The following is a 288,358-nucleotide window of genomic DNA, read 5'->3' as shown; positions in this document are numbered from 1 at the left end:
AGACTGACTCTCATATTTCTGAGTGAAAATACCTAGTGGGTTGAAAAACATATATAACCTAGTGGTGACTTTTTCTTATGGTTTGTGTACCTGAGCTATTTGCCAAGTTCTCTTATCACCACCTTTTGGGGAAGGTTAGGATAGGCTAAGAATGTCCTACCAATATTTTCTAAAAGTTAAGTGTGCTGTGCATGCTCACCATCTGTCAAGGACAGTTCATGGTTTGATTCTCAGGCCATGGTGCTGATTTTGCACAGATCCACCCACACCTTGCCCTCTGCTTTGGACCAGAGACTCCCAGCCACTCGGCTGAGAACAAGGTCACGGGTACAGACACTGGAAGACCAGTGTCTCCGAAGAGCCTGGCTTTGCGGCTTTGGTTCCCATCAGGCAATGCAGTTCAAGGAACATTAGAATAATTTGTACTGAAATTGAAAACGTTGCTGGAACATGGAGAGACTTCTGCATAGAGAAGTTGATGGACAATTTCAACATCAGATGCAAATAGGATTTATGATGCCAATTCTAGTTAACAAATAAGACTTAATGGAACTCCCATCACCCAAGACTTAGGTATATTGGTTTGCTTTCTCAAAAATCTTTTATAAATCGCCTTTGAAGGTGAAGGATGTAAACACAGTAAAAGATTATATTCCTTGATGCTTGGATGAAAATGTAAAATAAGCCAAATGGGTAAAGAAATTTCAGTCTGTTTCTGGACAGATACTGGTCTTTCAACTTTTGTAATTTTCTCATTTTTGGTAGCTGGCCAAGTACTGAGTGCAATGTGCTTCATGGAATTCTGGAATGGTGCTGACTGTTAACTTGATTTTCTCTTTTGCTGAGAGCAAGGAGAAGATAAAGGATAAGATAGGAGATAGAGAATTTTATCAGAATGGATTTTAATTTTGAATAAAGCAAAATAAAACATGCAGTGGGGTTTGGTGATATGGTGCTGTTATCCCAGGACTTGAATCCAGGGGAATGGGGGACTAGGCAAGAGGATTGCTTACTTTGAGTTTGAGGTCAGCTTGGTCTGTACAGCAAATTCCAGGTCAACCAAAGAAAGGCCCTGTGTGAAACAAAGAAACAGCCCCGTGCCCTACATAACCAACCCAGCTTCCCTGGGAAAATACAGAAATCATTCTGAAAGGATTCAGTTCCCCATGCATTCCTCTGTGACACTCTCAGAGGGGCGGTGGGGGAGGCCATCCTCCATGGAGATTCTGGGCCCTGAATGGCACAAATCAGCATGGAAATATATGCTAAGTTGTTTCAAGTCTTAAAGCTCAGGGAAGTCAGAGACAGTGTAACTTGATGTGGAGTAACTAGCAAGCTAGGTCAGAGGGTTAGGAACTTACTCTTATCCTGGAAGGAGGTCACCCATCTGCAGGGTAGAACACACTACCCGGATGCTGAGTAAGGAAATAATTCAGTACAACCTCTGAGGGCAATGTTGCAATTTAGTGTAGAGAGGAAACCATAGTGTTGTGGAAAAGCACTCTGGAGGAAAATGCCAGACAGGCTAGGTAACCGGATGGTATTTGATACATCTTTACTTAGTGAATAAGTAGTGCAGAATAAGGTCATTGGTAAGGTATGATCTTTTTATATGCTGAATCCAGGAGAGAAAGACCTGGTGTAGGAGGGACAAAGGAAATTGGAGTTGGCTAATGGAGACTGTGGGAAACCAGTCACAGGAAACACATGACATAAAAATCTACATATGTAGCCTTTCAGTTAAAGCATAGGAAAGGCCATGACACCCACCTTAAAGGTACTTACTTATCACTTTTTTTTCTTTTCCTAAGAGATTTTCTATTCGTTTTACATATCAACCAAGGATTCCCCTGTCCTCCCTCTTCCCACCCCCAGCCTTCCCCCCAACCCTCCCACCCCATTCCCACCTCCTCCAAGGCAAGGTCTCCTCTGGGGAGTCAGCAGAGCTTGGTAGATTCAGTTGAGGCAGGTTCAATCCGCTCCTCCCTGCACCAAGACTATATCTTACAGCTTAGCTTAGACTGGCCACAAGCTTGCTGTGTAGCTCAGGCTAGTCTCATAATTCCCCAACCCTACCCCTGACTATAGCAATTACAGATCAAACTTTACTTCTTATGGGCACCGACTACTTACAGAGGTTATTCTACTTTGGTTCTCGGTATAGATGATGAAGTCAGGCTGAGTTCAAAGGTTACAGAATTAAAGCCCACACTCTCCTTTATCTCATCTAGCCTCCTGTAAGCCAGCCAATAGAAACAAAGAGAAGAGTCTCCTACCCTCCACCTAGTCAGGGCCTGGGTAGTCTCTCTGGCAAGGTATGCTGGCATCAAGATCTCTTTAGATGATGCTCTCAGAGGACAAACTCACTCTTCCTAATTTCAGCTGCAAAGTTCCAAAGAATGTGCTCTCTAAAAATAGAGCTGGGTCTCCAGTGAGGATTCTCTTTTACCTCTATTTGAATTCCAAGCTTGTCTCATCTATTAGCACATCTATTAGCACATTTGCTTCAAGGGAGCAAGCCTTTAGTATATGCTGTGCTGGTCATTTTATTCAAAATCTTCTTGCTTTTGAAAATAATTGCTAAGTGGTTTGTATTTAGTCTCTAGTCTCTCAAAGGTTGTTTTTCCACTATGTTTTATTTTAACTTAAAAAAATAACAAAGCCTGAAACCACTAAATATTCATTCAAATTTGAAAATATATATATTTAAAGTTGTCAGATTGTTTAGAGAGGACATTGTGAGACAAGCCTGTGGTGTATCTTTGTTTTCCAGGCTCATCTGATCCTAAAAGGCTCTGTGATACTTGCTCAACAAAACAAAAAGCACTTGCTGAGACCCCTGGAGACCTGGAGTCAGTAAGTGCAGAATGAGGTTCAGGAATCCTTATTAGATGACACCATGCTTAGGCAAATGTGGAGATCTCATGCAGTGAGGCATATGGATTAAGCATCTCAAAGAAGTCCTTCACACCATGTTTTTCTCACTGGTCTGAAGCTTGGGTCATCTGTATAGGTGTTCTCATTTTGCTAAAAGTATTGTCATTTTTTAAAGACCCAATCTCCATTTAAAAACCTAGCCTGGAATTCCTATTGTAAGTCAAAAGAATTTGAATAGTCAATGTTTGCTATGGAATATTAGTTTAAGGTGTGTTAAAATAATTCATTTTTATGCTCTGGAATATTTGTTTAATGATGCAAAGATGTTTTGTATCCTTTTATATTGCATTTGTTTAGCTCTGTAAAGCTGTGTTACTTTGCCTGTCTAAAACATCTGATTGGTTTAACGAAGAGCTGAAGCTGGACAGTGGTGGACATCTTTAATCCTAGCACTCAGGAGGAAGAGGCAGGAGGATCTTTGTGAGTTTGAGACCAACCTGGTCTACAAAATGAGACCTGGGACAGGCTCAAAAACTACACAGAGAAACCCTGTCTCAAAAAAAACCTTAAAAAAAAAAAGAGTCAAATGGCCAATAGCTAGGCAGGAGAGAGAAATAGATGGGGTTGGCAGCCAGAGAGAATAACTAGAAAGAGAGATTTAGGGAAGAGAATGAGAAAAGGAGAAGAGGAGGACTCCAGGGGCCAGCCACACAGCCATACAGCCAGCCACAGAGTAAGAAGGAAAGAAAGATATATAGAATAAAGAACGTAAAAAGCCCAGAGGCAAAATGTAGTTAAAGAGAAATAGGATAATTTAAGTTAGAAAATCTGGGTAGAAACAAGTCTGGCTAAGGCCAGGCATTCGTAACTAAGAATAAGTCTCAGTGTATTTATTTGGCAGCTGGGTGGCGTGGCCCCCAAAGGGTGAAAATAAAACAAGTACAAATGTTAGAGTTGGTTTGAGCAGTTCTGATCTGACGTCTGCCCTATTACTCCCTCCTGATGTACATGTTGGATCCTTCCTAGACTGTGCCCTCTGCTACCTCTGCTGTGTCTCTTGGCCTTCAAGGTCGCCTTTGTGCTTCTGACCCTGTGAGTTTACCAGGTGGGCACACTACTGGCCATAACTGATCACAGCTGAATGTTGGCCTTTTGGGTACAGCCATGTTTATTTCAGGTGCCTTTTTTGATCTAGACAGCCCTGGCACGAGGGCTTTATAGACAGACACCAAATGTCCCCTCAGTTTTACAGTGTCACAACTTCTGCTTTAGCCTTTCAGAAGGTGTCCCTCTGGTGGATGTGATAACTGGAAAATGCTCCTCCCTGGTGATTCTTTTTTTATTTTCCATCAAATAGTCTGGGGCCTGGGTCTACCTGTTCTTCCAGAAGAGAAAGCGTGTGTCCACATGGGAGCTGTAAACTTGACATGAATCTGGGCGGCTTGGGTTGTATCATTCCAATTTGGTGCTGTTTACTGACCTTCTGCTATGCTGACTGGACTGGAAAGATAATGAAGAAATGGTCTTAGTCCTTCATGGCCCAAAGAACAGAGACAAAAGGCATGGCATCTGGTGGCTGGCCATCCTGAATTTGACGTTCTGCTCTTTGTAGCTGTGTGACCTTGGGCAATTTATTTGACCTTGTTGAGGCTCAGTTTCCTCAGTTGTGTTGTAGGACTAATAACAGGGTCCTGTAAGGGTTATTAAATGACAATGTGAAGATAAAATATTTTACCTACTATGTGGTGTGTGAGTAGAACTTGAGAAATGTGTTGTCAATATGATGACCCAAAGCCTGGCTTTCAATGCCCTTGGGTGAGCCCCATGAGGTCTAGTTGGAGCTCAGAAGCCTTGCTTAGAGTAAGCAGGGCTCCTTCTCCCTTCTAAGTTTGAATTGACACCTTTTACCTGTTCATTGCTCCCTGACCATTGCTTCCCCTCTTCTGTTCTGTTCCCTGTTGTCAGGACAAGAAAACATACATGCATCCCAATTTCCCTCTCTTGCATGCAGTTAAGCTGGAGCGTTACAGGGAAGAGAATGGATGCAATTTATTTTTGTTCCATGGCCTGATTTTTCTTTAATCCCGGAGATGCAGTACTACATTTTTACGTAGGTACTCTCCCCAGTGCCCACTGTGCTTCAGGAGCATTCTGTCAGGGGAAGGCAAATTCCAATCTGCTTGTTTAGCAGGGCTCTCTGGACGTAGTGATTTGGAAAATGACTATTCTCTCACATGGTTTGTCCCTTGCTTTAGAGAGTGAGCTGGATTGCCGAGGGGCCCAGGAAACAAACCCCTAAGCTGGGTTATCTCAGTTGAGGGTGATCTGCAATGTCCATGTTCCACTTTGAGTAAGCCTCATGAAACATACATACCAGGAGGTAAGGGTACTTGGAGTCTACCTCCTTTTATGAGCTTGTTGTTTTATTGATAGAAAAGTGAGCAACTGTGTTGCAAAATAAAAGTTAAACTTTAAGAATCTAAAATGAAGCTGGGCACCGGTGGCCATGCACTTGAGAGGCAGAGCCTAGCAGATCTCAGGGAGTTCAAGGCCAGCCTATTCTACAAAGTAAGTTCCAGGACAGCTAGAAACAAAACCAAAACCAAAAAACAACCAAAAAAAAACCTACCACCAAAAAACCAACAAGCAAACAAACAATCCCCCCCCCCCAAAAAAAAAAAAAACCCACAACAACCAATCAAACAAGAAAAGAATCTACAAGTCCTTACAGCCTTTTGTTTTGGTACTTAACAGCCTTCTATCTTCATTTATTTTATTTTACTTTGCTTTTAAGCTTCTAAAGAGTTTGACAAGGTGACATCTTTAGATTGTGTTGTGCATTTTGCTGCTTCCACTTCTTGAGAAGGTACAGTTTTCTGTAGAACAGCAGACTTTGTTGACTTGGACCTTCATCCCACAGTGATCTGGGGTCAGCTATCTTTGCTGGTAGGATTCAGCAGGAGGGCTCTTTTCCATGAAGCCCTAATTGGAGATAGGGAGAATTTGACCCCTGGAGATAAAGGCTCCATAGCTCCTGTTCCTATAACTCCTGTATTGTGCTTTACTGGACTCACTAGTGTCCTTGTCCCTGGAACACACAAGAGGATTTGAAATTGACTAAGGGGAAGAGATAACATTGCCCGAGGAGCTCTTGAGTCAAGGCCCTTTCCTTTCCTGCACTGTCTTTCATGTTTGAGGACAATCTCAAGGCCCTTCCCCTTGACTGTTCTTTAGCATTGTACACGTCTGTCATTCCATGGAAAGAGGGTCCTTCACATTTACTTGGGTTATTATTGGCAAAGCTGCAGCTTTTTTAGCCTTACTCTGAATGCCACTAGTGCATTTAAGGAAAAAACAAAAATCAAGTGCTTGGAAATCACTTCTTAACAGCATAATCTAGAGCTGTCTGCAAAGCAGAAATGCCTTTTGAGACTGCTAATGTGATTAACTCTAGGAAAGGAGGGGACATGGTCCCCAGCTTCTAGCTATGGCGAGACAATGACTCCCCTTACCTCCCTGTTCAAGCTCTGCACATTCAGCACTTCGTTATCAGAGCACAGCACCCCTCATTTTTCATTGGTTAGTACTAGGAGAGACTGAGATGACACCACAGTAGAGGCTAATGGGCCCAGAAGGAAAGATCCAGATTCCAAACCTCATGCTGACCTGTTGGGGAAGGGTGAGCCATGCTCCTCCATTGTGGCAAGCTCTAGTCCAACAGGATGCAGGGACAGAGACATCACTTGATGGTCTTTGGTCCTCTGTGAACTGGTTCCAAATTAGCTCAAGGGCTACTTTGTTGCCCATTCATGTGGCTTTCTCATGCAGGTTAATCACTTTCCTTTTATTTCCAGTGTTTTTATTCTTTTAAATAATGTGGTATGGTAGGTAGAGTTTTTTTGTCCGTACCACCAGCTTCCAAATAGCTACACAGAGACTTATTGTTGATTATAAATGCTCAACCGATAGCTTAGGCTTGTCACTAACTAGCTCTTTTAATTTAAATTAACCCATATTCCTTATCTACACTCTGCCACGTGGCTCAGTATCTTTTCTCAGTATGGCATGTTCATCTCACGCTTCCTCTGTATCTCCTGGTGACTTCTTGACAACTCCTCCTTCTTCCCAGCATCCTCTTAGTCTGGTTTTCCCACCTCACCTTATCCTGCCTAGCTATAGGCCAGCCAGCTTCTTTATTAAACCAGCCACAGTGACATACATTCACACAGTGTGAAGGAATATTTCACGTAGCATCTTTCCATGGTTATTTCCACTATATCCTCTGACTGCCTCTCCTTCCACTTTTCTTCTGATGGCTCTTGCTGGATACTTTCCTTTACCCTACCCACCACAGGCCTTTACCTTAGCAACCACAGGGAAGTCCACCTCTTTTATGCCCAAGCACCAGGCACGTTTTTTTCTTCTTGCCATGTAGAATAGTTGATTCTTTTTCTTTTATTTGCTTTTTTTTTTTGTGTGTGTGTATCTGTAATTACATGAAGCCAAAGACTGTGCCAGTTCTCAACACACACACACACACACACACACACACACACACACACACACACAGAAAGGGGGCCAGTGGTGGTGGTGGCATACAGGATGTATTCAACAAACATCTTCTGAATTTTAATGGGCCAATAAGAATAAAGAATGGTGATAGTACCTGTGGTGGTGGAGACACTTATGCCATGTACTTGGCTCATTCTCATGGCACAATGGCCTCTCTGCTATGGTCACCTTTGCTGGTCAGGACTTTTTTTTTTTTTTTTTTTTTTTAAATGCCTTTGATACTGGTTGGCAAATCCAGGGAAGATTATGTTGTAGAGAGAAAATACACTAACTTCAAATCTTATGGATAAGGTGCTCTTGTAGCCTTCCCCATGAACTCCCGGTGGGACTTGTTAGTTTGAAAGCTTTACAGATGGAGGAGCTACAAGTCAGAAAAGGAAGTTGGGAAAGTAAGAACATATATTTTTCAAATATCAGGTAGGATGACTCCAAAAGGGATTCCAGGTCCATTTAGTCTCTGAAGAAATGTGGTGAATGATGCATGTCCTAAATCCAGGCCCTAAAACCAAGGACCTCACATTACCAAGCTTTGTACAACTCTTTCTTATTTAGGGGCTTTGAGCAAGACACCTTTTCTTCTTCCCTGTACCCAGGAAGATGAGATCCGTTCTAGGATGCATTGCCCAGAAGCAGTCCCTGAGACAGAAATCTGTGTGCAAGAGAGTTATTAATGAAGCAGTCCTGGTACAGGTGTGACATCACTTCAGGAGCATGTTCACACTCAGTTTGATTCCACAAGGGAAGCAGAGTATGAATTATGCCTCAGAATTTATCCCTGTCTAACACACACACAGAGAGAACTGGGTTTTCCCACATTCACCTACTGCTCAGCATCAGTAGATAGCCTCTCTGGAGATTTCAGCTCTATTAACTATTTCTCCTCCTAAGGGAGGCCAAGAACATCCTCTCATGTGTAGAGTGCTTACAATGTTCACCACGATTTGTGACTAAAACCTCTAAGAAAGGACAGGAAAAGTACACAACTCTTAAGATCTCTAATAAACATTTTGTAAGGGCTTTGCATGTATTATCTCACTCAATCCTTATATCATCCAAATAACAAGTTATTATGGTTTTTAAAATGTTATTGATGGGGAAATAGTATTTTTAAATAAATTACATGACCTAACTTCTTCCTTTCTTCCTCCCCCTCCCTCCCTTCCTTCTTTTCTCTTTCCCTCCTTCCTGTCTAGGGCTGTTCCACAGCAGTGGGGTTGTAACAGTGGCAGCATTGGACATCACTGATACCCTCATGAAACTAGTCATTTCAGTTGAGAGAACAATATCCATCAACAATTGCCTAGAAAAATGCAAATGTGTACCTTTGAGAAGTGTTGGAAGGAGGTCATTTACTATGGTAAATGAAGTATATAGAAGGCCACAAGGGTTCTATATACTTTGAGGTTAATAGCCAGATACAGTGGTATTCATTGTTAATCCCAGCACTTGGAAGGCAGAGGCAGGTAGATCTCATGACTTCCAAGTCAGCCAGGGCTACATAGTAAGACAAACAAAAAGCAATCTACTTTGGTATTACCAAGGCTTCTCTGGATGTATTGAAATTGGTTGGATCAGAACTGTCTCTCTGTCTCTCTCTCTCACACACACCCCATACCCCTATCTATTTCCCCTACCCCTATCTATTTCCCCTAAATAGCCACAGAAACCTTTTTAGAAAGACATCTCCACTCTGCCACTCCCTGTTAAATGTAATATGTGGGTCAGGTCGTAGCCAACTCTTGCCTTGTACCAGTCTCATGTGAAATAAGGCTCCTCTTTCTCCTCCACACCATACTCGCCTATCATTACTCTGCCTGTCCACACCCCACCTCACAGCCTCTGCTTACTATATGCTCTGTGCATGTACCCATTGCCCTGCTCTTCACCATCAACACCCGAAAGCCTGCCACCTCCTTCTGTGACTGCACTGGCAGGACTGAAGATACTCTAAGTAGAAGTACTTGTGTCTTCACCCTCCTGCTTTAGCTCTCTGACTGTGGAGTCAATGGACCCAAAGGAATCCCCAGGCATCTCATGCTGAAAGAATAAAAATTCTGGGGACCAAGTGTCAGCCAGAAGGACCATTTGTCTCATAGAGAGATTTCACACAGTGGCGACAAGTTACAGGATGAACCTGGAACCAGGAGCCCAGACAATGACGTGTTAGTGATGTGCAGGACCCAACTTTGGTCTAATTTAAATCTAAACTTCATGTCCGGACCCCGAGGATGGACTTGGGGAGGGGAGGTGGTCTTTGGATATCTTTATTTTCTCTTCTTCTCAATGTGGTCACATTGAGTAAGTATCCATTAGTTTTTGCTTTTCATTACTAATTTTCTTTTAAATTTATTGTAGACAGATATATCTCTCTCTCTGTCTGTCTCTCTCTATCTCTCTCTCTCTATCTATCTATCTATCTATCTATCTATCTATCTATCTATCTATCTATCTATCTATCTATCTATAGACAGGCAGACAGACAGACAGACAGACAGGGCTTGGACTAAAATGTCCAGAGTCTTAGGAGAATGGGGTGGGCAGAGGAAATGGCTAGGATTGGAGATGAACATCAATGGTGGATTTTAGATCTATTTAGAAAGGAAACACAGTAGGACTTAGTTATGGGTTTAGTAAGGGCTTAAGAAGTAAGAAAGATAATTTCTTGGCCAAAGCAACTGCAAGCATGGGAGTGCTGCTTGTACGGTTAGGATTTTTTTTTTTTTTTTTTTTTTTCTGAGACAGGGTTTCTTTATGTACTTTTAGAGCCTGTCCTGGAACCTGCTCTGTGGACCAGGCTAGCCTCAAACTCACAGAGATCCACCTGCCTCTGCCTCCCCAGTGCTGGAATTAAAGATGTGTGTCACCGCCATCTGACTGGTTAGGACATTTTTGAAAAGGACTAGATTGTGGGACAAGATCAAAGAGGAGTTAAGGACTGGGTAGGCTTCAGGTACCTTTAAGATATCTAAGAGGAGGTGTGGGAATGAGGAGCTGGAGACTCAGGTTGTTAAATATCAGTAGAAAATGAAATACCCAATCTAGAGTTCAGAACTCCAGACTGCTAATCCACTGCTCATGTCCTACCAATGCTCTACCAACTGATTTCACAGGAAAGAGTGCTGTGGGATGGTCTTTCTGTATGCTGTGAATATGTGTTGTTGCCATTGGTTAGAAAAGAAGGTGCTTTGGTAAGACAGGTTATATCCAGGCAGGAAATTCAAGAATGATACAGGGAGAAGAATGGTGGAGTCGACCAAGATGCTTAGAGCTGCCAGAGGAACAAGATATAACAGAACATAGGTAAAGCCATGAGTTACATGGCAATACATAGATTAATAGAAGTGGGTTAATGTAAGATGAAAGAGCTAGTTAATAATAAACCAGATAATAAACCGTAGACCAAAGAGTTTGTAATTAATATAAGCCTCTGTGTGTTTATTTGGGACCGAGCAGCTGCAGGACACAGCAAACTTCCAGCTACAACAGAGGATGGTGTACATCTTTCCTTGGGATTCTGGGTATTTTGTCCACATTAGTGTTGTAGACAGTGCATTTGTTTTGAAGCATTTGTTTATTTTTTAAATGTGTTGCATTTCTTGATCTGCAAAATATATTTGTTACTTTTAGATGGGTATTGAAGACTATGTATCTTGGGGCAGCATTGGTGACATATTCTGGGGTGACAGAATCATGTACCAGGAAGGATGCAGTTTCAGGGCTGCTAGAGGTGGTGACACTGTCTTTCTAGGAATGTCTCATTTGAGCAGCACATTAGGATACATATTATAAAATAGAAAAACAATGTTTGGAGAGTAGTGATATGAGATGGAGAAATTATGTTAATTCCAGTTTTAGATGTATTGGTCTGATGTGCTTGTCATCAAGACCTGTTTTACAGACCCAAAAGTCACAGTAGGCGCATGACCAGGGGACTCATGTGCCACACCTCTAAACCTAGAAAAACATGCTACCTGGAAGCTACGGTCAAAGATAGCAGCAGAAAAACCTTTTAACAGTGCAGATAGGGATCCAGCTTGGAGACAATACCTTGCCAGGTAGGTATCCCCTTCCAGGATGCACTACACATGCTAAATCATATATGGGGCATGTCTCTAGGAGGAAATTCCAAGAGCCTTGGATACTGAAGGGTAGAAGCGAAGGTGGCCAGTCTTATCATCACTTATAGTGGTCCTTTGGGAGAACATGTGCTTCTGTTTTCTGCAACACTAGGCTTTTTGGGTTTGGAAGTCCTTGTTCTCATAAAAGCATTCCTTTACCAGGAACTCAAAGAAAAAAAAAATGCATGTTATACCAGCAATGGCTGTGCTTAGGTCAGCCTCCTTGTGTCAAGGTTTCATGATGGTTGTCAGCATCCTGGCAGGGCGATGGCCTCTGATCATGAGAAGGTAAAGCCATTAACTACTCATCTCTCCTCTTTCTGGGGAAGATGACTGTCGAAGTTCAGGGATTTCCCTAGGCTAAAGGCTGCTGCCTCCCTTAAGGATATGTCTCCTAGGGGGCAACCTCCACCCAAGGGATGGGAACCTAGGGGTACCAAGCTTGAGCCTATTGCTTCAATGGGACAGTTTGGAGGGTCGTTCTAGCTACCTTCAGGGCTGACTCTTTATTGTGGCTGCCTCATAATTCAACGTCTCTCTCTTTCCCACTCTGCAGCTTCTTCATAGGTACCAGCAACCAAGAACACCCTAATAATCTACTCAACCTAATGGATGTCTGAGTAGTTCCTGCAGACTCTGAGGGAAGGGGCGTGTCTCAGGGGGATGTCGGATACATAGCTGAAAATATGGGCTGGCATTTAGAAGAAAAGATCCATGCTATAGTCTTGGAAGCTCTCCACCTAAAGATAATAGTGATAATGTGCTTGGGTGAGATTGTCCAGGGGAATGATAGAGAAGGTTGTACTAGAATGAAACAGAAGCACAATGTGTTTCTATAGAAGTAACTGTTTGGTACATGGAAAGGGGCTTGATTAAAAAGTCAGGCCAGAATTAGAAAAATTACGTTGAAATGCTCTGTTAATGAAGATAATGAATAGGAAGCTGAGGAGTATTTGTGTTTTTACGACTCTAAGGGTAATGGACACACTTAAGGTAGTCCCAGATAGATCAGAGATCTCATTACAGAGCAGAGAACGCCTGCTGGGTTGCTGTAGCAGGGTTAGATGCTGTCAACAAGATATAATGAGATGAGCAGTGTACAGAAATAAACACTAATTAGGGAGGGTAAGCTGCAAGGCTTCATCTTGGAGAAGGGTCTGGAGTGGAATGTGGAAGGCTTAGGAGGGGCAGGCAGAGTGAGGTCAGAGGGGTGAGATCCTTCTTGTAGGAAGCGAAGTGTGGAGGGTGGAGCTTTTCTTCTCAGAACTCAGTGTATACTGTCCCTGCCTCTTGCTGATGTGACATCAGGGAAGTTAGCATTTTTTAACTGTGTTGCCTTGTTTTTTTTCCCCAGTGACAATCGATGTCAAAATCCTCCTGATGCAATAGGTTTTTTTTTTTTTTTTCTCTCCCAATTATGAAAGACAGTGGCAGTTGGAATCTCCCTGTGATTCATTGCTGCTAACAAGGGCTGACTCTTACCAGAGGAGTAGGGATAGCTACCTGAGCATCAACAGAGAGTGTGTGGGGTGAGAGATGCCAATGGGTGAGGTGTTCCCTGGGAACTACTAGCAGCTAGAACTTGGCAATGGCTCCCCACAAGGTGAGAACCTTTTCACTTCCTTTTCCATTGAGACAATCATGAACCTTCATTTGCCAGTGAATTTTCCTGAAACTTTCCACTTCATTTTATTGATTCTCTCTTTTAAAAAATATTAATTTTACTTATTTTTTTTTTTCTGAGACAAAGTCTCACTATATAGCCATGGTGGCCTGAAATTCTCCATATATTCAGGCTGGCCTTGAACTCACAAGTCTCTGCTTGCCTCTGCCTCCTAGTACTGGGAGTAAAGGAGTGTAGCACCATACCTGGCAGTCCTCCCTTTTTGACCATGTCCAGTGTCTGTCTACTTTGCAGACTTTGAAATGTGAAGGTCCATGATGTTACCGAGAAGCTCACTGGAAATGGACTCACATGGTATTTACTGCCTGGTTCTCTCAGATTCATGTTCCCATCAAAGCAAAGTAGTGAAGAAATACACTAAGCTGTTCTCATCAATCTTACCCTGGCTCCTCTGAAATGTCATCAACTTAATAATGCTGCCATGGCCACTTCCGGGCTCCAGAGGACACCATGGCACTTCAGGCACATGGAAGAAGCATCTTGCATTAGACAGGGGCAGGGCAGGGTGTGAGAATTTCCCGCTCAAACAGTCTGGAGTTGAACAGCCTTAAAGTGGTAACGTTTTACAGCATGGCAGACTCAGGTTAGACTATGATCCAGCTGATACTGCGTGGCCTTTCTAAGAGTTTATTGTTTCCTTCCCTGGTTTACCTGGACGAATGTTGGTAATGGTTTGCTTGGGGATCCATGGAAAAGCCCCCTCCCTGTTTTCTACCATTCTTAATTTGTGGTTTTTCTCTCTGCTTAACTTACTTCATATTTCCTATGGCAATTGTTTTGATCAGTCTTTGGCTATGAGAAGTCTGCTTGAAAGTCTGAGATGCTTTACTGGTGGGCTAACCATGGTACAGTTCTGGGAGTCCATGGGTCTGAGATTCCCAGCGGCAACACCAATAGTGTTATCTACGTCTGCACAGGACCCAGGTATGACTGAGGGGCGGGGTGGGGTGGTGGCAGTTATATCGCCATAAATTACAACTGTGCACTAAACTTTAGCCCAATTTGTTTTCAATCTCGGCTAGAGTAGATGGCTCTTCCGTCACTTTCAGGGTTTGTCTGAAAGTGTTTAATGATCTCCCTTCTAGGAGAACAAATTGATGCTATGATTCAAGTTGCATCCATCTTTTAGGTTAATAAGATTTTCTACCTTTCATGATTGGATTGGATATTTTACAACTCAGTGGCCTTGAGTTTAATCTTCTTCACTGCAAAACAACAGCAGTTTAGCACTTGAAACTTTGAACCCAGTATATGGATGAGTCTTTTAATTTTTAGCTGTAACCTTGGAGTTTCAAATCTGAATAGCTTAAACATATCAGCTTGAACTGCCTTTTAGATTTTCAATAAAATACCTACTTTTCATATTTATGAGGAAAAGTTTTTTTTTCTTTTTTCTCTTTTTCATATTTGATGGAATTCATTTTTGGCTAAGAATAAGAGATTTTGGTGAGTAAGGTAAAATATGCTGGCTATGTGAACATGGTCTTTTAATTTTAAGAGGAACTTTGAGACCTCAGAGCAGATTTGCATTGTTTGAACCCTCCTCTCTCTCTTCCCATTTCCGTCTTCCTTACTTGTTCCCATTCCCATCCTTTTCTCCTTCCCTCCCTTTCTTCCTACCCTCTACTGCCCAAAGAATACTTCATGAGGTCCCCAGCTGTGCTAAGTGTGGACTCCTCAGCACAAGCTGGGATGCTAATTGACATCAGATATCAAAAGGTGAATTTCTCGAGCATGCTATGTGTCTTAGGTTTTCTATTGCAGCGATGAAACACTCTGGCAACAGCAACTTGAGAAGGGAAGGGCTTACTTCATGTACATTTCCACATCCCAGTCTATCATCAAAGGAAGTCAGCACAGGCACTCAAGGCAGGAGCCTGGAGCAGGAGCTGGAACAGAGGGCATGGCGAGTGCTGCTTGCGGGCTTGCCTCTCATACTTGCTCAGCCTGCTTCCTTCCTTCCTTCCTTCCTTCCTTCCTTCCTTCCTTCCTTCCTTCCTTCCTTCCTTCCTTCCTTCCTTCCTTCCTTCCTTCCTTCCTTCCTTCCTTCCTTCCTTCCTTTTTCTTCTAAATACTTATTGGCTTAAATTTTTTTTCATAAAATATTTTTTGATCATATTATTTCCACCTAACTCTTCCCAGATCCTCCCCATTTCTCTGTCCCCCCCAATATTTTTTCTCTCTAAGAAACAAAACAAAACAAATGAAAACAAACACCCTGAAGAAAAAGACAAAAAAATGAACAAACATCAAAACAAAACTGCCAAACCAAAGCAAAAGACATAAAAAAAAATGGAGTCCATTTTGTGTTGACCAATGGCTCATGATCATGGGGCCTGCCCTGGTGCATGGTTGATATACTCAGTGTTGCACTATGGGAGAAAACATACATTTTCCCACTTCCAGAAGGTATCAGTTGTAAATAGCTTCATGATTAGAGGTGGGGTTGTGTGCCTACTTCCCCTTCTCCATGCTGTGATTATTGTCTGGCTTGAACTTGAGCAGGCCTTGTGCATGCTGTCACATTCTCTGAGTTCCTGTTGCATCAGCTCTGTTGTGTCTGGAAGATGCTGCCCTTGAACTCATCTATTACCTCTGGCTCTTACAATTATTTTGTACCTTCTTCCACAGATTCCTGAACTTCAGGGGAGGGGTTTGATAAAGACATTGGGCAGCCTGCTTTCTGATACAACTTAGGACCACAGTGGGCTAAGTCCACCCACATCAATCATGAGTCATGAAAACATCCTACAGATAACACCTGTCGGCTAATCTATGGGGGGCATTTTCTCAGTTAAGTCCCTCTTTCTAAATGATTCTACCTTGTGTCAGCTGACCTAAAACTGACACAGTATACATCAAACAAAAGTAAAAAGTGGGAAGGTAGGGGTGCTTCATTCCTGTAGCCATTTGAAGTACAAGGCCTGGAGAGCCTATGAACTTGTGGCTTTCCTGGCAGAAGCTGGAATGGGGGATTGAGAATCATGCAAGATGTTACACAAGAGAGAGTTGGAGATGCCCAATTGACTGCAAACATTTTATTTGCTAGAACCTAGTCCTGAGGTCCTAGTCATCTTCAAGGGATTGTTGGCAAGTGAGGTCTTTCTACATGGTCAGGGAAAAGGACTGGAGGGGAGATTTGGGTATTACATGAAATTGTCTCTGCTCCATCTGCTTTTATAGTAATCATCTCACAAAGAGACAACCTCAAGACCAATCCAGTCACTCTACCCATCCCAAAGCCCAGGCTCTCCAGAAGATTTACAACAGTTTCTATTAGTTCACATAGAATCTTCTTGTACCTATGAACTAAAGGAACAAGATATTAATTACCTTTTGCCATATATAGTTGCAGAGGCATTTTATGCTCCTGTTTGGAAAAGGGAATATTGGCAGAATGGTTGGTGGCATTAATGATACATTGTTATTGAAAAGGCTTGACTCAATTGAAAGATAAAAGTACCAAAGGCCTTAAGTGAGTCGCCTTAGGGAGGCTTCCTTGACAGAGGATTTAAAGCACATTAGTGGTAGGGAGCTCTTTGTCATATGTTGGACGCAAAGCTATTACTGGGAAATTCTGCTTGTCAATAACTTCAACTTAAGGTTTTTTGTTTTTTTTTTTAAGATCGTTTTTTGGCTGTTTTATAAATGTATACAGTGTACTCTATTTACTCTTACATACCACTTTTCCTATCCCTACCCTTATTCCTTCCCTCATCCCTATAGGTCCCTTTACTATATCCATGTCTTTATGCTTTATTTTGTGATTAACCAGGATTGTTTGTGTGACCATGGGTTTAGAACTATCCATTGGAGCTAGGTAGGCTCGCTATTGGGTATACAACTGAAAACAATTTCCTTCCCAAAGAATCAATCAGTAACCAATAGTTTAGCATGGATAACTGGATAAAAACCTATTGCTAAAGATACCACATACTTTGGTTGTAAGATACAGAGAAATCAACCTGGTACAGAGATGGGAGCTTCCCCCCCTACTGGCCATCTTCCATAATATTACAGGTGCTATGCAGTCTTCTGGAGGAGGCAAGGCATTGGTAGTCTTATTAAATTGTGAACCTTACAAAAGACAAAGTCAAAGTGCCAGGCAAGGTGTGGTTTTGTCCATTATGATCTACTGGTGCAAGAATAGTGCTACTGTTATGGGGTTAACCAATCACTCTCAGATGGGATTTGAGCCTGTTCCATAGGAGCAGATTACTAAATGTCTGGCATTTTAAATCTAGGAGGAAAAAAAAATCATGGCCAATGAGGTCTTAGGCCCCAGGGACGAAATTACTATTGTTGTTTAGCTAAACTGACATGGTGCCAAACTGCCTTCTAAATATTTGTGTTTATACCTGTAGACAAACATTATTCTCATCTTTTACCAGAGAATTTTCTCTTTTCAGTAAATAGCAGTGAATGCAGAGACTCATGGCTGCTCAAGGTACTGAAATTAAGTGATGGTTGAGTGCTCAGCCTGAAAAAGGACATTTACACCATCCCCTCCTAGGCTTAGAGAACATCAGGGAAGAAGGAGCTGAAAGAATTTAAGAGCCAGATTTCAAGAAAAAGGGCTGTGAATGATGTCTTCAAGGCATGACACAGCCATTGGAAATACGATCTCAGCAACTGAGGTTGACTGAACTGGGTCTGCACAAGATTGGGCTTGTCAACAACCAATCATGGATTGGGAAGGGGCTTTGGAACCCTCCCCTTCCCCAGGGAACTCTTGACTACTGGTGGATTCTAGGTTTTTATTAGCATATACTAAATCTAGGTGATAATGGGTTTTATTATCACAGTTTTATACTCATATATAATGTATTTTGATCATATCCCCATTACCTTTTTTTGTCTCCCTTCTACACCTGGTAATCTTATTTCTTAGCTAGTCCCCCTTCTATTTTCATGTCTTAATTTAATTAGGGTTGTTTAATTAGATATTTTAATTAGGGTTGCTTACAAGAACATGGTTATTTACAGGACCATGGACACCTTATTAGTGGATATACCATTGACCTGAATTCCTCTCTCTCCTCTAGTAATTGCTTATTGCCTATAAATACTTTGGAAAAGGTGTGGCATCTTGAGCTTCCTCTGCCCCGCCACCACAACAGACAGTTGGCAGAGCTCAATCAGTGTAGGTAATTTCAGATGCTGGGAGTCCAAGGGTGCATCCAACAGTCACGTGCTCAGATGACAGTGTTCTACAATACCCGCCTACCACTTCCTCAGGATCTTGCATTCTTTCTATCCCTTCTTTCATGATGTTCACTGAGCCTTAGAGGGTGTGCTATAAAATCTTAAGTGGAGGGGAGCATTCAGCAGTCACTTATTCTCAACACTTTGATCAGTTATAAGCCTTCAGTAACAATGTTCACTGCAGAAGGACATTTCCCTGACCAGAGCTGAAAGCAGCAATAATTGAGAAACATAAACATAAATGTTTGGAAGATGGTTTGACAGACACATCATGTCTATTTAGCAAAACCACAGCAGTGGCTTCCCCTATTAGGTCCTATGATCTTCCCAGCTTTTGAACAGCAGTTAACCCCAGCTTTATATTTAATCAAAAGTTGTTTCCATGAAACTTCTATTCATAGTACCAGAATTCAAGCCTAGGACTCTATGAGGCAATTCAGTATTTTACAGTCTAGAAAGCAATAGCTGGTCCTTCTTGCCTCTTTTCTGTGAGCTAAACAACTCTTGTTCTACCAGCCATTTTTTTTTTTTTTTTTTTTTTTTTGAGACAGGGTTTCTTCGTGTAGTTTTGGTTCCTGTCTTGGAACTCACTTTGTAGACCAAGCTGGTTTCGAACTCACAGAGATCTGCCTGCCTCTGCCTCCCGAGTGCTGGGATTAAAGGTGTGTGCCAACACTGCCTGGCTTCTACCAGCCATTTAAAAAAATATTAATTTTAATTTGTGCTTTTTGTGCTGACTGAGAAAGAGAATCTTTTAATGCTTTTTTAAAAGTTGTTTTAGAATTAGCATATACAGTAATAGGTTTCCTCATGGAATTTTCATATAGTATTTGTTTCTATTGACCCTCCTTCCTCTTCGAGTCCCCCATCTCCCTACTGAGCCCCCTACTGTCCCTTTCCACAGTAGCTCCTTCACCACTTCCATGTCGCAGGTGTGCTCTGACTCTTTGCCTGTTTCCTTAAAACTTCTTTTTCTTCTCTCATTATACCCCCTTTTTAGTTCCATGACTTACGGTCATACACACACACACACACACACACACACACACACACACACACACACATAAACACACAGACACAAAAATTAACAGCTAGGCTTTATGCATGAGGAAAACATGTAGTATTTATCTTTTTGAGTCTAGCTTTCCTCTCTTAATAGAATTTCCAGATCCATTCATTGCCCTGCAAATTTCTTAATTTTATTTTTCTTAAGAGCTGACTAAGAGGCCTTTGTGTGTTTCTACATTTTCATTTTCCATTTATCTGTTGATAGCCATCTAGACTTACTCCATTTCCTTGCTTTTGTGAGCAGAGAAGCAGCAAGCACAGATACTGGAGCTTTTTCAGAAAACAGAAAACTGAAAACGTTCACTCTGACTCCCTTGGAGGAGGTGGCATGCGGGTCCTGGTGGAGACAGGAACTGCCTGTGCTTTCACATGGTCCAGAGGTCTGTCTGCTTAGGAATATCTAATGAGCAGACTCTTGTGGATGCCTTTAATTCCAAGTTTTCCTGAGAAGGGGGTGCCTGCCCACGTAAGGGTTTAACTACATGTCAGAATATGTTTCTCTTGTCCATCCCTAGGATTGGTGAGCATCCATAGCAGGCACTGCTATAATCCAGCAGTCATTTCCCCATTTCTTCTTCCAGAACCTGCATTTGTTCATGCAGACATCCCACTTTTTTTTTTTATGTCCAACTGTTCAAAGAACCAATCTCTTCTTTGAGCTTCAACTATGTTGTTTTTTTTTTCCCCTCTTTACTCTTTGAAGAGCCCACCACCCAGCTCCCAAATAAATATGCAGAGTCTTATTCTTACTTCTAAATTCCCGGTCTTAGCTTGGTTTGTTTCTAGCCAGCTTTTCTTAACTTATTCCATCTATCTTTTGTCTCTGGGCTTTTATCTTTCTCTATTCTTTACACCTTTCTTTGCTTCTTACTCCATGGCTTGCTGAGTAGCTGGGTGGCTGGCCCCTGATGTTCTCCTCTCCTCCTTTTGCTCCCTGATCTCTTCTCCTATTTGTTCTTGCTGCCTACCAATCCTGCCTGTCCTTTCTCCTGCCTAGCTATTGGCCGTTCAGCTCTTTGTTAGACCAATTAGGTGTTTTAGACAGGCACAGTATCATAGCTTCACGGAGTTAAACAAAGGCAACATAAAAGAATGCAACACATCTTTGCATCATTAAACCAATGTTCCACAGCATAAACAAATGTAACACATCTCCAACTAATATTCCACAACACAGCTGGGCTCCTGGTCAGTCTCTGGTAATAATGTGAATCCCATTTCTCTTTTCCAGTGGCTACTTTAGAAGTGGGGTTGTTGACCACATCTGGTTAGTAGGATGTAGGGGAAGAATGCTGTGGGAGGAGAGGCATCTGAGTGAGACACCCTTATTGCTAAGTAAGAGGCACCAGGAAAGGTGATAATTCTCTTCTAGTGTTCTTTGCTACCTCTGGATTGAGCCTACGCTGCTTGTGGCCAACTGGCTACTGACTGGAAGATGAAGCCCAGGTATGAAGAACAAAGTCAGGTGTACCACAGGAATAGGAGTGTTGGGTTTTTGAATGGCTCATTTTTGTAAGTCATGGATGAGAGTTTTAGTCAGAGTTTTCAATGACTAGCAGCCAGAGTCATACTGATAGTGGTGACTCTTTAAAAATGAGACACTTGAAAGAGAACACTGTCAGAATGATGCCATGTCTAATATGTCATCCGCAATGCTTCTGGCCATGAGATGTGCATGAGAATTCCTGGAAAGAAGCAGTGTCTGCAGAGGCTGATTGGTTCATCAGAGCTCCAGATGATGAGGAGAGATTGAAACATTGCAGGCCCACAGTCCAGTTAATCATAACTTATCTGGAGCTATCTTTAGCCTTCAACATAGTCATCCCTTGCCTACCTCTGTGTCAGGCCTAATGTTCTGTGACTAACATATAAAAACCTCTTGGAATGCATCAACTTAACAAAACCTTAGTTGTTTTTTTCCCCTCCAAACCAGAGGGTTAAACATCACCAGAGATAGCATCTGAGATGATAGCTGAAATTCCTCTTGCTTCTTCAAACTGCCTACTTGGTGTTTCTACCAATCTGTTAAAGTGCTTCCATTGATGGTTTTCTTTGTCCTGTCACTATAAAGACACCAGCAAACTACTTCTGTGTTGATAATGCAAATGATAAAAATCTGTGTTCTTTGGCTAAGGTCACTCATATTTGCCTCTAGAATAAACTACCTCTTATCTTCATTGAGATGAGAGCTGTGTTTTTGCTCCAACAGAGACTAACCTCTAATGACTACTTTAGTTCAATTATGGCAACTGCACCACTCTTTTGGCACTTGCTGATTTTGTGGGTGGTAAGGGCCTTCAAGTGTTTCCCCTAACAAGTTCCACTCTACACATAATGAAGTTCCTCACAGATCCTCTTTGCTTTTTGTTCCTGACTCTGGGAAGTGGGTAGAAATAGGGACATTGCTAAATGATCAGGAACTCTGGAGAAGGCCATTTAACTCATGGCATAAGGTACACAGTGAAAACGGGGCCATTCATTACTTATGAGAAATCCTCCAACTGTACACAAGTGTGAGGAGGTGCCCATGGCTGCTACCAGTGGTTTTGGACCCAATAGCAGCTTGTTCGAGGACTGTCAACCTTGTTCTAGGACTGCCAGCCTTGTTCTCTACCCTTCTTCCTAACCTGATCAGCCATGAAACATCTGCCTTTGATGGACATCAGCTTGCCTACCCTTCCAAGGACATACCTCCGTTTATATACCTAAAGCCATAAGAACAGGAGTATTTTCTTTCCTAAAAAATTGTCCATCTGAGCTCACTTTGCATGAGTGATTTTGTCAGCCTGGTGACTTTCCTTTGATGTGAATGGGTTCATCATGGCTTACTATGCAACTGTGTTCTCACAGGGAGGTATTCCTGTGTTCAGATGGAAGAAGCCCTTAAATGCATTTGCTTATGTATGAAGTCAGTGAAAAGGGAGTTGGGGAGAGCAAACTTTGTCTTAAAATAATAAGCTGTCAGCTACCAGAGACAGGCATTTCAAAGCCTCCTACCACCTCCCCTCTCACAGTCCAGCAATTGGGATTTGATGATTTTGTATAAAATTCAAATGGCTGTTTATTTGGGAGTTTGCTATTACATAACCCCAGATGGCAGTAAGTGTCCTGAATTAACCATTCTGTAAAATTAGTCAGCTAAAGCAGCGGCGAATCCAGGGCCCCAGGGCAAACAGCCAATCGTTGTGAACCCTGCCTGTCATCTCCTGTGCTTCAGAGCTTCCATCCCCTGTGTGAGAGACAAAGGGCCCCAGATGGGAGAGTGCCTGCTGGCATCTTGGACACACTGCTGTGACTGGCTTGTCCTTGCTATGACATCATTGGGCATATGGTAGTAGTGGCTTCATGAGCAGAGGGAACAAGTTGCTAGTGGGCTACAGATCAATGTCCAATGGCTTTCAAGAGTTGCTTTTGACTTCTGTGACCGTGAGCATCATGGCTGCTATGACTAAGCCAAGAAGTTGAGGAGGATATATGTCTGTCTAGGACCTGTAATAGATACTGTAAGGATAAAGTGATTTTTTTTTTTTGTTTTTTGTTTTTTGTTTTGTTTTGTTTTTTGTACAGAGGAGAAACGTTTCATTATTTTCTATTGCAAAGGGGGGAGTGTACAGAGATTGTTACCTTTTTCTGTTTGACCCTGTGGAATCTGCTTTTCAGTGTGGCCCATCTGGATGATCCCCTGGGTGTACACAGGTGCCTCTCCTGAAAGGAGGAAAGCCCTGCCTGTGTTGTCCCATTTGATTTTATATTCCTGCTAGGTGCCCACAGCATCAAGTTCATTACTTGCTCATGAGAAACAACAAATTGGACTTCTGTGAAGGGATCCAAATGCGTCCATGGTTGTGGAAGACTAAACAGTTGCTTAGGGTATCTCCAAAGCTGGGAAAAAATGAGGAAGTAGCAAAATCCAGAGAGCTACTTCTAACATCAGTCTATGCTGTGTTGCTTCATTTTGGAAAAAAACGTATTAATTTGGTAATTTTTGTAAAAGGGGGTCATATATTTTATTGCCAGTGTACATGCCTTTTGAAACCTTAGTCCAGCCAAGACCTTCCCCTGGAAGAAGTGTGAGCGCAAGCAGAGGGGATGCTGATGGTAAGTCACATCCCACTGTTCTGGACTCATCATGTAAGAGACCCATGTCTCAGCCAAACTGTTAATGCAAAGTGCCCCACCCAGTGGTACCATGCCCCATGAATCCACACTGACTCCTTGGTGACAGAAAGGTTGTGGGTTGGAGAATTATAAGGGACATTGGAAGGGGACTAGAGATCACCACCCTCACTATGTTGGGGATCACCATGATAACTTGTTAAAACACAAATTGTTCACCCCTATCCCCACCCCCATTTATTGGTCAGCCCATCGATCTGGGTTTAGGGTTTTAGAGTCAGACATCATCTCTATAAGATTCAGACAAATAGGAGTGATCCTTTCAGGATTTACCTTCTTGTCCAAAAAATAATGACACCTAGCAGCAGAGATGCCCGGGAGATGTAGCCTGCTATATCAAGTCTTTGCCAGGTGAATGTACTTAATGGAATTGTTTTGTAGGATGACAACAGTTTGCATAAAAAACCTGTTTCATGTAAAAATAGCATATTTCATGAAATTGGGACTTTAGAAATACCAGATGCTCCTTTCTTGGTAAAGTCTTATGTGAGACCAACCATCCAGGTTGGTCTCAAACTCACTCTATAGCAGAGGATGAACTTGAGCCTCCTGCCTCCACTTACCAAGTTCTTGGGATTACAGGTGTAAGCCACCATTCATAGTTTATAGAGTGCTGGCATGGACCCCAGGATCTTATGCATGCAGGCAACCACCCTACCAACTAAGCTCCACCCCCAGCTCCCATCATGCATGCTGGTAACCATTCTACCAACTAAGCTCCACCCCCAGCTCCCATCATGCATGCTGGTAACCACTCTACCAACTAAGCTCCATCCCCAGCTCCCATGATGCAATTCAAGATTTGGGTACTTTAATTCTTACTGCATAGAAAGAGAGTTTACAGAATAGCTATATGGCGTGCTATTTAATGAACAATCATTAAATTTATTTTAGCATTCCTGTTACTATAATTGCCGACGTTGTCTAGGTTTCTGATTTTATGCTTTTCATTATCATTTATCTATCTTAGGTCACTTGTCAGTGGTCTACTAACTCCTGATTAGTCTCTGGTTGTATAACATGAAGGAAATTTTAGTTGAAGTGAAAATAAAATTGGGCTATTATTTGATTTTTAGCTGCATTTACATGCAAGGGAAATTTTTGCAGTAGAAATTTGACCAAGAATATTTGCCCAGAAGGGGTTGGAGAGATGACTCAGTGGTTAAGAGTGGTTAAGAGTGGTCCTTTTCTTGTAGAGGACAAGAATTTGGTTCTGAGGACCTACTTCCAGTGGTTCATAACTGTGTGTTACTCCAGCTCCAGGGGATCCAATTCCCTGTTCTGGCCTTCACAAGCACTGCACCCATGTGCACAAACACACAGTCACTCACGCTACACTTGAAAATCTTTTAAAAAAATGTTACTTTTACATGCTGACGTTTGGGGATTGCACTGTAGACTTATACTTCTTGGACATAGCAGATAGATGAACTATCACAGTCTTCCTCCTCCACCCATTGCTATTGTTGGCTAACTTGGTCTTTCAGATGAGACATGCAGTAGATAGAACCAGGTTCTCTGTGTGTAGAGGGCAAAGGATTTGCATGTGTGCATGATGCCATTCCTCTGTGGAGGGATCAAAGTATGCAGTCAGTCAAAGTGCTACACAGGCAACCTCACCTTCCATCCTTCTGGCTCTCATGGGCTGTTCTTCTGCCTGGAAATTGTCAAAGTCTCTGATGCTGCCCTCCTGGGCACTCACAGTTATGATCTTCCAGAGGCAGCAGAAAATGCCTTCAGCAGGAGATTTTCCTCATTTGTGGTGGGAGTTTATTTTCTCCCAAGACTTCTGAGCCTAGGACTGTAATCAGTGCCCTTGCCGAGGATAGCAATGTGGCAGTGACTTCATTAACAAACTGGCCATGCATGCAGCACCTTCACTCAACATCACATAGTGGTCCTGCTTGACACTTGGTCGACAGCCATCATCTGTGGCCAGAGCACAGCTTGGGCCTCATTTCAAAGGTGACTAATTGGCAGTTCCTGCACGTCCTCTTAGGTCTAGCTAGTGTATTTGTTTCTCTGACAGATAACCCAAGCCAGGGAAACCTCAGAATAAATATGTATTAATTCTTGAGTACAAAGGCATTGTGTGCTCATTATACACATTCAAATGCCCCAGACAGCTGTGATGGAGGAGTTCCTCACACTATCCAATGCACCCCACAGCAGAGGTCTTGGTAGTTCCCAGTGAGAGAACGACAGAACTGGCTTTTCTCTGTCCACACTCATGCTGATTCTCAAACTGAATATGAGAAATATTAGTGTGACACAGGAGAGTTGGATTTATGTGGGGAGGGGATGAATATTTCATGTATGTTTTCAGGGCTGGGGGTTGCACCCAGATTTCCTGCTTGCTAAGGATGTACTAAGCCACTGAGTTATACCCCCAAGCCCCATATTTTATTTTAATAATCTGCACTTGTTTTTTTAGTATATCAAGAGAAAATTCACATTGAACTTGAGACTCTATGATTATAATTATTTTTCTGTTGAGGTTCATTCATGTAAAAACTGATTTCAATAAAATAGTTATTAATGTCACAGATGGTACCCCAATACTCAAAGGAGTTAACAATTTTATAAGTATTCTTATTTCAGTTAACTTATTTTGTATAATTATTCTATAATTTTCTCTTTCACACAGACTGTATTGAGCTTGTTTCTATCTCAGAACACATTGAATAATTTTTAAACATTTGTGTGTGTGTGTGTGTGTGTGTGTGTGTGTGTGTGTGTGTGTGTTGTATAAATGTCAGAAGACAGCTTGTGAGAGTCCATTGTCTCCTTCCATGTGAGTCATGGGGTTTGAACTCAAGTGTGAGCCTTGTATGGCAAGCACTGTTACCCTCTGGGCCAACTTGAGAGCCCTCAAGTCATTCTTTTCTTTTTCTTTTTTCCCTTTTACTGTAAATAGTTCCCCCCCACACATACTATATCCTGATGACCTTTTCCCTCTTTCTACTCTTCCCAGTTCCTCCCCATCTCCCTCCCATCCAAATCCAACCCCTTCCTGTCTCTCATTAGAAATAAATAGGCTTTTGAGGGAAAATTGTAAGATAAAACAAAAACTAATAATTGGAATAGGACAAAACAAACGAAAGGAAAAGAGCCCAAGAAGAGACATAAGAAGCAGATACAGACATGGAGATCTCCTCATTCACGCACTTGGGAATCCCATAAAAACACCAACCCAGAAGCCATAATACACATATACAAAGGATACTCTTTCTGCCTCCTTTTCCCGGAGCCCCAAAGGGAGGGATTTGATGGAGACAGCCCATTTGGAGCTGAGTGTTCAAGGTCTCTCACTCTCTGCATATTGTTTGGCTGTGGGTTTCTGTATTTGTTCCCATCGGCTGCAGGAGGAAACTTCTCTGACAGTGGCTGATCCCTGATCTGAGTATAGCAGAATGTCATTAGGAGTCATTTTATTGCTACTTAAAAAAAAAGACCAGTAGTATTTTGATTCACCCTAGGTCCTTGGGCTATCTAGTCTTGGGTTTTTGGTCTCCCAAGGAGTGTTGGGGTATGGGTTCCATCTCATGGAGTAGGCCTTAAGTCAAACCAGACATTTATTAGTTACTCTCGCAAGCTTTGAGCCACCATTGCACTAGTATATCTTGCAGACAGAACATCATTGTAGATCCAAGGGCTTGTGTTTACAGTTCTCCTTTGGTAGCATGCAGAGTACCTTCCTGTACCTGAGACACTAGCACTTGGGGGTAAAGGCTCTGAGTAGCCATAAGCTCAACTTCTCTATGCTCACTGAACTGTGTAGCTGTTGTCTTCACAAATGAGGTCTTGCTATAGAATAGTCTATAGATTGGCAACAGCCTGGGTAGTCTGGGATTCCCATGAGGCTCCTTTGGCCAACGACTCAATTAAATGAAACCCAATTCAAAGACTGGAAGCTTCATTTGGTGACAAATGATGTCCAGCTGGGGCTCTGTCTTCCCTGTTATTTGGAGATTTCATTTAGTTCACCTCATATTTGTATGTATTTTAGGAAGCTTCTACTGTGTTAGGTTTCCATACCATTCCTCAGATGACCCGTAGCATTAGATGTATCTTCCCATATTCCCTCCCTTGTCCCCCTGTGTCCTCACTGTCTGCATTTTATCCTCCAGCTCCAGTCCCTCCCTGCATCCATCCATAACTATCTATTGTAATTCCCTTTCCTTGGGTCTCTTATCTGCTCCTCACCTAGTCCCTTACTCTATACCTAACCTCTGTGGTTCTATGGACTGTATGTTGGTTATCATTGACTTAACAGCTAATATCTACATATAAATAAATACATACCATATTTTTCTTTCTGCATCTGGTTTACCTTGCTCAGGATGATTCTTCATAGTTCTAGCCATATCTATTTACCTGTGAGTTTTATGATTTCAATTTTTAAAGATTTATTTATTTATTAATTATGTATACAGAGTTCTGTTTGTATGTATGTCTGCACACCAGAAGAGGGCACCAGATCTCATTACAGATGGTTGTAAGCCACCATGTGGTGGCTGGGAATTGAACTTGGGACCTCTGGAAGAGCAGTCAGTGCTCATAACCTCTGAGCCATCTCTCCAGCCCATGATTTCATTTTTAATGGCTGAATAGTATTCCATTGTATCAATGTACCACATTTTCTTTATCCATATCTTTATCTGTTGAGAGACAACTAGGTTGTTTCCAGTTTCTGGCTATATTGACTAGAATGGCAATAATATGGTTTGGCAAGTGTCTCTGTTGTAAGATGAAGCATCCCTTGGGCATATGCCCAAGAATGATATAGCTAGATCTTGAGGTACATTGATTCCCATCTTCCTGAGGAACCACCACTAATTTTCATAGTGGCTATACAAGTTTTCATTCCTACCAGCGATGAATGAGTATTCCCCTTACTCCACATTGTTCTCAGCATAAGCTGCCATTTGCTTTTATTGATCTTAGCTGTTCTGATGGGTATAAGATGAAATTTCAAAGTAGTTTTGATTTGCATTTCCTGATGACTAAGAATGTTGAACATTTCTTTTGTTTCTCAGCCAGTTGAGTTTCCTCTTTTGAGAATTCTTTGTTTATATCTTTACCCCATTTTAATTGGGTTATTTGTTTTCTTGATATCTAATTTATATATCAATTATATATATTGGATATTAGTCCTTTATCAGATGTGTAATTGAAAAAACCCTTTTTTACCCATTCTGGAGGCTGCTGCTTTGTACAAAAGATGGTATCTTTTCAATTTCATGAAGTTCCAATTACTAATTTTTGATCTTAGTGCCTGTGTTAATGGTGTTCTGTTTAGAAACTCTTTTCTAGTTATTTTATATTGAGACTTTTGTGAACGGTGTTGTTTCCTTGATTTCTTTTTTCATTCATTTGCCATTTGTATAGGAAAGCTACTGTTTTTTGTGAGTTAATTTTGTATTCAGCTACTTTGCTGAAAGTGTTTATCAGCTGCGAGAATTTTCCAGTAGAATTTTTTGGATCATATATGTGTACTATTATATCATTTACACATAAATATACTTTAACTTCTTCCTTTTCAGTTTGGATCCCCTTGATCTCCTTCAGCTACTTTATTGTTCTAGCTAAGACTTCAAGTACAATATGGACTAGATAGAGTGCAAAGTCTTGTCTTATTTCTGATTTTAGTGGAATTGTTTTGAGTTTCTCTCCTTCTAAGTTGATGTTTGCTATCACCTTGCTATAAATTGCCTTTATTTAGGTATGTCCCTTGTATTTTCAATCTCTCCAGGAGTTTTGTCATGAAGGGGTGTTAGATTTTGTCAAATGCCTTTTCTGCATCTAATGAGATGGTCATGTGATTTTTGTCTTTCAGTTCATTTATATGGTGGATTATATTTATCTGTGTATGTGTGTTGAACCACCCCTGCATCTATGCAAAGAAGCCTACTTGATCATGGTGGGTGCTCATTTTGATGTGTTCTTAGATTTAATTTGCAAATTTTATTGACAATTGTTACATCTATTTTTCATAAAGGAAATTGGTTCGTAATTCTTTCTTAGTTGAGTCTTTATATGATTGGAGTATCAATCAGGGTACTGTGGCACTGCAAAACAAATTGGGCAATTTTTCTTTTGTTTCCATTTTGTGGAATAATTTGAGGAATATTGGCATTAACTTTCTTTGAAAGTCTGATAGAATTCTTTGTTAAAACCATCTGGTCTTGGGATTTTTTTTTTTTTTTTTGGGTTGAGAGACTTTTTAATTACTGTTTCTATTTCACTAGGAGTTATAGATCTGTTTAAATTGCTTATTTGATCTTGATTTAACTTTATAAGTGATATGTATCAATACAATTATCCATTTCCTTTAGATTTTCCAATCTGGTAGAGTGCAGGTTTTTAAAATACGTCTTTATGATTCTTTAGATTTCCTTGGTGTCTGTTGTTATGTCCATCTTTTCATCTCTAGTTTTGTTAATTTGGACAGCCTCTCTCCACTTTTTAGTTAATTTAGATAAGGGCCTGTCAATCTGGTTCATTTTCTCAATCAACTCATTTCATTGATTCTTTTGTTTGTTTCTATTTTATTGATTTCAGCCCTGAGTTTGATCATTTTTTGCCATCTATTCCTTTTAGTTGTGATTTCTTCTTTGTGTTCTAGAAGTTTTTGTATACTGTTAAGTTACTACTATGAGACCTCTCATTATGTACCTAGTACTATGGATTTGTCTCTCAGTCCCACCTTTATTGTGTTTCATAAGTTCAGGTATGTTGTGTATTTATTTTTATACAACTCTAGAAAATCTTTAATTGGTTTCCTAATTTCTGTCTTGACCCATGCAGTAGTGACTTGTTCAGTTTTTAGGAGCTTTCTGTTGTTCCTTTTGTTATTGATATCCAGCTTTAATCCATGGCACTCAGATAGGTAGAGTGATCATTCAGTTGTGTTCTATCTGGTGAGACTTGCTTTGTGTCCAAATAGGTGGTCAGTTTTGAAGAAAGTTCCATGAGGCATGTTTGGGTGAAATGTTCTGCAAGTATGTTTTAGGTCTATTTGGTTTATAATATCTGTTCCAGTATTTCTCTGTTTAGCTTTTGTCTAGATGATCTGCCTTTTGATGAGAGTGGGGTATAGAAGACTCCCACTATCAGTGTGTTAGAGTCAATGTGTGACTTAAGCTGTCATAGTGTTTTTTTTTTTTTTTATAAACTTGGGTTCCTTTGTATTTGTTGCATAGATGTTAAGAATTGCAATGTTCTCTTGGTGGATTTTTCTTTGAGTATGCAGTGTCCTTTCTGTCTCTCTTGATTAGTTTTGGTTTGAAGTCTATTTTGCCAAATATTAAAATGGCTAAAAAAGCCTGTTTCTTAGGTACCTTTGCTTGGAATAGTTTTTTTTTTTTTCCATCTGTTTACTCTGAAGTGACGTGTATCCTTGATATTAAGGTGTGTTTCTTAGACACAGAAGAAGGATGGATCCTGCTTTTGTATCCATTCTATTAGTCTGTGTCTTCTTATTGGGAATTGAGACCACTGATGTTGAGAGATATAAAAAGCAGTGCTTATTGGTCCTTGTTATTTTGTGTGTGTGTGTGTGTGTGTGTGTGTGTGTGTGTGTGTGTGTGTGTTTCCCATTTTTATTTGATTGTCTTAGATTATTTATTTCCTGTTATCTTCTTAGGTATGATTAACCTCTTTAGGTTGGAGTTTTCCTTCTAGCAATGCTGTATTCTGTAGGGCTGGGTTTGTGGATAGATATTGTTTAAATTTGGTTTATCACAGAATGTCTTACTTTTCCATCTATTGTGATAGAAAGTTTTACTGGGTGTAGTAATCTGGGCTGGCATCTGTGGTCTCTTTAAGATTCTGTAGATATCTCTCTAGATGCTTTTGCTTTTAGAGTCTCCATTGAGAACTCAGGTGTTATTCTGACAGGTCTGCCTTTATGTGTTACTTGGCTTTTTTTTCCTTGCTGCTTTTAATATTCTTTCTTTGTTTTCTGTATTTAGTGTTTTGATTATTATGTGCTGAGGGAGTCTTTCTTTTCTGGCCCAGGCTATATGGTGTTCTCTATGCTTCTTGTACTTTGATAGGCATCTGATACTTCAGGTTAGGGAAATTTTCTTCTATAATTTTGTTGAAAATATTTTCTTTGAGCTGCGTTTCTTCTCTCTCTTCCTATTTTTCTTGGATTTTTTTTCATAGTGTCTCAGATTTCCTGGGTGTTTTGTGCTGGGATTTTTTTTTTTTTTTAGATTTAACCTTTTATTTGGCCAAGGTATCCATTTCTTCTATCAATGCCTGTGATTCTTTCTTCCATCTCTTGTTGGTGAGGCTTGCCTCTGAGGTTCTTATTAGAGTTCCAAAAGTTTTCATTTCCAGATTTCCCTCAGTTTGGGTTTTTGTTATTGATTCTGTTTCTACTTCCAGGCCCTGAACTGTTTTGTTTATGTTTTCATGAACAGATTTAGCCATTTCCTTGTCAGTGACCTCTGTCACATTCATAAAGCGGATTTAAGGTCTTTGTCTTGTGTTTCAGCTGTGTTGCATTTTTCAGGGCCTGCTATGGTAGGGTTGCTGGGGACATATTGTCCTGGCTCCTACTGATTGTATTTTTACATTGGTGTCTAGGCATCTGGATTTGGGATGATTGTAATTCATGTCTTTGTGTGGGTGTAGCGCAAATCCTAATTGGTCTTAATGATTAAAAATCCAGAGTCAGATATTAGATTAAATGCATGAGCCACCATTGCCTAGCCTCTGGTTAACTAGTGGCTAGCTCTGCCCTCTGATCTCCAGGCAAGCCTTATTTTTGTTGGAGCACAAACAAAATATCACCATATTCCCCCATTTTGATCTAAAATTAAAAAAAGGTTCTAACTAATATAAGAAAAACTATATATAATAAGTACAATAACTATATACAATATATAAGGGCAATAAATATATCAACAATGTCTAGTCTATAAACATTTGACAAATTCAGAGGAAATACTCCAGATGGGTGCTTTGTTCTTTGGTTTCTTTTTTTAATATATATTTTTGTTTTATAAGTAATTTAATTTTACATATCAGCCACAGATTCCCCTGTCCTCCCTCCTCCCACTCTCCAGTCCTCCCCCCCAATCCACCCCTCATTCCCACCTCCTCCAAGGCAAGGTCTCCCCTGGGGAATCAGCCGAGCCTGGTAGATTCAGCTGAGGCAGGTCCAGTTCCCTCCTCCCTACACCAAGCCTGAGCAAAATGTCTCAGCATAGGCCCCAGGTTCCAAAAAGCCAGCTCATGCACCAAGGACAGGCCCTGGTCCCACTGCCTGGGGGTCTCCTAAATAGTTGAATCTAATCAACGGTCTCACTTATCCAGAGGGCCTGGTACAGTTCCATGGGGGCTCCTCAGCTATTGGTTCACAGTTCATGTGTTTCCACTAGTTTGTCTATTTGTCCCTGTGCTTTTTCCAATCATGGTCTCAATATCTCTTGCTCATATATTCCCTCCTCTCTCTTGTTGATTGAACTTCTGGAGCTCTGCCTGGGGCTTGGCAATGGATCTCTGCATTTGCTTCCATCAGTCACTGGATGGTGATTAGATGGCCAAACACCCTAACTGTCATGATAGAACTCTGTTCTTTGCTTTCCATTGCCCTCTCTGGTTCTTAGGAGGGTGTGGTGGCTGTGTGTTGCCTTGTAGGGGATTCTTCTGGGATCCTGCTAGGTGTGGCCACTGGGGGTTCTGGATAAAATGTGTTTCTAGGTGTTGGAAGCTGGCACTTAGGAACTGGGATGGTCTAGGAGAGGTGGAGGATGGACAGGTTCAAAGAAGGAAGGACAGCGGGGTGTCCCACCAGGATCTGCTTAGCTCCCTGGGAATGAGGACTGAGAGTGAGGGGAAGCCACAGCAAGCAGTCTGCTGGAGTGCTGGGGATGAGACTGGGGTATTGGATCTGGAGTAGAGGAGGGAGAGTGAGCATCTGAAGCTGGCCTGCCTGCTTTGCTGGCCTACTGCTTCTCTGGCAGGCTTGGCAGGTGGTGTCCCCAAGAATTCCTGATGGGGTTGGAGCTGGGATAGCAGGATGACTGAAGAGATTGAAGAAGATCTGAGTGACCCATTGGAGATGGGGGCAGAAAGGAAGGGGAGGCTGCAGTCAGTGGTCCACTACAGAGCTGGGGATGAGACTGGGGGACTGGATATGGAGGAGAGGAGGAGGAAGTGAATATTTTCAGTTAGCTAACCTGCTTCCCTGTGTGCGGTGGTCTGAGGCTTCCCAAGGTGATCAACTGGAGTTGGGGGCTCTCTTTTCATTTTTTTTAAATGGATATATATATACATATAATGGAGTGATCTTGCCTAGATGGACCAAAAGTCATTTAGTACCACATGATGAATGTATGATTATGGCAAACGTCTTTGCTATTCTAACTATGCTGTGAATATAATGCTATGCATGTGTACTGTGTGTATTTATACAATTATTTATAGAGGAATAATTCCTAGAAATAAGAGTGAAAGGATATTTACTATTAAAGAATATAATACAATTTCCCTCCAAAGGTACAATGTGAATTCACACTGCTACTGACAGTATGAGATTATTTCTATACACTTGTCCAAATGCAGACAAGATGTACTTCTTTAGTCATTGTTGGATTAAAATGTTTTAGTCATTGTTGTATTGTTTTAGAGTACTTGGTCTTGTTAACACGGACTGTCTTCTGACACACTTCTGTGGCAGCTCTGCTTCTTTTGTGAGTTGCTAGTTTATGCTTTTGCCGATTTTACTTTTACATAGTCTATCCTTTTATAACTCCCTGTAGATTTTTATAGCTTTCTTCATCAAACTTCACTTCAGAGCTGAGTGGTGGTACATGCCTGTAATCCAGCTTGGGTGGTGGAGATAGGAAGATCAGGGGTTCAAGACTAGCTTCAGCTATGTAAGGAGTTTGAGATCAGCTTAGGCTATGTCTCAAAAAATCAAAAAGAAAAAAAAGCCACACCCCAAATTGGTCCATTTATTGTTTTGTTTAGTCTGAAAGAACTCCCTTAAATGCCCCTGTTTACAGTGAATTTAGTGAATTGTGATTTTGCTAAAGTTAGAGACATGAATACAGTTAGATGGTTCTCATTAGATGAATTAATTTTGATGTGCTTATGCTAGGTCAAGGGATGGTTCTAGGAATTTAGGTACCTTTTAAGTTTAGAATCAATATTTATCAATGTAACAAGACAGTTCTATGTAGCTTCCTTACTCAAACTCTATTCATAAAAGACTGATGAATAGAGCATCGAGTGAAAATCCCATTGTTAAAAGTAGTAAGTACTAGTATATGAGTGATGAATGAGGTATTAATGGAAACAACCACATATTGAGCTGTATGCCAAGCACTGGCTAAGTATGGTGGATATAAGGCTAAGAAGTGACTCTCCTTTCAAATGGTTACTCTAGAAGGAGGAGACATATGTTTGTACATTCAACTGTGGTAGAATATGATGGGTGCTACCTGTGTGCAGGGCACAGTGTGGGGACATCTCTACTTATGATGCCATAAAAGGATGGTGATCAGGCAGGTTCAGGGACAGGGGTCTCTGAGGCAGAGTCCTGGCAGATGACATGGCAAAGAATCCCCAGGGGCTTTGAGAAATGCCTGGAGGTGCCAGAGAGTCTCGTGATCTTTGGAATACGGAGGAGTTGGTGGGCTAATGGCGAGCAAGCAGGGATCTGGCTGGGGTGTCTTTTACACCATCAGTATTTGGATTTTTTTCCTGCATTAGTGGGGAGCCACTGCAGTCACAGAGCAGGGGAGTCATGAGGGGATGTTCAGGTTTTCGAGGGACCACCCTGCTTGTGATGCTGGAGTGCTGTCATGATGCAACATGGATGGCATGAGGTGGTTATGATAAGGGAGGAATGGAGCCCAGAGTCTGCATCTGGTGGGGTGACAGTAGCAGTTAGTTCTTCAGAGAAAGAGAACAGATGTGGGTGGAGGACAGTACGATCTGCTTTGTGGTGGACTTCATATGTGACTCGGGCTAAGACTGAGAGATCTTTGAGTTGGCTCTGTATACCCAGCTCTGATGTTTATTCTTTCACTTACCTATGCTTTGTGTCTTCCCCTAAATGAAGGCTTTCAACTCTCCCAACAGCCAAATACATACAGTTTCTCTGCCACTTGTAGCCACTTCTGAGGTGGCTAATATTTGTTACTTTTTTTTTTCTTTTCCAAATCTATGCTCAGCATTATACATTCACCTACTGTTTCCATGAACGGGCTGCACATAGAACAGAATCAATGAAATAGTAATCTGTGCATTAAATCATGTTTTTATGTTGGAGTCTCATGGTCTTGCCAGTTTTTTTCCTTAGGTGTGTGGTTTTGCTGAGAGGTCTTCATCCTGGTAACTATCAACTCCCCTCTACAGAGGTCCAGATTTTATCCGACTGTGTTAAGAGGTGTTATGAAAAATAGTCACAGACTATGGCTTTACCACCCTGAGCATGCCTGATCTTGTCTGAAAAGTCAGACACCTACCTGAATGCCTTGTGAAAATGCAGGTATAATTTTTATTATAAATGGTAACGTTAATGATGATGAAGCCTGCTGTTGCCAGCATACCTGTAGTGCACTTTGTTGGGGAGGGACATTACAGTTGGTTGGGTCCACACGTTATCTAATTCATAGACTAACACATTTGTTACTCTTCACAGTCCTTTTTTTTCTCTGTATACCCTCTCTGAGCAATCTCAGCTGCTGCATGCCTTTACTTGTCTCTCGCATGCCAGTGATTTTTTTAAACTGAAATGTCTGAGCTCCAGACAAATTAGCCCCATGTTCATTGTTTCCTATAGTTGCCAGTGTCATTGGTGTCTTAAATTTAACCCTCCTAAAGTTCCATCATCATCATCATCCCCAAATCTACATCTCCAAGAGTCCCCTTCCTAGGAATGACACAGTGGCATGAGTCAGAAACCTGGAGGTCATTCTTCCCTTCTTCTTTGTCCCCCACCCCCATCCCATGTTCAACTTGTTTCTTGGTTTTGGCTCCTAACTCTCACATGCACTCTCTCCTCTGCCAAAGCCTTAGTTCGGGTTCTTACCATTTGTGACCTTGATTATAGCAATAGCCTCCCAACCAACTTCTTTCCTGCTGTTTCCTTATCCGTCCAATTTCTTCTCTCCACACCCTTGACATTGAGCTTTGTAAATACAAAACCCTAGTTCTGCAGTTGGCCTTCTGTACACTGTTTCCACTGTTACAACCGTTGACTTCAGACACATTGGGATGATGAGTGAGGCTTTGTGTCTATGACATTTCCTGCTCTTTCTTACCCTTACTTTTCAGCAACATCAGACTTCCTGCATTTCCACACCCTGCTATGAGTTCTCCTCCGTAGGTTTCTCTCTTCCTAATCTCCACACCTAGACTGTTCTTCTATCCTCATATTGATGTTCTTCCTTTCGCCATCAGCCTGGCTTGTGTGTCTGCCAACATCTTCTCTCTCAGGCTATGCAGGGTACCTCTCTGCATCCTGTGAGCTTCCTGGAATCCCACCACCAAGGCACACACCCTGCTATGCTCTACATTTCACAGAGGCAAGCAGAGAGTGTATCTTCTTCATTACTGCAAGCCCAGTGCCCATGTGACTTCTTGTCATATGGCAGATGTTCAGTAATTACTAACTAAATATAAAATGAATGAATGAGTGGATTTAACAGCTGGGATTAAACTGGATCAACCCCTAAATCTATATTCTGTCTGCTCCCTGAATATCCTATTTAGAGTCTTTTATGACACATCCTCTTTGGGTATAATAGTAGCAGGGGTGGAGGAAGGCTGGAAATAATATTACATGTGACACTAATCAAGATATTCTTGACTTGGCAGTAGATGATGTTTGTGTTGGCTAGTTTTGTTTTGTCAACTTGACACAGCAAGAGTCATTTGGGAAAAGAAAACCTTAATTGAAGGATTACCTCTATCACATTGCTTATAGTCAAGTCTGTAGGACATTTTCCTGATTAACCGTTAATATGGAGGGTAAAGTCCACAGTGGGCAGGGCCACCCTTGGGTAGGTGGTCTTGGGTGGATAAGAAAACAAGATGAACAAATCATGGATAAAAAGCCAATACTCAGCATTTCTCCGTATCCCTTGTTTCAGTTCCTGCCTCCAGGTTCCTGCTCTGGCTTCTCTCAATGATGGACTATAAAGTGTAAGGTGAAATAAACCTTTTCCTTCTCCAAATTGCTTTTGGTCATGGTGTTTAGCACACTAACAGAAAGCAAACTAGGGCAATATTAAATTGCAATTGGTAAAAAAAAAAAAAAAAAAAGCACAAGATATAGTTCTATCCCCAGAGCCAGATGAACAGCTGGATTGAGCCCTCAAGCCAGCTGCAAATCTTACACAGGAATGAGAACAGGCTTGGTGGTAGAAAGGGGAACATCATCTGAGCACATCAGTGCAATTATAGACACTCTTGGTGTAGAAACATTAAGATATAAGCCCATTTCATAAAGTGAGAGGAAGCGATATCTATTAGAAAATGAGCGTCACGTGAGCAGCCTGGGAAGTGGACTAGCCTTTAGTGCTGCAGCTGCAGCTTGAACCAATTATAAGCTAGAAATAGAACATAGAGGAGGAGCTGAGAACAGACTAGCACAATCATCTAAGTGTGCTGCCTCTGAAGCACAGGACTGAGTTTTTAGAGGGAAGAGGCTGTTGAGGACCTCGGGATATAGATGAAGCTCGACCTGGACTATGTCATGCTCTGGTGCCCCAGGCACTGGCTCTATCAGGAATCTCATTGTTTTTCTCTTGTTTTCTCCTCCCAGCCAAGTATTCATTTATTAGCAGTTTCTAGGCACCAGTGTTTATCTTCTATAGCCTTATATATTGCTTTCACATTTTTTTTTTTTTTTTGAGCAAACTGGTTTTAGATAGACCATGTCTAAGGTACGAAACAGGCTTTATGTATAGACACTTTCAGTTTGTGTCTGTGATGCCTAGCCCAGTGTGAACTGGAGCTGAAGCCAAAGGTTCAAACAACCAGAAGTTAATCTAGAAGTTATCACGAAATGAATATTCTGTCATAGTGTTTGGAATTCATATATGTAAGTAAAGCTTACAATTGCTTTTGATGGGTTCAAACATGGTTAGAGAGTTGGAATGCTTAGAGTCTGTATCTGAGTGATACACAGAGTGTAGGGGAGCTGTGGAAAGGAGGGATGTGAAAACAAGAACATGACTAAGTGTCGGGGGAATTATACAGACAATAGGTCTTCCATGTTCAGGAACCAAACTGTTTTGAGAGGGATTTCCGAGGGGTCAGACAGACTGAAGGACTACTGAGTAGAAAAGTCGGAAGGGTGGCTTTTAGTGACAGTACTCATACTCGGCATTCTCAAAGCCCTGGCTTCGATTTATGTCCAGAAAATTAGGAATACGAACAAGCAAATGTTTTGCACTGATGCAACCTGAACCAACAGCCAGTGACTAAGTTAAAACCGGCCAGGCATCCTTGAAAGGTTAAGGAAAAAAGAGGGAGGGGACAATGGTATTTGATGGATGGTCTCGTCTTCTAAACACAAAGGATTAGAAATATACACACCTGTAAAATGAAAACTGAGCAGAGCGTTCCAAAGCACTTTATCAGGCTGTTGCACCTTCTGGAGACCATGCTTTTTCTTTAACTCCCTGCACGGCTCAAGTGTCTTAGCAAGAGTGGTTCCATGTTTTGTGCTCTGTTAGTTACTATCCTCATTGTACCCCCCCCCACCCCCGCTTCTTTTTTATTTATTTATTTATTTTTAAACTTTCTGGATACAACATAGCCGCAGAAAATTAGGAGGTTTTAGGCAAGAAAATGGACCACATGTCTCAACCTAGACCTGTTCCATTTCAATTAGGACTGGCATCTTTTTGAGCCTTGGACCCATGTGCGGCAGGTGTGAGGCAGGAGGGACCCAAGAAATGGTTCCTTCCTTGGCTGTTACTGCTCTACGTTCTCCTTGATAGCTCCTGTAAACTCAGGAGGGAGAGTTTCTTAGTGACCCTAGTAGGGAACAAACAAAACACAACTGTATCTGTTTTTATTTCCATTGCTATAACCAAGAACGTGAGGCTGGAAGGCTGTGATGAGGCGACCCTACCCTGTCAGATTCTGGCGAGAGCCCCTTTGGCTGAATGATACTAGGGTAGAGAAGCAGAAAGGGATGCAGAAAGGCTGAGCTAATGGCCTGGCCTTGCTTTAAACAAACAACACTGTCTTGAGAAATAACTGGGGTTCTGATTGCATTGCAAGGCCTTCAGTCTCCCACTAGACCTCACCCCTTAAAGGTCCCACCAGTTCTTTCATTTTACCAGACGGCGCAGGGGGCGGGCAATTTCCAGCATATTTAATGTTTGAGGTTAACCCGCATCCAAACCATAGCAAAACCAAAACAGAGTTGCCAGTTGGTGTGGTGTTTCCTTAGGTGCCCGGCCGTCTGCCTTCTTTTTAAATACTGTTTCACATCAGCAGTGTTAACTACCACTGCATTTTTAAACCTGCCCTTTTGGGAAGGAGAGCCATTACTCATCCTTCCCCATGGAATGGTAGGCTGTGAGAAGCCTCCATTAGATGGATGACACATCTCCTTTCCAGAATACCACATTGCTTCTTCTTAAATCTAAAGTCCTCCAAGGAGAAATTGCCCATTCTCTCCTCACACAGCAGGTTAGCAATGGCACCCTGCCCTCCATAATGCAACTGCCCTTTGGGAATTTGTTCTCCAGCATCCCAAGTTCACAGCATTTGAATTCCTGGTACAGGATGATCCATTGACTTGCTATCAAAATCTAATTCAGTGGCTCTCAAGCCTTAGAGACCATCATAGTCCTGGCCATAGATGGGAAAGGGGTGAGGGAAAGTGGGCACAGGGGTTTCCATAAATGTAGATTCCTGGCCCCTCCAACTGAGTTTCTAATTCCAGGGGTCTGAGGTAGAGTAGACAATTTGCACTTTTGAAAACTTTCTCTCTGCCATCCCTGCAGTTACTGCTCTGAGTATTAGACTGTGTAGAATCACTGATGTGATATTCAGATCTCTGTCACAGACAAGTACTGAAGAGTTTGTGGTTAAGGCTTACATTACTCCTGGACCATGCTCTAAGACTGTTTTCAGGTTTGAAATGTCCCAAGTGTTTGTTTCATATGGACTCTCAAGAATAAAGAAAGTTGATGATATGGCTGCAAAGGACCTTACAAGGCAGATTCTTGGCAAGGTTTCCTGCTGCCCCAGAGAGAGCTAACAATGCAAAATTATGTTCCCTGGTTGTCACAGACCAGACATCACAGTGTATATTTGTATTTAAGAAGAAGTACCTAGGCAATATGTAGAAATCATACCCTTCCATGCAAACATTTTTAAAAAAGTATAGATTCCCTGAGTATTAAGAAAAAGCACAGTCAAGAGTTGGTGGGTTTGACTTCTAAGAAGGGACATTAGCTTTAGGTCACTAGATCCAGCCTGTTGACTGAACCCTGTACTATGTATACAGTTGAGCTTTGATCAACATGACTGCTTGATTTGATACATGATGGGGCTGCCATATGTGTACATATATATAGTGTACATATATTGCATTATAGATGCTGAAGGATTCATAGCAAATAGTACCTGATGTCACCTTGTGTGGTCACTGAGGGCAGATTTTAGCTGAGACATTTCAGCTAAGAGAGAGAGAGAGAGAGAGAGAGAGAGAGAGAGAGAGAGAGAGGGGAGAGAAATACATAGCAAGAATCAGTTCATATAAAACTGTAGGGATCAAAATTGATGTTTAATTTGATTGTAATCTCCCTGCTGACTTATTAAAACCTTGTCTGAGAACCATTTTAGGATATGCCTAAGAAACCACTGTGGTGTGTGGTGGTATCTTTTAAATGCTTTGCCTTGCTGGTGTTATTTACTGTATTCACATTATTTACTTAAGGGATGGAGATTCCAAAGTTGAGGGTATTTCTGAGGTGGTATTTTCATCTTAAGAATATTTGTTCTTTGGAGAGCAGACTTGTAGAAGCCCATTTCAGTATCTCTCCCTACACTGTAAGACTGTCTACAGAAGTCTTTTTTTTAAAACTCCTATTATTAAGACCGACTCTTGCTGTTTCATAGTTTTCAGGAGATCCCACACCTTCCTAAGTCTCCTGATGTCTAACTGATTTTTTTCTGCTACAATATCACCCACTAAGCTGTTATCAGTAGAAATAACCATGTTCATGTCACTCTTACATTAGCCCTTTATCTATTTAAAGAAAATTACTAAGAGTCCCTTGAGCCGCTTCTTTTCTAGGTTAAATAAGCCTCATTTCTTCCATAGTTCCCTCTTGGGCCCATGTTTTTCATTTCGTTTTTTTTCTGGACCCCTTGCAGATTTTCAGTATTGCATTTCATCTGTAGAGCCAAACTAGAGGCAATGCCTAACCGAAGCTTGACCAATGGTGTAGCAGGTGGATTCCCTGAGCTGTCTTGAAGAATTTCATTGCTTTAACCGACTTCTTTACATAGAACAGAGATGCTCAGGTGTGTCTTGGCTTGCCTAGTCTAGATTCTGTTTATTCTGATGTTGCTTGTCTTATCTGAAACAAACAAACAAACACACACACACAAAAAAAGAAAAACAAAACCAGGCAGGCAGGCAAGAAGGAGACGGAGCCTTCCAGTCTGTGCCTGTGTCCTGGATTCACATAGTAGTGTTCACACCTCAGCAATGTCTTTCACCCCTGGGAGCTTTACCCGATCATTTCGTTATTTCATTTCTTACCACTCCCCCCACCCCCAGCAGTAGACATGGGGAAACCAGTGCTTTTCCTTGAACATTACCACCTGGAGGAACTTGGAGGCTGGAGCACTGGCAGCCTCAGCTCCTCAAAAGCCACCTCTGTGCACGCTCCTCATGCTCTCCGCAGGACATTCGGCACTTCACTTCCTGAAGGGGCCAGTGATTTTGGTGTGAATTCAATTTCATCTGACCTCACTAACCATTTTCTGCAGTCACAACGTGAAAAAGCAAAACCATGTGTTATCTGAAAGAGCATTCAAATACTCCTCAGTAGATTTACTGGGAAAAAAATATTGATTCTGCTAGTGTTAATGAAAACCCCTCTACATAGCATGTCCTGCCCTTCATGCCTTCCAAGGCTTAAAATCCTGGCTGCAAACTGTTCTCCAAGTTACTGCTGCTTTAGCATTTTTGTATTTCTGGAACTCTAAGTCTGACACTGCTGGTGAGATTATCTGCAAACAGCTGGAAAGAACATCTGTCTCTCATATTGAACAACTTTCTCTGTTGATGAGTTCAAGTTCCTCATTTCAGATAACTTCATCATTGCTGATCTTTGAAATAATTTCTCTATCATCAGACACTCTGCTGTGGAGGGAGGAACGGGGTGGAACAGAATGTAGATGTAACAATATTTATCTTCTTTGACCCTCTAAAAGGAAAAAAAGAACTGATTTGAAAAAAAAATCAGTTTAAATTCACAGAATAACTGAGTAGAAAATAGAGTTCTTTTATAGTTATATAGCCCCATCTATGTATAGCAAACCCCAACATCTGCATCTTTCACCAAAGCATATATTGCTACACCCAATGGCCAGGATGGTTATGTTTTTACCTGAGACCATAGTTCATGCTAGGTCTTTGGAGATATATGCCCTATGGAAAAATACATGATGACACGGATCTGTATAATCACGGTGTTAAATACAGTGTTTTCACTGCCCTAAAAAAAAAAAAAAAATCTGTATTCTACTTATTCATCCTCCTCTCCTTCCCCAAACTCTGGCAACCACTCTTTGTTTACCAATTCCTCATTTCGCCTTCTCCAGTATGTCAGGCATCTGGGATGAAGCAGAACTTAACCCTTCAGAATGGCGGCTTTTGCCGTGTCACATGCTGTCGCTGCCTTTGTGGCTTTTCGTGACTTTCTAGCTCATGCATATCTGTCTGCTTACCTGGTGAAGGTCATCCTGCAGGGACATGTGTCATTTGAGGTTCTAACAAAGGCGACTGAAGCTGCTGTAAACCCTCGCGGACATGGTTTTGTTTGGACACACATGTTCAACTCCATGTGGGAAAATACCAGAAGAATGCTTGCAGGATTGCTTCCACCCTTTTAAAAAATTAGTTTTCTTTTACTGTAGGAACTTGCCTATGTTGAGGATCTACTAAGTGTCAGACTTTTCTGTAGATTGTGTGATCTTGTCTTAACTACTAACTTCCTTTTACACACAAAGAAACTGATCCTTGGGAAAGTTGAGCAATTTGGGGCTGGTGAGATGACTTCACAGGTGGAAGTTCTTCCGGTGCAGGCAAGGGAAGCTGACTTTGATTCTCTGGAACCCATATAAAAGTTGGCTGTGTAGCTCAAGCATATACAATCCTACTGCTCCTCCTACATGGGGGAGGTAGAGACACAAATGTTTCTGGCAGTCTTGAGGGCCAGCTAGCATGGCATATGCAATGTAAAAATCAAAAAGAGACCCTGTTTCAGACAAGATAGATTATGAGTATTGATACCTGAGGCAGGTCCTCAGAAGTGCTGTGACATGTAAGCCCACAGTCACATGAATGCACACACACACATCATGTGTGTACACACATACAAATGTGAAACAATTTGCTGAGGGAGAAATTTGAATAAGTAAAAGATTTAAAGAGAGGAACATACAGTATCAGTGTTCTTTTCTTTAGAATAAATTTGACTTTAGGGATGTATGATTTTGGACAGGTACACCTGTAACATTTGTAGGGCTTAGGGCAGAATATGCACAGCAGCCCATATGCTAACAGTTGTTATCTGTAGAAATGGTAACCATCTCTATATAAGATATTCCAACAAGACTATTTTCATAGTAAATGAAGAGGCTATACTTGAACTTGGGATTTTTTTGGCTACCAAGAATTCAATACAAGACTATAGGAAAACTATCTTATAGTTGCCTGTTGTAATTAGGTTCAACATGAGACAGACCTAGGGTTATCTGTGAAGAGAGAAACTCAGCTGAGAAATTGCCTTGATCAGATTGGCCTGTGGCCATATCTATGAGGCATTTTCTTAATTACTAAGTGATGTAGGAAGGTCCAGTAAACTATGGGTGCTGTCATCCAGCACGTGGGCCTGGCCTGTATAAGAAAGCTAGTTGAGAAAGCCAGAGAGAGCAATCTAGTAAGCAGTGTTCCTCCATGTCTGAGTTTTAGATCCTGCCTCGAGGTCATTGTGTGAGTTCCTACCCTGGCTTCCATCAATAATACAGTGTGATACAGAAATGTAAGCCAAATAACCCTTCCTCCCTCAAGTCATTTTTGGTCCTGATGTTTACCACAGCACAAGAAAGCAAACTAGAACATTGTCTTGGTCCTGAATTACAAAGACCTTTGCAGAGACACGTGTGGAATCACTTAACCATGTGCGCCAACTACCTCCTTTCTCTTTGCCAACTCTTGCCTTTTAGCTACCCTTCAAACCTATGGTAAACAGGATGGGCTATGCACCTCCTGTAGAGGAGTGGACTCAGGAAAGAGGTGTATGGTGACCCCGAGAGCAGGAATATGGTACCTGGGTGGAAAATTTGAGTGCTCCTGGGTCCAGAGAATGACTAGACTGTGCAGGTGACAGGCAGATTTCTTGGGTCAGTCACCATGGCTTATTAGAAAGGGAAGAAGGGAGGGACTGGACAAGGATATCCAGGCTGGGACCTAAGGCAAGGGCTGTTATTGGTCAAGTCTAAGGTTGGAGTTAAAATCCTGTGTCTTGATTCACAGATGAGCTGAACTTCTCAAGGTCACATGACTAATTACTGATTGTACAGGGACATCCTAAGTCCTGGCAACTTTCATTAGGTTGACCTTATGGCTGACTTTTCCTGTATAGCAGTTCAGTTTTGTTTATGGCTTTACTTTCTGCAATTTCAGATGGTCAGTTGACATCCAAAAATATTAACAGAAAATTGCAGAACTGAACAGTTGATGAGTTTTAAAATTTGCTGCATCCAAATAGCACTATAGAATCACACTATGCTTTTCCATTCTGAGAGGCAAGTCATCCTTGTATTGGTGCTGTATTTGCTATCTGTCTATTAATGTCTCAGTAGCTATCTTGAGTGGCTATAGATTGACTGTAGGTGTATAGTAATGCTTATATCCAAATAATATTATTTTGACTTAATAATGACCTCCAGATGTAAGGCCAATGATAGTGATTATTCAAAAATGCCAAAATCAAGCTGTAAAATCTTTGCCTTTGATATTTTTTCACATAATCACAAGAAAGGTAGGTAAAGTATAATGCATTATTTTGAGAAAGAAACCATATATGCTTTTGAACAAATTTTATACTTATTTAATTATTGTTGATTTTTGTTTTTAATTAATATGTAGTAATGTATTTATGGGGTACAATGTGATATTTTATTTATTTATTTATTTGAGGCATAGTCTCTTTCTGTGCACCAGGTTGGCCTTGAATTCCTGCCTCTGCCTCTCAAGGGCTTGGACTAAAGGCATGCACCATCATACCTGGCCAATGTGATATTTCAATACTTAAATGAAAGAATTTAGTATTTTCTTCTCCTTATTGTTTATGTTAGAGACTATCTCAGTTTGTTTTCTAGGGCTGTGATAAAACACCAACCTAAAGCAGCTTTGGGGAGGAAAGGGTTCATTTGGCTTACAGTTTACAGTAGAAGGAGATCAAGGCATGGACTTATGGCAAGAACTGAAGTAGAGACCATGGGAGAATGCTGCTTGTTGCCTTGCTTTCCTTGGTTTAATCAGCTGCCTTTCTTATACACTAAGGCCCACCTGCCCAGGGATGAGCTGGGCCTCCCACATCAGTCAACAAATGAGAGATGCCTTACAGACATGACCATAGGGCAATCTGATGGGGGCAGTTCCTTGATTGAGATTCCCTTTTCTGAGCTGTGTCAAGTTCACAGGCACGATTAGCCATGACAGAGCCCCCGAGCCTCTCTCCTCCAGCTCTATTAATTCAATGGTTAGGTTATTGTGAGTAGTCACTCTACTATGCTGTACCAGAATTCTTGTCAGCTGTCTGTGTTTGGTGCCTATTATGCGACTTTCTTTTCTTCTGCCTCTAGATCCTCCCTAGTCTCTAATCGTCTATGCTTAGACCATTTGGGGGAGCTTCTACACAAGAAAGAGAGCATGTGATACTGTTTTTCTGTGTTTGGCTTATTTCACTTGACATAATATCCTCTGGTTCCTCCCATTGTGCTGTAAATGGATCCATAAGTTAGTCTTTATTTATGTTTTTTATTTAAAAAAAAAAAAAGAAATCATAGTCTGCTTAGAATTTGGCATAAGCATCAGTTTCAGGTGTCCACTTGAGACACACCTCCTTTGGACAAAAGAAGGCTCCTCCATGGGCATCTGCACAGCCACATCCCAGCATGGCCTCTTGTTACCAAAGAGCTTAAAAACCTGCCATGATATTACTTCTGTTCGCAGCCAGGTACTCTGGAATGAACATAGAGCTATTTGCTCTTTTAAGGTGACATTACAAAGCGATCAATACTTTAGGAGATTTCTAAAGGCTAATTTGAAACTTTGGGAACATCAATGACAGGACAGTCCCAGAATCATTCACTAATTACTTCCTCTAGAGGTCAGCTTATTGATGTGCGTGTGTGAGTCAACAGGCTGGCTAGGAAACCACAGTGAGAAATGTGATCAACATAAACTTGGTTGAAATAACTAGCAGATGTCTTTGACGATTTGCATATGAAGTTGTCTTCGCCAGCTTTAGAAATCCAGTTTATTAAGGGCTGAGACTATTTCAGACATTTTTTTTTTTTTCTTGCTGGAACATGCTGAAGAAAGCTGTCTATTAAAATGTCATGCATAAATGTCTTCCAGCATTGGGCTTCACTTGGCATGGGTAATTCCTGATAGTGTGTGCTTACACATTTATAAATAGCTCTCTGGATATATTAGCATTTGAACATTACTCATTTCCTCCAATGCACATTTGGGATGTTCCCCATTCTTCGTCTTACAAACAGCCTTCATGGTAACCTGGGCGAAGGTGTTACCATTTGGGGGTTTTCAGAGGGGGATGTTGAGGTGGCTCTCATAGCCTGTAGGTGCCAATCTGGAGCTTGACTTCCAACTCTGCACACTTCACAATGTGACAAAGCCTTTCTAACTGGTATTAGTCCTCCAGTCACTCTTAAAACCTCAGAGCAGAGTGGCTTTACATTCTGGGTATCCCTGTGATGACCCAGTAACCAGCCGTGCAAACCACATTTACATAAGTCTGGGAAGCTTTTCTTCTTTGGTTTCCAACTTGTGACTTTCAAAATCACACAGTCCAAATATGTCTGGAGTTCTTATTTTATAACCATAAGACAGTTAATAAAACACAAAATACACGCTACCACTTCTCATTTGTAATTTAACTAACTATAGTTATCATTATATATTTTATGCCTTACTTTGTAGTCAATGATTTCTCTCTCTGCCCCCTCCTCCCTCCCTCCTCTCTATGCATGTGCATATGCATGTGTATGGCTGGCTCTTTGTGGGTGCTGGGGATCACAACTCAGGTCTCATGCTTGGGCAGCAAGCACTTTGCCCACTGAACCATATCCCCAGCCCCAATGAATTTTTACCTTAGCTTTTATGTTTTGAAAAGTGAGAGTGAAACCTAGGCATGATGGCATATGCCTGTAAGCCTAGCACTTGGGAGATCAAGGCAGAGGATGGAGAGTTGAGAACTAGCTTTAGATACATGATGAGAATCTGGTCTTTTTTTTTTATTATTATTATGTATACAGAAGAGGGCGCTAGATCTTATTACAGATGGTTGTGAGCCACCATATGGTTGCTGGGCATTGAACTCAGGACCTCTGGAAGAGCAGTTGGTGCTCTTAACCTCTGAGTCATCTCTCCAGCCCTGAGAATCCAGTCTTAAAAACCTGGGGGAGCCAGGCGGTGGTGGCGCATGCCTTTAATCCCAGCACTTTGGAGGCAGAGCCAGGTGGATCTCTGTGAGTTCAAGGCCAGCCTGGTCTACAGAGCAAGATCCAGGAAAGGTGCAAAGCTACGCAGAGAAACCCTGTCTCGAAAAACAAACAAACAAACAAACAAACAAACAAAAACAAAAAACAAAACAAAACAAAAAAACCCCAAAATCAAAACAAAACAAAACCAAAAACAAACCAAAAAACCCAAACCAAACCAACCAACCAACCAAACAAAAAACCCTGGGGGAAATCTTGGAAAAATAAATAGAAAAAGTTGTAGTAAAATCCTCTCTGAACTTATGTATGTGAGGCTGGTTCTCTTCAACCAGCCACAAAGAAAGAGGAGTGAGTGCCGCAAAGAACAGGGACACAGAGGGAAGGAAGAGAGAAGACTGATTGTGTTTGGTGCACTGTTGGACTCGCCTCCTGTTCTTTCCGTTTGCTATTCATTTCTTCTTGAAGTACAGCACCATGTTCCTGCCATGAGGAGATTATTAGTATCTGTAAACCCGACAGAGGGAAAGGAGCAAAATCTGAAGCGAAGGATCATCTCTCTAGCTGGAAATAGTTCTGGCACTCCTTTAAGAAAATATGCTAAACAATTGAATCACTCTGATGAGGAGAAAGAGGCAAATGTTTTCTGCCTTCTGCCTCCTTCTGGTGGTTGAGTCCAGATTCAGAAGGTGATCAAGTAGGAATGATTATTATCTCACAGGGCAAGGTGTATGGATGAAGAAGGGGCTCAGTTGACCTTTTTCTGTATGGGTTCAGATAGGAAATATTTTGACCTTGTGGTTCAGAATCTCTGTGATAACTACTTGACTCTTGCAGCACAGAATCAGACTTTTCCAGCAAAACTTCATTTATATAAATAGACATCTAGCTAACTTGGTCTCACAGGCTGTAGTTTGCCAGTCCCATAACATACTTGAGCCACCCCATTTAGGTTGTATCAATGTCTAAAAGGATGTTGTTCTGATACTGGGGCCTTCTCTCCCTCTTACTAGTTATCACTGTCCTAGGCACACACCTCTGTGATTCCACAAATACTGCCTTTGTTTCAGTTGACTAAGTCCAGCTCCAGTAGATAAATAGACCCACCTCTTCAGTGTAACTAGCTGTAATTGCATATGGGAAAGAAGATGGATGGATATGGAGGTGGGTGCTTGGCTATTCACTCTACCACGGTTATCATCTGGGAGATTTTACTCTTTCTGCCTCTCCACTTACATATGCCTCTGTTCCTTCTCCAGATGACTCCTGCCTGAGAGAGATGTACGATGAGATGATTCTCTTGTATTCTTTTCCCTGCTCTCCAGTGCTCCTTTTTTTATGGTTGAACTCTGGTGATATCAGTCTCATAATCAACATACTCCATGTCTACCTATAAATTTATCTTGGGTTGATTTCCTAAGAGTCCCTACTGGTGAGATCTATTTACTTTTCTGCTTTGGGTCACCATTAGCCTAGATGGTTCCCTGTACCTTATTGTTCCACTTTCTAACCATATTTTACCTTCTCTTACCCCCAACCTTTGTTGAAGTTCCGTTTCTTTGGGAGTTTTTCTTTTCTTATTATCTCTGATGGTTGAAGTTGTATCCTCCTTCAAGAGGGAGCTCAGATGCTGGCTTTTGTTTTTAAGACCCCCATCATTGGTGGGGGACACTGCTTGCAAACTCAGGATCCTTTCTCTCATCTCCAACAGCATTTGGCACCTTGTGTCTTGACTTAGCACTCTAAGCAGACATGGAGATGTTGCTGGTACAGTAATATCACAAAGGGGACATTCAGAAGAGGTCTGTGGAAAGACAGAAGGCTTGCATGAAGGTAGAAAGACACAGGGCTCCCCAGCCACCCAGGAAGCAATGCAGTATTTGGCTCTTTCAGAGTGGTGGTTTCTATACCTTCAGCTTCCAATGGAGAAGAAACCAGCCCCTCTCATTTATTTCCTTATAAAGCACACAATTCAGCACACTACTGAAGCCAGCTTGACTTTTACCTGAGGCCGGAAGGGCGCTCTCTCTTTGCATTTTATCCCAGACCCATCCTCTTGCTGTTTGGTTAAGCTATCTTTCTCTAAATGGACCGCTGGCGTGGAAGATGGCTAGGACTCTCAGTTGCCGACTGCATTGTGTGTAAGTTCATCTCACCAGGTTTTCCAGGCTGAGAATCTAGTGTGTGTGACCTCTCTCCTTCTTCCTCTACCCTACTGTGGACTTCTGAATGTTAGCTGAAGTGCTTCTCAGAGGCACCATCCTTTGGCCAGCACCGTCTTCCTCTCTCCTCATGGCATGGGTTCCACCACTTAGGTTCTGATTGTATGCAGGGAAACCAGAGGAAATGATAGCAGATTATTCTGTCAGACACCTGTGTTTTCTAGTGTCATTGCTGAGTTCCTTTTCCTTAATGTAGTGAATGGTGCTGGGCCAAGGCTTTTGTCATAATTTATGGGCCTATGACAGGATCCTAATGGTGCCGCTCCTTTTTGCTACCAGTACTATTTTGATATTTTCTTCAGTTTTGTCATATTCTCATGTGAACAAAAATTGTATTTATAATATTAGTTAAGCAACAGATAGGCAAATAGGAATAGACCAAAAATGCATTTCTTGGAAAGAGCTAGATAGTTCTTTACTTAGATAATGTTATATAGGAGCTGTGACCACCCCCACCCCCAGTGCATAGGATGTTATTCGTAAAATGATGATAAGGTACATGGGGAAATAACCACTTTTTCTCTAGTTTGAAAATCGATTTTTCTCATACAATATACTCTGATTATGATTTCCCCTCTTTACCTCCTATTCAAGTCTACATCGTCTCTTTCTCTCTCTCACTTGAAAACAAGCAGGCATCTAAAAAATAACAAAATAAGATAAAATAAAAACAAACCAGAATAGGACAAAACAAACAAACAGAAAAAAAAATAGCCAAAGAAAATGCACAAGAAACGCATACAGACACATGCACACAGATTCACACACATATAAACCTCATAAAAAGACAAAATCAGACACTGTAAGATAAGCAAAAGATCTAGAAGGTAAAAAGATGCCTGGATAAAGCATTATGAGACAAAAAAAAAAAAAACCCAACAAAAATACCCTTAAATATCACTGGGCTTATTATGTGTTGGCCATATTGCCAGACATGGGACCATCTCTTAAATGTGGTTTTTATAGTCAGTAAGACTCCATTGGAGAAGGAATAACCATTTTTACAAAGCAAATAGCCACTAACCTTTATGGATATGGCTTGTCCCTCCAGAACAGCCAAAGTAGAATATGCTTAAAATGAAGAGTCACTGTACAATTCACCAAGGAATGCTAAATTTATATAAACTTTTTAAAAAAGTCCATTTTTTTTTTCAAGACAGGGTTTCTCTGTGAAACAGCCTTGGCTGTCCTGGAACTTAGTCTGTGGACCAGGCTGGCCTTGAACTCACAGAGATCCACCTGCCTCTGCCTCTTGAATGCTGGGATTAAAGATATGCACCACCACCGCCTGGCAAAAGTCCAATATTTTTCTTATTAAAAGAAGTTTTTTTTTTTAAATCAAAGTTACTATTAGCAGTTATTTAAAAATTTCATATAACTTTTTATGCTCACTTACTGTTATATTTTATAGAGAAAAATATGTGGTTTTTTTTCTGTTCATAGCTGTTTAAACCCCTGTTTAAACTCCCTCCCCAGACTCAAGGCTTCCATGCAGCAAGATATTATTACCAGTCAGTACTTAGCCAGCACCTTCTGTAAGTCCAGGGATGGACAGACAGAGTCCTCTGCCTTGGTTGTGTGGGGCATCTCAGGGAAAGAGAATGTTGCTGCTTACTTTGTTTTATGGTCAGAGAGAAGGTGACTGTGTCTGTGACATTTCAGTACTCTGAGAAAGGAACATATTGAGGAACTGAGAAAAGACATTGCACACCAGGGCTCTGGCCCCAGGGAGAAGCGAAGTGCATAGGTTGGCCACTTGGATAAAGAATGTGCCCTTCATGAGACGGCTCCTGTTTGTTTCTAAAATGTGAATTTTTAATGGGGTCCTATGCTAGAGTCTCTTAAAGAAGCGTACTTCCCTACTTCTGCATTTTAAAATTGATCAAGTAGAAAGGCTGTTTGATTTGGTTTTCATTTCTAGAGGAGAGTGGATTTTCCAAAAATAACCGTTAGCTGTATGATGCCATTTTTTTTTTTAAAAATTTTTTTACTGGCAAAGCAGCTAAAATGGGTTTTCAACCTCCTCCCTCCACTATTTTAGGTTCAGAACTCAGGAAACGTATAATGTAAATATAATGGGGGAAGTTTTGGATAGTCAATGGGTTCTAGGGTGTCAAGCATTAGTTTGGGAGTTGATTGTAGCTACAATGTCACACTTCTTCGGTCTTCTGGATTCTTTGAAACATTGAACGGGGTGTCACAGCAGGCATCTGACTCCCTCTTCAGGACACCCAGAAAAGCCTGCGTTATATTTCAGGTCTCTTCCCTGAGGACCCCAGCTCGTGGTTAGCATGGCCAGCTGTAATTGCAGCATTGTAGAAAGTCTGAACACGGCAAGAAAAAGACGGCTTGTTTCATTCCGAGCTTCCCACCGACCTTGGACGCCATCCACAGGACACAGAAAAATGACGAGGAACTAACAGAAAATGGCCCTTGCGGCTAGTCTGCTTTTGTGTTCTTCCAGAGTGGGTGGGCTATGCTGTGTTCCCAGCACACTGGCAGGTGGGCTTGTCATGTCACAGACCCCTCACTATGAGCCTTTGGAGAAATCAGAGGGTAGACAGTCTGCCCAAGGGAAAGGAATGAAGAGTTGTGTGCTGCATGGAGCAGGATAAGGAAGGGCAGTTGAGCACAAGTCCTAGTTACATTCCTAGGGGGTGGAGACCAGAGCCACAGGGAGGTGTGACCTTATTTCTGAATGAGTGTGGGAAATAGTGGCGGGCAGCTAGAGGTCTGTTGTCGTCTAATGGTAGGAAGTGAAAGGGAAGAGGAAGTGAGCAATTCTGACATATCCTGAGCTACCTAAAGACTTCCAACTAGGCTCCATCTCTTAAAGGCTCTACTTCTTAATAGTGGCATTCTGGGGCCCAAGTCATAGCACATGGGTATTTGGGATACATGCAAGATCCAAGCCTTAAAAGACTACCTGTTATCCTTTGGATTTAAGTGTTCCCCAAAGGTCCACATGGTAAAGGTTTGCTCCCCAAAGAGTACTGCTGAGAGGTGGTAGGGCCTCTAAGATGGGGCTTTAAGATATTGAGGGTGTGCCCTGAAAAGGTATTATGGGATATCTACCATCTTCTTTGTCCACTTTTTTTTTCCTGGTCATGAGGTGAGTGGTTTTGTTCTGTCAAGTGTTCTTGGCATATGAAACTGCCTTGCCACAGACCCAAGAGCATAGAGCCAGCTGAACATGGCCCGGAAGTACCAAGACTGTAAGGCAAAACAATTGACCTTTTCTCAGATGTTTCTATGCGACGGGAAGCTGACTGACAAACACAGCATCCTCAGTGGAGAAGCACCTGTGAGTGGCAGCTATCATTACTGATAATTAAACTAGAAAAGACCAACAAGGCAATGAATCAGCTGATATACCTGGCCATGCCCCACTCCATCTGCATTAAGTTTCACCCCTAATGGTCAGAATAGCTTCTTGAACCTCTTTTCTCTTGTGGGGACGTGGAGCAAAGCCTGCTATTCTGATGTAACTGTGTCTGCTCAGATGCAAAGGTAGCAAAAAGATGGAGACTTTGTAGACAATATGAGGGAGAAAGGATTTTGCTTAAAACTGATTGTAATTCTAGCCTCATTAGTGCCTATTAATCTCCAGGCTCCCTCCTTGTGACTGCAGCTCAGGCCTAAGGAATGCAGTTGGTGAGAGGCACATCTGCTCCCAATCTCTTGGTCCTCCGTCTTCTCCACCAGACCTGTTCTGAAAAATGATCCAGTGAACACATTTCCAGGGCAAGAGTGCAGTTCCCATTAGCCTGTCACTTTGGGGCCTCCTGGAAGGGAAAGAAGAGCTTTTAAGACCTAAAGATAGCCTTGCTAAAGATTTTCCCAGGACTTTTGTGCAAATGAGAACTATGAGGTTTGCATAACAATGACTGAGATAAATTGGGGGAAAAAATGCAGCCACTCACTGGAGAAAACCAGCTTTCGTTAATGGACAGGATTAATGGGCTGGGGCCTTAGCGGCCTTTTGGGTTATCTCCTGTCATCCGAACTGAAAAGTGCCTATTCACCAGCCCAGTGATTGGCGATTGAGGATGGCTTTAGTGCTTGTCAGCTGGGTGAACCTCATCATGTTAATCAAGTCTTGAAGCCTCAGTTTTCTAATCTCGTCTCTAAAATGGGACTGTTACTGGGCCTCTTCTCACTGAGATACTGTGAGTTATAAAAGTGCTGTGTGTGTGTGCTACAGGTTTAATTCGGGGCCTGACACATGTCTTCAGAACATGGTTCCTTTTCTTTCTCATTGGGGTTTGCTTTCAGGATTGCAGGGTGCTCTGGTCTGTTTTATTTTAGCGTGTTGGCTTTATCACAACACCTTGGGGACTCCAACATAGATTCTGAAGGCCCAAGCTCATTTGCTCTCATATAACAGTTATTAATTGTGGTTTTATTATTATTTTTTTTTTATAAAAAGGATGCTTTAGGCATAGCAAAAATAATTGAAAAATCCAGAGAGCCGCATATCTCAGAGGCTTGGTTAAAACAGTCTTATATCCAAAGGAACACAAAGTAGCAGCTAGTATTCGTAAGTAAATAGGCCATTGCCACACAAGGATTTTAATAGCCGTGGAAATGAAATATGCACTTTAGGAGCCCACACTCTACTCACTTTCTCACTCTTCTGTGTGTTCATCCTGCCGTGTATTTCTGAGTTTGGCTCAAGTATTTGGATACATGTTGGGAATGCTGTGATGCAAAGCAGATGTAGTCACATTCACAGATTAGCATCTGAATGGGAGACATGGCAACGCCCACAAAAGGAACAACGAAATTATTAAAAATCATTGGAAAACTGCAATAAAAACAGTCATCTCTCAGCGTCTGAAGGGGGTTGTTTCTAGGACATCTCCCCATCATTCCTTATAGATACCAAAATCAACAGATGTTCAAAAGTTCTTTATAGAAAACGCTGTAGTGTTTGTATGACTCTTCACATCTGATTGCAGATCTGAAGCCACCCCTTGGTTTCTTGTATTACCTAGTACAGTGTGAATAGTTGTTAGACTGCAGTTCTTAGGGGACCGTGACAAGGAAAAATGCCTGTACGTGCTCATTACAGACGCACTGGTGGGGGATGGCTTTGATCTGCGAGCCATTTACTTCATCGATCTGAAACTCATGGATGTGGGGACCCTGCTGTGTTATAAAAGAAACCAACAGAAGTCTCAGACAGCAGTGGTGAAAAGTGGGGGACAACTGTTTTATACCCGAAAAAGGTGGAAAGAGCTATCCATAAGTGGAGGATGGGACACACTACAAGAAGGAACAGAATCCTTGAAAATCAGACAAAATGCCCTGTGGTTAGAGAGCGACAGGGGAGGGAATTATCTCCAGGAAAATCCAGGTCAGGCAAGCCCTGCGGCCATGGAGGGAGTGTAGTTATTTATTTATTTATTTTAATGTCACAGAAAGGGAAAACATGAAAGTTTTTTTTTTCCAGTCTATTGTTTTAAAAAGTTAGGACAGGGTCTCATAGAGCTCAGGCTGGCTTCCAACTCTTTATGTAGCCAAGGATTACCTTGAACTCCTGATATTCCTTCCTCTACTGCTCAAGTGCTTAGGATTATTGGTAGGTATGCCTCACCAGACTTGGCTAAGTAAGAATTTAAATAGAAAAAGCACATAATACCACTCTGGCGAAGGTGTGGAGACTGTCTGGAACTGTCTCCATGGCAGTTTGGAAAGATTACACTGGAGCAGTGTTCAAATGGGGTTCAAGTGGGCCTTGGCAGTAGAGGTAAAGAGTGTACTGAATTGGTCAGTCTGTTAGCTTTGTACAAAAGGAATCCATTTCAGACCATGAACTTTAAGTCATAAGTAGGCTCAAACACATGTTTATTAATCAAAATCAGAACCACTGCAATCAATACATTTTTGCCAGTGAGAACTAAGTTTGTTTATTTCTATAGCGTCAAATCTGTGCTTTGGGGGTACAACAAACTTTTGGAAAGCATTTTCTGTACCCCATTTTTCCTGGGAGAAATTTTTGAGATGTTAGAAGAAGCAGTAGTCAGTTTGTTGCCAAAAGGTTAGGTTAATAGGGTACATGAGGCAAAACTTCATAATTTGTTCAACTTTTAAAGACTTGATTGTGTGACACATGGTTGGAAGCTATAGTGGAGAAGAATTAGGTCCTTTCTGGTGACCAATGTTGTCTTCAGGAATTGAAGTTTTCAGTGCATCCCTTGACTTGCTGAATGTACTTTTTAGATATAATGGTGTCCCTTTGGGTTCAGAAATCTGTGTTGGACCAGACTAGCTGCCAATGGCCAAGTTCTTCTCACCTTTCCACTTTGCTCCAAAGGCTGGATGGCAGGTGAATGGACCACACTGAGCTCTTAGGTAACGTCTCCTGTGGCTGTAAGAGGATCTGCTGTGAGGATTGTTCTAACTTGGTGGTTGTGGGCTTCTGATGGCTGACAGCCTCACTCATCATCTTCCAGGTTCTCTTGGCTCCTTGGTAGAACTTTTGCTTGTACCGACACTGTACAGGTTCAATGCCTTGTTGACGTCACTCTATACTCAAGTGAAGTTCCAGGCCAAATGCATGATTGACATCATAAGCTGCCTTAGCTGCCTTATAACACATTTGGAACGCAAATGAAAGACTTTAAATTTACCTTTTGTCTAACATTATCATTATTATTATTATTTTTATTTTTTGAGACAAGGTTTCTCTGTGTAGCTTTGGAGTCTTTCCTGGAACTCACTCTGTAGCCCAGGCTGGCCTGGAACTCACAGAAATCTGCCTGCCTCTGCCTCCTGATTGCTGGGACTAAAGGCATGCACCTGCTGTGGATATCGCTCTGTGTAAATAAAGTTCTGATTGGCCAGTGGCCAGGCAGGAAGTATAGGTGGGACAAGAGAGAAGAGAATGCTGGGAACAGGAAGGCTGGGGGAGACACCTCCAGCCGCAGCCATGAAAAGCAACATGTAAAGACACTGGTAAGCCACAAGCCATGTGGCAAAGTATAGACTAACAGAAATGGGTTAATTTAAGATAGAAGAAGCAGATAACAAGAAGCCTGCCACGGCCATACAGTTTCTAAACAATGTAAGTTTCTGTGTGCTTTCTTGGTTGGGTCTGAGCAACTGTGGGACTGGCGGGTAAGAGAGATTTGTCCTGACTGGGCCAGGCGGGAAAACTCTAACTACATGCACCACCACTGCCTGGCTGTCTAACATTATTTTTATAATGTAAAATATATATGAAGTAAACAGAAAATAGTAAGTCATTAGTGGAAATCAGAAAGTGAGAAATTTGCATTAAATTGATGTGTGACATAGCCACACTTATTAAACAGGTATTTTAATATCAAACAGCAAATTTCAGAAGCTGAAAAACTATGTTTACTTTTGCACCAACCTAAGGCATGTCCATCCCTGTAAGACAAATCTTAAAAGATCTTATTAATAAAACCAAACCCAGAGTCAGATGTGAACACTGAAAGATCAAAGAAACAGAACAAGCTACATCCAACCTTACCTTGCCAACTTCTCATCTGATCTTGTTTCCTCAGACTGAAAGCCTCTGAGTTCTCATCTGAATGCATCTCAGCTGAACTGCTGCTAAAAGCTAAAAGCTTAAAAGGACTCTAGTTCCTGCTCCCCACACTTTGTTTGTTTGTTTGTTTTTTTTTTTGAGACAGGGTTTCTCTGTGTAGCTTTGTGCCTTTCCTGGAACTCACTTGGTAGCCCAGGCCGGCCTCGAACTCACAGAGATCCCCCTGGCTCTGCCTCCTGAGTGCTGGGATTAAAGGCATGTACCACCACCACCACCACTGGCTCCTCACGCTTTATATAACTTTCTGCCATCACTTCCTGGGATTAAAGGTGTGTGTCACCACGCCTGGCTGTTTCCTGTGTGGCTTTGAACTCAAAGACATCCAAATGGATCTCTGCCTCTGGAATGCTAGGATTAAAGGTGTGTGCGCCACCATTTTCTGGCCTCTATGTCTGTCCATCAGTTGTTCTCTTCTCTGACCCCGATAAGTTTATTAGGGTGCACAATATATTGAGGGACACAATATCACACATACCTGTGTTGTACTTGGGTGGAACTTGCAGTTGTATACATGTTTCTGCAGCTAAAAGGAGAAGTTTGAGCCGAGATTTAATAAAATTGAAAGTCGCTGAGCCACATGTACTAGGTATTAAAGCTACCTCCAGCTCCTGGTAAATTGTGGAGAGAGTAAATATTAGATCTTAGAACCAGCAAGCTTGAGAATCAGGGAGAGTGTCACAAAGGAAATCTTGGAGGAATAACTAGCAAGACAAGAGGAAATCCTGGGGACCGTAGAACCCAGGAGATTAGGCAGTATTTAAGGATGGAGGGAAGTAGCCTGGATGAAGGCTGGAAAGAAGTAGAAGAAGTAGGTAGGGCCAGGAGTTAGTGTAAGCAGCATGGAAATAGGTTTTGGCCATCATAAGAGGCCTGGTGGGTGGTAGAGTAGTGTATATCTGGAGCTATCAGAATAAGTTTCAGAGAAAATGGGGATAAGCTGACATTTGTGTGAGCATCTCTTTTAAGAAAATTGGCATGGTTAGGTCAAGGAAAAAAGAGGGCTCTCCAAAAGACAGGTTTTAAGGGAGTCTGTCTCCATGTGATGAGAATGTTCTTCCAGGGAGGTAGCAATGGAAGAAGACATGTCCTTGAGAAGGTGAGAGGAAATTTTTTGCAGGGCACAAGTGGAGGGATTGGAATTCTATGAAGCAGGGAAGGGTTAATGCATGAATGAGTGTATATTTAAATACATGAAGCATGTACATTGATAGCTTATAGTATTTTCTGCCCTTAAAGAATGGGCAAGACCATCCCATAAGGCTGTGAATAGAGGAGGGGGAATGGAAATTCTGAAAGAAAGTAGAGGGGGTAAAATGATGATCCAGTCATTGGAAAAGAGCCCACAAAGAAAAGAGCCTGGGCTTGTTGATTTTTTCTTGAGTGCACATGAGTACATGCATTTCAAGTAAGACCTGTCCTGTAGGGCATAGGCTCCAGAGAACAGCTGTTTTTTTCCCTTTGGCACTATTGGCATGGTGCCTGAACAGGCCTAGAGAAATAGGAGAAGCTCAAGAAATGTTCATCACATGAACAAGTTCAGTTGTGGACTCTCCAGCAGCATTTATCTGCTCAGGAAGGGACATGAAAATGAAGAGGAGGGTAGCATTCTAGCAGGCAGAGGTTTTTGTAGGCAAAAATGACTGGCAGTAAGCAGTCAGAGAGCTGAGGGTATTTGTGAGGGGGTAATTACAATGGGCTCTATCATCAAGGTTGAAATAAGAGCAAGGCTAATGGATAATTAGCTAATGGAGAGGGAGAAAGCAGTTTGTGGTTAGAAAGTTTGGCAGAAGGGATTGAAGTCTTCTCGAAGAATAAGAGGTTGTGGTTGCCAGGTAGCAGGCTTGAATTGGGATTTGAGAAAGAGAGTAGGTACTGGCGATAGCATAGGACATGGTGGAATGAGGGGGCAGAGCCAATCATGACTATGAGGTCAAAGAGATGACAGGCCCTTTCTATTTTCTCTTTACATCACTAGGTTCACCATGCTTGGGGTCCTATACTGTGGGAAAAGCAGGTGTACTTCAGGATAAAGTCCTCAAAGTCTGAATGCAAATCTCTTTTTGCCATCACCCTAAATAAACATAACCAAGCATGCTCATCTTGGGGATAAGGATATTTTCATGGTTATTTGAAGAGCCAGAGGGCACTAAGTGATTTGGTCAACATGTGCATGTAATTGAATTACAACTTATGGTGCATAGAGGAAATGCCTATTGGGACATAAATATAAATTTATTTGCACTAAATTGTGGCTTTTGAATTACATTGCTGAAATTGTAAGAGGGTTGCATTTTGCTAAATATGGTACAATAGGCATTCTTTACAGTCAGGCAGACTATCACAGCAGTTGGCAAGATCTTGCCCTTTTAGTTTGAAGTGGTGTCGAGAAGGAGGAGACAGGAAAGACACTAGAGAACTTGTTGGTTCAAGAAAAGAAGGGAGCAGCCTGTGGTGTGCCTACCAATTTACAATTCAGATGATACCTGAACACCTTTATGAAGATCACATTCATGAATCCTCTTCACTCCTGGATGTTGTATATACCCTCAGGAGACCTGGGAGGAAGAAAAGTGACCACCTGAAACTATTTGTGAAGAAAATCCTGATCAGTCAAGGAACTGACTTGACTGAGATGGGGTCTGGAAATAGAGATCAAGTGTAAATAATGATGTTAATTCACATTTCTTATAATTTAAGGATTCACATTTCTTATACATGTTTGAAAAGTTCACACGCAGCTTGGCTGTGGGTGTCTGCATCTGTTTTCATCAGTTAGTGGATGAAGGCTCTCTGATGACAATTGGGGTAGTCTCCAATCTCACTCAGGATGATTTTTTTCTAGTTCCATCCATTTGCCTTCAAATTTCCTAATGTCATTGTTTTTGACAGCCGAGTAATACTCCATTGTGTAAATGTACCACATTTTTTTTGCCTGTTCCTTGATTGAGGGACATCTAGGTTGTTTCCAGGTTTGGGCTGAGCTTAGGGAATCCTGCTGAGGAGAGGGAGGAAGGATTGTATGAGCTAGGGAGTCAAGGACATCACAAGGGAACCCACAGAAGCAACTAACTGGGCTCATTGCAACTCATAGAGTCTGGACTGACAGCTAGGGAGCCAGTTGTATAGCTTGGTCTACTTATGGGACCCCTAGAATGGGAGCAGGGGCTGTCCCTAATGCTTTGACTGGCACTTGGGGAACTATTCCTCATACTGGGTTGCCTTGACCAGCCTTAATACAAGGGGAGGAGCTTAGTCCTACTGCAACTTGATATGCCATGCTTTGTTGATATTCATGAGAGGCCTGCCCTTTTCTGAACAGAAACAGAGGAGGAGAGGATTGGGCAGGGGTAGAGGGGAGGCAATGGGAGGGAATGGGAGGAGAGAAGGGAGAGAAACTGTGGTTGGGTTATAAAATACATGAATAAATTTAATTAATAAAAAAAAAGTTCAGGGGTTGGGAATTTAGCTCAGTGGTAGAGCACTTGCCTAGCAAGTGGTTTAGTCCTCAGCTCTGGAAAAAAAAGTTCATGCCTATTGTATTACTTGTGGACTAATACAGATACTATAATTCCAGCTACCATACCACAGTCTGGCCAGTGTAAAAGTGATAATTTGAAGGATACTACCCATATAATGCAAATATCACTTCTCATCTTGTTAGAATATAGCCCCATCGAACACATAGCTGCAAGAGAGGCTGAGAAATGTATATGTGAGGGGGCTAGCCACACACTGTGTCACAATGTGAAGGAGTTATTAACCACAGAAAGAAGAAGAAAGTGTACTTTGGGAAAACCCAGTAATTTCTGGAACTTGATTCCACAGATGCCATCTGTGACTGACTGCCTTATTTTTTAAAAAGGCATGGAGTGCATGTTATCCTAGACTTGAATATCGACTCCTTTGGGGATAAGAGTGATTTTGGATGCTTATCCATGGGTGGGCCCTCTCTCCCCTGGGCTGCTTATTTCTTCACTTCTTGAATGAGCTCATGTCTAGCACTAAGCTAATAGCTCCACTTGAGTGCTAAGTGGTGGAAATACATCAAGGACTGCTCTTAAGTTTCTGGTGCTGGAGTTACTTTTCAGTAGCTTCACGATAATGGATCTGTTTTATTCATATTATTGTCAATCTCACAATCACGAAACTATCCTATAATTACGTCATGTGCATATGAATTCTTGGTAGTCTACTCACACCCGTGATCCAGCTTGATCTCCACAGACTTACTATAAAGTAATTATTAAATATTGCATGTTAACATTCTTTCCACTTCTTCAGGTTTTTGACATTCATCAGCATATTCTGATTTTCCTGTTTCCCCAGTTATAAAGTTTGGAATGTTCAGAATGAGCCTTTGTTCATCACACCTGGAATTCCTCCTCCTCCTCCTCTTTCTCCTCCTCTTTTTATTTCTCCCCCACTTCTAGACTGTTCCATAGGGCCATTGCCAGACTCTTCTGAATACACAGAATTATTTTTTATTTTAAATGTTCTCCCTCCCCACGATTCTCCTGGCTTCTACTCTGTTGTATTTCAATATGAATCTTTCTCTGAAGTAGGTCTCTATAATTTTCTTCATTCTCTGCCTCTTGTTTCCCACAATCATTTTCTGCTTTTCTTTGATGTCGTCTCTATTCTCCTGAGTTCTACCTTCATCTCTGTATCTCTTGGACATATAATTACATGTAGTGACGACTTGTTTCTTTTTCTTTCTTTCTTTCTTTCTTTCTTTCTTTCTTTTTTCTTTCTTTCTTTCTTTCTTTTTTCTTTCTTTCTTTCTTTCTTTCTTTCTTTCTTTCTTTCTTTCTTTCTTTCTTTCTTTCTTTTTGCTTCTTGAAGGTGGCTGAAGTACCTGCTTTTCTGATTATACTCCAGGGCTTTGTGTATTCAAACCAACAGTTTCTCACGACCACTCCAAATGCCCCATAAGGTCTGTTCCCAGTATTCTCAAGCTGCCCCCCACATTGTTGCCCACATTTAGAACAACCTTCCAGAGTTGCCACTTAGTGGGCCGCCTCTCCATTAAGTGATACCTTCTGTTCCATTATTCTAATGAGTCAAAAGTTTCAAAGAATTGGGACCTCTACAGGGTCAAGTAATAACTCCTGAGGTCTTGCCCACTACCTCAAGTTACTGAAGTCCTGGAGTGATGTAGCTCGAGGAAGAGTTGATCCTAAGTGTGATCAAGTCTGCAGACCTAATTTGGCTGTTCTGACACAGATGAGGCAAGATGGGGTCTAACCTTTCATCTTATTTCTGTTGTGGCAGAAGCATAGATCCCAGAGATTACTTACTACACACTCATGTGATTTTGACATTGAGGGTCAGATTTTATTTACTCCTTACTAAGATCTTATAAAATGTTCATGAATTCAAGAAAAATTACAAGTAAAATATATAAACTGTCCTCTCCTTTTATGCAATAGCTGTGGACAATTTTTGTTTTCTGGGAATAGTTGCTATAGTTTTAGTAACTTCAGCAAACTGATGATATAGGATTTTGTGTGCCAATTATTGCTCAAGGCTTTTTCTTCCACATCATGCTAGGTTCTAACTGTTGAACTTAGCAATCATAAATTATGCCACACAGGTCACTAAGTGACCAAAATAGTTTCCTCCTGCCTGTCTTCAAGACTTGATAGTACTGAATGAAGAGAGAGTAAACCCTAGGAAACTTCTCTGGAAACATAAATGCCGCACATGTGCTTTGGAATAATTATGTGTGAAATTTACTGCATTCTCTATGACTGCATTTTATTCTCTGCACACTTTCTTATTTTCAAAAATCACCTACTTTCCAGGGAAGGTATCCTTCAATGGGAATAAAAAAAAAATGAAATCTAAGGTAGAATTTGAAATTCAAATTTTTTTTTTCTGGAGGGGGAGTTGTAGGAGCTGGGACCTCTAGAGAGTGTTATTTTAATCAAAATAAGGGCATTGGAATCACAATGATGGTTCTTACCTTATAAGAGATGTTTTATTTTCAATGTTATGAAACTTTAAAGTGTGCAAGAAAAAAGAGAGTTGTATATCAGTTTTCTAGACTATACAATGACTATTTTGCTACATTTACTTTATTGACACAGACTTATCAAGCTTTGTTTCTTATTTTATGATGGTTTTCAAGACTGACAATATTACATTTTGCTCTCCAACACATAGTAGGGATATCCTTAACTGACATTCAATTTTGTTTATCTTTTAAAAAAAAATCATAAAATTAATGCTTAATGAGACGTTCCTGCTCTGCATGTGTGTTCAGTAAGCTCAGGCAGAGCACATGCCTTTGTGATCCTACATCTATTACAAAACTTGAGGACATCACATGTGCATTGTTTCCTTACAGATTCCCCAGGAGTCTCCATCTGAGCTGGTCGGGGGCTGCTTTAATAATTTCTCCTGGTATTTCTAGCTTTGGGGCCATCTTAGCTCAGTTTTCATTGATCTTCTATCCTCTTGAGTAAAGTCTCTTCAAATGTCTAGTACTTTTTGGACGGCATTCTTGACTATTCTGCAACAATTCTCTGAATAATATTGAATTTTGTTTCATTAACTTGAATCTAAATTCTGTTTTTTTTTTTTTCCTGTGATAGTAAATGAAGCCTCTTCCCAGTCCCTTTTAGCCCTAGCTTAGTTCTTTACATTTTTTTTTCCCCAAAGCAAGCCACATTTGAGGGTGAAAAAGCTGGATCTTATGGAGGCGATTTTTCAATTGAGGTTCCCTCCCTCTAGATATTCTAGCTTGTGTCAAGTTGACATAAAATTGCAGTACAGCGAAGTATTTCATCCCTTTGGCTAACAGCTCTTCAGAATTTTATATTCATTTAGATGCCCTATTTGTGATCACTGCCTGGGATAAAAAAAAAAATCTTAGAAATACATATTGTTTCTTTTTTCTAAATGTTGATTCCCTGCCAGAATTTCTTGATCCAAGTTATTTGCTAATATGTCCACATAGTTATTTTCCATACTTTGTCCAGAGTTTATGGTGTTACCTGCTGTTGGATTAGTCTGATAGGAGCAGAAGTTACAAGTAGAATCTATGTGTCTTTTCTGGTCTGCTTCCCTAACTAGATAAGAGCTTGATGACTTGAATGAGCAAAGCAGAAGGACAGAGCCTGGGAGGACACAACATGGGCGAGGCTGAGAGACTGTGTTTCAGAAGGCAGCCTATTGGTGTTCTCATACCCCTCACTGTGTTAAAAAAAGAATTGAATCTGAGATATATCTATGGCTTTGGATGGAGACATGACTTTATGAACTGCTAGAAAGATAAGATTGCTATTTAATAGGAAACATTCTGAAGAAGAGCCAAGAAATACCATTGTCCCCTCCTCTAAAGGTTTATTCAATAAGCCTGTCAATCATCTGGACAGCTAAACACCCTGCAGGAAACCCATCTGTTGCCAAAACTTCAAGAAATAGTATGGAGCTTACTAAATGTGTAGTTTGGCATGGTGTCTCTCTGGACATTGTCTAAGCTTTAAAGAGTGTTTCTGAGACTACATGGTCTGCTAGAGGTAGATGCAACGTGGGTCTAGGATAACTGTCTTTTTACAAGCTACTTTTTAGAGTACATCTATGAAAATTGTGAAGACTGGTTCACATACTCATCCTTGAGAGAGCTTCATATTCTGGAGAAAACTCTGCTTATCTTTGTCCACTTCTAAATAAGAAGCAGGGCACACCATGCTCCTGAACTCAGAACTCTCAAGTAGCAGGAGTAGCCAATAGCTCGCCTGTGAGTGAGGCTGCATTCTCCATGTCTCCTTTAATGCGCTTCTTCCACACAGAGACCCTGGTTGTACGAGCACTTACTATCCAGTCTGAGGTGATGTGCTAACCAACCATAGTCTATAGGCTTCCACTGTGTAAATAGTTGCTCACGTGCAGTAAAGCAGATGCTGTTCCCTGGAATCCTCTTTGGGGTGGTTTATCTCCTCACCCTTTACCGACTCATGGACATTGCAGTCTTGCCAGGGGTTGTCCCAGTGGCAACAGCCTAGCTTCTACACTACACTCTGTGTGTCTTGTTTGGATTCAATCTGTTACCAGAGAAGCTAGTGTTCCCTCTTTCAGGATCTAGTTTTGTTAATAAAAGAATTTAGAAAGGAACTTGGGAAGATGCTCGATGACAATTTTGCTAGAGTTTGTGAGACAAACAGCAGGGAAGACAAATTGTGTATCTTGTCAGCAGCCAAGAGGGAAATAAAGAAGAGGAAAGAAAGATAGCCACACAGTCAAGGTTAGAGTCCAAAAAGGATGGCAGGTGCAACAATGGAGGTCTGCAAGCAAACACGTGACGGACAGGCAGCTGCATGGTAGATAGATAGCTAAGTGGCAGAATTAGTGGTAGGTAATACGTACTTTGGAGAAGGAAAGAGAAAGTACAGAGTGTTGTGGAAAGCATACTCAGGCTTTAGTACAAAAAGGAAAAGTTAAAGTTTCTGGAAACTCAGGTAAGTGGGAGGCACAACAGCAGAGGCTAAGTAAGTCATTGCATGGAGGAGAGGCTTCTAGAAAGGGCAAGTACATCATTTCATTGAGGGGAGAATTATTCCTTAGCATGTCTTCAAGTGAATCAGATTTCCTGTGGGATGGACTCCCCACTAGATGTTTGATAGGCAGAGTTGGATTACCTTAAACATTATTTTTTAGGTTTATTTATTTTATGTGTTTGAGTGTTTTACCCATATGTTTGCCGGCAGAGTTTGAAAAACGGCACAGAATCCTCTGGAACTTGAGTTAGGGATGGTTGTGAGATGCTCTGTGGGTGCTGAGACCCAAATGCTAGTCCTCTGCAAGAGCAAAGAGTGCTCTTAACTGCTGAGACATCTCTCCAGCCCCTTGATGGATTAAGTCCTAAGGGAAGATACAGCGGTGTATGTTTCTAGTCTTTGGAATAGATCAGAGGGTCGTATCTCCACCCAGGTCCACAGGACTTCATTCTTTGGGCTAGGAGGCATAAAGAGTGGTCAAGCTGATATTTTCTTTTCCAGAGTCACCAGGAAATGAAGCTGGGGTTGGGAACAAAGTCAACTGTAAGGGAAATGTCCATTCTCAGTGGCCTCTCACCACCTGATGTTTTCCCCCCTGAAAGCTGAGGTTAGGGAATAAATATCACTCATTTCCAGAGACCCAGTTCCATAGCTGTTCACTAGGAGAGATGAGTGTCTGGAATTCAGTTCAGCCACACCTCCCCATACAGCTTCCAGGCAGGGGTGCTCCTTAGGCGAAGACAGGGAAAAGGCCAGAGCTCCTTTCTGACATCCTTGGCCCCTGTAGGACAGGTTCACAGACATTTCCAACTTCTGGCCCAGGACATGAATGGAGTTGTTCACTGTGGAGTTCTAGAGCCTAAATCTACCCAACCGACATCTCTCCCCAGTTCTCATCAACTCAACAGAGATGACAAAGTCTTGGGAACTGAGAGGGGTGGGGACCCTGATGACAGTACATAGAAAATGTGGCTGAATTTAAGCATTTGTGAATTGAGATTCTGTTCCTCCTATACATATGCAGTGTTGACATAACTGGGAGAACTGAGGTGCTAACCGGTGGTAGAGAATCCAGGTGGTGACTTCAGAAGTGCAGGGGCGAGAGTGGGGGCTTGTTTTGGCCATGGTTCTCCAGGCATGGAGTTTGGGGTTTCATTTCAGGATTCTGCTAATATCCCTCTAGCCAACAAGTAATCAAGGTTTTACTTTTCTGTCTTGTTCTCATTTATAATGTCCATAATTTGCATATATTTGCATTTTAATTTTTCTAACTAAAAGAATTGAATAAATATGCATTCTCTGCCTACCACTGGAGCAGAAACACACTGAACTCCAGAGGTATGAATAAAGGGCACTGTTGGCATATTCTTTAGCTCAAAATTATGTTTTAGACTGTGGGTGTGCTTTCCTTTTTGGCACTTGAATAAAAAAGAATTTCCACTGTGTATTTTCATGTTTCCTTATGTTGATGAAAGGTTCCAGAGAAGCAGGTAGGGAAAGTTTTTCATTATAGATGGAGAAACTGAGCCAGAGAGGAGATTTAGCTCTGCTAGAGATGAGGCAGTGTGAGCCCACAGCCTGTCCCTCCTGTGTCCTAGCTCATTTGCCCCTCTGCTTCTACAGGCAACTCCCTAGAAGTTTATGGGAAAAGTATGAAGGCCTGTGTTGTACAGCATGATCCTCTGAGTCCAACAGCCACCATCTTCATGGGTTCTGTTGTGCCTGCTGCCAAAAGGCCACCACAGCTGGACTAGTTGACTGTTGATGCTCAGAGAAGAAGCATATGCGAAGAAGGGTTATTGGAATCTCACCTAAGTATCCAGCCACTTGTCCTGGAGATTTGATGCAATTCTGATCTAATTGTACATGCCCTTGGGGTCTTGGGGCTAGATTATATAGGCTGCAATAAACAAGGGGAAGGAATCCCCATCTATGTGGTCCATCATCCATGCTGGGTGAAGACTTTTCAGTATGAGTGCTTTGGGGCTACCCATCTCTGTAAGTAAGCTCTACATACTTACTGGTTCCCCAGGGCAAACTTTGGTGGAATGGAACTTTGGCTTATCACTAGAACCTTGAAAAGAGGGATAGATACTGCCTAGTGTCCCTTGGGGAGAAAATTCATGCAATGACTTTTTTTTTTTTTTTTTTTTTTTTTTTTTTTTTTTTTTACAATTTAAAAATACAAGTTAGAAAAGTATGTCACCCCTTTTCATGGTGCCTTCTAGGCAGTATGTCATGTCAGATGAAGCTGAATATCTCCTTCGCAGCCAGCAGCTGTCAGAAACTCACTGGAGGGCATGATGATGGCAATCTTTGCACTTTCTAGGAGGCACACATGGCTGCAGAAGAAGCAGCTCTGGGTGAAGAGTAGCCCAGTTAGGAGGTCCGAGTCAATGGTGGCTATGACAGACAAGGGTTTCCCATGGAGTGAGGTGTCTCTTGACCTGTGGCAGAGTGTAGCTTCTGTTTCATAGTGGGTATTTTTATTATAGACCAAGGAAAACTGGAGAGAAGAAGCGAAAGTCTGTTCAGGATGCATTGTGGATGCCAATCTGAGCATTCTCAACTTGGTTATTATTAAAAAAAATTAGAGAAGGATATCCCTGGACTGCAGGACTCTCCTGTGCCTCAGTGGTTCCAAAACAGCTAGCAGAATTAGGAAACTTTTCACACTCTCTAAAGAAGATGATGTCTGCCAATATGTTGTCCGACAGCCCTTAAAGACAGTAAGAAGCCCAGGACCAAAGCACCCAAAATTCAATTTTTTTTTTTTTTAACTCTTTTCATGTCCTTTAACACAACATGAAGGTATTGCTCTGAAGAAATGCACTAAGGAAAATAGGGAGGAGGCTGTAGAACATACTAAACTTTTAGCCAAGAGGATGAAGAAAGCCAAAGAGAAAACGCCAGGAACAGACCGCCAGGAGACGTGGGCAGTCCTGACTGAGAGTTTCTAATTCTAAGTCTGAGCCCAGTCAGAAATAAGTCTTCAAGAGTAACGAATGATTAGACCTGGAAACAGGTATTTTTTTTTGATAATGTGAAAATACAAAGGCCTTAATGATGGTGAGGCAATAGAAGGTTCAGAAGGGAGGAGGAAGTAAAACTTCATCTTCAAAGTGAGGCTCAAGGGCTGTGGTGTAAATTGATGAAGTGATAATCAAATTTTAAATAGAATATGTAAGTCAGTGTCTATCTAATGACAGGCCAGCACTGGGGGTGGAGAGATGGCTAGTGTTGAAGAGAACTGGCTGCTCTTTCAGGAGACCTGGGTTTGGTTCCCAGCACTTATGGTAGCTCACAACTGTCTGTAACTCTACTTCTGGGAGACAACAACTACCCTCTGAGGCTACCAGACATGCATGTGGTGCACATACGTACATGTAAGCAAAAACACTAATATACACACAACAAAAAACCCTAAAAAATAATAGAACACATACTATATATAAAATATATTTACATATCAAATTTGCCTATACCATCTATGTATAGCCTAGTAAGGTGCTTTGGAAACATATTAAATATTTTCAGTTTTATAAACTGTGGTGTTAATATACAACTTAATAAAACTGATCAATAAAGAATTGAGTACGTATATTATCTCAAATAGTGGAGGTTACAACCAGATGGCTAACACAAGTGAAGTCAGGATGGGTTATAGCATTGCTCTGGGGATCCAGGAGTGCTGCAGCCCAGAGTGGGATGATGGGAGGTTGTGGCATTTCAGCATAAACATTTCTATCTCACTTTATAGATTTATGCACATGCTATTTTACCAAAAGTCATGTTTGATTTGTTTTTCATCTTTTGATTGAATTTGTCAATGCTGTCTTCAAAAAGGCCAAACATAGGTAAATACATTCTACCAAGAATGTTTAGGACACACTTTTCCTTTACATACTTGCCTAAAGTACACACTGCTTATTTCATTTTCATTGACTTTTGCTATTATGTATGTCTTTTTAAGTCTCTCCCCTCACCCCTCCACTTTTTAAAATCTAGGATCTCATGTACCCCAGGTTGGCCTTGAACTTGCTATGTAGCCAAAGATGATCTTGAACTTCTGATTCTCTGGCTTTCAAGTCATGAGTGCTGATGTTATAAGGATGCAGCACCATGCCCTAAGCAATTGGGGACTGAATCTAGAACTTTCTGCATGGCAGAAAAGCACCCTACAAACTGAGTTGAATCCCCAGCCCTGTGTTGTCTTTTATGTGTATTGAAGTGAGTTCTTTTGAATGATTAAAATTTACTAATGATGATGCTTAATTCCCCTGTGTCATTATTAATGTGATTTTTGGTTAAATTATAAATCAATGAGAGAGTTACTAGAAAATTATACTATAAATGTGCATTTATTCATGCCCTCACTTCTGTCAACATTACTAATATATTCCATAGCTAATCCATCAGACAAACACAAAAATCAATTGCTATATTCTCTTTGTGATTGGCTTTATTATTGTATGATGTCTGATGATTAAGATAAGTCAGGGTACCTTTTGGCTTAAATCAACGTGGCTCTGATCATCTATATAATAAAGTCAAAGAGAAGAGGAGGAAGGCTGTCAAAACGATGCAGTGAAGGCCGTGAGAATGTACCTTGTGGATCTCTAATCCTCGGAGAGCTTGATCTCCTAACAGCCACAGCTGCTTTCCTCAGAAAATTCTCTATGCATTTCCCCATAGCTCATGCTTTCTGTAGTCTGCACCCAGACAGTATCTGTGCACAGCCAGGAGCCTAGGACAAGCCTGTTCCTGGGAGACTTTGAACTCTTTTGACTGCTGTGGTTAGCTCATTGGTCCAGACAGCCTTGGCCCTGTCTGTCTAGCCTCTTTTCTCCAGTCAGCTGGCTTTTCAGCCTCTCTTGACTCACTCCCACTTTCTCTGTCTCCTTAAGGAAGTTCCATGTATTCTTGCTCCCTGACTCCTTTGCAGGGATCCTGGATTAACTCAGAGGAGGGCACCCTTTGGGTTATTTATTAGCTTGATGATGGCATAAGGGAACCGGGTTCCCTGGCTGTGTGGGCTCTGCTATCCCAGTTATCTGTTTTGCTCTCTGGTTATCAATTTTCAGTGCCCACCATAGACAGCACATTGAGGCACTCAAGAGTTCAGAGGGGAAAAGGACTCATATATATATATTTTTTTAGTGTGTCTAAACTTGAAAAACAACAACAACAACAAAACGTTTTCCATTGTTGCTGCAACAGCCTCTTGTCAGCCTCACTGGCCAGAAGGTTGTGCAGTGCCCATGTCTCAGTGAGTCAGAGATGCTTGATACTAATCTCCATGGTAGGAAGGTAGTCAGCCATCATCTAACTTCCATGGCACCTCTACTAACAGAGCAAAATCAGAGCTCTGGTCTTGGTGTTTAGATGTTTATTTTGTTTTCTGTCTGAGTGTTTTGTTTACAGGAATGCATGCACACCACATGCATGCAAAACCAGGGTTCTTTTATGAAGGGTGGAAGGAAGGTGGATCTTGAGTAGGCAGTCAGTACTTTCAGTTTCATCTATTTCCTCAAATATAGATGGCCTTTTGCTTTAGTTACTTCTTTGCTGGCATCTTTTCCTGCTGCTACTCTGGGCATTGATGCATTGTTTCAGTTGTCTTTGTAGGTAGTGGATAGTTCTATTTCATTTAATATTTTTTAACCTGAAAGTATTTTAACATGAATGGTATATTTATGCTTGCTTAGATCATTGACCTGTTAAAATCCACTTTGGCCATATGATTTTCTGCTGTGTATTTATTGTGAGATTTTTTTTCTGTCTCATTCATGGCCCATGGATTTTTTAATAAAATATATTATTAAAAAATTTCAAACATAGAAATAAGAAGAGTAACAATGGTGAATGTTTTACCACATGCACTTTATGTAGCCATTCTCTCTCTTTTGATAAAGATTTTAAAATCAATAAAAAGAATATATTTTACCTTAACATAGGGCTATGATGCAGCTCACTGGTACATCACTTGCCCAACACATGTCAAGTCCTGATGTCAATCACTAGCAGCACATACAAGCACATGCGTACACATTCTTAATATAAGTATTTTTATTGGTGAAATTATTAAGGCCACTCCACGTAGTTAAAAGGGAGGTTTATTTTGTGGTGTAACTTACAAATAAAGGAATAGGTAGATTATAGGGTCTGGCAAAGGTATGGCTCAGTCTGGCGGTGTTCTCTGGAGAACTCTGCTCAGTCTACCTCCAGCATCCAGAGTCCGGGCACCAAGAGATTCTTCTCATTTGGATCCTGGGTCTTCAGTGTCCTCTCTTGGCCCCGCCTTATAGGCGTGACTGTTACCGAAGCCTCAATGGGGGTTGGAACTTCCAGGCCAATGCTGGCATGGCTACCCACTACATATTTTCTCTGTTTTCCTTCCCTAATGCTTCTTCTTTACAATTATGATTTTCTTCTATCAGTTTTTTAAAGATGGGTTTATTTTTATTTTTTAACAAAGTGTAGTAATATATAACAAAACCCATCACATAGAAATTAGACAAGACAAACCAACAGAAGGAAAAGAACCCCGAAAGAAAGCTCTAGAATTGGAGACCCACTCATTCACACACTCAGGAGTACCACAAAGTTACTAAATTGAGAGCTATTTTATCTATATACATATATATGTATGTAGAGAGAGGACCTGGTGCAGAGCCATGCAGGTCCTGTGCTTGCTGTCCATCTGGCTCTTACACTCTTTCCATTTCCTTCCTGAGCTCCGGGGGTAGGGATTTGATGGAGACCTCCCATTTCTAGCTGTGTGTTCTAAGGTCTTTCTGCATAATGTCTGACTGTGGGTCTCTTCATTTCTTCCCATAACTGCAGGATGAAACTTCTCTGATGATGACTGAATAACACACAGATCTATGAGGATAGCAGAGTATCAGTAGGAGTCATATTATCATTATTTTGTTACTTTTTTTTTTTTTAGAACAGTAGTATTTGGTTTTGCCCCATGTCTCTGGGCTATCTGGTCTCTGTTTCTCAGTCACCCAAGCAGTGTTGGGTCTGGGTTCCACCTCATGGAGTGGACCTTAAGTCAAATCAGACATTGGTTGGTTACTCCCACAAACTTTGTGCCACTATTGCCCTAGCTTATCTTGCAGATATGACAGATTTTAGATCAAAGATGTTGTGGGTGGGTTGGTGTTTACTTTTCTCCTTTGGTAGTCTGCAGAGTACCTTCCTGTACCAAAGATGGGGGTGAAGGTCCTTTGTAGGCACTGGTTCAACCTCTCCATGTTCAATGACTTGTGTGAGTGTTATCAAATAGCTACTATTCTGAACACTTTAAAATTCTTTAACTTTCACACTCAGCATACTGCTTTTGTTTGGTAGTTGAGTTCCATGTTGGCAGACTCTGAAGGTTAGACTCAGCTGCAAGTGGAGACCAATCCAAAAATCTCAGTTTCTAAAATAAAAGTGTTTTCTTGTTCACAACCCAGTCTCTTCTGGATTGGGAATCTCTTCTTTAATCAGGATGCCTGGCTGTTCTGGCTTCCTGTATCATCTAGAACGGATGACTTCTAAAATATCTAGGGTAGAAAAGAAAAAGCTGGAGGAGGCGGGACATGGATTGAAAGGCCTGGATACTAACACTCTCTTTAACTGCACTCACTCAGACACATAGTGCTGTGGGTAGATTATGAAATGACCCCACAGGCTCGGGTATTTGAACATTTGGTCCCCAGCTACTGTACTGGAAGTTTATAGGGGACCTTTGGAGATTCGAGCCTTGCTGGAAGAAGTATGTCACTGGAGATAGGCCTTGAGTTTTGATAGCTCAGCCCCACTCCCTGTTTTCTTTCTGCTTCTGAGTCGCTGATGAAATATGGCAGGCTGGTCTCATGCTTCTGCTACCATGATTTATTTATCCATCATGGTTGACTGTATCCCCTCAGCAACCGTGAGCCAGAATTGGCTCTTTCTCCCTTAAGTTGCTTCTGTTAGGGTATTTTTTACATGAACAGAGATGAAAACAAGACATATAGCCCTTAAGCTGTTTGTGATGGAAATGTAGGTTCTCTGTTTAAAAAAATCTGTAGTACACATCAATTCTAACTTTTGTTTCCTTTAAAAAAGGATTTTATTATTAATTTTGTGTATGTGTGTGTTTCTGTGTGGACTGTGCACATGAATGCAATGCCTGCAGAGGCCAGAGAGGGCACTGGGTCCCTTGGAATTGGAGTTACTGGTGGTTGTGAGTTGGCTGTTGTGAGTGCTAGGAAACAAACTCAGGAGGTCTTCAAGAAGAGCAGTACCTGCTCTTAACTCCGGAGCCACCTCTCTAACTTCTGACATTCAAAATCAATGGCTTCCTTTTCTTGCCACTCATGTCAGGCAGTCATAACAGAATACCAAAGACTGGGTCACATAAGCAGCATAGCTTTCCTTTCTCATGGTTACTGGGATCAGGAAGTGCAAGGTCAAAATTTCAGCAAAATTAGGTTTCATTCTAAGGCTCCACCTGTCTTGTAGGTTGCTCCCATCTGTCCATGTGTCCACAGGACATTTCTTTGGTATGCTCATATGGAGAAAGAGTCCTGACCTCTCTTTCCCTTGTTATAAGACCTTCAGCTTCATGGGCTTAGGCTTCAACCTTCCTTCTGCTACCATGTAACCAGGATCACCTGGCAGGCCATGGTTCCAAGTATTGTCACATTTAGGGGACACCATCCAGACTATAGATCACTCTTACACTGAAGAGGACTATGGTCAAAGACATCTGGTCTCTTTCAGAGGTTTATATAGATGCTGATATAGAGGGCATGTTCTTTGTATTTGACATTAAGAAGTATTTAAAATTGGCCAGGTGTGGTGGTGCACTCCTTTAATCCCAGAATTTAGGAAGAAAAGACAGGCAGATCTCTGTGATTTTGAGGCCAGCCTGGTCTACATAGTGAGTTTCATTACAGCCAAAGCTACATAGTCAGATCCTGTCTCAAAAACAAAAGCAAAAAAAGAGACATTTGAAATGGGATTGGTTGGGAGTTGTTGATCTGCTGGGCATAAAGCCTGACTGATGATGCTCACAACTGAGTGAAAGATAGAATGGAGAGGGCTGAAAAGTCAAGGCAGAATCCTGACACCATTAGAAACTGAATTTAAGTGTAGCCAATAGATTCCATGTTTTTGCTTAGACTTTTTGACATGAGCAATGGTAGAACTCCGATGTATGTTAGTAAAACAGGTAAGTTAAGTGAGTCATAGAGCTCATTGGCTCACACTGTGTTGGCTTACATCACCCAACAGAATTTGTCTATCTATGATTTGTGGGTCAGGATTTCTTCTCCCCCAGTAAACCAAATGGCTGGTAAACTACCACTCCACTACAGTGCTACCCCTTCACTGGATCAAATGTCTGTTGAACAGAGTCAAGGCTTGTCAGAAAGGTTAAGCCATTGTGTTACCTTTTGGCTGGATCTTCCATTCTGTAGTCAATGTTTAGTGAGAATGCTTTGAGTGTCAGAATTAGGATGTCTTGACTCAACGCCATTACCCAATAAGCAAATGTATTACCTCATATGTTTGCTTCAGGTATTGGTTTATCACAATGGCTTTCTGATGCCACGAGGACCTATGTTTTGCTGGACATCGAGCTGGTTCAACTTTAAGACTGTTCTATCATTTACTTGAGGGTGGCCCTCAAGGTACCTGTGCCACCACTGCCTTTCTATGTCCACCTGCCTGGCCAAGAGATACTATTTTCTGACTGACTTAGACTAAAGAGGACCCGAGTCTTGTGTGTACCAGGCAGGCTCTCTACTGGTTTCTACTGTTTCTTTGAGCACCCAACTTCTTATGGAAGGGGCTGGGTCATTGTTGAGGTTCTGTTCTTAGGGAAAGAGAAGACAACAGATGTGGAGTTAACACTGTACAATCCTCTATACTCTCTGTTGTAACAGTGAAAGAGGAAAACAGGATCTCTCCATGAATTAGATGCAGAGACCTGATTGCTTGCTACCCAGGCCATTTCTTACAAGTAATAGTATCACTCTGATAGTTTCCATGGCAACCTGAATTCTGGTGAGTCATCACAACTTATACTTGTCTGTAGCAGGGGAAGAAGATGATGCTAAAAATGTTCTTAGTGAGCATTAAAGTCTCAGATCTAAATTTGGTGACAGAATGGATTACACAACAGCTAGTAACTCCACACAAAGGTAAGACTTCAGCTATTCCTTAATGGACTTTGGGAATGTGAAACAGTTGGCAATTGATGGACTAATGAGTGGGAAAGCCACTGCAGGTCACCTTGGACAGACAGGGTTGGAAATAAATGGTGAGTTTAGTAAAGTTTAGTAATTGAGTTAGAATTATATAAAACTGATATAAATAGTTTATATATTATTCGTGTTGGTAGAATAAGAAGGCAGCACAGTGTAGTGTTTCCTTGATACCTGGACTGCGGTGTTCTTGTGGCTGTGGGCATTTCTTTCCCCAAATTAGAGAAAGCTTTCGACACATCATGTGGATAAAACAGCTGTTCTGTCAAGCTGTTTTCCAAATAGGCTTTCACCATTATTGTTGTTGTCGTTAGACAGAAAGGGAAGTGATGTCAGCGTGAATGTGAAAATGAATTAATGTTGCCTGTCAGGAAACAGAGCTGCTGCCAGGGGATGAGCTCCTGCACAGCTGAGAGATTTAAAGAGAAAACTGGGAAACTACAGACCCACAAAGGCAGCGTTCTGGAATACACAGGAGGCATGGGAAACACAGACGTTCATGTGTAATATTGGTACATGGATAGTACTATAATTTGGATCTATAGTGTCCCTTAAAGTCTCATGTTCAAGGCTTAGTCACCAGGCCCTGGTGCCATTGGAAAGTGGTAGGAATGTTGAGGAGGGGGAGTGGCTAGTGGAAAGGAATTAGGTCATGGGGGATTTACTCTTGACACTCTTTTTTTCTTTCTTTAAAAGCAGTATTTATTTAGTGTATGTTAATGGTGTGTGGGTGTGTGTGTGTGTGTGTGTGTGTGTGTGTGTGTGTAGTGCCTGTTGTGCTATGGTGTGTATGTGGAGTTCAGTAGACAACATTCCAGATTCAGCCCCTCCTTTCTATACCGTTGGGGCAGTGTCTCTCCCTTGTTTCTGGTGATGACCTTCATATTCCAGGCTAAATGACTCATGGGCTCCCAGAAATTCTGTCTTGGCTGCCCATCTGGCTAAGGTGTTTTGGAATCTGGGATTACAATCCATGCCAATGTGTGGTTAAAATGAGTTCAGAACAAGATTCAAAAGCATATGGAAATGAAATATATAATGTAATTATTAGAGGGCTGGGTGTAGTAGCACACATCTTTAATAACAATACTCAGAAGGCATAGGTAGTTAGATCTTTGAGTTTGAGACAGCCTGGTCTACTCAGTGAGTTCTGGGCTATCTAGAGCTATGAAGTGAGACCCTGTCTGAAAAAAATTATTACTAGGTCAAAGATGTAGTTTTTAATGGATAATGTTGAAACTAAACCTTTCACCCATTTAGAGATTAAAAAAAAAACTCATATAATACACATAGGTATAAATTCCAAGTATAAGCAAGTTTTTTTTAAAAAACATAAAACATGACATCTACAACATCTAAGTAGTAGAAAGAAAAGTAAGTTAATTGTTCTATAATTTGGGTTACAAGGGAAGATTGTTATTGAAAACCCAGAAACTAACAATGTGTCTGGTGGGGTGGCTCAGTGGGTAAAGGCACTTGTTGACAAGCCTGGAGACCTGAGTTTGATCCCCAGAAATGGTGAAAGGAAAAAACCAAATCCCACAAGTTAATCTCTGACCACCATACACACACACACACACACACACACACACACACACACACACTCTTTACTCATGTACCTATCCACTAAGTAGATATATACATGTAAAAAAAGATTAAAAATCCAGAGACTATAAAAGATGGGCAACTTTACTATATCAAAATAATTTAAATGTAGAAATATCATAAAGTGAAAAGAGAAAGGATAGATGGCCATGTACTACATATGTTACAGATGAAGGGAGATATTGCTGTAGTATATAGAATGTTTAAAGATGGAATGATTGGCTCCAGAAAACTTGATAGGAAAACGAACTAATGATACAGAAGATGAAAGAGCACTCACCATTAAATATATAAAAATGTCTTCAACTTCACACATCATTATGGAAATAATTAAGATTAAATGTGAGACTACTTCTTACTTATAATATTGGTAAAAAATTAAATGGTATGTCTAAAAATTTTATTGATGATATTATCAAAAAAACATTTCTATAATGACTTATGAAAATAAAATTTGATAAGTCTTATTGAAGTAAAAATTGAAAAATTGAAATTATTATTATTATTATTGATATGTATTATTTTTTAAAAAGTACTGGCACAGAAGCCAGGTGGTATGCTATTGAGATACAACACACAGTTAGCCATTTTCATGTGTTCTTTGCAGAATTGTCTATACAGATGTTTTGTTCATTATGGAAAGAATGGCTCTTCATTTTTCAACTGTGAGGTTATGTTATAAAAACAGTAAAATATCTTTCTAAGTGTTGGATATAATTTCTTATCTGACACATGATTTTCAAGGATTTTTTTTCTGAGTCCATGGAATGCCATTTCATTTTATTTTCTCTGTTGTGCAGAGTTGTGTAGTTTGCTATTGCTAAAGTTACTTAATTTTTTTTTTTTTTTTTTTTTTTTTTTTTTTTTTTTTGTGGCATGAGCCAAAGTCCATTAGCAATGCGATGCTCTGGAGATTTATCTTCATGATTTTTTTTTTCTAGCTTTACATACCTGGTTTTACACACAGGTCTTTTACCAATGGGAGAAGACTTCTGTGTCTCCTTCAAGGCTCCGGTTTCATTCCTTTGCATGTAGAATCTGGTTTCTCCAGCACATTTATTAAAGAGACTCTTCTTTCCTAGTTGTGTTCATTTGGTCCTTTCGTCAAAAATTAGCTGACTATAGATGTGTGAATTTATTTCTGAGCTTCCTGTTTTATTCTACTGGTCTGTGTATCTGGTTTTATGACAAGTCTACCTTATTACAGCCTTGTATTGAAGTTTTGTTTTTTAGTGAATTTTTTTTTTTTCAAGACAGGGTTTCTCCATGTAGTTTTGGTTCCTGTCCTGGATCTCGCTTCTGTAAACCAGGCTGGCCTCGAACTCATAAAGATACATCTGGCTCTGCCTCCCAAGTGCTGGGATTAAAGGCACATGGCACTGCCTCCTGGCTTTTTAGTGAATTTTTAAGCTACGGTGCAGAATCCCGGGCTTCACTGTAATATATCCATGCACATGTCTTCTTATAGCTTGCTTATAGTTGAACCACTACCATTCTCCTCTCTTTCTGCCCATGTCCCTAATGCTTCTTCCTCCCCCAAATAGTCCCCTTTTGCTATCTTGTATGTGTGTCTGTCTCTGTGAGTACATGCACATATGAAAGATAAATGTGTGATATTTTGTCTTGCATTCCCTACCCTCTCTTTTTACCTCCTCTCCTTACTCTTTTATTTCTCCTAATGTGTCTCCTCTACTTTCATGTTATCTATCATCTGTGAATCATCTATCCATCTGTCTGTCTATCTCTCTACCTATTAACCATCTATTAACTGTCATAGTTAGGGTTTCTATTGCTGTGATGGAACACCATGGCCAGAGAAACTTGGGGAGGAAAGCATTTATTTAGCTTACATTTCCATCACTGTTTGTCACTGAAAGAAGTCATGACAACTCAAAACAGGGCAGGAACCTGGATACAGGAACTGATGCAGAGGTCAGGGAGGGATGCTGCTTACTGCCTCATGACTTTCTCAGCCTGGTTTCTTAAATAACTGAGGACCACCAGTGAGGAACAGTAGCACCCACAATGGGCTGGGGCCTCCACCATTAATCACTAAGAAAATGTCCTTCAGCCAGATTTTATGGAGGCATTTTCTTAATTGAGGTTCCCTCCTTCTAGATAACTCTAGCTTGTGTCAAGTTGACATAAAACTAGCCAGCTTTCATATTCTCTCTCTCATCTATCTATCTATCTATCTATCTATCTATCTATCTATCTGTCTGTCTGTCTGTCTGTCTGTCTGTCTGTCTGTCTATCTATCTATCTATCTATCTATCTACCCATCCATCCATCCATCCCTATCTTTTCACCCATCTAGATTCTATATATTGAAAACATAATATTTGTCTTTCTGAATCTTGTTTATTTTCTCAGCATGAGGATATCCAATTCAAACTATTTTTCTGCAGAACTGTGTCAGAGATTATAACTATGAGAAATAGTGCTTTCCAGGAACAGTGAGGCAGATGCACATATAAGCTTACAGTTGTGACACCTGCAAGAACTTTTCAAGCTGAAGCCAGAAAAGGGATCCCAAGGCAGAGTAAGTGGTTAAGAGTCCTAACCCTAGCTAATGAGCTATTGGCAACTGACAGCTGCTGGGAGATGGAGAGCCACAGTTTTCTTTGAGGATGTGGTCCCTGGTAGGTTTACCATGCTCGAGTGGAAGGCCGTACATCCAAGATATGGGTTGCATCAACTCTACTTGATGGGGTTAAAGAGAAAAAAAAGAACACAAATTGGGTGATAGGAAGGGCTGCATGTCTGTGAGGAGTTGTGCATAGGTGATGCATGTGATCAATTGTATGATAATCTCAGAGAACTTATACAAATGAAAAAAATAAAAGGAAGGGAATATAAAATAAAAACAGAAGTACTTTTGAAAATAGTAGATAAAAACCCAAATACCAGGGACTAGAGAGATAGCTCTTGAACTTATACAAGCATGTGAAACTGAATTTGGATCTCCCAACCAAAGAAGCAGTAGCACATCTATAATCTCATGAATCCTAATGCAAGATGACAGGCCAGCTAACTTAGTCAACATAGCAATGAACAATAAGAGATCTTGCCTCAAAAAACAAGGTAGAGGTGAAGGATGACACTCAGTGCTCTGGTCTCCACGCATGTATTCTTAATGAGTCCTTGAATTTGGAAAGCAATTATTTTATTGAGAAATTTTGTCTTTGTTTATTAGCATTTTTAATAGTTTCCTATTTTTCTTATGTCTTTATCCAGTTTTAGTATCAGGCTAATGCTTGATTAATATTAGGAGTTTGGTAATGTCTCTTTCTTTCCTATTTTATTGAATTTTGAGAAGCTTTGTTGGTACCATTTCTTTAATGGTTTAGTAGAACTCAGCAATGAATCTATTCAGTCCTTGACTTGGTATTTTTGCTTTTTGGTAAGAGACTCTTATTTGGATCTTTTTGGACCTGTTTAAGTCAGTTATGCATACTTGATAATTATCATAGGCCACATATGTCTAGGAATTTATCATTTGTTATAGGTTTCCTAATATTTTGGAAGCTTTTAGATATCCCTGGAATCTGTTGTAATATGTCCCATTTTTATTTCTGATTTTATTCTTTTGAGTCTTATCTCTCTGTATTTTGACTAATTTGGCTAATGGTTTGTTGATCTTGTTTATCTGTTCAAAAAACCAGTTCTATTTTTAGGTATTATTCATTTAGTCTCCATTTCATTAATTTATAATCTTTATTATTTCTATCTACTGCTTTTAGGATTTGCTTGTAGTTGATTTTCTCAGGCGTTGAGAAAAGGTATTTTTCTAGTTTCTGTTTTTCTTGTCTGAGATCTCTCTGTTTTTTTTTTAAAGGAAATATTTATAATTATAATCTTTCATAGAACTGTCTTAGCTGTATCCTAAAGATTCTTATAAGTTATGTTTTCAGTTTTATTTGATTCTAGAAATCTTTAATTTTATTCTCCCTGGATTTTTTCCAATCACCCACTGGTCATTTTGGAGTATATTGTTTAATCTCCACACATTTGTTTAATTTCTGTGGCCTCTCTCAGTATGGATTTTTAGTTATATTTTATAAACATCTGCTAAATTAAATTAAATTATTTCAATTTTTTGGCATTTGTCTGAAATTTGTTCTATGACTTAAAATGTTTTTAGAATGTTCCATGGGCTAATGAGAAGGATTCCATATCTAACTGATGGAATATTCTGAAAATAATTATTGATTATCTACTACTTGATCCATGGTACATATTCACTCTAATGGTTTTTGTTTTTGTTGATTGTTAATCTGGATGACCTATTGCTTGATCAGCTTATTGAAGTCACTCCCTATTATTGTTTCAGGACCTATCTATTCATTAGTGTTTGTTTATGAAATTGTGTACACCAGTGTTAGTACATATGTTTTTATCTTGATATATCTTCTTCATGGCTTGTTGGCTTTAGTATCATACCATGGTCTTCTTTATTTCTTCTTACTAAATTTGGTTTGAAGTCTACTTGATCAGGGATTGGAACATCGACACTGACTTATTTTGGCTTCCATCTTCCCCTTAAATTGACTTCTATCCTTTCACTCTATCTATGACTTTCTTTGTCAGTGAGATGCATTTCTTGGAGGCAACAGATAGTTGGATCTTAGTTTGTAATCCAAGTAGCTACTCTGTGTCTTTGAATCAGAAAACCAAGACCATTTACATTGAGTGTTATTACTGAAAGAAGTTTGCAAACTTTTGTAATTCTGTTGGTTGTTCCACTGGCTGGTTGGAGTAGGATTTATGTCCTTCTTTATCCCTCATTTATATTAAGAGTTTGATGGTTTGTTGTGTTGAAATGATGGATTCTTTCTTTGTTAGCCTATCTATCCATTTCATGAAGGGTATTCTTTCCTGCATTCTCTTGATTGAGACGGTTTGTCTTCCTCCACATGTTTAGGATTCCTTCACATACCTCCTTCATGCTGGCTTGCAGGAGATGAACTGCCTTCGTTTGTGCTTATTCTGAAATCTTTGTTATTGCTATGTTAATTTTAACAGATTAATTTGCTTGCTATTTCAGACATGGTTGGTAGTTATTTTCTTTTAAGGCCTGGTGTATATTATTCCATACTTTCCTGTCCTTGAGGGTTCTTGTTGAAAGTAGTGGTGATATTCTCATGTGTTTGATTTTGTGAGTTATCATTTTCTTCTTCTGTCTTTGAGTTGATTTTCTTTGTTTTATATTCTTGAAGCCTTGGCTATAATATTCTATGCCTGTGGCTAATGTTTTAGCTGGGAGCTAAGTGAGGTATCTTCCAAGTGTGTTGGGAGTAAGGGAAGAAAACACAGCATGGGTATCTGTGCAGGCAGCGCTCTCTCCATGTTTTTATGATCTGTTATGCATTAAGCACCTGCTGGAGGGAATGTGCCTGAGTATTCCCAGTGGTTAGATGGAGCTCCTGAGTTTTCGGAGTCAATCATCATGAACTTCATTGTGGATAGATGGCTTCAGTGGCTTCTCTATCCTCTGATCTGAGACAGACTCTAAAGTTGCTCTCAGGTGACAAGGCCAGTTCCTAGCTGCCGAGGGCAAGGTGCCTTTTCCCCTTCACTTTATTATTTAAACTGAACCTCCTACCAGGTTACAGTTTTCGTCTTGTTAGCACTCTCCCATTTACTTTTCCTGACTGTCTCTCGTGAGTATCTCAAGGATTGGGAACTGACTTCATGTTCCTTGACTTCTGATAGATCAATGTTCGTAGGCCCACTGTGTGGCTCAGTTTTAAACAATCATTTCCTTCTCAAGATGGTGCCAAACCACAGTCCTCTAAGGTATAGGATGTAGCATAATGAAATTTCTCTCTACTGTTTGCACATTCCACAAGAGGAGTCACTATCTCAGCAAGCCCACAGCTGGATTTGAGATGGTTTTATACTGCTGTGGGTTTGTTCTATGCTAGAACCTTCGTGCTCTTTGTGTGAGGGCTTCCTGGCTTCTGCCTATCCCAGCCTCACTAGGGTGCCACAGGCTGGGACTCTGTGGTTTCCATTGCTTAGTCACTCTTGTTTCTCCATGCCTTTTATCTTTCTTCATTCTGTTTGTGAATATATCTATCACTGTTCTTCTCTGTCCCTCTCAGGAATAGAGTCCGTTCTTTCTTATTGCTGTGTCATACTGATGTAGTTTCAAATCCACCATCTGACCCAACAGCCTCTAATACAATTAAAAAACAAGAAGTATGCTATCTCCAACGTTGTTTTCCCTTCTCAGAACTCATTTGACTGTGGATCATCTCTTGTGTTTCCATGCAAATTATTTTTTCTATTATTGTGAGGAATATCATTACAATTTTGATGGAAATTTTGTTGAACATATACGTGGCTTTAGGTGGTATGTAAGAATAAAGAGATGAGTTCTTGGGTGGTGTGTGTTTGCTATTTATTCTTTGGGTCATGTAATCTGCAAATAGAGATATTTTTACTTGTTGCCTTGATTTCATTTTCCTGTCAGACTGCTCTTGTTGGTACCTCTAGTATGGAATGGAATTGGTTAAAGTGGGTGTCTTTGTCTTCTACTGGATCTTGCTGGGAAGACTTTCCCCATTGATAATAGCTGTTATTTGTGAATTTTCAATAAATGACCTTTATTATGTTGAGAAACATTCCTTCTGTACCTATATAGAGAGATTTATAGAGTATTAGACATTGTCAAATATTGTTTCTTCCTTTTTGGGATGTGATCTTTCTCTTTTTGATACTGTGATGTAAAGCACATTAATGAATTTGCATATGTTAAACCAGCAATAAATATTTTCCAGTGATAAATCCCACTGGGTCAATGTGTTGTTACATTTGATTTGCTACAATATTATTAAGGATTTTTTTTTTTTTTTTTTGTTTTTTGAGACAGGGTTTCTCTGTAGCTTTGTGCCTTTTTCCTGGAACTCACTTGGTAGCCCAGGCTGGCCTCAAACTCACAGAGATCTGCCTGGCTCTGCCTCCTGAGTACTGGGATTAAAGGTGTGCACCACCACCACCTGGCTTATTAAGGATTTTTACTAATATTTTATTGAAAAAAATATTCATCAGAACAATTAGCTTGTATTTAAATAAAACATGGCTTTGCTCACTCTTTTACTTTATTTGCATGGATATTTTGCCTGAATGTGTGTCTGTGCACTATGTGCATGGCTGGTGCTTGCTAAGGCCAGAAGAGGACATCGGATCCCTGGAACTGGAATTGTAGATGGTTATGAGCTGCCATAAGGGGTTTGGGGATCAAACTTTGGTTCTCTGGGAGAATAACCAGTGTCCTTAACCTCTGAGCAATCCCTCCGCCCCTGGCCTGTGGTTTTCCTGTGACATTTTTCTTCTCTGGCTGTGCATTAAGGTGGTATCAGCTGTGATGGTTAGTTTTCATTGTCTACTTGACTGAATTGAGAGTCACCATAACACACTCACCTTTGTATGTCAGTGGAAGTGTTTCCAGAGTTCAGCTGAGGGAAGACTCATTCTGCCTCTAGTGGGCGCCATACTCTGGGCTGGCATCCTGAACTGATACAGAAGGAGAAAGTGAGCTGAGCACCGACATGTTTTCTGAATGTATAGGCAGTGAGATTAGTCACCTCATCCTCCTATTGCCATGGTATCCGGCCAGGCTGGACTGTACTCCCTCTGAATGGTGAGTCCCACACACCCTTCCTAAGCTTTGTCTCTTTAGACTCTATGCTTGCTTCTTACTCAATCTTAGTGAGTGGCGTTCTTTAGGGATTTCTCCTCCCCCCCATCCCCCCAGAGAGCCCAGTTAGCATTTCATTTACTGCTTTGGCCATAATTTCAAAGGACATTGTCCCAAATACTGTAATTTGGAATGATGAATTCCTGTAAGCTCACTTTTCCTACAGTCTAAAATCCATAAAACCTAAAATCCTGCGAATGTACTTCGGAAAAAATTTATAAAACTAAAAAACAAAAAACCAACACATTTATATTTTAAAGGCACTTTATTTGAGAAACAAACCCTCAGAAAGTCCATCAGATATCTACAGAGGTAATAGTAACATTCTGGGAAGCATACACTCAGTTGTAACAGTTATGAGCAGATAAACCATAGTCCATAAAGAAATCCATCTAAAAACATAATGTGTAAGTGCTGGTTACTATAATGGCCAACTATGCCCCACTTCTGTAACTGTGCTCATCTGAAATGCTGTTGATTGTAACAGTATGGCCTTTTCCTCAGGGTACAGAATGATCATCTCATTGCCATCTTGGAGCAGAGCTAACTTTGGTTCAGTAGTCATGGAGATGAATGAGTCAAATAATACAATGATACTTAAGTCTATGGTGATGCCAGTGAAGCTGTTAAGACTCTTCAGTGGAAGAAGTTCACAAACCCCCTCTCAGAGTCCAGCCATTAATCCCTCCTCCACCCTGCAAGTGGTGTGAACAATGATGGGGTAGATTAGAAGTGGAAGTTCAACTGAAACCGGAACTGGATATTGCAGGTTCTGTGAGGTCACCATGTGTGATGGAGTAAGATCTTGAGGGGATGCAGCTCCGTGGGGGTCACCCATGCTCCTGTAACTAAGTCCTTCATGACAGCACTGGTGCACCGAGTTGGACTTGGGTTGAATCTTGACTTTGGTCTGTCATCCGTGTCCTAGTTGAGGTGAATAGATGTTTCTTTATCTCTTCCCATGAAAAGATAATGCAATAATGACAGAAAAAAATAGACTGTCTTTTGACAAGATGATCAAAATCAGTGATTGGCTAACAACACACATACATTTCCTAAAGAGCTGAGTGAGATATGGAGAAGTTGTATATAATAATTACAAACACATAAAGAGGATATCTTCATTTATTGAGGAGTTTTCAGATTTTTTTTTTACATATATGCACAGTACTTAATACAGATTTAACATTGTGAGAATGCATTTGCCTGGAGTTCAAATGATAAAAGAATGCACAAAGCAAATTAGACTCTTCTATGAGTCTTATACAGTTTGTACCTCCACTTTTGGAAATGATGCAAAGTTGAAGTACGTATCATAGAGAAGTACAAAAAACAGTGCTGACAGCTGGAGAGGAGGAAAAAGGAAACCAACTCAGCCATCATTTCCTAAAACTGTGTTAATTTTTATTACCATAATGTAGTATGTAAGTGCTCATTATATATATATATATATATATATATATATATATATATATATATATAAATATTATTGTTGCACATTAAAACTGAAGTTATTGCAAAAGCAACACTTAAAATTGTACCTTCATTTAAAGCTGAAAGTGAGCCAGGAGTGCCTGCACTTCTAGCCTTCATGTTACCATTCTTCTCATGCTAAAATCTTAATGTGTGCAATAAGAATATAATGTACAATCTGTGTTAATGTTCGAAAGGGCCTTCACAGAGCTCTATGAGCAATAGCCCAAACAATTTCCTACAATGTTACTATAGCAATCATTTTACTTTCTGTTCTTTTAATAAGGAAAAAATCACATAAACTTGCAGATGTTGTGTTTTCTATTTAAAAATGAAAATAGAATCTGTCAATATACAAGTAGTACTTCAGAGAGAGTAAATCAGGCTGAATGTAGAAAACCCACAGCTTTTCTATGTGTGATCAACAAACGTTTAGGAAATACACCATGTTGAGAGGGGTTGGGGAATGAGTGGGGAGTAGGTTGTAGAGACTATTGAGAATGTGTGTGGGAAGAGGAGCAAAGAGTGGCTGAGTGTCTAAGAGAGGGTAGTGCAAGGGTCTCCCACCTTTGCATGAGAAATGTTCCTTTTGGCATGAGAAATGGTAGAGGACTCTTGAACATAGCTCGAAATAATGTGGCAGAGAGGGAAAGACTAATGAAGCTGGATGTTACAGTTGACATCCCTGGCAAAGCATCAAGACTAACCATAGCAAGGCTACTTCCACAAGTCTAACTTAAGAGCCAATGTGTACACCTGATTGGCTCGTGGGAAAGTGTGCAGACCTGGTGGTGATAAGCTGAGGGAACAGCAGGAGGCAGGCTCAGTATCTGAGGCTGAGAGTGGAGCAGAGGAGGAAAGAGAAGACATCCAAGTCACAGAATCCAAAATCAAGGTTGCCATAGAAATCACCAGCATTTCTGGACAGCTGGGATTAAATTTGGAATAAAACTATTAATTAAAAGATGAGCATTTTTCCTGACTTACTTGAAATTGTCTGGCAGTATTAAACTGCTTGGGTACAGGCACAGGAGCGCTGAGTTGCTTTGCATCTGAGGTAGTGAGTTGCCAGGTGGGTTAAGTGGAAGAAAACTGGGCAAGGGAATTGATGATATTTGCAAAGATATAATTTAATGAATTCATGGGTCTCTACATAGGGGAAAATGACTTAGGGGTAAGGGATTAGCAGTCATATTGAGGCTGCGACAGGTTTAGTGATGGCACTTAAGTGAAGGAAAGCCACTACAGAGTAAAATTTGACACTTAACATAGCAGAGGATGTGTAGTTTATGGTGATGACAAAGTCTAAAATAGTGTGAATCTCAGAATTTGGGGTGTTGTTGAAGTGACGTATGGTCACAAAGGGAGGCTATCAAAAATCTGACCATCTCTGAAGATCCTAGACCAATCTTCTATATGTCTGCTGATATTACGAAAATCATACAGGAGTTGGGTGGAGAGGAAAGGTTTTGAGCCAGGAGAAAGGTGCCCCAGCTAGGTGGCTTAGCCTCAAAGGATGAGAGCTTTGCAAGAGGGTAGATATCCAATGGAATTGATAAGGTTACAGAAAATAATGATGACAACTTTCCCAATGTAAGGCTGAGTAAGAAGAGCTTTTTGCGGGGAAGACTTCCAAGGGATGACTGTTAACAAGACATAGAACATTTAAGTTCAATTAGGAGGTAAAAGAATCATTCTGGAAAGTGCTTGAGTATGTGGGATTGTGTGATGATACCAGCCATGGAGTCCAGCGGCAAGTGGACAGCTTGAGAAGTAAGAGATTAGAGGGGGATTGTCTTAGACTGAGAATGATAGAGTTGTAAGAATTCTGGTAAAGTAACCAGGGAGGCTTCTACAGGGATTTGAATCATGATAGGATTCAATGCATTCATGCATTTAATACATCATAGTTGGACACAAAATTGTAATGTTTATTTTTCTCTTATTAAATTATTCTTCAGTCCTCATCTGTCTATCTGGTAAGAAATGAAGTTCTAGACATTTTGGGGGATCCCTCTCTATTCTTGAGGTTACAGAAGAACAAGGAGTTTCCTTCCTGCTCAAAAAACTGAGGAACCTGTTGGACTCCCCATCATCATTATTGCTTCTTTTACAGGTCATTTCTTGATGTCACATAGTTAACTTCACCATCATTGTTTTGGTGGTCAATTTTTTCCCCCTACATAGTGTAACACAAACTTCTGGGCTTGTGTTCCATGGTTCAATTGGGAAGAATCCACTTTTCACTTTCATGAGAAGGTTCTAGTTCTCTTGAAGCACTGGATGGTCCTGATCTTTGCCACCAGCAGGTGGTCAGTTCTCCATATCTTCATGACATCCTTCTCAACGTTTCAATGGAAAACCCACTTTTAGTTATTTTCATTAACATAGCTTTGGAAACAAATAGCTCTGGGCTGTTTAGGGGGTTAGAGCTAGAGATAAGAAACACTGCTCTGCCTGCTGAGTAAGAGAGTAGAAAAGGTTATTTCCTTTTCCTAGTGCAAGACTAATGGGATGTTTTCAATTGTTTCTCAAAGTTGAGTGATCACTGACATCTAGTCTGGGATCTGGATGTATTACCTACAGCATGGAACTTCTATCACAGTTGCTCCTTCTCCTTTTAAGGATGCAAGTGATTAGGCTTTGGTAGTGTAGGATAAGAAGGGACCCAGCTCTCCAGAACAGGGTGGCTCCATTCGGGGTCAGAATCTGACCTCCTTGTTCTTGGAGCTGCATGGAAAACTGTAGATAGGACAGACTGCCTCCAGACACGACTCTGGAGTTCTCCACCAACATGCAAATCAGCTAACACTAAACAGTTGCTTTCACAGTCAGACTGTCATGGTGCCCAGAGTCATCATTTCCTTTCCCGCTGTTGGGTGGGTGTGAGAACTAGGCTCGTCTTAAAACATATGACTAATAAGCACTTATCTGGATGGTACATCTGGTATTGATGGGGATGATCTGACAAGGCAGTGCATCCGAGACCCGGGAACACAGCTGATGGGCAACCGACCGGGTCTTTGTGGCTTTGTGCTTGTGGGAGTCAGTGGGAAGATTTCCGGTGTTTCCTGTTTCATTCAAGCATTTCATTTTAGCATTTAGCTGGAAGTGTTCCTGGCAAATTTGCTAAGAAGTAATTTGTGTTAGAAAATTGAAGTTTTCTATTCTCTGGAAAATCCAAACAAAGTGAAACTCAAATATTTTTTGTGTATATTTAGACTGTGGTCATTCCATATTCCACATACTGTGTGCCTTTTGTTTTGATTTTTATGTAGGGAAGAGCATATGAATGTTTATTTCATTGACCCTCAGGAAAAAAATGGATAAAGGACTGTATTCATGAAAGAAAATGCTATGAATGTTCCTCAAAAAATGAAAAATTAAAAATAGAACTACCATATGATAGGAATACACCACTCTTGCATATATATATAATCTGAAGGTTTTAAAATCATCATGCTACAGATATATACATCAATGTTTACTGCTGCACTGTTCACAATAACCAAAGCATGGGACTAGCTAGATAAACATCATCAGATAAAGACAATGGAGCATGTTTACATAGCAGAATCTTAGTCATCTGTAAAGAAGATTAAAGTTAGGGCAGTCACATGAAAATGGATGGAACTCAAGTTCAAAATGTTAAGCAAAATAAGCCCAAAGCAGAAAGACAAGTATCACATGTCTTCTCATATTAGAAATCTATATTAAATTTACACACACACACACACACACACACGCACGCACACACACACACACACACACACACAGGGCATATGTGGAAAGGGTTCTAAAGGGAGCTAGGAGGAAGGAACAAGAGAGAGTAATGAAATGTATTTGTCGTGAAAGTAAGGGATGGGGAGAAGGGAATGAGAATTGGAGGCCTGGAGTGGAGGAAGGCAGTCTCAGGACTAAAAAGAAGAATTGTATGTATATGAAAATGTCACAGTGAAAATTATTTGTGTGCTAACCAAAAATTAACTTAGAAGGAACGAATGCATGTCTAATCATCTAATTTGATATTTAAAAGTAGTAAATGTGAGACTTCATGTGGTTAAATGAAGCATACCACAGAAGTGTGCTTTGGTTTTCTGTTGTGTTACCTACATGCCGGAGGATAGGAAGAAAAACTAGGACTGAAAGAGAAGTAGGGATAGCTAGAGGAGAGGGAAACAAAACATCACACTCACTGTCAGATACCCATTCATCATGAGGCCTTAGTTTATAGACGATTAATGTTCATACACTTTTATTTTTGAGGCATGGTCTCATGTAGCTCAGGCATGACCTCAAACTACTGTGTAGTTGAGGATGAGCCTGGATTTTTAATTCTCTTGACTTTACCTTCTCAGTTCTGGGATATAGGCATATATCACTCTGTGCCTGGCTATTTGTATTCTTTGGGCCCATTTTTTTTTTTTTTTAAATTTGGCCTGCTTGGTGTAGATACTTAAATTTGAACACACTAAATGTATTTTGATATCAGTAAAATGACTTGTTAGTTTTTCTGCCCTATATTATATATTTGGTCTGGGTTTATGTGGCTGTTATTAGGATTGTTCAAATCCTAATCTATGGTATTGAGAGCATCTAGAAATGGATAGCATAACATACCTCATCAATGCTTTTCTATCACAGTCATAACAATTTCACACAAACTAAGTGGATTGAATAATAGAGCTCCATTATCATGTGGGTCTGAAGGCCAGAAACCCAAAGTAGTTCATGGGTTAAAATCCTGGTGCCTTGGCTCAAGTATTAGCAGTTCTATGTTTTCTTCCTGTTTTCTAATTAGTTAATTAATTTTGTTCTTGTTCTGGAGGCCATAGAGGGAAAAAAAATCCATCTTCTTGCCCATTCTGATTCTTGAAATCCTTCATATTTCTTCAATGGGTGTCTCTTTCTGCCTTGAGAGTTAGCAACATGGTATCTGTTATCCTTTCTTCAGTCACCCCTCTCAGTGACTACAGCCCACTGCTTTTACAGTTCATGTGGTTAGATAGGGCTCATCTGGGTACCATAGCTGAGTTCCTCAGCAAGGACATTTGGTGAGCATCATTAATGGCCTTGGCAACCTTAATTCTCATTGTCACCCAACATAACACAATCATGGGTTCCAGGACTTAGGATGTTGATTTTTTTAAGGGGTTGTGATTATGCTCAAGTCTGTATGCCAACCATAATCATTTCACAGGAGTTAACTGCCCCTCTAAGAACATTTCTGACTGCACCTACCAGAATTTGTCTATGAGACCTTTCTTTACACAAGGGTATTGTGTTCCCATAAGTGATTTATAATCATTTCTGGAGATCTTACTGCTCTTAGTCAAAATTCTACTTATGTTTAAAAATATCATTCTCAAAGTTTTAGTCTACATGAGTCAGAGTAAACATGACTTATATCTTATTCAACAAGTGTGTTTCTTACTGTTTATCACCTAATGAATTTGGAATTACTTTCTGTGTTTAGATAGACAAATACTTGACAGACGTTCTTTTTTTTTTTTTTTTTTTTTGCGAGGAGGGGCACACACATCTACCTACCCCAGAAACAAAGCCCACAAAGGACTAAAGTAGTGATTTCATCCAAGTGCAACTTGGTGATCTAATGAGTTCTTTTTCTCTTCGGCCACTAATGGAAGGCGGGTGGGGGGGTGAGGGGTAACTTACAGGAGCCGGGATGACTAGAAAGCAACCAAGTCACTGAAAAGCCCACCTTTACATGAGCAATGACTCGGGAAAGCTGTGACCCTGGAGCACACAGTGGGATGTGCAGGCCGCTCCACAGTCCTGGACTCTGTCTTTGAGGTTCCTCTGGTCAGTGTCTTCTCCCCCATTTCCTCACTGCTTTTAAAAAGCTTGGGAGGGGCCTTCAGGAATCTTCCATGTTTCTACTTTCCTAGACATTTGACCTTTAGTTTACTCTCGAAGGCTCTGGAGCCTTCTCTTTCCTCCTGGAAGAAATTGTTTTGTCAGGAGGAAAATGCCCTGCAACAGGAACGGGGAGGGAAGGTCTATGAGGTGATAGATTTCATCTAAACTTCAACTTTCTGACTTCGCATTCCTGGATATCCAGTGAGTCACACTGTTAATGGAGAAAGTAGGTTGAAGAATTTATTGGGCCTGGAAAGATAGCTGGATTCCTGGATGTCCAGTGTGTCACGCTGTGAGTGGAGAAAGTAGGTTGAAGAACTTATTGGGCCTGGGAAGATAGCTGTCAGTAATGTGCCTGGCATTTAAGCATGAGGACCTGAGTTCAGTCCCCAGTACCCACCTAAAAAGCCAGGTGCCTCAGGTGACTACCTATAATCCTCAGCTTGGAAAGGCAGAGACTATTGCCCAGGGATTGCTGGTTGCCAGCCTAGTCAGTATAGGAGCTCAAGGTCCAATGGAAGACCCTGTCTTCAAAAATAAGGTAGAGATTAATTGAGGAAGACATTGGATATTGTCCTCTACATATGTGTATGTGCACACGTACATGTACACACACACACACACACACACACACACACACACACACACACCCCGCATACACATGAGAGAGACAGACAGACAGACAGACAGACAGACAGAGAATTTTCTGTTAACACTTCAATATTAACTAATCTTCCCAAGTAGGAATGTTAATATTTAGTGATCTGCATTAGAGGTTAATGACATTATTTCTGGTTCAAAATTCCTTGGAGTTTTGAAAATTCTTCTAGTCCCCATCATACCAATGTAGCGAGGTAAATGAAGATTTGCCGTGGTCTCTGTCCCTGTCTTCTTTTAAGCTTTACATCCTTCCTTCCCTATCCTAAGAAGTCAGGTGATTGGTGTAGGGGCATCTATTATTTTTAATTAAAATTATGGCCTGTTATTTGACTTTTGCATTCTACCTTTGAGTCAGAACCTACGAGGAGTGTTTTGCACTACACCATGAAAATTAAACATATCAGAAAGGGTAGTTAATTCTGCCCAAGGACTAATGCCAATATTAGTCTCTAGCTCAGCCACCGTGAAGGGTGCAATTATTCTTCCCACTTCACACACCTTACATCCCAGTGTGTATGGGCCTGGGAAATGAACTCCTCTCATCCGTCCAGTAGTAAATGGCCTGTGCTGGAGATGCAGTCATAGAGTGCTGTTTGACTATGGACAAAGTATTAACAAAGAGGTGAAAATGGGTGGTGTGCTCCAACTCTTTCATGAACTATGATGTTTTGTAATCAGAGTTTTAGAAAAGATTGGATACAGAAGAGTGCACTTGGAAAATAATTTTCCTGTGATTACTATTTCTAAATCCACCTCTTGCTCCTGTTTCTAAGATAATATCTTGGGGGGATGCCATATTTTTTTCTGTCATGTTTGAATTGTCTTAGAGGAAATGAACACCCAAACTTTTTATATATCAAAACCCCTTGCCTTTCTTCAGCTCAACCCTACCTAGACATTTTTCCACCAGAAAAAGTTCAGACAGTCTATTTTTTTTTTTTTTTTCAGTTTTCACTGTGCTCATGCTTGGCTGGTTTGGAGAAGAAAATGTGGTCTTTCAAAGTTTTGGCTAAATACTGGCTCTTCCTCTGGTTTAATTTGCTATTGCTATAGCAGCATACTAGAGGCTGGTTGGTTTAATAATGAACAGAGATTGATTTGGTTTACAGTTCTGCAAGTTGGTGAGTCCACAATTGAGGAACTGTATCTGTTGAGGACATTTTTTTCTGTATCACAAGGAGATCTTACAATGGCATCTCAGGGATGAGAGAGACGGAAGAGGGCTGATCTTAGTCCTGTGATAAGGAACCCAGTCCTGTGACCATGGCATTCACCTCTTGTCATTGTAGGGACTTCTTGAACTAATCATCCCCTTAAAGGTCTTTCTTCTCAACACTATTGCCTGACAGGCCAAGTTTTCAACACGTGGGATTAAGGGCACACATTGTAACCATGCCCTGTCTTACGGTAGTTTTCTTTACTTTTTAATATGTTTCTAGTATAGATTCTACACTGGACTTTCCCTAGCAGCTAACACATACAACAGACCCTGTCCTTGAGCTCTTGCTCTTGAGACTAGTTCTGCTGACTAATACCCAGCTGATGTGGATCTGGACTAGATAATTCATAGTTAGCTGGAGTCTATTAGAATGCTGTCTTATTGTATTTAAATTATCCCCCAGTCTCCAGCATTTCTTCCTCTGGGAACAATTTTCCTGAACATAAAATCTTCATGACTGATCTCTTCTCAGGAAGATTCTAGCCCAGCTACCTTCCATGGAGTCCAGTTAATACAGACAAACTGTACTGACATCTTCAAGATGGAACACACAGACAAGCTTTCTAGAATGATTCTCATGGGTATAGTAAGGAACCAGTCTCCAATGTTGTGCCCTCCCCACACCTAGGGAACTGTGTGAAGTCACTCTAGGAATTTTATAATTTCATCCTTCTTTGGGGACATCAAAGCCAGAAAAGCTCCTCATTGGAGCACACACGGAAAAGGACAATACAAGTATATCACTCTCTGCTCTTTGGATTTTTAATAAAATTTTCTTTATTTATACATGTGTATGCGTGAATGCATATATATGTATGAGTGTGTAGATACACATGCCTGTGAGTGTGTTGAGGCAAGAGGAGGGTGTCAGATGTCCTCTATGACCCATGGCAGGGTCTCTCTTTGAAACTGGGGTTTACATCTCAGCTAGGCTAAAATCCAGCAAGCCCCTGTAATAAAACTGTCTCTACCTTCCTCAGAGCTAGGGTTATAGATATGCGTGGGACTCCAGGCTTTTTATGTGGGTATTACAATCTGAACTCTGTTCTTCATGGTTTCCCACTAAATACTTTTAACTACTGAGTCATTTATATAGCTCCTGATCTTTGGAATCCTTGAGAAAACCACTTCTATTCTTAGAGGCTGCCTAGCCTGCTTTTTTTTTTTTTTTTTTTTTTTGGGCAGGGTTTCTTTGTGTAGCCCTGGCTGTCCTGGAACTCACTCTGTAGACCAGATTGGCCTTCGACTCAGAGATATGCCTGCCTCTGCCTCCCTGGGGTTAAAGGCATGTGCCATCACTGCCAGGCTGCTTAGCCTTCTGTATGTATGAAGGAATATCAACTGCCAAGTCTGTTTGGCCATATTAGCAAGTTCTATTAGAAAACTCAAGAAATGCCAATTTATAAATTGTAGATATTCACCACCTATAAATCTCAGCTTGGGGCTCAGTTAAAACTCTAAAGCAGTGGTTCTCAATGTTCCTAATTCTGCAACCCTTTAATATAGCTCCTCATGTTGTGGTGACCCCAACCATACAATCATTTTCGTTGTTACTTCATAATTATAATTTTGCTACTGTTATGAATTATAATGTAAATATCTGTGTTTTCTGATGGTCTTATCTGACCCCTGTGAAAGGGTCATTCAACCTCCTAATGGGTCATAACTCACAGTCTGAGAACAACTGCTCTAAAGATAATAACAAGGAAAATTTCACTGACCACTGTCACAACTAAAGGTGACCTCAGGGCTCAAATCCGGTTATGCAGACACACTTACTCTGTAAGGAGAGTGCTGTCTTGCCCATTTGTTGTTTTGATATTTACCGTTGAGTTCAGGTCTCTCTTTAGCAGGCTCTGCAAGACCATTCACTGTGAGCAGGAGGGTGGTATGCTAGGAGGAGTTGGTCCTCAATCTTGCAGTGAGATTATTGGTGGGACATGGATACCTATGAAATAAGGAAAGCCATAATTATCGTAGTCAAAGTATAGCAGATATACTATAAATATCTGTAATAGGGAAATTATTTTTAGCTCAAGGGACCAGATGAAACATAGAAGTTTTTCATAAAAAGATGGAATCAGATTGAAATAAAATTGGAATTAGGGGTTCTCAGTTGAGTGACATACACCTTTAATATCAGTACTTAGAGGACAGATGTAAATAGATCCCTGTGAGTTTGAAGCCAGCCTGGTCTACATAGCGAGTTCTTTTTTCTTTTTTTTTTTTTTTGAGACAGGGTTTCTCTGTGTAGCTTTGGCACCTGTCCTGGAACTCACTCTATAGCCCAGGCTGGCCTTGAACTCACAGAGATCCTCCTGGTTCTGCCTCCCCAGTGCTGGGATTAAAGGCATGTGCCACCACCACCCAGCTACATAGTGAGATCTATGCAGTCAATGTACCAACCTATGTACCATGTAGCCACGAGACCCCATCTCAAAAAACCTCCAACCAAGCAAACAAGAAAGAAAGTAGGGGTCCTTTATGTGAGAATTAGCAGCAAGCATTACTGGGAGCTGACTCATTGATTGAGTGTAGGCTCTGTGCTACTTCCACATATTTTATTTCGTTTTCACAACAAGCTTATAAAAACATGTCATTATTATTTGTGTTTGGCTACTGAGGAGCCTGAAGAGTGGATTATGTCAACTTGAGGGTTTCACAGTTAGAAAATGATAAAGCTAGGCTTGGATACCAGGTTTTCTTCTGACTTCATAAATAACGGCTTAGAATTTCTGTAGAAGTTAAGCGTGCATAAATTAATGCATGTGAAGAAATGTGATGTGACGAAACCCATCTGGTGGTGTGGTTGTTGTGTCTACACTCATGGTCCTCTCAGGACAGCCTGCTTCCATGCCTCTGCTCCCATAGTGCTGATGTCTAGATGTTCTCTCTCCTTCTCAGTCCAATCCTACAGCTCCTTTAAGACGCAGCACAGGTTGGAAGTCCCTCAGTGGAAATTATTAGGACCAGAAATGTTTCAGCATTTGGGATGGAGCTGTGCATGCACACGCGCGCGCGCGCGCGCGCACACACACACACACACACACACACACACACACACACACACAAGCTTGTGATGGAGTAGATATCATGTCTACACCAAAAATTCACTTACTTATGTTTCATGGATAATTCTATACATAGTCTGAAATATTTTTAAGCAATATTTTTTTGTGTGGTACTGAGAATTGAACTCAGTCTCACAAATGCTAGGTAAGTGTTCTATCTCTGAAATATACCTCTATCTTAACAATATTGTTAAATAATTTTAGATGTTGAACCTTCAGACTTGTGGGACTGTTTTAGCTTTTAGAAAGTTTGGGTTTGGGGCCATTTCTGGTTTTTGAAGCCTGGAGACTATGAAGGCATCCCCAGCTCCAGTGTGTTCCAAGGCCCAGCTTTGTCTGCCTTCTAGGTACCTGTTGTAACTCCAGTTCAGACCACTGGAAGGGAAACTTCCATGATTCTAGTTTATGTCTCCAGATGAGCTATAAACTCTTGAAAGACAGAGCTGATTAGTTTTATGTATCCGACAGCGCCCGATAGTCCGGCTTATTGGTTTCAGAATGGGGTCACTTTCAGGGTTTTGGAGGTTCTTAGGAAAGGCTTGATCTTCTGCTTTTGACTCACGTCAGGATGAAACTACAGGGCTGCCTAGCCCTGTGTGAGTTTCAAAGGCACCAGGTTGGAAGGCCTTGCAGAGCATGCCTGTGCTGCTGATGAGTCATTAAAGAGGCCCCCCAGGAGGGAGAAGACTGGGCTTGAGGGGGCGCCAACACGACAGCAGGGAGAATCCAAAGACTCCTAAGATCAGTCTGCACGGAGCAGAGAGAAACACTCCTTGTTTCTGTCTAATGTGTTTCCCTTCTTAGCAAGCCAGCCAAGGGAGTCTGTGGCTGTAGAGCCCCCGTCTGTTCTGCAGCTTCTGTGACACCCCAGCAAATGCGAAGCATCGCACAGGCACGAATTTCTCAGTCGAACAGGAAGAACTCAGGAGGCATTGACAAATGCCTCACAGTCCCTCGTTGGCGTCTGAGATGGTTTTCTGAGAGAGAACACAAGCTCCTACTTAGTGGCTGCTCAGAGGACATCTGTGGGAGGAGTTTTCCACAGCAAATATGTACACTCTCACCATCTCCACGGTGCAAATGCTATGAGACTGTAAAATCCGGTGCAAGGGAGAGTCGGGAGGAATTCATAGGAAAACCTGTGATCACATGTCTTGTCCAGAACACTGAGTAGCAAGTGTATCAATCATATGTGCTATTTTCAAGAAACTATAGAACATGGATACGGTAGGGGGTACTCAGGAAGGCAGAAAGTCAGAGTAAAATAGACTCAGCGTTTTCTTAAGTAAGACGCAGCTTTTAGGGACTGTCATCATCAGGCTTTAGGGAAAAAATGACGGTCCAGAATGTATCAATCTTCAAATAGCAGTGGAAACTTGGCTATGTCGCTGTGGGATGTCCTCCCACCCCCAAATGAAATCATAGTTGCCTATCTGTATAGCAGAGCAATGGAGGCTTATCGTCTTGGCTGATATATTTAGATTTTGTTCAGCACATGCTTGATGAAGTGATGCTTGCCAACTTCATTCAAGTTGTCTTGGATGAAAGCTTGGTCATGTGGATCTCAAACTGGGTAGAACTGATTAATAATGAATGTCATGATTTTAAAATACCAGAGTGAGATGCAAGAAATAAAGAGGAGAAAGTAGCCTTCTGATGCACACCCTCGCCTTTTGGAGCAGTCTGCACTGCTCTGACCAAGGAGTCAGGGAGGGGGTCAGGTGCAAGGCGGATGGAACTCAATGACTCTTTTATGAGTTAGTCTTGCCCCCTGACCTGAGCATGTCTGTAGGAATAATCCTGTTTTTTTTAGGTGGCTCAGTTTCCTGTGTTTTAGGACTGCCATTTTTGGGTCCCTTTTGTATACTGCATAGCACAATGTGAACGTTCAAGGTAGGATCCTGCCGTTCTCCCATTGGCCCAGAGGGCAATGGTGTTCTCCTCAGGGATAGAATGAAGCTATGCTCAGCCTGGAGGAACAAGGCCATAATTGGATAGCTCTCTCTGTGTTTGCTCTTGGCCACTGCTCAGTTTTCCATTCTTCCTTTGCTTATTTCTGTGTGTCCACCTCCTGGCCTGTTATCCAGGAGCATGAGGTACAGTCATGATTTAATGAATCAATTCAATATATACATGCTTAGAGTATGCAAGGAAGGCAAAGACAAGAAGTTCAGGGTCAAAGGGAGTCCAGATCCTGCATAGTGAGGCACATTCTGTGTTCACAGTATGAGCAAGACGCCACCAAGACCCTGAGGAATGGGGCATAGGGAAGGTCAAAGGTGGTGTTATGAATGGAGCAATGCACACAGCATGTCCTGCAGAGTGGGAAAGCAGCAGGGTGCTCACTCATGAGATACAGACGCAGTGTATATAAAAACATCACTAAATAAGAGCAGATTTGGCCAGACCCACCAAGACAGCAAACCCACCACCTAACTCTCAACACAGGAAACTTGAAATTTTCAAGTGAATGTGTTCTTGTTCAGAAAGACTCATTTTTCTGCTGGCAGAGGTGGGAAGTAGGGAGTAAACTTGCATTTAAAGGCTGACATTTCTTTCTATGCAAAATAGCCTGTAATAGGTTAGACTTAGTGTCTGTGGGACACTGGTCTGCCTGCCTTTCTGAGTTTTTCTCTATGTATCCACAGAGAGAGAAAAATGCAAAGCCTGAAGTTTCTTGCTTCCACAAATTGTTTCTTTTGGTTCAGAAATGTTGTCTGATCAAACTGTAAACTGGAGTTTCTCTGAACCTGTTCTCATTTTGATTAGTGACCCATGGTGCATCCAGTCACTCTCTCTGCTAAACTTGTCAAGGCTTTCCTTTCTGTTTTATTTGTGTGTGTGTGTGTGTGTGTGTGTGTGTGTGTGTGTGTGTGTGTGTGTGTAGAGAGAGAGAGAGAGAGAGAGAGAGAGAGAGAGAGAGAGAGAGAGAGATCTGGGGATTGACATCTGGTGCTCCTACCTACTGGCCCATCCCACCAGCCCAAAGTATTTCCTCTTTACCAGAGTTAAACTTACCATGGTACCTGCCCTTGGTATTTTATTTTGTTCCTCTGGCTTCTTTTAAATTATTGTCTTTGTCTTTAGTGCTCAGTTTTGTGGGTACTTTTTTTTTTTTTGGTGGGGAGGGTGGTTACTGTGAACCATTCTTCTATATAAAATGATATTTTGGTATCAACTTTCTGTGTTGAAATTTGGCTTAAATAGTTTCTATTTTTCTGAAAGAATAAAAACTTCATCATTGAAACTATTTTATATGTATGATTAAGTCACCACCATCACCCACTTTAGAAAATTTCATCTTCCTGATATGGAACTGTGTAGATCAAGCTCTAGCTACCCACTTCCTGCTCATCCTTGTCCATTAGGACCACTGTTCTACCTTTTGCCCTTATCACTTCAGCTATTCTAGTAAGATCATGTGGTATTTGTCCTTGGTCACTGACTCATTTCACTTAGCACAGTGTCTTCAAGGGTCATCCCTGATGCAGTGTGAGTCAGTTTCATTGTTTCCTAAGTTTGAGTAATACTCTACTGTGTGCCCGCATCACATTTCATACCTCATTTATTTGCTCTCCCTTTGGAGAATGCTGCCATGAATATGGATGTGCAAATATCTCCTTGAGACCTTGCTCTTAATTCTTCTGAATATAAATCCAGAGATGGGGTTGTTGGATCATATGGTAGGTTATATTTTTAAGTTTTGGAAAAATATTTCTCTCTGCTTTCAATAACATTTAATTTAATTTCCTACTGTTGTAATAAATTACTCTGACCAAAGAATCTGAAAGGAGAAAATGCTTATTCTAGCTCACAATTCAAGGGCATACTCGAACATAGCAGAGAAGTCAGGCAGCAGAAGTTCAAGGCAGCCAGTCATACTCCAATCTGTGTTGGGAACCAGAGATGGGTAAATGCTGACTGCTACTCAGCTCCCTTTCTCTATTTACACAATCTTGGATGCAGTCCAAGCCAGGGAATGCAGCCACCCACAGTGGGCAAGTCTCTCTACTTCAATTTACATAATCAAGACAACCACCCCAAAGGCATGCACAAACGCTTGTTATTGTCTTTTGATCATGACGATCCTAATGGGTATGAGATGAAAAGTCATTACAGACATTATTTGCATTTCCAAATAATTAATGGCATTGAGCATCTTGTCCTGTCGGTTGTCAGTTAGTTAATCTTCTCTGGAGAAAAGTGTCCATTCAAGTTATTCATCGCCTTTTATACTGTATTATTTGTTGTTACTGTTACTCATGTTGAGGTGAAACTGTCCTTGATACCTTCTGGATGTTAACATCCTAATGAAGCATGTGGTTTGTGTGTATTTTTTTCCAGTGTTGCTTTTCTACTTTTTTGATAGTTCCCTTTGGTATGTGGACATTTTCAAATCTGTTCAAGTCCCTCTGTAGAGTATTGCTGCCTTTTCTGCCAGGGCCCCTTTTGAAGCCTGAGAACACAGATCTGCATTCCATGATGGTGATGAACTAACATCATCAAACACATAATTCTACATGCAGAGCTCACCTCTGTGCCCTGTTTTCTGAGAGGAAGTTGTTTGTCAGGTTCTTGGCAGGGCAAACAATGTTGTTCATCAGGGTCTCGGCAGAAGAAGCCTCTTCACCCTTAGTGATTGAAACACCACTGGGCTGCTCAACTGGTCTCATTTGACAAAATCAATAGTGTTTGTATCTGGAGACCTGGATGTTGGTTGCATAATATGGAAGGCTTGGACATGTGGAAAGGTTGAAGGGACACTGGCCCACTAGAGCATGTGGCTCTGGCAGGCCTTACCCTTCTCCCCACTCCCTCTGCCTTGCTAAAAACCGTTAGATTACATTCCTGAAGCTAGCCACCAAGGTCTATTCCCTTATTTGGCCGCTTCCTCCTCCTAAAGCTGACTACCAAAGCCCAGCAATCAGAAGGCCCCTTTGATTCACCTAATTCACTCACCCAATTAAAATTAAGCACCTCATCCTAACAGGAGGTTTCCCCCATTACCTTTATAAACCACCATTTTCCTGTGTGCCATGTCTGTCTCTTCTGTATCCAGAGGCGGTCCTTTGTCTCTCCAGGAGAAATATGCTCACCTCTTTCCCTTGTCACCTTCCCCTCCCTGGTCCCTCATCTCCTTTACCACCTCACCCTAGCCCATTCTAACACAGACCTCCCCATTTTTTCTCTTCAGAGTGACACCTGCAATGTCATTTGATGCTGTTTTTCTGCCTGAACTTTTCTTCCCCACTTAATAAAGGATCTCTGTGTGCAAACAGGTGTTTGGGTGTGGTTTATTATAGATGTAACTGTCTTATTAAGTAAGAAACACAGAGGCAATTGCAGAGTTAAAAGCCAAGAGGTCAGAGCAATAGCTGAGAGCTGAAAACCTTACCCTTCACTGCTGCTCTGTCTTTCCTCTCTGCCCAAGACCTACTTTCTGTGTCCTGTCTTTTTTTATAGACTTTCTGTTCTAACTTCTCATTGGTTGTAAACCCAGCCACATGACCTCCTGTCATCACTGCCTGTCTGTATAGACCTCCAGGTCTTCTGTGGTTGGTATTGAGATCCTTGAACACACAGAGATCCTGCCTAGCTTTGCCTTCCAAGTGCTGGGATTAAAGGCATACACCACCACCACCCAGCTTCTGCTATGGCTTGCTCTGACCCCAAGGCAACTTTATTAATATACAAATAAAATCACATTTCAGTACAAATTAAATATCACTATAGTTTGTGCCTAATCAGGGGTCTGAAAGGGAGTCCTTGCTGTGCAGGAGTTCCCTTCAAAGGTATTAATGTCTTTTGTTCTCCTCTGATGCCTGAAACTCATTCTCCTTGTTTCTTGGTGTCCGAACACATGATGTCTACATTTCCAGTAGGAGAAAAGGTTGTTTTTCTATATCTAGTCAATTAAGTTGACAGCAGATCTGTGTCTAGGACAGAGTTTCCTAAGCCTTAGTTGTATGATTTTGTTAAACATTCCGGATTGTCTCTTGATCCACACATTCCCCTCTACTGTGTATTTTATTAATTAAAAATATGATTTCAAATCTTCTCCTGAAATTGTGCCTGGATATAATATCATCGTATGCACATTAAATTATACATATAACTATTACCTGAATACTTAGAAGTGACCTAAAATGGCTCAACACATTTCAGACTCTTTTCTCCATTTGCTCACAAACAACACCTTGATACCATAAAGTTGCCTGTGAACACCAAGAAAAGCCCACACTCTACCAAGGTCAGCCACCTCCATAAACTCTCCCATATGTCTCAACATGGTGAGCAGCATCTTTATCCAGGTGCTCAAAATGAAAGCCAAGGAGTCACCCTTAACTGTTCTCTACACACCCAATGTACCCAAGCCACCTATGAATTTTACCTTCTAATTCCTCTTTCCTTTTTTGTATTTCTTACTCTGCATAGTCCAGGCTGGCCAGGAACTCATTCTGCATCCCAGGCTGGTTTTGAACTCACTATGTTGCCCAGGCTGGCTTCTAATTTGCTGCAATCTTCCTGCCTCAGCCTTCTGTGTGCTAGGATTGCAGCTACCATACCCAGCTGAATTGTGCCTTCTAAAATTTTACTTTCTAAATCTATCCTAGGCTCATAGAGGTTTCTGTTGGGTCTGGGTCATCTAAGTTTCAGTGAACCTTGAGACACTCCATTATGACCACTCAACACTGAAAGAAGGTTGCTCATTTCAGTGAGCAAAATCCTGAGATACTCCTGCACCTCAGCACAGTTCCCTGACCCAGTCTCCCTCTCCCTTACATCCCTTTCATCTCTCTTGTGTCTCCCACTCTGCCCCCCAGAGGTACTGACTCTTCCTTCAACCTTTTCTCCCTTCTGTGGATTTTGAAGCTTGACTGCTTCCTACTCCTCGAGATCCCAGCCCAGCCATCACTTTCTTAGGGGAGCCTTTTTGGATTTCAGTAACTGGGTCCAATTCACTTCTTTACAGTTCTCCTGCATTCATTTCAGAACCTTGTTTCATGTATGCTACAATTTTACTCATACTTGTGGGATTTATCGACATTTGATTTTTCTAAACTGTAAGACAGGATCTGTATCTGTTTGTATTCTTTAAAGATAGCATCTGTCATGGTTGGCAGTGCACACACTTATTTTCTGAATAAGTGGGTAGGTTTATGAGGGGTCAAGAGGCTGGGATCTGAAAAGCAGACAAAAGACTGCAGAATTTGCCAAAGGAAGAAACTCACCGGAAGCTGAATTTTAAAATTTCCTCTGAGCTGGTTGTATAATAAGGAAGGAAGTGGTTGGGAAGCTTCCTTCGGTAGCTCTTTAAAGATTGATTAAAACACCACTGAGCATTGTGATTGACAGATGTCTCGGGAAAAGAAGGAAAGCAGAAATAGACAGATATTGATTGGCAAGAGCAATGGTGAGAAGTTGGAGGAGGCCTGGGAGGAATGCTGAAAAATAGGTTCGAGCTAGAGTCTGGGAATAAAAGCTGCAATTCTGAGTTTATTTAACCTGATGAATCAATGGCCAAGGTCGCATTTAGCAAATACCTGCAATATTCCACTGTGCAGATCCGAGTAAAAGAAAATGGAATAAAATTGCACCTGAAGAGTTCTTTTTGATGAAGGGGGCTCTTCTGGTTTGTATGGATGACTGAGCCATGGAATAGATTAGCAGCAAAGGCTGGTGCCTCTTAGCTAGAGCTGCTGAAGAAAAAGATCTCACATGAAGGCAGCTCATCAGTGAAGCTCCTAGCTCCTTCCTGTATTTGGAAACCAATGGTACCTTGATATGGATCCCCACCCCGAGATTTCCTGCTGATATCTAAATCAGTGAGTAAGAGTTTTTTTTACCAAAGATTGTACTATAGTAAAGGAAAGTTCCCAAGGCACTCCATTGTGCACTTGTGAGGCTCCATGTGACTGTTATGTTCAAGGAAAACAAACCTCCCTCTCCATAAGAAGCTGATGGGAAGGGCTTGATCTCCATTGCCTGTCCCTCTCCCTTCACCATCCTTTGCCGGGGATTACTGCTGTTTCTGTCTCTGTTGTCTGACATCCTAAAGATGTCTCCTCTCCACACGCTCAGCTGCTACACAGTTTTTCATTGGCAGCATCCCCTTCAGCCTCCACCAAAGCTCTTTGCTGGGAATGCTGGGAATGTGTTGTTTTGATTGATAAATAAAATGCTGATTGGCCAGTAGCCAGGCAGGAATTACAGGCAGGACAAAGAGAGAGGAGAATTCTGGGAAGTGGAAGGCTGAGTCAGGAAGACATTACCAGCCGCCGCCATGACAAGCAACATGTAAAGATACTAGTAAGCCACAAGCTACATGGCAAGGTATAGATTAATAGAAATGGGTTAATTTAATATATAAGAACTAGATAGCAAGAAGCCTGAGCCATTGGGTCAAACAGTTTAAATAATATAAGCATCTGTATGTTTATTTGCGTCTAAGTGGCTGCTGGCCCAGGTGGGACTGGAGATAACTCCAGCAACAGCTCTTCCAGACAAAGAACTTTTAAAGACTTGTCACTGTCTGCCAGCCCCACTTGTCTATGTCTTCTTCTGCTTTCTGCACCCCAACTCACCCTTTCCTTTCTCCTCTAAAAGGAGCCAACACTGACATCCTCCTTACTGCATTCAGACTTTCTTATTACATCTCACTCTCATCCTCCTGCTTCCCTCCCTTCCTCCCGTCCTTCTTTTATTTTTAAATTTCCCCCCTTTGAGGCAGGGTCTCAACACAAGAACCAGGATAGACTTGAACTGTGTGTTCTTCCTGCCTTAAGTTCCCAACTGGTGGGATTATAGAAATGTAGTACCACATCTGGCCTGTGTGTGACCACATCCTCCTCCTTCAGTTACTCTTCTTGAATTTTTAGAATTTTTTAAAACTTATGTTTATATGCATACATTTGCCATTAGCCAAATATGTAATTCCATAGCATAAGTATATTCAAAATATTGTTTAATCTTCAGCACATTTTCCAGTCTCATCATGCTAAACTTGTTTCCTATCTGTTCTTAAATTTTGTGCCACTATAGTCTTCCAGTGGGGTATTCATCAGAGAAGCCAACAGAAAGTCTATCTTAGCCAGCCAGCAACTACACTGGGTATTCAGGATCCCAGGGTAGCACTGAGCCTTTATCAGGGTGAGCTTTTAAGCACAAAAACTATGTCCTGGGTTGACATATTTCAGCTAACAAGAACAGTTAGCCAGAAGTAGAACTATAGAATCTAAAAAGCAAGGTGAGTACATTTAGAGACTTTCCCAGAACTGTGGACTTTGATGGATTAGGTCTTTGTTTTAGTTTGGGCAGGTGGTGCTGTCTACATGTTGAGTTTTACAGCCTGAATGTCACTTCCATCATGGAGTCTTTTGTGCTAAGGTCTGGGCTCAGGTACAGTGTCCACTTCCTCTTCAGTCTTCTTTGAAGACATCTTTTAATCTGTTCAGTCCTTAAAATTAATTATTATTCTTTGTCCTTGTCTCCTTTAAAAGTACATTTATTTATTTGTAGGCAGTGATGGTGGCGACTGCATGGTGGAACAGCGTGCGTGTGTGTGTGTGTGTGTGTGTGTGTGTGTGTGTGCGCGCACGCGCGCGTGTGTGCGCACGTTTGCCTCCACCCATGTGCCATAGCACACATGGACAGCTTGCAGGAGTCAGTTCTCTCCTTCCACTGTGTGGTCCTGGGGATTGAGGCAAGTGCCTTTACCTGGTGACTCATCTCATTTGCCTCCCTTGTTTCTTCTTATCTTATCTTTTTTTTTTTTTTTTTTTTTGGTCTTTCGAGACAGGGTTTCTCTGTGTAGCTTTGCGCCTTTCCTGGAACTTGCTTTGGAGACCAGGCTGGCCTCGAACTCACAGAGATCCACCTGGCTCTGCCTCCCAAGTAACTGGGATTAAAGGCATGCACCACCACCGCCCAGCCATTTCTTCTTATCTTGAGTATTATCCTCAACCTGCCTTCAGGTTTAATGGCTATCCGGAGATCTTTGTCCTGAGCCCTTGGACAGGATCTCTCATATTTTTTAAGGGATTATGTATCACCACTCACAAATACATAGCCTTTTCCTCTCACTAAAGCTTCATAAAGTGATTTATTTTCTACATATTTCCAAGTGTATTTCCTTAGGTTTGAAATCTCCCTTTCTTTGTTTACTTACATGTTTCCTCCCGGAATTGGTTAGACCCCCTTCTGTCTTTTCTTACCGTACCATCATGGTTGCTCTGCTCTTACTGCTTCTGTGATCGTGGCCATCAAACAATTCCAAGAAGGTGCCTGGTAGAATCCTCTCTGACATGCCATGTGATTTCTCCTTCTAACAGCCTTTCCTGCTGCTAAGCGCTCTGCCACGCTATTACACAGCCATCAGTGCCTTCATCAGGCCAGACCACATCTAGTACTCCCCTCTAAATTTCCTAAAAAATTTTTTTCCCTTTTGTAAAGTACCCAGTCTCAGGTATTTTATTAGAGTATCTCAAACCAGACTCAAAAGGTCTGTCATGTCAAAATGTTTTACATTTTGTTGAGAAACAGGGCAAATATTTATAAGGCTTTTGTGGACATTTGTAAGACAAATTGCTAAATGGTCTTATTAATAAAAAACCTGGAGCCAGATACTGGGGTTAAAATCGAGAGATCAGAAAAGCAGAAAGAAGCCAGCCATGTTCTTACCACTTGGAAATTCTCAGCCAAAGAGGCCTACTTCCTGTATACCCACACATAATGCCTTGCTGTTCTGCCATCTCACTTCCTCTCTGCCTAGCTACATCACTTCTTCTTCCTGTTCATCTCTGTCACTTCCTGTCTATCTGTACAGATCTCCACACCTTTTTGATTAATGCTAGGATTAAAGGTATGTACCACTACACCTGGCTCTGTTCCCATGGTGGCCTTGAACTCAGAGAGATCCAGTCGGATCTCTGCCTTCTGAGTGTTAGAATTAAAGGAATGTGCTACCATTGCCTGACCTCTATGTTTAATATAGTGGCTGGCTTTTCCCTCTGATCCTCAGATAAACTTTATTGGGATACAGAGATAAAATATCACCACAGACATTTAAATAGATGTTCCAGAACCATATTTGAGACTTAGTTTAGGTGGGTATATTAGTTTAATTAATATTTGTTACTTAAAATAAAGTCCTCTCTAGCACTGTTAGATTAAAATTTATTCTTTTTAATTAAAAAATTAAAAAGAAACATGTCCTAATGAGAGAAGCCCCATTGCCTGGGCTCTGTTACTCATAGAAAAGCATGCAATGCTCCTGAGTGTTTCTGTCTTGAATGTGTAAGAGGCCTTCCTGCATCTCAGTGGAGCATGGGCATGTTAGAGAAGCTAACACATTGAGTGGAGTAAGAAAAGGCAAAGTGATGTTATATACTTTTAAAATCTCATAATTTCAAAATACTTCCCAGCCAGTGGTTTTTGGGATGTTTCATAAAAGGAACCTGGAAGTATTTTCTAACATAAATTATATGTTTTTTAAAGATTTTTTATTATAACAAGATTTCAGTCATATTTAGACTGACTCTAAGGACCTTGGTGTCGAGATGTATTTCATACATGGTTTACATCTTAAAATATATGTTTGAATTCCAGTTGTCTGAGAATACAGATTTTTAAAATAATTAGAAAAACCTTAATCTTGGGGCAGTGCCAATAAATCAGCAGGAAAATGCCACATGGGGAAAAATTGACAAGTAAAATGAACAATTTCTAAATAAAGAATTATAAACAATAATTTCTAAATAAAGAATTATAAACTACTAAAACAATGTGAAATGTTTATTAACACATATAATGACAAATTAATTATATAATTGAAGTTGGAAATATCAAGATGTTTGTATATACTAATTAAAGATAATTTTTATAGTTGACAGTAAAATGGCTAACATTCATTAGGTGTTGTGTGTCAGATACACTATTTAATGTTCTACTTTGATTATCTGGTGTGGTCATGAGAAAAACTATGTATAACTCCTAGCACTAAGAAGAAGTGGACACAAAGTCCACCCCTAACCAAGAAGTTATTGGCAATTGCTACCATCTGGCAAAGGGAAATTGGTTTTCACCAATGGAGTGCCACTGAGTATATCAGCCACACTCCAGGGTAGGTCTGATGCCTAGGAGTAATTTGTTAACACAGAACAGACTCCAAGATTTCTCTCTCTCTCTCTTTGATTTTCATTTTTGGGTTGGTTTGGTTTGGTTTTGAGACACACACACACACACACACACACACAGAGAGAGAGAGAGAGAGAGAGAGAGAGAGAGAGAGAGAGAGAGAGAGAGAGAAGACATGAAATTGGGTAGGGAGGTGGGGGAGGATCTAGGAAGAGTTGAGGGAGAGGAAAACAATCAAAATATATCAAAAATTGTTTTAAATAAGAAGAAAACTAACTACATGCAAGAGATATTGCTACCTCTAATTTCACAGAGGAAAGTAGGAGAATGGTCTAAAGTAGTTGTCCAAGGATATATAGCAAGTAAACAACAAGATCAGACAGTTTGGAACAGTGACTGTTTTACATCCTGCACTGCTTTGCATGTTCTTAGCTAGATAGAAACTACCACAGGGATGAAGGATTGTCTTGGCATAGACATTCTGGAAATCAGTCTTGACTGCACTTTGCTTTATAGAACATCTGCTTTAGTCTCTGTAGTAGATGCAGTAGATGACAGTTTATGTTATTGAATCCTTTTACCTGTATTCTCTTGTTTTCATAGGTTTCATAATATTCACTTAACTAGACATTTGTCGTTAATGCTCATATCGCAAACAAATTTTACCTTCACGTATCAGCTTCTCTTCTGTTTGGTCACATTTAAACACACAGGTTTTGACACAGTTATTCCTGTGTAGATATAAACTTCAGGCCGCATCAGGTCAGTTGCTTCTCTGTGGACTGGCCTCTCAGGAGGCTGTCAAAGGATGAGAGACTCTGGGAACCATCTCAGGATGGAGGAGCAAGATGCAGTCAACACATCTGCTCGTGTCTTAGAAAAGGCAGCCTGCATCAAGGAGGAAATGAACAGTGGACACTCAGCATACAATAAAGGAACCCTGGCTCTTGAGAAGTCAGGGCAAGAGGAGAAACCTCCCCAGTGGTCTGAAGTGACCACCATTAGAAGAGATGGGACCAGATGAATGCCAACATTTACCATTGCATCTATAGTAAGTCCTGGCTCTGGCCAGGCTATGTATGGATAGTTCAGAAAAAAAAGTCTTTGCTTAGGACAGTGATTTCAGGATCCTGGTACAAATGACAAGATTAGATAATCAATGATTGAGAGTAGAGTGCATCCATTCCCCCCCCCCTTTTTTTGCTCTCATGCATGGAGATGCCTGCTCCTTGAACAAAATGTACCTGAAGTTATGAGTTATTCCTTGCAGCTTTCCCCCTGCTGAACTACTGAACATATATTACATGCCTTTTTAACATTCCTCAGATTGGAATAGAAATCCTGGTATGTGACTTCTATACCATCTTTTTATCTAATAGCTGCTGTAGAATTTATTCTCTTAGGAACCTGACCACTATTCCCAGCAATGGGAGGGCCGAGCCTTATGTTGACCTTATGTTCTCTTATGTAACTGCACCAATGCCAATGATTTGCTAAGGCATAGGACACCCTAAGATCAATCTATATAAACAATCTATAGGAATAGAGCAACTGACTTCTCAGGACCAAGTCTTGTTCTTATTCCCATATTCTATTTCTGGAACATTTTGAGCCTGAACATCTGCCTGCATCCTTAATCTTGGTCTTCTGTGAAGCCAGTGCCTGGGAGGGAATGAGGGTACAGTTGTAGGGAAGACTGGATGTGTCATTGATTGTAGGCAAAGCTGCCTAGAAAGAATCCAGGTTTGATCTACTCTTTCACTGTTCCGATCTCAATAGTAGTGTTACCTTTGGTTGAAAGTATAAAATTCACATAAGATTGTGAAATGCTGGGTGACAGCAGCCTGGGGACTATGTGAAGACTTGGGAAGGTTGAGTAAAAATATTCTCTTCCCATCTACACATGCACAGCATAAAGGTTTTGTGCTAAAGAAGATATCCCTACTAACAGATTGCAAATGGGTGTTCTCAGGTATTTTTGAAACTATTGTCAGCATAAGAAAAGTAGGAGTCATTTTTATCACTTTGTGACTTTTGCTAGAGAGACAGTAATAAAAATATCTCTTTACCCCAGACACGGCACCAACCACAGACAGAAGATAATGTGATTCCACTCAAATACATAGAGGACTAGTGGATTGACTTAAAGGACTAAGAGTGAGTTGTGGTGGGTATTGTGTTGCCTGAAATATTGTGTGTACCCTGAAATAAACTTATCTGGGGTCAGAGAACAGACAGCCACTAGAACAAAGCCAAAAATGGTGGCTAGAAAATGGGTCAGAGCAAGCCATAGCAGAAGTTGGGAGGTGGTAGCACACGCCTTTAATCCCAGCACTTGGGAATCAGAGCCAGGTGTATCTCTGAGTTCAAGGCCACTTTAGAAACAGCTAAGCATGGTGACCCATGCCTTTAATCCCAGAAACCCAGCCTTTAATCCCAGGGAGTGGGGGCAGAAAGAGAAAGGTATATAAGGCGTGAGGACCAGGAACTAAAGAAGGAGTAAAGCATGTACTTAGTTAAGAATTCGGCTGGATAAGCATTCAGGCTTTGGAGCAACACAGTTCAGCTGAGATTCATGTGGAGGAGGACTCAGAAGCTTCCAGCCTGAGGAAAAGATCACCTGAGGAACTGACATGGTGAGGTAGCTGTGGCTTGTTCTGTCTCTGATCTTCCAAGCAATCACCTCAATAACTGGCCTTGGGTTAGATTTCATCAATAAGACCTTTTAAGTTTCATGCTACAGTGACTGGCTACTTGTAAGACCATGAATGACTCAAAGGCAGCTGCAATGTCAGAAAGTCCACCCAGCAGTTTTGTTTACTTTCTGACTCCTAATGATTCTTTCTCTAAGATAGAATGTTTTAGTTTGGATAAAATTGCTATTCAACACCTTCTTTTTGGTGATCTCAAACTAGCACCTCTGCTACATAATGGTAAGAATGGTTGTGAACACCTTGTGGGTGGAGATTGTTAGCCTTTCACAAATCTTGGAGCAGCTTGACAAAACATTAAGTTATCCATAAGTTGTCTTTACAATGAGAGGAGAGCCTCAAATGTTCATATATGTTGTGTATTTTAGAATAATAAGGGCCTTGATGGTTCCTTAAATTATCTTTGGCTTAGCTCTAAGCAGTATCAGAAAATTTTAGAAGTTAAGAACTTTATAAAAGATTAAAATATCATACATAATTGGAATTGCAAAACTTTTACCAATGTGTAAGGAATGCTACATTAAAAGAGAATGTTAACACTCCCAGCCTTTACTTTACCTACATATATCTCCTGGAGTGTTAGTGTTAACATTTATTGCTAAAATCTTTCAAGACTCTAGGCATTAAGTATCTCTTTCCATGGATAACACACATATATGTTCAGGGCATACCCTTACTTGTACTTTTTCAAGCTTAAGATTACATTGTCCATACTAGAATTTTTAATTTTTCATTCAACACGTTACAAACAACGTGTGTGTGTGTGTGTGTGTGTGTGTGTGTGTGTGTGTGTGTGTGTGTGTGTGTGTGTGTGTGTGTGTGTGTGTGTGTGTGTGTGTGTGTGTGTGTGTGTATCTACATGTTACTGACTCTGCCTAATGACCGTAGTATTCCTAGTTTGAACATTTCATTTTTATTTAATCAATTTTAAACCAATGTTAATTCCGATTGAATTTTTACTTTAGTAAAATTTAGGCTATAGTGTTTACTACTTATTTGTCAGCTCTGCCTGATAATTTAGTTAGAATGCTTTCTTGAAATTAGAATTGTTGGGTCAAAGATTGAGTATTTAAAAGGTTTTGACAGATACTAAGGTTAGAAATACAGAAGTACCTTCTGGAATCTCCTGCTCACTGGAAAGGATGGACCCATGATGGTTTGCCAAAGCCATGCTCCATTCCATGCTAAGGTATCTGAGGACAAATCAATTGCATAGAGAAGAACCAGCCAGCCAGTCTTCATGCTTGGTTCAAGAGATAGAATTTATAAACCAAGAGGGGGTATTAAATTTGTTATTTATTAGTCAGGTTGCTATAAAAGCAGTTTCCCAGATGTTAATGTTTTCCTAGACAAATTAAGTGGTGCTGTCCTTACATGCTGTTGGAAGATGGTGTCAGAAGTTGAGAACTTATCCTCTCTTTTTTTCTTTACTGAATCAATTTGTCCTGTTGTTTCACTCTTATTTCCTAAGTAATGACTTTGCTAACTTACGGCTTGGACTTCTTTTTGCAGTTCCCTGCCTAGAAACTTTAATGACTTCTTAGAACGACGCTGATGAGGAAGGTCTAAGAGTGGTTTACAGTGAAAGGAAAAATGTTCTCCTTCTGTGCAGGCTGTCTTAAGTTTTCTTCCCTTCAGCAACCCAAATGAAGTTGGTGACCTTGGTTTGTTCCCTCTGGCCATGGCTTTAATAGGTTTGGCATTCTTGTTAAAGCCAGAATGGTGTTTCTACTTATACATGTAGCTCAAACTCATAAATTGAGTTTTAGTTACCTCATCAATTACAAGCTAATGTCTTCATTGTTTTCCTCAGTGACCTTTAGCTCTCTGCAAGCATTACTGAGTCACTACACAGAATATATATTTCTCCAAGGTGTCCATTCCCTAATTGTGTGATTTTTCTTTTAGTCTATATTTTTATGAAACTAATATACATTTATCATAAACAATTTAGAAATTATATGCATAGAATTTAAAAAGCAGCCACAACTTCTCAAAAAGATTGTTAACATTTTCTCTAGAATATTTATATTTTGCTCTATATAATTTTCATCGTTCTGTGTATAATTTTTTGTTAAGTTTCGATTGAACACAGGCTCTTGCACATGCTAGGCTTTCACACTGAGCTGCATCCCCAGGCCTCTTTCTGCTTTTTCTTTTGAGACAGACTCTTGTGAAGTTACCCTGGCTGACATGACCTTGTGAACAACCTACCTCAGCCTCCCAGGAAGCTAGAATTACAGTCCTCCACCACTAGGCCCATGGTAAACAGAGAGTAATCTTTATATTTCACATCTCCTTTCTTGTAGACACATACGCAGTGTATCCCTTTAAGTGTACTGTTCAGTGATCTTGTGTGTCCACATACTGCTGAATGACAGCTACCACCATTCACATAGTCACGGAAATTTTCACCTTGAAAAACCAAAAACCTGCACCTATTAGAAAAATGGCTCCTATCACTTCTCCTCCTGCACCTCAAGAATAACCAAATAACTATGTAAGTTTGACTGTTACAGGTATGGTGTGTGAAGCACAATGACTTCAAGCTTCATCTGTGAGAGATGTGTGGGAATTTCCCTTTTGAAGCTGCATACTTTTCTATTGGATGTGTGAGCTACATCAGGCTGAGCCATCCTGTTGATGAACAGTTGGGTTATTCTTTTGGGCATTGTAAACATGTGTATAAACATCATGAAATCCAGAATTCCTGTTCTTGAGACATATACTCAAATATAGAATTGCTATATTTTATGGTTATACCATGTTGAAGTTTGTTTTCCACAGCAGCTGGGCTGTTTTCCATCCTCAGCAACAGTGGACATTCTTTACCTCCTCATATATACTTGTTCTTTTCTGTAGGTTTAGAAGTAGGGATCTTTACAGATCTAATGTACTTTTTTTCCTGAATTACCTTTTCCAGTGATCAATGATGTCACTGAGACTCTTTTCATGTGTATCTTTTGCTCGACTCAACTTTTTCACTCATTTTCATTGAGCTTGTTTAATTATTGTGTTAATCCCTTGCACGAGTTGATCACAGTGTCCTTTGCTAGGTGCCATTAAAAACTTGTTGCTGTCTAATCTACTTTTTTATTTTGTTGCTGATGTATGTGTGTGTGTGTGTGTGTGTGTGTGTGTGTGTGTGTATAAAACGATTGCCAGATTCACTATCATGGTTTCCCTCTAGGCTTTTTCTAAAATGCGTATAGTCTTACTTTTTGAACTTACATCTTTGATGTATTTTGAAGTAATGTTTGTTGATGGTATAAGGTAAGGGTCTAACTTCATTTTTCTGCATGTGTACATCTGACTTTCCCAATCCTATAAATGGAAAGGTTCACCCTGCCTGTAGTTGATGGTTTTTATACTCTATGGGAAGTTATTTGAACACATATATGAGAAGTTAGTCCTGAGCTCTGTATCCAATTGCATCAGTCCATATTTCCACGTTTATATTACTAAAAGTATCTGACTATTGAAGTTTTAAAATAAGTTATAAAGTCATAAGATGCCAGCCTTGTTCTCTATTTTCAAAACCATTTGAGGTAGTAAATGCCTTGAGATCCTATATGAATGTTAGGATGGACCTTTTTCATTTCTGGGGGGAAAACATTGGGATGTTGGAAGAACAACATGAGATCTTTAGAATTCATTGGTTAGTGTTTTTACATTTTAATGTGGTTGTCTCCAGTTTCAGAACATGGGTTATCTTTCCAGTTATTTATTTATCTCCAGTAGCATCTTATCACTAGATCAGCTTTTAGTGTATACATCTTCCATCTTCTTAGTGACAGTCGTACCTAAGGGTTTTGTTCTTTTTTAGTACAATGGTAAATTATTTTCAAAATTTCTTTTTCAGATTTCATGAGCACAAATGATTTTTGTATGTTTTCAATCCTTTTTTGTGACCCTGCCATTTTCCTCAGTTTCTTTACAAGTTTTTAGTATATGTGGATGGGTCTGACTGTTGGTGGTCTGTAGTGTTTTCTAAGATTGTGTTAGGTTGTCTGAAAATGGAGGCAATTCTCATCATTTTAATGGTGATCTAAAGTTTCATAATAGGTTGCATCCTGTTGCCTTAACCACAAAATTATATCTAGATGAGTATTTTAAAGCATTCTGACAACAAATTATTTTTTTTGTTTTTCTACTGAAATCCCATATTTCTTATTTTTAGGGCAGTTTTAGAGGCACAGTAAATAGAATGGAGAGGACAGATAGACCCCCACATACTTTGTGTCATCACACATGCCCAGCCTCTTTTATGAATACCCCACTTCAAAGTGGTGCATTTGGTACAATGGAGTCACTTACTTTGCCACGTCCTTGTCACCTAAGTTTACATAGAGTTTCCCATGGGATTGTATATTCTCTGACTTTGGGCAAGGGAACTATGGTCTGGATCCATCACTGTCTTTGGGTAGAATAGTATTTGTGCCTTACAATCCTTGCACCCAGCTAACTCACCTGATTCTTTTTTCCAGCCACTGACAACCAGTAGTTCTTTTCTCCCTCCATACTTTTGCCTTTCCCCATTATCATATGGCTGGAATGTCTAGTCTCGAGTCTTTCCAGCTGGCTTCCTTAGCTTAATAGGTGTAAGTCCTATAATGTTCTGAATGGCTGACCAATTTATCCCTTTTTATTGAATAATATCTGCTGTGGATATCGCTCTGTGTAAATAAAGTTCTGATTGGCCAGTGGCCAGGCAGGAAGTATAGGCGGGACAAGAGAGAAGAGGATTCTGGGAAGTAGAAGACTGGAGAAAGACACCTCCAGCCGCTGCCATGAGAAGCAACATGTAAAGACACTGGTAAGCCACAAGCCATAAGCCATGTGGCAAAGTATAGATAAGCAGAAATGGGTTAATTTAAGATAAAAAAGTAGATAACAAAAAGCCTGCCACAGCCATACAGTTTGTAAACAATGTAAGTTTCTGTGTGCTTTCTTGGTTGGGTCTGAGCAACTGTGGGACTGGCGGGTAAGAGAGATTTGTCCTGACTGGGCCAGGCAGGAAAACTCTAACTACAAATATCCCATTGTCCACATATACCACAGTTCACTTCCCTGCTCACCTACTAAAGGACACCTTGATATGTCCAAGTTTTACAATTTATAAATAAAATTGCCACAAGCATTAACATGTAGGTGTTTATGTGAACCTAAGCTTTGTCTTACTTTTATTTGTTATTATTGTGTGTGTGTATTTGGGGATTGGTGTATGTGTGCCATGGCACCTTGGTGGAGCCGGTTTTCTCCTTCCACCTTCTTGTGAGTTCTGGTTTTGCACTTACTGCAAGGCTTACATGACAAGCACCCTTACCCATCTAGCCATCTGGATGGCCCAGACCTAAGATTTTCATTCAGTTGAGTGTATGTTAGAATCATCACTGTTGAATTACATGGTCAAAACAGTTTAGTTTGGAAAGGAACCATTGAACTTCCCTCAATGTAGCTGTCCCTCTGCGTTTACACCTGTACTGAGTATCATATCCTAGTGACCTCCCAAAGTAATAGCTCCTAATACCTCCTGTTAATGAGTAGGATAGAATTTCAACACATGAACATATAACACAGAAACAAATATTTGTCTGTAATATTTATAGTGATAATATGTAATTAGTTTTATACCTTCTAGGCTTTGATTAGCTAATATCTTGTTGAGAATTTTTGCATTTGTGTTCATGAAATATTAGTCTATAGTTTTCTTACTTTTAATACTTGTGTCTTTTTTTATTAATAATCCTGGTTTTGTAAGAATGGGTTGGACATTATTACCCCTGCCCTTTTATACTAGAAGAGATCATAGAAAATTGGTCTAACATCTGTTTTATGTATTTTGTAGAATTCACCAGTAAACCCATGTGGACCTAGTGTTTTCTGTTTTAGTGGACATTAATTATGTATTTAATGTCTTCAGCATGACTATTTAAATTGTCTAATTCTTCTAGTTTGAGTTTCAGTAGCTCTCATCTTTTAACAAGTTGGTATATTTCATTTGGGTTTTAAAATTTGTAGGCATTTGTAGGCTTATGGTTGCATATAATCTCATTTGTCATTTTGATGTCAATGAGATATGTAGAGTACTCCTTTATAACTTACAGCATTTCTGTTTTTTCTCCTGCACTCACCTCCTTTTCTCTCTCTTTCATCTGTTACGTGGCCCAGGCTGGGCTTATATTTGTGCTTTCCTTGCTTCAGCGCTGAGGTACAGGTTTATGTCACCCTTTCTGGCCTTAGTTTTTGCTTTATTTGAAGTAGACTGGCTTTATAGATCTTTTCAAAGAACAATTTTTTTTGTCCTTTTGGTTTTCTCTATTGATTTCTTGTTTTCAAGTTCATTGATTTCTGCTGTATTTTTTTCTTGTTTCCTTGGAATTTTATTTATCCTACCTTTTCTTTTTGCCTAAGATGGAAACTTAAATCAATTTTATTTGGTTGACTAATGGGAATATTTAGTTTAACTGTGCTTTTGCTGACTTTTCTGTCTACTCGATCTTTCTATTTGAGATAGGTGAGTGTTTAACTCTCCAACAATGGCTATTTTTCTTACTGGATTTTGTCAGGTGTGAGCGGATGGTTGTTGTTAGGTATACATAGATTCAAGATGATTATGTTTTAGAGTAATCATCTGTTTATTATTTGTTGTCCCTTTTTATCTCTGATAATCTGAAGTCTACTTTGTCTAGAATTAATATAGCTGCTTTCTTTCTTTTCATCTGTGTTACTTTATTTCTCTACCCTTTTAATTTTATATTCTAAATATTCATTGCAGATATTTTGTAGTTTGTTGTTATATTTTAGGAGACATTTTCACAGAATATTTGCCCTTCTTCTACTGTTTGAAAGAAGAGCTTTACATATTGTTCAGACTGAAAATGAACTCATGGACTCAAGCATTCATCCCACCTTAGTCTTCTGGGTGTCAGGGATAACTCATGACACACCATGTCTGGCTGAGTTTATGTATTTAGTTCGTATATAATGCTACTTACATTTAAACTGTCTATAGATATCTACCATATTTGCTGCTGTGTTCTGTTTATTGTTCTTAATTTTCACTCACTTGTTGCTTTTCATACTTTTTATGCCTTTTATTTTAATCACTGATTTTGTGTGATTCAGTTTTCTCTCCCTTCTTAGCAAGACAATTATTTGAGAAATAATTGAAATTAAGTTTTCAAATTGATTTATTTGAAAAACAAAAACAAATATTTTCTCAGTAGTTCCTCTCAAGGCTTTCTTTTTCTTTTTAAAAACTCTAATTAAATTTGTGAGTATGCACATGTATAATTTGTACATGAGCACAAACACATGTGTGCCGCAGTATGCTCAAGAATGTCAGAAGACAGCACTTAGGGTTTGATTCTCTCCTTTTACTCTGGAATGTGGCGATTTGAACTCAGGTCAAACTCAGGTTTTCATGGCAAATGTTTGGTCTGCAGAGCCATCTTGCTGAGTATAAACCAACTGTAAAGGTTTATACTGTACACTTCCACTTATCCAAATCTACATACAAACATCATTATACACTGAAAGCTAGTGCAGATGCCTTATAATGATAAATGTTTCTAGTTCTTCCATCTTGATCCTTATACATTTCTGTCATTTATTTCACTCATACACGTGTGTGTGTGTGTGTGTGTGTGTGTGTGTGTGTGTGTGTACATATATAAATATATATCCATTAGTCATTATTTTTGCATGTCAATTACTTTTTCCATTAAATCCCTATACATAGCAATCACAATGAAAAATTCTCATCTAATAATTCCAGTATTTTTTATACCCAATTCTTGCAGCTGGAGTTTTCTCTCTGGGTCCTGCCAAGCCCCGGCAGTCTGACAATCCACTTATAAAATAAACACACAGATGCTTATATTATTTAAACTGTTTGGTCTAACGGCTCAGGCTTCTTGCTAGCTGTTCTTATATCTTAAATTAACCCATTTCTATTAGTCTGTAAGTTGCCACATGGCTTGTGGCTTACCTGTACCTTACATCTCACTTGTCATGGTGGCTGTTGGCAGTGTCTCTCTGCCTCAGCCTTCTACCTCCCAGAATTCTTCTCTTCCTTGTCCTGCCTACATTATCCTTCCTGCCTGGCTACTGGCCAATCAGAGTTTTATTTGTTTACAACATACAGGACATCCCACTGCAGTTCCCCTTTTCTGTTTTTTTTTTTAAAGGAAGATTTTAACTTTAACATAGTAAAATTATATCTAACAAAACAGTTATCTAGTAAGAATTACAGTTACAATATCTAGTCTATTTGTATTTGGCAAAATTAAAGAAGATATTCTATCTATCTTATATTTGTGAGTCTAAGGTTTCATATCTAACTTATGTCTTATCATTACTAAGGAAATTATAACTATCTAGTCTTCAACTACATCAAAGACCTCAGAAGGATATAGTATTACCTGAGAAATGGCAGAAGGATGCAAGCAATTTTCAGGAATCTTGTGAGAGTAGACAGAGACAGCTGGCAGCCTGGACAGTCTTCAGAGTTCTTTTGTAAAGTTGGGGCATCTGTCTTTAGCCCACAGGTCTAGAGTCTCTCAGTCACTTCTCTCAGTGTCTTGTAGAATGTCTGGCAGTTTTCTCTGCAAAGCAGGAACCTGAAAGACCATTTTGCCAAGCAAAGTTCAGTGGTCACCTTCCTACAGGTCCTGCATGTCCAGTTGATCAAGCAGTCTTGGCAAGAACAGTTTCTTGCCCAAATAGCTATTTTTGCCAAGAAGATAAATTCCATGTAGAGTGTCTTTGATGCCCATCCTCCTCTCTGAAATAAATTGGTGCTGCCAGGAGCAGACATGTCTCACTGTCTAGAAAGTTTAATTTTAAAACATTTTAAATGCTGTATTCTGTAGCAGGAATCTTAACAGGTCTTATCAATAAGAACAAACCCAAGGCCAGTTAGTGAGGTGAATGCTGGAAGATCAGAGAAGCAGAACAAACCACAGCTATCTCACCTTGGCAGTTCCTCAGGTGATCCTGTTTCCTCAGGCTGGAAGCTTCTGAGTCCTCCTCCACATGAATCTCAGCTGAACTGTGTTGCTCCAACGCCTGAATGCTTATCCAGCCAAATGCTTAACTAACTAAATGCTTAACTTTACTAGTTCCTGGTCCTCACGCCTTATATACCTTTCTCTTTCTGCCTCCACTCCCTGGGATTAAAGGTTGGGTTTCTGGTATTAAAGGTGTGGGTCACCATGCTTAGCTGTTTCTAAAGTGGCCTTTAACTCAGAGATCCGGCTAGCTCTGCCTCCCAAGTGCTGGGATTAAAGGTGTGTACCACCACCGCCCAACTTCTGTTATGGCTTACTCTTCCCATTTTCTAGCCACCATTTTTGGCTTTGTTCTAGTGGCTATCTGTTCTCTGACCCCAGATATGTTTATTTTGGGGGAACACACAATATTTCAGGGAACACAATACCCACCACAGTATTCTGTAGGTCTTTGAAGTTTGAAGATTACCTATCTATCTGAAATATATCTATGTATACCTAGAAAACTTAACTAACATGGCTACAGATTCTGTTTCTGATGCTAGTTTAGTTTACATAAATATGCCCTGTGTGTCAAATATTTTAGCATGTCTTGTGATTATTTTGAGTTGGAGGGGTGGGTACACTGGATAAAAGGAATTGTGGAAGGTAGACTGTTAGTTAATGTGGCCAAGTGTTGGCTGGATAAGTACTCTAGTTAATGATTAGTCTCAATTTTGGGTTGAGTGTATATCCCTGGATTAGGAGCTTCATAATTATCAGTCCTAACCCCTAAGGTGGGATGGAATAGCCACAGATGAGTAGAGTTGGTTATGTCTCTTTTCTTAGGTCAGTTAGGTTCTAGAAAACCGAGTACTTCAGGCCCCGGTTAAACATTTTCTCTGGAAAGAAGGCTTTGTTAGGAAGACCCAGAATGCAATGATATACTTCAAACATGGTTCCTTGCCCTTTTTCTTGCAGGTGCTGCTGGGTATTTTCCTCAGATGCTCATAGTGACATTGTGGATGAGCTGTTGGGGTTGCAGCCCTTTTGAATACTCCTGTAACCAGGTCTGCTTGGAGTTAACTCTCAAAGTTGTCCACACTGAATGTCCAGCAGTTCATCAACTGTGGTCCAGTGTCTCCTGCTGCAGGACTTCATCTTGCAGAAATTTCTCTACAAGTGAATTATTCTCTGAGCCAGCTTGTTTTTCTTTCTCTGGTTTCTGGGTAAGCAGTGTTCCCAATGGCCTCATTTCTCTGAAGGATGCAAGAAAAGTTATTAGTTTTATGTTTCTTCAGGTTTTTACTTGCAGAAAGGATGGAAAGGCATCTTCTGAAATCCTTACATCATAGATTAAAATTGTCCATTCTTCTATTAAATATTTATAAGTATTTAAGAACATTTTGTGAGGAAAAGCCTAGAGTAAATAGTGTGGATCTTTTTTTTTTTTTTTTTTTTAGAATCTTGATAATCTTGCTATCTTGACATTCAGGAAGGCTATTCTTGGGTTAGAGCTGTGACTCAGTGACGAGTATCTCTAGCATGTGCAAGACCCTGTGTTCAATTCCTAACACTGAAAGAAAGGCAAAAGTCTATTATTACAGATTGTAGTGAAGGTTGTTATTGCCAGTTTGACTGGATTTAGAATAACTTGGGGGGTTGGCTTTGGGGAGATATAAGTGTACCCCTAAGTAAGTCTGTGAGGGAATTTCCAGAGAGGATTTACTAAATGAAGAAGAGACACCCTCAATGTGGACAGCACAGTTCCCACAGCCTGGTAAGCCAGATGTGATTAAAAAAGAGGAAAGAGAAATCCACCTGCACACTGAGGTCCCTCTCTTGGTTGACAGGAACTATTCTGTCTTATCCCAACCTTCCTGCCTCAGTGGACTGACACAAGTCTGTGACTCTACTCCTCCCTGCCCTGAAGCTGTTTCTGTTATGAGTTTATCATGAACAGAACTTGTTTCATTCGGCTTCTATTCCTTTCCTATCACCTTCTGTCTGGGCTGTGAGCATACCAAGTTATTTCTAATCTGAAAGCCCGCTTCTCAGTTACCCCCCCCCATCTCTTTGAGATGCTCTTTGAGATGCTGCAATTCCACAAGTCTATATCATAGTGCAGGTTGAAGGGAAAAATGATGGCTATAGGGTGGTTTGTCATAACAGGCACTCACTTATGGGGGAAGAGGCTAAGCAGAAAGTTGGCAGCTCCAGCTTCCTCACTCAGACAAAGCCCTGTCATCTTCTGCAGAGTACTATGAAGGCATGAGATTAAAGTAGATACTTACAGTAATTTTCAAAGATTTATTTGCATGGGCAAAAAAGGCAAGCCAGTCTTCTTAGAGACTAGAAAGGCAGAGGCCATGTTATTTTGTCGGTGTGCTCTTTTTATAGCAGCAGGTGTCTGTTAGAACATTTTGTAAATGTTTGCCATGAATATTATCGTCATCATAACAAATATTTACTGGTAGGCTGACTTCTGCCTAGAGTATTCCCCTCGCATGAAGGCAAGTAGATTGGTCTACTACCTTCTGGAGCCTCTTGCAGTGCATGTATGACCGATTCATTTATTCATTCAGCCAGGCATTCATAGAACACGTTCATTGAAATCTCCACATAGCAGGCAATGTTGTCAGTGCTCAGTTCGGTCAGAGAGAGAGATTTGCAAAAGAAAGCCCTTCATTGTCTAAGATAAGAACTAGGAAGGACTGTTAATTAGGGTCCACTGAGAAGACTCTATTGGAACAAACAGTCCAGGCAGGGTGTGTGGGTGCTGGCCAGACCAGAATATAGAGGCACTGTCCAAGTCTAGGGATCTGGGAATGGCTTGGTGCCACCAGGTATAAATAGTGGATGGCTAGCACAAAGGGTTAAGGTAGGAAGCTCTGGGCTCAGAGATGAAAATCTGGAATCAGGGGCAGGATGGCTTGAAATTGGAGATACTATGCAGTGGGTGTGCCTCATTAATTGCCACTTTAATACTACTTTATTGAATCATCTTATTTGTCTCCCCAAGGCATGAATGTTTAAAATCACTTGTTTCTGACTTAATAGTCACCCCCTTTCCATGAAGAAGGAACTGAAGGGAGGAGGGGGTGGCTGAGAAAACAAACTCCATCAGCCAAAAAGATTTATCTTTATTAATTTATTATTAGAGTTATTTTTATCCTATGATTTCACTATAATTTTAGATAGATTTTCCTTATAACAGTGAATGATTGCATGCTTCTAACAAATATTTTAAACATGCCCAGGCCTCATGACTTGTTTTTGGCAGAGAAGAAATAAATTTAGCCACTTAGAGGCTTGCACCATAATGCATCTGTCAAGAATGAAACAGCTGAAACAGACAGGCTCTGACAAAGGTTTTAAAGTTCCACCATTTTCTCTTCCCTGTGTCTCTCTGTTCAGAGCACAGTTGAATAAAGTTAAGATTCACAATCACCCTGAATGTAGTCATTGTCTGCATTTATGAGCCTAAATGAAAATCAAATAACTTTATGAGTTACAATCGGCCTTCTGTAAGAGCAGGGCCTTGTAACTATTAGAGCATAGCATTTTGTCGCTTTTTTCATGTGTCATTGGATTTGAGTGGAAACAATCATGTTGGTTGGTGCTCGGAAATGCTAATCATTGTGAGAGGGTGGGAAACATCAAGACTGGGTTTGCGTTTTATAAAAGGTGACTCTGATCTGGTGATCTGGAGTCTATTTTGAAGAAATGGGCCGATTTCTCTCTCTCTCTCTCTCTCTCTCTCTCTCTCTCTCTCTCTCTCTCTCTTTTTCATGAAAGAACAACTTGGGACTGAACAGTTGGAGACATTCTTTACAGCCAGGTATAAAGAGATAAAGAGAAATGCCTATTGCTTTTCTGGGTTCTCTATGATCATATTTGACCAGGCAAAATGGTAATCCAGTCTGAAAGCAAACTTAGACTAATATCTGAATGTGAGCGCACAGACAAGTGTTCAAATAGCATTTTCTGCTTGATTTCTCTGTCCAGCCACTCCATACTGCTGTTTGGCTTTTTGTTTCCTGTGTCTAGCTCATAAGTAGAACCACCATTGTGGATTCTAGAGAGAGAGATGATGGGTGCTGGACTGTAAAATAGAACTTTCATTCAGCTGAGCAGTTGCTGTGCCCAGTGCCCACTTGGTGACAGCCCAGAGTCCTGGCTTCATTGTAGTCTGCCAGTCTCTTCCCTGGGGAAATCCTCTTCTTTCGACAGCCAAGGCATCTGCATGAAGAGTCCTTTTCTGCTTCTGGGGTAGCGGTAAGTGAGGTCTCTGTGTTCACTTAGGAATGAGCAGAGATTCTCTAGCCAGGAGCAATTGAGGAGAAAGGGTGGCCTCTCTAGAAGGCTTGGTTTTTGTGATTAGAGACCAGGAAACACAGAAAGTAAATCCCAGTGGAGAATCTTTGGGTTGTCAAGGGCTCCCATATTGGATGGTCAGTTTTCTCCACAGCGTTTCTCATGGTTCCTCCTTGACTTGGTCCTATTCTTTGGAGGGTGCATTCTCTATCCCTAAGCTCTGGTGACTGTCTATTTTAACATACGCTTTTCCTTTCCTTATGTCAGTCTCAAATCTGTACTTTTTATTTTCAGTCTGTTTTTGAAGGCTGGAGTGGACATCTGGTCATGTTGAGTATTGCCTTTCAGCCTTTAGCATGCCTGAGGACATCTTGCAGGATGATTCTGGGCTTCTCTGTGGTGTTCTGAGTCAGCAGGTCTGACATGCTGTCCATGAACTACCATTTGTAACAAATGTTTAGACCTGTGGTTCTCAACCTCCCTAATGCTGTGACCCTCTAATACAGTTCCTAGTGTTGGACTGACCTCCTCCCCCCAACCATAAAATTATTTTCATTGCTAATTAATAACTGTAAATTTGCTGTTATTAATTGTTACGTAAATATCTGATATGCAAACCCTGTGAAAGGGTCCTTTGACTCCTAAGGGGTTGTGACTCACAGGTTCAGAACCAGCGTTCTAGGTTCTACTGCTGGTATGAAGACTGCCTGGTAGTCCTGACATAGACTTCATCCTTCTTTCTTTGGGAGCTGACTGTGTCTCTTATTAGGTGACCAACCTGTTTCCAGCAGCAGGTGGTTACAGGAAGTACCGGCCATGTCTCTCTGCAGTTCACCAGTCAGGCTGTGTTACAATTTAAGAAACAGATTGAAAAACAGTGGAAGGTGACCTTGGTGGGTTGGAGCCAAAGGGCCCCAGAAAGTCCCGCCACACAACAGAACTCACGTGGAGGGTTTATTGGGGGAAACAAGAGCTGAGGAGAGAAGAAGAAGAGGAAGAAGAGAAGGGAGCAAAGAAGGAGGCAGACTGGTCCCCGGGGACAAGAGAGGCAGAAGAGAGAGATGGGAGGTGGGTAAGGCCCACCTCTTATAAGGGACCATAGCAAATGTGCACACGGGTGCTCTTAGTGGCTGCAGCTGAAGACATTCAATCAGCACCCTAAGGGCAGGCCAGTACAGATGCCAAGTGCTAACAGGGTGGTCATATGATCTGAGTGGACCAAAGGGAAACTAAATTTCAAGATTTTGAGGACAGGACAGAGGAAACTTGTTGAGCCCCGCTGTTCCCCGGGTTCTCGGTCCTGCCCTGCTCCCCAATGCTCTTGAGTTCCATATTAAAGTTTCCTTGCGATTCTTTGAACTTCCTTGTAACCTTCTGACAACTGACCGCTTTTCTTCCTTTTCCATCTCAGCTTTGTTTTTTTTTTCTCTGCATCTCATCTGCCCCCTCCTCTTAAGCTGACCGACCAGTTGGTGTACTTGTCACTCAAAGCCTGAAAGGATATGTAAGCCTGCTAAGAGTACGCCCACTTTCGTATTTCTAGCACGATGTTAAAGAAAACTTTGACTCAGTTCTTCTCACACTGAATGCCTCCAGCTCCTCCCTGGCTCTTTGTAGGGGACACTTTTAGAGCCCTGGCACTTACTCCACCCTATATGTGATTTGTCTCCTTTTTTTTAAAAGAGTCATGGACAGAAGCAAGCTCAGTTCTTTCTTAATTCACTATGTATGATAAAAATGGGAAAGATGAAACAGATGCTGTCACACTGTCCTCCAGCCAATGCCACTGAAGGGGGATAAAAGAGACAAACACAAGACAGTTTGGTGGCAGTTTATTTATCAGCATCAACAGTGAAAAGAAATCACCCGAGTCCCAAACTGAACCTTTTGTAAGGAGTGACTTTTGGCGGTCACTTCTCTGTGCCACATGAACCAGATGGTGTGCCAGACATCAGCCACAGCTCGCCTCTGCCGGTGCTGAGGCAGGGAGTTTTCCCAAGAAGGCAGGCAGTGAAAGGATTTATTTAAACAGCATGTGCTTCTGAGTGGCTTTGTGTAAAGGAGAATGGATGGGGAGCGGAGGGCACAAAACTGAGGACTCAATGGTACCACCAAGTACTGAGAATCAGTTGAGAATTTAAAAGCTAAGAAATGCAGGACTCTCTTGAGGTTCTTCTCAGGTGTGACTATTTAAAAACGCCCTTTTAGACTCTCAACAAAAGGGAAGGAAGGCTCAGAAACATTGGGGGTTTTTACAAACACATTTTTTGCCATCTAATCTGAAAATTTGCTAGTTTAACTATGCCACTTGGTGTGCATATTCATGACCAGCTAGTTCTCGGCCTGGTGCTTTTCAGGCAATGACAAATACATTTCTTTGTCTTTATAAAAATGATTTTGAATTTAAATTAGAAGGGCATTTAGTATTTGGTCATTGTTGATAAGAATAATGAGAAGTATGACACAATAGACCTTGGATAGTTTCTTTTAAGTTGCTTTTGAGATTTAAGGTTAAACCACATTTGTCTAGCAAAGTTGAAGGGGCCAGGAACACATCAACTGTTCTGAATTTTCATTGAAGATCTCAGTCAATTGTATCAGAAAATCTAACATGAAGACGGTCCCTCAGAGTTGTATCAAATAGAAGCAACGGAGCTGGGCATTTATAGCCACCTATAAGTCCGTTGCAGAATGTTTTTGGAGAGCGATTGACCTTGGGTGAGTTTCTACACACTCCCTCTGATTGTGGCTTTTACAGAGGTCTTTGTCCAAGAGCTATCAGATAACCACACTGGTCCAAAAGTGCTCAACAGGGGTCCTGATGGGGAGCTGGGTAGGGTACCCTATTTCCACTATAGGTTATGGTGGCCTCAGTGGCTTCCTGGCTAGCTAATTGGAGAGGGGAGGGCACAAGAAGGGCAATAGATCCCTTTCCTCCTCCAGTGACTTGTTTCAATGTGTTTCCAAGACTGTACAGTTGCTAAGGTATCCCTACCTTGGAAACACAGCCCCATGTCTATGCCTCCTTGTCTACCTCATTTCCCTTTTTCTTCCCCATTATTGATTTCTGAGAATGTACCTTTTCTAGTAAGGTGCCTGCATGGTAGCTGAGTTGGATAATTTTATCAGACACCTTGGCTAGGCTACAGTGTTCAGCAGCTTGAGCAAACACTAGTCTAAATATTGCTGTAAAGGTGTTTCATAAATGTAGTATAGCATTTACAATCAGTTTGAGTTATGGTTTGGACATGAAATATCCCACAGCAACTGCTTTGTTGAAGCCTTGGTCTTTAGCGAGTCAGTGTTCAGGGCCGGGTAGGAAGGCTCTAACCTCATCAGTAAATTAATCCACTAATGGATTCAGAGCTGAATTGACTAGTGGGACGTGGATGGAGACTGTAGGTTGGGCCCAGCTGAAGGAAGTATGTCACTTGGGCCATGTTCTTGAAGAACTGATCTTATTTCCAGGTTTGCTCTTCTCTCTGTTTTCCAGCTACCATAAGATGAGTATCTTGTGCTGCCATACTTTCTTCTATGATGTTTAACACTTTCTCAGACCCAAAAGATTGACCATGTGACCATAGAAAGAAAGTTTTGAAATCAAATCAAAATAAATATTTTTCATCTTTTAAATTGATTTTTTTCAGGTATTTGGCCATAGTAATGGAAAACTAGCTAATGCAGTTTAAGCAGACTATATCCTTGATAATGTAGGTGGATTTTTATATAATCACATGAAAGCCTTTAGGGCCAAAGCCTGAGGTTTACTGGAGAAGAGAAACTCTTCAAGACTGAGTTTCCCATCTGTCAGGCTAAGCCATAGACTTTGAACTTGCTGGTCCCCACAATCATATGAGCCAATCTGTTAAAATCCCTTATATAGCTTATGTCTGTCTTTATCATAATTTAAGTACTTACTTATCTACACAGATGCTTATATCGTAGTCTCTGCTGTGTTTTATAGGGAATACGCCCAAATGAATATGCTCAATGGCCTTATTGCTATCTTCAGAACAGTACCATTTAGAGGATACTGGGGACACTAAAGACCATCTGGAATTTTCCTGCCTATTTTAGGGGTAAGAAAATTGAAGGTCAGAATGTTTCATTCTTTGACATAACCCCCTGACTAAGAGCCTAGGCTTCCTAACACCTGATTCTCTGCCTCTCTTACATGATCATGTCATATCTATATTAATCCACTTGAAAGTGACTTGAAAGAGGGTATTTTGCTGGTATAGGTTGGGCTATGAACAAGCAAGAGTTGGGGTCTCTCCTAGGTATAAAAGCACTTGATATTTTTTGGGACTTCAGGTGAATTCTTCTCAGAGACTTTCAGTAGTATGGTGTCTGTACTGTCAGAGCTGGTGTGAAACAGGAAGATGATTAAAAGCCTTTTTTTTTTTTTTTTTAAATCCCATTAATGGTCAAGCTTCTCTTTAGTGTTTTTCTTCATCTCTCTTCCTAACCTTCTCATATGTTCTTTATATTAACTTGTTCATTATGCAACAGTCATTTTTCTATTTAACTAAAAAACAAACTTCCTATCAAGTGTGATGACACAGGAAGTTTATCATGCTAGCCTTATGTATTAGGTGATAAACCTGTGGCTTCTAGTATGAAAACAAATCTATGACCCCATTCAGCTCTCTATCACTGTGACAAAATGCCTGAGAAAAATCAATCTATAAGGAAGAAGAGGTTTATCCTGACTCACAGTCTCACGTTGGCCAACTCTGATGCTTTGGGGGCCTGTGTAGAGACATAAAGGGACCCACAAAGATGACCAAAGGGGCCATGTCTGGTGGTGAAAGCAGAGAGAGAAAGAGAGGCCTGTGGCCCTACTGTCTCTTCCAGTGCATGCTCCTGCAACCCAACTTCCTTCTAGAACCCACCTCCTGAAGGCTCCATTGCATCTGAGCATCATAAGTGGAGATGCTTTCAGAGTCCTTGAAGTCACTCCATTGTTGCCTCTGATGCTTTCTCTTGCTCTCTGGTACAAGCCACAGTGACATCTTCCTGAAGGACTCCAGGCAGCCTCCTAGCTGGCTCCACTCTTGCTCCTCAGGAAGCTTATACTCTACAGAGAAGTCAGAGTCATATCTGAGAATGCAACTTGTGCTGCACTCTTCTCCATGGTGGCTTCCCATCAATTTACAATAACGTGACTGTGTTTTGTTGTGACCTTGTGTGATTCATTCTGCCCCCACTCTTTTTTTTTTTTTTTTTTTTTTTTTTTTTAGCTAAGGATCGAACACAGGGCCTTGCACTTGCTAGGCTAGCACTCTACCACTGAGCTAAATCCCCAACCCAATTCATTCTGTTTATCTCCCAGGCTTTATGTTCCTGCTTCCTCTCAGCACAGTGTTCCAGTCATATTGATGCCACTGCCTTTGGGTCTTTGCACTTTCTTCTGTCTGGAATTAAAACACACACACACACACACACACACACACACACACACACACACACACACACACACTTCCAATAAAGCAGTTCTTGACCACCTCACTTTAAGCAGTCTCTTATCTTTTTTTTATTCTATTTTCCATTATCATTATCTATGATCACCCAACATAAATAAGTAAATAACTTTAGTCATCTTCCCCATAAAATACAAGCTCTATCAGACCCACTTAGGCCATTGCATCAACTACAGCCACTGGAACTGCTCACTAGTAATGTGGGAGTGCTTCTGTTCATTCCAGAGAGGGTAGTCATTAATCATACCTTGAGTGCATGTGTTCATTTCATGGTATGTGGAGTTCCCACTTTGATGGGTGTGTCTCTGGCAAGATGACTACCAGGAAATTGTACAGACAAAGTCTTTACCCTCATGGAGCATATAGTCTATTATAACTGGTTTGGGGAGATATCAGAAAGTAAAACAAACATACATTACATGGCATAAAAGCTGTAGAGTAAGACAGAACAGAATAATGCTTTTTGAGTATCAAGGGTAGGATAGCACTTGGGAACTTCTTTTTTTTTTAATTGTCTTTTTTAAATTATATTTGTGTTTTAATTTTACACATCAGCCATGGGTTCCCCTGTCCTCGCCCCTCCCGCCCCCACCCCCACCTTCCCCCCATCCCCTCCCCTCCATTCCCATCTCTTCCAGGGCCAAGACTTGAGGCAGTTGAAGTGGGGAGGATCAGAGGGTCTAGGAGAGTTAGGGGAAGCAGGGATCGTGTCAGAACTAGCAGGCTTTGCTGGGCCATATGATGGCTTGGGTTTAATTAGGAATGAGATGAAAACCACTAGAGGATCTAAAGTGATACAAGATGTGTTATGTAAAAAGGATTTTTTCTGTGCATTGTTGTGAGAATAACCATGGGGATGGTAGCAATGAAAATAGGGAGGTATTTAGGCTACCTAGTGATCAAGACAGGGACAGTGGAGTCAAGGTGCCTTTTCAGGCACAACACAGAGGACCTGGTAAATGAGTGGAATATGGGATTACCTTGCATCCATTAGCAGAGTGATTCCTAGCTTAGGATATAGGCAATTTAAAGAATGGAGTTGCTGATGAAAAAGAAGTCATACATACAAGTAACATTATATGGACTGATCAGGCGGTATTTATGTTTGTAATACACACACACACCACCACCACCAACAACAACAACAATGATGACAACAACAAAAATGACAACAATTAAACAGAAGCCATAAATTTTAAATAGTATATGGGAGAGTTTGGAGGGAGAAAAGGAAAGGGGAAAATAGTACAATTATATCATAATCTCAAAAAATATTATTAAAAAAATAAAAATAAAAGAAATCAGGGAAAAAATCCTGCTCACATAACCCCAGAAATAAACAAAACCCTAGATATAAACTTAGCCAAAAATGTTAAAAACGTGCACATTGAAAACTATAAACCAGTAAAGGATGAAGCTGTAGAAGACAGTGGGAGATGGAGACACCTCCCACACTCATTGATTAGCAGAATTAATATGGCTAAAATGCCTATATTACTAAAAGTCATATACAGATTGAATTCTTTCCTTATTAAAATTCCCATGACATTCACAGAAATAGAAAAATCCCAAATTAACATGGTAGTTCAAAAAATTATAAATAGTTAAAGGAACACTGAGCAAAAAAAGAGCAGTGCTGGACATGTCAAAGAGCCTGGCTTCAAACTGCATTACAGAGCCACAGTGACAAAACCAGCATGCTAATAGTACAAAACAGTCACGCAGACCAATAGAAATGAAAAGAAGATCAAACAGTTGCAGCCGTGAGATTCTTGGAAAAGGTGACAGAAATATATATTTGGAAAAATAACTTTAACAAAGTTGCTGGGAAGACAGGATAGCTATATGAACAGGACCACAGGATCCTATCTCTTGCCCTGCACAAAAATCAATTGAGGATAGATTAAATTAGAATTTTTTGTAAGAACTGAAACTTTGAAACTACTACAAGGAAACAGGGAAAATTGAAGATACAAGCACAGAGAACGAAATTCTGCATAGGATTCTGATAGCATTGGAAATAAAAGCAAGAATTGATGAATGGGAGATGGCTCAGTCAGTAACATGCCTGCCATGTGAGCATAAGGACCTGAGTTCAGATCCTCTGAGCCCACGTGAAAAGCCAGGCATGGCAGTAGGTGCCTGTTGCCTGAGCCCTGGAGTGGCTGTGGGGGGAGAGGTGGGTCCCTGAAGTTCATTGGCCAGCTACAATAGCAGAACCAATTAGTTTCAGGTTCAAGGAGAGACCCTGACACAAAAAGTTAAAGGTAGAGAGCTATAGAGGGAAACACCTAGTATCAACCTTGGGCTTCCACCTGCACACACACACACACACACACACACACACACACACACACACACTCAATACCACAACATTCACAAAATAAAAGAAAATTTTAAAAGTACAAATGGCCAATAAATATATGAAAAATTTAACATTGTTAGTCATCAGAGAACTTAAAATAAAAATTACACTGAGTGTCACCTCACTTCAGACAGAATGTTTATCATCAAGCAAGTAAGAAATGGACAAAACTGCTGAGGGAAAAGGAACCCATGTGTGTGGCTGGCTGTGAAGCAGATTTGTGCAGCCACCGTGGAAGTCAGTGTTGAGGTTCCTGATAAAACTAGAACTTACCTACCACATAATCTAGCCATACCTTTCCTTTGCGTGTGCTCAAGAGAATATAGTCAGTGCACTGTGGAAACATTCATGCACACCTGTGTCTATTATTGCACTCTTGACAATTGCCAAGTTAGGGAGCCAGCCTAGGAGTCTATTAATGGGTGAATGATAAGAAAATTCATGTGGAGTTTATTATCCATAAGGATGGGTGAGACTGTGTCATTTGTTGGAAAATAGATGGAACTGGGATCATAATGCTAAGTAAAGTAAGCTATCCTCACTGAGACAAGTAGTAATATTTTCTTTCATATAAGAAATTTAGAAAATAACAAGAGACATGAAAACCAATCAGAGTTAACTAGGATACAGGAAGAGAAGAGAGGTAGGGCTTGAGGAGCGGCAATCCGATCAAGGTACATGCATGTTTGAGAGTGTCATAGTGAAGCCCATTACTTTGCACGATTCATAGATGCTAATATAAAAGGAGCAGGCTTGCCGCTTACTCAGATGGAGAAGTTTTATGAGAGCAAGATTGAGAGAGAAATCTGCTAACATTTCTCTTTAAAAGAAACACATACTCTTATGGTGATAAATTCTAGAGCTTTAAAGATAAAAACTGCTGTTTTTATTTTGTGTGTAGTCTGTATGTAATTGTGCACACGTGTGTGGGTGCCCACAGAAGCTAGAAGAAGGCATTGGCACTCAGATACCCTGGATCTGGAGTTATGGGAAGTTGTCATTCACCTGATCAGTGCTGGAATCAGAACTCTAGTCTTTTGTAAGAATGGCAAGTGCCCTTCACCACTTATCCACCTATTCAGTCCCAATTCCAGGTCTTCAGAGGTCTTTTACAGTTGCTCAGTTTTTTTTTTTTTCTAACAGCACTCTGCTTTCATTTACTCATTATTCTTAGTTTAAGATTTTCATAACAATATGTGTATGCATGTGTGTGAATGTACATGCTGTTCATAGTTATGCTGATACAGGTCAAGTAGCTCCTAGGTGTTTAGACTTTTTGAATTCTCTGGACTATCCTGATTAGATTCAGGTCTAAAAGAGAAATCCACATGTTTCATATGTTATACACACATGGCCTGAAAATAACCATGTACAATACCCTTAATGAACTTGTGATTTGTTTGAAACCCATCACATGAGGACAGACAAGTGTTTTTCTTCTTTTGGTGCTATCCTAGCACTCAAAACCTTTGGATTTGAAGCATTTGGATTTGGGGTTCTAAGATGAGAGATGTAAACCTGCCACTGCCAGGAGAAGCTGGTTTAGACACATATGCTGGCTAAGTGGTCTTCTTTCTCATTTCATTTTTCTCATTCTGGACAGAAAGAATTCGAAGTCCAAAGCTCAGAGACATGAGTTGGTTTGAGGCCATACAACTAGTGAGCTGTTGAACTGGCCAGGGGACACAGATTTCTGCTCTTTGCTCCCTCAGCGATACCATAGCAGTTCAACCACTCATGACAACTAGTGTGTCTCAGACAGCAAAGAGTAGAAAGCAGGTTAAGCTAGACATAGTTGTACACACTTAAGATTCCTGTACTCTGGAAGATGAGGCAGAAAGATCTTGAGTTGAAGGCCAACAGAGCCATACAGTAAAACCTTGTCTAAAATGAAAAAGAAAAGAAAAGCATCATACTATTGTTTTCTTAGTTACTGTTCATTCCTGTGAAGAGACACTATGACCAAGGCAACTCTTACAAAAGAAAGCATTTAATTAGGAGGCTGCTTACAGCTTCAGAGAGTTAAGTCAGTCCATTATTATCTTGGTGAGGAGAATGGTAGCAGGCAGGCATGGTGCTGGAAAAGTAGTGGAGACCTTTACATCCTGATTATCGGGCAACAGGCACAGAGAGAGAGAGAGAGAGAGAGAGAGAGAGAGAGAGAGAGAGAGAGAGAGAGAGAAACACAGAGAGAGACAGACACAGAGACACAGAGAGACAGAGACAGAGAGATACCAAGAGACACAGGGCCTGGTGTGGGCTTTTGAAATCTCAAAGCCCACCACCAGTGACACCCCTTCTCCAACGAGGCCACACTTCCCAATCCTTCATAATCAGTTCACCAATTGGGGACTCAGCATGTAAAGATGTGAGCCTCTCAGGGGGACATTCTCTTCAAACCTGTACAATTGTGTTCTCACAAGTACTTAGTTTTACAAAGGCCAGGGAGAGGGAAGAGAAGGCATCCTGAATGTTAGGGTCTCGAAATGGGTAACCATCAAGCATTTGCCTGTAACCTACATAAGTCCTGAGGATTTGCTCCTCCTCTGTGTCTACGAAGCAGCAGGAGAAGACAAACTATACCATTCAGAAGCCACAGAAGACTGTGAGTGCTGTCTGAGTCTGCCAGGAACATATGGAGGTCATTCTTCGGGTTTAAGATGCAAACGCCGAGCATAAGTCTTCCCTCCCAGAATCTCTGCATGTGAGCAGTGAGCCTCGCTGAAGGAAAGCCCTAGAGAGTACTTCACTTGGGGGAGGGGATATCGAATGCACCCCCTCCACCAGGGGGTGTTGCCTTTCCAATGTGTGAAAGACAAGAAAAGAGAGTTTGAAAGTGAATGATATAAATGTCTAATTAGAGAGGAATGTCGCTTGCACATTTAATCTTGCTGGGGGCTGGGATCACGGGGCTCGTTATCGCTCCTGCTCCCTCCACTTGCCTGTCACACTTCTCTTATTACTTTCCAGAAGTCGTGCCAGACCCTCCACTGGAGTGGCTGAGCCTCAGTTTGCTTAGGGCTGTCTTTGATACAGAGGTGACACGAGGACCAAAGCCGTGGTTCAAGTTTCTTTTGTACTCTACAGGGGAACAGCCACCAATTTAAATAGGGTCCAGGATCACAATTGGAGTTTTGGCCCTGGTCAGTTTAGCTATGGAAATCTCCCTAGAAAACGTATGGGCACTTACAGAAAAGGTTCACCCATCACCCCCAGCCTTTCTTGCAGAGAGGCATGATTTTAAAAGCAAATTAGCCACATCTTGATGAATTCGTGTGAGCTTTCCCCGCTTCCGTGTGGGAGGACTTAGCAGCGTATTTAGTGGGGATCTTTAAGAGCAAATATCTGAGTGTCCAGTGGCTGTTTGTAATACCTCATCTGTAGGAAGAAACCATTGGCGTACAGGAGAGGTGTTAAAGACACAGACAAGGACATAGCACGAAGCAAAAAAAGTGTTTGGATTTCTCCCCTACCCCATAATTTTTGCTAATTAGTGTCAAGAACCACATGGCAGCTGGAAAAAAAAAATAACAGTTAATATCAGAGAATTCACACTGGTTAAGGGCTTTCAGCCCAAATAGTAGACAACATCATTTAGAGTATAAAAATCTTCCCCTTCCTTTGCAGGGCAGACGTGGCTTCATGCTTAACCAGCTATCATCCTTGTAAGGAAGAATGGAGGATTTCCTTACAGGTGGTTGGCATTTTTAAATTCAGGCAGGAGATAATCGCAATAATATTCTGTAAAGTTACTGATAGCTTCAGTCCTTACTCCACAGTAGTGGGGATGTCCCTACTGACAAAGCTGTATCCAGAACAAAAGCTAGGTTGGTTAAAGAATCAACCAACATAGTGTAAGTGGAAGAAAACCCTTATGCTGAGGTCCCTTGTCCTGTGACCAGTGTTCCATGAGGTCCCACGGTGTCTGTAGAGACCACAGGAAAAAAAAAAAATAAAGGCAGGGGGAAGGCTGGAACACCCAGAGGCAGAGGGCCCAGCTATGTGGCACACTGGAGACCTATCCCCTGCCAGCAGGCTTCCGAGTTGGAGAAAGATCCACCCTCTTCCATGTACACATATTCCACCCCCCCACCCCGAACTACATGGGGGCACTCGTGCAGGGAACTAGGAGAGGCCAATGCTGGTTTGCTCCATGATGGCAAGGACTGACCACTCTTGCAGAGTGTCTACCTCATGATGCCAACAAGTCTATTCCAGGGACTGTGGGGTTCATCTTAGCTCTGGGAAGCTTTCCCTTAGAAATCCCTGAGCTCATGGATGCTCTAGGGGCACAGCCACAGGAATCCAAAGAGAGGATGAGTTAATCCCTGCTGGGAAGCCAAGCTCTGAAGAGCATCCTTTCTCCTATGCCCTCATTCTCTGGGCCTTCTGTGCAGATTTTATCTTAATATTAAAATAATAAGAGAAGTTGTAGTAGCTAATGTTGCCAAACTGTAGAGAGCCAAGAAGAACAGTGCCGAATGGGGCTAATAATTAGTGGCACCGAGGAGCCCAGTAAGACGACAGAAGTCCAGGATGGGCTCTGAGGTCTGTACAAAGGCCTTACTAGGCAGAGAGTCTCACACCAGGTGACATCAAGGTTCAAAGGCTACCTCTAAGGGTGCTCACTCTTCAGGCCATGCTGTCACTTTACAGGGCAGTACACACACACACACACACACACACACACACACACACACACACACACACACCTGGATAAACCTCTTCCACTTCTAGACTCCCTTTAACTGGTGACAAGGGTTAAAATGATGCCCCCCCAACACACACTGCTGGGGATCAAAGCCAGACACCCCAGATGCCAGGCAAGTACTTTATTATTGCTACCCTCAGCACTTCAAAGTGTTTTATACTATTCTTTGGACCAAGTCTGGGACAAGTGCTTTTTTCTCTCCACTGAAACTCTAAGTGCTGCCCCCAAAGCCATTGAACAATTACCTTATTAATTGGAAGATTTAGGTGTTGTTAATTGGGCTCCAGCATTTCTCCATGCCCTTCTCAATTAACCCAGTTTCACTTGGAAGCAGGGGAAATCCCCAGTGTAGGCAACCCCTGCTAGTACAGCCTTCCTTCCATGTGGGCACACGTTTCTTTCCTTCATGCTTTTCCAATAAAGCAAATGAGCACCATAGTCACCACTATGTCCAACCAGTCTCTGAGGCAGTGTGCTGAGTGGGTGGTCCCCCACCCACTGCAAGGCTCAGTGGCCGCTCTAAACTGCTCCTGCCTGAGTGATACTGGCCCTGCCAGAAGCATCTCCTTCCAAGATGTCCAGATTTACATGATGGAAGGCAAGGGCCGCTGAGTAGGTGTCAGCCTCCTGCAGGCTCTGAAAAAAAAAGGTTTCTAAGTGGCTGGGTCCCTTTCCCCTCCCTCCACTGTTACCCTGTCCAGCTTCTAGTTTTCCTTCTAATATTTTAGCATTTTTTTTGTTTGTTTTAAACCTACATTCTGGTTTGGTTTTCAGTTCACATATCTGATACACACACATCTTGGGCATGGTCCTTTTTTTTTTTTTTTAAATGGTTGCCTAGGCTTATTTTTGCTTGGTAATGTTTTCCTCCCATCTCTGGAGCCACCCGTAACTACAGGAAAATTGTTTCTAGAGCCATAGGATCTCAGATATTTGGGGGCATGGAGGGGTCTTTCTAAAACATTTTTTTTTTTTTTGTTTGTGTTGAAAGGTCAAGTTTACTCATTGGTAGAAATGACGTCATCCAGTATGAATTCACGGAACAGCTAGAAGGTTCTAGTCAGTATTCAAAATGCTGAGAACTACCGATAAAACTGGTGGAAGGAGCTGGCCCTTCCCAGCAAGTCCTTCACTCTAGCATGATGCATCCGGTTTCCCGATGGTTCCCTCTGCTAAACCTCACAGCCTTATGTGGAAAGTTCAACCTCTCCGCCTTTCAGATCTTAGCCATTAAGCACTGTGACCACAACCTGAACTGCATGAATGGATTCCAGGTCGTGTCTCTAACGCCCTTCCACTGCCTGATTGGCGTGTAAAGTGCAGAGTTCTGCAGCAGACTGTGGAGTGCTGAGCTAGGCTACCAGGTACAGGTTTACACGGCACCTTGAAGACATCCTGTTCGCTTGGCATAGGCAGTATTGGAGGTTTGGAGGATGAATCAGAACTCTCAAGTTAGGCATTTTAGGGATTATTTGTTAGTCTAGTTCATGCTTGAGTTCATAGCAGATGTTTAATGAAAATAATGTAAATATTCTGATTTGAACAGAATAACTGGAATGATCTCTTAATGCTTTCTTTCTTTTTATCATTTGTATTTATGTTTAAAATTTTCTGTAAAGTGGGTGACATGGTGCTTTGGTATGCGTATGTAGTTTGGTATGCATATTATAGCTATATCAAACTGTGTAATATATCTATTATTTCAAGTTACCTTTTTTTAGTTTGCAGTGAGAACACCTAAAAATCTACTTTGTTACCAAGTTTCTAGTATACAATATGATATCACTAGTATAATCTCCATTTTTTAAAGATTTCCTTATTTTTATTGTATGTGTATAGGTGTTTGGCCTTCATGTCTATCTGTGCATCATGTGCAGAAAATGCTAGAAGAGGCCATAGGGGAGAGTGTCATATGCCCTGGAGCTCGGGTTAGAGATGGTTGTGCACCAGCATGTGGCTGCTGGGAATGGAGTCTGAATCCTCTGGAAGAAGCAGCTGGTACTCATGTGCTAAGATGTCTCTGTAGCCCTCTGACTTTCATTCTTGATATTGCCTCTATAAACTTATTTATTCTACATCTTCCCATAAGAACTAGCAGGTGCCTTAAAGATTGTAGTCCTTGATGTTTGTTAGTTCCCATTACCATTAGAGATCATCAAGTTTGTTAACGAGTTTATTAAATATGAAATTGTTGATATCTTCCTAACCTATAATAATTTACTTTAACCACAAGAGATTTTTGCCAATGCTATGAAACAGAGAAAAATTATGTTTGCACTTACCACCTCTTTCCTAATTTCTTTTTCAAGTCTTTTCATCAGCTGAAAAGAAGATTTTTAGTGATTTAAACAGTATTTCATTAGCATCTCAAATTCAAAGTAAGATCATAATACCTTGTATATGAATTAATAGATGTAAACAACAGCAAATAGTGTGCCTGGGGATTTTATTGCTCATGAGCAAACTAACTTCAGTGTAACCTCCAGAACAGAACTTCCCCATGGTAACTGGTAATGTCTAGTTCCCTGCTGTACATGAGAAGGGCACAGGGAACAATTTGCATTGCCTGATGTTGCTTCCAGAAGTTATCAGCTTTCTTATCCTGCAAGGAGAATTGCCCCCTTTGTGCTGTATCAAATCAGGTAGTTTAGTTGACAATCAGTGATTTCAGTTTGTGGTTATATTATATGCTTTTCTCCATCGAAGGGCTCATGGCTCATCATTTAAGAATGGAAGTTACCAGCGGGCAGTGCAGAGGACATGACGCCTGCCTGAATTTTGGAGCACCAAATCCTCTGAATGTCATTAAGTCTCGACTATCTGTGCAATTTCCACAGAGTAACATCATGACCGTACCATCCTGACAGGATCAGTATAATGCCAACTATATGAGGAATGGATGAATCAAGACCTGAGTCATTCTGTGAAGGTGTCTTGGTGACTCTGTGTGCATTTGACTTATTTAAAAATGCCAGTTTCTTCCCCTGGGTCCTATACACTTATTTTTATATATCAGCAGAGGTATCAAGGACCATTAAAAAAATCTCCAGTATTGTCAACCTTGGGGGCATGGGAGAGTACAATGCTCATACCATTATTCCCCCCCCCCCCTGGTAATTCAACAGGGTCTTTTGTATTAATAACTGTATCATTTGAGCCTCCTTTTATCCCACAGGAAATTTTGTTAACATGCCTTAATTATCAGCCATCCAACTGTGTAGGAGTTAATGACTCTGTTTAGGTAAAGTACAAAAAGGCGTTGAGTCAGGACAAGGAAGACAGGTCCACTGCCCCCCTCTTCTTGGTTTCTCAGAGTGTCTGTGTTACACAGGGGCTCAAGTATGGCAGGAGCGTAGAGATCTCCTTGTTTGTCCCCAAGGACAAAGTAGCACATATTGCTATTTGTATTTGTGAAATTAGAAACTGCAGCTCAAACCATCAAGGTAAGGGAAAGTCAAGAGAATATGTCCACATCTTTGCTTGCTCTGTTTTCCAAGGTCGACAGTATATTTGTTCTTGAAAACAAAACAAATCTGGTTTTATAGAGAAATTCTGAGCTTAGATCTGGTTTTGTCTAGGGATGAGATGGAACTTCACACTGGCCTCAAAGGTACTGAGCAAAGCTGACTTGTAAAGCTAATGAAGCTGCAAGAAGGAGAACCCTTCACCCTCTACTGCATAGATATGTGCTTTCACTTGGGTAAATATGAGCCAGGAGGGTGTGGGAGGGTTTCTGGTGAAGAGCTGAGGGGTTGAGTCTAGAGGAAAGTTGACTCCTAGGATAAGCTCTGGACCAGAATGGAATTGTTAGCATATTCTGGTGTCTCTAGAATGTGTCAGGTTGATGTTCTGAAGTTTGTATGCTTCTGCCATCCTTCCATTCTTTTAAGTGATGCTATTAAGAATGAATTAGGATAGAGTCAATAGATGAATTTGTTCTATGTAATTTGATTGGCTTACCTTGACACCACCCCCAGTATCAACAACAACATCATCCCCACCACAATCAAGATATTTACTATTGGGTTATATATGACCTTTATTGTGTCCAGACATGGTCCCTCTTTCTCTAGTCTCTCTACATCTGTTGAGATCTTATAATTTCTGTTCGAAAGTCTACTCATGTGATGAATTACATTTGGACTATTCTGCATCTCTGGACTGAAGCTGATTTGATCATGATGGCTAATATTTTTCATTTTTAAAATTCATTTTGCAAGTATTTTATTGGGACTTTTTGATGGGAGTCTATGTTCAAGGTTGGTTTATAATTATCTTTTTGTTGTATCTTCAGCTAGTTTAGCTATCAGAATAATTCTGGCTTTGTAAAAGAGATTAGAAGCATTCCTGTTCTATTTTATGAAATAATTTGAGAAGCATTGATTTTAGATTTTCTTTAAAGTTCTGGTATAATTCTGTATTGAATCCATTTGGACCTACACTATTTTTTAGTCAGCAAGTTTTTTCCTCTTTCAATATTGTTGCTTGTAATAAATCTATTTTAAAAAATTAATTTTTAATTTTATTTTATGTATGTGAGTACTTTGCCTGTATGTATATGTGTGTGTGTGTGTGTGTGCGTGTGTGTGTGTGTGTGTGTGTGTGTGTGTAACATGTGTGCTTGGTGCCCGCAGAAGTTTAAAGAGGGCATTGGAGCTCCTGGAACTGGAGTTATATATAGACGGTTGTGAGCTACCATGTAGGTGCTGGGAACTGAATCTGGGCCCTCCACAGGAGCAGTAAGCACTCTTAGCCATTAATTCACCTCTCTAGTTCATTGCTTGTATTTTTTTTAATCTCTTCTTGTTTTAAATTTGACAGGTTACATGCATTTAGAAGTTAATCCATTTCTTTTAGGTTGTTCTATTTAGTGGAGTATAGGTTTTTGAGGTTGGTCCTTAAGACCCTCTGGATTTCATTGGTTTCATGTCTTCTTTTCCATCTCTAATATTATTAATTTTGTGTTTTGACTAATCTAAGGATTAATGTTTTTCAAAGAACTAACTCAATTTTTAATTTTTTTATTTTTGTTCTTACTTCATTGGTGTGTTTATGTGCACACATACATATATATGTGATGTGTATCCATACAGGCCAAGGTACACATGAGGAGGTCAGAGGGCAGCTTTGTGGAATTTGTCCTTCCTTCTACCTTTGTGTGGGTTCTATGGATTAAACTCAAGTTGTCACATTTTCATGACAACCGCCTTTACATGCTGATCTCTCTTACTGGCTTTTTGTAATTGACTTCTATCTTGATCTTAATTATTTTCTTCTGTATATTAGTTTTGGGTTCATCCATGTTTGGTACATATATATTTAGAATGGCAATATCCTCTTGATGGGTTGTGTTCTTAATCAGTATAAAGTGTGAAGTGACGTTCATTGTCTCTTCTGATCTGTGTTGGTTTGATGTTTATCTTATCAGATATTAGAATAGAGAGTCCTATTTATTTCCTAGTTTTTTCCCTGGAATTAGCTTGGAATATCTTTGCCAAACCTCTCATTCTAAAATGATGTCTATCTTGGGTGGTACAATGTGTTTCTTGGAGGCAGCACAAAGAAAGATCCTGTGTTTTGATCTAATCTTCTAGTCTGTATCATTTGATTGAATAGTTAAGTTCATTGATATTCAGTTATTGAAATGTTTGACTTGATTCCTGCCATTTTGCTGACTTTATAGCATTTGGTATTTTCTTAGTATTCCTTTGATTACCAAATGTCTTAGCAGCTTTTGTTTTGTTTTTGTTTTTGTTTTTTTTCTGTAGTTTTTTGATGCTTATGATGGTTTGAATTAAAATGGCTTTCATAGGTTCATATGCTTAAATACCCAATCTTCAGTTCACAGAACTGTTTGGGAAGGATTAGGAGGCGTGGCATTGTTTGAGGAGGTGTGTCACTGGAGGTGGGCTTTGAAGTTTCAAAATACTCACACCATTGCCAATGTTTTTCTCTCTGCCCCCTCTTTGTGATTTTAAATGAGAGCTCTCATCTGCTTCTGACACCAGGTTTTCATTCCACCCTCTGAAACTGTAAGTGCAATTAAATAGTTTCTAAGTTGCCTTGGTCATTTCTCATCACAGAAATAGAAAACAAAACTAAGATAACATTTATCCTTCTTTTTCATTCAAAGTTTTTCCTCTAATCTAGTCTATAGAGCTAGCTTAATGAGTATAAAATGCTTTAGCTTGTTTTTTTCTTCTTGTTGTTGTTATTTGTTTTTGTTTTGTTTGGAGAGTTTTTCCTTTTCCTTCCATTCTTAAAGACAGTTTTGCTGGGAACAGTAGTCAGGATTGGTGGTTATGAGCTTTTAGAACTTGAAGTACGTTCTTCAATGCCCTTTGGGTTTCTAGAGTTCCCATTGTAAAGCCACAGGTTTTATGGTGTGCTGCCCTGATATGTGGCTCAGCTCTCTCTGCTTGCTGCTTCTGAGATGTTTCCTTCTTTCCCCTGAATATTTTATGCTTTGATGGTAATATGGCGTGTAGAATTGTCTTTCTGCTTATTTGCTGTTCAGTGTGATTCTTGTACTGGGATGGGCATATCGTCCTCTATATTTGGATTTTTTCCCTATGATTTTACTAAAAAAACATTTCTCTGCCTTTGTCATAGAGTTCTTCTCATTATTTTATGGCCATGATTCATAAATGAATTCATAAAGTTGATATTTTCACAGTGCTTCACTAACCTGACATTTTTGCATATGATATAAATGTCAATATCCAAAGATTATGCCTGTAATCTATTTGGTTTAATTTGTGTATGATATAAATTTCAATAACAAATGTTAAATATTTTGCATATGATATCCAGTTGAGTAAGAATCATTTACTGAAGACTATCCTTTCTCCATTGAATTATCTTTGCATCTTTTTCCATAAATCAATCAACCACACACATATGTAGCTTTATTTCTGGAACCATTATTTTGTTTTTGAGAGCTATTTGTCTCTAATAATGTCTTTACTTTTCCATCTCAGTCTTGGAATTGACTTGACAATTTCAGTGATGAACTCTCTAGGACTTTGATTGGAATTGTGGTAACTCCAAAGTAATTTCAGAAAACTAGAGTGTGATTGTGGTATATGTTTGTGCAGTGTATATTAAAAGCTAGTAAAATGACAACTCATAGCTCATTTATGTAAGAGTCATTGAGCTAAGCAGTGCTAACTACACTTAACTACTAGTACTTCCCTTCTTTTGTGTGTCGTTGGTTGAGGTCATGATCTCTTGATTTCCCCTTTGAAAGCTTGATGGCTACTAGCTGCTAGCCATCCAAATTTAAGGTTAAATATAGAACTCTTTCACGGGGGCTTTGGGTTCTTTACTTTCACCATAGCCATGACTGTGGACTTTGTATTGTCTCAGAGCCAAGGAACACTGTTTTGGGGGACAGTGATTGGACATTCATGGCATTTTAGAAAAAATTCAATTTCTAAGCTAAATAGTAGGTTGGCATCCACCGTAATGTCTACTGAATATTAATAATTTGTTATGAAAAATTATATATAATAAATGGCTTATTAAATTTGTTATTTTAAATATACTCACAGGGAAGGACAGATGGCTACTGGAATAAACTGATTATGGAGTAAGAAAGAAATTACCATAGTGATTAGATAATTATTATATCATTAATTTTCATCTTTAAAGATATCATTCATGTAGAAACCATATAAGGGATCTAAATATCTAAGTTTAGTTATTTAAAAACTCATCATCTGGAAGGCAGAGGCAGGAGGATCTCTGGGAGTTCGAGGCCAGCCTGGTCTACAGAGCTAGTTCTAGGGCACCCAAGGCTACACAAAGAAACTCTGTCTCAAAAAAGAAAGAAAAGAAAAGAAAGAAAACAAAACAACAACAACAAAAAACTTCCTAGAGATTGGGGATTTAGCTCAGTGATAGAGCGCTTGCCTCACAAGCGCAAGGCCCTGGGTTCGGTCCTCAGCTCTGAAAAAAAAAAAAAAAGACAAAACAAAACAAACAAACAAACAAACAAATAACCTCATGAAACTATTAAATAGGGAGTTGGTTTTGTGCTGTTGGAATGGAGTCTGTCATGATTTGGACTTTTCTACTTTTAACTATAAGAAGTATATTAGGTACTGAATTAGTTTTGTTATCTATTAAATATTCCAATATTCTAGGAACTGGAGGTACCTAAGTTTCCATTTCCTTCTGGATACTGTTGTGTGGGCTTGGGAACATTATTCTTGCATTCCTGTGGTTCCATTTCTTTTCCTCATGAATAGAAAAAGGATCATGATGTCTTGAGTGTACTTTAGAGGAAAGAATGGATATTTCTTTCACATTTCTGCTTAATGACAGACATTCTTTTTGTCCTTGAAAGTTGCCAGAATTATGTCCGTCAGCTAAATGAACTTGGCCCATATTCAAGAGGCAGGGCCTGTGTGGCGTGTAGTACCATGCTGTGGCCAAGGCCTCTTTGTACCAAGTCACCTGCCAAGGTTAGATTCATCTGACTTTCCTGCTTATGCAAATAGAGCCTGGCTCTCACTTCTTCCTCTAGTAGAGTTCACACCAAAGAGGCAGTGTACTCCCTTAAGTAAGGTGCTTAGCATAGGGATTCTGGCTCCCCCACATGCCTTTGTTTTGCTGTGAATATCATCTGTAAACTTTGATATTAAATAACTAAATATATTTTCTTTGGAGTCTCTTGGACAACTGAGTGCTTCTCCTGACTGGTGTTGGGTTTTTTGTTAGATGATCTTTGGCTCTTGGAGGAGCATTGTCTGTCCAGAGACCTATTTGTATTACATGTTTTTTTTTTTTTTTTTTTTTTTTTTTTTAAAGGTAGATTGTTAATAGTGTGATTCCTTATGATTTTTAAAGACTTACTTACTTACTTATTTATTTATTTATTTATTTATTTATTTATTTATTTATTTATTTAACTCGCCTTCTGTACTTAACTCCTGCCACCTCTCTAACTAGACACCCCCCATGTTTCCTAATTTCCTTCTCAGATCATTTGTATCAACTATTCCCTCTCTATTGACCCCCCCCCCCCCATGCCTCTGGCACTGGTCCCCTTTTCTTTCCTGATTTCTACAGGTACTCCAGTGTGTATGCTCATGTGAGGAGATTGTGAGCTAGGAGACTCCAATGAAAGAGCACAGGCAACATTTGTCTTTCTGGCTCTGGGTTCCCTAACTCAATATGATCTTTTCTAGTTCTATCCCTTTTCCTGAAAAGTTCATGGTTTCATTTTTTTAACAGTTAAATAGTAATCAATAGTATATTTGTACCACATGTTTCTTATCTGTTTGTCGGTTGAAGAACATTAGGTTGTTTCCATTTCCTAGCTGTTGTGAAGACAGCAGCAGTGAACATGGCCTAGCAAGTATCTGTGGAGAGGGATGCCCAATGTCTTTGGGGATACACCAAGGAGGGGCATGTCTGGGTCATATGGTAGATTTGTTTATATCTTTTTTTTTCTTGTTTTAGTTTTTCAATTTATTTTTTCCTCCTTTTCTATTTATTATATTTGTGCTTTAATTTTACACATCAGCCATGGGTTCTCCTGTCCTCTCCCCTCCCGCCCAACCACCTTCCCCCCAACCCCCCCTCCATTCCCATCTCCTCCAGGGCCAAGACTCCCCAGGGGATTCATTTAAACCTGGTGGATTCAGTACAGGCAGGTCCAGTCCCCTCCTTCCAGGCTGAGCAAAGTGTCTCTGTGTAAGCCCAAGGTTCCAAATAGCCAGCTCATGCACCAAGGACAGGTTGGTGTCCCACTGTCTGAGTGCCTCCCAAACTGTTCAAGCCACTCAATTATCTCACCTATTCAGAGGGCCTGATCTAGCTGGGGGCTCCACAGCCCTTGGTTCATAATTCATGTGTTTACATTAGTCTGGCTATTTGTCCCTGCACTCCTCCAATCTTGGTCTCAACAATTCACACTCTTACAGTCCCTCCTCTTTCTCAACAATTGGACACCTGGAGCTCCATCTGGGGCCTGGCCGAGGATCTCTGCATCCACTTCCATCAGTTATTGGATGAGAGTTCCAGCATGACCATTAGGGTGTTTGGCCATCTGATCACCAGACTAGGTCAGATCAGGCTTTGTCTCGACCATTGCCAGTAGTCTACAGTGGATGTATCATTGTGGATTTCTGGGAACCTCTCTAGCACTTTGCTTTTATCTTTTTGAGAATTCTCCATGCTGATTTCCAGGATGGCTGCCCAGTTTGCAATCCTACCAACAATGAATGAGGATTCCCTGTCCCCCACACTTCCTCCAGTATTCATCAACTTCTTTGCCCTTCTGAATGTAGTTAGAATTTGAATCACATTTACCTAATTCCTAGGGAAAATGAACAATTTTTCTTTCTTATTTGAGAACTATTTGTTAGCTCCCAGAACTGCTTTTGAATTCTCTATATATTCTGGATATTAATCCCCCATCAGATGTTTTGCTGACAAAGATTTTTTCCTATTCTGTGGGTTTCCTCTTCATCCATTTGATTGTTTATTTAGATGTGTAAAAGCATTTTAGTTTTATGAAGTTCCATTTGTCAATTGTTGACCTTAACTTTGGGGCAATTGGCATTCTCTTCAGAAAGATTTTTTTTATTCTGCCCTTGGTTGACCCCTGAAGTGGAAGGTAAGTCTCTATTGCTGAAGACATCAGGCACTTCAGATACAGGGCCAAGAGGCCCCTGAGCTGGAATTAACCTGGATGTGTCTTCCCTGAGGACTGGCTTTCATGACACATGCTGTGAGCTCCCAAAGGAGGGAAGCAGCGAACAGTCCTACTCAGCTATGACACCTACAAACCACAACAACCAGCATGGCACACTAACCTTAAGGGTACAGTAGTGGCACACAGATCTTGGTAGAAACCAAGGGCTTTCAAATTGGACTTAAGACCCACTCAACAGGAGGGAAACCATGCCTGATACTAGAAACCTAGCCAGCTATCCAGGGCTAGTGTAGTCATAGATCTTAGAAGGAGGATCTACAACTACTACTTCATGAAACCAGCATAACCCTTAACTATACTCTAAATATTTGCCCTTATCCCCATGGATAAGTATAGTCCTTAAGCCTCATCAAGGAAACTTCTCTTTGTAACAGACAGAGACATTAAAGAAAGCTACAGGTGATCAAAATACAGAGTTGTGTGATACATCTACACAACAACTCCCACACCTAAGGCTCAGGAATCATTGTGGAAGACGGGTCAGAAGGATTGGAAGAGCCAGATGAATGGGAAGTTTGCTGTGAGATTGTGGCTCCTCGGAGTGTCAGAGCCTACACCCATGAAGTCTCAACAACACGGCTCCCTGAACATGGCCTGAACAAGTGTAACACCAGTAGACACACTAATGTAAAAGGAGGAGAACTCACCGGGCCTCAACCCTAGACAAGGAGCTCCAGTCAATTTGAGAATACTGAGAGTGGAGAAAGAGTCTTCCCCAGGGAAGAGCACACCAATTGGTTTTCCAATATCAAATCATCAGCTCTGAAAGCATACATACCAAGTAACATTATACAGCCTGAGCATGGTGCATTTATGTATTTAGGAATAGATACGCATCAGTATGTATGTATATGAATGTAACAACAATTAATGATAAAAGAGGCCATGAGCTTGAAAGAGAGCAAGTAGAGGTTTTGAATGGAGGAAAGGGAGAAATGATTTAATTATATTGCAATCTCAAAAAATTAAAATAAATAATAAAAATAAAAACAAAAAGGCAAGAGAATTTTAATTATGTAGGATTGTTGTCAATCCACCATTCTATCCATAAACTTAAAAGCAGATAAATTAACATTAAGAATGCCACATCGTCTTTTTAGGCTAGCCCTATCTATGACTTCTGCTTGTCTAGTCTGTCTTTGCTTTCTCAGTAAATGGTGAGGATTCTCCAGGGGAACAGGAGAAGATGAAAGGCTATGTAAAAGCAGAACCGAGGGTGTCCTGGGGCTCCTGCTGTTGTTTTCTAGCTGGTGCTGCATGGGGGAAGCCTGGCCTGAGAGAAGGTAGAGTGGCATGTCTTCAACTTTTTGCAAAGGGCACACACTTGTCCTGAAGAAGTAGAGCAGTGCCACCTCTAGCTGTGTGGCAGTTACATGCCTTCCAGTCCGCAGTCCTCTGATCTCTAAAATGTACAGATAGTAAGCTTCCTCTTGGGTGATTGGTGGAATGCCTTGGCTGAGATTGTGTGGAGAAACGATTTAGCTCCATGACTCTTCCATAAATATTCCACAAGCCATCATTTTTATTAGTGTGAAAAATTTTACCTTTTTAGTCAGCTCTAGATCTCAAGATTAGTTCTCTTTCTGTGTTTTTTTTTTCTGAGTTTTATTATTTTTTTAAATAATGCTTTTATTATTCTTTGACAATTCCTTACTTGTATAATGTATCTTGGTCATACCCACCCTCACCTTGCTCCTCCCACTCCCTCCAGATCCTCCTGCAAGAAGCTACTCCTCCCACTGTGTGGGAATTTCTTTCACTGTGTATGTGTGTGTCTTGAGTTTGTGGTAGAGAGGAGGATGGCAGTGATGATAATAATGATGCTGTTGACGCTAGTAGATCATTATGGAGACACACTCGAAGTGTGTCAGATATGCCCATTGGGCCTTTCTGAGGGGTCCTAAATGAACAGATACATGGTACGTGGTCATTCAGCCTCATCTCTCCCCATTAAAGCCACAGGGAAGAGGAAATGACTTCCTGCACTTCAGACACCTAGAAAATGAGGATTAGAAAGACAAGTCACTTATTGTCACCCAGCGAGAAGAGGCAGAGGTGACTGCCAAACCGAGGAGAGGGAACTTGGCTGTTCTTGTCTTCTATACTGTAGCTTTCACACCAAGGCTGTGATTGTTCTTGATAACTCGGAGCCAGTGAACCATCTAGTTGAGGTTCTTAGTTCCTTCTAGATTCTTCATAGTCTATGATAATGGAGTAGATGCTTAGTTAGGGTTTCTATTGCTGTGATGAAACACCATGACCAAAGCAACTTGGGGAGGAAAGGGTTTGTTTAGCTTATGCTTCCATATCACTGTTCATCATCAAAGGAGTCAGGACAGAAACTCAAACAGGGCAGGAACCTGAAGGCAGGAGCTGATGCAGAGGCTGTGGAGGGGTGCTGCTTACTGGCTTGCTGCCTATGGCTTGCTAAGGACCACCAGCCCAGAAATGGCACCACCTGAAATAGGCTGGGCCTCCCAGATTGATCACTAATTAGGAAAATGCCTTACTGCCAGATTTAATGGAGACATTTTCTCAGTTGAGGTTCCCTCTGTTCAGATAACTCTGGCTTGTGTCAAGTTGACATAAAACTAGTCCGCACAGCAGGAAACCAGAACACTGTGCCTTCCTTCTTTGGTGCCCACATTGGTGCTGATTTACATGAATGTTAACCCACTACTTAGGGCTGCAAATCTCTGGAGTCCATTCTCCCCATTGTATATCAGAACGTTATTTTGGGGGTTTTGTAGAGGTCACTACCCAACTCCTCCTCCACTTAAAATACTTAGGTGGAAGTTTTAGAGGTATGTAGCAAGATTTTGGGCTTTTATTGTTGTTATAGTTGACGAAAGGTATCTCATATACCTGTTTTAAAAACATTGGTAAGTCTGTGGCATAAATACTAATGAGATCAGTTCTTCAAAAATGAAAAAGATCTGGCTTTAAGAAATAATGTTTTTGCTGGGTGGTGGTGACGCACGCCTTTAATCCCAGCACTCTGGAGGCAGAGGCAGGAGGCTCTTTGTGAGTTCAAGACCAGCCTGATCTACCAAGCAAGATCCAGGAAAGGCACAAAGCTACACAGAGAAAACCTGTCTCGAAAAACAAAACAAAAAAGAAATAATGTTTTCAGTTTCCAAGCTGTCTGCAACCTTTGTCACACTGCTGTCTCTAATTTTTGAGATGCTTACATGGGGCAGGTATCAGCCTTAAATGTAATTCTTAGCAGGGCTTTTCTGGCGTCACTCACGTCTGTGTCCTGAGTCTCTTGCCCAGAGTCTACCCTGTGGCTGCTCAACATTATTTTTATAAATACATGAAATGCTGTTCCTGATTTACAAACTAAAAGACCAAGATTGTGAGAAGACAGATTTTGTTGTTGTTTCTACTGCTCCCCGCCATCTCTAATAACTGCATGGTCAGTCTACAGGAGCATCACTTTCTTAAAGGCATTGGTGGCACCAGAAAGGTTTTTACAGTGTTTTTTGGGAAACATACAATGTTTGCTTTTATTTTATGTACATCAGGGAAGGGCTTTGGAGATATAATGTAGGTGTCCCTCTTGTTGGTACTATGCTTATGTATAGACTTCCAATTGAAGACATACATCTAGAGGGAAATAGCTTGGCCATGGAGGTGCACGGAACTTGACTGCTTTGTTTGACTTCATGTGACTCAATAGCCAATAGAAAAGGCAAAATATCCACCCATGGTGACATTATCATAGAGGGGTCACAGGGTGGGTGATCCCAGCTGCCTGACTCTGCTGTAAGGAGACTGTTGATCGTCCTAACTAAGGAAGGGAGGCTCTGGCTATGGTGATAGAGCAGCCAAGGACTAGCCTGTGGGCCTTTGGAGAAAGAACTGTTGAATTAAAAGCTGAGAGGCTGATGACAAAGACAGCTGTAGTCATTGGAGCCTAAGGACGTTTCAGCCAGTGTCTCCTTTAATTTTATGGAGTAGGTCTTGCAATTCACTCCATGGATTGAAAAAGTGAGACGTATACACACCGCGTAATTGGCCCATAGCAATATAAACAACCACCAGAAAGCCAGGATTCCACCATGGAGCTCTTTGCCTCCTGAACCTCCCTTCCCCATGTGGCTGTTGAATATTTAGGTGGCCCCCCTGAAGAAGAGCTATGTCCTTAGCAGATGGAACTACTGGCTGCATTGCATGAGTGTGAAAGTTGAGAGCAAGTCCAGAGGAATTGGTTTCTTATATTTCACATTCCTTAGGACTGTTTTAGGCTTCTGTTCTTTGATTGTAGTTTAAATCTTTCTAAAGGTAGCCAAGGATGGAAGAAAACCAGTGTGCATCTCAGTTAGTCTTTTAAATAATACAACCTGTGGGATAAGTGACTCCTAAACTTTGTAGTGTAGGGGAAAAAAACAACACCCCCCAAAAACAGACTCACTCAGATCACATTGCAATGAACATCCTCATTTTCTTCTTCAAAGACTGACTAAGCAGGCATGAAGACCTGGGTATCCTGGCGTGTACAAGGTGGTTCTGATGTCTAGGGACTACACATTATGAAGTGCTGACAAGCACCACCTATGGGCAGTGCCCTCCAATTGCAGGCTTCACAGAGCTGCTAGAAGTCCAAAGTTCACCTTTGGTTGAACAATCTTGACCTCCAAAGACAATACCTCAGCAATAAACTGTTGAGATGTGGTGAGTGGGATGTAAAACATTTCTTCTTTGTGGATTCCATAAGCTGCTTGCCAGAATGATTTAGGGATTTTAATATTTTGCTAATCTTTAAATAGTATGCTCAAGGGTAGTTGAAATTCCATAATTTTCTAGCCCAAACAGATACAAATCAAAATCCTTCCAAATATCTAAAATTTTCTTGGCTTAGTGTGATGAGAGTCTAACAGGGTGGATGTACGTGTTCCGTTTCACCTATGTGAGGTTGCAATGGACAAGAGCGTTCCCAGCCTACTAGAAGAAAGGGTGCCTCTTACTATGAGAGATCATTCCTAGGCCATGTAACCAACCCCACTCCAGAAAGGACAACAAAAGAGTCTATGACCTCAGATGACCTCTTATTATAGTTTGCAATGTGTGTATTACAACGATAGTCTTCTTATAAGGTAGAGAGAGTGCAGAGGGGGTACCTGTGCCAGCTACCTGTCCTTGGACCTAGATGTCTGTGCTTCATGTCTGAATGAGAAACATCACTGGTTTAGCAATTTAGTCTCCTGGCAAAGAGCTTACCAGGGCCCAAGGGAGCATAGTCAGTAGCTGCCATTACTAATTTCGCCCAGTGTCCTACATTATACTTAAAGATCATCAGCGCTCGGCAGAGGACTTGAATATTAAAAGGGAGAGGAGCCAAGTGCACAACTCAACAACAATTGGAGCTTTCGGTCATATTATATTACAAGGATATAAGAAACTGGTGTAGCATTTGCAAGTAGGGTGCAGCCCAATCACATGCAATTAACTAAGGACTTCTTGGGCAGCAGCCCAACGTGAGGCCATCCGATGGAGCTGCAGATAAAACAGAAGGGCAGAGGGAGAGAGAGACTAATTCTAGCTGTGGTAGGGAAAAAAGGGTCAAAGGTCAAAGCAGAATGAAGTAGATAATGTTTAATGAGAAGTCAAAACCAGTTGGAATAATATAAAAACATCACTTTTTTTTTTAACAGTCTATAAAATATTTGAGGACCGTGTTTTCTGTTTGCTTGACTGATCATGTGATTCTCATCTGTAACTGTTCTCCTAAATGCTTGTCCTCATGTTCTGAGTAGAAGTGTCACCTCTGTGCCACAGGACACCTCGGGGCTTGCTCCCTAGCTCACTCTCTGTTGCTGATAACATGCTGGATGGCATAATTTAGGATTTAGGACTTCCACCTCCTTCCTTCTTTCCTTCCCTCCCCATTTCTGTCTAAGAGGATAAATAAACATGGATGGCCTTTTAAACCTTATGTCTCATAGGTAGCATTTGGTATAACCCCCAGCTCCCTCGGTACAAATGACCGCCATGGCCTAGGAGCCGTTCTTGAGGGTTGGTTATTTGTGTTGGCTCTTTCTCGGGATTGTCCATACACCAAGTTTCCAGTGGACAGCCGATGAGCCTGGCAGTGGAAGGCACACAGGCTGGCAGCCAGTGCTGAGCTCTCCTCGCAGAGGAGAGAAACTGTAAGGTTTGGGTAAGCCTTCCCCTTGCCCTCCCCCTTGCTTCACCCTTCCCCTCCCTCTTGCCCTCCCCCTTCCCTCCCCCTCTCTCTTCCCTTCCCCTCCCCCTCCCCTTCCCCTCCCCCTTGCTTCTCTCTTGCCCTTTCCCTCCCCCTCCCCTTCCCCTCCCCCTTGCCCTCCCCCTTCCCCTCTCTTTTCCCCTCCTTGCCCTACTCCTTCCTTCTCCTCCCTTTTCTCCCCTCCCTTCCCATCCCATCTTGTTCCCTCCCCAACCTCCCCCCAGCCAGATTCCCAACCTGTGACACAGGAACCTAATGTTTAGAGAGGAGCCTTATACTAGCTTCCATTCCCAAGAGATCACCCCCTGTACCCCCACATCCCCCACATCCCCCACTTTCTGTTCTTGGAATGAATTCATCTGGACTTTCAAATTTTCAAGCTGCTTTCCTCTCTTCCCTTCTCCCTTCTGCCTTTCCCTTTTTAAAAATCTACTTTGCTAGGCATCCATCTTTCCTTTATTGTATGTCCCTCCTCAGGGTCTGATGCTCAGTGGGGAGACACTGAGGGTTGCGGCTACCGGCTTTCTAAGAGCCCTGCATGCATGCTTAGGACTGTCTCTTCTGTATCACGTGCCTTCCTTTCCTTTGGCCTTGATGGGTCTTTTGGTTGATGGCTGCGCCCTTCAAAATTCAGTACAGGCAGCAGATGGGATTTTTGTTTCAGAGCATGGGGAGGGCCAAGAGAGTGACTGGCAGTGAGAACTAGGCTGTGGCTCTTCAACCTGGAGAAATGTAGGTGGGTCAATCTGGATAACCCAGGAATGATTTGCTAGGATAACCCATAAGTCACAAGTGAGGGAGATGTGTGAGAGTCAGGGTTTAACCAAGGAAGGCCCTGGAAAAGAGCAAGCCCTTGACCATCTCTCAACCTGCATTCTAGCTTCCCTTCCAAAGGCTAACCAGGAGACCTCAAGCCACAACTGCTCCAACCTCTGAAATTTAGGACTTGCTCCTAAAATAATGGTCTGTTGAAAACAAACAACTATAGTATAGAATGTGCCTTACAGTGTGTGCATGGGGGTAGTGGGGTGGGGAGGGGAGAGTGGAAGCAGTACTGAGTATTTGAGGCCACTCTAAGATTTGATTTTATAAGTGAAAAATAACCTTGAAGAGACATTGTCAAAACTGTGAAAAGGCCTGAGGCACTATATTATCCAAGAACTAACAAAACAACTGGCTGGGTCCAGGGTTTCAGAGCTGAACAGTGTACCTTTGTTCTTAAAATAAAAAGCTCACCCCCACCCTCACATCCTAATCTCTCTATATTATTGCATGGTACTTATAATTAGAAATGAATTGACTTTTGAAGAAAATGGGTATTTTTTTTTCTGCTTCTCATTTGAACTTAATACAAAGTTCCAGGGATCTGCAGAGTTTCCTTGAGCAATTGGTCTATGGGAATTAGTTTATCTTCTTCCTGGGGGAACCTCCAAGCTGCAGGGTGCTGTAGGCACTGGGCAACTATAGAGAGGGTTACAGGTCTCATGGCACTGCTGCCTAGGCAGTAAAGTGTCCATCTCTGAGCTCACTCTGTGCTCTGCTTTGTCCATTTCTGATGGGTCAGATGCCTCAATGGTTTAACTTTTCCTTATTGTTCCAACTGCAGCTGCTGGGAAAGGAGTGAGGAGATGAGGAGAGCCATCATGATGCTTGGGTCTTTCTGAACCTTTATTCAGGGGCCAAATTGAGTGTGCTCCAGTGATGACCAGCTCTCCCTGTCCTTTAGAACTGAGCCGTGTCCCTGAAGGGGGAAACTACGGGGCTAACTCCAGCCGTCCCAAGTAAGCCTGGATGGGCGGCCATCGTAGCAGCTGCCTTTAGACATTCTTTAGAGGTGGGAGCCTTTAGCCACCTGGGGAGCTCAGCTGCACCTGGAACTTAGATTTGAGTATCGTTGCTGATTTCTGTTTTTGATGGTTTTAAAATAGTGCCTGCCTTTCTTCCTTTCTCTGTGTTCAAAGCAAACCACTGGTGCACTACGTTCAAAGAGGCAGCTCTCTTCTCATGCACACTATCAGAACTCATAGCAAGTGTTAAGAACTAATGAACCCCTGCAGATACGTATGGAATGTCTCTGTGGTTCCTGGGCAGACCCTCAGCCTCCTTGGGAATCTGTCAGACCCATCTGTTTTGAAACAGAACAAGAATCTTTACTGTCCCTCTACCCTTTCCTTGGGAGATTCCTGGAGACCCAGGTTTCCCAGTTCTTTTAAAATTAAAAAAACTAACAATATTGGTTTATGTAGTAGCACCTGAAAATTAGACCCAAACTGGTAAAAATGTACAATGATTCCTCAATGTCTGTTTTGGGTCTTTTAAATGGTGTGAAGGTAGTTTTACCTGCTGTTACTTGTAGTCTATTTAATTACAATGTATGTGGATGTGAAGACAAGTAGAAACATAGGTCTCAATTATGGTGACAAATCAGAGCTACTAAAGGTGATCAAGGGACAGGATGGCGCAAGCCTTGCAGGTCATCGGCTCGTTTTATTATTGAGAGAACTTAATTCCCTTTTTATATGATGCCATTTTACACACCATGAAAAAGTAGGAAGCTATTCTTTTCTGGAAGTTCACATCGATTCTTTAGCCACTGGGTACCAATCTAGGAAGATGAGAGATGATTTCCTTTCCTCCATCTAATGGCTCCACTAAGAAAGCACATTATCTCTGTCTATAGATGGACTCAGAATGCTGGGAGAAACAATGGTTTTCTCAGTTCCTGAGCTGGTAGTGGTACAGGATGCGCTGAACTCAGGTCTGTTTGCTGTGGTACCCACACCCCTCCCTAGAGCATCAATCAACTCTTCTTCTGTTCTCCTTGGGAAGAACTTGAGGCTCGAGAAGTGACTTGCCCCAGGTTCAGTTACAGAATTTGAGATCCCATTTGAAGTTATGAAGCCCAACTTTCTGATTCTCAAAGAAGGAGTGAGGGGTTCAGGGAAGCTGAGATCAGCCCAGTGGCCTTTGAATAGGGTGCTAAAGCCAAAGCTTGCCGCAGATTAGAGCCGTGGTGGCCAGAACTGAAACTGCTCGCTCTCTGCTGTCTTGGACCTCTCACCTCTCAGAACGCTATTCAGGGTAATTATAGTTGCTACCTAGGCTGATGCCTGGAACTTCTGCTTTCTAAAAGGAAAAAGTTAGAAAGTAGGTGATAGAGAGTTAAGGTATCTCTCTGTGAGAATTGTTTTTGTTGTTGTTGTTCTTTTCTTTTTGGTGTTAGTGCCAGGGGTCAAATCCAGGAGCCCAAGCATTCGAGTCCAGCAGTCTACCACCAAGCTAGTCCTCAGCTCCTTTGACTATTCTAATACTGAGGACTTTGCCTCCTTGACTTGGGCAACATCTGGCCATTTTCTCTTCCCAGGTGCAGGCTGAGCTTGGTTAGACTGTGTGACCTCCCAGGACAAACCACAGGCCCAGTTGTATTACTAGAGAGTAGGTGGGGTTAGCACATGTTTGTAAACAATGCTCTATTTGGTAGTGCCCTTCCAACCTTGGCACACGAGGAAGCTGAATTGCTGGTTACACTCAGATTCCTGGGCCTCGCCTGCAGGGCTGTTAACACCACAAGTCTGGGCTGCAGTCTCAGAAACTGGGGATGTTGATGCATGCTTGTAAAACACACCTCTAGGAGAACTCTGCTCTGGGATATGCTGCCCTCACCTACCTATGGTCTTGCTTTGCATAGTTGTTATCACTTGGGACCATCTGAAAATATTACATGGATAATTCCCCAAATGAGCAATTCATGTTTGAAATAAACCATTAGAGTCCATGATATAGTATATGGTTACATTTGTGCCTTTTTGTTGTTCATCCTAACTTGTGGACTAATATTGTAGGTCTATGTGCCTAGAAACAAATAATATATAGAAATTGTGTAAGAAATTATTTACATTAGTTGTTTCACGCATTCACTGTGGATCTTAGAGCACATCCTCATCAAACAGGTGATAACACTGTACTTACCACAATCAGTCTTATCTTCTATAGAAGAACCAGTTTGTCACCCTGACGATCTTGGACATTTCAACATGGCTTTGTAAAGCTTTCCATTTTTTTTTTTTTTTTTAACCAAAGCATTAATTTATCAAGAAAGCACAAGGGTTAAGTCTACCTGTTGCCAATTTATTTTCCATTGTAACAAAACAAAAGCAGATTCTACAATTTGTTATTCATACATTTGGTGAAGGTCAGGTGAAATCAAGTACGACAATTGCACAGTGGCGTATCCATATACCAATGACATATCTACAGAGTGGGTGTTACTTTTTACCCTCTCAAGAGGCACTGCAATATTCTTGGCTTTTGTAGAGTGAGCTCCGTGTTCTTGATACCTGGGCCAGATAAGTCTGACTCTCCATAGTGACTCGGTCTCTGTGCTCCCTTCCCTTTGGTACAAGGGAAATGGAATGTCATAGGTCTAAGTGTGTCTATACAAATTCATTCCTTTTACTGGAAGTCTTCCCTGGCTAGAAGGTGTGTGATCTTGGTAGCACAGCAGAAACTCTCCTCGAAAAACAACTAATCGATCAAAGGCTCCACAAGCTGAGGTGAGGAATCACCTTTTTCTTAATTTGCAGAAGTGAGCATTTGCAGCGTGAAACCTGTCCCGGGGAAGGAGGCGCATGTTGTTTCCCCTGTACCTCCACAGATAATTGTCTGCGCTGATGTGTCATTTATTTCTTTCACAGGAAACTTCAGGGAAAGGAATGCATTCAGTGAAGTGGAAAAGAGAGAATGCAAAGATGTGTTTTTAATTACCGCAATGAAATAAGTTGTGCAGAAAAGCCTCTTAGCAGCTTTCATGATTAAATTTGATGAACAATTTCATCAATCTGAGGAGGGGGGTTATTTACAGATCTATAAGAGAGCACACTTCCTTGGACACTGGAAAGGCATCATTTGTCAAGTTGCAAATCGCGTGGAGCTTGGAGCAGGGAAAGAGATTGGAGGGCAGCTGGGCTATGACCTCTCCTTGAGCCCACCCCTCTCTTGTCTGTTGAATTATTCCATTCAGTTCTTAGCGGCACTCTTCTCACCCCAATAGGGAAAAGGAGGAGGAACAAATGTTCCCTGCTTTGCAGTCTGCTGTTTTAGGAAGGACTCGAGGTTGTCTTCGAATATAATTTTATTTAAATTGCTTTCCCATGCAAATCTTTGTTCTCTGTCTAATTTTGGTCACTTCTCTGCACTGCGCTTTCACAAAACAAAAACAAAAATAGATGCCACTGTCCCTGAGAAGTTTGGTCTCCCCAGCATCCTAACTGTTCTTCAACCTATTCTCTTCTCTATCTGAGAACTATGGTAGCTTGGCCTGTTGAGATAAGTACCATCCCCCTACCTGTCTGGGGCACCTCTCCTAAGAAGTCCAGTGTAACCTGCATTCTGAAGTTTGGATTCCTGACAGAAGTGGTTCTTGAAACAACTGTATTTTCTTCTGGCTTCTCACTGTTTTGCATTCTTCTCTGTTCCAGTTAGATTGGATGCTTTCCAAGTTTGAATAGACTCTCCAAGTTTGAATGACCACTCAAAGTCCTTAGAGGGGACCCGTCACACCAGTTATCATCATCTCTGCATCTAAATATTTTAAAATATCCCTTCATGTATGTAATGTCTTTTCCCTATATCTACATTCTTTAATCAGGAGATGTTCCCAGGAGTGAGTGTATTGGGTCAAAGGCTATTAGTATTTGCAGTTCTTGAGATAGTAGAGCCAGTATATTCCAGCGTATGAGTGCCATTTTCGCTTCCGATGGTGTCAAAACCCAGTGTCTTCATTACTGAATTCTGTTGACAACCTTAAAAATGGTACCTGTTCATTTGAGTTTGCATTTCTGTAATAACTGGCAAGGTAACACCCTTTCTAGTATGTATATTTGCCATTTGACCCATAATTTTAAAATGCCACTTTGTATTAGTCAAAGGAAATTTGGACAAACTCTAAACAGGGAGGGAGGGAGGGAAGAAATAAGGAAAGGATACATGGAAAGAGGGAAAGAGAGAGCGAGAGAGAGCGAGAGAGAGAAAGAGAGAGAGAGAGAGAGAGAGAGAGAGAGAGAGAGAGAGAGCGCTTGTGTTCTAACAATAGCCATTGGCAGCTTGTGACCTTGCTCAGATATGAGCCCAGCTTACAAAACCTGTCCCAATTTAAAATTAGATTAACATAGGGGACAGTCCAAATGCATAGGCTTTAGGAACCAAAGCCTTCTGTTTAGCTCTGCTCTGCTTCTTTGTTATGAATGTGTTTAATGTTACCATATGTTCTTCTCCCTTTGAGATGGGCACCTTGCCATGTGTATAGCGCTTTGAGACTATTAATTACTCCGTATGAAGTAAGTTCTTGTGTGGTAAATCTCTTCTCAGAGGAATCCAGCTCGCCACAAGAACTGGGTTCTAGTTTTGTAAGGGTTTAAATGGGCTGCTGCTTATTTTGAGGCATGCAGTGGCAGCACACGTGGCCATGATGAGACTTCAAGATACTTCAGTTCTCTGCAAGGGCTGGAGAATTTGTAGATGACATTAGTCATTGGTGATACTGCTGGAAAACTCAAAACTGCTGCATGGCTTCAGCTGTACTTGGGGACATTTATTATCTCCAGCATTCTTTTTCTTTGGTGTTGATTGCTAATGAAGACCCACAGCCTTAGAGAGCTGAGCAGTACATCCTCTGCCTCTAGGTAGGACAGTCAGTGGGTGGCTTTGTTCAGGCACTCAACTTCTTCAATCATTCATTAGTTCATGCGTGAATCTAGCTCATGTTTTATGGACAAACTGTGATGCTGGGCACCCTGCTAAGAACTCAGGTTCAGGATGGTGGAGAGAAGGAATTGCAGCCAATCCCTGCCTGTTTCCTGCTGCTGAGTCTCCTATGAATGTCTATCAAACAGCCTTTTCCAAAGGAAGCAACTTTCTTTAGCAAACTAACTGACTGATCCAATGCCCTACCTTTCCCCCATTCCTGGGCACACACAAGCTGGTAAGATTCTTGAGAGAAGAAAGGAGTTGGAAAACACAAGTGGTTTAAGATATGCACCTGGAGGATCTGGAGCAGAACAGAGAAGGCACAGAATCAGTCCTAGCCAAAGGCCAGGTCCATTAGAACCCCTGGGAATTGTAGAAGACAATCTGGTTAATATCTTCTTCTGGCTTTTCCCTGTGTTATGTGAACTGTAGAGAGGTTGAGGGCTGGAGCATTAAGTGAATGGGGGTGGTACAGTGTTCCTTAGGACAGGGTATGAAGGGGGGACAGAATCTGGATATCACCTGAAAGCTGAATTGATTGTAGTTCGTGAAGTATTGTAGGATGAGGAGTAAGAATGAATCATAGCTACTGTTTTGGTCTTCCTTATAGGTTTTGGATTTGGATTAAGAGAGAGAAAAAGGAGGACTGTGGACATACTTATGTATAGGTATTGGGGATGAGAATATATGAGACAAATCATTTTGTAAAACTTATCTGAAGTTACTTTCATCTTGAAAAGGAGGAAGCAATCAGTTGTATGGTTTACTAAATGTATGTTTTATTGGCTGATAGGCTGTTCCTCACTGTTAGATTCTTAAAGGTGTCAGCCTCCTTTAGAATGATGTGTGTCTATTCAGACACGGGAGAAAGCTATGACTAAGTAACAGAATGCTATTGTAAATGTCAACCATAGAATTTTCTTTCCCATTGCTGGGATGGTGAAAATCACAGTTAACACTCAAGGAGTTCTCACTATGTGTCAATCACTGCTGGGAAAACTGTGCAAAGAGACATCATTTAATCCTCTCAACTACAGCACATAAACTCTTCTACCTTCTCATTTTACAAACAGGACACTGAAGTATTAGGAGGCTGAGTACTTGTCCAATATACTGATGATGAGTGGCTAAATTAATATTGGAACCCCAGCAGCTTTCAATTCTACATCAAACAGTGCAAAAGAAAACACTAGAGAAGTAAGTGAGCTTTTATCCTTGCTGAATATTTAGTTTTAATAAAAGCTTACTGAATTTCTTAACCTATAAGCGCTTGATAATCTTGGTATCTCTGGAGTCTAATGTTAACAGATGCTATTGTACATATTCCAGGCAGGGGTTTGGGGGAGAAAGGGGTGAGGAAAAAGGGGGGTAAATGGCAAAAACTAGAGAATGAGAAAGGTTTTCTATTATTTTGAGGTTTGGGGAGGTATGAATATGTCCACATAGAAACACACAATCACTCAGAAGTCCATTGAGATGGACTGATGATATTGAGAAAGAACCTGGAAGCCACAATTCCAGGCTCTCCCTAACCCTTCAGGAGCAGGGGTAGTGCTGCAAATGGGTTCCACTCTTCCTAGGCCACCAATATTGGCTCTCTTTCTTGTGTGTTCTGTGTCATCTCCCACTATCCCCAACAATGCTCCCCCTTCTTGGCTTAAGTTTGGAGGAGGATGGCCGTGATTGTAGATGCTGTGGATCTGGTAATGGAGAAGGCAGACTCACTAGAACCTTAGCTTTTTATTTCCTAAGATGTGTCCTCCTCTCAATCCTCTTCAGTCAATTACTTCTGCCACTGTCTCTAGGTGGCAGTATTTCCCCTTTAACAGTGCCCTGAAAGACCACGTATCTGTAATAACCAGAGTGCGATGAGGTAAGTCTAAAAGTAGGACATAAATCTTCAAAATGGGAGGATAACCAGAAGATCTGCCACATGCACTGTGTAATGTAGCTGTTTGTCTTCTAATTTATGGCCTTGACTTGCTACCTGCAACCTACAGACCCAGTTGAATCTGTCCAGTGACCCCTTATCAAAAGGCCCAGGAGCCTGTGCATTGCTAACCTAAAAAACCAGACAGTAGGATATGTCCTTCCTGGAGACTAGTAGAGAAGACACACCTAGATGGAAGGAGCCAAAGGAACCTATTTAGTGTGTTGGTCATGCAAAGGCAATAAAGCCAAGTTATTCTTCGAAGTCCAAAACCTTAGAGAATTAAAGAGGGAGGTTCTAGCAATAGTAGCAATAAAGAGTTGGAAGCAAAAGGATGTGGCTGGGAAGCCATGGACAGTGTGGCTGGGAAGCCATGGAAAGTGTGGCTGTGAGAACATGGACAGTGTGGCTGTGAGGACATGGACAGTGTGTCTGTGAGGACATGGACAGTGTGGCTGTGAGGACATGGACAGTGTGGCTGTGAGGACGTGGAGTGTGGCTGTGAGGACATGGGACAGTGTGGCTGTGAGGACGTGGACAGTGTGGCTGTGAGGACATGGACAGTGTGGCTGTGAGGACGTGGGACAGTGTGTCTGTGAGGACATGGAGTGTGGCTGGGAGGACATGGGACAGTGTGGCTGTGAGAACGTGGACAGTGTGGCTGTGAGGACGTGGACAGTGTGGTTGTGAGGACGTGGACAGTGTGGCTGTGAGGACATGGACAGTGTGGCTGTGAGGACGTGGACAGTGTGGCTGTGAGGACATGGACAGTGTGGCTGTGAGGACATGGATAGTGTGGCTGTGAGGACATGGACAGTGTGGCTGTGAGGACATGGATAGTGTGGCTGTGAGGACGTGGGACAGGTGGTGATTGGAAGACATAGAAGAAAGCCAGGGTCATCAAACTGGTTGTGATGGATGAATGGCTGAGAAAAGTTAAGCATGGATTCTGCTTTTGAGTCCAAATATACATAGGAAGAGATGGAGGGTGGGCAGAGGTGACTTTGCCATGGCAGAGGAAGACCTTTGTATGAAAGCACCCTGTATGAAGAGCTGATCAAGGTATATTCTGGGAGCCATGAAAACTGGGGGAATCTGGTGCTGAAGAACATACAGACAATGTTTGGCAAGAAGGAAAGGAGAAACATGGTAGTAAGATTCAGCTCTCAGATATTAACGCTATATTCATAGTGTTATTATACCCTTTTCCCCAATGTTACCCACAAGTCAATGAGGTCTCTGATTCAAGCTCTTAAGGAGAACAGTGATATGTGTTTGGCTTTCTTTTCTATTTCTCTTTTCCCTTTTTCCAAGCAGGAAAGTGATTCTTGGAACCAAAAAGGAATTTTGATAAGCATCTTTCATTGGATGCATGCTCATGGTGGTAACAGAGGCCCAGACAGCTCAGAGGCAGAGCAGGGAGCAGCAGAGCCCTGGCCCCAGGCAGCACCTCCAGACAGTGTTGAATAAACAGTCTCCAGAAGAAAGCTGTACCTCCATGATGTATACTGGGTGAGTAAAAACCAAACCCAAGACAGTAACAAAGACCTGGGACATTAAGAAATTTCCCAAGAGAGACTGCCACTTGGCATAGGAGGTTGTGGGCAGAGCAGGTGAGGGACCCTCCCTTCAGGTCTGGGAATTCTATATAGGAAAAAGCCTGAAGACTATAATTAGACCCATAAAAAAATTGCCTTTTTTATTAAAGGAAGATGTATTGTGGAAATTTTCAATCGCTCCTAAAAATAGACACCAGCATACCCATAACTCAGTTCCAAAGATGATGTGGCCAATTTTATCTCCTCTATATCCCCCACTTCCCTGCATCATTTTGGAAGCACATCCTGTTGCATTATTTTTATCTGCAAATGTTTCAAGATCTATCTACCAAGTATCTAGCAATCATTCAGCCTTCTAATTGTCTCATAAATGTCACTTGTTCTTCCTTTAAAAAACCCTGAGTTTAAATAAGGTATACCCATCATGACTGGTTTCCAAGTCTTAAAATCCACGGGTTCTCCCTGTCTTTTTTGTTTATTCCCTTCATTGTATTTGTGGAATTAAAATAAAGGATGCAAGGACCCCTCTAGAGCAGATTGGTTGAACTCTCCAAATCTGGTTCCTAGGCACACAACTACATTGCCTTTCTCACTTTCTCTGTAGTTTGATGTAGCCAGGGGACTGGCTTCTGGCCGGTGGGGTATAGGAAGAACAGGTAGAAACCCACATGCCTGCACATAAATACCTCCCATGCACCACCACCATTGTTTTTTTTCTCTTGATAGCCTTGGAAATCATGCATGAGTTATGATGAAACCATACTTTTCAGGGAGCCCGCACCCCGAAAGCAGTACTCAGGAGAGAACTCCTGTCTGCTCTAGAGGATCTTTGGTGTTATTACTTAATGTTTTAGTGCATTTGTAACACAGGTTGGCATTTCTTTAACAATAAACTTTTATATAAATCTCATTGTAGAGCAGTGGCTCTCAATTCTGGCTACATGCTAGAAACCTCATGAGAGCTTTTAAAATAGACGGATGCCTGGATTCCACCCTGGGCCAATTTAATCAGAGTCACTGGAAGAGGTTCAGAGCATTTAGAACATTTTTTTTTTTAAAGCGTGACGTGTGATTCTAATACATAGGTGGAGTTATTATTGATTATGGGGTCAGAAATCAAGGATCTCTTTTCTCATCTTCCTGAGGTGCAAAGTTGAAAAACCGCTGTAGGTGTTTTATTTTGCTGAGTAAAGATGTTAAGCAATAGACGAGTATCTCATTGGCATTCAGGGTTCTTGTAGATAGCATCATGAAGTCTGGTGCATGGCCTTTCACCCTGCGGTGGCCTTTACAATACCACTCTGGTGGCACTGGTTTCTTGGTATGTGGTCTTAAAGCCCTTCATTGTAATCTTCAATGGAAGAGGGTAGTTCTGCCAAGAAAGGAGGATATTCTAAAGCAGTGCTCTGTGTTGAAATGACTGAAATGGCAGACATACAGTAGTTTTCACTAAGTGCTTTTTTGGTGAACGCACAAGTAATTGAACGCAGCAGAAGATTATGGAAGCCATTGTGCAGAGCCATTTTTCTAGGTCAGAGAATGAAGTGTGCAGAGAAAGGTGGAATCTCTGCCTCCAAAGAAGCCAACGGGAGAAGGCTTCTTGTAGACTGGGTCTGAAGAGGAGGAATAGCCAGGGGAATCTCAAGTTCCATGTTGTGCTTAATAGTAAGCAACTGCCCAAGTTCTGCAAGAGTAGCGTAGGAATGGCCAAACTTGTGAACTAGTCTAGCAATTTTCAGTGTCATCTGTGACTTCCTGGAAGTCCCCAAGAACTCCTGAGGGACTCTCCTACTACACATTATGTGCGTTTTCCTCCCAGTGATCGACATATGTGTCAGTGACACAAAAGACAATGATGGAGGACTTCGGTGCTTCAGCGGTTGACACCAAAGTAAACCAGGAGCCACCGACTGTGCTTTTCTTGGCTGTCTTTATCATTGTCCTATTGCTGTGAATAGACACTACGACCAAGGCAACTCGTAGAAAAGAAAGCACTTAACTGGGGCTTGCTTATACTCTTAGAGTCCATTATCATCGTGGTGGGAGCATGGCGGCATGCAGGCCGACGTGGTGCTGGGGAAGCAGGCAGAAGCAAGAGAGACACACTTGCTTTTGAAACCTCAAAACGCACCCCCAGTGACACACTTTCTCCAACAAGGTCACACCCACTCCAGCAAGCCACGCCTCTTAATCCTGCTAAGTACTCCGACTCCTTGATGACTAAGCATTCCCATATGAACCTATGGGGGGCCATTCTTACTCAAACCTCCACACTGGCCACGTGCTTGTAGCATTTTAAAAGGCAGTTTTTTTTTTTTTTTTTTCCCAGAATGCCCATGTAGAAGCTGTGCAAATTATTCATTATTGTAGATCTTTGCCTTTGGATGCCTATCCTCTCGCTATCTGCTACCTGTTGCATACTCAGGTACAATGACTATAAAAGCACCTCTGGGTGCTTTTTGAACTTTCAAGCATAGGCCGGAATCTTGGGAATCATGTATCCTTATTGTTTTGAATGATGCAGCCCACATTAAATAAAAGGATTTGGGTTCTTTCATCATACTGAAGAGTGTAAAAAGGGTTCTGTGATCAAACAAAGGCTTTAAGACCATTGCACCAGTCCATTATCTCATTGCTCTGATGGGAAAACTGAGGTAGAGAGGTCAGGCATTAAAATCACTGGGATAAGTTATTAACATTAGAAGTGATACTGCTTTATTTTTTCCCAGAAGAAAGCACTCTTGGACAAACCCAGTAAGTTTTTCTTAGAAATGTTTCTGTCAGATGTTCTCCTAGCCTGTCAATGCTGCTGTTGTCGGTGACATTCTAAGCTTGAATAATGTATAGCTTGGTGCAAGTTCACAGAAACAAGTGATGTACCTTAGGATTTCTAAACTATCAAATCTTCAGATTGGTCTCAAGACTTCATTGTTTTGGAAAAGTAAAAAAGAAAACAGCAACTGGAAGAGGGTGGTGGCCAATAAAAAGCTTGCCAGTTAGAGCTTGTGCGTAGCTGAACTGGGATAGAAAGTCAGAATCCTGACTTTCAGCCTTGGTGACTATGGGAAGCAGGGTAGTAATGACATCTTTGTCAAAATGTGCTGAAAGGGATGAGCATTGGAATGGGGGGGGGTGCTAGGTACTTGAAAAGGCCAAATCACAGCCTGGGTTAACCAATGTAAGACTGTAGGATGAATGATGCTGAACTCAAGTCATACAGAACTGGTAGGTGCAGGAGCAGAGAAACAGAAAGCTAAGTGTTTGAGGAAATGTCAGAAGGAGGGTGATAGAGGTTTCAAGTCAGCATTGCTGATGTGCTCCTACAGTGTATTGTTCACCTACACTCACCAATCATCTTAAAAAGACAGTGATCTAGATCTTCCAGGTAGGTCCAGAACAGAGGCTTCCTGAACCCTATAGGCTCCCATCCATACACAGCAGAGGTCTTTGGGACTCCTGTCTACATCTAGGTTGCGCTCTATGCAGAGGTCCCCAGATTTCTCTATATAAACAACCTCTATCCTGTATACAGTCCAGATTTGTCCTCCTGAGAGAAGATGGGCACCAGTGTGTGACTTCTGAGTGTGAGAAATAGCTGCTAGGGGTTGGTTCCTTGAAGGGCATGTAGATGGAACTTGGTCACGTGGTCTGGAGGGTCTATACTCAAACACACAAGATTCTCTCTTGACATTGATGGGGCCAAGAGCCATGAGCTGGCTAGCCTCACATTATCTTACTCCTCCAAAAACTCTTGGAGGAGCCTGGATTCTAAGCATGCATTTGACCTTCTCTAGTTTTATTGCTTCATTCTCACCAGGGTGAGAAGACAGAACATACTCATTTGACAGTGGGACGACATTTGTACTCTTGTCTGGAGTGCTACTGGGTTAAGACAAAAATCTGTCCCAAACTGTTGACAGACATGCTGGCTAACCTTTAACACTGCAGTGCTCAACATGAACCATGGCCTCCGTCTCCAGTCACTCTTTATCTAGAAACGGAAATTGCACGATCATGACCTGGTTTTGCCTTGTGAACTCTTCGAAAAATAAACATGCTTGTGTCTAGGCATTGCATTAAAGAATTCTGCGAGTCATTAAAGTAGTCACAGGGGTCAATTAGCTTCTCCCTGTTGAGGAATCAGCTGGGCTTTGAGCAGAGCCTGCAGACTGTGCTCAGAGCCACTGGGCACAGAGTGGACACCCTTTTAGTAGTATCCAGGGTGACTGCATGCTGCTGTTGTTGGAATTGCTCCTATCCCTCACTCCAAAGAGAGGCTACCTCAGGGGATAGCCTCTGACTCATCTGCAATTTGTATGGAGGCAAACCCTGCTAAGTCAGTATCAGATGCAGAGAAGCAGCCCAGGAAAGCAGAGATCTTCAACCAGTATGCTGGGTGCATACCATACATTGGAGACATGCCTGCTGACTCACCCTCCTAAAGGCAGATGGCCCAGTTAGCAGTCAGAGCAGTAGCTGTTGCTGGGAGTACAGATATGGCCTTCCGAATCCCTGTAAGTTGCTCATAAATACGGTTGCCATTGTGCTTCTAAAGTGTCACTGAGCACTTTTCATTATTTACTCACTGAAACTTGAATGTTTACAGCACTGCTCAGAGACAATACTGTTCTAAGTACTTTAACATGCTAGTGTGTATAATCATCATATATGCCTTGTGTTGTAAGCATAATAATTAATTCTCTTTTACAGCTGAGGATACCAGGGGATGGAGTACTTAAGAATGTACTTAAGTGTACACCTGGTAGGTAGTGGGCTGAGGACATGAGCTTGGACCATTTGCCTAGAGGCTCCAGATCCTCTTAGGCTTACACTCTTTCTGAAAGCCGGTGAATGTGGACCTTGTTATCCCATTTCCTGGAGGAGGAACATGCAGCCAAGGCTTCCAGGTTTTTTACCAGCTTTCTAAAGTGAGCATGTTGGCTCAGTCATACAGCAGGTGAGAGTTTGGAACCACTTTATTAAATGGGTTGCACTGTTGAGTAGCTCTGGATCCTTTTCTGAAAATTCTAAATGACCAGGAGTTTGTCAAGAATTGAAAGGCGATGACATTACAAAGGTCAGGCTTGACATTGGCATTTCCATCCTAAGGATTGACTAAATGAAAAAGCTGAGATCATGCCTCAAAAGACTTGAGACCTGTGAGCAGGCAGGATGGAGATTTGCAAGGAACAGAATCACCTCTGTTCCCTGCTGATCTTGGGGACTTGGGGTAATAGGGTGCTAGGTTGACAAAGTTCCCAGGCATGGCCGGGCTACATGAGATAAATATTTTATTGTATAGTAGAAAGATCCCAGGATTTCGAGATTGGCATCCCTGGACCTAGGCTACTGCCATCATTCACTTTACCACCTGGAGCCCCCATTTCTTGTGTACAGGTGGGGCTAACAGTAAGGGTGGACACAGAACAAGCTATCCAGATGAAGCCTAGGTTCCTTTCTGTTTCTTGTCCGGAGTCTGATGTGAGCTTCGGAGGGACCTTCCAAAAGCTCCCTCTGCAGGTATTTGGCTCTTATAGAGGGTGCCCTGCCAGCTCTCCATCCCCTGGTCTCCGGAAAGCAAAGACCTCCCTGGCACAGCCCGCTGAGCCCACTGACGCAATGGCTCTGGATGAAGGCCCGGCTCTGCCTGGCCCTTAGCCTGGGTTGCTTTAAGCCAAAACACAGGAGCCAAGAGCTTGCCTGGGGATGTCCAGAGGCTTATGGCCGCCACTCCTCTTCAGAGCATTCTTCTCCACACTCCCGGGGATACTGAGACATTTGCAGATGCAAAATGGGACAATTTATGCTATCTCTCGCCTCATTTTGGTGGTTTAATGTGGTTTGTGATATAATGACAAATTGGATAAACAACCATTCCTGAGAGGCATCAAATTTGGCAACTGGTCCCCTGGGTTAGGGTTGCACAGGGGCCGGGGCATTACAACTTCTCAGGTGTTTTGTGTTTTGTCTCATTTATTCTTTAGAGGGGAAACAGGGACTCTGCTGTAGAATACTTCCAAAAGCCTCTTTGCTCCCATCCTGGCTCAGAGGTTATGGAGGGACCTGGAGCATATGTTCTGTATTGATTCACATTTACATACTTTCCTGCATCCATTATCTCACCTCATTAGGGCTTGGAAGGGGAAGTGGACCTGAGTGTGTCAGCAGCATGTGCTTTCCTGAGCCCTGTGGAGAATTGTCCCACACGGTAAATGAAAGAGTTGCAAAGGCTGGCCAGGAACCTGCAGGGGCGCGGGCATCTCCGGGCCGAGGCCCAGCCATGCCTGGCCAGTTTCAGAGGGTCCAACTGTGCCAAGTCACATGTCTCAGTCAGAGAGCATCCCAGGCCAGGCAGCTCTGTGATTGATGAGCCTGCCTGAACTCCAAGTGCCTTACAGGGCTTCGGTTCCCCACATGCCTGCCCTCCTTGAGATGTGAAGTAAATGGTTAAAGTAACTTGTATGCTTCCTCCTTTACTAGGAGGGGAAGGTTAAAACTGGCTATCCTTTGGAAGAGGGCATGGTCAGTTAACTACCATTTATTTCTTAATGAAAACCACACAGGGGGACCTCTACAGTCAAGGCTGAGCAAGAAGTATATGGCACAGTGTGGTGAGGGATGAGTGGAGACCCAACTTGCCTGACTCACTTTCATGCAGGTCTCAGTTTTATGCACATGTTAATCAGCCAAGTGATTACCATCCAGATAGAAAAGTGGCCCAGGTTTCACTCCATATCACCCGGCAGCCCTGCCGAGGACTGTCTCAAACATCTGTGGCCAATGGATCCCCCCCTCTTTCATGTTTCTCTCCCGAGATGCCTTTTCACCTCCTTTAGTGGACTTGACTCTGTCACTCATGTGTGAAGATGAGCACATTGACTTCTCTGGGGCTCAATTTCTTCATCTGTTAAGAAGATGGCACTGTACTGACCTGGTTTAGCCATGAGGTCACTGTATAGCAAGGTGACCCAATAATAACCGCCAGTGTACTTATGGTGATGAAGTACCATGTGAAGTATAGTGGTGTGATGTGAACATGAATAAAGCCATTTTCCCCTTGACTCTAAAAAAACTTTCTCTTTATTGATTCAGTGATCTGATAGTTCTGGGGAGGCTGTAGACAAAGCATGGGGAATCCAAATGGCATACGGAACAAGAAAGAAATGGGTGGTGTTTTCTTTACAAGCATGTCCAAAGTATAGGGATTAAGCAAGTTCAGTAATTCCTGAGGGAGGCTGTGAAACAGCATTTGGTACTTGGTTTCCTTCCATACAATAGATCATTTACCAACCTGCTCACTGGGTGTAGAGAGAGCAGAGGGAAATTCCAGGCTGAATGTAAGGAAGTTGCAGAGCGAACCCATGGTGAGAGGTTAGGTCATCCAATCATGGCACTGCAGCATGACTCAGGATGTGAGAACAGCATTTTATAGGTTAAAGGTTGCCAGGACTTCTTACCCAGTGTTCTGAGAAAGGGTTCCCAGGGCTTTCTGTTCATCAGCTCTGAATTAAATGGCTCACAGTGCCATTTGCTTTAGGGAAACTTGAAAAGAAATCATTAGGCCCTAGAACATGCAGTACAGAGAGTGGATGGATTAGAAAGTAAAATCAGGCATCAGGACAATAGTTTACCCTCATGGAAAGGAGTATCCTGCCAACTGTTCCCATACACTCTCCTTTCAAACCTCCCCTCATTACCATTTGAAAACATGTGCTTATTCAGCTGCTCTCCAGAGTCTGCAGTTTGGCAAAGTAAGTTGATAGGATTAGCCCTGTGTCCTAGCTTGGGGGCAAGGCCTGTTGGGTCCTTGACAACTCAGAACCTGGGAGTGTTTACAGGGTCAGGTCTACTTAGAGTATCTGGAAGCTGTTAACACAAGATACTCAATGGGGTATGGGTTTGGCAATGAGGGTGCCAGGTGATGGCTGAAAACCAGGACCAGCCTGGTTGTGGCAGCTGTTCCCTGACAGAAGGATACTTCTGCCATCATTTTAAAAGAAGATTCTGGAAGACAAGTTAGCTCCAGAGCATCCAGACCTAGATACACAGGCTGCTTTCTGAGTTGGACTCAAGTACTAGACAGGGCAGCTGGCTGAACAAAAGCCACTTGGGCCTGTGGCCTGCTGAAATCTGAGGGCTGCAGAAGCCCTTAGTTTAGAGCCATGGAGGAGCTTGGACTTTGGCTTATTAGTCATGACGTAGAGGAGGGCTTACGGTGCACTGTCAGGCTGGTTCAGCCTAGCCATATTGGGAGGCTGCTACTTATAATTCCAATCCCTCCAGGCTAGCCCTGACAATTTAGTGAGGACATCAGGGACTGGGGATGCCTGGGTCCCAAGGACGGAGATTTCAAGATATGACAATATAAGGACTTAGAAGATAGAGACCAAGATTTGGGGGATAATATAGTTCCATTGACTCTTTGATGATGTTCAATAGAGTGTCAAGGCAGAGGAAGTGTCCTCTTTAAAGGGAACTTTTGTACTTTGAACACTCTTTAGATGAAATAAGACACATATGGCTCTAATACCAAACTCTGCTTATTCCAACCTTGGTCGTTTTCTTGTTTCCTAGCAGGAGGCTACACTTTCTAGTCACAATTACACACAACACAACTGGTGGGTTCCAAAGGGACTTTTAAGGCATTAGTGACATGTTCTCCAATGGGTAGGATGTGGTTTTTCACATGTGCTGTTGCTTTGAGGAGGCAGAATCAGTGTACATAGTATTCAAAGGCTGTTACAACTGGGGGAGAGATGGGGGACAGGAGCCAAGGTGGGTGTGGTGCACAGGTGACAGAAATAAAGTGACTTTTCAGGGGGCAACAAGGAATCCAGAACCAGTGGGCAAGTGAGTCTTATTTAAGAAGTGTTGGAGTTCTTAACAGCATCTCACACATGAAAATAACAAACGCCCCAGATCAACTCCCTGAGTGAGACCCACACAAGCACTTGAACAATATATATCTATTCTTTGGGATTTGCTGCCAGTAACTAACATGACCTATAAGTAGTATTGAACTCACAGTGATTTTGATAATCCCTGAGGAATTCCCTGGACCAAAGGTCGTGTGTCATTCTCCTGGGAAGAACACAGGTTCCTGGTAGGTTGCTATGCTTGTCTTTGTATTGTATTCAGGGCACAGTGTTTAGTGGTATACTTCTCTTTATAATTAGTGGGGTGATTAGTGAAATTGCTCAGTGATTTTGTTCTTTCAATTTAATACACATTCATAGGGAGTCTGAAGGTGACATGCTGCTTATTGAGCAGAGGAACATTTGCGGTTGGGTCATAACATTTCCACAAGATGAAGAGAAATGGAAATCTTCTCCAGAGATTATCATCAATTATGTCTGTATAAATATGCCACAAAATGACAATGGCTAGTCTATTTATGTTGAGAGATGTTTGGGAAAACAGCAGTTCTTCCAAAGTGCAGCGACCTAGACGGGGATTGGGTACATCCCATTCTGAAACATTGCTCTAAAATAAGATTCTAGAGGGCAAAAGAACATTTGAGTGGTACTAGTTTAGATATTTCACTTGTAAAATGGGCGTGTGTGTGTGTGTGTGTGTGTGTGTGCGTGTGTGTTTGCACATGTGTGCATCAATATATGTATCTAAATATGTTCTCATACATATATATGTGTGCATCAATATATGCATCTATATATTCTCATACATATATGTATATGTGTGTGTGCATTAATATATGCATCTATATATGTTCTCTACTATTAGAGGCAACCCATATCCTTCTCTTCAAAACTACATCCTTATATGAAGCTGTTTGCTTGGTAGATGCCACTCAGACTGCAGCTGATTGGCTGAGTCAAAGCTCTGACTGTGGGTCTGGGAGTGGGAGACTTTCCCCCCAGGCTCAAAGTAGAGAAGGCTTGGTCCTCAGAAGTCGACACTATTTTTTGAGGTGGTTAAAATGAGGAGCCACCAGCATGGCATTTGAAGGGCAAATTCAGTCCTCTGCTCCTCCATCTCCTTGGCTGTTTTCTGGCCTCCATGATGTGAGCAGCTTTGTGTCTCCACACCACTCTAAATGGGGAGTGGAAGAATGTCCCATGTTAGTACTCCCTGCCGCAGCCTCAGAGAGCTGCAGTAAGGCTAGGACAAATGTAGAGGCTGTTAAGCTCCATTTACAAATCATTTTGCAAACAGATACACTGGAACCTTTTAGTCTAGTAGTTCTTGGTTTTAAGACACAGGCCCCTCAGCCTGTTGCTTCCAAATTCATCGCCTCTAAACAGCAAGGGACATATATGTGTACAAAGTACAGAAGCATGTAAACCTGAGATAGTATTTGTAAATCCATGGATCTAATGAGTGATACATATAAAACAATACATTGTCTTAGTTTGATTTCCATTACTGAGATGAAGACCGTAAAAAAGCAACTTGGGAAGGAAAGGTTTTACTTCACTGTGGCCTTGACAAGCCTGTGGGGCATTTTCTTAACTTAGGTTCCCTCTTCTAATATGAATTTATCTTGTGTCAAGTTGACAAAAGACTAAACAACACATATGTCAAGAACACAGGCAATTCAATAACAAGGAAAGCAGATGACTGGATTTATAAATATACAAAGTACTTGAATAGTCATTTCAGAAAAGAAGACACACCAAAATGCTTGTGAAGAAATACTATTATGAACCATAAAACAATGAAAATCAAAACCTCAGTGTGGCATCATTTTGTTAGTTACTTTTACTATTCACACAACTAAATACCTGTTGGGAACAGTGTAATAGAAGAAGGCTTCATTTTGGCCCAGGAGTTAAGAAGGTCCAGAATGGTGGGAAACAGATGGTGGCAGAGCTTGTGACTGGGATTCCCCACATCTTTGTGGCCAGAGACTAGAGAGAGCTTGGCCAGGAAGTGGGGTCAGGCTATAACCACCATGGCCCACTGTTAGTGTCCCATTTCATCTAGCTAAGCCCTACATCCTAGAGGTTCCACAACCTTCTTAGAACAGCACCAAATCATCTTTAGGTTAAAGTTGTAAAACACACAAGCCTATATGAATGTTTCACACTTAAATCCATTAGAATAGCTATTATTAAAAGGGAGAATAGCAGTGAACCATGGTTAGGGAAAATGTGAATGAGTAGCATCATTATAGAAACCAATGTGGAGGGTCCTCAAAAGATCAAGACTGGAACCACTGTAGGATCTGGAAGTTAACTTCTTAATGTATTTACAAAGAGTATGACAATGTCTCAGGATATATTTTCATTCCCTTGTTTATTGTGGAATTACTTACAATAGCTTAGATATGAAATCAAATGAAGTATCCATAGGCTGTATTACATTGGTTTTCTGTTACATATACATACTACACATATTATATATATATATATATATATATATATATATATATATATATATGTATATATACATACATAGATATATATGTATAATATATCTATGTATATATAATTGTTATTATATATCTGTGTGACAAAATTCATAGTGTGTTATACATCTAAACTTTACCAATAGATTGGATCTCAAATATTCTCACTATCTTCTTCTAAGTCAGAAACAATATTTTAGTGTGGAGGCATTACATGTGTTGATGGATCCAAAGGTTCTTGTGAGGCTATGGTTGTTGGCACCATGTTCGTTCATGGAAACATACATAGGTACATAGTTCGGTGGGTGAGCAGAAAGGGCAGGAGCCTTCCCAGCTCAGTGTTCTCCGTTACACAGTTGTAGCCGCTCTTCATTTGTTTTTTCCAGACTTTACTTTCCTGTGGTGCAGTCTAAGAGAAGCCACTTATGTTAAAGGTGACATTGCTCGCTCTCTTGGAGCATGCACTTGCCAAGGAACTCATTAGCCAGACAGGTGTTGATGTCACCGTCAAATCGCGATTGCTAATTTTTTTTTGTTTCTACTTATGGGAATAACAAGCTATTAGACATTAATAAGCAGCAAGGAGCTTTCTATGACCCTCTCTAAATATAGGTGACCTGAAAGAAATGGCAGCCATTATTACAAGGGCAGCTTATTGTCATTGTGTTCTTAACTACAAACTTATAGTGATGGAAGTTCAGAAGTAACCTGGGATTCATATGCTGAGGAGATTGGTTGAAAACACTTTGCTGAGTGTATAAAACCAGTTCTGGAGGCATCTGGGGTCGCTCATGATAAGAAAAATCACCACATAACATACAAAGGAGTTCAATGTTACTTTCCCATCACTTTGGTTCAGAAGGAAAAAAAGAAAAAAGAAAAGAAAAGAAAAAGAAAAAATGATAAAGGGCGGGGTGTGGGAAGTAAGAGGGTTAAATTATCATAGAAGCCTGAGTTTATCTGGTAAGGGCTAAGTTTCAGGGCTGCCGTTCAGAGGAACTTGGCTTTGCTGGCCTAGTTATGTAGGCAAAACAAAACAATAAATCAAAGAAATTTCCAAGTTTAAGACAAATAGGAGGTGACAGCCTCTGTGGGGGAAGACAGAAGAGGTAGAATTTGGAAGCAACACTGTTTGTAGCTTTAAATGGCACAAAAACTCAGAAATGAGAAAAGGAGGGAGACCACTCATGGTGGAGGGCAAGAGATGTGAGCACAACACCTTATACATGGCTGAGTCACTGACTCTCCTGGGATTGCTGTCCGTGTTTCTTGGATTGTGTTCTGTTCCAAGGTGTCTTGTCAATGCCTCACAGACAATACATTAAAACAGGAAGGATAGTCTCACACTTCAGGCCACGCTAGACCTCATGATTGCCATTAAAGGATGGACATTAGAAATTTGAAGATGAAGCGGTATAGGGACAATGCTTCTCGAGAGTCAAGTTGCAAAGATAGAAGGCAGTGGAAAGGACATTTAGGAAGAACAACTCACCCCAGGTTCCATCAGGATGGTATACAGCTGCGGGGTCTTAAGGGTATGGAAGGTTCTAGATCCAGCTAGAGACTTAGGGGATCTTGCCAGTATTTTACAGTGTTATGTCAGAGGCCTCCTTTCTCTTGCTGACTGTAGGTAGAGGTGTAGAAACTAGCTTGGCAATCTTAAGGGTTCCCATCAAAGCTTCAAGTAGTAATGGAGAAAAATTCGAGGTCTTAGGTCTGTGTTCTGGTGAGAAGCCAAGTATGACTGTTTGGAAGGCCTCTTAGGAGGGAGGATTACTTACAATAGACAGTGACCCCAAAGGTTGAGCGTGACTCTTTGGAGATGATTGGGCAATTGGAGTTGCAGAACATCCCCCAGGGTTTCTGATGACTCTTTCTCTGTGAGTCATGGCTGAGAACAGCTTTCAGTTTTGCTTATTACTCTGAGCAAGCTTCTGTGAGCTAGGTCTCCATATTTCACCTGGAAGCTGGAGCATATGAAAGTGTTCTGTAGGTGCACTCCATAGTTATGTAAAGGTTCAAGGGTTAGGAATGATGTCAGAGAATGTGTTAAACATGGGATTTCAGTGTTCATATGCCCACTGGCTAAGCATATTCATTCTTGTTGGATACCTCCCACTTCCAGGATCATTGGGTATGTAGTGATTTTGGGACCCCTATATCTCAGACTCTCTATCTGTAGAGGGGATGTAAGAACAAATGCCCATGCTGCTGGATTTTGGAGATGGTTAAATGAGCTTATGCTTATGAACACTAAACACTGTGCAGAACTCATTTGGACAACTCACTGAATCAATGTTGCTGTTGTAACTTCCGGTGAGTGATGCAGCTGGGTTGTCTCTGTTGATTCTCTTGAGACTCTCAGCCCTGGGGTACAGTGACTCATCAGTCAGTGGCCTAGGATTTTGAAATACAAAAAGAAAATCTTCCCAGGCCTCAAGAGAAACCAACAGACTGAAATCTTCAGAAGGAATAAAGAATATGGAAAAAAAAAAAAGGTGGGTTTGATTGCAACTCTACAGAAATGGGGTCTTCCTACAACTACGAAGCTCTAAGCCCTGGAATTAAGGTCCCCAACACTGTAATAATACAAGTTCCAGGGTGCCGATCTTGGGGAAGAAACTATGGCAATATTTAGGAACAGCCCAGGGCTTGACTTTGTACAAAATTGCTGAAATTTCTGCTGTGTGGGAAGCGTTTCCAGAGACTCCTTCAGGGTGAAGTGTGCAGTGCTATTCCAAACCAACAGGCTTGGTTGCAGGACTGGCATTGTGACTTGTGTGTGTGTGTGTGTGTGTGTGTGTGTGTGTGTGTGTGTGTCGCCTTTGGCATACGAGAATTCAGAATCACAGGAGAGGGCTGTAAAGGTGTTTCAACAGCAGTGACAATGACAGTGCCTGCAGTTTGTCTGGCACTTTATAAAATGCCTCTTGTTGAGAAGTTAAGAAAAACCATTTCGGAAGGTCACAAGGCGGATTTCTTATTTAACTTTTTAAGGATCTGCACACTGATTTCCAGAGTGGTGGGAACAGTTTGCAATTCCACCATCAGTGAATGAGGCTTCGTTTTTTTCCCCCACATCCTCTCCAGCATTTGTTGTCAATTGTTTTGTTGACCTTTGCCCTTCTTACTGGAGCAGGATGGAATCTCATTTGCATTTCCCTAATGGCCATTTTTTTTTTTTTTGAGATATTTTCTATCCATTTCTATTTCTTCTTTTGAGCACGCACTGTGCAGATCCCAAACCCATTTTCTGAATGGGTTATTTGTTACTTTGATTCTTTGTTTTCTGAGTTCTTAATGTATTCTGGATATTAATGCTATGTCAGGTGTCTCCCATTCATCTTCACCTGATTGGTTGTTTCTTTAGCGGTTCAGAAACTTTGTAGTTTTATGAGGTTCCACTTGTCAATTGTTGGCCTTCATTCTTGGCCAAATGGAGTCCTATTCAGAAAGTCCTCTCCTGTACCTGTGTCTTTTGAGATACTTCCTTTTACCATTCTAGAGCTCAAGATATAATACAGAGCCATAGTTGTAAAAGCAATATTGTACTGGCACAAAAACACAAACGGAATGAAAGTAAAAAACCCAAACATAAGCACACATAAATTCAGCCACTTAACATTCAGCAAAGGTGCCAAAAACACATGCTGTAGAGAAGACATCTTTAATAAGAAGTTCTGGGAAAACTGGATAGCCACATGTAGAAGAATATAATAGACACCTTGCACAAAAACCATAGCTCCATATGGGCCAGAGAGACCTGGATATGAATCCCAAAGCACCAAAACTTCCAGAAGTACTATTTCTTTATATCCTCCAAAGCATTTGATGTCATCTCCCTTGGGTACAGGTACCAATTCCAAATGTCAACTTTTCTAAATATTTTTGTGGTCAAACCAAGCTTCTTTCTTTTTCATTTATTGTGCATTTGTGATCTACCCCTGTTTTCCTCCTAAAACAAGATTTCTAATATTTAGAAGTACCAGTGATATGAAAAACAGAATTTCTGTTGGATCATGTATCCTTATAGGTATAATCCTGTTAGAAGCTTGCCATTGGAGCTGAGATATCGCCTAGTAGTAGAGTGCTTACTTAACATAGATGATGGCCTTAACATAGATGATGGCCTTAACATAGATGATGGCCTTAACATAGATGATGGCCTTAACATAGATGATGGCCTTAACATAGATGATGGCCTTAACATAGATGATGGCCTTAACATAGATGATGCAACTGCCAGTGCTGAAAAATAAAACTCTAAATCTCTCCATGATAGCATACCAATAAAAATTCCTTGAAAATTATAAACTGGAATTTTAATGTATTACTCCTTTTGTTTCTGGCTATAAAACAATTCTTTGGTTATTCTTCTATTTTAAAAAAATCAAACTACAAGTAAAAACTTTAAAAAGCCATGCGTCCCCGGTTCTTAGCTTCTCCTTTCTTTAGGCCCATTTGTTATAGTATTCTTTTTATTAGATGCCTATGTGACAGTCTCAGTGGGGTCAGAAGGTATGACTTTTAGCTTGAATGATTACTGAATATAAGAGCTGGCCTTGAGTCTCAGAAGAGACTTTGGGCTTTTAAACAGCATTAAGATTATGAAAGAATATAGGGATATTTGAAGTTGGACTATACACATTTTGCATTATGTGACTACAAGCCTATGGGGGCCAGATAGTGAAATATTGTAGTCTTAATGAGAATGGCCCCATAGGCTTATATGTATGAACACGTTGGTCCCCAGCTGGTGCAATTGCTGGGAAGGAGTAGAAGCTGTGTATCTTGGTGGAATTAGGCTTCAAGGCTTTGAAAAATTATCATTTCTAGTGTCTCTCTCATTGCCTTCTGGTTGTAGATCAAGATATGAACCCTTAGCTATTCCTTTATTCACCATCATGAACAACAACCTTTGGAAACCCTAAATCCAAATTCAACTGTAAGTCCAAATTGAGTTGCCTTGGTCATGGTGTTTTGTCATAGCAGTAGAAATGTAGCTAAGTCAGTTTCTTCCCTTTTGAGTGACAATTGATATTGGTTGCCATCTCAGAGGCTGTATGAGGACTGTCAGTGCAAACACCTAAGTAGGATCTCTTTACCTGGCCTGGATATCATTTCAACATGGTTGCAGTATTTCAGGACAGCTGTTCTAAGACAGAAGATGTATGGTTTTTATATTCTAGCCTCAGAAGTTTACATAGCTCCAAATATTATAGTCTATTGGTTTAGACAGTCACCTAACTCCAATTCAAGTGTAAAAAAAAATATAGATCTTACCTTTTTTTCTTCTGTTTTTTTGAGACAGGGTTTCCTCTATTTAATCTTGGCTGTCTTGGGACTCACTTTGTAGACCAGGCTGGCCTCAAATGCACAGAGATCTACCTGGGATGAAAGGCATGCACCACCATGCCCAACTATATCCTACTTCTTGATGAAAGGAGTGTTAGTCACATGTAAGACCATAAGAGGTGGGATAAATACACAGGTATGTCTAAGTTTGAGAGATACACTGATTTAGGCCATTCCATAGCCACAAGTTCACATTCTTTCCACATGTAAAGAACATTCATTCTGTTTCCCTGGACCTTGAGTATTATCTCATTATAACAGTAGGCTCAAGATTGAGGCCAGATCACAAACACCGGCATCCAGCCTCAGAGACTCTCTTATCACAAGCCCTGCTTGTTGGTTGTTATGCCCTTGAAGAGTTTCCCATGTTGGATCAGGGCTGACTTCTATGAGGAAGAAAGTATAGCAAGGCTGGCAGTGGGTAACTTCCAACAGCAGATTATAAAAGGTACCAGAGCTTCTGCTAGGTCTCCTAATGCTCTCTCTGGAGGAATCTAATCAGTATGCACTAGCATACTCAATAGTACCATGAGATAGTCTACACAGTGATTTTCAACCAGTGGGTTGCAACTCCTTTAGGGGGTGGAATGACCCTTTCAGAGATGTCACCTAAGACCATTGGAAAACACAGATATTTACATTATGATTCATAACAAGAGCAAAATTACAGTTATGAAGTAGCAATAAAAATAATTTTATGGGTGGGGTCACCACAACACATATTAAAGAGTCACAGCAATAGGAAGGTTGAGAACCACTGGCCTACACAGAGAGTAACTGAGGCTTTCCAAGGTTGGCCAGGCTGTGAATGGCTGCCTTGGGAGTGAATTATATGTGCCCACTCTAGCCTTCAAAGGACTGTAGCCCAACCATTGTCTGATTATAGCTCCTCAAGAGACTGAAGCTGAAATGCCAGCCAATCCTCGTCTGAGTTTTTGTCCTTTAAGCCACAAAACTTTGGGATGGTTCACTCTAGAGCATTAAATACTACATCATTCTAAAAAAGTATAATTTTCACTAAAATTTGAGAGCCTTGGCTTAAGAATTTACTTGATTATGCCAGTAGAATTCTGAACTTAGAGGAAACACCTTTCTTCATTAAGACATTTTTTTTTCTATGAGTATACTTTGCCCACCTAAAGTTGAAAGTAAGAATTCTGGGTTATTTTTGGGATGTGACACAGAACAAAGTGAGTCTGTGATGGAAGAAAGTGGGACATGTTAGTCACGTTTTTGTGTTTGTGGGAAAAGCTGGGCCACAGACACTTCAGAAAGGAAACTCTGTGATATGTGAGTTTGGATGATGATTAGAGTTTGCATGTCTCTTGGTGTGCGTGAGTTCTGGGCCCTTTCAAGAACAGAACTAAGGAACACCATGCTTAATTATGTCACCCCTGAGTTGACATCATTTTGCAAATAATGGTTTCTATCATTGTTTTTCATGCAGGTTTCTTGCCTATTAGTAATTACTCTCCCAGGGAAAGCCTACCAGGCTGACTCAGCTCTTTATATCACTACTGTCTACCACACAGTAGGATGGTCAGTGTATCTTCAGAGGAATTGAAACAATGTTCTATAATGATATTTATGTGATATCAATACTATATTATTGATATGGCAGGTTGTCAAGGTTTTAAATATCAAGCAATCCTTGAATGGGCCATGTTTTCTTCTTGTTTGGAATGGAGTGCTAATGTTAGGCATTTCACAGCTGGCTTGTGAAATACATATGTGAGTTTCTTCTGGAGAATGAAGGAAACAGATGAGTTCAGATCACTTCTATGACCATTGGTCATTGTCTTTCTTATCTGCAGCCTTTATTTCTTTCACTGTGACCTTTTAATTCTTTAGCAGTAAGTTAGCATTCAGCTATTCAAGGGGTTGAAGGGTTCAAGGTATTTTGGGGACATACTCATTGCCACCAATGATGAAGGTCTTATAGGCTAAACAGAACCTGCACACAGCTAATGATGGCACAGGATCTTAGATAATGGAAGTGATACATGAATGGTGTGCTTAGGTGTCCAGAGAGGAGGGTGCTTGGGGGTTGCTCTTCACATACAATCATGATGACATTTCATCCATTGCCACTCATTATAATGGGGATAAAAGGTTCCCAGACCCTAGTGTCTTCCATCTGGAAGTCATCTCACAATGCATCACTCAGACTTATGTGACAATGCTGGTGCAAACTGACCCCTGAACTGAGAGTAACATAAAGGAACACATGTTAAGTTTACATGGTACATAGTGATTGATGAGAAATGATCACCCCTGGTTTGTTTTCCAAACAGAAGACAATCTGGCTGTGCAGAAATAACCAACCGTTTTTGGTTATTTCTTCGTCTATCTCATCATCTAGATGTTATCAATCTGTTAATTGAACTTTAGAAACAAGACTGGGCTTGCTCTTACTCACCCTGCTTTCTTATACCTCCTAGGACCACCACCAGGAGTGGCGCCACCCACTGTGGGATGGGCGCACTCACATGAATCATCAATCAACAAAATACACCACTGGCTTGTTTATAGGCCAATGTGGTAGGGACATTTTTCTCAATTGAGGCTCCCTCTTCCAAAATCACTCCAGTCTGTGTCAAGGTGAGATTAAAAACTAGCCAGCATACCTGCCAACAAGAAACACATTAGAAATATAGATATTTAAATGGATTAAGAGTAAAGACAAGATTTTCATGCTAGCACAGGTCAAAAGAACATTGGAATGACTATATTTAGATATCAGATGAGCAATACTGGATTTTAGAGCAAAGGATATTATTATCATAAGAAAGGGTTGTTCTGTAAAGACTGAGATGATAAGGATCATTCTTTAAAGATGATGGAGCTAGTCATCAAGAAGGAAAAAAATCAACCTATTTTACATGATGGGGAATATACAGGCTCCACTCCACATGTATCTCTTTTAAGCAGCTCAAAGCTATCATACAGGATTCATATGATCCCTATATTTTACCCTGCCACACCTAAGACATATTCAGACTGGCTTACCTATGAATAGATGGCCACTACCATTCTAGGCATCACATCCTGATGGCCTGTGGAGGGAAATATTTTCCTCCAATTGTCTCCGGTGAACTTCTTCAATGTTGCTTATTAATAGCATATCACATGTCCACTTTAAAACCATTTGCTTAGGTCAGAGGTCAGCAAACTCTCTACAAAGAGGCAGGTGGTGAAGACTGCAGTTTTCCAAGCCACATGTTCCCTGAGACAACTGCTCACTTCTGCTGTTGTGGCAGGAAATCATCCACAGACAATACATAATCGATGACATGTTTATTAGCACTTTTTAGATTCACAAAACAATTATCTAGATTTCATACATTGACCTCACTTTACTGATGCCTGACTCAGAATAATCACCTGAAGTAGGTTTGCCTTCCCTGAGGGTTGAATGCTACACAGTTTATTTTATCTAAGCAACAAGCTAGAGTGGGTAATGGTGGTGGGTAAGAAATCCACAGCATCTATCTGTCATACACTCATCCTTAAGGGCTCCCTGGTGCCTTGCAGATATCAGGTGACCAGTCACTCTTAGGGTGAATGATTGATTGGTGAATGACATTCATACTAATATGCTGCAGACTACTGCAGACTACTATAAGCTTTCATAGTTTGAGGCTCAGGGAAGTTTTTTTTTTTCCCCCACCACTTCTCATCTTTTGGCCCCTGAGATAAAATTTATTGTCCTTTATAGTTCTTGCATATTACAACACACAGGTGAGTGGGTGAGCTCTAGGGAAGCCAGGTGAGGAGGGAGACCATTGAGCCCATGTAGCATCCTGCCTCCCCAGGACATCTGTGTCTTCCTCTGCTCCATAACATCAAAGCTTGCCCGAGACAGCAGCAGCACAAATAATAAATTAAAGGAAAGCAACCATCCCCAGCCCCGCAGCTGAAAGGCTGAATTGCAGTGGTACCAAGAAAGGGAAAGGAAGGCCTGTTTTTTTTTTTTTTTTTTTTTTTTTTTTTTTTTTTTTTTATAACCTAGAGTTACACTTTTTCCCTCAGCTAGTGAACACAGTCCTGTTATTTCTGCAAATGTGTTCTTTCTGAACTAAGTGTACACATGCTGTGAAAATATGTGGGTGCACCTCCCAGGGTGATTCATTTCCCCAAAAGCATCCAGCAAATGAAGGAGGCAGGCACTGGAGTTAATTGCAGGGTTGGGGCACCCCTTCATGCCGTATGACAGAAGACTAAAACGTCTGAGGCAGGAGGGCACCTTTCTCGAGAAATAAGAAACCTGCCACCAGCTTTTAAGTGACTTTTTATTAGTAGGGTAGATGCTAAGGCAGCAGCCTTTGGGGTCAGTTGTGAAAATAATGATTATTCAAGTAAAGGCTCTAAGCAGTTATGCTTTCAATTTTAGCAAAAGAGAGAGACAAATTTCAAACACACCGGCTAGGCAGTGTAGCTTCAGCCCTTTCACAATTATCGCCAAGACATTTGGAGTAAGACAAAGCTAAGATGTGAGAACACAGTGGCCTCTAGGCTCGGGCCATCTGGATTCAAATCTGGACTCCATTACACTAGTGTTAGCTGGATGTCCGTGGGATGAGTACATTCTCTCTTTTTATCTCTAAGATGGGCATGATAATGACGTGTACCTCACTGGCTTGTTAAGATTAAAAGATTCTGCCTTAGTAAAGTGATGAGCACAGGCACCATTCTTACAAAGGAAGAGGTGCTAGTGGGGGTGTGGGCCAGGTAGAGCCAGAAAAGGTACTCTGGGGACTTCATCCCACCCTCCCATCCTGACTCCTTATGACAGGCTTCTGGGAAACACGGGATTCTCTGTATAGAGTAAAACCTAAGCATATTCCCTGGGAAGTCTCTCAGGAAGAAACAGGTGTGAGCAGCTCACCCCCCCCCCCAACCCCCAGGGTCCCTAGTTCATGAAGCCCACAGAACCAAGATCCCAGAGTAGCGAAGGTGGAGTCGCACTGTGACTGACTGAACCAAATCTTTGCCTTAGGCTTTGTAAAGAGTTTGTTTGTTTCTCAATCTCCTCAAAGTTGGGCCAGCTCAAGGAAAGCAGATCTCGCAGAGTCTGTGTTTTTCCCTAGTGTAAACAGTGGTTTTCCCAGACAATAAGAGGAAGTGTGAGCCAATCTGGGAGAAGTTTAGAAGAAATCCACAAACCTTATTGTGAAACACTTATACCAAGTTAAATCTTATGAATATGGTAAATAATATTCAAATTGTGCTCTAGAATCCTTTAATTTCAACCTATTTACTTAAAGCACATTCATTTACTAAAATACATAAATGTTTGGTTTCTTGAGCACATGGTTTTGTTCTGACTGGGATGGGGTATCTTGGCTACTTTTTATATGTGGGCTTCATATACTTATCATAACCTGAGTTTTGAAGACATGACATGTCTTTCACACTTTTCTGTCTAGGATTTTATTTTTGGTTTTTCAGTTTCTGGAATCAGTTCACTTTAGTGCCCAGTAGCCACAGTGGAGTTGCTTCACTGCTGCCCATGTTGAGATATTACAGTCCGGCAGTCTCAGTGTGTTCCTACTACAGCTGAATAGTGTGTAAATTATATGCAAATAGTAGAAATTCATTCTCCATAGTTCTGGAGCCCAGGAAGTCCAAAAACCAGGGCAGAGGCAGGTTTGGAGTCTAGGGAAGACTGTATCTTTGCTTCCATTGAAGTACTTCATTGTTGAACTTGACATGGTAGAGAGGTGAGTGTTTTCCCTTTGGTCCCTTATTCAGGGTATGAAGCAGGTGCTGAGGATGGCGTGCTCATGACAACCACTTTGCCAAAGGCTCCTCTTAACTGCATCACATAGTATTCAGTTACAACACATGGGCTTTACCGAGCACGTGCATTAAAAGTGCAGCCTCTGCCTTTCTTTGACGAAAGTATTGACTGAGGAGTTGCAGGTGAGTCCTGAGATGACAGCTGTTCCCCTTATCATATTCTAGAAGTTCCCTTTGTTCATTTCTGGTCAGTGGTGGAAGCCTGACATAAATGTCATAGATGAATTTCTAACCCTTAAAATATGGTTGAAACAGGAGGGCTTGTCATGGGAGGCACAGACAGAAAAGGGAGATGGAGTCTTTAGGGCAAAATGCCTGAGGGTCCAAGCTAAGCCTCACATTTACTGATGGCCTGTCATCAAGGTCACTTCATGTCTCTTAGTTCTGACTATGAAATGAGAGCAATTTTTAACACTTCCACAGTGGAGCTGTCGAACAGATCAAGTTAAACCATTCTAGGTGGAAATCCCGTGTTAGTGTCTTAGTCCCACTGGCTTCTGTCTTAATGATAACCCAGAGCACCAGCTCCTTAGTATGGCTCTTTGAAGCTACAGGGAAAGAAACTCTCCTCCCAAGGGGCTGGGTTCTTTGCTGCCAAGTCTGTAGCTTCTCACTGTGCCATCACTGCTTGGCTATTAAGTGAAAGTGTAGAAAGACAACTTGCTCACACTTCTTCCTACTCGGCTTTCTTCCCCCTAGCTTTGTGAGTATGGTCTGTCTCCCCCTGCCACTTTCAAGGTGGCGTTTGCAGCATCATTAAGTATCAAGATTGAAATGTCAGCTGTCATCCTTTGCTCCTTTCCTGGAGGGAATGCGGCTAGCTGGAGGTCAACTGAATCCAGGATTGAGCTCTATTTGAGTCCATTTCTGTATTTCGTGTTGTTCCTCATCTATCAGCGACATTTCGTGCAGTCTGCACAAGCAGCTGTGTAGAACAGGAAATTACAAAATGAGCACAGATCAGGACCATCAGGCCTGTTGCTAATTTATGCATGTGGGCTTCATTTCCTCTGATGGAGCTCAGGACTGGAAGTGATGGATGCCTCCCAGAGGCCCGGTCCATTACTAGACCAATACCCTGCCACCTCTCCAAGGAAACACCTGATCTTTGAGATACTTCATTCTCTCTTGATTTCCATTATTGGTTCTTGTTTTGTGAGTGTTGTAATAATCCGGGCTTTACAGATTCTGAATACGAAAAAAATCGGATGGATTTACACATTCAATCACTTAGTCAATAAAAATGCCTTGAGACCTGGACCCTCTATAATATATCAAGAATAGAAATACTAATGTAAATTGACTCAGTTAATCCATGCAGTTTTTGCTTTGCCAGGCATTGTTTTTAGCACTTTGTATGCATTAATTCACTAAGCCCACAGCACAACCTTAAGGGGCACGTATAATTTTATCAATTCTCCTAGCTGAGAGAAAAATAGGCACAGAGAATTTAAGAAACATTTCCTACACCACAGAACTAATTCACCTTTATTATTATTATTAAAGAAAAGTAAGATAAATGGAAAATCCCCATTATTGATGTGGGTTAGTGAATTCTGCTTAAACAACACCATGGTGTGGTTTGGGCCTAGGTATGTGCCTCAGGGGAATGGATATTTACACTAGTGCTCATCTGGGATTCAGTTAGAGCCTAGGAAGGAAGACAACCCTGGGATCTGGAAGAGGGGTCAGTGCTGTCTTTCCACAGGCTTCAGTCTTGGGGGGCTCAGATCTATAAATGCCTGGATACAAATCATGACACTTTACCAGATAGATCCACTGTGTTCCTCTGTCGTAGGGCATCCTGAGGCAAGTGGTCTGGGTCATTGGCTTCCAAAAGAGTTTTTGTAAGAATAATGATAATGATGATAGTACTATTTATCTAGTGCTTCTCCAGCCAAGAATATTCTATGCATCACAGATATAAGATCCAATCTTACAATAGTTTGATGACTTGCATTGAGTTCCACAGATGAGAATTGTGATGGGTAGAGAAGTGAATAAATTTTTCTATGATTATTACAATAAAGGAAATTTCCCAGTCAACTAAGGAAAAGTCTTGTGAAGGATGATCAAGTCTGTGCATTAGTGACTGCAGTGGTGACCAGAAACAGTGTGGACATTACGTCAGCTGTGGGGGTAAGGCTTGAGAACAAAGGTTCCTCAAACACTGAAATGGGCTGTAGCTTGGGTCCAATTATAATGTAAAGAAGGTCCTGAATCAGAGCAGGGGATGGGGCAGCTGTGGAAAGATGGTCTTGTTGAGATTCTGCAGGGGCAAGGAATGAAATCCTCAAACCAGAAGGCAAAGCCCTCAAAGAATGTTGGATGGAACCAGAAGCTCACAAGAGCTAACGTGTTGATGTTTCTCAGTTCCACATTGACTACCTATTGTGAGCTGGGGACTTAGCATTGAATTAGGGCAGACAAAAATACTTGTATGTACAGAGCTTAACCAGAGAGGAAGTCCCACAAAGAAGAAAAGTAAGACAAAATATATGGTATGAGAATTACTGATAAATTCTGCAGATAAAGCAGGAGGGGGATAATGTGTGTGTGTGTGTGTGTGTGTGTGTGTGTCTGTGTGTGTGTGTGTGTGTGTGTCATATGTGTTAAAGATTTTTCAATCTTAGATTGAAAGTAGTGGGATGTCTTCATTAAGAATGTGGGTGACATTCTAAATGAAAGAGGTGAAAGATGGGTTATAGGTACGGTGGGAGGGAGTGCCGGGAAGTCGGGGCAGCTGAGTGCAAAAGTTTAGAGGTCAGAGGATTCCAAGTCTGTTCAAGGAAGGGCAAGTGGGCAATTTCAGTGGCTGAAGCAAAGCAAAGTGTGGCAGAACTATAGAGGGTGAGGTCAGAGAACTTGGGACAGGGTCTGGCTGGATGTATGGATTCCAGTATCTGCTTTGACCTAAGTGGTATGAAGAGCATATGGGAGGTCTTGAGGTGACATTATTTGGCTTGCATTTAACAGGATCATGTGAATGCCGGACTGAAAACAGAAGGTCAAGGGAAAATGGGTAGAAAATTCTCTAAGTTGATGAGTAGTCAAAGCAAATTCATGCTCACAAGTTCTGCTATGATAAATTCATGGAGAGGAGCGTCTTGACAAGTTAAGTCCCTAGGAACAGTGGAAAGCATGGTGTCACTGGAGAAAATCCCTTTGATAGGGAATCTCTGGGACTCACAGCTCTCAGAAAGAAATGCCAATATCATGTGCTTAGGCACCCTTCTCTTCCTGTGGCACCAGCAACCATTCTGAAATTTCGTGAACCTTTTTAATGTCATCATCTAAAAGTTCACAGTGAGTGTGATGGCTATTCTTGGTTGTCAACTTGACTACATCTGGAATTAACTAAAACCCAAACATCTGGTTACACCTGTGAGGGAATTTTTCTTAATTAACTCATTTGAAGTGGGAAGACCAACTTTTAATCTGGATCTTTTGAGGTGCGAAGATCCACCTTTAATCTGGGCCACACCTTCTGCTGGCAGTCTGTATAAAGACTTGGGAGAAGAAAGCTTGCTCTTTTTGTCTGTTTTCTCTCATTCTTGCTAGCAAGTCCATTCCTTCGCTGGCTTACTTCTTTGGGATTTTGGCATATACTAAAGACCAACTGAGACATCCATCCTTGTGGATTAAACAATTACTGGATTCTCAGAACTTCCATTGGTAGGCAGACATCTTTAGACTAGCTGTACCACAACCTACAAGCTGTTCTAATAAATCCCCTTTCTCTCCATATATAGATTCATTCTGTAGATTTTTGTTTCTCTAGAAAATCCTGACTAAAACGGTGAGTTATATTTGTATTGCCTAGGTTGATAAGAGATATTAGGTAGAAACTTCCGATGAATCTGGCTTTACAGTTTACACTGCTTTCCACCTTTGGATTGGCTGCAAACAACTTCACAAAGAGAAACTTCCATGCAACCATTTTTGCCTGCTGGAATGAGCCTGACTTGAATGTAGGGAGCACAGGATGGGATAAGGTAGGACCCCACTATCAAGGATCACACTCCTTACTTTAATCAGATAAATTTAACTACTTTAGAAGCCCAGAAAAATTCTTGCATATTCAGCCAGAAGAGCTATTAGTCAGTCCATTGAGGGGATATATTAATTATGTGGATTTTTGAGGCAGCTAATTATGATGTATTGTGGGTGTCACTGTAGCTGGAGGCAGAGGAAGTCTCTATATGATTAAAGGTCTCAAAAATGTCTCCAAGTCAAAATATATTTTTTGAAAATTGATACAAGGGGTAGAATTTGAAGCATAAAATAAGTTAAGGCCTAATTTCTGTAGCACCATTATACCTGAGTGCATACTTTGTTGATGAGATTCAGGTCTCAGGGATGCTGCTTTTATTAGCAAGGTCTTAGAAATTGCACTTAGGGGAGATGCATTTTGGTAACAGGAGTCTGTTAAGGGCTTCCAAATTGTGAACCATTTATTTAAGGTAGGGTGCTGCTGCATCTGGGTAATGTGTCTTAAAATGAGATTCTGCCCAGCAGGAGGCAGCTAGGTACTTGGTGATGGACATTTAATGGACCTGGATTGCTAGCAGAAGAGAAGAATCTACTGGAAGATGAGCTTCATTTGCTTAAGTTCGCATTAACCAGCCTTGGTCAACAAATACAGCTTGTTGGAGAGAAAATTTGAACTGTATCTTGGCTATTCCTCTTAGATCACTGGTCCCACACAAACCTAGGCCAAAGAGATGGGGACATTTGATAGAGATGTGCCATTTCTGGGTTTTATAATGAATTTCAGAGGGCCACTGGACATGTGATGCTGTGGCAACTATTAATGGGTTAAGGCAGGGGACAACTTACCTAGTGACCTTGAGGTAAAGGCTGGAGTTTTCTGTGCTATATATAGAGGTCTGTGAACCATGACATTATCACTAGTAAGAGAGCAAAAGGGAAGTTTTGAAAACAATTTTGGGGCTAGAATGTTTCTTTTTTAACAACATATTTCTGTTGTCCATGTGTGCTAGTCATTAAATTGCTAAAAGGACTGAGAAGATGGACCAATCTTTCTAGCAGTGTGTGTGTGTGTGTGTGTGTGTGTGTGTGTGTGTTGATGATGGGGTTTTCTAGGTATACTATACTTGAGGAAGGAGGAACACAGGTGGAAAACTCAAGGATTGTCCCATGATGCTTTGCCAGCTGTGAGCACTGAGATTGACACCAAGTACTAGAGGGAAAGTCAAGTCAAATCCCATTGCATTGCTAAATCTTAGTAGTGGTAGAGCTGGGCTGGTACCTGCAGTCGCTGAAGAAATCTGTACGATCTCAGTCTGCTTCAGCAGTCCCAAATCTAATGAATTTGCCTCCTGGGCCAGTAATATTATTTAGCTTGCTAGTTCAGTCTGAAAAGTTTTAAATTTTAGTTTGGCTAAAATCTACAGTGTGGAATTAGCAAATGCTTTGAAGAGACCATGGATCTGTTTTGCCAAACATGCTAGACGTTAGCTTCAGGTGACTCTTAACAGCTAAATTAAGTGAATTAAGATTTAAAAGCTCCAATTCCTCGGTCACAGAAGTCCTATTACAAGTGGCCACATGGGGCAGGCTAGGGGCTGTTCTACTAGATAATTCAGAGAACATCTATATCATCCTGGAAACTGCTAGTGGTTGGAGCTGATCTGGATCATGAAGTCAGCCATGACTTCTCTTTCATTACCAAGGGGAAGATCCACATCTGTGGAAATTAGACCAGGTGAAATAGATTAGGTACCGACAGGCCCTTCCTGATACCAAGTTTTTGCAGCTTGAGCTGCAGAAGCACATGAGTGTTTGGAGTTGTTTGTTTCCCCACTTAGGAAAAGGTAAGGTTTTTGTTTTGTTTTTTGTTTTTGTTTTTTTGGTGGTTGTTGTTATTGTTTTGTTTTGACGTATGGTTTTGTGTGAGATATATGTGTGCAGGATATATGCATCTTGCAGTAGGTTCTCAAACTGGATTGCAACTTCCTAGACTACAAGGGAAATGTACGTGATTATGTTGGCATAAAAATGAAAGAAACGGAATGAGCTCTGTCATCCCGCTGTAAGAGTATCATTTGGAGTTTTGTTTTAGATAAGGAAGTGTTGGGATGTGTTGGGTTCACCATGCCAATTGGACACTCCATTCTGAATCCTGGTTAAGCTATGTTTGAAAGCCGGCTTTGGAGTTGAAAAGTTGTGGAAAGGAACTGTCTTGGACTCTGCAGCAAACAGCAAAGGAATGCTTAAAAGCTTGTGTGGTGTTTTATAGCAGAAACCACTTACTAGGCCTTACTCAAAAGCTGCTCATAGATACAAGACAGGACATGTCACTTCCCCCAGGGAAGATCTGTGTAATAAGCCTTGCAGTGTTATATTAGGCCAGCAGAGATGGGGTCTTCTAATACCTGATATCAAATGCCAGACATGTTATACCTGTGAATGAGGACACCATGTTAATTTCATTGGAGCACTTTAGTTCCCCTGTTTGAAGCAGCTTCAATAGAAGTCATTTGTTCCATATCCATCGATTCTGCTAGGCCAGGTGATTGGTGCATTGAGCTTGTATATATAATCTCCTTTTATTGATGAGCAGATTCTCATTATATAGGCCTTGTGTATGGGTAGTGAGCATTTAATATTCCAATGCAAAAGGCCTCATTTCCCTGGTTCTGGTAGTCTAACAACTTGCTTTCTAGAGTTTTCCATTTAATCTCTAACTGTTGGGTGCTCTATTTACCAGCCTTCTGCTTTGTTTGATGGGGGCGGGGTGTCATCAAATCCTAATAGCTAGTTTGCTTTCTTTCTGGTTCTAACGCAAGAAGAGACATACATGGAGAATGTGATTTTCATGGCTCCTCATTGTCAACTACCCTAGAGAATTCCTGAGAAGATTTAACTCTCCCCTCTACCTTCAAACCCTGTTCATTTGGTTATTTACCAACCATCTGACATCTGTTTAGCCTACTAGAATGCACTCTAATATCAGGAACCACGTGCTGTCATCTGTTGAACCTGACATAATAAATATCCAGTATGTAATCCTTTAGGGTAGTGGTTCTTAGTATACCATTCTAGATTGGCAATACCAGCCTTGTTACAAGCTGATTTTGTAGGCCTCACCATGACTTGATGAATTGGAAGCTCCTGGGGTGCAGCCTGGCTGTGCATTTTAACATTCTAAAGAAGGCTGACATATGTTTTAGGTTCTGAGAACCTCAGGTTTAATGAGTTCTTACATTAGGTGACTTAAGTTTGTTAAGACTTTTTAAAAAAAAAGCTAAGAAAACATACATTTTTATTTTACATGTATGTGTGTTTAGTCTGTCTGTCTGTATGCGCATTGCATGCATGCCTACTACCTGTGAAGGCCAGAAGAGGGCATCAGATCCCTAAGGACAGAAGTACAGATAGTTGTGATCCTTCATGTGGATGCTGAGAACTGAACCTGGATTGTCTACAAGAGCAGCAGGTGTTCTTAACTGCTTTACAGTCCCCATTATGTGAGGTCTCTGATTTAGCTTTGCTCCCAAGGCTTCATAGAATAGATGGGAAAAGATAAGAATATATATATTTGAGGTATAAGTCAGTGAACCAGTTAGTTGAAACTGTTTGAAGACTTATTTCACAGGATCTGGCCTTCTGGGAATCCTGTGAAAAAAAGAGATTGTAAATGTGAGTATTGTACATGATTAATATTGAAAAATAAAATCATTAAGGCCAATTATAGAATCTATGTCCCAGTATGAAAGTGTTTTTATTTGACATAGTAATTCTACTTGCAAAAATATACCCTAGGCAAATGGTCAGAATGTTATTGCTGTCATTACAGCAATGACTTTATATGCATTATGATCTCTAAATGTTCAACTGTGTGGAACACATAAAATAAAATTATGTCACCCCTCTTTGGGTCATCATCTAGCTAGTGAGATATTCTTGAATTTTAAGTGGGAATTAATGGAAAGTTTAATGTTTCAGAATGAGTGAGAAAAAGCAGTTTCTAAATATCACACATCAAATTTGTGTAAATTTAATAAAATGAGAAAGCATGAACTTTTCAATACCTTTCTGGGATTGTGGAATAGACTTGATTTCTTTAGCTCTATCTGACTGTTTTGATTTGCTTATAATGACTAGATATTTATATTAGAGTTTATTCATGTTTATAAATATTAAAAATAGGAATGAATGTACCCATGGTTCTACTTGATGACAAACTTTTAGGCTCATGTGTGCCCATTCCTGCCTAGTTTTATTCTGTATGTATGTGTGTATTTTCGTATGATAAAATTGGTCAATTACACTTCAGCAGTTTTTGAAGGTTAATACTTCAAACCTTGGACCCATCCGTAATATTCTTCCTCTCAAACAAATGTTCGTAGTTTTCAAAATTTTTTGTTGTGATTACAAAAACACTAAAGAATGTTTATTGTTCTGAAGTTTACTTTGCAAAGAACTTTCTCAGCCTGTTGGCACATGCCTGTAATCCCAGCACTTTGGAGACTGAGTCAGGAAGATTGCATAGTTAAGGTCAGCCTAGGCTACAGAATGAGATTCCATTTGAAAAAAAAATGAAAGAAAAAATAATTCTACATAAGTGCTTCCAGAAAAGGCCTGGGGGTGGGGGGGGGAGGGGAGAGAATGGATGGGAGTTAGTGAAGTTGACTTTTCCCATAGAGGTGAGAAGATGAAGGCTGTGTAGGAAGGGAAGGTAGAGCAGGGGGGCAGTCAAAATCCCGGGGGAGGATGCTGAGGTCTGCAACACAAAGGCAGGATCTGAGGCTCAGACCTGCACAACACAAATACCAGCCACGTTCCAAGAGCCAGGCAAGGCACTGCCTCTCTCTAAAGACACTTAACTCCATGGCTTTGATTCCTCTCCACCCCAACTTGAGTGAGATACATAACACAGAAAAGGTGGGATTCAAACTCGTGGTTCTCAGTATTAGAAGCAGATTAAAACCGTATCAAATCCATCAGGGTGAATTTGTACTAGATGTCATTCAGAAGCAGCTGGCTATTGAGCCCTGGCCCACTGCCTACAAAAGCACTTACATTTTACATTTCCTTCTGTATAACTCAGTTGCTCAAATATTTTGCAGCTTTATTGCAGTTTAGTTAAAAAAAAAAATACAGATTTAATCTTTGCTCCACTTGAAATTTTCCTTAGGGTAGGGAGTGTGATAATTCCCCAGTGCCCTGGATTATGGTATCTGTCTTAACATCATTGATCTGAAATTCCTTATTATGCACTAACTTTGTTTTGAAAACTCTGCTCAGTTATTCTCTTCATGAGACGCCAGTACTAACTTCATTTGTGAGATGTTGTATTATTAACTGGTATCACCAAGTTCCCTCTCGGTACTGAAAAAAAAAAATCGAGGAACTTTCCCTCCTCCAACGCTTTCCATGTTCCCACTCTCAAATCCACACTATTCTATAATTATATATATATATATATATATATATATATATACATACACACACACACACACACACACACACACACACACACACACATATATTTACATGCACATATGACCTACTGAGTCACATCAGTGTTGTCCTTGTTTTTATGTGTTTGGAATTGACCACTTAGGATTGGGATGGAGTCTCTGAGGATTCTCTGCCCCGCAGCATCCAGTGACTGCCTATAGATAGGGGTGGGGCCTTGAGAACCTGTTCCCTAGCCATTCAGCATGTTGACTGGTGTGGTCTTTGCAGGTCTTGTGAAGGCCTGCAATATGGCCACAGCCATATTGTTGTGGGTTCATGGATGCAGCCCCTGTCCTGTCTAGGAGATGACAAGCTTGCAGCAGGTGTTCCAGTGGACCTCCAGTCTTTCTGTTCCTTTCCAGGATGCGCCCGGAGCTTAGGTGTGGGGCTTGTGCTGTAGATGACCCATTTGGGGTCTGGAGCCACTGTAACTCATCCTCTGTGTTGGACCAATTGGGGAACTCTCTCTGAGCCTGTGGCCACTGCAAAAAGGAGCTTCTTTGATGGGAAGTAAGGGCTGTACCTACCTCAGGAGACAGGATGAGTATGTAGAAGGCAGTGTTTGTCTTGATGGCCATTTTGATTATATATGATTTTAGCACCTCCGTATTAACTGAAAAATGAGTGAGAAATCTGACACCTTACACCCTGAAGTCTCCTCTCACTTAAGAATAAGAGCTCTATTTTGTAGTGGGTAGCCATTCCAGCTTTGACCTGGAAGCTCCGACCCCCACTGAGGCTTCAGTAATGGTCACGCCTACAAGGCGGGGTTGAGAGAGGACGCTGAAGACCCAGGTTCCAGATGCAGGGGCTCTCTTAGTTCCTGGATGCTGGAGGTAGATGGAACAGAATTCTCCAGAGAATACCACCGGACTGCGCCACGCCTTTCCCAGACTCTGTAAATTGTCCATTCACTTGTAAGTTTCCCCACAAAATAAACCTCCCTTTTAACTACGTGGAGTGGCCTTAATAATGTCACCAATACTATTTCTTCACAACCCTGCATATTTTCCCTTAGTGTTTCAAAGTTTTACTCTAGAACCAGATTTCTCTTGCACATTTCTCTTTCACACCCATGTATTCTACCTCTCTAAAGATAGTATAAATTAATACCGGTCCTTACAGTTTGCTGACTGTTCACCAGAAACTCATTGATCTACTTATGTCATAACCAGGCACATTACTGAATGGAGCTGCAATTTCTCTTAATTCACTTGATGTTCTTGGGACTTATAGATGTGAAGCCATTTTGAAAATACTGAGCAACCTTCTCCTGCTTCACGTTTCTCTCTCTCTTTTTTTTCTTCTTCACTGGTTTGATTGATGAACATGTCCTAAATAGTATTTAATATGAGTGATGATGATCTGTATCCTCTTTAAAAAGTGGCTGAAATTGTGGCTAATGTTTCTAAGGACTGTGATGGTAAATTATAGTGAAGTTGTGTGGGACCAACGCTGTTCCACAAACCCATTTCTCTCCCACTGCTTTATTTCAGTATTCTTATTCCATTCCTTACATAACTGTTGTTGTGCCAGCTCAGGTTTCTCTTCCTTTTTGAACTTCTCTGACTAAATCCAGATTACGACCCTTCAAACTACTTACACACGACTTTCAGAGTTTCTTACGGTTTTCTGTTCCTCCTGGCCCTTGTGAGATTTACCCTTAATAGCTTTACCCATTCTTGATTCATAAACATACTAGTCGGGACCAGGCCTTTTGAATTATTGCATTCTCCAAGTATCTTCTCTCAAGATTCTAATGAGTGGTACATGTTTGTTATTATCAATTGTTTCTATACTTGGAAGGTCCTACTGACAGCCTTTTATAAGGTTACATTCAGCTACTATTGCTTCTACACTAGCCTAACGGTTGCCTACAATGTTTCTGGCCTCCTTCCCACTTAGGGTTGACAGTGCTTTCTTGGTTGACTCATAGTGTGTTCACTGGTCTCTTAAAAATAGCCCATTTTCTTATTAACTAAACTTAATAAAGAACAGACTCTTCCTGGGCAGAGACTCAGGATTTTACTCTGAGTACTTGGGTTGGATCTTCTGGAATGTTGGCTAAATGAATAGGTGGCCTTCTCTTCACAGTGACATTTATTGAGAATTTCAGGCTGAATGATTAGTGGAACTGAAATAAACTGTAATGTTTGGAGTCATAGTGTGTCTACTCAGGCCTGGGTTGTGTAAAAGAGCCAAATGCACCTACCTGCTTACCCAAAGTGGAGACTTGAACACTTACCAGATCATATCAAGCACTTAACTCCAAACTCACCCTGGCCTTCCTTTTTTCCCAGCTCTCTTGTCTGAGTTTGACCCTAAGGTATCACATCTCCAACCATGGCCCCATTTCTAACATCCTACAAATTCAAATTTGCCTTTAATTCCACTTCATTCAAATGTTTTTATTTCCTCAGAGGCTGTGCATGCTTCTATAGCTACTTCTCTATTTCCTTTGTCCCAGGTGTTAACCCTCTCTCATGCCTGAAGAACCACCTGCCTAATGAGTAACTGGATCCCTGGTGGAGCCTGGGAAGATTGTATGTGGGGTGGAGGGGGCACATGAGTAATACATTTAAGTGATTGTGTTTTACCTTAAGCTTCCATTTTTCATCATAATTATCTACAGGCACATGCAAAACCAAAGTAGGGATAATGAACCTAAGGCTTAGAGGGAATAATTTGTTTGTGATATAACACGGACCAATTTTTCTGCCAGAGGGTTGATGATGATGTATCATTTGCATCTGGCATGGTTCCAGAAAGTTCTGTGATAATGATGATTAGCTCAGCAACACCAGCTACTGTTTGTCCTATTGAGAACTCTTTGGAGGGTGTTCTGAGGATGGAGCTTGGAAACAAATTGAAACCTGTTTCTTGGTGATGAGTCCCATGGGGTATTTAGTCTTTGACAATGCTTAACAGTACATGAGAACTGTTAATAGACATAATTAGCAATGGCTCAACATTGAGAATCAAAAGCTCGATGAAAAGCAAGGTCCTTTGCACAGCAGGTGCCCCATGAGAAGGGAAGCAAAGGTCACTATTCTCTGAGAAGAGTTAAATAACTGTGAAATTGGTTTTGTTAGGTCTTATTTCACAGGGACAGGTGGTTTCCCTCTTTTTCTTTGTGTTCTAATTTTGCCAGTCCATACAAAGGATAATCATTTAGGAGCAAAAGCATCCTAATATTGGTTGAAAAGTTGTCCAATAATGATACCGTTTGTATTGACTGATTTTTTTTCTTATAAAGACATTGTAAGTCAGAAATATGATTACCTCTACTCGAAGACAAACTGATGCTCAAAAGGAATGAATGACTTGGAGAAGCTACTCAGTTAGCAGTCAACAGAACCCAGCACTGGCCGGAGAAGCCAAACTGCCCGTGGTTGTACTTCTGGCTATCTGACATTGTATTTGGGATCTCTGACTGAGGACCACTTGCCAAGAGCTGCCTGGTCTGAGAGCCTAGGGGAGCAAATGAGCTCTGTAGATGGACTCACTAAGGAAGAAGGGATGCAGTCCTGAAAAAAAAAAAGTGGCAGCTAATTCAAGCCCAGGTTTTGGGTTGGGTAAGAGTGGGAAATAGAGTTCACATGAATATGAATAGGAGGCTAGTCTAGATTACTGCATTAATAATTCTGGGGCTATTGTTACCTCATGAGGTGGCCTGGGCCAGAGAAGATGACAAGATGAACCATGGATATAAATTATTATGATTATCGAGAAAAGGTGAGAAGCATAGATCAAAAGTCTAGCACAAAGGGAGGCACTGGGTTAGTTTTAAGAGTGCAGGTTGCTTAGTCTCATGGTATAAAAGCAACGAAAGGCTGCTCCTAAATCTAGGGAGGCTGAGGATTCTCTGCAGATGGGAGAAACCGGAGAACTGGGTGTGAGCTTCTGTCTGCGGGACTGGCTTAATCACCATAGAGAGAACTGATCCACCAGAAAAGGAGATGGTAAAGTGGGAGAAGGAAATCAAGAGCTTTATACATGTTTTGTTTTGAAATCTATTTCTTTGGCTTTTGAAGCTAATCTTGTGAAAGGTTGAGAAGCCCCACACTCCTGTCTTTATGAGAACTTTTCAATATTATTCACCTCAGGCGCTCTCATTTCCTCTGATGTCAAGATTCTGTGGTTTTACAAGTGGAGATTGGCATGAGATATATGGAGACTTATCTAGGTCATGTTTCACAATTAATGTATTCTACCCTCAGGATATTAGTAGCTTCTTTTCACTTATAATCAGATTTTTTTTTTTATTATTCTTAATGACCTTTTAACCTATTTTCACACAAAGTAAAACTTCTCCTCTGAGAATGACAATTCTTTATTAGACTCGGCCATTAAAACTTTTAGTACAGAGAAATATTTTTGTGGGGGTTTAGTGACACCCCCTTGTCAAATTCCCTTGTATTTTGGAGAAATATGTTGCCTGGCCCATTTTCAAGTAATGAGAGCTCTAAATAGAGCCACACTTTTTTTCCCCTCCTAATTTGCTGCTTAAAAAATTAGAAAGCTTGCTTAGATATGAAAAACGTAAATGGAAATAAAAATAGGAATGAAAATGAGCCCCAGATTTAGCAAAGATGACTTCCCTTTTTAATGCTGCCAACCCAAGCCACCCTTCACCGATGCTTCTGTGTTATATGTTTTTAATGGAAAGCAGCTGCCTTGGAAGGCCTTGTTTACAATGGATCTCTGTCACAGCTCTTCATTGTAGCTATAAATAATGTCAACGTACTCTCCCATGCAGCAGCCTAAATGCTAATCCCACCCATCTCTCCAGATGAAGTTGTATTATTTGTTTCTCCAGCATATTCCTTGTCACCCTGTGCTATCCCCATCTCCCAGGGCGATGATGACCCTATGTCACACCATTCATTACTGCCGGTGATTGTTCCCAGCTGAGGCTGTTGCCCAGAGGGCACTCTACCACCTGGCTACTCTGTTCTCAGTTATGTTATGACAGCTCTGTCTTCTTTTTATTCTTTCTTCCAAGCTGTTTTCATGGTCTTTGGTATGGGGTCGTGGCCGTAGGAGGAAAGCCAACACAAGGAAGGTTTGTGTTAGCATCAAACACAGTCAGGCAGAGGACTTGGCAGTTTCACCAGGTGAGGATCGCTGCTAGAAATGTGGTGTAGCTCCTGAACCATGGGGGTGAATTAAAGGTCAGGGAGAGACTGTGAGATGGGGTTTGAAATTGTATTTTCTTGGAAAATCTGGCCTGAACAGTTCAAAAATAAATCATTCAGGGGTAGTACCTTGTGTTCATTCTGCCTAGAGCCTGGGGACTCAGAGACTCCAAAACTCTTCTGTGCAGGTGTGATTTCTGGGCAAAGCATTTTTCCATTGTTTAAGACCCACACGATGTATCACATATATAAAAGAAGATGAATAAGTATGAGGCAACATCAGGAGGGAGGGGAGGAGGGAGGGGGAGGAGGGAAGGGGAGGAGAGAGAGAGAGGGAAGAGAGGGAGGAAGAGGAAGCAAGAGAGGGGAAACCCAGGGCCAACAGTGGAGAAGATCTGCAGATTAATAGAAGGAAGAAAGTTGAGTTTAAACTGATAGGTAAATGTAGCCCAGAATAGGAACAAAGGAGGCTGCTGCATCTGAAGATATACTCAGATGTTTCTTGAACTCGGTTTGGATGTCAGGTGCAGGAGTGGTTCACTAAACACTTTCGGAGGACTGGTGTTTTTCTTAGCTCATGGACAAACCTCATCCTCTTATCCTTGCCAGTGGGAAGAGTAAGGGGCTGATATTGGGGTTCAGGGGGCACCTGCTGGGAACTGTTCCGGGTCCCCGTGTCTCTGAACCAAGAGTGAAGCATACAGCTGGAGAAGCAGCAGAGTAGATTATTGGGATAGTCCATTCTCTAGTGGGGAGGACAGTGAGGTTGACTAAGGAGGGGGTTTAGCAGCCAACAACCCTGTCTGGTGAAGAGTAGGGTTTTACCTCAGCATGGGCCTTGGCCCCATTGTGTGCATAATGTGAGCTTTTTCTCGCTCTTCTACATGTAGTTCTATACACACCTTCATGGGTTACATGTCTCATTAACACTTGAAGTCTCCACCCAGGGGTACATGCTCTAGCACTATAATGAGCCAGAGGCTACACTAGCAGACTTCATCTTTGCTAAATGGGTTTTCTTGTAAGGTAATTTTGAAGGCTTTACATAAGGCCTCCTTAGCTTCATTCTTTGTCCCTTTTTCGTGTCTTAACTTTGCCAGATGGTTAGCTATCAGTATACAGTAACACCATATACTCTCCCCTGTGACTTAAGAAGGTCAATCTGCAGTTTTCTAACAGTGAGTCAACACAGACAGCAGCTGAAAACCCTTGATTGAAGAACATCACCAACTCCACAGAAGACCTAATACCCAAGGCTACAAGAACTTTAAAGTGTAGATTTTAGGAGACCATACTTATGAAGCTACCATAAGTACTACTACTCAGAGAGGTTGGGAATAGAAATAAAATTATCCAAATTTAAATTGTGAACCCCAAACCCCATTCTTAAATTGAAAAATGTACACAATTCATGCCTCAAAATGATAAAAATATTAAGCTGAAGGTGTTTTCCAAGACCAGCACAAGAAGACACATACGTGAAGAGCATGGTAGGTGAACACAAAAATCCCTCTCCCCTGGAGTTTGACAATCTACAAAAGAGCTCCCAAAGAAGCAAATCTAAAAGAAAAATACTCCAAGAAATAAACCACAATTCTTCTCCACAAATTAGAGGTTCAGAGCCTGGGTGACAGGATAGACTGAAGCCTAGCTCAGTAGAGGGCATGAAAGACCCCTCTCTTAGACATACCATACCAAGGAGACTCCCAGATCAAGTGGAAGCAGACACCTCTAAAGACAGAAAACAAACACAGAGCGGAAAGAACTGGACTGATATTGGACCTCCCCAAGGCAGCATTAGACACGGGAAAACAGGAAGTTTTGAAACTGTACTGCCATGTTTAGTCAAACTGATTCACTTATAAGAACCAAATGTTTTTCAGACATATAAAAAGTTAAAGTCTATTACCTGAAACCTTGATGAAAAAAAATTCAAAACAGTATGCATTCCAGAGAAATCAAAAGTATGCCTAAAGAAAACAATATAAGAAATTAGGGGGTTGGGGGATTTAGCTCAGTGGTAGAGCACTTGCCTAGCAAGTACAAGGCCCGGGGTTTGATCCTCAGCTTAAAAAAAAAAAAAGAAAGTAATTAGGAATATTTTTGTCCCCAAGATAGGATTACTCTGTGTAACCCTGGCTTCCTGGAATTCACTCTGTAGACTGAAAATCAGAGATCCACCTGCTTCTACTTCCAAAGTGCTGGGATTAAAGGTGTGCACCACCACTGCCTTGGCTATGGTCTACAGATTGAGTTCTAGGACAGCCAGGGCCACATAGTGAGATCCTGTCTCAACCCTCCTATGCTGCAAAAGTTTCAGGAGTTAGATATTACACAAATAATTGTAGTTACGTCTAAATTATTGTTCATTAGTAGAAAAAAGTCTGTATTATTTTTATGCAGAATTGAAAGAAATTAAAGGAAATATGAAATGACATTTATTTCTTTTTCAGTAAGACCAGATGATATTAACTAATGCTATGTGGTTAGGGAAAAAAGTACAGACATTGATATGCCAGTAGGATGCTTCATCTCAGAATGTCTGAACTGAGTCCAAGCTGAACAAGAAGCAAGGGAGAAAGAAACAAAACATGGAAATTAGAAGAGAAGTATTTGGTAAATATGAATAGGTTAAACTCCCCCATTCTGGATAGAAATTCCAAGGTTGAATTAAAGGAACCAAGCTCCAGGCTGTTCAGGAAGTATCCAAAGCCAAACAAAGCTGGAACACTGGGATGCAAACTATGAAAAAAATAGGTTGGCATTTGCCCTTCAACAAAAATAGACAGAATAAACTCTCAAGGGAAAATGAAATCATGGTGCAAAGCATGAAAGACACATCGATCAGACAAACCCATTAAGAAACATAGTAAGGGATCTACTTTTGCTATGTAACACTTCTCGGGTGGTGGGAACTTTAAGAGTTGGATGCTATAATCCCACTTCTTCCTTGTGAAGTTTACAAGTACAAGTAGCAAGAAATAAATACAAGAAGGTTTATCACAAGAGCTATGAAAACTTTGAGTGGATATCAGTCTGTTATGTTGTAGAATAATCTTTTTGTACACTGTGAAGATTTGTCACTTGGACTGGTTTAATAACAGCAGGATTTTTGGTGCAGAGAGGATACTGGGAAGAAGAAGGGTGGAGACTTGGGGAGAAGCTGGACAGACACAGAACAAGGCCAACACAAAAAATGGGATAGAGATAAAAGCCACTTGGTAGAACTTAGATCAATGAAAATATGGGTTAATTTAAGTTGTAAGAGCTAATTGGTAACAAGCCTAAGCTATTGGCTGAACATTTATAATTAATAAGTAGCTTCTGTGTGGTTTTTTTGGGAGCTGATACGCAGGTGGGACTTTCTCCCTGGAAACTTATGAAGGATCTAGAGTTTTAGAGGTGATAATAAACTGCTTGTATGGTCAGCAAGGCTTGCACCTAACAGATAGGGACAGTTTATGAGATAAAGACACTGAGCTGTGATGATCCCACTGACATTCCTATCACAACACTTCCTGCTTTGAATGAAGCCCTGTATAGTGGTATGACTTACATGTCTCTCACAGAGGAGGCCCTTTTTTCTTTTCTTTTCTTTCTCTATTTTTCTGTTTTTCTGTTTTTCTTTCTTTCTTTCTTTCTTTCTTTCTTTCTTTCTTTCTTTCTTTCTTTCTTTCTTCTTTCTCTCTTTCTTTTTAAATTTTGAACCAGCGAGATGATGCTTGGTGCCATGCCTGATTGCTAAAGTTCAATTTTTTGGACCTATGTGGTGGAAGGAGAAAACTGCCAAGAGGTTGCCCTCTGGCCTCCAAACCCACTGGCTGTAGCATAAGGACACACAGACACAGATAGACAGACAGACATGGACACACACACACACACACACACACACACACACACACACACACTTACTTGCTTATACAGACCAAAAAGATGAAGGGAGACTAACAGAACATTTTAATTTTAATGAGAATTGTGAGCGTTAACATGGATTCTTTCACTGTTTTGTCAAAATTTTCTGCTTTGCTCAAGGTTTTTTTTAATTTTTTTTCCTATTTTTGGTAAAAGTATGATGGGCTCACCCCTCCATGCCCTGCCAATGTGAGCTGCTAAGTCATCATTGAGCAATCCTCAGACAGAGCATTTCCCTTCCTTAATAACATTTGCTCTGTGAAAGGCAGAAGAAAAGATGGAGGTAGCTGTAGCCACATGAAAGCAATTTTCTGATATCTTGATTCATGCAGGAAGTGGAAACGATGAATTTTTAATTTATTTCTTCATATATACTGTAGGATGGAGAACATGTGAGAGTATTTAATGAGTGAATTAATTTTTTTTCAGTGCTCAGTTGATGAGAACAACATTGGAGCACTCCTGAATGCGGGTGTATAATAAGATGGTGCTTTAAGAATAAGTGATGGGGTGTCAGGTGGAAGCTGCATTCCGTTTGGCACACATCATTAAACAGTGTCTGATATGAGCAGATGTTCAATTTTTCACAATGAGGAGGTGGTTCAAGATATTCTATCGTAACATAACATGATGAAATGGTATAATTTGCCATGAAAATAAAATAAGCTATCTGTCTTGGATGTGGCAGCTTGTATCTGTTTGTGAACTGTGTTGTTGATAAGTTTAGTTTTCTGTCTGTGGTGAAAGACAAAGATGATTCTGAAGGTTACAAATATAGTGTATATATTGGTTATTGTCACATTATATTTATCCAGTGACATAGGTAGGCAGCATCTTTAATTATGGAACAATGTAGATGTAACAGTCTTATTAAATAAGAAATACAGAGCCAAATGCAGAGTTAAAAGCCCAAGAGGTCAGAGCAATAGCTAAGAGCTGATACTAAAAACCCTTTCTTACCCTTCACTGCCTCTGTCATCCTTCCCCTCAGCAAGAGACCTACTTCCTGCGTATCTGTGTTTTTATTGACTTTCTCTTCTGCCTTCTCATTGGTTTTAAACCCAACCACATGACCTCCTCGTCACTGCCTGTCTATACAGACCTCCAGGTCTTCTATGGCTGGTATTGAGATTAAAGGCATATGTCTCCATGCTGGCTGTATCCTTGAACACACAGAGATCTGCCTGTCATGTGATCAGGATTAAAGGTGTGTACCACCATGGCCTGGCTTCTGCTATGGCTGGCTATTAGCTCTGACCGCCAGGCTTTTTATTAACATACAAATAAAATCACATTTCAGTACAAATAAAATATCACCATACAACAATGTCTTAAATTGTACCCTTTAAGGCTTGTATTTCCTTATATTTACCATGGCATCCTTTATAACTTCCTCATTCTACCTGTTACCTATGTCAGGAAGTCTCTCTTTAAAGCTCCACATCCTGACTAAAGCTCAGCCTTAAGTGGAACACATATACTGTACCCCTTCCTCTCAGGACTTAGTGATCATTGTGGATTGGGGGGTGGGGCACAGAAAGAATTCAGGAGCCAGAGTTGGTGGATAACTACAAGGAAACAGCGTCTTCTGGAACAGTGTGGCAGCTATACACACAAGTTCATAGCAGTTGCAACAGTATGCGCAAGACCATGCAATTTCAAGCCAGGCCAAATCCCAGCATGGAGAAGAGAGTTGTGCTGGTTGTAGCCCTAGCTGAGAACTATTGGCAGTTCTTTGCTTCTGGGAAAAGAGGGATCAGTCTTCTCTATGTAGCTGCTCATAAGTTGATCATGGTCCAGTGGAAGACTATACATATCCAAGAATATTTGGGCAGCATGAGTTGAACTTGATGAAGAAATAAAATAAGAGGGATGGATCTTGGAAGAGTTGGGGGATGAAGGGTGAATATGATCAAACACACTGCATGAGATTTTCAAAGAACTAATAAAAATATAAAAACAAAGACACTCATCCTCAGCATGCATTTTTCTAGTAATGCTCTTGTCAGATATTTTTAATGTCTGCATTCATTATTGTATCAGTTTCTCATTTTTGTTTTGGTGTCCATCTCACCCAAGTTACCTAGTATCAATCTATCTTCTCATAATGTGATAAAAAAAATGTGAAGAAAAATGCATAAAACTAATTTCCTCAGCATACTACAGAATTCAAGAACTGTTCATATTTTAGATTACCAGCAGGTAGAAAAACATTGTCACTAAATACCCCATGATGTTTTCCAGGCTTCTAGCAATAAGACTTTAATTATATATGACAGATTCTGGTATGTTTTGTTTCCATTTTAATTTGATTATACAAATGTTAAAATTTCTCCTCTGACTAACTTTTTTAAAGACCCACCCACTGATCATCTGAAAGTGTTCAATTTTCATATATTTGTATAATTTTTAGGGGGAGGAATTCTATTGTTATTGATTTCCATTTTTTTGTTTTTTGTTTTTTGTTTTTTTTTGTTTTTTTCCAAGACAGGGTTTCTCTGTAGCTTTGGAGCCTGTCCTGGATTAGCTCAATAGACCAGGATGGCCTTGAACTCACAGAGATCCACCTGCCTCTGCCTCCTGAATGCTGGGATTACAGGCGTGTGCCACCACCGCCCGACTTTTGATTTCCAGTTTTTTTCCCATTATAAATGACAAAATATGAGAAGCTGTAATTGTTTTATATTTCTCAAAACTTGCTTTAAGTCCTAAACTATTTTTGATAAAATTCTATTGGCTGCTGAAATTCTACCTACATTCAGTAAATGTTAGGTAGAATATCCTATAGCTATATTTGAAGGTTCATTTGATCTGCTGCATAATTTAATTCTCATGTTTTTTGGTTTTCTGGGGCAGGGATCTAATTGACATCTCTATTTATGAAAATGGTATATTCAAATCACTCACTACTTCTGGAATAGAGTCTATATGTTTATGTCCAATAATATTTGTTTTATGAAACTGGATATGCCAACACTTGGTTGTGCATATGTTTATAATTGTTAAATCCTTAAGAAACTTTCCCTTTATCACTACAATGTCACTGAGGCAATTCTCAAATTACCACAAGGAATGAAATAGCAAAGATGAGAGCTAGATGGATATTAAAAAGCTAATTCATAGGATTAAGGAGGTAGAGTTAATTCTTTGAGAGGATGAATATACCTGACACACCTTTACCCAAACCAGCCCCAAAGAAAGGAGAGGAGACTCAAATTAGTAGATTAAGCTAAAAGCTGACATCATAAGGGATGTCAATGAATCCAGAGGAGCATTTAGGAATGTTTTGAGGATTTATATCCCAATCAATTACAAAACTTAGAAGAAATATATACATTTCTAAATATATGATCTGCTCAAATTGAACAAAAGTGTTATAAAAAAAATCTTAAACAGTTTGGTAATAAGCAATGAGATTGAAGTAGCATCCAATAGTTTCCTAATAAAGAAAATCTCGGGTCCAGGTGGTGGAAGTCACTATAGAGTGCTACTAGACCTTTGACAAGTAAGTACCGCCAACTATCCTCAAACTATTCCACAAAATAGGTAAGCAAAGGGCCCCTTACTCTTCTGTGAATTACTATTAGCCCCCAATTAAAACTGGATGAAGACAGAACCATCAACATGAAGGAAAGCTGTAGACCAATATGCTTGATTAACGTTATTGTCAAAATGCTTTAAAATCTTTGCAAAAAAATCCAACATATTAAAAAGACCATATGCTATAATTAAATTGGTTTTGTTTCAGGAAAGCCAAGGATGGTTGAATGGATGCAAATCATGAAATGTAAGTAGAATCAAGGACAAAAATTCACAAAATCATCTCAATAGTTGTGGAAAAAAGAAAACCCTTGACAAAATTGGACATCATCTCATGAGAAAAGCCTTAATGAAATGAAGAACAGAAGGGGCATACATCTAAATAATAAAGTCAACATACAATAAAACCATAGCCACCACTACATCAAAAACAGAAAAGCTGAAAGAATTTCCCATACAATCAAAAATGAAGCAAGGGTTTCCTCTGACATCTATCTTATTCAAAATAGTGCTTGGAATCTCATCCAGAGTGATAAGGCAAGAGATAATACACTATCTAGATGTGAAGAAAAAAGAAACCAAATTATTCCTATTTGCAAATGATACAATCTTGCACTTAAAAAATTTCCAAACTCTACCAGAAGACATAGATTTGATAAATACATTCAGCAAAAAATTAGGGTACAAAAGTTATAAAAAGAGGTGGTGAGATGGCTCAGCAGTTAAGAGCACTGGCTGCTATTTTATAGGACCTAGGTTCAGTTCCCAACACCCACATAGTGGCTCAGAGCCATCTGTAACTTCAGTTCCAGTGGACCCAACACTCTCTTCTGGCCTCTGTGGGCACCAGCACAAATATGGGCAGGAAAAAACATACACACATGTAAAATTTTTAAAAATGACTAAAAGGAACTAACAGACTTTTAGGATGAGAAAAGGCTCAGTAGGAAGTATCTGTCATACAAGCATGAACATCTAAGGTTCAGTGAGAGACTGAACTGTCTTAAAAAAATAAAGTGAGGAATGATTGGGAAGACAGCTGATGTTGACCTCTGGTCTCCACTAACACAAAACATGGAAGTACAGGTGTAAAATTTTCTCTTTCAATACCATGTCCATAAAAAACAATCACCAAATTAGATAAGAAACAAAAAAACAATTCCATCCTCATTCAAAAACCACTAGGACTAAATGAGAGAGAGAGAGAGAGAGAGAGAGAGACAGAGAGAGAGAGACAGAGAGAGACAGAGAGAGACAGAGAGAGACAGAGAGAGAGAGAGAGAGTTATATTGAGGTGGAATAAACTTGAAATTAGGTGGGTAGGGAGGGGAGGAGGGACATGGGAGGAGTTGAGGGAGGGGAAAGAATATAATCAAAATATATTGTATAAAATTAAATAAAAATTCAAAAGCTAAAAAATGTGGATGACCTTTAAATTAAAAATTATACTGAAGAAATAACCTGAAGATATTAGAGTTTGGAAATAACTCTTTTGTTTATGGATTGGGTACATCTACATAGAGAAAACAGCCATATTGCTTCATGTGTCCTACAGATTCAATGGAATATGAATATTTCATGGTTTAGTATCTTACAGATTTGAGGGTGCATTGTACACTGTCACAAGCCTTTAGTGTACTTGCTTGTAAATTGCGGTGTCACTGGCAGGCACCCGTGTCTGGAAATGGAGAACCTCTCTTGAAGGAAGGAGGGAGAACAGAGAGAGGGCGGGGATGAGAGTAATTTCAGAACCGTGAGATCTGAGCACTTGAGAAATGTCCAACCCTTACTCGGAAGTGTGGAGACTGAGTAGGATGGGAGGTCAGATGTGCAAACCCAGACTCTGGTGTCACTTCGCTGAAAGTGGTAGTTGAGGCTCTGTAAATGGCTCACCTGGGTCTGGAAAGGATGGAGAGAGACAGTAATTGAGATCAGAAAACTGAGCACTGGGCAGTGCTATTTGCTGGCCAGAGAAGATGGGCGGAGGTGAGACTTCATTTAGTCAGGTGGAGCAACTCTCCCCAGTCATGGAACAGAATGGTCTCATTGACCAACACACCTGCTAGGCCCCCAAAGTAGATTTTTATGACACTTAATCTATATTGAAGCTAACTCATAACAAACACTGCTGCCTTGAATCTATTCAGCCTTCTTTCTAGATGGCATAAGAGACTTAGAAACTTAATTCTATTTTGTTTAATACTTTTAAAGATGCATTTCTTAAATTTGTAAGAATGAAGACAAATTCAGGGTTAAATATAAAGTAATAATCTCTTTTGAAGAACACATGCATTTTATTCATATGAGTACAACTGAATGGGAGAAAAATTTGAGTTTATCATATTATTAAATTACTAGTTATTTTACTTTTGTTTTTGCAACAATGCTGGTTTTCTCTGAGGTGTTTTGTGCTTAGTCTTTGATGAACTACACACTTGTAAAAAATATTTTTTCTGTATTGAAAACAAAACACCCTGAAGAACTCATCTGTGCTTTAGAATGAAGGGCATTTGCCAGCCAAACTATCACTTAGACCAGTGTGGAAGTTGGGATTTATAGTATCACGAGAAAAAGAAAAGTAAGTGTGGGAGTAGTTCCATCCTAGAATGAAAAGGACTTGGGTTCCCTGTAGTGATTTAGATCATAACAACGGGAAGACTTCTAAAACCCAAATGACTTTCACTCTGTAGAGTCACATAATAAACTCAGCTTGTCACAGTTATTTATCTATTTTGGGTAAGTGGGTGTGTAGCTGTAGTGCAGGTATGGAAATAAGAAGATAACTGGTGGAATTGGTAATCGTCCCATCATGTAGGTCCCAGGTATTAAACCCAGGTAGTCAGGCGTGGTTGCAGGTGCCTTTACCCAATGAGACATCTCACTAGTCCAACATAAGTTGTTTGGAGAGAGAGTGAAAATACCAGTGAGAACGTCTATACCAACAATGAACTTTGTTATTCAAACACAAGGAGAGAATATACTGGCAGAGATGGGGAGTTTGGGAATTCTGAACCAAAGCCACATCCACACATTTTAGGATTGATAGGCCAGTCAGTCTAACAGTAAAGCAAAACTTTAGTTGAAATTAATTACTATCATGAAGTTTCAAATTCTTAAGTGACTTTTTATACTTGCCCTAGAAGTAGCAATGGTGTTAGTAAAACATGTAGCTGTCCTCACTGGAATTGTTTTTATATGCTCTCTTCCTGTTCTGCTGGATACAGTTTGCCTTTCTGAGGAAATCTGTGGTAGTTACTCAGTTTCTCTATAAATAGGGTTTGGGGGAAGTTCAACAATACCCTTGAAAAATAAGTGAATTTAAGTCCAGAGTTGCTTTGTCATTGTCTGCATGATGTGGGAAGCACATGATGTTTGTCATATTTTCATCTATAAAATTGGGAAAACAATCCCTCCCTTATTGGAAAAACTACATAAAACAACGTATTTAGAGCTCCCTTTTCTGAATCCTGGGTCCCTTACATATCAAATAGCAGTATTCACTGTATATTTATCTGTCTGAGAGAGTCTCACTGTCCCTTTATCAAATATCTGTTCACCATTACCATTTAACATTATTATACAAGTTTATACTGTACCGGTTGCTTCTAGAAAACAACTGGAATTGGATTTTATTTTTTAATTGTTTAAGACAATATCTCTGTCCTATTATTGGTATTACATTTATTGTCAAAACTAATAATATTGGGCCTGTAATGTGGTCCTTTACAATTTTAGTTAGTTCAATATTCTGTCATTTTTCTAGTGACTTGGAAGAGATGACTCTTTCTAAATATCTATAATTTTTGTTCTAGAATACAGCAAAATCAGATGTCTCACTTCTAAAATTGTAAGAATAGAATATTATCAATTAAAATTGTGAAACTGTTTTTCATCCTGTAGCTTGAGGCAACTCTTTTGAATTTGGAGTTACCTCCCCCCTCCCATGGTCTTATAATCTGTACTTTAGAATGGGGTTATTGTTTCTGAATTACTTTATCCTAGGCACCTTTGAAAAATTACTTTGTGTATATTATTTACTACTGTAACTACAGAATAGTAAGTCATTCTGTTTAGTGCTCTTTGTAAAGTAGTAATATAATTTTATGATGTGTGTTTTAAAATTTCTAATCTAATGAGGGTGGCTACATTAATTAGAGTAATATGTGCATGTGTGTGTTGAGAGAGTATGTATTATGTACTATTTTGAGTACTTGATTAATTTTTCATTGCTTACCTACCCTGAGAATCTGCTTGCCTTGAAATATCTCTTTTGTCTTCTGTCATCCATTGTATATCAGATGCTGAGACATTTTCCATTGCTCCGTTTTTCTTTCCTGTGTTTTCCTTGGTATTTGACATTTAGATAGTACATGTGGTTAACAGTAACAAATAATACCACATGGGACTAGAAAACCATTCCAAATTATTGAACAATTAGTACAAATATCTCATTTAAAAATGTCTTCAGGCAGGAATACTCTTCCAGCTTCTTTCTGTCCTTTTTGCTCTCCATCTCATCTTATACTAAGAATGCAAAAGAAAAGAAAAGACCTTTTCAGACTCTGTCAGGGCTTGCTTATTTATTTATTCATTCCTTTGTTTATTTATTTTTACCTCTTAATAAGATTTATTTATGTGATGTGTCCGAGTGTCTGGTCAGAATGTATGCATGTGTGTGCCTGGTGCCCACAGAAGTCAAAAGAGGGTATCAGATTTTCTGTAACTGGAACTACAAATAAATGGTTGTGAGTCACTAGGTGGGGTGCTGGAACACTGGAAACCAACCCTGCCTTCTTTGTGAGAGCAACAAACGCTCTTATCCACTGAATCATCTTTCCTTCTTTTTCTCCTCCTCCTCCTCCTCCTCCTCCTCCTCCTCCTTCTTTCCAACGGGATTTCTTTGTGTAACAGCTCAGGTTATCCTGGAACTTTGTAGACTAGGTTGGCCTTGAACTCACCTGCCTCTGCCTTCTGAGTGTTGGGATCAAAGGTATATGGCACCACTGCACCCCTAATATCTTACCTTTTATATACTATCTTCTGGTTTATATCTGACACATTGGAGATGTTACTGTTATTACCCCAGCAGAGCACACTGTAAAATAATCAGTCAATCAGAAGCACAGGTAGGTGAGAGGCTGAGAACCCCTCTCCCTGGACAGCTCTGCTGTCTGGATTCTAGACGTACCTAAGGCATTTCGCAGAGGAGCGCTCAGGATGTGCATTAATTAGCTTCTTTTCAGATGCTGTGATGGAAAACAATGTTTTCCTGTTAGCTTGCACATGTTTCACCTGCTGGTACTTAGGAGAACTTGGGGCTCAGTGGATGCAGTTCTGGATCCCATTAGCCTAGGTGGGAAAAAAGGACTGAGCATACTGTACAGGAAGGAGGTCAGGGCAGATTACTAGAAATTAGAAAAGGCATGCCCAGTGCCCACCTTGAAGAAGCACAGTAATGCCCAGGGGACTCCTCGTTCTCCCTTCAAGTAGAACTTGGCTTTTTCAGTTTCATCATTTTGTCAGCATTCTGAAAATTGCCTTTCATATGAGATCCTGATTATGGTTTCAGGAACGTAAACTCTGTTTCTTAAAGCCTTCCTTGTCTTCCAGTGGTGCATCTAACATGTCTGTTTAGAGCTTGCATCTCTTCTGTGTTTCTCGGTTGGAGTTAGCTTTGCTATGATGTGATTCTCTTGGAAGTCTTACCATCTTCCATAGGCTCTGTTTCAGATGAATACTTTGTTCTGTCATGTTGTTCTCCATGTTGGGGAATATCTGCACAGTTCACATTGGTTCTTCCTCAAGAAGCACTGGCCAGTGTATGGAGGTAGCATTGATGACCAGTGTTCTGGGAAGGCTTACCTTGTTCCTCTAACCTTGCCATTTGTGAATGAATGCAGGACACGGAAGCTCCCTGCCTCATGGCAAATTCCTACTAACTTTCCTAGTGGGATGCTGTTGTAATGAGAACAATTGTGTCCCTTCTGCTTCCTGGTTCCTGTGGATGTTCATGTGAGAGCTGCCTGTCAGTACCCCCTGTCAGTGGAAGCATGCACAATTGCCCCCCTCACCCCACACCCTACCCCTCGTGCCCATTGATGAGTCTCCAGTACTCCCTCCTTCTGAACCATTTAATTCTCAGCATTTGTTCAGGATTCCCTGTTCCCTCTCTGCTTCTCATTTCCACGATCAGATGTGCCTCCTTCCAGAGGAATTAGAGTATGCACATAAAGGCCATAGAATGGGCACTGGAAAAGGTGGAAGGGACCTTTATCTCCATCAAAAAGCCATTTGATAAAGGGATATGGTCTCTTTCTAATTTATGGCAGAGAAGTCCTCTGCTGTGCTCCTACTAGGGATCTGCAGTGGTGTTGGGTGTAGGTATTCTCCTGTCTCCTTTTCTGGCTCTTCTCTTTCAGAAACATTCCCTCCCCCCCCTTTTTTAGTCAAAATTCCTCTGGGTGACTTGTGAGCAGCTGTTTAATATTGCCCATGTTATTCTAGTTTGCATTTCTCAGGCTTTTATGAATATTTTAATAAATGGATGAAGGGATGAAATGCAGGTTTGGGGCTTCTTTATATTTTTATTTTTCTGTATCTGCTTTTTAAGTCAAGGCGTCTGACACATTGGGAAGTTGCTGGCTCCCCAGTACATGGTTATTTATTTTTGAATTTGGCATTACAGCCCAAGTCTGCACAATGTGCCAGATTCATGCAAAGTGCTGGGAAATGCTTATAGGCACCAGACAGGCTCTTCAGGGTCTTGCACCATGGCATGCTGTCGCACAGGTTGTGTGTGCGGAACATCTCTCACACAACCAGTGAATCTCTCCAACAGGCAAAGGCTCAATGGCACTGAGTTTACATTGCGAACTCTGTGAAGAAATAGTCGTTAGTGGAAGACTTGGTTTTCGGCTCTGAAGAACAATGACTGTGCAAATTGCCTTCAGAAGTCAGAAAAATGGGCTGTTGTGGTGTGTAGAGTGTATGAGAAGGGCCCTGGCAAGCCTGAAGTAAATCCTGCTTTATGCTCTCAGCAGCGTTCTGCCCAGCACAGAATCAGGAGATGACTTCTGCATGTCATTCAGCTCTTTATTTATTCCTTGAAAACTCCTATTGCCCTGGATCATAAATTCTTTTAATCTGTTTTGATAGTAGGAAGTTTGTATCTACTTCAATTTTAATGGATAGTTTTGCTAGGGGTAATAGTCTGGGTTGACAGTTGGAGTATTTCAGAACTTGGAATATATCTTTCGAAGCCCCTGTGGCTTTTAAGAGCGATTTGACTTTTCTCTCTTGTAGTTTTCAGTATCCTTCATGCCATGTACTTAGTGTTTTAACTATAATATGTCAAAGGGAGTTTCTTTCCTGGTCCTGTCTTTTTGTTGTTTTGTAGGCCTCTTATACCTGGATGGGCATCTCTTTCTCTAGGTTGGAGAATTTTCTGTGACCTTATTGAAAATAGTCTCTATTTTTTTATGGTATTATTCTCCTTCTATGCCCATGATCCAAAGGTTAAGTCTTCTCATAGTGTCCCAAAGCTCTCACGTGTTCTGTTTATATATTTAAAAAATTCTCATTGTCTTTAACTTAGTAGTTCAGTTCCTCTATTTGTTATTCAGCCTTTACTTTCTGTTTTCCATATGATCCATTCAGTTGGCGAGGCTTTCCACTGAGGTTTTATCTGGATTACTGAGTTTTCCATTTCCAACATCATTTCAGTTTGACTTCTCTTTAGAAATTCTCTTTATTGAATTCTATTTTCATATCTTGGATTGATTTCTGCATGTCATTCAGCTCTTTATTTTTGTGTTCTTTAGTTATCGTCATATCTTCTGAGTTGTTGGAATATAGTTACAATAATTCTTTTGAAGTCTTTTTTCCTGGAACATCTTTCAGATTGTTGTCAATGAGATACATTACTATGGGGTTAGTAATTTACTTTTGGAGAGGAGACCATCTTGCCTTGATTTTCCAAGTTACTTTTGTTTCTGTGCTTGGACTTGTACATATGAATTACTTTGTTACTTGTGTCCTTTTTACTCAAAACACCTTTGTTGTTTTGTACGTGTGTACAATGTTCATGAGAGGATTACACTGTAAGAATTATTTTCTGTTGTAGAATTTGGGTTGAGGGCTGCAGATTCTATTTTTGAGGGTCCAACACCATTTGTGCTAATAGACTCACCCCCCCCTTCTCCTCTCCCTTCTAGTGTGCATCTCCAAGTCTGATTGTTCTACTTGAGTACACTCTGATCAACTGGTAGTTGGGGGAAGGGGATCTCTGGAAGTTGAGTGTGTAGTCAGGGGCATATAAAGTCAAGAAGAATGGGGCCTACCTCAGAGGAGCACTTGGAAGGAGTTGGCAACTCATAAAAGGTGGGAAGGAGTGGTTCTAGTCAGAGGGGTGAGGGTGGAAGGCAGTTTGACAGTACTTGGAGGCAAAAGGGTATGCAGCTTAGAAAAGAGAGATTGATATAACAGAGAAGATGCCTCCAGAGTGAAAAGGAGCAGAGACTAACAGAGGAAGAAGATCCCAGATGAGCTGGAGACTGTTGGAGTAGGGAGAGGTAGGGCCTACCTGGAAAATCAGGAAGGAAAGTCTTAGGTAGGTCTATGTGATAGAAGAGAGCAGGCCTACTTGGTACAAGGAGCAAGTCTCCAAAGGGCTGTGTGGGACTTTAGAGTGGAAAGAAACAAACCTAGCTGGCCACACAGGGAAAGGAAGTCCCTGGGGAGCTGAAAGGGGTTAATATATTTTTAGCCTTTCATGTTGCTTGTGTTTTTGTGATGTGACCTGAGCATGTGATCTTATCTAGCTGATAGTGTGTGTCAATATGAGATTCTATCTTGTTTCTGTTGAGTCAGGTTTTTGCTATTGCCCAAACTTGGTTGATTACAGATCAAATGTAATTTGTAGATCAGGCTTTCAAATATTTTGTGTTGATCTTTGATTGGAAAGACTGGGTTGATTCCAATTCAGTAGCAACCCCAAGGTATGTAAATATGGCTCCTGGTAACATCTGAACATAGAGAGGTCATGCAGACTAAGGGCTCTGGGGAAGGCTCCCTGAGTATGTGAGTGTGAATCCTGGCTGGGCCTGAGCTTGGAGGGATGACATAGAAGAGGGTTAGGTTAAGTCATTTGACTGGCATACACATGCTTGAGACTTTTGATCTGTGTCTGGGTGTGTGGTTGTAGTATAGACAGGGTTTTAGAAACCACACCTGGTTGTGTCACACTTGGGTGAGATTCCAGATGGTCCTTGGTAGAGGTCTGGGTGACTTACCCAGCTGACATTTCCTCTATAGCTCTAGATGGGCCTTTAAATGTGTAGGTAGCATTCCCAGGACTTCAGGGGGTCTCACCAAACTTTCTTGCATTCTGCACGGGTCTGGGTAGAGGTCTATGACTCTGCATGGGACGGGGTAGAAGTCTATGACTCTGCATGGGTCTGGGTAGAGGTCTATGACTCTGCATGGGTCTGGGTAGAGGTCTATGACTCTGCATGAGACTGGGTAGTGGTCTATGACTCTGCATGGGACTGGGTAGTGGTCTATAACTCTGCATGGGACTGGGTAGAGGTCTATGACTCTGCATGGGACTGGGTAGAGGTCTATGACTCTGCATGGGACTGGGTAGAAGTCTAGGAGACTCACCTTTTTTTGGTAAGTGTGCTACTGTAGTAAGTTTTCTTGATTTTAATGTATATATAGACTTATATTTTTTGAATACATCTTACTGAGTATGTTATTTTTCTTTAAAATGTGCTTTTGGTGTTGATTTATTAAAATATTTATTTTTGCATTGAAGTTTATGAGGAATATTTGATCTTTAGTTTTATAATTTTTTAATAGTTTTATTTTGGCATCTTAGTAGTGGTGACATCAAAGAAATACCTGTACCCTGTTTCAATACTATCAAACAATATGTTTAGAGTTGGCATTTGGTCTTTCTTACATTCCTGACAGAATTTTCCAGTGACGGCTGAATTTCTTTGCAATGCCTTCTTTATCACATTCTGAATGTTCAAGTCAGTGTAGCTTTATCCCCAGTCTTTCTTCTTTACCTGTCTGTTGTTTCATTGCATTAATTTTTTTGGCCATTTATAATATCTTCTAGTAACTAAGATATGTAGATATTAATAATCATTGTAAGTTCACTCCATCTGATTGGAGTAAGGCATCTCATACTTCCAAGTGACTGGGTAAGGTCACAGTTGGAGAGTCACTTTGAGCAGTGATGGGACAGCTGTTCCTGGTGACAACAAATAAGCCTGGGAACATAGAGAAGATGAGTTAGAGATTGTGTATTCTTCCAGGGGACATTTTATTCTAAGGTGAACAGGTAATTGTCTTCAGATAAATTTAATGCCCTACAGAAGGGACTTGAATGAGGCAAGTACTGTGATTGCTTTAGCTTTTGGCCAGTCTAAGAACTTGTTAATATATAGTGATACTATCTGTATTGCTTATTTTGACCTACAGACCACAGATGATCCTAATAGCCTATTGACCAATGAAACAAAGAAAATTTAGGTCTTGTTGTCAGAACTAATATGTGGTCAGAAACAGAGAAAAGGAAGAAGATGCTGATGAGACTGGAATTGTTGATGAACAGGGAGGAAGGGGGCGGTTCAGATGCCTGGATGAGAATGGCCAATGGAACAGGACAGGAGCCAGTGTTGTGGCCCATAGACCCCAGAGACAATGGTGCTAGGGAAATGTGAGATATAAACAAATATGTTTAGAGAAAAAAAAAAAATCACTGGGTTTGGCAAAAAGGGAGAATATGGTGGTTTTGTGTAGTTGTGGGGCCGTTATGTAGAAGCATCATTGGAAGGAGTTAAGGTAAAAGGCAGTGAGGTGGGTTGTAAGACCACAACTTGAGGCAGCATTGGAGGCCTCCTTTGCCATGCATAGAGCAGGGAACTGCTAGCTGCTGTAGCCACAGGGTGTTGGCATGCTCTAATGGTGACCATGGTCATAGTCTAAGAAGTTAGATTAGTGTCTCTTCTTCCCATTGGATGGAACAAATGAGGGGCAGAGAGAAAGGGGTACGAGGTTTTCACACCTGGAAATAATAGGAACTATTAAGGTACATGATAAGTCCCTGTTTGGGAAAATCAATTATTTCTAATAGTTTGAATCTGAATAAGCCAGGGAAAACATGCTGTTTTCTTCATCTAATGCTTACCTTTAGTAAATAATTGATTTGTTTTTATTTTTTATTTCTTGGTAATTATTTTTCTGAAGAGAAACATGATATTCTCTGGAAAAAACGTTGCCATACATTAGAGTAATTTGTCATCTTCAGGACCTCACAGTTGGTGCCAAGCTGAAACCTCATCTCCCGAGAGATGAGAACATTTTAGGGCCAAATGATAGCGGCATTTTCATTTTCTTCAAACGTCTGCCTTCAACATCTTTTTCTTCTTAATTTTTTAGATTTGTTTTTAGTGAACTTTAGTATCAGCTAATGAAATATTTGAGTTCTTATTGTGTACTTACCTTTTTATTTTTCAAAGAAGAATTTAAAGAAGAATCTGATTTTCTTCTTTAGGGTACAAAAATATAGCTTGTGGCCACACCCAGAGAGTTTACAGCCCCCCTTGGAGAGAAGGCAGGTAGTCCCTAAGTCATAGCAGACGACCTGGCATCTTTTCTTTGAAGAAGGGAGTAGTATGATGTCTCACTTGTGAATCTCCATGCTACATAATATTGCAAGCACAGATGCCTTCCTATAAGCTAAACAAATAAACGTCCCTTTTTTCCTTCTTTTCTTTTCATACTTTGGAACCACAGCATTTTTTATCCTAATAATCTCAGGTTCTTTTGCAATCTTCACTTCTCATATTGCAAGCTTCCTGGTTTTTTTGTTTGTTTGTTTGTTTATTTTTTGTTGTTGTTTTGGTACAAGGAGACTCTGCTCATTTTATCCAATTGTTCTCTGGTTTTCCTGAAAACCATCTTGCTGGTATACTTTCCTGTTGTCAACACATCTTAAGTATCTTCTGCCTTACTTTGTTTTTCAGCATTCTAAGTGTAAATGTTGCTCTTGAGGAATAATAAACTTTTATTAAATTCTGTGCTTGAAGATTTTTTTTATAACATTGCAAACAAATATCTAGATTTGCATTAAGTGATTTGAAAAAATAGTAAATAAAAGTGTGGTAAAGATCAATGTAGATTGGTGAGCTGGTAAGATACTTGTGTCAAAAGTATGATGACCTGAGTTTGAACCTTGGGTCCCAGGATAGAGGGAAAGAATTGATTCTCCCAAATGTTCCTGTGATCTCCACATACACTGTGGCACACACCTGTGTACACACATGCACACATGTTCAAATATAAAATTTTAAAGATTTTCTCATCAAAAGCTGGGTGTGGTGTCTTACACCTTTAATCCTAGCACTCAAGGAGGCAGAGACAGACTGATCTCTGAATTCAAGGCTAGCCTGGTCTACAGATTGAGTTCCAGGACAGCCAAAGCTATACACAGAAACCCTGTCTCAATAAACCAAAAAAAAAGTAAATCAGTAAATATATTTTACTTTAAATTTTTATTACAATCAAATTTATATTAGGGCTTGAGAGATGGCTTGGTGATTAAGAGTACTGGCTGCTTTTCCAGAGGACCTGGGTTTGATTCCAGCTACCCATATGACAGCTTATAACTATCTGTACTTACAGTTCCAGGGGATCCAATGCCCTCTTTTTTGACTGTGTGGGGCACCAGGCACACAAGTGGTGCACAGACATGCACATAGGCAAAATACACAAATGTATAAAATACATTAAAATTGAATTTATTTAACCAATAACATAAAAACTGTACATTAATGGAATGTACAGCCTGTGATGCTACACCACATGAACATACCATGTAAAGTCTAAATCAGGTTAAACCCAGCTCTATCCTCAAATGTTCACCAATGGTTTTATGGTAAAAACTTTTTAAATGCTTTCCTCTGCCTCTTTAAATGTAATAGTCACGTCTCCTTCCTATTACACTATTGGTCAATGGAATTAAAAAGAAAACCCAAAGTTCACAATCACTGCCTCAAAAGAATAACACAAGTTGGGTCCTTATGGAATGCAAAAATATTTCTTGCTACTTGAGTACCCAAAATGTTGAATTCAGGTATTTACCACCAAAAATAAAAAAGGATTTGAAACTAGAAAACAAAACATAGAACAGTGATTTATATTCTCTTTGCTAACTCATGTGTCCTTTTGCCTGTGTTGTTCTTCCTCTCTCGGTCTCCTTTCTAAATGTTAGACCCACACTAACAGCTGTTCACATACACACACACACACACACACACACACACACACACACGCACAAAGATTTGAGGGAGAACATGAATTTATGCTTTTTTCTTTCTGAGTTGAATTTGGGTCCATCCATCTTTCTGAAAATTTCATTGATTTCATCTTTTCTTTATAACGGAATAATAATATGTTTTTGTATTATCCATTCATCTGTTGATGGAAATCTAGATTGATTTTATTTCCTTTCAATTGTAACTAGAACAGCACAGATGTGTAAATATCACTGTGGTAGGATATGGAGTCTTGGAGGCGTATGCCCAGAAATGAGACAGCTGGATCATATGGTAGTCCTATTTTTAATATTTTGAGGTTCCTCCAGGCTGATTTTCAGAATGGCTGTACTGATTTGTACTCCCACCAGTGTGAAAAGAGGTTGAGCATTTCCCACATCCTCTCCATTTTTGTTGTCTGATTTCTCATAGCCGTTCTGACTGGGGTCAGTTGGTGTCTCAAAGTATTATTGACTGGTACTACTTTGAGGACAAGGGATATTGCAGAGTTCATTAACAAGGTATTGACCATTGGCTTTCTTCTCTTGAAAACTGTTAATTTCTTTAGCCTGTATGCTTATTATTCCTTATTGTTTCCATGGTATTTAATCTTGGCACCTTTCTTTTTGTGAAGTCTGGATGTTAGCCCCCTGCCTAAAGTATAGCTGGCAAAGATTTTTTTCTCATTCTATGGACCCTGTGCTCTGCAAATGGTTTATTTGGCTATAGAAACTTCTAATTTGTTGTAGTTCTATCTGTTTATTCTTGAAGCTACTCTCTGTGCTACTAGAATTCTGTTCAGAAAGTTCTTGTCTATCAAGATATCTTGAAGAGTATTTCCTAAGTTTTCCTTTAGAAGTTTCCTTCTTTCAGGTTTTAAATTAAGGCCTTTGATCCACTTTGAGTTTATTTTTGCACAATTTGAAAGATATGGAGCTAATTTTATACGTCTGCAGATGTATACCATGTTTTGACAGTACCATTTATTAAACAGGCAATCCTTTTTTTTTACTTCAGGTGTTCGCCATGTTTGTTAAAACATGGGTAGCCCTAGTTTTGCAAATTGATATCCATGTTTTTTACTTTGTTCTGTTGGTCTAATGATCTGTTTTTATGCCACTTCTAGACTATCTGCGTCACCATAGCTCCATAGTGTAATTTGAGGTTGGGTATTGTGAATCCTCCAACTATGTTCTTAATCTTTAGGCTTGCTTTGTTTATTCATGGTCTTTCGTGGTTCTATATGCAAATTTAATAACTTTTGAAAGGACTAAATATGAAGTTAAAAATCTCACAATTCTTAGATAAGGAAAACACAATTTCTATTTGTTTTAAAGAATTCTTTAGTTACATATCTACAACCAAATTATTTCTTTCCTGGATAAAAACTTAAGAATTTATATCTATCAGTCAGTGAATCAGTGTAGTGTTCTACTCTTAAATATATTTCATTACTGAGTAGGACATTTTTGAAAGCTACTATCTCTTGTTTTTTTTCTTGATTGACCATAAAGTTGCTTAATTGCAACATGGGTTTTGTCTTAAAGTGATTCTCTCAGAAGTATCAGAAATCCTTGTTCTTTGTAAAAAGAAAAAGGTTTAAAATAAATATGAAAAATTTCAAATGTTCATAAAATATAACAGTACAATAAATCTCTACTGGCCTTTTGCTAAAAAAAAATAACAGTACAATAAATCTCCACTTCCATTTTGCTCAATTTTAGTATTTGCCAAATTTTATCCATTTGAAGAAAATATCCAAACTTTACATATTACCAAAAACAATAATAGGTCCAGCCCTGTTTTCTCCCAGGGTCCATGGAAGAGTAACAATCAGCTAGGAGTCTAATCTGAGGGATATCAAATGAATCTAAGCACACTGAGTTCTTTAGTCCACTCACTTTATTCTTTTAAATCAATTCTATCTACACAGTTTCTTTTCTGTTCTCATATTTAGCTCCCCTCAGTCCCTCCTGCTGTTGTCTCATCTCTGTCTAGTTCTTTCCATCTCTGTACTCATCTTTGTTCTTCTAAATCTATTCATCTAGTGCTCTCAGAGAACTGGTAGATATACATAGCAGTAATTCTTTGGCAAAGCAATGCGGGGCTTGAAGTTTTCAGGGTTGCAGAGAGAGGTGATAAGGATCCACATATAGAGCAATAATTGTCAGCTTCCAATTACAAGCCCAAAGGGTAGTAACTAAAAGGGACTTCTCTGGTAGGGTCAACTAAAGGCTAAAATCATTTAGGGAATCTCGGAATAGTACCTGGATGAGGAGGAATTAAAACTTAATTTGTACAAGAAAGATGCTTGGCACCTATGCCTGCCTGGTGCCATCTCCTTGAGTCAGTGGGAAGTAACTATCTTAGCTCAGTATCTAGCAAGTAGCTAAAACATCATCCCAGGAATGTGAGCAGTATATCTCTTAAGTTAGGATCTTGTGTAAATAACTCAGGGTGAAGTTAAGGAGTTGAGGATTTAATTGCTAGTGGTTATTTTCTATATCTGTGGGTGAGATGAATTAATGTGTATTTCTCTGCATTTGTTGTTGGAAAAAGGTATCTTTGCTTAAATACTTTTGTCCAGAGAATGGCCCTGGCCAGATTTCTGTTAATTAAAAATAAACACAGTTGGGGACAGTTATCCAATTACCCCAAATGTATAGAGAAAGTTGTGCCCAATATTGAGAAGCAATCGTGAGAGTACGTGTACACATAACATGGAAATACATGCGGAAAATCATAGCTGTTATTGCACAAGAAGTTTACAACAAGAGACAGCCAGCTCATTCAAAAGGCAGTAATTCCAGAATGCCTTGCATCATGTTTTCCTCTAACAGAACCCTTAGTTCTGATAGGTTGACCTTCTGAACTCTAGTTGTCACTGCTGTGTACTTTCATATAGTTTTGCTACCAGTGACTCTTAATAACACACTATATTATCTCACTTCTGTGTACATCAGTATCCATTTTTAAGAAAAAAGTGGATCACCATACAACTATAATCTTGTTATAGATCATAACTGCTTGGTATCACATGATTCCTACCTCATAGTAAGATTTGTTCAGTTATCACTACAGGTAGTTTTGTTATTGGTTTAATCAGAACAAATAAGTTCATAGTAATTTGGCCAGTACTCTCTCTTGTATTTCAGGTTTAAGATGTCCTTTCTTTCATCCCCTCCCCCCTTTGCCTTCTATAGGTGACCTGTGGCATGAGCCAAGTTAGTTCTTGCAGATTTTGACCTCTGGATTTGTGGGCTTATTACTTAACTTGCTTTTCTAATATGCTCTTTTAGTAAATGGAAGATTCCTACCAGCCTGACAGGATTCTGGCTCACCTATTTTGATAATAATACTTCATAACCAAGACTCTGTGCTTCATGTTATATAATAGCATATATCATAGCATGTCTGTTTTTGTTTTTATTATTAAGAATGCTAAGTTCAGTGAGGTTTCAGATGGTTACAACATATGGAGTTCCCAAGTCATAAGATAGCATCCAGTCCTTGCTGAAAAAAATTTCTGAAGCTATACTTCAGAGCATAGTGGCAAGAAGAGACCTTGTAGAGTTTTCAGATTTTTCAGCACCAGTTAGGTTCCAATGTCCCTATAAGGTAAAATGTTAGCATGCGAAACACCCTTCACTGTACTGCTGCTGTTGAGTTACTATGGGTGCATATCTTCATAAACTCACTTCAAGTTAAAAGTAGTAAAAGTCAAAAATGCATTTTATATATCTATGTAAGACAAATCTTAAAAGGTCTTATTAATAAAAACAAACCCCGGGCCAGGTATTGGGGTGAATCCTGGAAGATCAGAGAGACAGACACAAGCTACAACTGACCTCACCTCAACAACTTCTCAGCCGATCCTATGTCCTCAAACTGGAAGCCTGAGTCCTCATCCGAATGGATCTCAGCTGAACTGATGTAAAAGCCTAAATGCTCTAGTTCCTGGTCCTTACACCTTATATACCTTTCTGCTTCCTGCCATCACTTCTTGGGATTAAACTTCTTGGTGTGTCACCATGCCTGGCTGTTTCTAGTGTGGCTTTGAACCCACAGAGATCCAGATGTATCTCTGCCTCTGGAATGCTAGGATTAGGCGTGTATGCCATCATTTCCTGTCCTCTATGTCCTTCTAGCAGCTGTTCTGTCCTCTGACTCCAGATAAGTTTATTAGGATGCACAATATATTAGGGAACATAATATCACCACATATCTAACCTATCAAACATTAGCATTCAGCCTAATCTACCTTCTTAAAACACAATAGCCTCCAGTTAGGCAAAAGCATTTAGTAAAAGCACCTTTCATAACAAAACATTGAGTATATTATATAAGTCACTGACTACAATACTAAAAGTGAAAAGCAGAACTGTAGAAGTTTTCATCATTGACTTCCACTGTTGAGACACTGTGGGCCTGACCAATGCTTTATGCACCACACTCAGCAACTTCACAGTGTTGTACCCCTCTTTCTAGTTTGGGACAAGAGTAAATATAAGGTGCTCTTCTTTGTTGATTGCATACTGCTTTTGCTTAGCTGTTAAACCAAACCATCATAAGGTAGGGACCATCTGTCTGTCCCAGCTTGAAAATATCCCTTTGCTTATATGATCAGTGCTGTTTCCTACTAGCTTGTGATGCTAGGAGGAAACAGTTTGCTGGTTTCAAGACAGATACTCAATAAAATCTAAATGCAATGCAGATGGAACTTCTTTGAAGGCCACTGAGAGTAGCAACCAGGACTTGAAGGAAAAGTTCAAGAATATTTGGTTGTTCTAAGGACTGCAAGTATTGTCAGCAATTTCTGTCTTTTCATGTCACCACTGATTGACAACTTGGTCAGATACTTTCCATTGTGGTGTCATAGCAAATGGCAGCTCAAGAATGTGTCTATTTAGCAACAAGCCTCTGATTGGCCTGACCAGAGGTATGTGCTCATCTTGAGAGAAATTATTGTCTTCAAGGGTACTCCGTGGTCTCTTATAGGCCAAGTTTTGTTCCTGTGTTGGGGGAAGCAGTGGTGGGATCCCACCTCATCCCAGGTGAATGGGATATGAATGAGACTCTTCCCTTTGAAAAGAGGGAGTTCTATTCTCTGAAGAAGGGAAACTGATTTCTGACTCTATAAAATACTGAGCCAGTTCAACATTTATATTGCCAGTACCCAAGACATTTGTAGAAACAGATGCCTAACAAAATACTGTGGCCACATTGGTGTAATGAATTGCTTGCTTCCTCATGATTCATCTGATTTTTAGTAGGAATTTATTTTGACAGAACATACTCCATAAAGTCATGCTGACTTTTACTGGTTGTGTGGGTTATCCAGACCTTGCAACATTCTCCTTATAATTGCTGTATTTTTACTTAAAAACAAAACAAAAGAAAAAAACCTCTTTCCCCTGGCCATTATAAAATTTCTAAATAATAGTTAAACCTTCAGAATAGCAAAAGAATTTCTCAAGTACTAAAAGCAATGGTCTATCAGGACCTCCTGATCACAGCCTGTCACTAAGTGTGCCCATGCACTGGGTCCTGCACTCCTAGCTGTGGTCTTTGGCCATCTTCTGTGGTTAAGCATAAGGGACAGTGTGCATGAAGACTAAGCAAAAAAAAATAAACATCAACAAAAACAAAACAAAACAAAACAAAAACTTTCAACTTGTTCTCAAAGTGATTTTTTTCAAATTAATAAATATTTATTATCCTGGATTAATAAGTTACCATTATAGTTTTTGCACTAGTATATAACCAATCACAGACCAGTATTCTAGATTCCCAATAATGGATTTAGGCTTGCCCTTAGTCCCTCCAGTAAGGACAGTTAATCTGCCAACAGACTTACCATAGTCACTGTGGGAATAAGGTGGATGTTTCTCCCTCTGTCTCCTTGACTCACACCCATGACACTCTGGAACTATGACTTTTATTCTGTTAGAAGGTAGCAGCAATGCTTGTTCATGTACTCTAAATTCACTTGTTGCTATGGGTTCATTGAGATAACTTAAAATTGTGTGACTCTTTGGACAGAAGTAGAGCTTCTTATCAATGGTAGAAACATGTTATCTTTCATTTCCTAAGTTCATCTATCTAAACAAGGTGTGACACATTTTACATAAAGTTTTGGCCCATCTGTACTGAACAATTGTTCTTTAGTTTCAAAGGTCTACTCGATAGCCTTATAATCCTCAGGGAAAAAAATATGGAATTATCTTTAAAAACCTTAGTAAAAACTTGAATATCTTTGATGTTTTATTCTCTTAATCAGTTTTGATACATGTCATCGAAGAGAATTTCACATTTAAAGGGTAATGAGGCATTGGATTTATTGTACCCTTCTTCCTCATCATGGCACATACTCATCAAGTCGATAATGAAATCTGCGGCAGCATCATGGTGTTTGATGACTTTAGAGGCAGGAGAATTTGGAAGCCTACACTCAGATCATTTAACTTGTACCCAAGCCATCTGCTTATCTGCATTACTCAGCCAGCCAGACTGTTTCATTCTCCTAGAATCTACAGAGATGATTAACCTGGTTGAAGATTCCTGGCAGCCTTAATTCACTTCCTGAAACTTCCATAGCCTCCAGAATTCTCTGGAGCTTGGCAGGGTATTTGGAAAGGCAAAGAGAATCTTTTGGCCTAGAGGAGAGTAGACACAAATTTCAACTGCTGAACACCATCGAGAGGCTTGGGCTTGGGCTTCTAGGCTCATAATGTATAAAGTCAAGTCACCATGTAAAATACAGAGGACAAGGAAAGTGGATTCTGGTCTTGCCCCTCAAATTTCTTAAGCAATGTTTCAGCTTTACCAAGTTGATAGTCTATGTTACAAACTCCGTGTTACCAAAATCCCTTTGAGAATAATGCAGAGAGAGGCTTTCTTCCATTCTGACTCCCATCAGTGGCAAACTGGACCTATTCAGTGTGATTGTGTCAGAAGGTGGAGTTAGTGTTTGGTAATACTCCCCGGGGTATCGTCCCTGTAAGATCTGATATTGCCAGGGAAGCAGTGGCAGGCAGTTCAGCCTGAGAAACACTGAATCTTCTCTGAGTGATCACAGTGTTTGTGGTGTTACATTTGTACTGGGAACGTGCTCTCTAGTGTCCTTCACAGGCGCCCTTTGCACCATCCTTTAAAGTTTGGACTATGCCGCCTGCCGTCAATGACGTTCCAGGTCCTGCAGTCAAAAGGAAGGATCAGAGTGAAAACTGGCTGCAGAGAGCGGGCCTGTGAATCAGAGAGGACAAACTGGTTTCTCACTGCCCAGAGCACACACACAAGTGTCTCCTTTCATGCATTTGTCTCATTGGCACTGCGTGCTCTACCACAGTGCACACTCAGTCAACTCCGGGGACTCTTCTAAACCCCTTGGCGATCACCTGCGGCCTTGTGTACAACATTTCTGAGTTGAGGCATTGAGATTACTTCTTTATCAGCAACTATGCAGAAAATGGTTTTAGTTCCCCCCCCCCCCCCAGGAAAGTTTCCAACATAAAAGAAAGGAGGATGAGAAAAAGGGTTTCTTAAATTTTTGTTGTTCTTTCTTTTTAAAAATTTTTATATTTAGAAAACAGGTCAGAGATTACTATGGTCAGTAACCACAACACAGAAGATGGTTTTAGGATAAAAGCCAAGACATGTATCTTGGATGAAGGCACCATTTGGCTCATACGTACCAATTGGTTGGTTGACTGACTGTCTTTCTTCCACACCATTTTCCTAAGTTGGCCTTTATTAAAATTGGGAAGCTAGTCATGCTTGTTATGGCATTTTCCACCTTGCCCTTCTTAGTACCATATTTCTTTCTTCTCCAGACCACTCCCCCAGGGACTCAGACTGCTGCTCCCTTGGCCTGCACTTTTTCACAAAGGTCTTCACCTCTCTCTCTGCTCAGTTCTGTGTACTGTACTAAAAGCACCACTTCCGCTCTACCACTGCCTAGTAGCTAATGAGCAGTGAGACAGATTGTGTGGCTATTTTTTCTCTTGTGAAGAGGGATCCAGGATGTACTAAGATGTATCCACACTGAATGAGGACACAAATGGTCAAATATTGTCATTTTCATCCCTTCTTAATCTATAATATTTATTCCCAGGTTTGAAAAATCAGTCAAGGTTCATTTACTCTACCCTTTTGCTTCCCAAAGCATGGTCCATTCCAATAGCATTGATACCAACGTAGAGCTTATTAGAAGGATGGGGTCTGAGGCCATATCCCAGACCTCCTGAATTAAAATCTGCCTTTTACTGAAATCCCCAAGTCATTATTAGTCATATTAAAGTCCAAGAAATAGCAATCTATTCTGTACCAAGTTCCAGCAAAAGTAGATGCTTTATTATCTCAGGTATAGAGTAAAAATGCAGGAGAAGAGACCCTGACCCAGGTAAGGGTATGGGAATTATATGGAGCACTGCTTCACAGAATTTTGTGTGTATAAAAATCTTCTGGAGGGCTCATTAAGCTGTGAGTGGTGGGGCTGTCCCCTCAGAATTTCTGAGCTAGTAGGTCAGGGTGGAGCCTAAGAAGGTTCATTTCTAAAAAGCTTGGGAGTGATGCTGGTCCTGCTGCTGGGACTCTGAAACACCCTTTGGTGACCACAGGCATAGAGGGAGAAGAATAAATGTAAAGGAAGTAGTTGATGTATGTTTACTGAAGTCCTTTATTGCTGGGAACTCTATGAGACCCTTACACATTGATCAAAAGTATTCTACTTATTAGTAACACTGCTCAACGAACAATGACTTTATGACTCTGTACTGGTCACATGGCTCCTCCAGAACGCCTTCTCAACCTGTCAAAAAAAATGGTGGGCTTGGTGCTGTCTGTCAGCGATTTCTGTGATCTGGTTGATTACTTCAATCTTTGTAGTGATTCATTGAGATATAAGTCAAATAATTCTTTTCAGAGCCAGGGAATGAGAAGGAGCAGGTACCATGATGAAAGTTGGAGAATAGTTGGAGTAGTCAATGAATTATTGATTGTTTTCTCTTGAAGTTGGCCACTGGTGTGTCTGACAAGCAGGGATTCTAAAATTCTTCCTCTGCCTGAGGATTGGAGACCTTCATAGTCTAGCTTTTCTTCAGTGTGAAATGTATTCACTGAAGCAGAGAAGACTTTATATACTCAGAATCCAACCCTTGTTTTCCATCTTCTGAATTTCTACAAAACGGAAAAGACATGCAAACCCCAGTGCACATACAAAATATAACTACTGTATTTTCTTAGAATGTCCTCTTAGTATCTTGGGTTTTTTTTTTTTTTTCTCTATGTTTGGCAGCATCAAAAACTTAATCTGTGTTCTAATGACATTCACTTGTGCTGTGTGAGTAAGTGGATCAGGTGTCAGGCATGATACCTGGTAGATTTTGATCGCTGGTGTCAAGGCTCATACATGTTTAAATGCATTTGCCATGTCAACCTGAAACGTTACCAGCTCTCTTGTTAAGGAGATACCCCTTCAAAGAAAGGAGACCTGTAGGGTCAGGTTAAGCCTTCCAGAGTCAGTAGCAGTGGCCAAAGTGGGTGGTGTAATTGTCAGAATATACTGACAGGAGGGGAGGGCTCTGGGAGTCCTGATCCAAATGAAGCTAAGACAGCAAACGAGGACAGTTATGGGAAATAGTGAGCAGGGGACAAAAGAGAGTCAGGTCATTTCCTAGTTTGCAGGGACATGATATCATTTAGGTTTCTCAGAACTGCCCTCCTGGTATGTGTCTTGTTTGGATCTTCTCCTCTTTTTCCTTCCCTTTTGATTAAGTTCTGAAAGAGTTTCTCTGGAAGCCTTTGAAAATTTGAATAAAGATGCCCGCCCCCTCATCCTGATCCTGGGAAATAATTTAAAACATTGCAAAGCAGTGAGGTGATGATCTTCCTTAGCATCCAGGCTGGGCTGGCAGTTGCCACCTTCTGAGACACAGCAGGAGACAGAAGCTGGGAATGAAATAAGATAAGTAACCAGGATGTTCCATGGAGCTCCCAGAACTAACCCATTCCCTGCCTTCTACCCCTACTTTGCTTCTCAACTAAAAATAATGAACAACCACATTACCTTTTTGGTATCAATATTTCTTAATCTCAAAGGACTTTTACCCTTTTGTGGCATCACCTACAAGATTTAATATCCTGCTATCTCTTGTCTAAGAGAATTCTGGTGAAATCTGCTTTGGCCAACACTTGGCAGCTCTATGGAAATAATCATTCTGAATGTTCATCCTGAATAGGACTTAGGCTGATTAAATTAATTTGGCAAAAGGGAAGGATTTAGACTCTGGTGCTATCAGTGGTGTAAAGTCTAGAGGGAGAAGGTTGTCCTAGTGGATCATAAAATTTCATAACTCATGTTAGCATCGTTGTGTTGTTCTTTAATGTTGAGGAGTAAGTGTTGGGTATCAGGACTCAAATATTACATGTCTCCCACAGGCTCATGTGCTGAATTCTTGGTCTGCAGTTCCTGGTCCTATTTTCAAAATTTGGAAACGTTAGGTGATGGGGCCTAGCTAGAGGAAATGGCTCACTGCATCTGTATCTTCTAAGGTCTGTGAACCCTTCCATCTTATCTCTGCTTGCTATCAGAGGCTAAAAACTTCCTATGTCATGTGTTCCCTTGACCATGACATTCTATTCAGTCACACTGGAGCCAAGCTATAGACTGAACACTTTGAAACAGTGACCCAGAGCAACTCTTCCTGCTTTTAAGTTGCCTCCCCCTCCCACTCCCGTATTTTACTTTGGTATGTTTTATCTGAGTCAAGTCTCATTTCCTCTTGGGCTTTTAACTTGCTATATGTGCTTTCACTTACCTAGTGCTGACATGACAGATGTGTACCACCATGTCCAGTTGATATAGTCCTGGGGATTAAGCCCAGGGATTTGCACTTGGTAGGACAGAACTCTACCAGCTGTCCTGTAGCCTAACCCTTCAGTATTTTGGTCATAGCTGTGTAAGTTAATGCAAAAACTAGCTAATAGACTGGGGATTTAAGGTGAGTATGTAAAATGACATGTATTATCTCATCTGACTTTTGATCAATTGGATAAGCATGTTGAATATACAAAGTAGGAATACAAGTGATGTGCACATATTTTTGAAAGCTTGAAAGAAATGAAGTCAAATGGTATATATTAAGTTATATATTAAAGGAAGAAAAAGAATTAGGCATTATTTCATATTCTGCAATAGTTTCCACAAATTGTTTTCTCTTTGGTTTGGAGACAGATTTTCATTCTGCAGCTGAGACTGCCCTGGAACTTGGGGTAGACTCAGACTCTACAGTACCCCTGTGTCAGCCTCCAGCCGCTAGAATTATGAGCATGAGCCACCACATCTAGCTCAATATTTTCTGATATTTTTGTTGGCCACATTGTAATAGCTGTATTGTAGTTTTTTTCAAGTCTTGTGGCAAGAACTGATCAAGTAGTTTCATGGCTAGAGATGCTGTACTTGTTAGAGGTAGACACTCACCCAAAGCTTCCAGTCTTCAGTAGGTCACACTATTGTATGTGAAACCATTTAAAATGTGTTACAAAGTTGTGTAGCTTTGTTAGTGTCTCTTCATGAAACAACTTCATACCACCCCAAAAGCAGAACAATAGGGCAGTAATGTAGCCCTAGCAGTAAGACTGCTCTTGTTGACATTCAGATGTGCCAGATATGGCCATGGTTTTATTATAAGGAAAGGCAAGGAGATGGCAGGTTTCAGAACAGAGGTCTGAGTGCTTTGTTTTACAAACAGGCTGTGCTCATGAGGGATCAGAGTTAAGCTTTCAAAACCTATATATTTTCTTAGTCTCTATCTTTAAGCCCAGACACTGGCAATATATACATCGTTCCTGAAGGTTTACATTTAGTCCTTTTGAAGGCATCCTGGACTTCTTTGCCCTTCTATATCCTGTCTTTTTTTTTTTTTTTTAACCTTCTCTGCTGCTTCTGTTTTGCCCTTGTTGATGGGTGAATCCAAGGCTTAGTTTTGGACCCTGTGCTTCTATGTTCTTCACATGGGTGTTGCCAATATGTTCTCCTGGCTCCAGCCATCAGCCAGAATCTCTCTGCGGGGGTTCCTAAGGTTATCCATCCAACCAAGGTTCACTCAGATGATGTGGATTGAGTGCAAAATGTTCCCCAGAGATTCTGTGAACACTTGGTCTCCAGCTGGTACCTGCTTTGGAGAGCTGTGAAGCCTTTAGAAGTGGGGATTTGCTGGTAGAAGTGGATTTGGGAAAGATCTTGAGGTTTCACAGCCCACCCAGCCCCACCATTTATCATCTTCTGCTTCCTGGCTAAAGCAACAAGAGCAGTTGGCTTCCTGGTCCTGATGACATCTCTTCCCCATCATTATTGATTGTATCTCCCTAGAACTATAAGCCAAAATGAACCCTTTATTCCTTCCTGTCAGGTGTTTGGTTGTGGGAATGAAAAAAAAATATAGCAGACAACTTAGTATAAGGTTTTGCTCTAGTATGAGGCTCTGTACTAATCATAGGGGGATGACAGTGTCTTTAATGTTGTGGAGCATACGTTCTAGGAGGAACCAATTGAAAGTAGACAAGAGAACAATTAAGTCATACAATAAAGTGATTAGAGTACTCTGAGGACAAGTAATAGAGACAGCAAACACTATTTTCATAGGTCAGTCATTGAAATCTCTAAAAAAGTGATATTTGAGTCAACATATTAATTCTTCTACCTTGTCTTCAAGACATAATAGTTTGTCCCAACATGACCCATTCTTATTTGTGAGGCTTTTCTGAGGTTCTTACTTACTTATTGCATTTTCCTGGTGCCTCAGAAGAAAATTATACTCACCAGACAAACATAAATATGCAAACAGTATAAAGATTCAGGCAGAAAACAGTGTGTGTGTGTGTGTGTGTGTGTGTGTGTGTGTGTGTGTGTGTGTGATAAATCAACAACAACAGGATTCTGCTTCAACCCGTAACTGCTCTCCAACTGTTTTGGGGTACTATTCTAGTTCCTCAGACAACACTGTGAGTTTGTTCTCCAAGGAAACATAATTTGGGGATAATTTTACAGGGAATTCACAAAGGTAATCCAGAGAGTCTCTAAATATTAATCATCTAACATCGTTAATATACTTTACAAAACCATAACACATTTGTAAAAATAAAGAACTCTACATTGGTATAATATTATTGTACAACCTCAACTGTACTGTATTGTACAACATTAGCAGTATTTACACCAGGGTTGATTTTTCTAGTCCAAGAGTCAATATCTTGGTGCCCACATTATGTCTGGCCATCATTTCAGACCTTGTTTGTCATCACTTGTTAAGCTGTGAGAAGTACTGGTCAGATGTTTCATAGAGCGCCTTTCCTGAAATTTTCTGATTACTTTCTGTCATGGTCAGACCTGAATGACAGCTTTTGTTAAGAATAGAAGTGAAGAGCTCTCCTCATACAGTGTTGGAAATGTCCAGTACTCACCGTCACCACTGCTAACATTAACCTTGATAACCCAGCTGTTGTGGAACAATACCATGTTCTCCACTTTTACCAAATCCAAAGCCACTAAGTCTGGTCCATGCTCAGTGAAGATGAGAGGATGGAGATGAGAGAGAAGGTTAGAAATATGTGTCCCCTAAAGGCATTTATTGATATGTATTCTTTGGAGTTGTTCTTTTGGAAGCATTTGCTCCCCCACCCCCCTTATTGTCTCAGCCATATATTCATATCATCACAAACTTATGCATACTTTTATACCATCTTGTTACTCTGTCATGGTCCCTCCTCATTGCATCAGCCATAACTGTGGCCTCATGAATAGTTATTGTTTGCTGTACTTCCTGTGTTAGTTCTCCTCTTTGTTGCTTCTACCATATGCAAATGTATCATTGTGGACTTGGGTGTATTTCTTTTATATGGTGTTATTGCTGTGTGTGCCAGGTTATTCCAGCTTTGGCCACTGGGGGCTCTCTCGTGTTGACTCCTGTCATCTTTTGCTAGGTAGGTTCTAGTTCTTTTATTTTTTGAGTACTTGTTACTCCAGGCTCAGCCTAGATTTCCCTTTTGAGACCCAGAATTGACCATTTCTCCAAAGATCTCTAGTCATTTTGTTAAAAAAAAAAAACTTATCTAAAAACCAAGCTCTGGAAACTACTTATGCAGCATCTAATTTTAGTTATAACATTATTGCCTGGCTAACCTTTCCCCTCTTTTTTTAAATTAATTTTTTTGTGTTTGGGAATTATAATATAGTTATATCATATCTCCCTTTCTTTGTATCCCTCTAAACTCTCCGTTATACCCACCTTGCTCTCTCTCAAACTCATAAACTCTTTTAATTTAATTATTGTTATACACACACACACACATATTCTTAAATACATAAACATAATTTGTTCAGGCTGTACAATATTACTTGTATGTATGCTTCCAGGGATGACCACTTGGTGTTGCATAACCAAGTGATATGCTCTTCCCTGGGGAAGACTTTCTCCCACTCTCCACATCCTTAGTTGCCTGTAGTTCTTTATAGAGCATTGAGGTCTTTTGGGTTTTCCTCATCACTTTGGTGTGTCTATTGGTGTTATCTTGTATAGCTTATGTTTATCTATATCCACTACTATTCTTCCTAAATGCCTAAAAGTGGAATTGTCATCTTAAAGGGAATGAAACACTAAAAGATTAATATAATCCCAACTCTTCTAAAAAGATTGTACCCATTTACATGCCTATCAACAGTTTGTAGTTTGAACTTAAAAAACTCAATATACTTCATTTATTCACCAAATATGCACCTTAAGTCATCTCTGCTACTGACACACTCACCAAACTATAGTTGTCCCTCACTTAGACCATCAAAATGAACTTGTGATTAACCTCTTCTTTATCTACACACTATAGTTACAATAAGAGTAAAGTCAGAATAACATCTTGACAGTGTACACCAATGATATCATGTTATACTCTGGCACCCTAGCTCTAAGATCTTCCAAGAATGGTTGTGCTTACAAGAAAATGTAAAATCTTTAATGGGGGTATGCAGCGTGGATTGTGCAGGACTTAACTGTCACCTGTAATTCTTCCTTCTGTTTCCCTCACTCGGTACACTGTGCAAACACTGCTCTTCTTTTTGCTCAATATCCTGGGTCATGCTTCAGGGCTTTCATGTGATTTTTTTCCCACTGCTTTTGTGTGTGTGTGTGTGTGTGTGTGTGTGTGTGTGTAGAGAGAGAGAGAGAGAGAGAGAGAGAGAGAGAGAGAGAGAGAGAGAGAGATTGACTTACTCTTTTGCCTAGACTTGTGTCAGACTCACAGGCAATCCTTTGGCTCCAATTCCTTTGCATCCCCTTGCCCATATTGCCCGGTATAGAGGCATGAGCTGTCATGCCCATCACCGTTCTGGTGTTTGTTAGTTTTTGCTTTAAGTGTCAACTCCTTGAGTTCTCATGTAAGTTAATTTCATTTGAAATCTTATTATGGTTTCCTGTAAATTATTTTAAAGGTACTTCTTAAAGTTCCTAATGCAAATTATGTAATTATTTTTGTGATATCTGCCTCTCCAGTAGATTTAAACTGATAGTAACAGGGACAGCGACCAGCTTGGTAAAACTCCAGGTAAGTGGTACTTAGGAGAAACTGTCATTATTTGTGGAAAGAATATGTAAGTGGTTATCTTGAATTCACTTAGTAAAACTTACTACAAGAAAAAAAAAACATATTAAGGTACAATAAAGCCCTAGGACTTTATGTTTAAAATATTATAAACTGATAGATTTGAGCTATGAAATGTTCTGTCCTTGCCTCTTCCAGAATATGTTTTTGGGAGCAGAAATCATGTCACAAATAAAGGTTGGGGCATATTTAATACTTCTCACTTACATTGCCAATTCACTCCTTAGAAAGATGCTAATTTACACTTGGCAGTCTATGAGCATATTCATTTTGCCTCAGTGGCAGATTGTGCCTTGTGAGGGTGGCTGAAACAGTGTTTCCCACTCCGTGTTTGCTCCATTGGTATGACCATAGCATTCCTCTCCTTGGTGGGTGGCGTGTGTTGGAACTTAGACAGACTTGTGAGTTACTTCAGCTAACTTGATGTTATGTGACTCTTGAGCCCAACGTGTTACACTTCCCACCTGCTTCTTTTGGGACCCTCATCTTTGGAAAACGGGGCCACTATATAGTAAGAGAGTTCCTTTCCTGGCCTTTCACACCAGATAATATCCACAGCGAGTCTACGCCACTGATTGTGAAGGTGAGGCCATCTCTGGTGTTTCCTGTCCCTGCCAAATGTGGCAGATTGAGCTTTCGAGTCAGGAACTAACTAGTTTGTATCTTTTACTGAATTCTGTATCATTCTCAGAATTCTAGACCCTTAGAACCTGTGAACAGGTTTTGGGGGTGATTTGTGACGAACAGTGGGAATTAGGAAAAATATCAGTCATTTATTTCATTCCTTTTCTAAGAATAAAATGTTTCTTTGATTTGTACTTTTTTGAATTTTTTGAATATGTGCATTAGTCAACCACATTTTTGCCACATCCTCACCCCAGCTTTTTAGCAGAACTTTTTATAGTTTACCTTTCATAAGATTCCTCATGCACCAAGGGTACTTTTTTCCCCCTGAGTTCCAAATATTTTCTGGTGATTTTTAATCATTTATGATGCTATTTGCTTGTATTTACACAGAATTTGAATGTTTTAGTTTTGTTCTAACTTCTCATGATAGGTAGTGTTAGTTGCCAACTTGATGGAATTCAGAATAACCAGGGAAATTGGTTTCTGGGCATACCAGGGCATTAAATGGATTGAATTAACTAAGGTGGGAAGAGACACGTACTGTGAGTGGTGCGGTCCCTGCCTGGGATCTGAAACTGTATGCATGGGGAAAGGATCTGAGGAAGATCATGCATTCATCATCTCTGCCTTCTGAGTGTGGATGTCGTGTGGGCAGCTGCTTCAAGCTCTGGTTGCCATGACCCCCATTATGGTCTTAACCTTGAACTTTGAGCCAGAATAAACCCCTTCAGCCTTAAGTTGCATTTGTAGGGGTATTTTACCACAGTAACAGGAATAGAAACCTAGATATAACTCATGACCTCTCAAGAGTCCTTACAAGAGCTAGAGATAAGAGACATCTGCAGAGAAACAGTATCTGCTGGACATGACAGCACCATTGCTCACACGAGTTCACAACATCTGTGACTCCATGTTCAAGGTCCACAGAGGATCAGATCAGCCCAAATTTCAGCATGCAAGTGTGTGTGGGGTCTGGTAAAGTCCAACCCCTTGCTGAGGAATTACTAGCAATTGATGGTTGCTGGCACAGTAAGAGTCAGTGTTCTCAGGAATGTGTTCCTGGAAAGGCTATGCATGCTCCAGTAGAGGATCCTATACTCATGCCAGGCTGCAGCAGTAAGTGGGCTCGGTGGGTTTAAAAACAAAGCCCATGAAGTTGGGAGGGAAAAGTGGTGGAGGAGTTGGTAGAATGGATTGGGGTAGATTTGATTAAAACACATTATATGTGTGTATGAAATTCTTAATAAAAAGAACTTAAAAATAAAACTACCACTTCACAATTTAGTAAAAAATAGGAATAAGCTATGAAGTTGTGATAAGTGAGATAACAATAGTTATGAAAACATGTGGTAGAATAATGAATGTAGGTGAGGAAAGGCTGTTATTTACTTATCAATGATATGAGAGAAAATTTGGTATAAGAATGATAAAATAAACATAGTAAGAATTTTTAAAACAGAAAGTGCTGAATATAAATTATTAAAATTTTAAGAAAGACACTGAAAATGGCAAAAAAACAAAAACAAACAAACAAACAAAAAACCTTAGAAGCTTTTAAAAGTACATGCCATAGGTCTGGGTTGTCAGAGATAAGGGTAGACTATGGAGTGACTATGATAAAAAGCTATGGAAGACTGCAATGAAAAGCATGGGTTAGGGTAGGTGTGCAGACATTTGTAGTTTGATTCTGGCTTCAAAATATGTGAGTGTTACTGGCATTGCATGTTGGTGGTTGACATGGAATGCCATCCTAAAAGCCTTGTGAGTTTGCATCCTTTAAATCAGGTTCAAGTCAAGCTTTTCAAACTGTTGTCTTCTGAGTTTTAGTTGATTACCTACTGTCAATTTATTCTAACTTCAAGCCAATCACAAAGGAACAAAACTACTAAGTGACAGCAAGTAACACACCAAGGCAACTGTTGCAACTGTATCAACTTCTACTCAGGAGGAAAAAAAAAATCCACCCAATGTGATTGATTAACACAGCCTATGTTACACATCAGCAGTACACATACACATTTGCATGAATCTGAAATCCCTTTGTAACACAATGTAACACTAGGTGATTTAGTGATATTTTGAAAACTCTAATTTGTTATATTTAAAGACTTTGAACATGTAATACTTTAATGAACAAACACCAAAATCCCCAATGCTTTGAATTTAGTAAAGGAGTTACACCTATCCATCATAACTCCTTTTAAATGAAATGTTCTCAGCATCACTGCTAGCCACCCCTGGGTGTAAAGTGGCCTTTCTTTGCATGTTACTTTGTGTTTTCATAGTGGCTAGTGATATGAGCATTTTCTTTTTGTCATTTCTATATTTTCTTTGGAGGTAAACAATGTCTGCCAAGAATTTTGCCTGTTTAGAAATGTTAGATTATTTGCTTTTATATTGAGTTGTGGGAGTTGACTATAGGCTGAAACAGAAGTACGTTAAAATAGACTAGCTATTAATACACAATTAAACTGTCAAAAATATAATATATTAGATGTTTAACTAAGATGGGCAGGGATATGAAATTAAAGGCATCTAGATTGAGAAGAGAGCAGAGCATATTGATTTTCAGATTATATAAATTGCATAATAAAGGTTTAAGGGATATACTAAAAATTATTAGAACTAATAAAACATCTCAGGAAGTTGAGAAGGTGTAAGATAAATATTTGAATATTAAATACTTTTTCTAGGCAAAGTAAAATTGGCATAAAAATTCAGTTCATAATACCATCAAAAATGATAAAATTAACAGAAGTTTAACAAAAGGGAAACTTAAGTTCTGACAATAACAAAATATGGAAAGAAATTAATTAATATCAAAAGAAATGAAAAGACATCTTGTCATGGTTGGAAAGTTTTAATGATATTAAGATCAGGGCCAAGAACCTGTGGCTAGCCAGGTCATAGGCCCTAAGGGAGAACATGCTACTTTTACTCTGCTAAATGGACATAGCATTAAAACAAATCCTAATGGCTTGTTTTTATATCCATAGATTAGTGCATCTCTCAACCCTCATTAGAGAAACATCTTTTCATTAGATAGCAGTTAACACAGAGATCCATCATTGGTGGATGTACAGAGACAAAGAGGCTTTCGGATGCTTAACAATAAATGGGACATCTGTACCACATTCTCTCATCTCAAGGCTCAGAGATCATTTTGTAAGAGCCAGAGGTGGTAGATAACTACAAGGAAAGTGTTTTCCAGCCACAGCAGGGCAACTGCACATAAGAATTCAGTGGAAGCATGTACAAGATCTGCTCAGTCTCAAGCCAGACACAATTATATGTAAGAGAATAGAGTTGGACCCCTGTCTCAAAACGCACACAAAAGTTAGCATGGAGTTGATTGTGCATGTAAATGTGTGAGGTAAAAGTGTAAACCCTTATGAGGAGTGTGAGTATAAATCTTAATGATTGGCTTGCTGAGCATGACACATTTATACAAGAACAATATATTATTATTGTCATATAATGATAGTCTCTCCAAAACTTGAGGTGGGCAAGTTATTGACAACTTGGCTGTAAGGTTATAAGAAAGTAAATATCACATATTGCTAAGATTTGATCATTTATAGGCAAGCAGACAAAATAGTTCATATAATATTTTTGCATATTTGATAATGTCTCATTTATCTTTCCTATTAGGTGTTTGACCATCACCATACATGAAGCTTTCACTAGAGAGTGCTCTACAGACAGTGGTCAGCTGCTTTGGAAATATTAAGGAAACAGAAGTTTTAACCATGTTAGTTGAACACTGAATGACTTGAGGATCAAACTTTGGAAGTCCAATGGGTGTAAGGGTCTTAATTCATTAGATTTTTAAATAATTTTTGCAAGAAGAATTTCTTCAAAATATTTAGCCACCTCCTAAGTCTCAGTGTCTCCTCTTTGTACAACAGAGATGATATTTTTGAGATTGATTATGCTAATTAGGCAAACCTCTAATGTGGGTCAAGTGATGGCTAGAAAGCTGTATACTTCTGGTAATGACTGTGGACCAAAGTCTTCTGGAGTGAAGGCAGCTGACTTTGATGTGGAATATAGGTTTGAATAGAGCCACTGTGCATCATTAGATTCTTCTTATGGATGAGGCTGTGCTGGGTGTTGGTCAAGAGGAGATGAATGACAGCCATGTTTTCAGTAACCCTTATAGAGGAGACAGATACAGAAGCATTTACAATGCTGTAATTAGAAAGCTAGAGTCAACTATATCTAGGTAGTCTGAGGAGCCAAATATACTACAGAGGAGACTGTACCAGGAAGCCTTCTGAGGAAAAGATACCAGCTTCAGGGACTAGGCAGGAGGAAAATGTTTTCCAGATAAAGTGTCAACCCAGGGAAGACAGGAGACATGAGGCCAATGTGTTTGGGGAACACATTAGTTTTAGTGTAACTGCTGGTCATGGGCACTTCATTGTTTGCAGCAGATATTATGGTAGGTAATGGCTGGGTTGAAAATGGTGTTATGACTCCACTAAAGAGATGCACATTTAGAAAATCATTTATTTCTCATAAATGCCAAGGATATCTTTAGATATATTTGTTTTATATTGGGTAATAGTTTTATTTTAAAAGTCAGGATATAAAAATGACAAAATGTTATTGAAGAAAATTCAAAGTTGCTAGCTGTGTGTAATCAATGGAAAAACTCAGCTGTAGGTGGGACATGGCTGCAGCTGGCTCCAGAGAACTCTGGGAACTCAACTCCAGCTTCCCTAGTGTGGGTAGGTAGAGTTTGTCAACTTTCTCTTTACATGGAAGCTCAGATTCTTGTTCCTTTAACTTTTCCTCCCACTCATTTCCATTGGTAGTATGTCAGGCCCCATGGTTTACTTTACCACACTGGCTATATTCTCAGTTACTATTCTATTGCTATGACCAGGGCAACTTGTAAAACAAAGCATTTAATTGAGGGCTTGCTTATAGTTTCAGAGGGTGAGTCTATGACCATGATTGAATAGATACTTATATAGAAGGGAGTTGGTGGCAGGCAGACAGGTAGGACAGGCAGACAGGCAGGGCACTGGTACAGTAGCTGAGAGCTTACATTTGGTCCACAAGTAGGAGGCAGAGAGTCTGGGTCTGGTGTGGTCATATCAAACCTCAAAGTCCACTGCCAGTGACACAATTTCTCCATCAAGGCCACATCTCTTAATCTTTCATAAACAGTTTGACCAATTGTGAATCAATCACTCAAAAATATGAGCCTACAGCAGCCATTTTTTTTTCAGACCACCACAACATGGGACAGGTAAGGCCAGAAAGACTGGAATTCTTTTGAGTATTATCAGGAATCTTTAGGAAAATACTGTGTCCCTTGGAGATGTATCAGAGCTAATCCAAATGCAGGTTTAAGAAAAAGCAGAATGAGAGAAATCTCAGTTAACATCTGAGGTTGTTTCTTTGTTTGTTTTTTTCCAAAACAGGATTTCTCTGTATAGCTTTGGAGCTTGTCTTAGAACTCACTCTGTAGACCAGGCTGGCCTTGAACTCACAGAGATCTGCCTGTCTCTGCCTCCTGAGTGCTGGGATTAAAGGCATATGCCACCACTACCTGGCCTGAGTTGATTTTAATACAGAGTTCCTAGGGAGAATATATCAAACAAAAGGCTAGCCATGACATTGAGAAATTGTGCATGTTGTCTAAGGAGATGTGCTGGGGGCAAGCAGGCCTTTAAAGCTCAGCCCAAGTCCCGCTTCACAGTAGCAGTGTAAGTGTTTTCACATATTAAGGTCAATCTCCAGCAAGTACCTGCTGTGGACCTTCGGGCTAACTCTCTGTCCTTTGGTTACTTTATCTCTGTTCTAACCACCCTCCCTCCTTCCTGGGTTGCCTCAAGTGATGTGACCTTGAACCTCTGGATTCCTAGGGCGGATACATCACAAGTCAGAGGAAAATGATCTGATCAGGTATCCCCTTCTGGGTCCCCTCTCTGGCTGCAGGGAAAGTGATCGAGCAGCCACAGATAGGTACAAGCCACAGGGACTGGAGCCTGCAGCCCTGAAAAGACTAAATGAAGAAGGAAGAAAATCCTTTCAGCCCTGTCCATATAGAACTGGATGGAGAAACAGGTAGGGAAGCTGAAAGGTGGTCATTTTAGATTTCTTTCTGTAATTTCCAGTTGTTTTCAAATGCTGAGTTTTGAAACTAGCCAGTAAAAGAGGAAAAAGAACAGATATTCTCAGGTTCTGAGACATAAAAAGAAAGAAAGGATGTTCTTCTGTTCTTGCCGTCTGGCTGGGGAATCCTGTGGGTTGACTTGTAATTTGCAGAAGGGATTCTCCTAGGCTTTTCTTAGGGGATTCCCCAGCCTTTCTTGTATGAGTGTGAGATATGGTAACTTATACTATAGCAAGTACACAGGTTTAAATGCAGCTTCTGTGGGAGTGCAGCAACGTAAGAACCAGGGTGGGAAGGCTGATTTGTTAAGAGCATAGTCTATAACTGACAGTTGCTTTTTTTTTTTGAACTGCAATGAAGTGAAAGACCATTGAGCTAATATTGTGTCAAAAACATTTCCCCTAAGGGTTTGTTTGTTTATTTTCAATTCATAGGGTTTGACCCACACAATAACAGTCAGAAACCTGGATAGTCAATTGCCAGAATTTATGAATAACTTAACAAGTATCTGCTATTATGTTGTTATGTTTTAAACGTGTTTAAGTAGAAGATGTTAGATTCTATTTGTTTTAGTTATGGGGAGTATGGGAAGTGGAACAGATGATGTGGTACCCAACTGGAAAAGGTTTCCATTACAGAAGCAGTCAAGGCTGGGATTGTCATGGTAAGAAAGAATTTAAGTGCTACAAAAGATTCTAAATGAAACTTGGTATCCCTTTTTTAAAAAAGAATGAGGCAATGATTATGGAGAGTTCATAGCCTAAGGGTAGCTAGTCACCTCAAACAGAAGTGAAGTCTTTTTCTAGGAGCAGAGGGTGATGAATTGGATGGTAGGGAGATGCTAGGATCATGAGGACCATCAACGACAGATTTAACTGTAGAAAGACATTGGTATCCTTGAGGGTTGTGAACAGAAACTCAGTATGAGCATGTCTGTGGTGATATCCTGTCCTTTCTACATGCCAATGAACTGTTTCTATTTTCCGGGTGATAGATTATTACACATACAGATATCTAGTCTTTGCTGCTTCTTCACACATCTCCATCCTGGCTCGTATCTCTCCTCTGAAGCACTCTGTTCATGTGTACTTTATCATTTCCTCTCCTAAGGCAAGGATGTTTCTCTTTCTAAGTGGAATTATTAGCTAATAAGTTATGTTTTAGTTTGCTGTGGGAGGACACAGCATACAAAGTAGTTCATGGGCCAAGTTCAGGATTCTTGATATGTATTTGGTTTGAACCCAGGACTAAAGGACTTTCACTTTTGTAAGAAAATGAAAAGAACTAAAACAGAGTGTTTAGATTGGGAATATCAGCACAAATTATTCAAACTACTTAGATAAGGTGTAGCCTGGAAGGCAACTTTGTCTTAAGTCTGGAAGACTCTGACATTCACTGGTTATAAACCAGGACCACAGATTCCCCCAGTGTCCATTCTTATGGTGCCATTATCTTCATAGTTCCTAACTGGGTTGTATGGCTCTGGGTAAGGTAGCTTCATTGAGTGGCAAGGCTTTAGAGTAGGCTTCATTCTACCTCTTCCAATGTACACATCCTTTGTCTTTTTCTGATGGAAGCGAAGGCAGATAAAATGGATTTGGATTTAATTCACTCCAGTGCTGAAATTTCAATCAGTTGCAAAGAGCTAGTGACTGTAACAGTAACTAGCCAGTAAGCCTCTCTCTTGAGCTCCTGTGTTCACAGCAAGGAATGGGCAAAATGACAACATTCTTCCAGGGGATGTCTCCTTCAATCATGAATCAAAGAGACTTTCTATTTGAGTTGTAGACTATAATCCCCTTCTCAATGCCATGAATCTTTAATCAGTATCCTGTGGGGATGAATATTTGCAGCCTCCACTTGTCACTTAGTTTAATTGTGCAGGGTGAATAGTTTCCTCTGTGACAGAACCCTCTGTAGGTGCTGTGGTAGAATACTTATTTTTGCTTCACTGAGATAACTCATAATTGGTGTCCCCTAGTGTGGGATGTCTTTCTGTGTGCTGTGAATATGTGTTACTCTGATTGGTTGAGAAATAAAGCTGTTTGGCCTATGGCAAGGCAGCTTAGTGGCAGGTGGGAAATCCAGGAGAGAGACAGGAAGAAGAAAGGTAGAGCCAGAGGAGACGCCATCCTGCTGTCCAGGGAGCAGTATGTAATGGCACACAGGTAAAGCCATGGAACACGTGGTGACATATAGATTAATAAAAATGGGCTGAGTTTAGTTATAAGAGATAGCTAGCAAGGAGCTTGAGCCCTAAGCCATGGCCATACAGTTTGTAATTAGTATAAGCCTCTGTGTGTTTATTTGGGTCTGAGCAGCTGTGGGGCCAGAAGAGACACAGGAAAACTTCTGACTACAGTCCCCCACCCCTGTGATCCAAGAAGGAGCTACTAAGACATAATTTTCAGTTATGAATACAATAGTGAGTTTTGTCAAAGGGAAGATTTGTATCACCAAGCTTAACAGGAATTCATTTGGCCTTGGAGTCATTCAGGAGTAATTTACTCAATTAACAACTCTGGTAGTTAACTGCTTATTTATTGGAATCTGAGGAAGAAAATTTGAACTTGTTAGCAATTTGACTTGTTAGAAGAATAAAGGAATTACATGTTTCAATTTAGTGATATCATTATTGCTATGTTATGAAAGTTAGTTCAAGGAGTTAAAAGAACCACATGAAATACTGAATAATAGCTGTACATGCCATTTCTTTAGTTATAAATATTGCTTCTACAGAATATCTAGCAATAATTGCATGTAGTTGTAATGATAAATATACTAAAATTAAATGACTATGTTATGTTGAGTAGATAATTTCCATCAAATTTGATAAAACTTAATTAAGTCAGTGGGCATCCTTTAGAATCTATCAGGGTGCATTTGATATGAAAAAATGATTTATTGCTTGCAGTGTGTGTATGTGTATATGTGTATGTGTGTGTCTAAATGAAGCATTGTTACAAAGTAAACATCTTAAAAAGATTGGCATGATAAAATTGGCTCATGATTATAGTTAGAGTTTTCCTGCCTGGCCCAGTCAGGACAAATCTCTCTTACCCGCCAGTCCCACAGTTGCTCAGATCCAACCAAGAAAGCACACAGAAACTTACATTGTTTACAAACTGTATGGCCGTGGCAGGCTGCTTGTTATCTACCTTTTCTATCTTAAATTAACCCATTTCTGTTAGTCTATACTTTGCCACATGGCTTGTGGCTTACCAGTGTCTTTACATGTTGCTTCTCATGGCGGCGGCTGGCGGTGTCTCTCTCCAGTCTTCTACTTCCCAGAATTCTCTTCTCTCTTGTCCCGCCTATACTTCCTGCCTGGCCACTGGCCAATCAGAACTTTATTTACACAGAGTGATATCCACAGCACATGATGTCCATCTTTCCCTTTTAATTACATTCCAAATATTTTATAGGATTTTCACGTCAGTTAACTAAGTAGTTATTTAAAAAGTTCTAACTTGATTTCCCAAGTTGTGGGAATTTGCCTGGACCATTTTCTTCTTTAAGACTTGTTTTTTTGTCATTTATAAATTCAGTCATTCTACCAATAATCTGGGCCTGGAACAGTGAGGAAGTTATGGTCTACATTCTAAAGGAGACAATATGGTTGGATGGTTAGACACTCCATCCCTTAAGCACCAAGATCATAGATGAGTACTGAAGACTCCAGATGACACAAAGTGTCAGCAGGCCGTGCAGGAGTCAGTAAGGACCCCTTCTACACTGGGTTCCTAGGGAAGTATTCTGTGGCACAGGGGAACTTGAGCTGAGAGAAAGACAACAGGGAGGGTCAAGTTCATGAAGGGCCACGGAAGAAGCGTTGCAGAATGTCATGGGGACAAAATTTGCTTGTTCAGCAGCAGAAAGAGGTCCATGTGATGGGGGACAGTGTGGAAGGGACCAGAGTGGTAGAAGATTTACAAGTCCGAGAAGGCACAGCAACCTGACCATGTGGAGGCTACAGGAGATACTGAGGAGTTGAGGTTTGATTCTGTGTTTAGTGAGTAGCCATCAGAATGTTTTGAATAGATGAGCACCAACTGATCCCTATTTTATGAAGAGTCTGTTCTCTGATCTGTCAGAGAACGTACCTTAGTTGGGAAAAATTTGAGACTGGTAGCTGCTAAGGAGACTTGTATCCTAGTACCAGTAACAGAGTTGAAATCTGATTGACGTTCTTTTCTTTTCAAGCACCCAGATCCTTTTCCAAGTGGGTGCTGTTCAAATTAACATGTATAGCACACTAGGTTCTTGGGAGATCCAAATACATCTTGACAAAGTGGATGACTCCCCAGCTATGAGTCCTGTCTGTAAATTCCTTCATCTGGGACACTGTATTTAAATGTTTTCTGAAAGAAAGCTATTTATATTTATTGCATATCCAGATCACCATAAACTTTTTAATGAAATGAAATAGGAAAAAATGAGTTTGTTAAAAGCCTTCTGGTGTGTAGCTTGATTTCTTTTGTTAATGTATTGGCCACTACTAATTTTTTATGTGTGATAATGTAGTAATATTGTTTTAAGGCTTAAAGCATTGTACCAATGATTTCATCATTTCTGATATCCAATCATTTTACAAGCTATTTTCATAATTTCCCATTTTTTTGAAACTATAAAAAGTCAGGTAAGGAAGTTTTTATGATGAAATAAAAGTGTTTTTATGGTATCCCTCATCCTTTAAACATACTAATAAAAATAGCTAAAATGGATAAAAGTGTTTTGAAAAATCAAAATACAAAACAGAAGAAAATCCACCTGGAGGGGGTAGGGAAAGGTATCTACAACCCTAAAAATGATGTGCTAAATAGTGAGATGTAAAAGATTACTAGCTCAATATCACACAGTTATTCTAAATCCACGGGACAATGAACAGGCACCCTCATACTCTGCTAGGGGTTGCTGAATCCAACACAGGTTGGAACAGGGAAGACATAATCAAGTGCATTTAAAGGGGACAGCCACAAACCAAATACAGTCAGTTTTCATCATGTAGAAAATTAACACCACAAATTTTCAGATGATCAGACTTTTTAGAAAAGGAAGCCAGAAAGATTTTTAAATGAAGTGTTCTTATCTTTCAGAAATTGTGTGGGCCCAATAAGATTATATCTGCCAGCTGGCTTCCATCTGTGGGCTGCTTGCTAGTCTATGATCCCAGCTCAAAAAGACAAGTGTCATAATTTTTAAAGGTCTATCTAATGATTCTTTGGCTTTGTGATATGTAGGAGGGGAAGAGAAGGACCCTTACAGATGCATAATTCCACACTATGACAAGGCAGCTTGGGTATGCATATATACAGTATGAGAAGTGGAGTTGCTCATGATGAGTCTTGTGGACATGAGGTGAGCATGTTGAGTGACAAGCAAGCATCACTAGTGGGTTGTTGGAACTTCAAGGGCTCCATTGGGAGTCTCCAAGAAACTCCAAGATCAGCATTGCAGGCTAGAAGCCAGGTGCTACAAATATAGTTCATGGTACATCTAATTTAGTTGAGTGTTCGGTACAAATTCAACTTGACACTAAGCCTACCCTGGCTCATTTTCCTTCCTATACTTGTTTTTTAGTAAAGCTGGTCCATGGGAGCTGCTGCAGACCCAATGACCAAAGGAGAAGTAGCATATCTACCCATGGGCAGGCACAGCAAACAGGAGCAGATAAATGAGCAAAGGTGCGGCATGGCTCCCAGAAGCAGAAGAAAAGAAGCAAATGAGAAGATGTGCATATCTTACAGTAGGAAAAGAATCCAAAGTTCAATGGTGTCTCCATTGTCTCAAGGACAAATACTCTTCAAAGCAAGGCTGGAAGAATAAATAGAAAACACTTCAGAAAAAAAATAACAGAAAAGATATGAGGTTATATAGTTTTTTTTTTTTTTAATGCATGTCCACAACGTTCTGTGGCTATGATAATCTTCCTCTTAGCTCACTGTGGCGTCCTTTTCCAGACACACCACTCTGCACACTTACCTCAGTCCATTGACACATCCACCTTCTACACAACTAACTTTCTATTTTTAGTTCCCAAGGAGGCAGCTTAGAATCTACAGACTGTTTCAAATAATACCATCTCTTGAGGTTTAAGTTGAACTTCCTTTCTTATGCCAAACTCACCCACTTTCTTGGAAAGGAAAACTAAACTATTATTTTCGCTCTTGCTTCTATAGTCAACAGAAAATTTTAAACTTTAAATATTCAACTTTCATGAAAACCAAACTGTAACAGCTACAACCACAAAACACTTGTGCCACATCTGTCTCCAGATCCCTGGCTCCTGCTGCTTTTCTTTCTCACTGGTATTATCTTCTTCAATTTCTTCATTCCTTAATATTTGCCAGATTAGTCTCACTTTCCATAATATTGCTTTTCCTAGAGCTAATGATGTTCTCTGTGTCATTATATCCAAATATTTTTTGAGACTGGATTCCATGTAACCTGGGCTAGCCTTGAACTCTCTATGTAGCTCAAGATTGGGTTTGAACACTACCTGCCTTCGCCTTCCAAACACTGAGATTAGAGACATGGACCACCATTCCTGGTTTGTGCAGTACTGGAGATCGAACTCAGGCTTTCTGCATTCTAGGCAAGTACTATGTCAGCTGAGCTACATCCCCAGCCTACCCCGATGACATTTTCTAGTCAACTTGTTCTTGCAGTTGCATCCAACATTCTACTTGGTGAAACTATTTAGCCTACTGGCTTCTTGGGATCAACTCTTCTTCTCAACATCTAAACCCTCCAGTTCTGCTTCCTTATTTCTCATATGGACTGCTCCTTTACAATCAGCCATTACTTGGGGCCTCTACAGAGAAGAATCCTAACCCATCTTTCCCTCTGGTTCCATCCCTCATTTTCCCTGGCAAGCACTAACACTAACCATATCTTAGTCATTGTGAGTGAGCTGATGCTATCCACAGATCCCTTATACATGCTTTGCATTGTTTCCATTTTTATTTTGCTTTGGGTGACTCTGTTTATTTGTTCCCAGAATATGCCCTTTTAAGGCATTCTTCTTTTGACTAGGTCATATCACCTCAGACCACCTGTGAAGAAAGGTCAATTATTTGTTAAATTTCTGATAAACCACAGACTAATACTTTTATTAGTTTAATAAAAATGAAATACTAGAAAAATAAAAGAAATAAAAGAGGCATAACATACAGCCTTTCCTTATGTAAGATTCAAGATCAATAAAATTTATCTATCACATTGCTCTAAAAAGTTCTACTTTGTAATGCTCATACAGCCATTGTCCTTAGACTTCTGCAATATAGAAATTAGAACTATAGATATTTCTAAAATTATTATTGTTTGAATATGACTACTGCCCCTTTTATATCATTTTCCACCAGATTACAACTAATTTTTCATTATCTCCTTAACTTATCACACTCATTATTTACCCTCATAGCCCACGTGTCTCTCAACTGTAGTAAGTTTATTATTTGGAGCAGGGTTGGTGAGTGAACTGAGAGTCTCACAACACTAAGCAAGCATTCTATCTCTAAACTCCATTCCCAGACCTATACTTCCTTAAATGATACTTATATCACTGACATTTCCATCCTCCAGCTAGAGATCATGAAGTTCAGAACTGGTTTCTCATTTTCCCATGTGCTACAGTATTTCAATGTCTGGTACAGTGATGGAAAACATCTGACAGTTAAAATGACTTAATCATTGTGTGAAGAGGACAGTCATATACAATGTGTTAGATGAGCACAGATAACTCTGCCTAAGGATTTAGGGCAGATTGATTTTTGAAAAAGCATTCCAGGTGCAGGATAGTGGAAAGCTGCATTTTCAGCGAGGGTACTGCAGGTTTCACAGAAGCTCTAGATTTATTTAAGGATGAGAGGTACTTTGGAGTGCCTAAGGCATGAAATGCTGGGATAGAAAATATAACTGACTGGCATAAAGATGAGAATGTAGACTGTGTGAGGTGGCAACCTTCTCAGCTATCAGAGTTAAGAAGTTTAGATTTTTACCATCTCTGGGTTTGAAGTTATTCTTTCCTATCAAATGATATCAAGTTATTAAATAAGTTTTAGTAATAGAATGATATAATTAGACTTGACTTTTCCAAGATAACTACTGGAAAGGTGGAGGCAATATTTAAAGCATCAGTGTGGGAGGTTTTTGCAACATTCTATTCCATGAGTACCTGAATGGCCATGGATGTGGAGGGAGGGAGCTCCATGTGGATGTACCATGGAGGGAACTATTTCTGAATGAGGATACCCTGTCCTGCAGGTCTGAGCATGCAAAGACATTGATATACTTTTTGAGCTTCTACTTTGTGGTTCCAGCTACCTGACAATAGACATGAGTTCTTGGAGTCAAACTTTCTTACGTGATAAAACTAGTGTAGCTAATGTTACATCATCTGACTGGAAATGTTAGTAATAATAGCTATGTTTCATGTGCAGAAGAAACTTGTTTACTAAGGACCACTTCCTCCAGACAACAATAGGTATTGACAGTCTCTCTTTTTCCTTGGTTATATTTAATCTTCTCTTTAGACTGAAGTATTTCTTTGTAGAGCTTGCTTTGTGAACCTACATCCTTAAATATTTTTTATGATTAAAATATTTTATTCTCCTTTGATGACAACTGATAGTTTTGCTGGGTATAGTAGTTTGTACTGGCATCTGTGGTTTTTTGAACTTATACAAGTCAAGGCCCCTCTGGCCATCAACGCTTCCATTGAAAAGTTGAGTGTTAGCCTGATGACCTTGTCTTCATATGTGACCTGACTTTTCTTGCATATTCTTTTTTGTTATGCATATTTAGTGTTTTGATCATTATGGGACACAAGGAGTTTCTTTTGTGACCCTATTAGGTGGTCTGTATACCTCTTGTACTTTAATAAGCATCTCTATCCTTAGATTTTGAGTGTTTTCTTTTATTATTTTGTTGAAAATATTTTTGGACCTTTAACCCGAGTTTCTTTTCTCTCCTGTGTATCTATTTTTGTAGATTAATTCTTTCCACAGTGTTCTAGATTTCACAGATGTTTTGTTCCTGGATTGTTTATAGTTAGCATTTTCTTTTAACTGGGTGTTCCATTTCCTCAACCTAATCTTTGAGACTTGATAAGTCTATTCTCTTTTTTACTTGATCAATCTATTAGGGATGTTTCCCTCTGACATTTTTGTTTGAGATTTTGGGTATATTTTAGTTCCTTGTCTTGGCACCTGAGTGCTCTGGTATGGAGAGAGAAGGTCAGGGTCAGGGTCTATTTTTTTTTTTTTTTTTTTTTTTTTTTTGCTTTTCTTCAAATATTCTCTCTCCTTTTTAGGATTTGATTCCATTTTTTATATTTTGAAATGTTTTTATTATTTCATTCAACTCTGTGGTTTAATAGCCCTCACTCAGATATTTGTTCACATCTTGAGTTCTCTGAATATTCTTTAAAGACATATTTATCTTTATTTTATGTGTAGGAGTGCTTTGTCTGGATTTATGTATTTCTACTTCATGCATTACTGTTACCCTTGAAGGACAGAAGAGGGTTCTGGGTTCCCTGAAGCTGGAGTTACAGATGCTTGTAAGCTGACATGTTGGTTCTGGGAACAGAACCTGGGTTATTTGCAAGAACAGTCAGTACTCTTACTCACCAACTCAACTGTCCATCCCCATCTTGAACATGCTTAAAATTGTTGTTTTGAATCCCTTGTCCTGTGTATTAGCTAAGTTATTCTGATCACGGAACATTGCAGGGTTGTGTGTGTGTTAATTTCCTCAGGAGACATATTGTCCTGGTTATTTATATTATTTTCATTTTTGTGCTGAGATCTAAGCATCTGGATTAGTTATGGGTAGTGTTTCATGGTGTGGATATATGGTCTTGACTTATTTGAATGGGTATTTGGATTCTTGTTTGTTAGTACCCCAACTGGTCAGGTTGTAGAACAGTTGAATGGTGCTTGGAGCTCAGTTTTACTTCCTCTCCCCTTCCCCATGTTGGTGTGGAAATGAGGTATCAGAGTGGTCTCAGCTCTGCTAAAGATAGGTGGAACAGCTGAGCTCAGAAGTAAACCTTATCTAGCATAGAAGAGTCCCTGATCTTCAGAGATTGGTAGATAGCTATTGTTCTACATGTAGCAGAAGCTGGTGTCATAGTGGGAGTAGATAGTATTTTGTGTGGGTGGGAGGAAGGATGCCACATTGTCCTCAGATGAAGGTGGGTGGTGTAGGGGCTAGAAGGGCTTCTTATCTTAGGTCAGAGGACACTATATGGTCCCAGGACATCATAGTAAATGGGGAGGCAGATTGGTTCTAGGCGTCCCTACCTGGATCTCAAGGTTAGACAGTCCATGGTGTCTGGTGATATAGTGGGAAGGGTGGCTGATAGGTAGGCAAGAGAATGGGTCTTGTGGTGGGTATTGTGTTCCCTGAAATATTGTGTGTTCCCCAAAATAAACATATCTGGGGCCAGAGAACAGACAGCCACTAGAACAGAGCCAGAAATGGTGGCTAGAAAATGGGAAGAGTAAACCATAACAGAAGTTGGGCGGTGGTGGTACACACCTTTAATCCCAGCACTTGGGAGGCAGAGCTAGCCAGTTCTCTGAGTTCAAGGCCACTTTAGAAACAGCTAAGCATAGTGACCCACGCCTTTAATCCCAGGGAATGGGGGCAGAAAGAAAAAGATATATAAGGCGTGAGGACCAAGAACTAAAGAGGAAAAAGCATGTAGTTAGTTAAGCTTTGGAGCAACACAGTTCAGCTGAGATTCATGTGTAGGAGGAGGACTCAGAAGCTTCCAGCCTGAGGAAACAGGATCACCTGAGGAACTAGCAAGGTGAGATAGCTGTGGCTTGTTCTGCTTCTCTGATCTTCCAGCATTCACCCCAATAACTGGCCTCGGGTTTGAGTTTTATTAATAAGACTCTTTAAGTTTCCTGTTACAGGGTCTGGGTTTCTAGCTTACATTTGAGGTAAACAGTTCCTGGTTATGGTGCTGGAAGAGAAGGATGAGCTTTGCTGAGACTCTTGTGGAATATACTTGATCACTGTAATTTAAGTGTAGCGTTATAATCTTCATAGATATTGAATGTAAATAAATCCTTTGGCATAATCTGTTATATTGACTTTTCTAAAGAAAAATTAGTATACTCTAACTCCCATACATAACCCCTCTCCTAAGAGCCGAAGAAGTGTTCAGAAACAAAAACAGTGTCACCCTTAGCTTCAAAGGAAGTGATCCTGGCACATTTGGACAGAAACAGTCAAGACAAGATGTATTAGCTTAGACTGGAGGTGAAGATTCACTGAGTTTTGTCTAAATGTTGCCTACTGCTACCCTCCGTAACTCTCAGGGTAGGACCTGAAGTTCTCTCACCAATACTAGAGCACTCGGGTGCCAAGACAAGGAGCGAAAAGGTTGGAGAATTGAGGAACTGAGCCCAGGAGAAAAAGAGGTTTCTTTTATCATTCTTCAGTTTTGCCACCTGGACTTCTGTTTGTTTAGGAAGAAGCTTACACATTGACGTTTTTCCTGTTTCTACCTCAGTGAACCTTTTAGCACCATTTAGCACATCATCTTTCCTTTACAGCTGGATGAGGCCTTGTCCTGACTTCATGCTGCTTCCAACTAGAGACCAGTCCTAAACAAGTAAACAAAGCAGATTCCTCTAGCTTTGAGAGGCATCTTAGCCTTTGCATCTCAAAGCACAAATACAGCAGATTGAGTGCTGTTTGCTTGGCTGTGGATGCTAAATCGTGTCTAGGAAAACTCAGGGGCGGGCTGTGTTCTCTCCCTTCTCTCCATCTCTCTAAAGCACCAGCTCCACTGAGCAATGGAGGAGTTAGTTTCTGCTGCGTAGGATTCTGGGAGTGGAGGCAATGAGCACAAGGTACTCAAAGAGAAGGTCACAGTGACCCATGTCTATATGCAGAGAATTTTCCTGACTCATTAAGCTAATCGGACTTGAAATTTCTTACTACTCCATGCCCAGGTTTAGACAAGAAATATCATAGGCAATATAGACTCAACAAAAAGGTCAGAGTTTTGATCTTTGTATAGTCTGTTCAAAACAAAATCATTAAATATTTTCTATCAGAAAAGACTGAAAGTCGGTTTTTCATCCCTAATCATTTTCCTTCAGTACCTGGAACTTAGTTCGGCATGTAACACAAAGTATGCAGTCTCTCCAATGGCCTCATGACACTTGGGGGTTGCTATTCAGATGCCCTGATCATGTTACATGCTGTACTTTTATTTCCTGCTTTGGTCTTTTGAGGGAAAAGGCTGCTTCCTATTCCTCTTAACTCCTTGAGCTTTTACAAGAACCAGAATTTGCATTTTGTAGTTGTGGAATTTGTTTAATGGTACAGACAGCTCTTGAAAGCTCCAAAGAGGATCTCAGGGCTACCTGTATTGTAATAACTCTGTGGCTTCCTTGTGGGAGAGGTCATGTTGATACAATCTGGACGTAGACCCTGACCTTCCCGAAATTCATTCTGTGCTGAAATGAGTTATGTTTAAATGCTGTGTTTATTCTGAAACATCCACGAGTCACTCTAATCACTAAGAGCTGCTCTGAGTGTCTCTGTCTAGCCTCCATGTTTGTAGATTCTTGCTGTCTTGTTTGAAGAATTGAGAAGCACATGTATAGCAAAGTTATCAAGGGTTTTATTCAGAAGCAAAGTAGAATCACAGAATGGACACCCTACAGGAAACCAGTGGACCCTGCATGGGATTTGTTTAAGAGTCCCTTTGCACTCTCTGGAGGCTTCCTTTTGTGGGTCCAGGAGGAAAAGGAGTTGATTGCAAGAGGCAGAGTGTGGCTAGTATTCTGGCTTGGGTTATGTAAGCTTTTGCTTACCATGAATGTTCTTGCCCATGATGCATCTGACTTTACTCATACCCAATTATACAGAGGCATAAGGCAGAAGAAGGATGTTTTCCTTTTTTATTGTCTTGAGGATTTTTTCTTAAACATTCGCTCAGAGGATAGTTTTGCTTACTGAGCATGCACCCCCCCTTTCTGCCCCCCCCCAAAAGTCCAGACTGGATTTCCCCACTGTGCTTTATTCCAGGATACTTTTCAGGATGAGTTTGTTCACAAAAGGAAATTATTGAGGAATGTATATGGAACTATAGATTGGAATGGTCTATTTGCTTTGTTTGAAGAGGACAGCACATGCAGGTCAGTGTTGGTGGAGGTCCCAGGTTGCCAAGGGACCTAGGTGGAAAAGAGATATATGTGTAGCTCAAGCCAAGCAGGAGCCTGGGTGTCTAAGCTATCCCTGTGCTTGCTGCCTCAGAGCATATATTAGTATCAACAGTAATGGGGAATTTTATGCCTTGAAAAAAATGAGTCCATAGAAATTTTATGACTGGCCTGATAAATTCACTAATAATGGGAACCAGAACTCTATGACAGAAGTAATATCTGTCTGGTGCTCTTTGTGCCAGCATATGATGTGACTGATAGTCATACATGCTCATGTTAATCTTCATTTCTCAGAGTATTTGTGTGACTAGTTTATTAGTGCTAGCTTTACTCAGCAGAGCATATATGCAAGGGAACAGAAATGATGTTAGTTACTTGCTCACACAAACCCTGCAGGTTGTAGTCACCCAGGAACTGATGGGAAAGAGAAGGAAGGATATGTGAGCCTGCATTGGCTCACATCATGGTTTATATTCATTTGCTACGTTCATTTCAAATCCAACCCCTTGACATCCTCTTGAATTGCAGAATTCCTTAAGTCTTCTTTATGCTTAAAAAGAGATCTTTCTCCTCTCTTTGTTTATCCACCAGGTACATATGTCACGTGAGTATAGTAGCCCTCTGTTCCCCGTGATTTCACTCTCAGAACATGGTCAATTCTAGTCCAAAAATATGAAATGGAGAATTCCAGAAGAGAATAGTTTGTAAATTTTATTTTATTATTTTAAAATCTCTTGGTAAGTTTAATTTGTGAAGCAAACTTTATCATATTATGTATGTACAGGAAAAAGAATAGTATATACCTTGTTAGGTACTATCTTTGTCCTCAGTAATGTACTGGGGAACTTGGAACAGATGTCCAGTGGGTAAGAGAGACAGATGTTACTCCCTAGTGAGTTGATCTTGGCTCTTGTCTGATTTTTGACCCTCAACTATAAACTGATGCCTAATTCTGCCTTGTGGTAAGTCTGGGCTCTGATCCAAACTAGTAGCAATCTCATTATGCTCCAATTGCTCAGGATGGTATGTTGTAGGCTTCTCAGGAAGTCTCATGATTTAGCCCCATGGCACATGGAAGAAAAATGTCTCCTCATGTTTCCTGAAATAGGCAGGATATTCTTTTCAAGAACAGCTAAATTTGATGAAATCCCCCAATTGGTATTCAAGGACCTTACCTGTTGCAAGGTGGTGTTGGCCTGCCAGCACAGGAGACTTCTTCTTTGTTTAAGAATTATAAGGTGTTAGGCAAATGAATGAAAACATTTTCTTAATAAAAAAATAAACAAAGAAAAAGAAAATGAAAAGGCATTAATTAATTTTAAAAAAAGGAATTATAGCGTGTAACCTGAAGCTTATGATCCTTAATTTGAGCTGTAAAATGTTAACTTTGTTAGGGATTCAGGGAGGCAGAAGCCCCCCACAAAGCCTCTTTGATTTTATTGATATCTTTGGTAAACATATACATGTTCTCTAGAAAAATGAATAACAAGCATCCAGGAACTCAAATACAAGAATGTCTCCTCAAACTGGATTGGATACAAGGTTAGTGTTGGTGTTAAATCACGTCAATATTTCTTCCTCTGAGGTTTGAACATGGTCAGGCCCACTGCTGGTATGAAGTTAGTCACTCATCTGTCATTGGTCAGAACAGTAACTCTACATTATAAAGAAGAATGAAAACAAGTGGCCGAAGCAGTGGCCATGGGCCCAGGACATTGTAATGTTCTGAAAAACCAGATCAGTGACTCATCTGCCCTTGGTAAGAATCAAGCAAAATAGAATCAAAGGAATGGAGGAATGGAGGAATGGAGGAAGAACTCAAGCTAGAAGCCAATAGAAATATGAGGTAAGGAGAATTCAAACATCTCTTTTTACAACATGATTTATTTTATTGTCCCGTTGTTCTTGTGTGTGTATATGTGCATGACATGGAGCAGAGCAGGTGTTACACTGTGTAACCTTCAGAGAGCAACTTGGTGAAGTCAGTTATCTCCTTCCACCTTGAAATGAGTTCCAGGGATCAAACTCAGATTGTCAGGCTCACACAGTAAGTACCTTTAGAGTAATGCATACTAGTTGTCCAAACTAGATGGAACATCCACCTACCAGTGGCCCATGCTGTGTGTCCTTGGAAAGGGACATGGCAACAGTCTTTAGCAGTTTTACCATTGTGAAGTGCTAAGGCATGCAGTCTGAGCAGATAGGTGGGGCCTCCTCGGGGTAGGAGAGAGTTCCTTACTAATGGTCCAGAATCACTTATATCCAAAATCTCACCCTTTCTCGATCATATCTGGATGATCCCCATCCCTACTGTAACCCAGAAAAATTGAGTTTGATTGTATTTTATTACAGGAGATCTAATTGTCGGCTTGCAAACGGCACAATATTCATTTCAACTGAAAAGCAGCATCTTGCACATGTGAAGAAAGGGTAGATAGCACATACAAAAGCTCCAATACCTTGTGCACTATGAAGATAACAAATAGCTTGTTAATGAATTGTGGAAAGCAGTGGAATATTTAACCCAATATAATGACTACTGTTTTACTTAGGATTTCTCCTGCTGCCATGGCCAAAAATCAAGTTGGGGACGAAAGGGTTTATTTGTCTTACACTTCCATATTGCTGGTCATATTGAAGGAAGTCAGGACAGGAACTCAAACAGGGCAGGATCCTGGAGTCAGGAGCTGAGGCAGAGGCCATGGTGGGACTGTGTACTGGCTTACTTCTTATGGCTCCCTCAGCCTGCTTTCTTATAGAACCCAGGACCACCAGCCCAGGGATACCCACTCCCCCATTGATCACTAATTGAGATCTCATGGATCTCATGGAGGCTTTTCATCAACTGAGGCTCCTTCCTCTCCAATGACTCTAGCTTGTGTCAAGTTGACACACAAAACTAGCCAGTACAACTGCAAAGTGTATGGAGAATAGAATGACAACAGTGATTTAGAAAGAAATCCATGCTTTGGAATGCCAGCAGTGGGCATTTTCTACTAATGTTTCATGTCCGTGGAATATTCTTAATAATTCACAGCAGAAAAATACCACGGTAACAGAAAGTGGAAGGCATGGCCTTATTCTTCAGAAAGCTGACTCAGAGGCGTGAAAATAGTTTTCACTGTCCTACCTTTCAAGTCAGAATTCTAAGGCCGAGCTTCTGAACCAAGCCCACTCACTACTTTCTTTTGTATCATCTTTACCTGTCAGAGCATATGGTTGCTCTGCTACCATGTTCTTTTGGGTCCATCACTGATGATCTTCCCATCCCCTTTGAACCAAGCTCAGGACAGTCAGAGAGCTAGAATCGGGAAGGGTCAGTTAATGAAAGCAGGTTCAGCCAGAGGCAGATGTTTGGGCTTAGTGTGACTGCTTCTCTGTTGCCTCTGTGATAACATGACAGTGACATACGAAGCTTCCATTCAGTGGTGACACAGGTGCTGGAGAATAATTTCCAGTGAGCCAATCTTGAAAACACAAGAAAATCACTTCTGAAATGGAAGTGAGAAAAATACTGGGCCACAGTGAAATATGCCAGCATTTCTGATCACTTCTCATAAAGTAAAATAGACAAGGAAGAAGCGTGCAAACTCTTCCATGTTTGTATCCCACCAGACAGCCTGTCACATAGGAATTCCCTCAAGTGTAACATTAATCTCATTTATTCTCTATGATTTCAGACCACTGAGAGGTGAATGGAACCACTTGTAATTGGGTTTTCAGGGGACAACAGTTTTGATGGACACACAGAGAGCAAAGGACATTCTTTCTGAATCTTCAATTTTAAAATTTGCGATACTAAAGGATAACTAAAATCAAACTCTCTCTATTTGGCATGATTTTCTTAAGAGAACTTGAAGGACTAGCTATATGTTTCTCTTTGCATTGTCAGTAGGCAGATGAGATGTCTGCTATGGAAGAAAGTGATTTATGAATTTCTCAGAAAGTGCTTGTAATTACATAGGGCTTCATAGCAGATTACCACTAACTCCAAACCATGCACGTGCATTCTCTAAAATGGTGAAGCATCCAGAACAGAAAAGCATAGAGAAAGACAAGGAACTGTAATGGAACAGAGTTCTCATTCCTATCAAATTCTTTGTATTTATTTCACTTTTATTTAAAGTGAATGAAGCATTACAGATACAGAGGAAGTCCTCAGTTCCTCTTGGCTATGTGGAATCTACTTTCCTTTTATTTAACAGAACAATTTAGAATTTATATTAATTTTCCAATGTTTAATTATTTAGTGAACTGCTTTACTGGACACTGCTGGGGTGGCCTCCTTGCTAACTACAGCAGAAGCTGTAGTGACTGAAATTCCTAAGGAAGACAAGGACCCTGGAATGGGCGTGATGGGTGGAATGGGAGGGGGTATGGGAGGTGGTATGTTCTAATTCCTAGAATAGTGTGTGGCCCTAATCAATGAACTGTGACAGGAAGCTCAGGGCAGGTTCCTTATCACTAACTTCAGAGAAGTCACCTGAAGAAAGTGACTGAAGAGAGAGAAGGCTGGCTGATCACTATGACCATCCGTTACTGGTTTCCATTGATGATCTATAATGGTTTACTGCTGTCATTGTCCATGCCTACAGATAATTTATTTTGTATTTTTGAATAAAGGCATTTGTACATTCCCGATACTGAGTGCAAGAGCCATATACCAGTGTCCTGCTTTCAACTTAAATCACTGAGGCATTTCTACTATTCTGTTACAGTCAGGATTGCAGCACTGTGTCACCAGATGAGAAGTTCAGAAGCAGCCTTTCTGTGGAGAGTAAGAATAATTGTGTACAAAGTAGAGAAGTATCCAATTATGTGACAATTTTGTGTAGTAAAATGTTGTTTAAAGTTAAAAAAATTATTTAGTGAAGATGTTAGATGAGTTATACTTAGAGAATTGAGTCATAAGAATCTGTAATATATTTATCTATCTACCTATCATCTATCCTGTCTATCCTATCCTTTATCAATCATCTATCATATCAAATCTATCATCTGTCTGTCTGTCTGCCTGTCTAATTTATCTATTATTCATCTATAATGTGTATAATAGTGGATTCTTAAAAAGTGTATGTACCCCCAGCAACTGCCATTCTGGTCAAGGCAAAGATTATTCTAGTCTTTTAGAAGCGTCCTGGGATCATCTTCATTGTTATTACCCTTTCTGAAACTCTGACGGCTCATCTGTCTTATAGTTGATTGGTTTCTGCCTGGTTTTGAATTTTATAAAGGAATCATGAACTATTTTCTTGTAGGCTTCTGATGTGCAACATTATGCTTATGAAATTAATGCAACTTGTTTATTGATAGTTAATTCCTTTCATTGCTATACTGTTGCTATGATTGATTGATAAATAAAACACTGATTGGCCAGTAGCCAGGCAGAAAGGAGAGGGTAGGCAGGACAAGGAGGAGAAGAATTCTGGGGGGTAGAAGGCTGAGATAGAGAGATGCTGCCAGCCACCACCATGAAAGTGAGATGTAAGGTACCAGTAAGCCACGAGCAACATGGCAACTTTTAGATTAATAGATATGTGTTAATTTGAGATATAGGAACTAGATAACAAGAAGCCAGAGCCATTAGGTCAAACAGTTTAAATAAAATAAACATCTGTGTGTTTATTTTATAAGTGGGCTGTAGGACTGCCAGGGCTTGGTGGGAGTTGGAGAGAAACTCTCCAGCTACACTATACAATGGATGTTGGATATCTTACACAGCATGTGGACTGGTTCTACAGTTGAAGATTGTTTGGATGTTTGGTCTCTTAAGAAGACTACTTCCTACAGCAGAGTTTGAACTAGAATGAGTCCAGGTAGATAGGTGAGGTATGAAATGTAAGGTAGTCTTGGCTGTCAGAAGGGTATGAATGCATTCTTTATTGAAAGACATCTCCTTAAATATCCATTCCAGTGCCTCTCTTACTTCACCCTAGTGGTAGTGCTGGCAGAGAACATCCTTGCCTGTCTATGTCTTTAATTCTTAGTCCACAGCTTGGAATGGAGTTGACAGGTCATAGGCTCTACAAATATTTAGATGCTTAAGTCACTGCCAAACAGTTTTCCAAAATGATTAGATTCATTGTACATTCCTGGAAAGTACAATGGAATTCCATGTTTGAGAATTCTAAATGGGCTTCATCGTTGCTGTGCTTGGTTTTGTAGGCACTTTACTGTAATCTATTGGTTGGTTGAATAACATCTTTCTTGAAGTATATGAGTTTTTCACATCCCAGTATTTTTAGTTGGGTTATCTGTTTTACTTTGTTTCTCTGATGTTGGCTTAGTAGGAATGCTCACATGTTAATGTTTTCTTCCTTTTGTGGGTAGCCTTCTTATTTTCTAATGAAATTGTTTTCTACCCTTTAAAATTTATTAACACCTATTGTTTGAAAAAATAATGTCTTGTTATGACATTTTACATATACCTAAAACATACTTTGATGGTTTTCATTCCTCCTAGCATCTTTTATCCCCCTTCTTCCTTTCCCCTTTTCATATCTCTAGCAGTTCTGTTTTATTTTCATGTCCATAATCCATCTCACTATGAGAAAAAAAAGTGGTACTTGCCTTTCTTGGTCAGACATATTCACTTAACCTCAAGACTTCTAATTCTACCCATTTTCCTACAAGCAAAATTATTTCATCCTTCCTTATCACAAAATAAAACTTTGTTTAGTAATTACAACATTTTATTTAACCATTCATCTATTGATGGGTATCTAGGTTAATTTTACAACTTAGCTATGAGGAACCATTCCACAATAAACTTGGATAAATGAATATTTGTATTATATAAAGTAGGTATAGTTCTTTGGGATATATACCCAGGAGTGGATATAGATTAAGTGATAGGGTAGTTTCATCTTTAACTTTTTAAAGAATGTAGCATGAATTCTAACTGGTTTTAATAATAAAAACCTAGCATCAGATATAGGGGTAAATTCTGAAAGATTGGAGAAGTAAAGGAGCATCCAACGTTACCTCCTATCTCCATGACTCCTCAGACCAAAAAGGGGCTGAGCTCCTGTCTCCGCCTGCTTTATATCACTCTCTGCCCAGCCATATCACTTCCTGTCTCCTGTCTATACAAACCTCCAGACCTCTGTGGTTAACTAATGGCTAGCTCCAACCTCTGATCTTTAGACAAACTTTATTTGCCAAAGCACAAACAAAATATCACCACAGAGGAACCTTTACTCTTTACTCTGTGTGTTTGTATATGTATTTTATTGGTATTGATTTCTCTTTTTATTTTATTCTGAATTGATAATATACAAGAAATTATTTCTAAGTTTCTTATATTTGTTAATACTTGCTTTGTAAACTAAAGTGTCATCTATCAGACAAGTTTTCATGGGTTGCTAAGAAGAATATTCTTCACCTATTGGATGGAATATTCTGTGGATGTTTGTTCAGTTCATTTGATCTGTGATCTTACTTAACACTGAAGTTTATTTACTGTTTTTTTTCTGGATCATCTACCATTTGTGAATGGGATATTGAAATCTTCCACTATTATTGTATGTGAAATCTTTGTCCCTAAAGTGAATCACTCACACACACAAACACACACACACACACACACACACACACACACACACACACACACACATAAATATACACACACACACATATACACGCACATACACACACACACACACACACACACACACACACACACACACACACACACACACACGCATTTACAACCATTATGTTTTCTTGATAGCTTTCCTTTATTGGTATGTAGTGAACTCCTTTAACTCTTCTGATTTTGAAATGAAATCTGCTTTGAGACATACAAGTATAGCTGTTCTTACTTGTTTTCAAATTTCATTGTAATTTCTGTGTCTTTGTTAGTGGGCTGAATTTCTTGCAGACAGCAAATATGTGAGGTTTTCTTTATAAATTCAGTCATCCATTCTGCATATTTTAATTAATGAATAAAGACCATTCACAGCACCAAATATTACTGAGAGGTATGTACCAATTCTTGTAATTGTGTAGACTGCTTTTCAGGTTCATTCCAGTACTCTTTGTTCTTCCTTATTCATCTTAGAGATTTGCTGGTTTACAAAGTTGATAACTGATTTTTCCTAATTATTAATTATTTATTTTTTCTTTATTTATTTTACACACACACACACACTCACACACACACACCTGAAACCTGAAGTAACTGCAGAAACCAGGAAAGTATAAAGGGACCATGGGCAGAGTAGCAGGTAGGTGGGCAATACCCAGGGGAATAGCAGAGTACAAATGACCTGATGGGAGAAATTTGGTGTGTGTGTGTGTGCTCTAATTAGGAAGGGGAGGTAAATACAGAAGAGAGAGGATGGGTTAAAATAATGGTAAAGATGTCTGAAAAAGTCATAAGGAGTGATAGGATTAGCTACTTCAAAAAACTCATAATACCCATACATGCATGTGGTTTAAATCAAAATTTCCTGTCTGGGCTGACAATGCTCCCTCCAAGAGCCCAAACTCACCTAACAAAGTACTCAACGCCAGTCATGAGAATCCTTCTTTTGAGTCGTTGATCAGGGTTGTCCAAGAGATGCCACAAACACTGTAGGCTATTGTTATTGACTTTTGTTGTCCCCCAAAAGTGGAAGGTAATTCCCTATTGCTGAAGACATCATGCACTTCAGACACAGGACTTAGAGGCACCACAGCTAGAACTGATCTGAAAGCCTCATGGTTCCATAAAGCACCATGCAAGCTTCCAAAGAAAAGAAGCAACTGACAGTCATATCCTCTAGTCGCATCTCTGTGTTTAGGGGCAAACATGATTAACTTATGAATCAGTTGGAAAATATTTAAAGTATTGGCCTTAGCAACATTATCATTTACTTGGATGAAAAGGAGCATTTCTGATAACCCTCAAAATATGCTAGAGGCAGTACTGTTCCCACCTCTGAAGGGCTCTAATCCTTTGATGTCCTACTTTCAGAGCCTCCCACATTACTGAGAAGTTAGCTTGAGGCTGAGGAAGGGGAATCAATGGCTTGAGCTCTGTGAGACTGAGGTGTGCTGGAAATACCTTTCTGTATCTTACAAGCCTCACTTCTGTGCAGCAGTTATGGCCCAGGGAGTCATCAATGCTTTCTTGTCCCTAACATCACTGATGAGCTTTTCTTGCTGTCTGAAACATTACTCATCTCATAATATGGGCAGAAAAATCACTTGAACTCTCATTTTTAAAGCATTTTTTTCCTAGATATCACTTCAATATGTAATTCTTTTTAAAGTGGAGGGAGGTCAGATATTCAGGGAGAGACAATAGGGCATGTCCTCTGTACCAGCAAAGTGACTGGATTTGGGGAAGTGCAATAGGGAGAAGTAGCTTGTGTTTCAGAAGGAAGTCATTGATGGGTGATGGAAGTATGAAGTTAGTAGTGTGCATCCCCTCCCCCCAAAAAACCAATGTTTGACATGTATAAGTGGGAGCTCAGCTTTGGAAATGACCAAGACTCTCAGGCCAGAGCCGTACCTAAGTTGTTATACATATAGGTGGTATATGACAACCTCCTGTACCCAAAATAATAATGTTCCTAAAAGATATTTTGGTTTACTTTTGATGGAGGGGCATTATCTCATGAAACTAAAATGAAGCAAGAACAAATGAACAAAGAATGGAAAGATTTCCAGTTATAGCTACATTGAATATAGTCGAAACCCAGAGAGAAGGTTATTACTATGTCCCTGCTTCCACACTAATGCAGATGGATTATCAAATGCTTAACTTCACTTTTCCCTTTCTCATGCATCTCCTGGGGCATGTGTTTCTCAGCCAAGAAATGGACAGATTAACTTTTGAGAGTTAACCATCTATTTGTTTCAAAATGACTCTAGCTCTTAAGGGCATTTAAATTTGTTGTTTAGTTTTTGTTGAACCATTCCCCTTAACTACAAAACTTTGTCTTCCTTTTGTGGCAATAAAAATCAATTCTGGCATCTTGTTGTTCATAAGCTGTTGGAAACAAAACCCCAAATCACGAAGTTGTTGTGCATTCCAAAACCAATTTGTTTCTGTGTATTTTTGGTAAGGAATATTCTTGGAGCAAAGTGGAGTACATACTTTTTGAGTTAGATATGAATTATTTGCCATAAATTATCACACACAATGGACTAAAGGAACCAGATGTTCAGTGCACTTGTTATTTCAGGCATCCTAAAAATGGTCTTTTGGAAAAAGCGATTGTGAGTGGCATGAAAACGCGCCTCTTCGCTATTGAATTCACTGTTTGGTTTTGCTATAATTTTGAATTAAAAAGTATCCTATATAAGTCATGTGCATTTTTCTGTTTAATATCCATTTGTTCTAATAACTATTTAATGTTTCTATATATTTCCTTCAAGGGTATTCTATATTAATTTAGGTTAAGAGGTAGCTAAAAGCTCTTTACATTCTTATGAATTTATTCTGACTTTCAACTAAAAGAAAAGAAGATTCCTCACACATTCGAATACAAATGATAGTTGTTTTCTCTTTTTGTCATGTTGTTCTTTACCCTTTGGGAATGGGATGAACAGCACATTCTACGAAACAATGGAGTCTTGTTCATTATATGTTTGCTGGTTCAGAACAGTCAGGAAACTCAAGGTTAAAACTTTGAAGGCTATTCAATGGTCTCACTTATCCAGAGGGCCTGATCAAGCTGGGGGCTCCACAGCCTTTGGTTCATAATTCATGTGTTTCCATTCGTTTGGCTATTTGTCCCTGTGCTTTTTGCATTCTTGGATTCAACAATTCACGCTCTTGCAGACCCTCCTCTTTCTTGACAGTTGGACACCTGGAGCTCCACTGGAGCCTGTTTGGGAGGCATCCAGTCTGTGGGACCAGGATCTGTCCTTAGTGCATGAGCTGGCTGTTTGAAACCTTGGGCTTACACAGGGACACTTTGCTCAGTCTGGAAGGAGGTGACAGGACCTGCCTGTACTGAATCTACCAGGTTTAAATGAATCCCCAGGAGTGCCTTGATCCTGGAGGACATGGGAATGGAGGGGAGGGGCTGGGGGGAAGGCGGGGTTGGGGGCGGGAGGGGGGAGGACAGGGGAACCCATGGCTGATGTATAAAATTTAAAACACATAATAATAAAGAAAAAAAATATTTATTAAAATAATGAAAAATGGAAAAAAAAACTATGAAGGCTCAGCATAGGGAGGTGTCTACCACTGAGGCAATTCCAACATGGAAACTGGGGTTGTTACCTCTGGTGGTATATTCCTTGTATGATGCTGTTTCATTGCATGTGGGAAGAATAAGGACCATAATAAACTCCATTGTGTAGAGTACATTGGATGACAGAACTGGAAAAGTAGAAATAGTTGAATCCTGGGGCTCTCCAGTCAGCTAGCCAGCCTATCCTACTTGATGTGAAATCCAGGCTAATGAGAAGACTATATCTCCAAAACAGGGTAGACAGCTCCTGAGGAATAGTTCTCAAGTTTGTCCTCTGACTTCCAAATGTACATGCACCACCTTTGCATATGTACACCTGTGTACACACGCACACACACACACACACACACACACACACACACACACACAAGATAGTATAGACATTATTTTTTTGTGGATGCACTTACCTATTCATAGAGTAAATGCTTGTTATTGGGAAAGTGTTAGGTTATGCGGCTCAGAGAAACCCAAAATCAAAGAAGAAATGTAATCTGAATGGCAGCTGGAGACACCCTTATTTAAGCAATTCAATGTGTGTCTATCATACACATGGTGGAGTATATGGAAGTCCAGTTTACAACCAAAGACTCATTCACCTAATTGAGTGCTCCTAACAAAAGTAATGTTTTCAAGATTATAAGTAGTGCACAGTATACACCCAAGGGAAACATGATATATTGATGCTAATTTGGGTCCTTAAAAAGTGAAGACACACATTTTAGGATGCTTATGTATTTTTCATGTTCCTCTCACCTTTCATTACTCAGCCTCATTTTAAAAACCAAGTGAGTAAATGACTTACATTTCTAAAATGTTCTTATATTGTAAAATTTTCTTCTGTCGTGAGATTTACATAATACTGTTGGGCTCATCCTGTATCGTTGGATCACACATAAGCAGGAATTGGCAGACTTAAGCTTCCCATCTTAGCCTGCTTGCATTGCCATAGCACTGCTGTTTATTCAGGGAATGCATTGTATGATATAGTTCCTGGGGAATCTCTATAAAATTCTGCAAGGGTTTTTTAAATTTTTAAATTCTTAAAGATACTGTTGTGACAGTAACTTCCCTCTAAATTAAAGGTTGCACATCCATTGGGTGATCCTCAGCATGGAATACCCACTCTGCAAAGGGACCCTGCCCTTATATGTCATTATTAGGGTCAAAACAGTTATTCTGTGAGGTTTTTGTTTGTTTGTTTGTTTGTTTTGTTGTTTTGTTTTTCTTTTTTAAACTTATTTGGATGATTCAAATAATTGACCTATCTTGTCTGTTTATATATATATATATATATATCACATAAAATACAAAATGAAGCTTGGATTTTCAGACAAATAGAAAGCCTATGAAAAGTTTGATATACTACCCTTTGAGAATTATTGGTCTAAGAGAAATGGTTTACCTTAATTAGAAAGAAAGTATGCATTTCCGTAGCTATGGATTTGGGCAATATTTACAGTACTTGGAATGAATTCCCTCCTGTCCAACATGCCTCAAATCCAATCAAGAAAGTGATTGATTATTCCCATAAACAATTACTCCCATAAACAATCACACAGCTATTGTACCAGTGAGCATAATTTGCCTGGCAAGTCAATATTAGGGATGCGTGGAACAGCACTAGGTCTGACCATTGTCTTTTTTTTTTTTTCTCCAGCAGCTTGCACAGCACCTCCCAGCTTTCATAGTGGGAGAGATCTTCCTGGTCAATTCAAGACTGATTTCTCCATGCCCTGTGACGAAAGGGTCTTTAGAAACTGGGTCTTATTTTCTAGTTATGGGGAGCAGCCAAGAACAATAGCAAAAGCCTATATTGTTTGGGGGTACTTCTGGGGTCTCCTTGACCAATAACTTATTGTAAACCATTATGGGCATTGAGGTTTTCATTTAATAATCCATATCTTCAGTGGCATTGTTTACACATAAGGGATAACTCTATTCAAGTGCTTTTGAATTAGTCTACACGCTAGTGGGATTTCATAAGGCTTCTTTACTCAGCCATTTTGGGTAACCCACCCCTTATACTTTTCTTCTATTCCCTACATCCCCACTTAGACCTTCAGTTCCTAATACCTGCCCCCACTCTTTTCATATTACTTGTGTCCTACCATCTCTTTTTATCACTTACTGTTTTACTTTAGCTGCAAGATCAAGTCATTTTACTTTTTCATTTCATTTTGGCAAGTTGGTGTTGGTCTAAAGATTTATTTGATAAATTCTCATGTTGCCAAACTGCATCCTAAATATGTAAGCTTATATCCATACACTTGTGCTGCTTTCAACCTTGGTTTGAGGAGATTCTTATTGCAATGGGTAGTGGTTACTATAGAGATGCAACTGTGCACAGTCCTGGGAATAGTTGACTGCTCAATCATAGCTGGAGCATCTATATTGGCACCCTGATGGTACAAGACTCAGAGAACATTATGGAAGAACAGGTAAAATGATGTCAGACTTGGAGGATGGGGATACTGTTGTGGAATGCTGTCTTCTGGACATGATGTAGTTATTTACACAAGACCTGCACAAGGAAAGGAGGAGGGGCTCCTAATATCTCACCTCTAATTGAGGAGCAATGGGCAGATGATGGATGCTGGGAGAGGTAGAGATATTTTCTGTGAGGAAAGAGTCATTGGTAGGTTTCCCACATCCCAGTGGATGAGCCCACACTCATCACACATGGGCAGCAAAAGTGGGATTCATTGTTTTATTTTTTTAGGAGGACATTAAATTGGGAGGAAGATGTGTCAGGGATTGGGGGGGGTGAAATTTGGAGGGAGTGGGGGTAGAAATGGCCAAGATTCATTATAGATTTGTATGAAATTTTCCAAGAATTAAAAAAAATATATAGTATGCATCAGGCAGCTGGTATCAAGTTAGCGTAATGGTTAGCACAATGATAGGTCAAGGGTCATTTAAAGGTAGTGCATGAAGCTACAGAAATGCATGGAGAAGACTGAGAAAACAAACTGGAAATTAGGATTCTGTATAGTCTCAGAACCTCCCAAGCATGGGAAGGTTTTGTGGAACTGGGACTTTCAGCCCATGTAATTACCTGGTTAGCCTCGAGGTTGATCAAGTAACTTCACATTGGCAAATAATTGTTGACCTAAAGATTTCTGATGTTGTACAAGAAGGAACAGAGCTTGGGAACTACTAAACAATTCTCTTTCTCAGCTTTTTGTTTCTTTTGTTGTTGTTATTGTTGTTGTTTTGCTTGTTTGATTTAGATAGGGCTTCACTATATAGCTAGGTTGCCTTGAAGTCTTAAAATTATAATTCCTCTTCCACAACCTTTAGAGTGGTGAGATCATGAGCCTGTACCACCATACCTAGCTGACATTGTCTTTCATCTCACCTCTAGACCAACAAGAGAGGCTGCGGCTCCCAGACAATGTTAATGCACCAGAATGACTTCTCTTGCATTGAAGGCCTTTCAGAAAACACAACCTATCTCTGGATTTTCTGTGTGATTTTTTTTCTTTTTTAAGACAGGGTTTCTCTGTGTAGTTTTGCACCTTTCCTGGAACTCACTTTGTAGACCAGGTTGGCCTCGAACTCACAGAGATCCACCTGCCTCTGCCTCCCAAGTGCTGGTGTGAGCCACCAATGCCTGGCGTGTGATTTGTTTTGTTGAGAGAGGATCTTGTGAAAGAGCTCAGGCTGGCCTCAAACTAATAAACTTTCTACTTTCCCTTCCCAAGTCCTGCTGTCATACACTACCACCCTGGGCTCCACTTATTTTGAGTTGTTAGACATGAACTCCTTACTTTTAATTGCTCTGATCTTTTGAACAATTACCATTAGTTAGGCATTATTTTTAAGTATGTATGTCTTATCTCATTTCACCACTACACTGCGAGGGAGACACTATAATTAAACTTTCTTGGCAGATGAAAACACAGCTTCATAGAGATAAAGATAGAGAATTACACAGAGTGTAGTGAGGCCAGAACTGTAAACTTAGCCTGACTCCATTGCCCTGAACCTTACCAGGCATGCTTTACTGCTTCTCGTTGGGGTAACGTTTCTCATCTTATGTAAAGATACCCTTTAAAGGAAAATCTCACTCTAAAGATGGATTTAAATTATTTTTAGAATATTAGTTACTTAAATGTGCACAAACATAAAACTAGAAATCAGCTCTAGTGTATAATGTTTTAGCCACCATAAAACTAATTACAAAGTTAATTTAAAAAAACCCACAAAATCAGTATAATTCAAGTGAACAATATTAGTTTAATCTCAGAGAACATTGAGACAAAGTTTTCATGGTTAGAGATGAAAGTAGAATATATTTTTCTATGTTGTATTTGTAACCCAGAGTTTCTCATCATTTTGGTTGTGCTAAGTTATCATTATTTTTGTTGCTATTTTACTTCTAAGTTATTAACTGTCCATTGCTACATTATTTTGTAATGATCAGTTGCAGAGTACATTCCAAATATTATCATTTGCTGAATTTTTCATTAGGTCTGTATGAATGTGTCTTCTGATAATGAATTGTGCTGATTCAGTCTGATGGAGTAGACGTTCTTGTGTGTGTCTCTGTAGGAGCATGGATGTTAGAGTATTAGAGGTTAGTTCTGCAGCTCTTGTTTACCAGATGGGCACTCAGTCTCACTATCATTTCATTTCAGCATAGCCATGTTCTTTCTTTTGAGTGACTGACAATGTCATCCCATACCTTAACTTTGGTGGAGAGCCCATTTCCAGATGTGGAAACTAAAACCAAGTCTTTAACATGTGTGGTTATACTGGAGTTGTCTCTATTTTTGTTCGTAACAACTTCAGAGCCATGCCCTGGGGATCAGTTTATGATCTGGTATTGCTACAAAGCTTGCATTCCTCCATGAGGAAAAAAAAAAACCCAAAAAAACCCAAAAAAAAACAAAAAACAAAAAAACTTGTTTTTGTTTGAAAAATCATTGCAAAGAGTGGTGGCAGTGGATAGTTGGAAAACATACAGGGATGTCACTATACCTGGGGCAGAATTATTATCAGCTGTACCCCAAGCCAGCGTGAGCAGATTGCTTTTGAAGGAATGGGAAATTTTCCCACCCCAATGGAGCTCTGCTTCTCATTGCCCTCTAGATCCAACTTTGGAATGTCACAATTCTTTCTTCTTGTCAAATCCTCCTACCCTGGCCCAGCAGGACTTACCTCCAATACAAATACCTGGGAAAGGTGCGATGCTTCTGCCATTGTATCACAGGGTGGAACACTTTATGATTGGCCTCTGGTGACAGACAGGCAGGAAACTAAACTGGGCCCTTCTGACTAGGAAGGGTTGGGGCAGAAGAAACCATGAGGGCAGGGTTTCAGATTTTGCCTGAAACCTGCTCATGTAAGCTTTGAAATTCTGATAGTCTTGGTCAGATTGAGATTCGGGTTCAAGCCTATTTGGTAACTCTTAAATGGGAAGGAAAGTGCTTAACCTGCATGACCATCCAGTGCCTCCTGAAACTCATGATCACCACACTAGGTCTTCAGGCTGTCATATGGCAGCTTTGTTTGTTGATAAGAGACAGGGCTATTCTCTGTTTCTCCATGCTTCTAAGCACTGTTTGGAACTCTAAGTACCAATGTATGAGCCTCATAGAAAGTGCGTTCACTGGGAATCAGTTACTGCTGGTCCTCTTTGAGAATTCAGAATGTTTCTGGTCCTCAGCTACTCACTACAGGGGCAGGAACTAAACCTCCTTGCCACAAGACTAACTCCTGAGTGGTCCTTGAAGCCTATAAGTCACAGTATTGTCTATAACTCCACCTGGTCTCTATTTTTGTACATCAATCCTAATTCCTGAATAAAAATAGAAAAAAAAAAAAAAACTACTGAGGTTGTTGCTCTTTGGCTGTGGATTTCTAAAGCCACTGTCCCTTAGCACCTGGTTTTAGAGTCTTTCTTCATTTCTTTAATTCCTCTATATGGCCAACACTCCACCCCTTTATATTAAGTGCTCCACTTGCCTGGTGTCCAGACAGCACCTCTAGTTTGGGCCCTCTTACCTAGATGCTGATTTTAGGTTCCACTTCCTGCTGTCCCCACCAGTGTGTCTGCTCAGCTGATTTGGAGCACGAGCTCACTGTTGACTTCCTTTTGCTAAGTGCTAACCTCCAGTCATTGTCTCTTGTACCATCTCCCATCTGTCATGGTTTGAGTTTGAAATGTCTGCTGTGGTTTCATGTCTTGAAAATCTGGTCCCCAGATGCCGGTACCATTCTGGGAGGTTGGGGAGCCTTTGGGAGGCTGACTTTCAGCTGGAGGAAAATGGTCCTGGGGGGGGTGAATTTGAGGGTTATATTGTTCTGAGCTGATCTCACTCTCTCTTTCTCCCCTTCTCCCCTCTCTCTTGCCTCTCTTCCCCTCTCCCTCGATCCCCTGGTTGTCTATTAAATGAACAGTTCTCTTACATTGTTTCTTCTTCCTCCATGTTGTTCTGCCTGAACATACGGGGTCAAGTGACCAGGGACTGAAACCATGAAAGAACATACTCCTTTAGCATTGTTCCTGTAGGCATTTGGTCCGAGAAGTGGGGAAAGTGCCAACACACACTCAGATCACTACAACTAGTCACATCTATTGAGAGGACACATTTATTGGGTGACACTTCTCTGAGACCGAGATGGTCAATATGCCTTTCATTCTGTCTCTATCCATTGACCCTTCCTTCCTCCAGCCTCAACTCATTTTTAGTATAAAATCTCCTGTACTTATTTGAGAGAGATGCGGGGGGTAGGGGGAGAAGCTGGGTGTCTATTTGCCAATAAGATACTATTGTGATGAAAAAAAAATGCAAGTTTAGAGTAGGGCAGATTATCCCACATAAGCAGATTAGAGAGAAAAGTAAGGAAGATCAAGCCAGGGGCGAGAGGACAGAGAGGAACAGAGAGATAAGTGGGACACTGGGGAGAAAGATGTATGCATAACTAAGAACTTTGAAAAGGCTTCCTTCATGATGCTTCTTTATGATATCTTGTCAAGAAAATGTCAGTAAAGTTATTCTTGCTTTTCAGGGTCTCAAGGAGATTCAGTTTTCTCTTGTGGTTGTCTCTACACCAGGATGATGTAGGGAGCAGAAAGAACTAGTATCATCTGGGATGCATTTCTTTTTGTATGGCCTTCTTTCCACTCCAGTAAACATGGTTGACAGGTGGAATACCTAGAAGAGAATGGAATGGAGGGACTGGTTAGAATTTGTTCAGCTTTGGCCCATTGCACTTCATGATGCTGAGCATGATAAATGCATTCCTACCTCATCCCAAATCACATTTGGTATTAAGAGAACTTTCCCTTTTTTTGAGAACTTTCCTTTTTTGCCTTTCATCTACAGCTACTCATGATCAATACAGGCCTAGACACTGTCGCTTCAATGCCTGAGACCCCAGCCTTACTCTTCAAGCCATCTGCAACTCTAAGGATATTAACACTGCCCCCTAAGAGGGAGGTGTGACAGCCTCCATTTACATTTCATTTTGTATGATTTTAGTTAGAGAGTCTGTGTTCTTCACAGATCTCTGAGAACTAAGCATCCTAGAAGGGCTCATTGAGGACAGTTGCTTTTCTGTTTTAGAATTTGGAATGTGTAGCAGTGGTATGATCCTTGAGCATCTGGAGTGGGAACAAACATGGTATCAGGAGGCCTATTGCTCTCCAGAGAGAACTCTATGGTCCTGTGCAAGATCCTTTAACATCATTAACGCTGAATAGAGAATGGGCCACAGAAGGGCTGCTATCCTTGGAAGAAGTCTGCTGGGGGCAACTGGTGTTTTAGCAATGGTTTCCAGAAATGTGTGTCTTGTAGTGATTAGATGATTAGGCTCATTCTTGTGGTGCTAAACTTAGCAGTGGAAAAAGGAAACACACTCTTTAAAATTTTCTAAGGCTTAGAAAAGCTTCCTCAGAAGCCTGTTTTCCATTTCAGTGAGTGGGGGAAAATGAGAAAGAACTCCAGTTAAAACATTCATAAAGGCTGTGTTCTGCTCAGTAGAGACATTCTTCTAAAAAAGACAAGAGGTGGTACTTAGTGACAAAGTCATGAACATTTTATACACCCTTTCCAAGAAACAGCACCAAGCTTCTCCCCAAAGGGAAAGCATTTTGTGATTGGTTTTATAATACATATGTGTAAACCATGGGTACCATTAATCCTGTGTGATCAGAAGTAGTGAAGTTTGGTCCATTAATTTATATCAATGATGACTTGTGAGCCTTCTGCAGATGTGCTGAAAATTCAGTCCCTAAGGGCTGTGATCCATTCAACTGGTTTTGTGAGCAGCCATATCAGAATTTCCTGGTCTCCAATTTTTGAGGACTATGCAGAAATATCTTGCAATTTATGTTGCTTATAACTTATATTATATGAAAAATAGCTATATGTGTATATGTGTAACTAACTAAGGTTGAAAATAGGTAGGGCCATACATCCTGATATAAAGGACCAAAGCAGGTAGGACCAGAGGATTAAGAATTAATTCTGAATTTTTCTCAGCCCAGTACTTGACCTTAGGTCCTATTTTATACATCTTACATGAGTCTTTCATGAACAATCATAACATGGTCGTGGATTGTGCAGATAAGTAAATATCTAAAATATCTAACAATTGGACACATGTTTAAAGGTATTTGGTGACATTTCCTTGTTGTGATTATTAAGATTTAAGACTTAGGAAGTAGAAAAGATGTAGGCAAAGTCATATAACATGGAAGAATTGGGAACCTGGGCTAGAGCTTAGGGTGGAGTCTGTTTGGAGGAGTCAATCTTGTCCTCTGTATTAAATGCTTAATGCCACTTGAGATCTGAAATTGATTTATATCAAGGGTCCTTTTCAATTGCTTTTAAGTATGGTACAGGATTAGAACTCAAGGGAGTTCTGAAGAAGTATCTTCCTGACTGATTATGTTACCATCTATGCAACAAGAAGAGCTATCTGGTAGATGATGATTTTGTTTTTGAAGATCTTTATCTTCTGGGATATTACCATCATAATGATTTACTGATTGCAGTTACAAAGAAGCACACACACACACACACCCTTTTGCAATCTGCCTCTTAAGAGACCTTTCTTGAAAGTAATTTTGAAGTGCTTTTGTAGCTCAAATTTTAAAGCACTACAGCAAGAACTGTAGCACTCTTTCCCTTCTCTTCTATGCTAAGTTAAATATCCTCATAGAGATGATAATCACATTAGCTTCAGAATGCATTAATATTTTATCGCAGGAGCATAAGCTCATATCTCAGTAGAAGATACTGGCTCCTTGTGAAAAGTACAACAGTGTTGAGATGTGGCTATATACTGGGAAAATCTTTTCATTCTTAGCTTTCTCTTGCTCTGAGAGGTGGCTCCACCTAACCCCAAGACACCCGAATGCTTTTACATGGATGCCAACTCCTTAGGGTTTTCTATAGGTATGTTTGAGGATTTGTATAACACTAGCTTTTGATGCCCCCCCTTGTACATATCCGCTATAGAGTTTTTGGCCCCATAGGTTCATAAAGACTGGCACTATTGGGAGGTGTAGCCTTGTTGGAGTAAGTGTGGCATTGTTAGAGGAAGTCTGTCACTGGATGTGGGCTTTGAGGTCTCAGAAGCTCAAGTAAGGCATAGTGTGTCTCAGTCTTTTCCTTATTCCCAGGGATCCAGATGTAGAACTCTTAGCTCCTTCTCTAGCACTATGTCTGACAGTACCATATTTTCCTCCATGATGATAATGGACTAAACCTCTGAAACTGTAAGCCAGCCTGTATTAGTCAGGGTTCTCTAGAGTCACAGAACTTACAGAATGAATCTCTCTTTAACACACACACACACACACACACACACACACACACACACACACACATGAATTTATTGGAATGACTTACAGGCTACAGTGCACATGGCTAGCTGTGATGAAACATCCAAGAATCTAGTTGTTCAGCCCCACAAGGTTGGGTATCTCAGCTGGTCATCTTTATGTGCTGGGGACCCAAAGAAGTAGGTTCCAATGCCAGTGAAGGAATGGCTGTGCTGACAAGGCAAGGGCAAACAGGCAAAGAACAACACCTTCCTTCTTCTATTGTCTTTATGTTGGCTTTCAGCAGAAGTGGAACAGATTAAAGGTATGCCTTCCCACCTCAAGTTCTGGATTAAAGGTCTGTGTCATCCTGTCTCAAGATCCAGATGGAAAGCCTATGCATTCCAGCCTCAAGATACAGATCACAAGTGTGCTTTCCATTTCTAGATTGTAGTTCATTCCTTAGATATAGTCAAGTTGACAACCAAGAATAGCCATCCCACAGCCACAATTAAATGCTTTTCTTTATAAGAGTTGCTGTTGTCATGGTGTTTCTTCACAGCCATAGAAACTCTAACTAAAACAAAAATTGGTACCAGGAGCTGTGTGTTGCTGTGATGTTTTTGTTTGGAGCAATGCAGACTTTGGGACTTTGAGTTAAGAAAGCAGTGGGATGCTTTAAGCTCTCCTTAATGGACCATAATAGTATGAACATACCAGACAGTGGTGCTGGAGCTAATTTGAACTCTGAAGGCTTAGGAGGTTTCAGAGGAGAAGAATGCTAGTATGTGGCCTAGGGACTATTCTTGTGATATTTTGGTGAAGAATGTGGCTGCTCTTGCTTTTGCCCTAAAGCTAAATTGGAGAGTTTTTCCATTAATTGCATTGGCAGAGGAAATCTCAAAACAGCCTAGTATATGGATCCTGTCGTGTGCTTATTAGTATTCACTCTTATGCAGATTTATAATGAAAGGAGAAAGCTGAGCAAGGAAAAATACAAAATGTATCATTTGAGGAGAAAAGGAACACCAGGAAGAGTAAACAGATAAAGAAAAGCATGATGCTAAGTGGAATAAAGAGAGTGGTGACCTCAGAGCAAGACTCACCTTGCTAAGCTTCTAATTTTTAAAAATGAATTAAAGAAAAGTGAAAAGGAATTAAAGAAAAGTTCAGGGCCAGGAGTGGTGATGTATACCTTTAATCCCAGCATTCAGAAGGCAGAGGCTAGAGGATATATGAGTTCAAGGCCAGCTGGTCAACAGATCAAGTTTCAGGAGAGCCAAGCTTGAACCATCAAAACCAGAAAGCTAGTGAAGATGTATTTGAACAAGGGGTCATGTTTCATCTCTAGCAAGCCACAGAATTTGACAGCTTTGGTCAAATAGTTCTGGTTTTAGAGTCAATGATTGAAGAATAGGCTATTGAAATCTCCCTCCATAGTTGAGGAAAGCCTCCTTGGCAAGGAATGTGTCAAGGGTGTCCCTGCATGGAGGCCTAGAGAGCCATTGTGTAAAGCTGTGTAGTTGAAGCCTAGATTGCCTTGGAGACCCTAAAATGTTGGAGACACCAAACTCATGGGATACTTTCTGAGAAGAGCTGCTGGCAGGGAGTGAAACCAGGCCAAGAGAAAGAAGTGCATTGTAGTCAACAAAGCTGAAAGTAGTTTGGGATATGAAGATCACTTTGATATCAGAAGTGGAGAAACAGAGTTTAGAGGTTTTCTAGATACCTTTTGGTCTTGCTTTGGTGCAGTATTTCCTCACTATGCTCACTTTCCCCACTTTTAGAATGGAACTGTGTGTTCTATGCCATTGTATATGATCTAGTTTTTCATTTTGATATTTATAGGGTATTGCAGTTCAGGTTGTATGAATCACAGAAGAGACCTTGAACTTTTGACTTGAAAACAAGTTTGAGACTATTATAGACTATGGGAACCTTTAAAATTAGACTAAATGGATTTTTCATTATAATACCAGGGAATGGAATATGGTAGTTTGAATGAAAATGGCCCCATGGCTCATAGGGACTGGCACTATTGGGAGGGGTGGCCTTGTTGGAGTAGGTGTTGTTGGAAGACATTTGTCATAGGCTTTGAGGTCTCAGAAGCTCAAGCCAGGCCTAGTGTGTCTTAGTCTCTTCCTGCAGCCTGTGGATGCAGATGTAGAATGCCTGTTCCCCCTCTAGCACCATATCTGCCTGTGTGCCATCATGCTTCCCACCATGAAGATAATGGACTAAACTTCTGAAACTGTAACTATTCCAAATTAAATGTTTTCCTTTATAAGAGTGTCCATGCTCATGATGTCTCTTCATAGCAGTGGAAACCCTACCTAAGATAACTCTTCACTCCTAAGCCATCCTTCCAGCTTTGCACTGTTATAACATGCTAAAAAATGTATCCCATGCCAAACCTTGGGGCTATATTAGGAAACAAAGACAAGTAAGGCTCCTACCAGACAGCCTGTACTCTAATAAAATTTATAATAAATAGTTACAACAATAAATAAGGGAGAAAAATTTAGACAATTGCAAGAGATAGTAGAAAATAAAACAGAGGAGCTCCCATGAAAATATGTCATTGAGACATGAATTAAAAGCAGGAGTTGACAGAATAAATCTGAATCTAGAGAATTCTGGATGGAGGAGGCAGCATGGACCAAGACCCAGGGTGGGAAATACTTTTTTGTCTCCATTTATTGAGAGAGATGATGAACACAGGAAGGATAAGATGAAATGATGACAGAGAAAAAAGAGGTTGTTAAGTCACACTGGGTTTAGGCTGCAATAAGGATTTTAAAGTTTATACTAAAATCAGTGGGAATCTGTCAGGAGAGTTCAGAAAGTAGGCATTTTGGTAAGTTTGAAAGTGAAGGCTTTATGCTCCTTAGCAACAGCTGTGTGTTAGTTCTGCTCTCTCCCTTGTGTTTGAGTTTTATGCTATGCTTTTAGAAGTTAGTTCAAGAACTAGTGAGCCCGATGTCTGCACTATTTCAAATTAAAACCATAAGTTTCCATGAAGTAGGCAGAAAAATAATACCACAGTCACACCAGATACTGATTCCTGGAACCAGTGTTTGACCTTGCACTTCTGTATGGAAGGCACTTCTGAAGATGAGAGTAAGGATCTTGAGATGGGGAGATGATCTTGGATCATCAGGAGGAGCTCTGAATGCCATCAAAAGTATTCTTATATGTGAGAGGCAGAGGGAGCTGGAGATACTGATGGCTGGAATAATATGGTCAGAGACAAAAGGAGGTTTGCAGTCCCCAACTAAAAGAGGTGAGAAAAGACTTTCCTCTAGAAGATCGAGAGAGAGAGAGAGAGAGAGAGAGAGAGAGAGAGAGAGAGAGAGAGAGAGTGTGCTCTGCTTTGCAAACCCACTGATTTTGGTTTAATGACAACCATTTTGGACACCTGACTTCAAGCTTAGTGAGGGAGCACATTTATGTTGTTACAAGCTGCTACTTGTAACTTGCTAAAATAGACACAGAAAACTAATACAGTTGTTCTGTATGATTTGCTATATTTCCGGACTTGAATGACTGAATTTGTTAAGTACACAACAAACCAAAGTAAAAGGCTAAATGGCAAATGGCAGATTGATAGCTACCAAAACATCATCAAATCAGGTGCTCAAAACACCCACCAAAAATAACTGGGGAGACCTCTTTAAGGCAGCCAGCTAAAGCTCCCAATAGACAGGAGTCCCCAGTTGAGTAGTGTCTCATCAGCAGAGGGTTCCATGTAAAAGAACAAACAACAATAAGAAGGTATCATTATCAAATCGGGACTATAAATATCCAGCAGAAATCAACTTGGCAAGTTGAGGCTATTGGTGGACGTACTTAATTGAGCTTCCTGTCCATTGCTGAGCATCCCAAAGCCCAGCTTCCAGCTTCTCTTTCCCACTGCAGGTGCTTCTTATATCATGGGATAAACAGTAGCAACTGCAGGAAATAGTTCACCTTCTAGCTCTTCTCAAGGGCACAATGCCTTACTCTTGGACTATTGTATTCTTTTCCCTCCCTGTCACAGAGACAGGGGAATGGCCTATCCCCAGATAAAGGACTGAAAGCATTAATCTCATTAATTTTATCAATAAAAAACCAGGAGTCATATATTGGGGTGAAAACTTGAAAGATCAAAGAAGTAGGGCAACAGCCACAGTCACTTCCTACTTCTCCAGTTCCTTTGACCAAAAGGGCTAAGCTCCTCACTCAGCCCCGCCTTATCACTTCCTGTTTCCTCTCTCTACAATCCTCCAAACTTCTATGGTCAGCTAGTGGCTAGCTCCAACCTCTGACTCCAAGCCAGCTTTATTTGTCAGAAAACACTCAACATATCACACAACATTTCCCCCCTTCTTTCTAAATAAAAAGCAGTTTTAGCTAGCATAGGAAAATGATATACAATAAGTATATATAACTTGTATATATAAATATATATATATATATATAAATATAAATATAAATATATATATATATATATATATATATATATAATATATATATATATATACAGGCAGTAATTACGTTAGCAATGTCTAGACCGTTTGCATTTGACAAATTTAGAGAAAATACTCCATTATCTATCCTACTTTGGTGAGTCCAAAGTGTTGTACCTAATTCACTTTCTATCCTAACTTGCAGTACCAACCCCAAACTATTTTTTGAGCTCTCAATCTTGTATACTTTACACCTCTTTTGTGAGTTTCTTTCTGAATTTGTTAATAAGGGAAACTATTACTATAACTATCTAGTCTTCAACTCCATCAGAGACCTGAGAAGGATATAATATCACCTGAGTAGACAGGAAGTACAGAGCAAACAACTTCTAAAACTAAGAAATGACTGAAGCAGCTAGCTTTCTGGACAGTTACCCAAGGTTCCTCTGTAACATTGGGGCATCTATCTTTGGCTTGCAGGCCTAGAATATCTGACAGACTTTTCTGTGAAGCAGGATTTTTAAAAGACTATCCCACCTTGTCTTGGCAAAGTTAGGCAGTCACTTTCTTTTGTGTCCTGCTTGTCCAATTTAGACAGCATACTGTCAACAGTTGAGGCAAGAGCAATTTCTTGCCCAGTGGCTAACTTCTGAAACAAAGAAAGTAAATTCCACATAGAGTTTCTTCAATGCTTATCATCATCTCTGAAGTAGATTGGTACTGCCAGTAGCAGACATGACTCATTGTCATAAAAAAAGGGAGCCTTATGTTATCAAAACATCTTAAATGTCATATTCTGTAGATTTCTGGAGTGTTTGAAGACTACCTGTCTTTCTAAAAATATATTTCTGTTTCACCTTGAAAACATACCTAACATTACTATAAGTTTCATTGTAATAGGTGACTATTAACCTGCATTTTTATTATCATAAATAGTTTGTAATAATAAATTTCAAGGACTAGAAATTTATATTACATTGTTAAATGAGCTTAAACAAGAGTAGAAATGCATGTACAGTATGTTCTAACAAAAATAACCTCAAATTTGTATCAATATACAAAAATACGTACCAATGTAAAATATTTAGAACTAGTAGTTGCTTTTTTGGTTCAAAAGTAGATTCAATAATCTACCCTTTTATCTTACCATTCCTATATCTGCCTTTTTTTCCCCTCTGAATGAGATCCCTGAATCTAATCTCCTTTGTTTAGCTTTTTTCCTGACCATTACCAATAACAACTTGTAACCAGCCCCCTAAATGATAACAAATATCTGTAACCCACCAAAATTGCCAAAAACCACCCACCCCACCTCTTGGGAATGTGGATGTCATATTCTTAAGATTACTTCCTGTTTTCTGGAGTGACAGCATCTTTAGGGCACCCTGAAAAAATTTGGATAATTGTCAGGTCCTGGCAGAGGTAGCTGTGTTATTTGTTGTCCAGTCTCTGTAATGGGAAAGTGCAGGGCTTGTCTCAAGTCCTGGATAGAGTAGTCTGGGAGGCTGAACCATCTTAGCTAGCTACCTTGAATTTGTCCTGGGCAGTTTGTAGTTCAAAGATAATCTTTGGGTGGTATTTGTCAGCTTAGTAGCATTACCATAGTTCTGGTGGAATCATCATTGTGGGGCCACATCCTCCTTTTGGAGACTTCAAAGATCACTGTTAAACATGGCCATTAACCATTTTAAATGTCATATGCAGTAGATCTCAAAGAGGTTAAAGAACCATAATTTGTTATGTATATCCAAGTACAAAAACTTAATTCCCAGTTACCTGATAGAGACTCATGTTACCCAAAATCATGTACAGGAAGCTAGGTGAAGCCTTTGTGTAGAATTAGTTCTCTATATGACCATTAATATCATGACAGAAGTTGAATATATATACACATATATGTTTTATAAATTTTGAGATAATATTTATACCTTAATAAAAGTTTTAAAGAATCCAAATAAAACCAAAGGATTATGAGATTTAGTGGCAATAGAATAGTCCCTTCACTTTGGTTTTTCTTCTTCCCATATCAGGTGGCTTTTCTGATATGAGACAGAGATTTTGGATTTTCCTTTTAACAAGGATGCTTGGGTTTAGAGAAGGAGAGAGCCATGCTCCAACTTCAAAGCCAGCTTTAATTTTTAATTGAACTGGGACTACAAAAAGTCCATTTGTATTATGTGTCTGTAGAGAACAGCAGAAACAAATATTTGGGAAGATTTATGAAATTTCATCCTGTTGAAAATGTGATATACCAATAGGCCAATTTACTCTTTTTTGGGGGGGGACATTTTCTCTGGATGATTTGTCCTTTCTCTTCAGATGTCTCATTTGTCCAGTGGTCTTCAGATTCCTTGGCTGGATGCCTTCATTCTCCTAGAAAGATAGAAACAAAACCCTGGCCCAATCCTTACTTTAGAGAGTTTAGCTTTTGGCAAGTTATATCTGATCAAATGAAAAGCATTTGTTAGTCTTATAAGTTAGTTTAGATTGAATGGTCACACTGGTTGATGAACTATCACCTTTTCTAATCAAAAGTTCTCTTTGTTCAAATCTAATCTCTATCAATTTTTATTGGTACCAGATAAAGTGTTAATCTAACTAATCTTATCAATAATAAATCAGGAGTCTCAGATATCAGGGTAAAAACCAGAAAGACCAGAGAAGCAGGGGAGCAGCCACAGT

The sequence above is a fragment of the Onychomys torridus genome, chromosome 13 (genome assembly GCF_903995425.1).
Source record: "Onychomys torridus chromosome 13, mOncTor1.1, whole genome shotgun sequence".
In the NCBI taxonomy this organism is placed as follows: domain Eukaryota; kingdom Metazoa; phylum Chordata; class Mammalia; order Rodentia; family Cricetidae; genus Onychomys; species Onychomys torridus.
The sequence above is the reverse complement of the archived record's forward strand: the minus strand, read 5'-3'. Positions refer to the sequence as shown.